The 275,093-nt window shown below is 50.4% G+C and overlaps 9 protein-coding genes, 1 long non-coding RNA gene and 1 pseudogene across 23 annotated transcripts; 7 read left to right on the forward strand and 4 right to left on the reverse strand.

Moving 5' to 3' along the window:
• The first annotated feature begins 132,177 nt into the window (after window positions 1-132,177).
• LOC148182529 (uncharacterized) lies at window positions 132,178-133,065 on the forward strand. Its single transcript, XR_015774609.1, has 3 exons — window positions 132,178-132,258; window positions 132,336-132,488; window positions 132,732-133,065. It is a non-coding gene; the product is annotated as an uncharacterized LOC148182529 (long non-coding RNA).
• A 2,174-nt stretch (window positions 133,066-135,239) lies between these two features.
• On the forward strand, window positions 135,240-141,735 carry CSF3R (colony stimulating factor 3 receptor). Of its 4 annotated transcripts, none has more exons than XM_014258590.2 (16): window positions 135,240-135,366; window positions 136,189-136,284; window positions 136,577-136,876; window positions 136,962-137,085; window positions 137,179-137,348; window positions 138,058-138,212; window positions 138,379-138,544; window positions 138,774-138,856; window positions 138,958-139,171; window positions 139,351-139,539; window positions 139,776-139,877; window positions 140,137-140,283; window positions 140,486-140,626; window positions 140,760-140,850; window positions 141,004-141,085; window positions 141,187-141,735. In XM_014258590.2, exons 2-16 carry the CDS (start codon window positions 136,215-136,217, stop codon window positions 141,559-141,561), a joined length of 2,409 nt encoding a protein of 802 aa, XP_014114065.1. In that variant the 5' UTR covers window positions 135,240-135,366; window positions 136,189-136,214; the 3' UTR covers window positions 141,562-141,735. The 4 variants fall into 4 exon arrangements, with proteins under 4 accessions (XP_014114065.1, XP_014114068.1, XP_087923627.1 ...); XM_014258593.2 differs by having other exon boundaries at window positions 138,379-138,538; XM_014258592.2 differs by having other exon boundaries at window positions 135,245-135,378.
• Window positions 141,736-142,116: 381 nt separating this feature from the next.
• On the forward strand, window positions 142,117-148,871 carry MRPS15 (mitochondrial ribosomal protein S15). The gene is made up of 8 exons (XM_005529900.2): window positions 142,117-142,253; window positions 143,109-143,171; window positions 143,778-143,853; window positions 144,571-144,619; window positions 145,146-145,230; window positions 146,180-146,238; window positions 147,420-147,611; window positions 148,693-148,871. The coding sequence occupies exons 1-8, from the start codon at window positions 142,178-142,180 to the stop codon at window positions 148,831-148,833; spliced, it is 741 nt and encodes a 246-aa protein (XP_005529957.1). The 5' UTR covers window positions 142,117-142,177; the 3' UTR covers window positions 148,834-148,871.
• A 744-nt stretch (window positions 148,872-149,615) lies between these two features.
• On the forward strand, window positions 149,616-160,411 carry OSCP1 (organic solute carrier partner 1). Of its 6 annotated transcripts, none has more exons than XM_088067453.1 (11): window positions 149,616-149,793; window positions 151,527-151,556; window positions 154,965-155,119; window positions 156,263-156,430; window positions 156,790-156,870; window positions 157,435-157,538; window positions 157,882-158,010; window positions 158,537-158,606; window positions 158,973-159,048; window positions 159,787-159,850; window positions 160,155-160,411. In XM_088067453.1, the coding sequence occupies exons 1-11, from the start codon at window positions 149,682-149,684 to the stop codon at window positions 160,255-160,257; spliced, it is 1,092 nt and encodes a 363-aa protein (XP_087923579.1). In that variant the 5' UTR covers window positions 149,616-149,681; the 3' UTR covers window positions 160,258-160,411. The 6 variants fall into 6 exon arrangements, with proteins under 6 accessions (XP_087923579.1, XP_087923576.1, XP_087923577.1 ...); XM_088067450.1 differs by lacking the exon at window positions 158,973-159,048 and adding an exon at window positions 159,064-159,224; XM_088067451.1 differs by lacking the exon at window positions 158,973-159,048 and adding an exon at window positions 159,085-159,224.
• Window positions 160,412-160,469: 58 nt separating this feature from the next.
• On the forward strand, window positions 160,470-161,597 carry LSM10 (LSM10, U7 small nuclear RNA associated). Its single transcript, XM_005529903.2, has 2 exons — window positions 160,470-160,495; window positions 161,005-161,597. The coding sequence occupies exon 2, from the start codon at window positions 161,010-161,012 to the stop codon at window positions 161,379-161,381; it is 372 nt and encodes a 123-aa protein (XP_005529960.1). The 5' UTR covers window positions 160,470-160,495; window positions 161,005-161,009; the 3' UTR covers window positions 161,382-161,597.
• Window positions 161,598-162,708: 1,111 nt separating this feature from the next.
• On the forward strand, window positions 162,709-184,689 carry STK40 (serine/threonine kinase 40). Of its 2 annotated transcripts, none has more exons than XM_005529904.3 (12): window positions 162,709-162,734; window positions 168,429-168,541; window positions 170,454-170,573; window positions 171,582-171,667; window positions 172,140-172,283; window positions 173,456-173,683; window positions 174,199-174,251; window positions 176,980-177,095; window positions 181,039-181,183; window positions 181,458-181,577; window positions 181,842-181,926; window positions 182,562-184,689. In XM_005529904.3, exons 3-12 carry the CDS (start codon window positions 170,462-170,464, stop codon window positions 182,778-182,780), a joined length of 1,308 nt encoding a protein of 435 aa, XP_005529961.1. In that variant the 5' UTR covers window positions 162,709-162,734; window positions 168,429-168,541; window positions 170,454-170,461; the 3' UTR covers window positions 182,781-184,689. The 2 variants fall into 2 exon arrangements, with proteins under 2 accessions (XP_005529961.1, XP_087923674.1); XM_088067548.1 differs by lacking the exon at window positions 162,709-162,734 and adding an exon at window positions 165,226-165,361.
• Window positions 184,690-185,414: 725 nt separating this feature from the next.
• EVA1B (eva-1 homolog B) lies at window positions 185,415-188,430 on the forward strand. Its single transcript, XM_005529905.3, has 3 exons — window positions 185,415-185,560; window positions 186,787-186,903; window positions 186,986-188,430. The coding sequence occupies exons 2-3, from the start codon at window positions 186,837-186,839 to the stop codon at window positions 187,393-187,395; spliced, it is 477 nt and encodes a 158-aa protein (XP_005529962.1). The 5' UTR covers window positions 185,415-185,560; window positions 186,787-186,836; the 3' UTR covers window positions 187,396-188,430.
• A 14-nt stretch (window positions 188,431-188,444) lies between these two features.
• On the reverse strand, window positions 188,445-191,675 carry LOC148182530 (uncharacterized; annotated as a pseudogene).
• Window positions 191,676-191,807: 132 nt separating this feature from the next.
• On the reverse strand, window positions 191,808-218,591 carry THRAP3 (thyroid hormone receptor associated protein 3). Of its 4 annotated transcripts, none has more exons than XM_014258630.2 (13): window positions 218,527-218,591; window positions 213,420-213,478; window positions 209,246-209,328; window positions 205,207-205,367; window positions 201,357-202,262; window positions 199,212-199,952; window positions 198,473-198,645; window positions 197,926-198,037; window positions 197,613-197,697; window positions 195,132-195,316; window positions 194,340-194,532; window positions 193,568-193,711; window positions 191,808-193,300 (listed from the first exon to the last, which is right to left on the reverse strand). In XM_014258630.2, the coding sequence occupies exons 4-13, from the start codon at window positions 205,341-205,343 to the stop codon at window positions 193,079-193,081; spliced, it is 2,898 nt and encodes a 965-aa protein (XP_014114105.1). In that variant the 5' UTR covers window positions 205,344-205,367; window positions 209,246-209,328; window positions 213,420-213,478; window positions 218,527-218,591; the 3' UTR covers window positions 191,808-193,078. The 4 variants fall into 4 exon arrangements, with proteins under 4 accessions (XP_014114105.1, XP_005529963.1, XP_087923485.1 ...); XM_005529906.3 differs by having other exon boundaries at window positions 193,568-193,714; XM_088067360.1 differs by having other exon boundaries at window positions 193,261-193,398; window positions 193,568-193,714.
• Window positions 218,592-219,168: 577 nt separating this feature from the next.
• On the reverse strand, window positions 219,169-233,651 carry MAP7D1 (MAP7 domain containing 1). 2 transcript variants are annotated; one of them, XM_014258677.2, is made up of 18 exons: window positions 233,514-233,651; window positions 227,112-227,750; window positions 226,938-227,006; window positions 226,166-226,329; window positions 225,704-225,818; window positions 223,867-223,977; window positions 222,318-222,440; window positions 222,045-222,187; window positions 221,791-221,924; window positions 221,354-221,703; window positions 221,112-221,277; window positions 220,908-221,046; window positions 220,593-220,697; window positions 220,416-220,469; window positions 220,223-220,280; window positions 220,023-220,140; window positions 219,761-219,945; window positions 219,169-219,687 (listed from the first exon to the last, which is right to left on the reverse strand). In XM_014258677.2, exons 1-18 carry the CDS (start codon window positions 233,569-233,571, stop codon window positions 219,677-219,679), a joined length of 2,742 nt encoding a protein of 913 aa, XP_014114152.2. In that variant the 5' UTR covers window positions 233,572-233,651; the 3' UTR covers window positions 219,169-219,676. The 2 variants fall into 2 exon arrangements, with proteins under 2 accessions (XP_014114152.2, XP_014114153.2); XM_014258678.2 differs by lacking the exon at window positions 223,867-223,977.
• A 3,043-nt stretch (window positions 233,652-236,694) lies between these two features.
• LOC102101734 (uncharacterized) lies at window positions 236,695-241,431 on the reverse strand. Its single transcript, XM_005529924.3, has 14 exons — window positions 241,182-241,431; window positions 240,955-241,115; window positions 240,688-240,847; window positions 240,375-240,545; window positions 240,203-240,294; window positions 239,959-240,116; window positions 239,771-239,874; window positions 239,452-239,676; window positions 239,259-239,344; window positions 238,937-239,073; window positions 238,686-238,775; window positions 238,365-238,573; window positions 238,025-238,231; window positions 236,695-237,907 (listed from the first exon to the last, which is right to left on the reverse strand). The coding sequence occupies exons 1-14, from the start codon at window positions 241,365-241,367 to the stop codon at window positions 237,620-237,622; spliced, it is 2,274 nt and encodes a 757-aa protein (XP_005529981.1). The 5' UTR covers window positions 241,368-241,431; the 3' UTR covers window positions 236,695-237,619.
• Window positions 241,432-275,093: the final 33,662 nt, after the last annotated feature.

Below are 275,093 nucleotides of genomic sequence, written 5' to 3' on the forward strand. Positions count from 1 at the left end.
CTGAGAATTTTGCTCACTTCTGATTTTGCATAAACTAGTTTGTTGTTTTCTGTTTGTCAGGAAAATTAATCCACAAACACCAGAGGTTCATGTCCAAAAAGGAGACAGAGGAGTCATTTTACTTTATTCCAATGAAGGGAGAGGACATGGGGCATTCCCCTGGGGTCTCTCCAATTTTTGGAGGGCACAGCCTCCTTTTTACCCCAATTTCTTGGCCTTATGTCCCTTCTCCCTTTCTCCATAGGCTGAGGTACTTGAGAGTATTATAGATGCATATTATATTATTGTCCTCTTGCAAAGATTAAAATGAATTATATATGTATAAGGTTAGAAATCTTTGTTATATTAATATAGTTCCTTCTATTTCTGTTATTGATGAAACTTAGAAATAGTGGTATAATAAACATATATGTTGAGCTATGGCATAGTATTAAAACAAAAACTACTTTTGTTTGTATAACCCAAAGACTGAAAAAGATAGTTATAGAGACCCCCCTCCATTCTTAGATTATGTTATCCAGATGAAGACAACAGTGACCAGAGCTCTGGGGGAGGAATTTATTGCATTTTTCTTATCAGGGAATGTGAAACTCAGTGGAGCCAAGAAGATTGATTTATTGGGAAGGGGGCAAGTCAAAAACTAAACAAAGAAACATCCAAAACTTAAGAAGAATGTTTGAATCATGCATGAGAATTTATGAATATGCAGTAAGGTTCTGTTTTTAAGGGACAATCCTTTGTTAGTAAGGTGTGCTCTCTTGGCTGAACGCAGAGACACCCAGCCATATCTGTATACTTTACTTTATTTTTATCTCCTAATTGTCTTTCTATTAAACTTCTAAATTCTATAAAAAAAATATGTGAACCTCATTTTTCACAGTTGTCTTCTGTTCCACCTGTGTTTCCCCCCCTCACCTGGGCCCAGGGACTCTGCTGTTCCCTCTCCGGTGCTGCACTTCCTCACATCCAACCCTTTGCACAATGTTCTGGAGTTTCAGATCTCCCTGTTTGCCTCCTCATTCACATGACTGGAACACTTCCACGACAGTGTGTCAAACTCTACAAAATCATCAGGATTTTGTGCACGTTGTTCCGCTAGTGCCAGGCCCAAAGGGGCCGAGTCTGTACCAGCCCCTGCAGGAGCTGTAATGGTGAGGAAAGAGGCTGCTAAAGAGAAAGTGCTTGTTCTGACAGTGCTTTAGACAACTGCTTCCTGCCAAATAATCCCACGTTGTTTTCCTGAAGTGCTTTTAAAACTGAAATAGCATTGAATTAGAAAGCTCACAAATGGTATTTGAGATGTAAAGGGATGGAAATTAGCAGCTGATATGAATTTCCTGCGAGCAGTTCACAGAATCAGATTTGACAGAACTTCTAATTCGTAAGATAAGTGTGTTCATGAACATTTCGGCTGCCAGGTCATGTCGCAGCAGAGAAATAGGAATGCAGCAGGTTTGAAATGAGCCAACTTTTGTTCAGGAGTCAGGACAAGTGCAATAAGCAGCCAGAGTTTAGTGAATAATGAATCATTTACTCGGGAACTGTCAGTTCGTTTTCTTCTCCAAATTGTCCTGGCTTCCTCCAGTTTATTCCTTACCAGAATAACGTGTGTGATGAAGTATCAGCTGTGATTCACTGGGGAGCAGTCCCCTGGCATCACAAACAGTTGGGTCCAGAGGCCAGGAGATTCATTTTTTCTCTGGCTGAATGGACAACCTTGTGGCCCTCAGTTTCAAGCCCAGGAGTCATCCTGTGCTCTGGGTGGGAGGAGGCTTTCATTCATCAGACCCCTCATCACATCTCTGGAGCCCAAACCCCAGGGGGCAGGGGGAGCAGAGGAACCCAATGAGCCACCTCCTCAAAAAGCCAATTCCCCACCACTCTCCCATTCATGGGAATCACAGAATCCCAGAATCACTGGGGTTGCAAAAGTATCATCAAGTCCAGCCCGAAGCCCCCCTTGTCACTCAGACCACACCACAGAGTGCAATGTGCAGTTGTTCCCTGGTCACCTCCAGGGATGGAGACTCCAAACCTCCCTGGGTAGCCCATTCCAGTGCCTGACAGACCTTTCTGTGAAGAAATACTGGTGGGACAGGGAGCTTCCCAGGAGAAGTGATCTAGCCTTGGTCCAGCACTCCACCACAGCCAGAGGAGCTGACCATGGCAGCTGACCTGCCATCAACAGCAAAAGCTTCCTCCCACCACTGCTGCTGTACCTGAGGTGCTCACTGATCTGATCACTTTATTATCAGCGCCCTATGAGTGCAATGCAGAATTCCACCCTACGTATTTATAGCTGGCTAATCACAGCTTAATTACCAAGGCTCAGCAGGCTCTTGTATGAACACCGAGACTGAGACAGTTCCACCAGGAAACTTTTTATGAGATAAGCAGAAGCATCAAATTATTCAAGATGTGTGAGAAAAACCTATTTAGTGTTAATTGGGACAATTACCTTTTCCCCTAATTTGCATGTGTCATGAATATTAAAGCCATGATAAAAAAGAAACCCCTGTCACTGGCTAACTGCTGCCCAAAGACACAGGCTGTGGAGAGAAGGGAACGGTGCCAGGCTGAGGGGAAGGCACAGGGGCAGCGATGGCCAGCAGCCTGCAGCAGCCTCATGGCATCTCTGCTGGGGAGGTAAAAAACTCATGAGAACAAAAAACAAAACCCAGGGAAAACCAGCAGCACTCACAAATGTTGGGGATGTTGATGGGACCAGGGGATCTCTACTGAAGCAACTGGTTTAGTGGAAGGGGGTTAGAACATGATGGGCTTTAAGGTCCCTTCCAACCCAAACTGTTCTACGATTCTACCCCATGCATCTTCTGTGCCAGATGGAGCCCCATGAGCCCCAGCAGCTCACGCAGAAAGGGACAGATGCCTCAAAAAGCTGCTGCTCCTCGAGCTGCAGCCCTGCCTGGTGACTGTCCTGTGCACCAGTGACACGCTTATCCCCTGAAATTCAGCTCCCTGCTCCCTGCACAGCCCCAGTAACCCATTCTGGGTTAGCAGCCCTGTCTGTTGGGGTGGAGAGGAGCAGGAGCTTCCTCACCACTCTGGCTTCTCAGCCAGGAACCCTTTCCCCACAGAAGCAGGCAGCTCCTGGTTCTTGCAAGCTCGCTTGAAAGAACTTGGCTGACATTCGGCAGATACTAAGTTCTGTTAAGCCAAACATCAAGCTGTATTGACCCAGAGTTAAATATTGACAGAGGTGATGCTGGCACCATCCCACTGGCTGCAGCAGGACTTCAGGGAAAATTCTTTATCAGCTTCTGTGAGCCCTCGGATGCTGGGGTTTGCACATGTGATTGGACTGAGAAATGCCTGCCTGACCTTCAAGGAGCAATGCAGAGCAGGATTTCCTAATTCCTTCTGACTTTCAGGCAAAGAACCCTGCAATACTGTTTTCTTCTCACCGATATGTTGCTGCTGAAAACACAGCTGGGTTATTCCAGTAACCTCAGCCCAGACCTCAGGCCTTTCCAGAAAGGGAGGAAAATACCAGTGTTTTCCAAATTACCTGAGTACATTCTAGAAAAAACTTCTCCTGCAGATAATTGCATTCAGTGACATGGAAACAGACCATAAATATGACAGGTATTTAAACGGTTTTAAAAGCCTCATTTATAAGCCTCAATGATGTTTCTAAAAACATGTCTTATAAAATGAGAAAGGGACAAGACACATCTGAGGCACTGCTACAGGTGTCCAGAAAAGTTACAGATACCTCACCCCTTGGGCATCCTTGTTCCTGATCCCTCTTCCAGGCCAGGTTGGTTGGGGCCTGGAACAACCTGGGCTAGTGAAAGCCTGTGGCATCTGTGATTCTACTAAATTCATTCCCATGAAGCCATGAGCAAAGATATCACAGAATCATAGGATGGCTTGGGTTGGGAGACACCTTAGAGTTGTCTCGTTTCATCCCCTTCCATGGCAGGGACACCTCCCACTATCCCAGGCTGCTCCAAGCCCTGTCCAGCCTGGACATCCCTTGTCCCTTGGACATCCAGGGGCAGCCACAGCTTCTCTGGGTAACTTGTGCCAGGGCCTCCCCACCCTCACAGGGAACAATTTCTTCTCAATATCCCATCTAACCCTGCTCTGTCACAGCCTCCTGTCAGCTCCCCCAGGGCCAGGTGGGGCTGGTGGGGCTCTGGGCTGCAGACCAGCCCACCCCACTGTCCCCCCACCCCGTGCCATAATTCACTCCTACTAAAGAATCAGAACAGAGCTATTTACAGCAGCCATTAAATAAGACAATATTTCAGCATTGATTTTGTGTCCTTCCCACTAGTGCACATAGCTTTTGATAACTCAAACCTTATGGATTTTTCTATAAACAAAAAATTATCCCCCTGCAGCAGGTGGGAGCGTTGGCTGGTTACAGCAGGGACAGACCCTGACCGTGGGGCTCAATGGGGCAGCACAGACACAACTCCTGCACTTGTGGCTTCTCTGTCTGTGATTAACAAGGAGCCAGAAAAGGATGTTTGAGAATGAGCAATGATAGGGTGTGATCTCTGCCAACCTTTCAGCTGCCCATGAAACACTCTTTGTTTACTTTATTTATTTCTATTAATTTTTATTTACAAGAGAATGCAGTGACAGGACAAGGGGCAAAGGCTTCAGACTGACAGAGGGCAGGGTTAGATGGGATATTAGGAACAAACTGTTCCTTGTGAGGGTAGAGAGGCCCTGGCACAGGTTGTCCTGAGAAGCTGCCCCATCCCTGGCAGTGTTCCAGGCCAGGTTCACAGGGTTTGGAGCAGCCTGGGATAGTGGAAGGTGTCCCTGATATGAACAAAATGAGCTCTGAGGTCCTTCTAACCCAAGCCATCCCATGATTCTGTGGTTCTGTGAAATTCTGACTCTACACAGGAGACAGCAGATTAGTGCCCAAGGGCCCAGGCATTCCAACGGGCTCTGTTTGGGCAGGAGGAACCCGTGGATGAAGAGGGAAGCAAAGATCCTCCTTTAATGAGAAATTGCCCAACCTCCCTCCATCCCTCTCCTGCTGTGAGCCACAATGTGCCAACACCATTTCCACAGCATGCAAGGGTTGTAGGAGCCTTGTTCTGACTTCCTACACAAAACACCCCAGGAGTCCCCACAAATACACAGCCAGAGCATGAAAAAGGGGCTGCAAAATCAAAAACCCATGTACAGCCAAGTGAGGGGGGAAGGCTGTGGTTTTTAGGAGGGGTCTCTGGGGCTCAGCCATGACTCCATGTGGTGACAGACCAGAAGAGTGGTGGCATCTGAAGGCACCCTCCATCCCTCTGCATCAACTCACAATCCCTCAGCTTTTTCCTGCACTACACTAAGAGCACATGAGAAAATTCCCTTTTCTGTGCCTAGCTGGAGTATTCCCATTTTAATCACCTGAGCTCCTGAACAGCATCATTCACTTTGGGGGGGGCAGAAACCAGCTCCCAATCCATGGGCACTGGTGCAGGAAATTAAGACGAATTCAGTGGCTGCACACAGGGAGTGGGAAGAAAATTATACAGCTTGGTCTCATCTCATGTGTCTGTGGAATATTAAAAAAATAAAGAGGTGAACACCCACACCCTCCAGCCAGAAATGTTAGAGAAACCCTCGATGCACAGAACAGGGGGAGGATTGGCAGGAGGGGCAGCAGTTTTGTTATGCTGGCAGTGGGCTCCTCCCCTCTCTTCCCAAAGGCAGCCTTTCCAAACCTCCTGGGACCCTTTATGTCCCACTCACAGTAAATCAGAGGCTCTGAGGGGGGACTGAACCGTGTCCAGCCCTGCAGGACCCTCAGCATCCAAGGATGTCCCCCAGCCATGGGGCTGGCAGCAGAGACACCAACAGTGCACGTACAGCATTGAGCTCTGACCTGTTAATGTTCCTGTTTGGGTGTATGCAAATTGGTTTGAGTTTTTGGCTGTCTGGCTTGGATCACAAATCCCTGACTGTGACAGGAATGAGTGCTGAAAGAACAGTGAGATAAAATTAATAAAACAATAGTAAATTATAAAGCAGCTTTGCTGGGTGATTTTATAAAAGACAGAAGGGTCAGGGAAGTGATTGTGCTGGTCACAGTAAATATTTTTCTGGGTGATTACATTTGTGGACTGAATTTATTCCAAAATAAAAATTATGGGTTTTTTAGCAAAGAAACCAGCTCATGAATCAGTCACTGAATGAACAAACCCTTAAACCTGCTCAGACTTCCCATTCCTTAACAATACTAAGTATGGGCAATACAGGCTTCTACAGCCCCCTAAATTGTGGTAGTTTGACTGATGCTTGGTCCTTTTGTGTTAGTCCAATTCCATTAGAAGGAGTTCCAGGAGAAGCAGGACTCAGCTGCAACAGGCCCCTATTTCAGGCAGCTTGGAAGGAAGGTTTCATACCAGCTCACTTCCAGGAAACCTCTCCAGAGAAGCAAAAGTCACCTCCAATTCCAGCTGCACTCTTGTACTAAATAATACAAATTTCCTTTTCAACATGGAGAGGAATCTGGGAAACTGCTCAGAGATCTGCAAGGCCTGTGCAGCACTTGGATTAGTAGTTCATGCCTTTGTGAAAGGATTAGCAGGATTGAACTGAGCTGAGGGTTAATATGAAAATAAATTTGCATTTCTAAGATGCATAATGCGAAGCCCATGATGCACATCCCGCAGCTTCCTGGCTCCCTCTGTCAGACGTGTGCTTCAAGCACTGCAAAACATCAGGGATTACCTCCATCAGGGCCTTGTTCCAACAATACAGAGCTCTCCAAATTACAGATTTCAATCTTCACAGCACTGTGGGCTTCAGGAAACAAAGGGATCCAGCCCAGACAGCATCAGCTGGAAAAGGTCTTCTCTGATCTCTCTTCTTGGAGCCCAGCCCTTGCCTGCTGTGACCCTACACAGTGAAAAGCACCCAAAACTTGCCCTGACCAGAGCCCTTTGCAGCAGCAGTGGCACATGTGGCATGGTGCTGCTCCTCCTGCTCACACCCATATGCAAACCCAGCAAAGTGTATAAATAAATAGCTGGTGTCACACGATTTATCTCCATTTGTCAGGAGTGACGGGATAACTCACTCGTGACTTCCCTGCTCCATCCTCTCCTCATTCACGAAGACTGATGCTCCTACAGATATTCCCCATCATGGATTTTTATAGCCTGCAGGATGCAGGAGTTCCATGCTTGCTGGGGCTGTGGCAACTGCTGGGGACTCAGGGCAGCCACACGAGCAGCACCCAAAGGCTCCCAGTCTGGGGCTCCAGGGCACCTCCTGCACCTCTCAGGGCTTGGCTTGTTTGCCTCTGCATGACTGATTTTGTCCTACACATCAGCACGTGTTCTCCATCCTGCAGTCTGCCCCCAGTCCTGATCAGGGTCTGGGATAGAACTGCCAGGGGTGCTGAGGGCAGGACAGAGCTCCCAAGGATGCTGAAAGCAGGGCAGGACTGCCAGGGATTGCTCAGGGCAGATCAGGCTGGTTCCACCCAGAGCTCCCTGCCTGCTGTCCCAGCCCCACAGTTAACACACAGCTTCACTGGATCCAGGCCAAAAGGAGCAGCATTCCCAAATTCTCCTCAGCTGTCCTGGCTCTGCAGACTGCTGGGTCTCACCCTGTGTCTGCTTGGTCCAGAGGGTTTGGAAATGACTCACCAATGCTCCTTATTTCAAACACAGCCAGAGGTAAGGAACATTTATGGCCTGACCACATCCATCCCCAGGCCTCTCTGTGCCCAGACTTGTGATGCTCAGTGGAATTAACAACCCCATCCAACACGCACCTGTGGAACAACAGTAGCAGGGGCTGGGTGGCAAAAGGGACACAGCACCTTCCCCAGCCTCACAGGGGCTTCATGGGCTCTGAACAACACCAGCCCCCCCCCCCCACCAGTTTCCCCCAGGGCTCTGTGCCAGCCGGGAACACGGAGTTCCAGCACTGCTACCTGGCAAGAAACATTTGAAACTCCCTGGAGAACAGAATGATCTTAAGGCTGGCATAAAGGATAATGACCAGATTACCACTCACATAGTGAAAATAATAATGAATTAAGGTGATGGTATTTCCCAATCTTATTTCCAGCCTGAATAAATTGAATTGGTGCCAATTGCTTTCCCTGCTGCTGGGCTGGTAGGTGGGATTTTGCTAGGGATGGAGAGTGCTGCCTTCAGCTCTGAAATGGGACAAGGTGGCAATACTTAAATTACTGAGTTGGATACAGGATCCTTGGAATTATAAATAAACCAAGAGTTCAAATGTCAGGGTTGTAAATACCACCAGGAAACTCACCTCAAGATTGACTTATTAATTACATTTAAAAAACTAACAAACAGAACTTTCTTTCTCTCCCTTGAAAATTTTAACCAGGTTTCAAAACATGGCATCATCTCCTATTGAGTTAATTTTTTGAAAAGAGATAAATATTTTTAATGCCACATAAATGGGATTGGCACAGTCATCTGTCTCTTGCTAGGCCTGGTTCATGAGCTGCTCACACTGCTCAGTCTGGAGTCTTCTGAAACATTCTCTGTTTGACCTTTACCCTCCTCCTCAATATTTTATATTCAGATTTTTTATATTGCTAGATGTGTACACAGAGCACACTTGCTCTTTTTTGGAGATGATGTATTTGGATGACAGTGATGGGTACAAAGTCAGGACAACTCCCTCCATGGGAAAACCAGGATTGAGAAAATTCACATTTACAATAAGATTGCTGGAACCTAGGTAATAAACATCCCAAATGCAAATGTTGGGTGTTAATTTGGTGGTGAGGATTGATGGACATTAACCCAGGCCGAACAAGTGCTGTGAGCAGCTGCTATCCTGAGCTGGCTCACTCAGGCTTGGCTTCAAACTCCTGCTAACAGCAAAATGTCTCACAGCTAGTTTTACTTAAAGATCACTGTGGACTAATTCAGAATCAATCCTAAACCCATGTAGCAAAACAGATGATAACTATTGATTTATCTTTACTGTAAACTTGAAGACACCCATTTCAACCCCAAAAAAATAACATCCCAGTGATGCCTTTTTTGTGTTTAACTAAAACTGAGGCCAGACAGAATTAAGGGAATAAAAAGCAGTTCTGTTTATTGAGAGGTCTTTCAGGGACATTTCGGGCAGACAAAGCCCACCAGGAGCTGTGCCTAAAATGGACCACGGGTCACAGGTTTCACACTTTTATAAGTTTGGGCCATTTGCATATTGGGGGTTAATCTCCCAATTCCAGCTTCAGGTAATGAAGTCATTTACCACAAGTTTGCTGCCCCCAACTCACTTTTGTTTCCATCTCTGGGGGCCTGAGGCAGTGAGGTGTCCTTGATTGCCAGGCCTGGAGAGGAATTGCTGTGTCTGACCCAAATGGGAAAGCAGCAGCTCACACTGTGTGTGGAGTTTGGAGTTATACACTAAAGAATTGCAGGGTTACAAACAGATGAAGAATAGAAAAGCTAAGACGTCACCGGGACGCGGGATCATGTGGGGTTGAATTTCAGTGTGAACCCTCAGTAACTGCAGGCCTGATGAGCTATCAGGCTGTATGAGTTTATTTTCCCCATCTCCTGGGCCAGGGATTCAATCCAAGCCTCCACACCCATAATGCCAAAGAGGACACACTACTCTCCCGAGCCCCCAGCGCTGCCTCCCCTCGCAGGGTCTGTGCTGGCTCCACACTGGGATTCTTTTTCAAATGACATAATTCTCTGAACAACGGTATAATAACATTGTTCTTTATTACCAGCAGCCACCCACAAATGGAAAAGACCTTGAGCTGCGAGAGGTGGGAGGCAGCAAGAGCTCCCTCCTAAAGAAAATAAGGCACTTAGCTTATAAATATAAAATGATCAAATAAAGCAATTAGTGCAGAACTGCACATATAGAGAGTGATTCACCTCTAATTGGGTTGTTCTCAAAGCAAATTAACTTTGAAATGAGGAATGTTAAAAAGATTTAAAAAAAAAAATATTCAATCCTAATTACTGCAGGGGAAGGAGCTGGGGGAAGTTTAGCCTAAAAGTAGCACAAAAGAGCAAGGAAACGGCAACACAAGGCCCACACCTTCACAGCTTTATGGTTAAAAACAAGATGAGCAGAGGGCTGGAGCATCTCTGTTGTGAAGAAAGACTAAGAGGGTTGGGATTGTTCAGCCTGGAAAAGAGAAGCTTTGGAGTGACCTAATTGTGGACTTGCAGAGGCTGATGGAGAGAGTCTGCAGGAGCCTGGAGTGACAGGCCAAGGGGCAATGGCTTCACACTGCCAGAGGAAGGACTAGGGGTGATACAGGGGTGAAATTCTTGGCTGGGAGGATCCTGTACCCAGAGGAACTGTGGCTGCTCCATCCCTAGAAGTGTCCAAGGCCAGGCTGGACAGGGCTTGGAGCAGCCTGGGACAATGGAAATATCCCTGCCCATGGCACAGGGTAGCACTGGGTGATCTTTAAGGTGCCTTCCAACACAAACCATTTCATGATTCTACAGTTCTGTGAATGACTCAAAACCAGCAGCTCCTCCACCTTCTTCCTCTGAGTGCCTGGCTCTCAGCCCTGGTCTAAAGCAATTTCTGGCGCACAGTTTGAAGTTTGAAGCTGGGCACCCCTTATGCCCTGTGGGTCCCTGTGCTGTGCCAGCCCCAGCAGTGCCCCACAGCAGCCCCTGGCCCTGGGTGACCCAGGACAGCCCCTGCATGGGCACCAGGAGGGGGACTCAGCTGAGAAGCACCACAGAACAGGGCTGGAGGCCCCAAACCCCACCTCAGCCCCAGCCCACATCCATTCACATTCCCCTGCACCAGTGCCAAGTATTAGATTTGATCCAATCCATACCTGCAGCAGTTCTGCTCCTTGACTGTTCCCATTGCAATTTATACCTCTGCTCGCTGTAGAAATTACATTGCCTACAGCCCTTTATTGATGGACTGGAGAGGTAATTAAAAAGGAGGCTTTTCAGAAAAATCCTGTCTAAACACTGGGAGAAAAATCCATATGAATACTCTTTCAGCGCGGAGCAGGACAGAGGAGAACATCCTCACAGTTACAATGATGTTCTAAAAAAATCTATTAAACCAGGTAGTGCCACATATCTGATGTATTATGAATGTATTAATACGGAATTGGTTTTTTATAAATATTAATAAGAGCTACATCTAAAGAAGGAGCCTGGGACTTATGTTCTTAATTAATCCAAAATTCACATCACCTCTGAAAATACATATGCATTTCATTATGTTAGACCAATGCCTAGGAGCAGACAGTTGTAAAAACACCCACCAGAAATAAAGGCACAGACTCTCCCCTAATTCCTTCAGTCCTTGTCCTAGCCTTTGTCGTGGTCCAAAGGAGCATCATTGCTCCAAGGAGAGAGACAGGCAGGTTTGCCTCTGAGGGAAAATGATTCTCAGGTGAGAAGAGGATAATTAACTCTGCTTTTGTTTTAATCATTGTCTCAATTCCTGTTTCATTCCTTTCACTGAAGTTTTCTTCAGGTAGGTCATCCCCTAATGAAGCTTGAAGAAGATTCAAATCTCTCTTTGAACAGACAAACAACATTTTCTTGCCAGTTGAATGCTGGCCATTGTCTAGAACTTGTGCTCATTTCTCAAGGATGCTTTTAAAAACCTACTGAGGATGAGTTTCTCTGGATAATGCACAATGGCAAAAATCCCACCTTTAGTCACCAGCTGCAGCTTAGAATTCTGCAGCTCAGAAGAGCTATTCCCATTAAATCGGGGCATGGCTTCACGTGGGTGTTTTATACTCTCTTTAAAATGGGATGATGTGGGATTAACTCGGCTCAGTTGGGACCAAGGAATAAAAAGCCACTTGGTGTGTGACCAGAAATGGAACATCCTGCCTTCAGTGCACAGTTTTGGAACAGCTTACCCCTACAAAGGGCTCTGGGCGTTCTCCAGCCCCCTGTGGGCAGGACCTTCCCTCCCCAGCCCGAGGGCCGCTTCAGACCCTCTGCTAACCAGCAATTAAAAATACATAAAATAATTAAATAAATACATAAAATAATTAAAAATTCAAAACAACACCATCGAAAAAATTTTGCTCTGTGGAAAATTTATGGCCATGAAACAGGATATTTTTCCACTAACACAAATGTGTAGCAGATGAAAGAAGACAGAAGGGCTAAATATTATAAATCAGTGGTTTATCAGCATCTATTAAACACTCTGAGCCTTGGCTGCACACAGCTCAGCTGCTCAGGTCTGGGACTTCAAAACCGTGACCAGACTGATCCACAAGGAATTTCCCTTTCATTAACATAAATCCAGTGTGGACACCTGAGAAGAAATAATAACTTCTTTGTGTCATTATTAAAGGGATTACAGAGACACTATTATTGCACAGTGCTTTACTGCTAAATGATTTTAAGTCTGGCCTTATAGATTTTTCTCCATTAATCAATAAGATAAAATACTAATTACAACAGGAAGGGGTTTGAGTGAATGTGGAGCTGCTCTTGGAGGAACAATGCATTAAATTATGGGTTGTTCATGGAGAGCAAATATGCTGGGAAAGCCTTGATCTGAATTATGTTACTTTACTCACACTTTATACAGCCCTGGAGTTACGTAAAGGATACACCAACAGCAGCTGCTTTCTCAAAGGTCTGGTATCTCCTGCTTTTCATACCCACACATATATTTTTATATTATCTCTGTGAACAAACAGCACACAAAGAATTTGAATTTACCAACCTCCCATAGCGTAAGTGCAAGTAACGCACAGCTTTATCCCACCCCAACAGCCACCATCATTCAACAGCTCCTGGTTCATGGGAGTCCTGAGCTGCAGGAACAGCAGCAACACAAAGGAATCACATCTAATCAAGGCTTACATGTTAAAAGTTATTAAATCACTATATAAGTAAATTTAATAAAAACCAAACACAGCAGAATGAAACATATATATATATATATATTTTTCTTATTTGGCCAGCTGCTAAATTTCTAGATACGTTTTATTTCAGGCAAATGCAGGATTTGGTGTTTAAAAATTAAATTCTCCCTCTGCGTGAGTCAGTGCCTCGTTAACGGGTGACCTACTTCGCCAGCAGCCCTGCATTGTTTCGCTCTCTGTTCCCCATTGATCACATTTTTGCTGCAAGCACAATCTTCAAGACCTTCCTCCTGGGCTCACATTTAACTCATCTCCTGCATTTTTCACGGGTTGTTCTAAAAGGCACTTTCACACTCACGCCACACAGAAACTGATGCCTTTTAGATGCCAATTGAAACGTTCTCCCCGTGCTGTCCCTGTCCTATTATGCCTAATCCAGTCCCTTGTTAGAAGTGCATTCAAAGCCATTTATGAGGCAGGAATACATAAAGATCAGTTCATCAAACCGGATGCTTGGAATTTACAGACACTTAAACACTGTACTTTCTATCAAAACCTGTCACATAATTAAACATGCACATCAGAGGTGGAACCAGCTTCATGGCAGCATTTTAATTCATTATCTCCGTAGATCCTGGCACTTCCTGAGCGCTTTAAGGTGCATTTGCCTTCATATCAGATTGCCCACATCAAACAAGGCAACGAGGAGAGCTGGAAGAACTGGGGGAAAATCCTTTTAACAAGCTTTCCTCCCAGCCAGTCAGAACATCAGCACCAGGGAATAATCCTGGATGGGAATATTCCCCCCTGGACAGAGAGCCTGCACTTAGTATGGGATGGGAGGGGTTCATACTAAAATGCTAATTAAAAAAAAACCAAAGACAAACAGAATAAAACCAGATTAATAAAAAAAAACCCCAAACAGCTAAATTCCTTTTAATACCTGTTTGGCTTCTTTACAAAAAGTTCAACAGTGAGATTATTCTGAAAGCAAATAAACGCAACCCAGGAACCACCAAATTTCCGCTCTTCCAGGAACTGCCCCATCCCTAGAAGCATTCAAGGCCAGGTTGGAGGGAGCTCCTGTTCTAGTGGAAGGTGTCGCTGCCCACACCAGGGGATGGAATTACTTGATCTTTAATTTCCCTTCCAAGCCAGGCCATTCTAGAATTCAATGATTCTACTACAGGCATCATACAACTTTTCACTCTTTCAGGAGTCAGGAACAGGGTAGGACTCCACATCCCCACTGAGACTGCCCAAAATTGAGCTGGGAGATACAACCTGCTGCTGTTTGCAATTCCTGTCGTAACCTCGAGGAGATCACTTATTCCAGCCACCCTGCAATGAAGAGGGATTTGTTGCTTTCTGTTTTACACCATCAGCAGTCCCTTAGTAAAGTCTATTGACAAATGAGGCTTGGAACCTTTCTCTGTGATTCCTCTGGAAACCATTCCTGGTGATCTTTCTGAGCCACAATTAGTGCGAAGGTTGGCACTGCAGCCATCACGGGGCCATTACATCTGCTAGATGCCACTTTCTTAAATTTTTCTAACAACCTTTTTATATCTTTCTACCTTTCTCTCCTTGGTATTTCAACAAGATGCCCAGAGTCTCTTAGGAGAAAAGAGAACTGAACACTTACTCTGTAGCACTTCAGAGAAGTGGTCTCCAGAACCCCTCACCTCTACACCTCTGGAGACAGAACTAAATGTCACCAAGGAATCTCTCATCTCTTGAGGCAAATTAAACAGAAGCTGGTCTCAGTTGCACCCTTGACAGCTGCCATTTAAACTTCCAAGGGATCTTTTCTGGCAGTCTGTACTCTGCTGAGCTCCCCACAGGTCAGTGCCACCCACTGCTGCAGCACATTCAGGCTGGGAGAGGAAAGGTCCCAAATCCTAAAGGAATGTCACAGTCATGCCTGGACCAGACTCTTCATGGGCAGGACTGGGGGAAGGACACCCTGGACCTGCTGCAGCCCAGTTCATCAGCTCACAGGTGCTGATTCTTGTACAAAATTCCATTTCCATTTCCAGCCACACGAGTTTTGCTTCTCTTAAATGTTGATTTCCAAAAAAAAAATCCTTTCCAAAGCCACTGCAAAACCCATCCTTTTTAAATTATAATTACTATTTACAATTTCCTAACGTTGCAGGTATTAAGACTGTTGTTTAACTCTTACTGAGCTCTTTTTCCTTCTGTTTGTTTGCAGAACAAGAGACACCCTCTCCCCCATTGAATGTGTCCTGTTCACTCTGTACTGTGCCTGTTCTTACCAAAGGAAGTTACTTCACACTTAAAGCCCTTGAAATTCAGGAAGCTCAGCCCCAAGGGATGACACTATGAGCTTTTTCCTGCCTGTCTTTTGCGCAAGACAGCACCAAGAACATGCAGCTCCTCCAGCAAAACGAAGGAGGCAGCTTCATCTCCTGCCCACATTTACTCTGGAACAGAAGATACACTTAGCACCTGATTGGCACTAATTGATAGGGCCTTGCTCTCCTGCCTGCTATCATTAGGAATTATCCGTGCCCTGAATAAATTGAAATTGCCATGCTCTGTCCCATTTCCGCAATGTATCATCATCTTTTTTGCATTCAATTTCCAAAAATTAATTTAAAGAAGAATTGAGACACAGCTCATACCACATTCCTTGTGTCCTTCCCGTATGCCCTTACAAATCTGTTGAAATAATATCAGCAGAGGTTTTTGACCAGCTGGTTGGTAGCACCTCTGAAGAGTTAATGCCCACTGAAGATGTTAAGTGATGTGACTGAAGCTGGAAGCTGCAGGAGCATTTTCTCTGGGCTCTGGGCTCTGTGCTTGTCCTTGAAAACAGTATCTGTTAGGGACATTCTGTGCCTGTTAGTATACAAACCAAATTCATATATTTGCAAATGATGCGAAGGTTTCTTCTGGTGATTACTCCATCCTAGGAGTGTCCTTGGCAATCTCCCCTTGCAGAATATATAGCTCAGCCTGCAAGTGCCAGGGTGACAAAGCTGGAGCTCGCACTAATGTGGCAGATCAATCACTTGACTGAAAGACACACAGACACAGAAAAGGTGGTTTATATCTGTCATATTCAAGGGTAAACTTGCAGCACTTGAGAAGACTGCTCAGATAACTCTGCACAGCAGACAGTGTTGCTGGCCTTGGTGTCTAATCAAAAGAAAAATATGTTGTCTGTTTAACAATACCAACAGTTTTGAGACTCCTCAGAGCAGTTAACCCATGGGCAGCGATCAAAGGCATTTGAAGTTTGGCTAAGAACTAACTCAGATGATTGAAACCCCACGATGTAAATTTTAGTCATTGAAAAGTCAAGCTGAGCCATCAAACAAAAAATAGTGTCTCTATCCTGACATATCAGGGAATAGACATTGTACTTTCCAGGTGATAAACTACGGGAGAGCACAAGCCTCCAAGCAGGAGAAACCTTCAGGCTTTATCCTGAAGCCCGCATACATCAGTGGGAAAGTTCAGACCAACTTTATTTTAGGGTGTTCAGAGTTGAAGGTCATGCCGCATATCACCAGGATGAAAAATTCTTAATTCTCCTGGAAAGTTCCCAAATAACATCTTGTGAGTGATGCTGCAATTGTCTACCCTGAAATAAAGACACAACACAGGGTGTGAAATGGCTGATATGAACACCCACCTCTACTAGCAAGGACTAAGAACCTGTTGAACAGAAACCAATGGAAATGGTTCCATCAGCATCTTTCTTTCAAACAAAAGATGTTTTCAATGGTAGCATTAACAGAAATTCTCTTTGTAGGGATATTTCTATTTTTCTTTTCGAACTTCAGGCCATTTACAGTGTCAGAAGCAGAGACATAAGAGGGTGGCTCCTTGCAGAGTCCTCTGAACTATTTTTTTTCTGCTAAGGGAAAAAAGGAGCAAGGTAACACTGCCCCATGGGAGTCTGTTTTCATTCCCTCTTCCTGCAGCAAGCCCTTCCTTTCCTGGCCTGTTTCTGCCACATCTTGGAGAATGCAGATTTCTCTTGTTACAACTCTTGTTGTAACCAATTCCTCAAGAAGAGTCAGGAGAGAGAGGAGAGAGAACAGCAGTACTACAGGGTAGAAGCCTTTAGTTTGTGCTCTGAGCTTCCAGCAAACACCAGAGAGCCTCCAGGGGATGGGGACTGGGTAAGGAGGGATGCGGGATGGAGTAAGGAGAGATGCAGGATGGAGTAAGGAGAGATGCAGGATGGAATTAGGAGAGCTGCAGGATGGAGTGAAGAGGAATGTCCGTGGCTCCTACCACTCTGTTGTTAAAGCTCTTTTTGACTACTCTGTGGTTTAGAGAAGCATTAAAGAAACAGAATATTGAGAGTATTGGGTCCTCTCTTAGTTTGGTGCATATCACAAAAAAAAGGACAATTAGCAGCTGTTAAATTCCATTGTTGTTTTTCACCTTTATTATTCATTATTTAATAAATCTTTTTACTTTATTTAGAAGGACCAGCTGATACCCCACTGGTGGAACATGACCTACTGGACACGTGATTAGGCACTACTTGAGTTAATTTAAAACTATTCCCATTTAAAAATATGTCTCTTAAGAACCCCATGTTGCACTTTTGGCATCAGTGTAAAAAACATTAAATTACATCAAACCCTCCTTGCAGCTCAGGGAAAGCCCAGAGTTTCAGGGGGTCCTCTCAGATTAGCAGGATGTGGAGTGCCAGGTTAGATCTGCCATTTCTGACCAGTAGGAAAGTCTTCAAACTGGGAATGCAGGCAATGACTGCTGTAGTTAACAGGAAGGACAGACAGGTGAATCAAAATCTTGCAGGATCAAGATTTACACATAGAAATTAATTAAAACACCCGCATTAACTGATCAGATTTCACACATGCACATGCTGAAACACAAAAAAATAACTTTGAGAGCAAATAGTCAAATAAAAACCTTAAAAATCTCTCCCAGTATCTGTATTTTTCTTTGTTATAGTGACCTCCAGAGGTACCAGGTAACAACTGAACTTCCCAAGTCGGAAACAAGAGTTCACTCCCCCCAGTTTCACCACCGCAGCTCTGGTCTATACGAGACAATGGGTTTTATATGGGAAGTGCAAGATGGAAATTCCATTGGGGATCGGGGAGAGAGAACCATTGTCACTGTCAGACATGAAATGATTCACACGGATGCAGCTCGGAGTGTGGTGAAAAAAGAAGAGAAGCTTCTTTCAGTAGTTATAAGTTTTTGACAACAAGCAGAGATCGGATAGTCAGGTTACCATTTTCCCAAGCACACTGGCAGTGAGAGACATCCATCAAAAGGCATATCTTTAATGGAATGTATAAACACCTCTGTTTGTAGTTACTTTCCTGGGGAAATGGTTAGAAATCATGAAAACAATATCAAAAGGTCTGATTCTCAGGGTGACGAACCATCTGCCTGCAGTTTGTGTCAGCTCCAATCGATACCTGCAGGTTCCTCGCCAAGGGCTCGCAGAGCGTCGCTCATCCCACCCACAGCCGGTGACCCCCACTCCCCACGGCAGCAGCCGCCGCATCGATGCCTGCTGAGCCATTTTCTCTGCTCCTCACATCAATCTGGGCTGTGTCATCGTGTTTCCTTCCAGCCTGAGTCCTCACCAGCTCCACAGGCAGATGCTAAGCAGGCTGCCAGCAGCCCAGCCTCTGTGTTTGGTCCATAGACAGAAAGACTTGTCAGGGAAATTAATCCACAAACACCAGAGGTTTATATACAAAAGGAGACAGAGGAGTCCTGTAACTTTATTCCAATAAAAGGAGAGGCCATAGGGCATTCCCCTGGGGTGTCTCCAATTTTTGGAGGATGCATCCTCCTTTTTATCCCAATTTCCCTCTCTCTTTCGCCACTGGCTGAGCTACTTGAGAGGTACAGACTTCCCAGAGTGCCTGATAACTAAGACTCCTCTCTAATGTATAACCCTCCCTCTTAATTTTTAATTCTTAAGGAATTTATGGTGTTCCCTTATTATCTCTTTCATCTTCATCTTTCATCTTCTTTCTTTCTTTCTTTCTCCTTCATCTTCAATATCCATCTTCATTTACCAGCAAACCTACAGTTTGTTTGTAAAGGCAAATATCTTTTTTCCATTCATCAATCACTGGAATCCTTCCCATTGGTTCTTTTATCTCTCAGTGCTAGTTTTATTTACCAGCAGACCCAGGGTTTGTTTGTAAAGACAAACCTGTGATTCCTCTCAGATTCGTACAGGACAGCAACAACAGACCAGGCTCTATCTCTCAGGTAGAGATACTCTCCCAGCCCAGACCCTTTTCTGACAATTCTGAAACATTTCAGTGTTCTAGGACAAACTTCCCAGGGCCCACAAGGGATGAAGTTATCTGCACAGCCTTCCTCATGTCAAGGAACTGGCCTGATGCCATCGGTGCCTCCACCACTGTCACCTCCAGCCATGGGAGTGATGCTCCAGTGGCTGCACAGATGGGATAACAAACAGGAGGGATCCTCAATGCAGCTCCCACAGTTCCATTCATGCTGACTGAACTGCATTAACAGCCTCTGTGGGCAAGACAATATGGCAGGCTGGATTTGGGTGCACTTACTAACCCAGTTTTATTTCCTAATCCAATTCCCCATCCAGGATGGTGTTTATGCAACAACTCATTAAATCCTCCATAACTGCATTACTTTATTCCAGTCTAAATTGCAGACATAGCCTGGTTTTATGCAAACAAATACTTTCTGAGTAACTTCGAGCTCCCAAGTACACTAATTAAATCTGCCACATGCACAGTGGAACTTCAAATTATATTTGCTCGATCCTTTAGCAGTAAATGGTGCTTTGAACTGAGTGCACAATGAATGAAATCACATTCCTTGGTCTGTTCAGGGGAAAGGAAGTGGGAATTCTGAATCATCTCCAATTCAATTCTCTGCTGTTTTTTGTTGAATCAAAGTCAACACGCTGGGCGAGCCCCACCTGGGCTGAGTGTTTGCAGAGAATGTCCTACCTCACGTGAGCATTCCAGAGAATGTGGGGAACAGATCGAGGCTGGAAAGGACAGAAATTGTGCAGGACACGCTTTGTCTTCTGCTCAAGGTGGGCAGAGGGCTCAGCAGGTATTCCTGCAGCAATCCCACCATTTCTATTTCCAAGATGCCATTTCTCCAAAACCTGTGCAGACCTGTTCCACATGCCTCACCTGACTGAAAAGCTACATCATGGTGGATTTTGTCTCAGGGGCTACAAAATCAGGGAATCGCAGAACCATTTAGGTTGGAAAAGACTTCTGAGATCACCGAGTCCAAATTTTGTTGAACTTTATTTGACATGGACAAAACCAGGAGAAGTGAAAGAGAGGCAGAGAGGGGTGATGCAGCCCCTGAGCCCACCCCAGCAGGCTGTGGCACCTGTCCCTACAGCACCAGAACCTGGGACACGCACAGAGCCTCCTCTGGGATTGATCCCCACTCCCTGCCAGCCTGACTGAGCATGGGGGATCCAGAGGACAGGGAATTCCTTGGTTGTAGAGTTGTAGAGTTAATTCTCTCAGTGAGTGAACCCTCAGGGGAGGAGCTCACCAGGGAGCCCCAGCAGGCACTATCTTGGCTCCTAACCCTGCAGTCACAGGAGGAACCATCCCAGTCTGATCCAGCAGCCTCTTTCTCTGCTCACTCTAAATACTTTATTAGTGTTTGGGGAAGAGCAGAGCACTGGAGTTAAAGCGGTGGCTGAGTGGGAAAACACTGCACATTTCTCAGCTTTAATAGTAAGAGTGGCTGGGAATGGTCTTTGGCTCTATTACAGCAACATACACTGTGTTTACCATGGGCACAGCGTTCCTGATTACCCCGTGTTTCTGGGAGGCCAGCATGCATAATTCATGGGGGAGACTGACTCAGGACAGAAATATCCCTTCGGTTTATCACTGAGTTGCAGAAGACTTTTCCCTCCTGGTGTTTGCGCTGCTCTTTAAACCTCTCACGTGCTTCCCTTTGTGTTCTCTGTGAAGCACTTGGCACTGTTTGCTCAAAATAAATTATAAATACCAGTACTCATGTTGGACAGGACTGACCTCCCTCCTCTTTCACCTTGCCCATGGTGTGTTATCTCCTCCTGGCAGGGAGCAGCCGAGGCCATGCTCAGACTTTCTCCCCTCCTCCTCCTCCTCCTTCCCAGCCTGAGCCATCCCCACCCTGGAGATGGGGGAGCAGGAGAGATGTGAAACATCAGCACTGAGTTTGCCTTAAGATCCTCAAAGAGGATGCAACAGCCACAGCCAGGACTTAACTTCTAATTTTTTGGTATTCCCTCCCTCAGAATCCCATTCCTGCACTCAGTGGAACCACAGCAAGGTAGAACTGAGTCAGGTGTGAGCTGCTTGGTTCTCCCTGCTCCAGAGGGGTCCCAGGGTACCCACAGCTCCTGATTCCTCTCCAGGACAGCAGGGGGAAAATCTGTTCCTTGCTGAGGAGCTGATCAGTCTCTGGCAGGACTGGTTTCCCTTAATGCATTATCGGAGGAGCTGAAGGATCCCAAAATCCCAGAATGGTTTGGGTTGGAAGGGACCTTAAAGCCATTCCCAAATCCCATCCCACCCCTGCCATGGGCAGGGACACCTTCCATTATCCCAGGTTGCTCTAAGCCCTATCCAACTTGGCCTGGAACATTTCCAGGGATCCAGGGGCTTCTCTGGGAACCTGTGCCAGGGCTTCCCCACCCTGACAAGGAAGGATTTCTCCCACAGCCCTGGGCTCTCCCAGACCCCATTCCTGCTGCACAGGGCACAGCCAGAGCTGCCTGCTCAGACAGAAATCCCAAGGAACTGGTGATGCTCAAACACAACTTTCCCCTCTAGGCCTTAGAACTCCGCAATCCCATATCCAAATAATCCTTTCAGCTCATAACATATTTTTAGACATCCCATTAATATTTAACGAGGCAGCCCACAGCAAGTTAGATAGCACAGCAATTAATTTTTAAATGCTGACATTTATTACAGCATGTAAGCGCTACCTAACTTGCTGTGGGCTATCTGGATAAATGTCAGTTATATATCTAATAATTCCTTACAATTTAATATGAACATAAAAAAAAAGTGCCCTGTAATTATCCATTATTTTTAAAGTTTGATCAAGATTTTAATTTCAGCATTTAGGTTTCTCTCTCGCCCATCCCTGCTTCAGCCTCTGAGCAGAAGTCATTTTTGGTAATTATTTGTACATTGATTAATTTAGTTCCATCTAATGTTTAAATCCATGCTTGGAAGGCCCAAGATACAGCAGGAAAAAACTGATTGATGTTGCAACAGGCTGGCAGGACACCCAGCAGCCCAAGAGATGGACCTGGCATTCCCAAAGGGAAGGGACAGAGAGGATCAATTAAGGATATGCAGGAATTAGCTTTGGGAACCACCGGAGCATGGACAGGCTGAGCCTGCTCCACATCCCACCATTCCAGGTAAATTCCTCACACCTCGATCACAGCAGAGGCATTAAGAATTCATTAACAGCTTTGGCAACCAAAGGAATTCTGAACGGAAGATTTCTGCTTTGAAATAATAATTTAAAGTTATTTTGAATAGAAGGAAGAAAAATTTCAAATTTGTAATGCTGAAAACCTCCCATCACAGTAGTTTGGGCAGCCTCTTCCCAACCCTGTAAAAAGGGGTTTCCCTGTCCCAATATGGGAGTAGAAAAGATCATTTCTGCACAGAAATTACAGCTCAGAAGAAGCATCTTTTCCTCCCTGAATGGTTCTCTGAGTCCACAAGCAGCAGATGCAGCCACTTGCCCCATCCCACTGCTCCACCAGCTTGATGCTGCACAGCCCCTGGTCCCAGCACAGCCCAGGCTCTGAGGAGCCACTGTGGCTCCGTGGGAAACACACTGCTCTGGAAACAGCTCTGCTTGTACCTCATACATTTTCTGTCATTTTTATTCCCTGGGTATTTTATTACTGAGGGATATTTGCATGAAAATAGAATCTTTGTTTCATAAGAATTCATCTGCTCCTGTAATGCAGTCCTGGAGGAACTGACAGTGAATGAACACACTGCATTTCTCATGTTCTCACATACACACAAAAAATTGCCAATTATTTAAATTATTGTATCTTTTGGAGGCTTAATTTTCCTCCATGAATTTCCTGTTCAATCAATGCCACAATAATCCTGAGGCCTGAATGCGAGGAAGGTGCCAAGCAGTGGCTGCATGAACTCGACAGGAGATTTTCCAGGGGGCTCTGGGGTTGGGAAATTGCTGTGTTTGCATTCTGCACAGCAGCTGTGACAGGACAGAGGTGACAGGAACAGCAGAAGCTTCAAGATGGGACGTAAAGAAGAGAAACTCAAGGGCTGAGTTTCCTCTCTGCAACAAAACCTCTGGAAAACATCCTTCCCCCTCTCCCAAGAGAGGTCAGTGTCCTCAGGGCCATGGGTGCAAATGAGCACATTCCAGTTTTTCATAAAAATAGATTACTTTGGGGAGGCTGCCCGTAACAACACACTTCTCACATGCTTCAGTTTGCAGGGTTTTAATCAAAATTTTCTTTGAGATGCTTCCCAAAACCTTCACAGAAATATTGTGTTTTCCAAAGGCTGCAGGAAGAACACTTGTAATTGGAAAAAAAACAATACCAGCTTTGGAAATGAATCTGGTAAAGTTCCCAATTAAAACTTGTTTTAAAAACCAAACAAAACTTTACAGAGAAGAAACCAAGTATCATAGCAAAGGGGAAGGTTCAGATTCATGAAAAGCAACTTATCAGAAGAGTTTTCCATGTCACCTTTGTTTGCCATCCCTTCCCTTCTCAAGGACATGTGAGCAAGGCTTTAACCAGCACCATGGGGCTTTCCAGCCACAGGACATTCCCATTAATTGTTCTTCCAGGAATCAGAGTAAATAAGATGAAAACCTCCATCTGTGGTACTTCTGAGCAGGCATTCTGTTCTTATCCTAACCCTTACCCTTATTTAATGGGAACAAATGTACCCACTTAGATCTACGTATCTTCCAAATTTCCAGTGTCTCCTGCAATTCACACCAATCTTTTACCACCTGATAAACAATCATGTTCTTTGCTTGCCTAATTCTGCCTCTCTTGCTCCCAGACTCTCCAGCTCCTGAGCCATCCAGCTTGTGTTCATTAGCTCCATCTATTCCGGCTGTACGACCTAATGGAGCTGGAAAAGCTGCAGGAATGTTCCCTCCCAGTGCAGGCTGTGGAGAGGGAACCTGCAGAATTCCCTGCTGCAGACACAGCTCGCCGTGCACAGGAGGTGTTGACAGAGCCCAGCTCACCTCCCTGGATGAGGCTGCAAATTCTGGGCTTTCCTGTTCAGGTTTCCTCCCCTCCTTGTGTCACCTGCTGGAAGGTTTCAGTTCTCTTGATTTTGAAAGAAAACCAAGTAGATGGAAACAGGAACAAACTGAATTAATCCAAAAACAGACTAAAACCAGTTTTGTAGTTGTGGTATAATGGAGGTGCTTGGGGGCAGCAATAATGAAGATATTAAGCATACAATGCTGGAGCATAAAATTTCAATAGCTAAATATCCTGTTCTCATTCCTTCCAGTTGTCCAAAATATGTCTGCGCCCTGTTTCACTTCCAAATGCAGAATTGTGTATATCCAGGAAGAATTTCTCCATGGAAAGGGTGGTGAGGCATTGGAATGGGCCACCCAAGCTGGAGTGCCCGCGCCTGGAGGTGTCCAAGGAAGGAACGTGGCACTCAGTGCTCTGGCTGGATGACAAGGTGAGAGTCGGACACAGGTTGGACTTGAAGACCTGGGAGGCCTTTTCCAACCTCAACAATTCTGTGATTTTCTGCATTAAAAAAAATCCCCTGAAACCAAGCACAGCCACTGGCATGGACAGAGCATTGGGCTGGCTGGTTACCAACAGGGCAGAACCAAAATCAGCAGCACCCCATTGGTGCTGGGGGGGCTGGAGAAGCTCCTGCTGCCATGACATTGCACCAGGACACTGCTGAGATGCAGCAGTGGCAGTGGCAGGGTTCATCCCATCCTGCTCATCCTGATGCCTTTTCCAGGCCCACCTAAAACAGAGGCCAGGCAATCTTAAGAAAATAAAAAGCAGTTCTATTTATTGAGAGGCCTTCAGGGACATTTTGGGCAGACAAAGCCCCCCAGGGGCTGTGCCCAAAACAGACCACGGGTCAAGGATTTCACACTTGGGCTATTTCCATATTGGGGGTTAATCTCCCAATTCCAGCTTCAGGTAATGAAGTCATTTACCACAAGTTTGCTGCCCCCAACTCCCTTTTGTTTCCATCTCTCAGAGCCTGAGGCAGTGAGGTGTCCTTGATTGCCAGGCCTGGAGAGGAATTGCTGTGTCTGACCCAAATGGGAAAGCAGCAGCTCACACTGTGTGTGGAGTTTGGAGTTACACACTAAAGAACTGCAGGGTTACAAATAGATGAATAGAAAAGCTGAAATCCTAAGGCATCAATCCAAATTCCACACATGCACCCCTGTGCGAGCTCGGCTGCCTCCCTCTGATTCCCCTGATTTCCCACTGGACCCTCCCTGCTTGCAGGGCTGTGATAAACCAGTAGCAGGCTTAACCTTTTCCAAAGGGCATCCCCCTCATCATGCAACATTTCCAGCACTTCACAGAGCACGTCCCAGAGGATTGGGAGATGGGACTGTGTGAGCAATAACCTTTGAAAGCTTCTGAGCCTGTCGAGCCCACAAATTACTAAATTAATGGTTGGCCTTACCTTTGGAAAAGGCAAACAGAGGAAGCAAGGAATGAGAGCAGTCAGATTAAAGAGAATGGGAGCCATTTCCTGCACCTCTCCTGCCACTGGATTGTTTAATTTAAGCAAAGGATTCATTGAACTCTGATGAAGAGCAGTAGCTGCCTTGGGATTCATAAGATGGATCTGACACAGGAAAACATGTTTTCTGCTGTGATCCAGATTAATCACCCTGTCCATGTCTGAGGTCCCTTCTGCTACTTGCTGACAAAGACCCCAGAGCTCTGCAGCTGCTGCTGCTTCCTGGGAGAGCCTCCCTCGTACTGCAGAGGGGAGCAGTAACAACAGGTAGATGCTGGCATGCACTGAAACCTTAATAATGAAACTCCAGCCTAACAGAAATGACTGCCTGTGCTGGCACCCTCTGCACATGCTCACCCATGTGGGAGACATGGAACATGTGGAATAGGAAGCGGAAACAATCTGGAGTGTCTGTATCTTACTTGCTTCCCAGGTCCTCAAAGAGGGTGCAACAGCCACAGCCAGGACTTAACTTCTAATTTTTTGGTATTCCCTCCCTCAGAATCCCATTCCTGCACTCAGTGGAATCACAGCAAGGCAGAATTGGGTCAGGTGTGAGTTTCTTGGTTTTTCCTGCACCAGCAGAGTCCCAGGGAACCCACAGCTCCTGATTCTTGGAGCAGGCAGAGCATGACCATGAAAAACCTCCTCCCACCTCAGCCACCCAGAGAGGAAAACCCCTGGTTAGGTATCAAGGAATCCCAGAGGGCATCCACCCTAGGCCAGCAATACTTCAGCAGAGTGTGGGCTGCAGGTACATGAGGAAATGACCCCAAGTTGTGCCAGGAGAGGCTTAGATAAGGTATTAGACAATATTTTTTCCACAGAAAGGGTCATAAAACATTGGCAAAGGCTGCCCAGGGCAGTGGTGGAGTCTCCATCCCTGGAAGTGTTTGAAAAACGTGGACATGGCACTTGAGGATGTGGTTTTGTGGTGAATATGGGTTGATTGTTGGATCTGATGTATTAAAGGTCTTTTCTGGGATTCCATGGTTCCCCCTCTGGATGTTCACTGACAGACCCCTGTGCTGCCAGCCCAGCTTTGGGAACACGTAAAAAAGTTTCATGATGGCACAGGGTAAGAGAATCAGCACAGATCAAGGTATTTCTCATTGTTTTCAAGTTGTCTTGTTATTTTCAGCGGTTCTGAAGGCTGCCCACATCACCTGGCTTAAAGGAAACCTGTGTCTGTCTGATGCCTGGGATGGTAGTTCATCAGCACATCTCTGCAAAGAAAATGCAGCGCCATGGGAGCGGATAAATATATAAACATCTGAAAAATGTGTGTTGTAATTCACCAACAGGTTCAAATCATCACCGGGAGCCTCTTGGTTGTGACAGCAGTTCCTCAAGGCTGTTCAATTATACCCCATGAACTACAGCCACTGAAATCCTGAGCCTGAATGTCTGTGTGGCACAGGAACTGCAATTTAAACACTGCACATGCACACTGTGGCTGCAGGAGGAATTCTAAAGGTGAGGACAGGACAGGAGCTGTGGCACTGATGACAGAGCTCCGTGGGAGGGACTGTCACATCACCTGGCACCACAGTGACGGCTACAACCCACTCCTCCAGGGCTCTTTAGAGCAGCTGCTGGCAACCGAGCCACATAAAATATTTACCAGCCTGTTGGAGTCTTCCAGTCAAAGAGCAGGCAGTGGAAAGCTGATATAAACAGCAAAATGGGGAAAAGTGTCTTTAAAGAATACGTTTTTAGGAAGCATTTTGGGGCTTGCGGAACTTTCTGAGGTTTTCTCAGGGGTACGTGCAAACACGGGTACTTGTGAGTAGCTCATGTGGGTCTCTTGGCCATCCCAGATTCCCTGAGTGATGGACCTGGTGCCACGTTTGGGGTGTTTTTTCTCCACTTTATTCTACCCTAGTAGCCAAGCGCCAAGGCTCTTCTCACACCAGACACAGGAAATTCTTTGGTTGCAGACTAAACTTTCTCTACCCAAATCCAACGCCAATCCTTCCCTGCACTTGATTAATTGTGCTGATCACTTCACCTGGTGCTAATCAGAGCAGTGAAATGTTCCTCATTGTTAAACAGAGTGATTAATTACCAGGACTGCCAGGGAAGTCTGCCACCAGCAGCATAAATTCACAGAGCATGTTTGGAAGCATTTGCCAGTGGCAGAGCCTGAGGAGTAAAATATTGCCTCATTATTTGTCTTCCCCCATCACATGGTAAGAGCAGCAGCCACTGGAGAGGGATCTCAGGCCTTTGTTGGTTTAAATTATTGTAAAACCAGCAGTCTAACACAAGGATTTATTTTTATGGATTTGATTCAATGAGAATATGACAAAAGCTGTCCCTGAGGCCACAGTGACCTGTGGTGACTTCTCAGACCCAGCACTGTGTGATGGGCCCTTCCTGCACACTCAGGCTCCAGCACTCCCACTTGGAGCAGCCAAGTGTGCAAAAAACTTGAAACACAAGTAAGGCTCAAAGTCCAACTCAGAGGGCAGCTACAACACAATCCCCAATGGGGAAAACCACTGTAAAAGCTGATGTTTGAGCCCATTTCTTTGCTCTGGTTTGGGAATCAAGTAAAGAAATAATTTTTCCAATTATTTTGGAATTTTTAAAATTATTTTATTTTTGAAAAATTATTTTTCCAAATCTCTACCTAACAGAAACATTCCCTTAAATTTGAATTTTGTTACTTCATTTGAAGTGGCAGATTTGCATTTTCTCATCCTTGGTTACTTTTTGCACATATATTCACACAACAGGGTAAAATCCTTGTTTCATGAGCAGACAACCTAAGAGGAGGAGGAGGAGGAGGAGGAGGAGGTGTCTGCTGGCAGCTGTTGGAGCATCTGGTCCTTTTTAACCAACGGGTACCTTCTCATTCCATGAGATGGGGGAGGCAGCACCACGTGTCTCTGGCTGCTGCCTCTGAACTTCTGCATAAAACCATCAAAGCAATTTTCTCATCTACACCTGGAACCAGTGTGAGAGGTCTTCCAGCCATGCTCCCATCCTGACCTGACCCACAGCATCCCCAGAGGTGACTTTGTCCTTCACAATCACTCAGGCCTGAGCACAGACTCACAGATAGAGTTGGAAGGGACATTAAAGATCATCCAGTTCCACCCCCTGCTATGGGCAGGGACACCTTCCACTGTCCCAGGTTGCTCCAAGCCCCATCCAACCTGGTCTTGGACACTCCCAGGGAACCAGAGCAGCCACAGCTTCTCTGGGGCACCCTGTGCCAGGGCCTGCCCACCCTCGCGGGGAAGATATTCTTCCCAATATTCAATCTGAGCCTGCTTTCTGTGAGTTTGAAATGCCTGCTTTTCCATGGAGCCCAAGAACCTGTCACCAGCAGTGCCCACCATGGCAGTCCCTGGGCACAGCAGGGAAGCTAAGCCCCCACACGGACAGTCCAAGAGCACCAGGGAATCACAAGATGGTATTTCCACAAGGACATTAAAAACCAGTGTCAGGAAAGACTAACCCTGCCTATGAAAGCAGGCTCACAGTTCCGTAAGAAAAACTCCGGCATTCTCCCTGGGGGAAGACTGGCCAGCAAACATGTTGTTTCTGAGCCTGAGTGTGCTCTGAGCAAACAGGCTCTGCCTCGTGCCCAGCTGCCTCTGCCTGCCCAGATGATGCACTGCTGCTTGCACACTTGAGGGAACACTGCTCATCCATCACCTGTCTGTTCCCACCAGAGCTCTGTCTGGCTAAAAAAAAAAAAAGCCAGCAGGCTCTGAGAGCCTTCTTGGGGGAATGACAGGTCCCACAGGGAGAAGCCAGCCAAGGTTGTTTTGCTGCCCATGTCAGGAAAATTATGGAAAACACTGCAGTCTGAACAGCTGCAGCCCAGCAGAGCTGCCAAGCATCCAGCTAGGCAGCAGTAACAGGTTTATTAAAACCCAGCCAGAAAAGCTGAGGTCCAGAGACCCAGTAAGATCTACAGAAACTTCCTGGGACACTGCCAGAAAGGCATCTTCAGGACCAGCTGGAAACAGAAGATGACATCAGGTGTGAGATGAAGCCCTGAGTGCCCAAGGAGGCAGTGCCTGCTGTGGAGAGCTGCTGTGGCTGCTGGACACCTGCCCCAAGCCCCCAGAGCAGCCCAGGAGCCAGCCCTGCACCTTGGACAGGAAGGCAGAGGGCTGGAATTCACTGTGGAGCTTTAGGAACGAGCTGTCTTGCAAACAACTCGTTTGAGGATTTCAAGAATTCACACATTAAATGGTTGTGACTATGAATAAACACCAAATATTGCTTTGTTCTGCAGTTAGATGGGAATTTGCTTGTACACCAGTGCCAGGAGACTGTGGTAATTAAGTGGGTTTTGGGCTGGAGCTCACCCAAGCCATGAGCAGGGTTTTTTGGAGAGAACTTGCCCATTTTCCCAAAGCACCATCAGGATGTGAATAGGCCTTGATTACAGCCCGAGCCATAGAGGGAACACCGGATTCTTCACGGGCCCCAGAGCTGCCCCTCTGGGATGGGTCCAAGAGGGAGCAGGAACAGATGTCACTGATGGCCTTGGTCACATCCCCACATCACAGAAGGATCTGGATTATTCAAATGCAGGATGGTAGGACTCCTTCTTGTGACAGAGTGAGGAGCCATCTAAAAGTTGCCATTCTTCAGCAGTACAATGCAAAGCTGAAGCCATCTAAGTTTTCCAGAACATTCATTTTTGTCTCATCTCAGAAAGCTGAGGAGCAGGGACACGTTATAGGGGCAGGCACAGCAGGAGGGACATCCCCAACCAGACTTTTAATGGGAAAGCACTTTCCTTCCTGCCAGCTCCTCATGACTGTTCTTCAGAGGCTGAACTCACCATTTGCACAACACAATTCATGTTTGGACTTGATGATCCTCAAGGCCTTTGGTCCCATGAGGATTTCAGGCCGGGCACTTAGAGTGGGGTTATGCTCTGAACAAGTTTCACAGTAAAAAGGAGGGTAGTTTCATAGGTTACCAAATTAATTCAGGTTTGTCCAAATCAGGCTTGTCAAATCTCCTGGGGTCAGAAAAATCAGGATATGTTTTCTCCATCACTCATCACCACGATGCTGCTCTGGTTGAGCCAATTGTGTTTCAGCAGACTGGGACACCCCTCGTTCACCCCAGGATCAATCAAGTCCCATGTGAGAAGGGTCAAAGCTTTCAGAGGTGGCCAGTCCCTCCTGTGGGACATGGCCTGATCTGGCACAGATGGAACAAGTTTTAGATGACATTTGCATCTCTTTCTTTTGCTTGTGACAGCAAAAGGACTTCCTGCTGTCAGAAAGAATTCCAAGTCATTTAAATGCACAGAAGAATTGAGGATTAAAAGATAGGAGTTGTCAGCCTGGTGTTTTAAGCTCATGCTGCCTCCCCCCTCCAGAACCTCCTGTGCAGTGCCTGAAGTGCCTCCCTCCAGTGATTATGTTTGTAAGCACGGAAGACACGGCAAAAAAAAATTGATTACACAGTGATAATAGGAATATGCTAGATGTTTAGGTGTCAAATGAAACATAATTCTGGAGAATATTTTTGCCTTTAGAATAATACATCATCTTCCCAAACTGCCACAAGCTCCCCTGTTATTAATACTCTTCTGAACGACTACAATTGAAAGGATAATGCGTTTCTAAATTAATATTGCGTCTTCCCATTTCAGTATCTGATGAGCTGTATCAAAACTTCATTAAATCACTCCCTGTTTTGCCAGCTCCAGCTCATACTCGGGCCTGTGAAACACATCTGCCTCCACACCAGCCCGTGCTCCAAGCCACGCACAGCGAACACCAGCACGTGATCTACTGCGCTAATGGGACAAATAACAGAGCTAATGAGGTGCCTTCCAGGATGTGACAAAAACATTTTAGGCTGCTAAATAAATATCTGATGCAAAATTAGGAGGTGTATCAACAAATGAGCTCATGATTAGCTAAGAGTTCTTTTCAGGAAGCTGCGTGGTGTTTCCCCTGACAATTTTATGTTAGGAGTAGGAAAATGAAATTGTTCTTGTAGCTCTGTCATTAGGGCTATAATCTGAGCTTTCTTTTAGGGGTACAGTACATTTAAAAACATTTCCAATATTCCAGTACACTTCTTTTTATGCTGAGTCCCACTATCCCAGTCATTCCACCCTGCCCCATCATTCACCATTCCCAGATCCCACCCAGCCATCCTGCTCAAGGCTGCTGCCATCCCAGGCCTCCTGACACCTCTCCCTGGGAGAAATGTCAACTCTTGCACCCCAAAACCAGCACTAGGACAGCCTCCCCCACAGCAGTGACTTCTGCAGCCTCTCAGAATCAGACAGGTTGGATAAAACCTCCAAGATCGTTGAGTACAACCTGGGATTGAACCCCACCTTATCAACCAGACCAGAAGGAGCTCTTTCAGCCCTGTCCTGATGGCTCAGATTTGAGTGGCAAATGACAACTCAACTGTGGGATCAAGTGAACATCCTTCAACAGACAATGGGGTTAATTAATTAGACAGCAATTTCAATAGTTGTAAAAAACTTCAAACCCCAGCACTGCCTCAGCCAGACTTTGCTCTCCCCTTGTTTTTGTTTGCTGTTAGAAGTGACTGCAATTAAGATCTGTGTGCCAAGCCAGGACTATACCTGGAGTTTAAATTAAACCAGCACCTGCCAAGAGATGCAGCTAATTCATTTAAATTTTCATTTCAAGGAAGATATATAATTTCAAGTTTGAAAGGTAATTTCTTGGTCAGAGCCCAGGAGACCACACCACCTTCAAGTGAGGTGATTGTGATTTCCAACCTCCAGTTCAGGATTCTTGTCCCTGAGATAAACATGAGGCATCAGGGATGTAACGAAGCAAGTCACTAATATGACCATTTTTACTCTAACACTTCAAGGAAAGGATTGCAGACTACTCAAGCATGGCAACCACACATCTTTACCTTCTTTTGACACATCTGGATATTTGGAAGCATTTCTTCATCCAAAAGGTTGTCCAGCCCTGGCACAGCTGCCCGGGGTGGTGGTGGAGTCCCCATCCCTGGGGAGAATTAAAATCCATGTGGATGTGGCACTTGGGAGCAGGGGTCATCTGTGGCCTTGGCAGTGCTGGGGGAACAGTTGGACTCGATGGCCTTACAGGGATTTTCCAACCTTGTGATTCTGTAAGATTTTACACACCCTTGCAGAAAGAAATCTCAAGGCTTATTTTTCTTTTAGGGATTTCCTTCAGTGTTCCCCTCTGCCCACGGTGGTACACAGGGGAACGTGCAGCCTGGCTGACCAGGGCTTGAGGCCCCAGCAGCTCCAAGCAGAAAAAGCCATAAATCAATTTGCAGTAAGGACTAAAAATTGATTTTTCTAAAGTTGCTGTGTAGTGTTAAGTTCAAGTGATGGGACTGAGACTCTGCAAAAATACCTCATCTGCTAATTTGCATTAATGAGGCTTAAGAGTGTTTGTCAGGGAGTGATTAAGAAACTGCACAAGTCCCCCAGTTTCCAGCAGCAGCACAGAGGTGTTATTTGGGTGCCTGAAGGCAGCACAGCACCCACACAGCACCTACTCACTCTCCAGCCTTTTGTGGGGCAGCACACAGTAATTCCAGGCTGGTGTAATTGTGCCTTTCAAAATCCCCCCCAAAGAGCCACAGCCATCAGTTTCCCATCCAAAATCCCCTCTAAGGAGTCATGGCCTTCGATTTCCCGTTCAAAATCTCCCCCAAACAGCCATGGCCACCACTTTCCCAAGCAACAGTGCAAAGCTAAACCCATTCCTTTCAATAAACAGGCTGTGGCAACTTTTATAGGCTTGCTGGGGAATACTGTGCTGAATGTTTTCCTTTTGACAGTTTTCTTATTGCTCAGGTTCTCAGGGCTGGCAACAAACACTGCTTTTTATTTTCTGGGGTGGAACTGTGCTGCTAAAGCCTGAAACACCAGAACTTGCCTTCAAAAGAAATAAGACATTTCACTTGCCCCTTATTAAGCTGTTGAACTGTGATTTTTTCCTTTTTATTAAACTGAAAGGACAAAAAGAAGAATTATTAAAATATGTGAAACCACCGAGCGAAATAAGGAAATCGTCAGCAATGTGTGGCTGCAGCAATGTTACATAAAGAGGTTTAATGGGCTCTGTAGGAACAACATCAGAACGTCAGCAATTCCACTGTAGTGTATTTCAGCTCAGTTGCTCATTATATGGGTTGCTCTGGGACTTTAACTTATTTTGGAAGTTATTATGAATTGTAGTCCTGCATTCTCTGGGTTTTTTTCTCTCCATTTCATACACAGTCCATGACTGCAGGGTCAGGGATTGTGGTGGGTGATGAGACCTATCAGTGCAGATGTCAGAGCATCATCCCAAGAAGTTCCAGGATGATTGGTCTTTAAGCATTTTTAGTGTTATTCACATTTTGGCCCAAGCACCCCAGAGGGCTCCAACATTTTTTACACTGAGCAATCTAATATTCAGCAATTGATAGGAGTTCATAACCATTGGATGCTCTGGAGAGTGGAGCTAAACAATTTGGAAAACAACTTGGAAAACAACTTGGCAATCAACTGGAAAGATATTAAGCAGAACTGTATTTTTTGAAAACATTAATTTTTAAATGCCACTGAAATTAAAAGGAAAAATGCAGTACTATCAAAATATACACATTTCTGAAATGAGAAATCTTGTTGTAAAAATGCCAAAATTACTTGTTAAAAATAATTTCGCAAATAAAGCAAAACAGTTCTACCTTTAAGGCAGTCCACACTTTTGAGGTCAACTTTTAGCCGAATTCAACTTGGTTTTGTTTTTGCCTGGAAAGTTAGCCTGATATTAACTGAGACAAAGTGTATTTCTCAGCTCTGAGCAGAGATTAGAAGATCCATTTTCCTCTTCTCTCCTATGAATAACAGCAATTTTACTGCTTTGGAGCATATAGCATCTGCTGAGACAACGAAGTTTTCACTTGGATAAAAATCTAAATTTAATCCTGGCCCTGAGCATTTCCCTTCAGCTCCGTGGGTCACGTGTGGGGGAAGCAGAACCAGCAGCATCCTCAAAGCAGCTCCTGGCACCAGCATGGACCAGCCTGTCCTGGAGCACAGCTCAGAGCTGCTGCAAACGAGCAAAGGAATCCTGATCACAAATAGCCACTCCACAAATAGCCACTTTACAAATAGCCACTCCAGGGCTGTTAGGAGCAGGATAAAGGACAAGGGACAGAGGAACACGAAGCCAGGCAATGCATAACCCCCCTGAAGCTGTCAGCATCCCCACCGAGGCTGTGATTTGAGGACAAGCTTTCCCACGAGGTATCCAGATTATAGTTTTTACACATCCAGAATAATCTTCCCCAGCAGCACGAAGCCTGGTCAGGGGGCTGCCAGGGAAACCCTGCATTTGCATGGAAATGTGCCTGGGCTGAGCTGCTGCTGCCTTCTGAAGAGCCCAGCACAGCTCAGCTCTGCTTCTTACAGGGATGCTTCTCAGGTGCTCCCTCACCTGCCTGCCCAGCCAAACCCCTGGTTGAGAGGCAGGGGAGCCTGCAGCAGGGGCTTCCTGCCCTCTTTATCCATCTTGTGGCACCTCTGAGTTGCCAAAAGATTTGTGGTGAGGTTCCACCCTGTGACACCAGAGCTGGGGTGGGCAGGAGTTCCAAATTAAGTTCATGAGCAGTACAACTATAGGAATCTTAAAAGATCACAAGAATGACAATACTGACATAGAGTGAAACATTCTGAAAACATGGGCAGAGCTTGAGGGGCTCATCTTGGAGAAAATGAGGCTCAGGTGGGACCTTCTGGCTCTGCACAACTCCCTGACAGGAGTGGGCAGCCAGGGGGAAGGTGGGCTCTGCTGCCAGGGGACAAGGGACAGGACATGAGCAAACGGCCTCAGGCTGCACCATCAGAAGTTCAGGTTGGATACTGGGGACAATTTCTTCACCAAAAGGATTGTTAAGCCCTGGCACAGACTGCCCAGGACACTGGTGGAGTCCCCACCCCTTGAGGGATTTGTGACATGTGGATGTGGCACTTGGGGATGTGTTTTAGTGGTGGCCTTGGCAGTGCAGGGGGAATGGCTGTGCTGAATCTTGGATGGTTTTTCCAACCAAACAACCTTCTCACAGATCTATATTGTAGAGAGGAGCAGCCTGAGCCAGAGCTGCTCCAGTGAGCTTTCCTGGGCAGCCAGCTGGAAGGTGCTGCTCTAGCAGCCACAAGCAATGGCCCAAAAGACAGTTCCCTGGAATCACAGCTTCAGCAAAGTCACAGCCTGAGCTGCAGAGCTCCCACCTAGAATCCACCAGGATCGCTGCACCAGGCAGCAGAGGCCTGTGGAGCTGCACAGCCAGGCTTTGTTCAGTGATTCATTATTCTGAAGTGCTGAATAATTCAGCACACAGGATTAACGGCATATGCCACTGAAACATTCCATATGGAGCATGGCTCCCTCAGGAGCTGCTCTCTCCAAAGGCAGCAGCACATCTCCCCAACACGCTCAGCCCAGGCTGTGGGCAGGGTCTCAGACACCAGGGGCTCTCTAGGGTCCTTTTCCATCCCAGGGTGGAGCAGCCTCTAGAAACATGGGAATGCAAAGGCATGGAGGGAAAGAAGTCTCCTCTCCCACCCTTCCTGCCCAAAACTCACCAGAGAGACACGTGTCAGCCAGCAAAGCTCCAGCCTTGCCACCCTGAAACTCTGGCCAGGGCAGCACACTCAGCCTCCCTCCCACAAGACACACTCACACAAATTGGTCTCCTCATGACTTAAGTTTTCTGCAGCCTTTTTTAGGAGGCAACTTTATTCTCTTCACTCTGTTCTACAGACAGATTCCCGCCCACAAGCCAGAAAACTTGTATGAGCAGAGGCAGCTCTGGCCACACTGTTCTCACAGCTGTCCAAAGGCAGCCACACATCAGTGACACACTCACCAACCACAGCCCAAAAACATCTACGTGGGCAGCTCCTGTGAGAATCTGAACATTGCATCAGCCCTTCCTTGTCCTGGAGGAATTTTTGCCATCGGTGGAGAGAAAAAGGCTGCCTCCTGGAAGACAGAGAGCAACACACAGCTCTTGCTCCATGCTTGTAGCCAGGGCTGCAGTGACCTGACAGCTCAGACAGAACTAGCCCTGGCATTCTCCCATATTTCAATCAATAACTGAACAGAAGGTGATACCCAATCCAGAAGATAAAAATCTAGCTAAATTAAATTAACTTGTACAGTGTAATCAACATTCATTAAGCCAATTTAGTCAAGCAATGACCTCAGCAGCTTTCACTTAATCATATCCTTAAATGTCAAATCCACATGCAGATCTTGTATAAGTCCTTTCCAATTACATCTTATTAAAAACTTTGAATAAATGAATGTAGCTGGAGTGGTCTGTGTGCAGTGAGCATAAACACTCACAGCTGTGAGGGTCAGTGCCACACCCCACCTGCACAGGGTAATTACAGGTACCCACATACCCAGCTCATAAACACACACCAAGGCTCATTTCTCCCTCTGGAATCACAGAAGTGGTTGCAAGGATTCTCCATGACCTGCTGCCTGGTTGCCTCTGTCAGGATGTGACACTGGTGACTGGGTTCTTTTCCCCAGGACTGAGACTGATGAGATAGAGGCAGTTTTCTCTTGTTTGGACTTTGTTGTTTATTCTTCTCTTATTTATATTACATATATACAGAGTACAAGGAGCTACATACACTAAGATAGAAAGGTGCAAAATGGCTTATGAAGAATCTCTTCAAGGTCTTTTATATGTCTATTTACCCAATTAAAAAAATGCCAAGTAAATTATTTTTCTTAGTGACCCAATGACCCAACACCTGTGTGCTGCACTGCAGCATTCTCTATCCAATCACTTATTATTACCCAAAAACCCTAGAAGAAGAAGATGACGAAGGAAGAAGGAGAAAGGGACAATGCCCTAAGTCCTCCATCTTGCCTCTTATTTTCCAGACTAGCTTAAACTTTAAACTTTAACTTTTCCACCCAATGACTTAAGAAAACTCTGTCTAATATACACATTCGTATTTCCAGTTTCTCTGCTTAACTTTAACAGTTGTCTCCATGGTGTTATGTGAAATTCAGTGCTCTCTTGGGTGTCACAGTCAGGCATCACAGACAAAGACACATATCCTGCATCTCTGACCCCAACAGCCTCCATAACTTCCCCATTGTCACATGCCTGCCAGCTCTCTCCAGTGACACTTGTCACTGTGGTCAATATTGCACCATCCTGTTTCCTTCTGCATTTGCTGCCACACCACCTGTGAATCTCACCTTGAGGACTAAGAAAACCCCTCACAGAAACAGAATTTCTACGTTTGTCTGTGTAAGAAACATGGTTTTCAGCTGCATGAAGCCCAGTGCAGCTGGCAATTCCCGCTGGGTTCCCTCTGCATGGAGCAATTCCACACCAAAGCTCTGCCACAGGACAGCCACCTTCCTGCAAGGCACATGTCAGCACAGAGAGCACAAACCAGCCACTTTATTCTCCCTGACCCTTTATTTCATGTGAACAGGATGACAGGTAAACACTGGCACTGTCTCAATGGTCTCACACCAGAGATCAGCAACACCACAGCTGAGATGGGCTTGGCCTGACCTGGCTGCTGGACACTGACCCCCATCCGTACCACACCAGGAGAAACCTGGCAAAGGGCACAAGGGCCCAGGAAGGCTAAGAGAGAGAGAGAGAGAAGATTTGTAATAGAGACGAAAATTTGTAATAACAGCAAGGGAAAGAAGAAAGCCAAACTGGTGGAAATCCAGAAAGCCTGGTGGTTTTTAGGAGGATGAGCAGAAATTCACTGATGGCACTGGCCCCTTGCACCCTCTGCTGCCCCATTGTGCCAGCCCTGGTGCCAAGTGTACCTGGCTGTGAGGCCTTAGGAGTTTAGCATTTCTATTCTTCATATAATTGTAACCCTGCAGTTCTTTAGTGTGTAACTCCAAACTCCACACACAGTGTGAGCTGCTGCTTTCCCATTTGGGTCAGACACAGCAATTCCTCTCCAGGCCTGGCAATCAAGGACACCTCACTGCCTCAGGCTCTGAGAGATGGAAACAAAAGGGAGTTGGGGGCAGCAAACTTGGGGTAAATTACTTCATTACCTGAAGCTGGAATTGGAAGATTAACTCCAATATGCAAATGAACCAAACTTTTATAAGTGTGAAACCCATGACCCGTGGTCCATTTTGGGTGCAGCCCCTGGGGGGCTTTGTCTGCCCAAAATGTCCCTGAAGACTATTCAATAAATAGAACTGCTTTTCATTCATTTTATTTTGTCTGGCCTCTGCTTTTAGGTGGCCCCAAAAGGCATCAGCTGTCCCCACAGGAGCAGCAGGACGGGGCTGGCACTGCACCACGACACCCACAGCAGCAACAGTGCAAGGTCACACCTGCTCCTTACACCACAGCTCACACTTCTGGCACACCTGGCACCTTTCCTTCCTCCACACAGGCTGGATCCTGGGAAGCAGGAGCAGGGCTGTGGAAGCACCAGGGATCCAGAATTAATTGCTCCACCAGTGCCAAGCAGCCTCAGCAGATGTTCCTGGTGTCAGCAGGATGCTCCAGACCCCCATTTTTATTCGTGGAATGAACACTGGCAACACATCCTTGCAGTTTCACCTTCTTACAACCTCACACATCTTCAAGAATAAATTCCCTGGCCTTGCCACTGCAGGAAAGTATTGGTGATGTTATGGCTAATTTTATTTGTGGAGCACTCCCTCAAACACAGCAAGCAGATGAAAAAGCCAAATGAGGATAGTGGGTCAGCAGGCGAGCTATGCTCTGTACCAGAAATCTCTGCGCTTAATTTATCAGATTTCTCATAAAAATCACCCTCACGTGGGGAGTAAATCTGCTTTAATGTATCACACCTACTTCTAACTCACAGAACTGAAAATCTCATTTCATGGGCCCCAGGTTTACCCGATTACAATTCCACTGTGGAGAGTTTCTTAAAGCAATACAAGCTGATAATGAAATACTTGCTGGTAGAGCAGCATTCCTGTACCTGCCCCTGGGAAGGGGACAGCCCCCATGGGCCTGGCTGGCTGGCACTGCAGAGCCCAGGGGAGGGGCACACGGGCAGACACAGCCACCCTCCTGCAGCTCAGGCTGGGCAGATTTCCATTGGTGTGCTTATCTAAAGGGAAAAGCATTTCCTTCAATGATAGCTCTGAATTTATGATCAAGTCGAGATGTCAAGATTGCTGAGACACCCTTTTAAGGCAGCTGTAAATTGTTTAGACAATAGGAAATGACAGCTTCTGCTCGAGTTTACAGGGGGAATCCAGGCTGGAGTGCAGATTTATGACTTTGCAGGTAGGGGACCACTGAATGCATATTCTTCACGGGGAAGTGAGCATCTCCAAAGCCACACATTTGGTTGTTCCTTGTACTCATACTTCAATTTACTTAAAAGCAGGAATTTAGGCCTCTTCTGTAGCAAAAAATTAGGTCTCTTCTGTAATGCTCTTGCTTCAGAGCTGCTCAGAGGCACTGATGGCCAAGTTACTGTAGGAGAGGGACCTGGCACATCCATGGAATTCACAGCCCCTCCCTCAAACTCACCTCTGCCTGCACCCTTCTCCCTGCGCTCTTCTTCACTGCACGAGGCTCATGCAGCATGAGCCCCTGCACCTCTGGGCACAGGCACAAAGGCAGAAATTGTCCTGCCCAGAATAGCTCTGGATGAGAGCCTTGATTCCTCCCTGTGGGACTGAGCAGGGGCTCCAGGTGTATTTTATAATGTGTGAGTGTTGTCTAGAGCAGAGAAGCTTTACCCACTTGGAAATACAGGATCTGACCTCCCAAAGGTAAATGCACCCTAACCGAGCTGAAAGGAGTGCAGCAAATGTAATCATGGAATAGCTGGGGTTGGAAGGAACCCCTGGAGATCATCCAATCCAATCCCCTGCCAAGACACCATCACAGGAACCCGGAGCAGGCATCCAGGTGGGGTTGGTGGGGTTCCATCCTGCTGGAAAGGGAGACTCCGTGTCTTCCCTGGACACCTGTTCCAGTGCTTGGCCACACTCCATGGAAGGACGTTCTTCCTCATGTTGAGATGAAATGTGTTTTCGTTTATGGCCGTTGCTCCTCATCCTGTTGCTGGCACCACTGAGAAGAGTCTGGCACCATCCTCTTGGCACCCCTTAGAGATATTTGTATGGATTGATGAGATTCCCTCTCTCCAGCATCAGCTCAGCATTTCTGAAAATACAACCCTGAGTGCACTTGCTGAAATCCAACTGGGTTGTCTGGAAACCTCCCTGTGGAATGTCGAGCACAGCCCAATTTTTCAATTTCTACTCACACACAAAACCTGAAACCTCTGGCTTGCCTGTACCCAAACTCACTTTATTTAGAGCCAGGCAACCAAAACAGAATCAAATTTATCAACCAAATCTCATCATGTGGAAAGCAGAGTGATGAAGCCTCAATTGCAATCGACTGAATTTTGAATTAAGCAATCAACTGATTAATTACTTGACTTTTGTCTAATATAGCAAAATGTAAATGACACTGGCACAAGAGTTACATTCCATTACTGTAGCTCCTGCTTTCCTTTGCTGCATGACATGGGAATTCACTGGAATTACAGATGACTGAAGAGATGTGTGAGTCTGTCAGAAAATGCCCAGTTATTCCAGTTATGCCATTAGTTTTTCTTGCCATGCAGCATGTTGCAAAAGAGGGAAGAGATGTTTATGTACACAGGCAAGCATTCTGCATCCCTACACAATAAATAGCAAGTGCCAGGTTATTCTGTCAGTCCTGGCATCCTCTATCAACAGTTAAGTAGATACAATCCATTGTACCTTTCAGATGGATTTCACACTGATGAATGTGAGATTGTCAGGTTGATCAGTCCTCCCAAATACATTAATCCAGTCTGAGGTCATCCTGAGCTCATTTAAAATATTCTTTCTCTGTCCTGTGATACTTCTGATAAATGGCCAGTGGAAGACAGAGTCTCCTCTGCAGGATGTCAGGGCCAAACATGAAGGCTGCCAAAAAATCAGCATTAAAACCTGCTCAATATGCTGTTTTCCAGAAATCCTTTAAATGGCACAGTGTGTTTGCCGACATTAATCACGGGTGACATTCTAGGAAGGGTTGAGTGTGTGTGTCAAAAGAAACTTCTCCAGATCCCAAAGACATGAATCACCTGGAAAGCAACTGTGTTTTTATCTTTAGCTGCTAAAACCTATCACTTCTGTGCCTTTTACTGCCTCACAGCCCTTCAATCCTTCACTTCCCCACAATGACCTGTGAGAGCGAGCACCAGCAGCACATTTCCAAGGATCCAGTAAATCCCAGTGCCAGGAAGTGCCCCAGGAGCAGCCCCTGCCATGGCCAGCAGCTGTAGCCAGAGGGGAAACACATCCCAACAATCCCATAAGAAAAAGTAATTCTAATTTTAGAAATCAGAAAAATAAATGGCTGCAGGCCTCTATAATCTCCACATCAGCACAACGAGATGCTTAGTCAATAAAATAGTTCAGCTAAGTGATCTCAGCATGTAATTCCATACGGATTTTTTTTCAGAGGGAAATGCTATCATTTTCCATTTCAGTTTAATGAATCATGTGAATTATAGTAACATTACAAATGGTTCTCTCTGCAGCCTATTAGTTTGTTTCTGTATGGTTCTAATGGAAGACATGCTTCATTTCCATCCTAGCTTGCCCTCAAGCCATTACGAATAAATTGTATTATCATAAGCAGTTACCTTTTAAAATGATCTTATCAAAAGGAAGTCTTTTGCATTGTTGAGGAGTGTTTATTACCATTCTAGGCAAAGTGCTGCAGGCACTTCACCCTTTTTATAAATACAAATAATTGTAGCAAAGAGACCAAGGGGCTGGAACTGCCTGGGCACCCTCCAGGCACAGGGATGAACATCTCCAGAGCACTGGAGGTGCAGCAAATCGAATCCTTCACAGGTTCATGGAATTTAAGGCCATGAGTCAGTTCAATTATTTACTCTGAACTCCTGCACACCACAGGCTGCTGCAGTTCACCCACCTGTCCCTGCCCTGAAACCAGTCAGCAGTGCCCCAGTGGGTTCCCTGAGGATCATCCTGCCTGGGCTCAGACACATCAGGAGAAGTGGGACTGACCCCTTCCAAATGGTGCTCACCCAAGTGAGGGATCACACTCACTGTTTTCCAAACTTTTTTCTTGATGCAGCCCTGAAGCATGACAAGTTTTTCTATTTTTACTGATTCCTGTCACAATTTCACAGGAGGACAGACATTTTGACTATAAATAACTACACAGCTATAGATATCCATGTAGGAAAGAATAACTACCCTCATAGGGAAGAATTCCAAGCAAATCCCTGTTCAACTTTCTTAAAGAGCCCCCAGTTTTAGGCACCCTGTGCTCCACAGCTACGACAAGCCCATGCTTCACTTGGTTCATCTGTGGAAAGCTATTGCAGAAGATTAATTAAACCTCCATTCTTTGCTATTTAACACCATTTCTTCTAGCCCAGTCTAGAACACGCGAGAGAATTTCGCCCCTCTACAGCTTGAGGAGTTTTTTGGGTTTGTTTTCGGGGTTTTTTGCACATTTGAAAAACGTTGCTGTCAATCTTTTCTAGATTGGGCAATAGCAACATCCTTGACCTTTATACATAAATCAGCATTGTGTCCCTCTGTAGGAAGGGGGTCAGAGAGCATCAGATACCTTAGTAACTTTTAATGTAAGCTAAATCTAAAACAGAAAAGTAAAACCCCTGAATTTTCTGAAGCCTACCAGGATAAAACAGCAGAATCTTGATGTTTTTCAATGCCACACTTTTGATTTCAATAACCCATATCAGCACAAGCCTGTAGCTCAAACACAGACTAAACACTGCTCCAAATCAGAAATAATGGTCTGGGCAAGAATGTCAACAACAGAAGAATCACTTCTAGGTGACAATGAATGCCTTGATGGAGCGTTCCACTTGAAAACACTTCATTTTGCCCTCTGCTCTCCAGGTCACTAACTGCAGGAAGCTTCCATCTATTCAGCATCCTCTACCAAAAATTTGTCATATGAATAAATGATACATATTCATAGTCCAGCTGCTATTTGGATGGTCAGAGCCTGACTAGATGAGCAGCACTGAAAAAACCACCAGGTAGCTCAGTCACTGTGCTTCTCAGTAATAAAAATGCAAATAAAATAGGAAATAAGAATTCTTGCTACTACCATGAAAAATTAAAGTGTTGTCAATTTAATGCAGTTTTGCTTTTCCAGTAAAATAGCATCTGTTCTCCCACACTGAACAGTAATAACACCCTGCAAGGCACAAGGTCTAAAGCTTCTGATGACATGTTATAAGCCCACTTTCACTGTGCCCACCTTGGGAATGATATTCTTTTATAAAAAGGGAAAGAAAAGAAATACATCTGGGAAAGAAATACATTAATTACAGACCTCACTCTCCTAAGCTCTGACACTGGATAGGGATGACAGAATTTACAGTGTTATTTCTCTCCAAGGTGCAGGAAATCACAGAATCATTAAGGCTGGAAAAGCTCTCCAAGGGCATCAAGTCCAACCTGTGCCTGATCTCCAGCCCAGAGCTCTGAGTGCCACTCCCAGGTGTTCCATGGGCACCTCCAGGGCTGGGAACCCCTAACCTCCCTGGGCAGCTCCAATGTCTGACCACCCTTTTCATGGGGAAATTCCTGCTCATGTCCAACCTGAGCTCCCCTGGCCCAGCCTGAGGCCGTTCCCTCTCCTCCTGTCCCTGGTGATGTTTTTTGGGGCCAAAGTTAAGGGAATAAAAAGCAGTTCTATTTATTGAGAGACCTTCAGGGACATTTCAGGCAAAGCCCCCCAGGGGTTGCACCCAAAACAGACCACGGGTCACAGGTTTCACACTTTCCTAAGTTTGGGCCATTTGCATATTGGGGTGAATCTCCCAATTCCAGCTTCAGGTAATGAAGTCATTTACCCCAAGTTTGCTGCCCCCAACTCCCTTTTGTTTCCATCTCTGGGGGCCTGAGGCAGCGAGGTGTCCTTGATTGCCAGGCCTGGAGAGGAATTGCTGTGTCTGACCCAAATGGGAAAGCAGCAGCTCACACTGTGTGTGGAGTTTGGAGTTACACACTAAAGAACTGCAGGGTTACAAATAGATGAAGAATATAAAAACTAAAATCCTAGGGCATCACTGGGAGCAGAGCCTGACTCTCCTGGCTGTCCCCTCCTGTCAGGGAGTTGTGCAGAGCCAGAAGGGCCCCCCTGAGCCTCCTTCTCTCCAGGCTGAGCACCTTCCCCAGCTCCCTCAGCTGCTCCCCATGGGTCAGACTTTTGATATTGATGATGTATAAATGTGTGCCTGATTAGACACTAACTGTAATTATTTGCAGCTTTAAGTTTTAACAATTGTGTCAACTTGAAGTTGTCACAGGGTGGGAACAGACACTGGGGCGCTGCAAATTAAACCACGCTGGCAACCACTTAAAAGTGCTCCTAATAGGTTTGGCTGTAGCAGCTTATTAACTGACAGGAGAAGTCCTGCCATGGGGAAAGGAGCTTCCTTTTATGAGCTACAGAAAATAAATTAGATTTTTTTTTCCCCTCTACTCTATGTAGGTAGAAAAAGCTCTTTGATATCCAGAAACACAAAACAATAAATTGTTATAAAAACCAGACAATAATTTAATTTTGAAAATGGAACCTGTTCTGTTATTTCAAGTTTCTGGCTTCTATCAGCAAGGTGAGGTCAAATATACATCTATATATGTATATATATACACTAATATATATATATATAAAATTGTAGGGCACAGGGAATGGCTTCATACTGCCAGAGGGAATAGTTAGCGGGGAAGAAGTTGTTCCCTGTGAGGGTGGGGAAAGCCTGGCACAGGGTGCCCAGATAATCTGTGGCTGTTCCATCCCTGGAAGTGTCCAAGGCCAGGTTGGATATGGCTTGGAGAAACCTGGGATAGTGGAAGGTGTCCCTGCCCATGGCAGGGGGTGGCACTGGGTGGGCTTTAATGTTCCTTCCAACCCAAACCATTCTGGGATTCTATACACACAAATGTTTTTTTGTTTGTTTGTTTGTTTTTGGGGTTTTTTTTGTTTATTGGTTTTTGTTTGGTTGTTGGTTTGTTTTTTGGGTATTTTTGTGGTGCTGTTCAAGCTTTACTTCTTTTAAACAATAATTGGAGACGGACAAGAATTCCAAGTGCGCCATTCAGGCACCCACAGCCTGCCTCTCCTACCCTTCCTTGCCAGGGTTCAGCGTTTGGGCTAAGGTTCTGCTGGGCCAGTGCACACCTGGGATTGCACCTGCATTTCAGGTGAGCAGCTCACCCTCCTTGGGCTCCTAAGGGAAAGAGTTTTCACTTTTGGGCTGTAATTTCTCTGCAGATAAAAGCCAAGATTAACCATCAGCCTTGGCCTCTGCAGAACATAGTTGGTCAGGGAGGCAGCTCTGCCAAGGACTGACTTGTCCCAGTCCTCACTCCCCTGGCCAAAAGCCACTCCAGGATGTGCAAAACAGACAACCAGATAAATTAAGTGATACTAAACAAACAAGCAGCAACTCCAAGTTTGCATTCAGACCACAATCAAGAAAAAATAATATTCCTGTGCTCATCTGAGATATCCACATAGAGATATCCACTAATGCCGGAGGCACAAGTCTTTCCAGGACCAAACCATGATCAGTTCATAATTGCTAAAATCTCCCAAGCACCAGGCTTTTAATTGTTTCTCTAAGATTTGCCTAAGAGCTATTTTAATTCCAAGCAGCTGTCTTAAAAAACAACAAGAAAACAAATTAATATGTAGGGTTAATGACTGGGATAGCTCATTATTGACTGACAAGAACAGAAACAATTAAGTTCCTGAAAAATACATTTTGTAACTACTTTGAGGAGAGTTTCAGAGACCAAATTAAGGACTTGGTGGGAGGAGTTAATGTATTTTGGCGTAGCAAGAGAATTGCACAAGCCCTGCTAGAGCTGCAGGGACCTGAGGCTGCTTCTGTGGTGGTCTGTGGCAATGGATAGACCCTGGGACAGACTTGTTTTTTACCCTTTGCAGCTGTGTCCAGCCCTCCACCACCCTGGAGAGGAACCTCCACATGGGCACAGCTGGGACATGCCAGCCTCAGTGTCCATCTGGCCTGCGGGGCTGTGGTGTGGTCAGTGCCTCCCTAAACCAGCTCTGACTATCAGGGCTACACAGATATCTACTGTCCTTAAAAAGCCACATTTCCCTCCCTCCCTATAAGTTATGTAGAACCTCTCCTACTTAGAGGCACTTTTCATCAATTATCTCAACACATCTGGCTTTGTCTCCAAGTGGCATTGATTATGAGCATCCTGTGCCCTAGAGATAAACACCAGCCCCATTTCCCCCCTGTGCCTTCTCCATATTGGCTCCTAACGTGATGAGACTGGTGATGATCAGCCTGCTGGGAAATCAGTAAGAGCACAGACATGTCACAGCCCCAAGATTAATGGAACTGACTTGGCACAGAAAACTTCCCTGCATTCGCACAGCCAGCCCACGGTGCTTGTCAGTTCAAGTTTCCTTAACCACGGGCTCGGATCCAACTTCGTGGCCATCCTCAGAACTGGAGCTCACCCACTTCTACAGCTCTGGCTGCAGAGCCACCACTGAAGCAGCCCACTCCAAGATCCATCAGGAGAGAATGTGAAGACTTTAAAAAGTACCTTTATCCCAAGCAGTCATGAGCAGAATAAAAACCAGCCTAATGAAAAGCCCCAAACCCTGTCTTCACAGATTGGTTCTGGCAGGTTAGCAGCTGCATTTTGTTAATGATAATCATTCTGGGGAAGGCCAATTAACTTTTCTATTAATCCACCAAATCAGCCCCTCATCTTACTTTGGTTTTACATTTAGTATCACTCAGAATCACTCCTCTCTGGTGTGACTGCTGCAAATCCCATGCAGGAGTGACTGCTGAGGTCACCTTTTCCACACCCCTCAGTTGGCACAACCCTGGCACAGGGGTCTCCAACTGCAGAAATCGCTCTACAATCTGCAATGGAAACGTGGGAATGGACTTCCCCCTGGTACTGGTGGGTGAACCCATGAGCAAGTGTTGCAGAGATCGAGAAAAGAAACAGGAAGGCAGAGACAAGAGGGTACTACAAATCTTAAAATTTATAGAATCTATAATATGCACCCAAGAGGTAGATAATTTAAAGTGCTTTGATGAGCTATTAGTAGTAAGTAATAGCTGCCATTAACTCTGGCAGAGCAAGGTCATTCAAGCTCCCAGAATCTGTTCTGCTCAGGATTTTCAGCTCAGCATTTTCTCTCCAGATGCCATGAAGCAGTGCAGGCTGAGATCGCATTCCCATTCCCATTTACTTACAGCCAAGACAAACCCACCACACATCGATTCCCCAGGGCTGGATCCCTCACCCACAGCTCAGGAACGGACCCCTGGACAAACAGCCCATTGCAGGCAGAGCTTCACTCTTAATGCAACCAATTACAAAGCACAGGAGTTAAGTAATTTAATTTTCAACCTGGATCTGTAGGGCTGAGAACCAAAGGATACAAAGCTGTCCCATTGTTTGCAAACTAACAGCAGCTATAAGAGCCAGCCTGGATCCTGGAGCAGAGGGAGAGAGAGAGGGAAATGAAAGAGCATGTGTGTAAAATATAGATAAGAAAGCAAATCCCAGCTGTCGTTCCTATCAGCCCTTCCTATTTCTCTGGCAAGAACATGTAATTTTGTGCTGTAATAGCAAAGGTTGGAGTGACTGCTGTCACATTTGAATGATACTGCTATAGCTCCCCTCTTTATATGTATCTGGAATGGGAATCTTGGAATCTAGTCGCTGGGTACTGGTGGTTTTTCCAACACTTGTCTCCGTCCCTCCTTTTCTATATAAAATGCCCCGTTCTGAAGCACAGATTTGAGATAAACAACAATATGTGCCTTGCATGTTCAGAGGCTTTCTGAAACATCCTACCATTTCTCCTTTCATGGAGCTGTAATTTGTGCTCCCACAAACCTACAAAGAACCAGATTCACTCATGCCAAAAGCAAATCCCTTTTGAAACAATGTTCCCTCTGCCCAGGACTGAAATAAATGTTTAATTCCTGCCTTGAGGACAGGACCATATAAGCTCCCTTAGAACAAAGGGAACAGCCCAATTTTAGTATGTCAATGGAAGCACAAGTGACTTCAAGAAGCAGCTCCAGGTGTAAATGGGTGGGTGAGTGGGAGTAGGAACATTCAGGGAGGCACCGGATCTGGGGGCACTGCCTAAAACATGAGCTGAGAGCCAGCACCTCACGTATGCAAGCTGTCACAGCTCCAGCCCACAAGTTTCCCCTCAAAACTTTGAGAAGAATCTGTTCGACACTTCCATGTTGCAGCCTCAAAACACACACTTCATTCCCATTCAGCTCAAGAATTTTACTTCTCTGATCATAAGTGTTAGCACTATACATAGAATGTATTACACATGGTCAAATTCACATGAGCAAGAAACATGAGTTTCTAGATAATCAACAATTTTGCAATGCAACTGTAAGCAAGAGTTGAATTAATCTTATATTTCAAACCTTAAATCTTTATTTAATGTGTACCTAAGGACAGAGCTTAAGTTCTGCATATGCACACTTGTCAGGTTTTTTGCTAAATTAATGTGGTAAATAGCTGTAGAAAAAAAGATTAGGTGAAATAAATTCAGAGAGTCGTGAAATTAGAGGTGCTTGGTTTTTACCTCCCCAGAATCGTAGAATGAAACAATAACCTCCTGTTCCAAGCCCCTGGAACAGAGTTTAGAATTCAGATCCACGTCCCTTGTTCTGCAGGGAGAAACATTACAGTGACTTTTTTATTTTTTTTTTTAATGCACTGGTATTTCATTGGAAGTGGACCGAAGCCACAGGCCCCTCTCACCTGCCCTGGCAGCACTGCCTCCTCTCTGCACACTCCATTTCCCACCTGAAAAACACCTCCCAGCCCCCCCTTCTCAAGCGCTGCCACTTCTGACTGATAGCACAAAATTGAATTGCACTAAGCACACATCCAAAAATCTGATAAATATTGTTTGGAAATATAATTGAGGTTTAACTGAAGCATGATTTTTTTCAATTTGAAGCAAAGATTTCTGCACTTATTTATGAGGAAGATTTAGTGTTGCAAATAGCGATGACAGTTGAGATAAATGTTAACCCAAGTTATGCTTTTCCCCATAACCTGCAGAGTCTCTCTCGGCAGTGCTGCGTGTCACCAGGACACACATCACCGGGTAGAGCTGCAGAAACCCCCAGACACTCCCAGCCCTGCTCTTTCCAGGCTCAGCATCAGCTGCAAAAGAGATCAGAAGCATCCAACACATTTGGGGTGCAAAATCCTGCAGGAGGTTTGAGCTAAACATTGAGACTGAGCCTTGGCTTACCCTTGGATCAGGTTTTGTGTCAACACAGCTCTTGACACGCCAGTTGATGGCTTGGTCACGAATATTTAAGAGCAAAGTGCTCCCCAAAGTTGTTCTACAGCACCAGAACTCAAGCAGTTATTCTACTTTCAGTCCCCACAGAGGAATCTGTTCCAATTTGTACCCAATAGCTTGGCCATTACTGAGGCACTTGGAGATAACTGGAAGGGGCTATCAGGTTTTAATCTAAAACTCTGTGTTTTAATATCCTAGGAAATCTCTTACCCCAGTGCTGAGAACTGCAGGAGCTGTTTGTCAGAGCACTCAGCCACATCCTGCACATTGTGCAAACACCCAAAACAAACCTTCCACCCCCAAAACCTCCCAATGCTGCTACATTCAACAGAACATCTTCTGATAGAAGGTGCAAAAGCTAATTCCATTTTAATATTATCAGAGCAGCTGATATTAAACTATATTCCTCCACTTTCATCTGTGTTTTCATAGGTTTTATCTCTGAATTTGAATGCAGCAAGCACCCAAACTGCTGAAATGTGCTGCTCTAATCAGAGCCCCACTAACAAGGAGCCACTGGTATCAAACAATGTTATATTAAACCAAGGAAGAGCATTTAAAATTCCTGCATAGCACCAGGTCAGAGCCAGCACTGGACTCGAATGTTAAAGCCGAGCCCTCTCGCTCCATCCTCCCATTAACACTCGTTTTCAACTGTGCAAACAAGATAGTAACAACACTCCAAACGCAGCAAACGCTAAATTCTGGTCCCGGCTCCGTGCCTCATAAATTTTCATCCTGGCATCACTTCTTGTTCTTTTTACAGCACTTTAAAAGTGTAGGTTAGCCTTTGCATTTTAAGCAGCCGTGATTGTATCAAATGCCTGGATTTTACAGCAGCCAAGATGTTCCCAAGTTTGATGAACTGATCTCAAGTGAGATAAATTATGTCAGTTGTTGGCTTTGTCAGTAAATCACGAGTTGACATTTCCCTGATTTGTAAAGGTATGATGTAGCAGCGGAGAGAAGTGAGGTCTTGAAAACCTGCATGGAAGGTGAGATTAATAAGCAGTTCAAAGAAAATGTCCCAATGTAATGGGCTTGGAACATCCACACTCAATTCCAGTTCATTTGCTATTTCTCAGGTTTCCTTTTTTAGGAATTCAAAAACTGCTGTATAAAACATTTCACGGAATATTCCATCTATGTGCTTCTTTGCTTTACAATAATTGACAACATTTACATATATTTCCATGTTATATTATGCCATAAATTTGCATAGATCCAGGTAAAACTATTCAGCTTTAGACCTGCTGCTTCAATGAATTTCAGGAGCTGAATCACAGCTCCAATCTGAATTGCATTGCTCCCACAATTCCCTCTCCTGTGCAGCACCAGAGAACATATCCCTGGTTACTAACCCTGATGGTGTCTGTGCTGTCGAGTTGCACTGTCTGTCTGTCTGTCCTACCCCAGGGCAGCTCTTGGCTGAGACACTGCTAAGATGAAACCACCCAGTGTGGCTCAGTCCCACCTGCCTTTCTCGTCCCTCCATGCTCACCTGAAGGGAACAGGGTTCGGATGACCCAACACTGCACAAGGTGGCAATACATTTCTCTTTCAGGCAGCACTGAAGAGAGGAACTCAACCAGTTTTTATATTGGAGCTAATTTAACCCGATTTAGCCCACTTTGTATGTTCACTCTGCTTTCTGGAGTTATTTTATTGCACTGGAGCTGTGCTTGCAGGCACAGATGGTTCCCGAAATGAACAAAAGCAAACCCCACTCAAGCAAGCCTGGGAGCAGTTATATTAAAGTGTTACAATTTGTTTAAGAAGTAATTTGGGGCTGTGTTTTGATTTACAGTAACTAAAATGTACTGGTTCACCACAGAGATGCCATGAATTTATATGTGGCATTTGGCACACGTACTAACCATCTGGCCCCTGTAAAGAGCACACAGGGCATCACAGCCTCAGGGGAAATGTCTGAGCTATGCTTTGATCACCATCAGGAATTTTTTTATAGGACCAGTCCATCAGCAATTCCCATTGAGCAGAGGCTTTTGCATTGGTGGATAAAGCATAAAGTAAAAAACACGGATAGTAAAGCAACGGGAGGTTACACATGCTATTGCTAATATCCTCTTGAACACAGCCAAGAGGCTGATGAACCATAACTTGAATGTTTTAGACGAGATATTCTTTCCATATATGCACTTTTGGACCTCATTTAGCTGCTGCTTTTAACATAGAATCCTTCTGAAAGCAACACTTCACAGTGGGGAGAAAGAGGATAGAAATAATTACATGAATAGAAGAAGTCAAAGATTAAAAGCAAGAATTTAAGGATGCTAAAGGCCAACCCCTCACAGTAATACTGCATAAAAAAGAAATTGAGAAACAGCGACAGGGTATCACAGCCCTGCAAGATTATCTGGTGGAAACAAAATGCATCCGAGTTTGCCAGCTGGTGCCAACAGCTCTTTACCTTCTCGCTCCCTTGTGTTATTGGTATTTGCATCACAATTGCACCGAGACCGCACAGCAGCCAGCATGGCTCAGCCTCCAGCCAGCAGCACAGACAGAATTCCTGCCCTGAAAGCCTGGGAGTCCACACTCACAGAAAGAGGGAAGATAATTAACTGTTCGCTAGAGAAATGCTGAAGTGTGTTTGGAGAGAGAAGCCCACACCACTCAGCTCAGCGCTGGCACCGGGTTTGCTCTCCAGGCCGGGTGCTCTCCCCAGGCTCCCACAGCTGGGAGTAAAGGCTGGGCTCTCTCCGCATCCCTGTGGGAAGCAGGGGTGGCCCCAAACCAGGATCACTGTCAGTGGTGCTGCTGCAAACTTGCGCTTTCCTTTCCAGAACCCAAACTCCTTCTGTGCCACGGCCAGGGGCCAAGCAGCAGGACACTGCGCCCTCCAGCCCAGGGGCTATCCCAAAGCTCACCTTGCTCCCAGTGAGCAGCCAGCACTCACCTGACATTTTCAGTAGCCCCTCCCAGGACCAAGACCCCTCTGCAGAGCAGCAAAGTTGCCACCAAACCCCCCCTGGCTCAGGGATGTGGCCAAGAGGAGCCTTGGGCACCAAATAGAGCTGGAGGGGTGGGTGACACCAAAGACACAACATGTCAGAACCCAGGAGAGCAGGACAGGCAGCTTAATTTCACAGCTCTTGGATTCCTTGGATTCCCATTTCCCAGGCACAGACATCCCACCTGGATGGCCAACACATGGCAGTTCCACACCCAAAGTGCCCAGGGAATGAGGGAGTGGGGATCCCTCTTGGATCAGCTGCTTCCAAAGTAACAGGGAATGTCACTGCTTGTCTTTTGGACTGGATTGGAGACCAAGCTGAACTCTGCTGGCTTAATTAGCTAACCATAAATAAACATCATTTACAAGGACTAAACATTTTAAAACACCCTGTTAAGCATCTGAAACATAAATGCTTTAATTATAGACTAGCTCAAGACTGAAGTAACACTGGGATAAATGCTATAGAGCAGCTGTCTGTGAATATTTTACAATGAGATTGCTCTTCGTTCTCCAGGTCCACAGGAACTATCGGGTTGGAAAGAACACATTCATTCTCTAAAATGCCTGTTCTCCTTTCCCTGGGGATGCCACTGCCCCTCAGTCACCCCCAGCTCTTCCAGTTTGCCAAAAGCTTTGTCCTCAGTTAAGTGCCCAGTGAGCTCAGACATTTGCGGGTTCCCTGCTGCTGTGCCAAGTTCTGTTCTTCTATGGCTCTGCTTCACTGCCCAGCTCAATCACTTGAAGGACTCCCTTGACTGCAACATGCTCTGGACCAGACCCCAAAATCCACATGGTCATCTTTAAAATATACAAAGTCTGGTTTTCATTTTCTCTCTAAAACCCAGTTTCATTAATAGTTGTATAAAGGGATCAACACCCTTGAAAATAAAGCTACAAATGCCGAAGGGAGACAAATTACAAAAGACAACCCTCAAGTCACTGATATAAATCCCTTGTCCATGTGCCCCAGCTCCAGCCCAGTATCACTCTGGTCACTAAATTTGACTCCAGCTGGGACCATTTCTGCTGAGCAAATGCAGCCCCAAGGTAGGGAAGGACAAGCAGTTTCCTGGCTTTTTCCATCTGATTCCAAGACTTGCATCTCAGGGCAGCCTGGATTCTTATGAGCTGTGTGCTGGTGTAAGAGCAGCTCAGGAAAGCCCAGCCAGAAGTACTCCTGCAGCTCATGCTGTACCAAAACAATATAAAAAATGTATCTTACTCAAAGATATGCTACAGAACAGCCACTGATACTTTATTCAAGTTCATCTCCTGAGCTCCAGCCTGGTGCTGGATGTCAGACTTTGATATCAAGAAAATGGCAGAAGAGACTTACATATTCCTTCTGCTGACATTCCTATTTCATCAGGAAAATTCAAAATGTCTCTTAATTCGAGTCAGTATAATTTACTCTAAAGATAAAAGCACTCAAAGGCTTTTGTTCTATGTATTAATATGATGGTCACAGGTCTCTAATTTACTGTAAAATATGAGCAAACAGACAAACTGAATCAGGCCCCAGAGAGCAGAAGGCAGGCAGCCAATTCCACCTTCAGACAAGGAACGCTCCATCCCCAGGATCTGTTGAACACCTGCAATACATTGATTGCACTTCAGCAGCCACCATTAGAATGTTAATGCCATCCCTGCCTCCAAAACACAGGATTTTTCACACACAAAGCACGAGCTCTTCAGCGTTCTGGGGTTGGGGTTTTTTTTGCTATATGAAGTAAGTGGAGCGAGTGATTTTTTTTCTTTAACTACAGGCTGGAAACTCCGTTCCTGTTACACTGACAACAGTCTATTAGTTAAGGAAATCAAGTTTTTATTCACTACAGGAGGGGAAAGAGATACTTAAGCTTTTATGTCAGTTCATTCTCTATTAATGATAAACATTGGGAGCCTGGTTAGGATAGATCATCTTGCACTTATTGCTGCCAGTACATTAAGAATTAACAGCAGCAGAGCAGTAATTAAACACCAAGTGCCTGTGCCCACTCTGCTGCCAGAGCACTTCACTGCACACCTGCGCTAGGCAGGGCAGGGGCCAGAGAGGGCAGCCCAGTGTCCCCAGAAGATGCCAACAGACAATCTGGGAACCCTTCAGCTTCCCCCAGTCCTGGTGGGAAGATCAGCGTCCCAGGGGATAAGCCTCCATGAAAACAATCGCTGTTGTATCACTGCTTCTAGTGCTGGAATTAAATTTTAACTTCTCCATTCCACCATTATCGCATGCTTTTTCCTACTGCTTTCTTTTACAAGTTATTGCCTCAAATTCAGGCTCCAACATTCCAAACACTTATTTAAGCTGCCACAATAAATGCTAAGTGTATTCTCTTTGCATCATGTTTTCCTTTTCCTGCCATATTCAATTCTTCCAGATTTATTAAATACAAGTGTCCTAAAGCATACCAGGCTTGTTATCCCACAGGACATATTTGGTTTATTAACCATCTTAGAGCAAAGCAGTTAATTTATATTAGTGTAAATAATATACACAGATTACCTTAATGAGAACCTAAAACTTCATTTGATTTTGCATAATACATCATCTGAAAATACTCAGGTTCAACCATGTCCATGAATTCCCTTATAATCAAAAATACTTAGAAGGCCACAAAGAATTTTTAAAAATAAAATGCATGTTTCCATTCTGTCTTTTAAGATTACTCTTCCTCCCAAAAGAGCTTTTCTAAGCAACTTTCCACAGCTTAAAGTTCTGTTCTGTTTAAATAAGTGTCCACACATTCTGATGGTTATCTGAAGCTCCTCCAAACTGCTGTGGGGGGAAAAAAAAATCAGATTTAACCCAGTGTGCATCATCTCTCTTAAAAAAATCCAGCTCCCAGGCCCTGTGAGAAAAGCTTAAAAAGAGATTCTCAGCATTCCAATTCTTTTGCCAAAATGCAGCCAACACACAGGCTTTGATCCGTGTTGGTGCCCACCACCCACCTCTGGAGCTCCAGCCTAACTGTTCACATCACGCCAAAACCTCCAGAGTCCCAGCCAAGAACTCCACTTAGCCTGATGCCAAAGCCAGTTTAGAATTTTATTTAAGGAGAACTTAAATGTCTTTTTTTTTTTTTTTGCTTTGCTGACAGAAATCAGTTGTTTCCAGATTTTTGTTTAGGAGCCTCTCCAGCGCTGGGCCCTGGGGCTGCTCCCAGAGAGGTGACAGCAGCCCCTGGGGGGAAGTGTGCTGACACACACAAGGACAAGCTGATAAAACAGAACTGAAAACCTCTGTAAGGAAAGATAAGGCTGCTCCAGCAGCCAGGTAGCCCAGCCCCAGGTGCCAGGTTTGCTCTGAGAGCACGCTGGATGTGCACAAACACATCCCCGCTCCAGGGTGAGGCTGCCAGCTCGGCGGCTACAGGGCTTCTGCTGCTCACTGACAGTGAGCACCACTGAGACTTTGTTTGCTTCCTCCTCTGAGGAAAGATGATGCAGATTTTCTCTAAGAGGACTCTTCTGCACCAAGAATTCCAGCTCTCCTGGGTGCACCCTGCAGGAGACACCGCAGTAACCAGCACTTGGAGGAGCAGCATCTGTCAAAATATGGTCATTTCAACAACCAAACTGTCCTAAGGAGAGATAATCACGTTACTGATGCTCTTGCAGCACTCCAGCCTGCAGCAGTTTTACCTGTATCTCATGAGATCTGGATTCAGAGCATGTCTGTGAAAAGAAGCAGAGGAATGTTCACCTGGTTCCCACTCTCAGACAGGTGTTCTTGAAAACTCCAGCCTAATATTCACATTACTTGCTTTATGAAACACTTTGAAAGAAATCAACTTTGGAAGGACTTCTATCAAATGTGCATATTAGCAGTTTTCATTGTGACCTATTTCTCAGGCATTCTCATGTCAGAGTATTTATAGTAGTTCTGCGGAAAGGACTGAAATTAGAAAAACTCTGAATAGAGCAGCAGGCACATTGTGGTTCGTTTTATTATTTAAATGTGTTCCTTTCACTCCAAACAGCAAAATTAAATAAGGAAGGAAAAGAAATATTCTAGCAGTCAGAACATTTCGAGTGACTTGCATTCCTATCAATGTCCACATCTCTATATTCATGGCAATGCAGCAGTTCTATCTGGCAAACCGAGTTAATTTTCATCCATAAAATGTGCCATTTAAATTCCAGAAGGGCTAATGAACAGCACAGGAGAAGAGACCACAAGAAAAAAAAAACACAATAAGCAATTGGAACCAGCTTTCAATGACTACAATGTACTTCTCTTCCCAAACCCGCTGTGTGGGTTTTCATTTGCTGAAGGTGTGGACACCTGCCAGTTTGCTGGAGCAGGTAAGTCAGTGGAACCCATCAGCCATCTGTTCTCATCCCACACACAGCCCAAAACGCATCATAAATATGCAAAGAACCACAGACCCCTCGAGGGAGCGGCTGGATAACAATAGCTTTAATTTTTCATTTGTTTATTTGATTTGCTGTAATGAAGGAGCTACTGGAGCAACATCTGAAACAAGTGGAATGCAACAAATGAAACTAGGGCAAAATACATTCTCTTAGAAGCAAATCTGTTTGATCTGGTACTGGTTTCGGTTGTTTGAGTTCACACTCTTTGTTCAGTTATCAGCACCACTGTGTCAGGAACAGTGTTGCATTCTGTTTGTTAATTCTGATTTGATGGTATGTTCCTGTTATCCCCCTGTTACTGTCAGGTAATGGTCTTGCTCCAGTTGTCAATTTAGTAAAACCCCTCCCGTTGTTCCTGAACCTTCCCTGCCTATCACCCTCAGTCTGCCCCTAGCCCTTGTCTGTCATTGTTAATCCTGCCCTTTGTTCCAGCATTTTCCATGCCCTTCATCCCCTACTCGAGGCCCCATTGGCGTTGTGGCCACCGTCCCACCCATGGTTTCCTCCCATTGGTCCCAAGTATTGTAAACCCCTCCTTCATCTCCTCCCAGGTTGTGTTCTGATTGGTTTTCGGTTTGTACCCTCCCCTCTTTAAATTTGGAAGCACGGAGATGTTCAGTGCTCAGTTGCTCTCCTTTCTCACTATCCCAGCCCTTCCCCTGTCATTGCCCCCTTTATCCTTCAATAAAGCCTGTTCCTGGGAAGACAAAGAGACTCTGAGCCTCCTCCATCCCTTTACTGAAACCCACGACGCCTGGGATCTACAGAGCCCAAGCACAGGGAGCTCTGGAGGTTCGGCACGTGGACTGTCGTTCCCGTGTCGTTCCCCACTCTTGGCACTGCCATTAGCCAAGTTGTTTGGAGCTAGCCCGAAGCTTGGGAAAGCGTAGAGCGCAGCGTCAGAACAGGACTCTGGCTTTGTTTCAGCATTAACTCCTCGCTTCGAGGGACTCAGTTAATCTGCAATGAGACATTTCTGTGGTTTCTGTCACTCACCGTCAAAATATCTGATTTAATGCCCAGAGCAAGCCAGAGGAGCCACTGCCCCAGCCCAAATTAGTGATGTATCCCATTTTGCTGTGAAGGATGTTGAAAGCATTTTCTGCAGATCTTTGCAATTCAATGGCATCAAAAAGCATAATTACAACTGGAGGGCAGGGATGGATGGATTGATGCAAAATCACTTGAACAAAACCATCATAATTATAAATGACAGAAAAGCCAGGGTAGCCAGCACTGCCACAGAGAACCTACCACAGAAAAGGCCTTGAGAACAACTTCAAAACCTCAACTTTTTCGTAAAAACAAGGGATAGAAAAGAGCCCCCAGACCCCTCACCCACCCCCAGGAGCTCCTCACTGTTAAAACCAACCAACAAACATTTACTACAGGGATTTGCCCAGAAATGACCCTCAAGGTGATCTTCTTGGGTAATTGCTGCAGGACACTGAAGCTGATGCGACTGTTTTAATGTTGCCTGGATTTTGCAGGGATAAAACTTTTGCAGCTTTTGGGGAAGCTGCCTTCAAGGAGCAGAGCAGGATCCCCCTGCTGGGATGGGACTCCAAGCAGTAAGACAAAAACTCCCTCTGAGCTCCACCTCTTCCCAACGTTCCCAGTGCTTCCAATGGAGCTTTAATGCATCTTACTTCAAGCAGCAATTTTGAAGAGGAAATAGCAATCTTCATTAAGGATTAGGTAAACAATTAACTTATTATGTTCAATCTTTTTAATGTGTGTCTGGGTACACAGGAACAAAAACAAACACAGTTTAAGCACACTGCAAAGGGAAAACCTGTTTGTTTCCTCATTCCAAATGAGCTCTTAGTTTTGCCTTTGTCTCCAGCTTAAAACTCTGAAATCAAATCAGCTGAGGCAGTCTGATTAGTTGGGAAATTATAGAAGACACAAGTCTTCCCAGTAAGTTTAAGGGGGCCAGGATTTAGTCCTGCATTGCTATCCTTTGGTCTGCAGATGCTCAGAGTACTCACCACCCTCACCCCGAGGCCAGATGGACCTGACCAGGCTGTAACAGCTGTTTTAATTGTGCTTAGGTTATTAAAATATTTATCTATTCATATATCTGGTTTCCAAGGAGCAGGTACCACACTACAATGCTGCTTATGAGCCATCAACTTGGGCATAAAACACAGGAGCCACCTTCAAGCACTCCCCTCCTCCTCATTCCTTGCTTCTCTGTGTAAAAAAAGGCACTAAAGCAGCAGCAGCAGCAAATGCCTGATGTTTTCAACAAAACTTTGTCACATTCTAAGATTCCACTCTAAGCTTTTTTGTCTTATTTTATGGCACTTTAAATGAGAGGTTTCAATAACCCCGCCATTAAATGAAAAGGAAAGAAATAGGAAAAAGAAAAAGAATAATTAATTTTTTTAAGATTCTTTCTGAAGGAAAATGGTACTATATCATTCTAAATGTTTAAAATCCAGCTGACTCCAGCATTTCTGCTGATGACTTCAGCAACTCACAGAGCAATTTAAAGAAATTAAGGCAGCTGGGAAATACAGTCCATAGTAAAACTACACAGATTATCGTATTCCAGGGGAGAAACAGCACAACAGATGTTTTTAACTTCTGGGGATCCTCCATAAGTCACACATTTGTATGGAGTTTGACACCAATCTCCACCATTGGGGGTCCCACAGGACAGAAACACCAGCACCTGGGACTCATTCACATGTGGACAGCAGGCACAAAGAGGGGGAAGAAGTCTCACTGCAGAAAAATGCGTCCAAGGAAGGTGCAGCTCATACTGAAAAGTGTAGCTGCAAAGCACCTATGTGCTTTGTTCTTCCCTTGCTGCTGCACCCACAGGACTACTCCCCTCCCCAGCCTGGCCACCATGAACCAAGACAGAGAGGATGTCCTCAGTCACTGGAAATACATATTTTTGAGGCCTGGGGGTCTTGCTGGCTGACTGGAGAGCATGGGAAGCACCAACCCCATGTGAACTCAAGCCATGGATCCATGCCTTGTACTCCAAGTCACTCCAGTCTTAAATGTGACAAGTTTAGGTTCAATGTTAGAAAGAAATTCCTTACTGAAAGACTGATTGGACGCTGGAATCATCTGCCCAGGGAGGGGCAGAGCCACCATCCCTGGAGGTGTCTATAAAAAGCCTGGATGTGGCACTCTGTGGACATGATTTTCTGAGCCTGAGAAGAGTTTCAGGCTCTCAGTGGCTGATCTGTTTCTCAAAGGAAAGTCTTTTGGGAAACTTCTCTCTCTCAAGGACTGTTGTGTAAATAAGATTTTAGTTCTCAAAACAATGACACAGATGTTCTGAGAGTTTTTTTTCTCTTGTCCCACCAATGGGATGAGGGAGGTGTTGTTCTTCGTGCCAATCAGGTTAACCTGTATCGGAACACCTCATAAAAAGGGTTGAAAACCCCAAAATAAAGGCTTTTGCCTCCTTGGAAATAAAACCTCGTCTGCTGTGATATGAACCCTTGCTTCCTACTTTGTGTCCTCTAGCGACACCACTCAGTGCCATGGTTCAGTTGATGAGGAGGTGCTGGGTCACAGTTGGACTAGGTGACCTCAAAGGTCTTTTCCAACTTAGTTCATCCTCTGGTTCTGTGTAATAGGGGCTGCACCAGGAACCCCAAAATTATCAGTTCACAGCTCCCAAGCTTATCCTGTCAGAGTATTATTCTCCAGGCACTGCCATGCCAGTCCTTTATGGCTTTTTGAAATTCCTGGTCTGAAGCTGCCCAAGCTTGGAGAGGAGCCCTCGGACCAAGAAAATTAAAAAACAGACCTGTTTTAGCAGCTAAAAACAGCAGGTGTGGCTGCCCTGTAAACTGTGAACTCCTGAAAAGTGCTGAAGTACATCACTGCCCAAGGAATGCTCCCTGTCCTAAATTTATCCCTCCATTCTCAAAGGATTTTGTGCAGAAAGATGTCTTCAAAGTTGTGAAAGTTAAGATACCTTACCAAGGAGGGTGATAAAAACTTAGGGTTTTATCCCAAAGGGGATTCTGGGAAGAGACCCCAGTCTTGAAGGGATCCAGGCACTCACTTGTGCTCCAGAGTGAGAATTTCCTTTATTTATCTCCCACTGAATATCCCACTACTGCTGCTTTCCAAAGAGGAAAGCCTAATAAGAACTTGTAGGATTTTGGGGCAGGTGCATGGCTGTGGACAGCGTGAGCTCACCCAAACTGCTGCTGCTCCCTGAGAGCTTTGTCTTATTCTCCCCACTAGAACCGAGGTTTGTTTTTTGTAAGTATTGCTAATGCAGTTTTGGAGCTCACTGTGGAAGATGGAAGGAAGCTCACAGAGCCCAAATCACATGGAAGCTACAGGCAGGATTGAGTGCAGATGGTGGGATTTTATCTATTTGGGTTTCTCCCACCTGGTTTGGTTAGAGAGTGCCCTGATGCTGCTGGGACTCTGCTGACATTTATTCCCATTAACCCTGCAGAAAAGTTGTGGAAAAATTGTGGCAAACTTTAACACAAAGCACTTTTCCCTTTTCTTCACTCTGAGTTTTTTGGCACTAATCTGCACTTTATTTATGGGTCTGAGGCTAATAAAATAGAAATATTGCCAGTTGCTGGTGATGGAAATGGAGATCCTCACACAACAAAAGCAAACATGAAACACACGTGAAGGGTCTGATTACAAAGCTGAGTGCTGGAACTGGGCAGCCCTGGTTTCACCTGCCAGGAGAGAGGGGAGGGGAAAGAGGGGCAGCTTGCTTAGCAAAGTAGATTAAGCAATTAAATTATTCTAGGCTGAAGCTATTCTAGGCTGAAGCTGAGCTGACGCAAGGTGCTCAGCCTTGATGTTTTTTGGGCTTTGATGCTTTTAAGTCAAGAAAGAAGTCTGGGCTGGGGGAGAGAGGAGGGAGGAGCAGAGAGAAGGGAAAATAAAAGAAATGTGGGAGCTAATCCCAAGCACTGTGAAAAGGTCATGTGCTTCGATATGAGTAATTAATTTTCTTAGAGCAATGTTGAAAAGGTTAACTTGATTTATGGAATGCAATTTAATTTAAAATATGTTGTGTACCTTGTTAAAAGGGTCCAATTATGGCTGCTAATTCTGTGGACTGACACAAGCGACGTGGTCTGATAATACCCCAGCATGAGGGAGAACACGTGTCAGTCAACAATTAGACATGGCCTATCGAAATTTGAGGGGGAAGGAAATTGGTAGAAATGTTGAGAGAACAACTGTTCTCTATGCCCAGGGTCCACAGTGCCCCCTTGTAATTTCCTGCTCTGTGGAGCACTCAATGATTCATTTCAAGGCAGGTTTGTGTTCAGAGTGGTTTATCACAGTGTTTGAGACAGGAGTAAAAATGCCAGATTTGTACAGGTCAGCCCACGCTGCTCCTTGACCTTCATTCTGTTAATTCTTCTCACAAAAAACCAAACTGAACACCACCCTCCTTCCCTGATGACTTGGTAAAGCAAGAGGCTGAAAAAGCTGTCCCAGTGGTGCTTGTACACAGAACTCAGTAATAATCCAAATAACACAGGCTGTAGGGATCCTCAGCGAGAAGGGCTTGTGGTCGAAATTTCTATTCTGAAAACTTTTGTCCTAATCCACTCCTTGCTCAGCTGCTCATCCTTCCTGGGCTCTGCAGTGTCCCTGTTCCTGCCAGTCCTGGGGACTATGTGCAGCAGGAAAGCATCCCATGGGGATGCAGCCCAGAAGCCACTGTCTGCCCAGGCTGCTGTGAAGTATTTCATTCTCATTTTGTCTCAGCCCCCAAGGCCAGCAGCCAGAGTTACTCCCTGCATGTTTTGTAGCCACTCCTTTAGTGGGCAATTAATGGAGTGTGAATGCAGTGAGTAACGGCTCTGGGGGTATTCCTCAGTGCCACATTCCCCAAAAGGTGTGTGCAGTGCTCCCCCAATGTTCCCTCCCACAATGAAGCCCCTTGTTTCAGTACACTGCAGATTAACAGAGGAACTATTGCAGTCCTAAAACTGGTTAGCAGAATTTCTACAAGGAGCAGAATAAATTGATTAATGCAGCTCCAAGGTACCTCTGGTTCCTAAATTGGGTTGGTAAATGGCTGCCAAAACTCTGACTACAAACAGTGGCTTTGGCAGTGGTAGCTCCAGCTACATAGGACCAGGACTTGTGTTTTTGGGAGGGCTCACCTGGCCCCAGGTGAGCAGGAGGCAGGAGATCTGCTGCTGAAATGTGGTTATGTTTTCATCAAGAAGTCAGAAATACACCCTGTGTTCAGTGTGGAGTTTGCCATCCACACCAACAGTGTTCCCACTGCCAAACAGAGCTGTGTGCAGGTGGATTTCCAAGTTATTGTAGGCTGACAGTACTCAGCAGTTGCTGCACGACAGGCACTGTGCCTGCACCCTTCCAGGACCTCTCCTGCATCATTTGTCTACAGAGCTGGAGAAAAACTGAGCTGTACCTCCAAGGGGTTATTGGATGAGCACAGCATTCAGCCCCTGGCCTAGTGGAAGGTGTCCCTGCCCATGGAAGGGGGGTTGGAACAAGATGAGCTTTAAGGTCCTTTCCAACCCAAACCATCCTTGATTCTTATTCTTTTGGTGTTATCTCTGCTGAGAAAAAGAACATGTGTGTATTGGGTTTTCCTTATGGAAGTTCCTGGAGAAATGGAACAAGCTTTTGTTCAACACACTGAATGGGCAGAGGCAAGAGCAGATTGTAGTTATATTGATCTTTCAGGTTCCTATTTCTGTGACATTGAGTACGAAAACTTTTCTGGCATTTTATAAAACAGTCTTGTCTAAAAGGGAGAGGAGGATGGAAGAAACTCCGGCCTGTCCTCTATAACCCAAACAATTCTCGTGTTCCCTTCTGCAAACGAAGCTCTTCCCCGCCTTTACTCAGAGCTGGTTATATTGCCATCACCAAATTAGCTCAGGAAGCTGCATCTTGTGATAACTTCATTATGTTCTATTGACTTCTAAGGGAGCTGAAAGGAATATAATGGCAATTTCCCATAATGGATAACTGGCTGGGGAAGCCAGGCCAGGGAAATGGCCGTTCCCCCTTCTACCCTTATGCAGTCAAATCACTGTCAGACATTTCATTTTCTGATGTGCATGTTGGCCTCTTATCAAGCTTTTTTCACCCGAAGAGGATTCCTCCTCAGAGGAACATGAGGATTAGCATCAGATGGGAAAAATGCAGTTAGTATTACCAGAATATTAAAGGGGCAATTATAATTTCTCAGCTGCAAGGGACACTTAAAGCAAATTACCTCAATTAAGAAAATAAGAATCAGGGAACTGCTTTAAATTGAAAAAACATTCAGAGAGGATGTGTGTGTCTGTTTGTCATTGGGGGTTTAATATTTACTTCTGCTGATGAGACTTCGTCATGCTCTATTACAATTCATAGACTCGTGTTCCCAAATTTTATGCATCAAAATGCTTTGATTTATAGGGTATGAGTCCCTTTTCTCTGTGAATTCCTTTAATATTGTCATAAATGTGGTCAGTGATGCTTATCTCATGGTATTAATGTGCCTCATTTAATTATATTGTCTTGCTCAAAAAGTGCACTTAGTTTGAAGGAAACTACAAATTGTTAACTTTTGGTAAATACACATTTCTCACTAGAGAATGGTGCTGGTGCCTTCTGCAGCGAGCAGTGGGATGGGTGTTGGGAGGGGCCAATGGATAGAAGTACACAGAAGACTCTTGGCTCAGTAATAACTCAGATCCTTTCAGCTTCTGCTTCATGTGGGAGCCCCAGTTCCTGGTCTGGCCATCAGTTCTATGCTTTGTCCCACATTCCCTGCTCTGAGGCTGCTCCTGACTTCTCATTCCCCTGGAAGGTGTGATTCTCTATTGATTACTTGATCTGTGTAATTACAATCAAAACCACAGGGATTTCAAGCCTGATTGACTGCAAAATAGAAATCTATTGGCTTGGCTGGACTCCTAATGACCAGGATTAGGAGAGAACATGGTTTGGGGCTGCTCTTTCTCTGCAGGATTGGTTTTGGGTAACTGGAGATTGATGAGGTTTGTGAAGGAAGGCACTGATCCCATCAGAGCTAGGGGGGTTTATCTCCTTCATCCCTGCCTGTAGCTGTGCTTGTGGCATCCTGTTTTGTGATCCTTGTGTAGCAGCCTGCTGTCTCCAGGAGTCAGGAGCAAAGCCTGGGGGTATCTGCAGGGCAAGCCAAGGAGCTGCAACAGGGAGAAATCCTGAAGAATAAACTGAAAGCCCCTCTCCCATATGCTCTTGGCATCCTTTTCCCACTGCTCTCCCATCGTTTTACCCTTGGCCAGCGTGTCATCTCCTAAATAAATCCAAGGCCTTGAGTTTTGCCTGTCCCCACCCTCAGAAGCTGAATGAAGGAGCACCACCAGGCAGGGAAAGGACCTTTTTCTTTTTTTAAATAGGTTTTCATTTAAAAGATGCCAGAGCCAGCAGATTAGTGTCTTGACTATATAGGTTTCCTACAGATAAGGCAGAGAAATTGATTTCAATTACCAAAGTGGATAGACAGGCTGCTCTGCTATCCTGAGGATTGTTAACCCTCGAGAGGCAAGAAGTGAAAACCAGGAGGGGGTTTGGAACCTCGAGCCATTTCCTCAGGAGCAGCTGTGCCTCTCGCAGCATAAATCCTCACAAAGGGAGAGAGCTAAAGAAAGGAGGTTTATTTAAGGATGTACAACGATCCTTGTGATACTCTGGGATTTTCAGCAAGCTTTCAGCTCCTTCAGCAAGGCTCTGGAGGCCAAGGGTTAAAGTGGCTGCAGGGATTAAAGGATTCGGTGCCTTTCAAGCACCAGGTTCACATTTTCCGAGAGCCCTCTGGCTGCTGGGAAGTTTTCCTGGGAGGTTCCAGGGCTGGACTAGGGCAAGACTGGATCTCAGCTGGACAGGGAGCAGAATTCCAGCGTGTCGCTGGGCTCATGCTCTGCTGCTGGGCACCTCCAACAACCCCAGGTGATCCAGCACTAGGGAACGGAGGGGATGGAGCTGCCAGGGTGTGGCCAGAGGCAGGAGCTGGTGGGACTAGGCAGTGTGGAGGGACAGGAGACAGACATTTCCTTAGCACATGTGGGGAGAGGGCTTCCAGTGCACCCTCAGACCTCTCCCATCCTGCATTTACACACCCTGCAATTCCTGAGCTGGCTTTGTAATTGTGTCCGCAGGGTGCCTGCTTTCCTTCCCTCGTCAAATCCAATTTGCTCCTTTTTGCAACTTTGCTGCTGCCTGATAATGGGCACCTTATGATAGATTTTCTGCTATTCACTTGCTGGGTCTCTTTTGTCCTACCACAGGGAAGTTTGCCCCTGTGGGTCTCACAGTTGGCTTCTCAGCTGGGTTTCACACAGGCTTTTTTTGCCAGCAGCATCTGCTCTCCCCTCCAATTACTCCAGCACATTTCTTTGATTCTTTGCTTTACTGGGTTCACCAGCAGCTTCTGCCCTGGCTGAACTCCCCAGCAGACTCCCCGCTTCCTCCAGGTATTTGGGGGGTCTGGCTGTGGTTAGGAACCAGATGTTGCACATTGTCACATTGGAACAGAAGGAATTCAGTGGTCTTGCATGGCAAGAAGACCAATGTGATAAGCATATTTAAACAATCACAGGAAAACACAGCATATAAATAAGATTTTGTTTCAGGCCACAGAATACATTTGTTGCTGGAAGCAGCTCAGCAACTGCAGCTTTTGTGTCCTTTCAAACACAATTACCTATTTCAGAGAAACACCCTGTGGTCTGTACTTTGCATTCGTGTTAATGTGGAGAGGCCTGTCCTCTGTGCATGCAGAATCTTCTTTCCTTCCCTTTTGCTTTTCCCAGAGTTTGGCATGCTCCCAGGCTGGGGGATGCTCCTGCCATGCTGCTGTGGCACAGCTGCACCCAGGTGTGGCCTCAGGCAGGTTCCCAGGGAGGCTGCAGCACAGCAAACAACATATCTGGAGAAGTCTGGGCAGTTTTATTCCCCCTAATGAAAAATTATTTCTGACATACTGGAAATGTGAATATACACCCAGATAGAGAAATGTTTCATTTTTATTGTGTCTTAAGCCAGAAATGAATTTTTTCCATTCCCAGAAGCATTTTCTGCAAGGAAAACCCAATCATTCCCTTCATAGCAGTTTAGTTATTTTCCATCTCACTCTGTGGACAGCTCCTGGATTTCAGATCAGGATCTCCTGCTTGAATGCTGAGGGAGGAGGTGGAAAAGAAGCAAATACCCTCATACTTGCCTAGCTTCCTCCTCTGCTCTTTGGTGGGGAACATGATGGAACCTCAGTGATATTGGAATGAACTTCCTGGAAGAGCCAGAGGTAAATTATACCAAGGTTGAGATGTTTTGAGAGGGTAATTGGTTAAAACTGCGTTTCATGCACAACCCAGGATTTCCAAGGCACTTGCAGACTTTTTCCCCCTTTCCTGTTGGCTTCTGGCATCATTAAATGCCAGGATTTAAGATGACAGAACTTTAATTGTACAGGAGAAAGGCGTCTGGTTCCCTGCCTCACTGATCAATTCCAGTTCAAAAATTGTAGCAGGAACAAAACTCTTTAGCAATGCTGACAATTAAGTAACATCCTGATAAACATCCCCTTTTGTTTTATTTAAGTGAAAATGCCTTTATTTCCACAGAGTGGTATCTTGTAACAATAAGATTCACTGTCCCTGAAGCTTGGTTAATTAAACACAGTATTTGCAATCTACCAAAACAAGCTGTTTTATGCAAGCTGATAACAGGGTTTCCATTTCATAATGTGAACAATTGGGTTATGCAAATGCCAGGATTTTAAGCCCCTGTGATCTGTTTTGTTGCCTTATTATCTGTTTCTGTCTACAAACACCAAATATAGACATCCCAATTAAAGCAACTAAATGCCATTAAGTCCAACTAAAGATGTTTTTATCAGTTAAAAAATTCCCCCAATTTAATTAAAAATAAGGTTTGCAATTGGCCTTTCTGAACCTAAACTCCACTGCCACACTTCCATCTATTTGATTGATTCTCCCTCTAACTCCACTGTGGGTTTTATTCCTTGGTGGAGTCTTGAACCCTTCAGAGACCCGGCGGGAGACAGTTACTGAGCCCAGGTGGTGCTCACCTGTTGCCAGGTGCATGGGCTCTTCCAGCAGCTCTGCTGGGCCCTGCTGGGTGGTTGGGTGAAGGAGCAGGAGCTGGATGTGAAGATTAAACCTGCCCAGGCGATGTCACTGGTGGGAGCTCATCCTGGATGAGCTGGATGGGAGCTGCCCTGATGCACTCTCATGCCTGCTGCCTGGAGCCCATCCCACAGCCACAGGTATGGAGCAGGAGGATAATATCACCAGGGAATAGAAGGGATAAACAGAGCAGAGGCATCCTGGAGCTCCTGGTGAGCCCTCAGATGTTTGTGCTCAGCGAGACCACCACAGCCCAGCTCACTTGGAGTTTGCACATCCTCCAGCTCAGCAGGAAAGTTCCCATCCCCATGAGCTCAGCTGGGCTGGGCTGTGGCCACCAGGGCCAGGAGTGGGAGTCTGTTTGTTCCTTCATGGGCCAGCTGTTGCTAACAGAGATCTCCCCTTCCCCTCTGGCTGTTTCTGCTGCGCAGCCTCCCCAGCAGGGCTGGAGGAGCCCCTTGTTCCCTGCCCTGCCACTCGAGACTGCTCAGCCCAGGAGACCAGAAAAGATGTTTCTCACTTGGAGACAAGTGCAAGGCTTTTGGTGATGGCATTGGGGGCAGGCTCTCAGCTTTCCTCAGGAGGATGAAACAGATCCCGCAGCGACATTTAAAGCTTTGCGTTGCTTCCAAAGTGCAGTAATTTAACTTTGTATCAGCCATGTTTGCAGCAGCTGTCAGTCACCACGACAACAGTATTAACACTTGTGATGGCTTTGTTGTGAGCACCAGAGAATGTAATATTCTGGAGGGAAGAGGCAGCAATTGCTCGAGCAGTTGCTCACAGCCCAAGTGACTCTATCGAACTGGGAGAGGTTCAAACTATATTTTAAACATACAAGAAAAGAGTTGCTTCTGGAGTATAAAATTACTTGAATTAACTTCAGTCTGACAAGAGGAAGCAAAGGGAATCACTGGAATAAATATGTGTGAGACTGGAAGATTAGAAAGACACATTCCAAAATCTCACAGAAATGCAAACTCCCTCTTTTTGAAGGTACTGCCTCTGGAATGGCAATTTACATTTCTTTAAACTTGGGGAGGGGGAAGGAGGGTGATCTAAACGGGGTTTGCCAGCCTTGTGGTTCTTGTCTTATACATTAAACAGCTACTCATAGAATACTAAGGGTAGCTCTTAGTCTGTATCTTCTCTAAGAACTAAAACAAGGGAAAAGTGTTCCTGGGTTTCAAACGCTAGAGTTTGTCTCTTAGTCCATTTCCTTTTATGAGGAACAGCAAATCATTCTCTCTCAATATTTAGTATCTTTACTGTTTCTAACCTCCTTCCTTCCCCTCCAGAGATACCCAGCATTAAGATAAGGCATTGATTGTCTACACTGGGAAATGCATTCTAGTTAATTAGTTCATTATTCCTTTTTTAACATAAGATTGATGACTTATTAAGCTATGGTTAATTACAGAGTTTATTACTTTGAAAATAAGGACAACTCCACAGATGATTCTGCTCTTGGCTGATCTGCATTTCTGGCACTGCTGTGCCCTGGAGCTCTGTGGCTTCCCTTTTGTACCCTGCTCATTGAAACCCAGTTTTGGGATGTGCAGCTTCACACCTCTGAGGCCTGGCTGAGAAGATGTGCCAGTGACCTTGCAGCTGCTAGTTTTCCCTGCAGCTCCAGAGCTGGATCCCCCAAAATTTCAGCAGAGTATTTTAGAAGCCTCTGTATCTCCAGGGCCCCAGTGAGGACCAGAGCTGGAGCATCACCACAGGCCAGCAGCAGCTCCACAAGGAGCCCCAGCCTGATCCTTCAGGAGACAGCACCAAGCACCACCTAAGTGAGGGAAGGAGTCTTTTATGTCCTCAGTGCACACCCTTCATCCATCTCCCAATAATGTGCCCTGCCAGCAGTGTCCAGAGCACCTGGCAACAGCCAGGGCAGAAATGGACAATGGAGACTTGGGGAGTGCTCATCCAGCACACAAAAGGTGACATTGCCAGTGGCAGAAATACCCTAAATTTTGTCTAATAATCCAGCCAGACTAGCGGGGGTAGCAGCACCAAGGTGCCCATGGCTTCAGCAGCACCTGCTAGGATTTTGGGAGGAGCTATGAGACAAACCTGGCAGAACAGCAGCAATACACGCAGGGATGCTGCTGCCTCCTGCCGAGGGAGGGCACAGCAACAGTTGTTAACCAGGTTATCAGCTGCGTTTCCAACTCCAAAATAGGAACTTTTGAATCTAAAATTAACACCAAGCAGGCTGAAATGCAGGGAAGTGCAACGTGGATCTCATAACTCTGGGCTGCGGGGGCATGGACAGAGTTATTGCTGCTGGGCTTTCAGCTCACACCACCCTGCCCTTGCTGCTGTATGGTGTCTGTGTGAGAGCCACACCATTCTAAGGGAAAATTAAAATACAATCAAACACCTGTAACATAAAGCGTTGGAAGGGAGAGTCTGCAGAGCAGCAGGGCTGTCATCAGAAAAGAGAGGCAGAGGGCCAAGTCGGGAGCTGAGGGTGGATTTCTCTCCCAGCGCATTTCTGGAGCAGTGGTGCTCCCTCCAGGCTGTGTGCTGGCTGAGACAAGGGACAGGCTGCAAAGCCATCACTTTCTGAGCAATGTGTGAAAGAAGCCAAGAAGACAAAGTTGTAGTGAGCCCATATTTTCTCATTGTCAGTACTCCAGGTGGTGAAGGAGCTCTGAAGGAGATGCTGCAGGCTCCAAACCTTTCCTTTGGATCCTCTGCTGTTTCACTATCAGGACCACAATTAGCCGTGAACCCCACTCCTGCCTTGTGAAAATGTCAGCTTCCCAACACCCCTGAGAGAACAGGTTTTCAAGAAAAACACAGATGTTAAATCAATTCCTCCATCTTTCCACCCTCCCATTTTTTCAGGCTGCTAACATTGTCCTTTTGGGAATGTACTCATGAACCATAAACATCTGTTGGTTTGCTTCAAACAATTCCCAGCCTTTAGCTGAACAGGCTCCTCTCTCTTTACTCACTCCCAGCAGCCAGGCTGGTCACGCTGGGATCGTGTGAGATGAGGAACAGGCAGAGGCTGACTGACATTTTGTCTTTAGACATGAGACTGGTGCTTGTTACTTGTTTTCTCCCTCCAGAGGCTACAATTTAGAGAAAAAGAAATTAAAGGTGTTAGGATAGGAGCAGAATTAGCTCTGATGGCAGCTCGTGAGAATGGATTGCAGGATACAAAGGTTATGGAAATGTCAGTAATTGAGCAATGGGGTAAAAGTTTTAGTGTCCTCTGCCTATGTCCTGCTCAGCACAGAGGGGTTGTGGCCATTGCCACCTCCTGTCCTATGTCACTGCACAAGAAGATTCCACCCCTGGCCTGTGGCAGCCACCTGCACAGATGCAGAGACAGTGACACCACTAAAACAGACACAGATTTTGTGGTGCCAGCCCAGCCAAGTGGGTACTATGCTCCAACAACCTCCTGCACATGCTGGAACGTCCCAGTGTCCTTCGATCTTCCTGCTTAAATAAACAGAATTTGAAATTTCCAACCCCAAGTTCTAAAACCAATTTAAATTTCCATCTTTTGGGGCCAGGAACCACTGTTTCTACACAGCAGATCTTGATGCATCCTTCAGACAGGCAGCAGGAAGAGCAGGGAGAGAGCTTTCCCTTCAGCTTGGGAATTCAAAGGAGTGTGTTCAAGCAGGGGGTATCAGGTCTTGGTTTCCAGCTGTAAAACCAGAAGCCTCTGGGGATTTCTGGATGTTTTCCAGCTACCACCTGCTTTCCTCTATTGTATATCCTTTGTCCCTGCTGAAAAATAACTCAGCTGTGTGGCTTTTCTTAGTTTTATGAAGAGTATTGTTGTTAGTTTATTTTCTGTTATTTTCCAGAAACATTCACATTCGCGGATAAAGTGTCATTCACATAGGAAGATTTAGTCCTTCTTCATAAAGTTATATATTACAAGTGAAAGGGAAACAAGCATGGGCTGGCAGCAGAAAATTGAATTAGCTCAGCAGTACACTACACAAAATAAGACAAATTTTGTACAGAAATATAATTGAAGTTGCATTATTTATCCTCCCTTTTTGGGTTATTTGTCAAAGTGAGCTGCAAGTTGCAAATTAAAAGAACTATTGATTCTGAAGTTGTTTTTAAAGTATTTTCTTCATTCAGATCCTTGGAAACAATTATCTCAAAGTGGTGCCAAACAGCCAAATCCTTCTTGGTGCTGGGTTCAGAGAGATAATGTTCCAGCTTCTCTCCATCGTGTGTGGACATTCAAATGACTCCTTTTGATAGAATCATGGAAACATAAATCATTAATGTTAGAAAATACTTCCAAGACAATCAAGCCCAAACTGTGCCAAATCCCCACCTTGTCCCCAGCCCAGAGCACCAAGTGCCACCTCCAGCCCTTTCTTGGACACCTTCAGGGATGGGCACTCCAAACCTCCCTGGGCAGTTCCAAGGCCTGACCACCCTTTCCATGGAGAAATATTCCCTAAAATCCAGTTTAAACTTCTCCTGGTTCAACTGGAGGCCGTTCCCTCTCCTCCTGTCCTTGTTCCCTGGGAGCGGAGCCTGACCACCCCAGCTATCCCCTCCTGTCAGGGATTTGTGCAGAGCCAGAAATTCCCCCTGAGCCTCCTTTGCTCCAGGCTAAAAAACCAGAGGTTTCTTTCTCTGGGAAGAAATGGGTGGATGATGGGATCAGAAGGGTTTGTGTAGTTGTGTTGTTGAGCACAGCAGCAGCACCTGCAGGAAGAGTTTTGTCTGTCTGGGAATGGCACCCGGAGAGCACATCTGCTCCTGCCACAACACCAACCAACACAGCCCTGGCAGAGCTCATGCCAGGTTCAAGGTTTTTACCACAGTGAAATTACACTTTTACATTCCTGTTAAACTTTCCTGCTGCACTGAGAGGGCAAATATCCCATCAAATAACGTCAATCATTCTTTTCACAAATCCCCTCTGAGGACAAGGACCAGGAAAGGTCGCCCAGCTGTTTTCCCATCAGAGTCTGGATGGATGACAAGGTGTTAGAACACCATTTCTGCCTTTCCTGTGCCTGTGGCACAAGAGATTGGGGGATAGTTTGGGGAGGGGGTATTGCTTTTGTTTTGTAAAATAAACAGACAACAGTGCCTGTGACTACAAAAGAAAAAAACAAAATGCATAAAAGTCCCTCCACAGCAGCATTTGAGCCATTCTCCATAGGCCCTAGGAGCCTCTTACTGTTTGAGTTAAGGCTCCTTATATAAAGTGTATGGGTCCCACCGGGGTGTTTTGAGTAGATTACATTCACACCAGCTCATGCAACGCAGGCGTGAGCAGTCAGTAAATCAGCCAGCTTAGCTTGTAAACTCCTGCTCAAGTTGCCAATGGGTCTCAGGGCTGGGATAACGCCTCCTGTTATTAGCTGACAGCTGGTAAACAAAGATCCTGCTCACATTGTCAGGACTTTTATAGCCTCAGCACATGCACATCCCCAGGAGAACTGTTGCTTCCATGAGGATGTGTTTCCCTGAAATGGGCAAGTGTTCCTGATGGTGGGAAAGCCAGGCTGGTTTCACCGGCCACCGGGATCCTTCTGCCCTCTGAGGTTCAGAGGGGTCAGACTGGCAGGAAGGAGCATCAGGAGAGCTCAGATCTACTGCAGCTCTTGCAACCATATGACAGCAATCCTGGTCAGTGAATGCTCCCACAGATTCCACTTTTTAGTGCTGTGCGTTGCAGCAATCCAGAGCCCGTGGTTCAGAGGGATGATGAGCTGGTGGAGATCCCATAAACTGCAGACTGGGACAGCTGATGTGTGCCACAGGCCCCCGAGGAGGATCTGGTCCTGCTGGCCAGAAATCAGGCAGAGGCTTCACTTCCTGGGGTTTATTCTGGAGACCTCTCTCTCTGCCACTCAGACACCAATATCTTGTTTCGAACTGAAGCCCCCGCTCTGAATTTAGGCATTTATGGCTCTCAGATTTGACCACCAGACCCCTCATGTCTTACACCTCCCTCCAACAATGTTCCATTCCTATCCAGCAGAAGGAAAGGATGGGAACATGCCAGCTGAAGAAATGCATTTAATATGAAGAAACAAAAACAATTTCTTTGATATGTGGCAACAGTGGGGATGTGATTGGCCAGGGAAGTCATCAGCAAGCAATTCTTCCAGTGGCAGATTGTTTAAGTCAACTGCACACTGATTTATTTGCTGTGTTCTAATTACTGAGGGAAAATGAGGGGAAGTCTGGTATTAGCAATATCCCTCAGCTTATAATTACCCCATTCGCAGGGTTTGGATTTCACCACAACACAATCCCAGCACTACACACAAGCACTTCAGCATTTAATTAAGGGCAGATAAAACTGGAGTCGTTGCCATTTTCCATTCCAGCTCTCACACAAAGCCGGCTTAGGAGAGGCAGGAGAGGCTGAACGCTGAGCACCTCCTCTGAAAAGCTGAGGAAACCTAACACAAAGCAGTTCTCTATCTATTTTACCCACTTTATATGGCCTGAACTGTATTTGCTTGGTGAATCTGGTGTGTCAGATGAAGACAGCAGCACGTCAGGGCTGGCAGCAGCTCTTAGAGGCAGCAGCAGGAGCATCCCTCGGGTGGGGGTACCCACGGTGCTCCTGCCCTGCAGCACCCTGAGGAAAACAAAATATTCTTTGCTGTTCTGGAGCCTGAAACATCTTTCCTTTTTTAAGAAGTTGGGAATTTGAAAGATGCAACCTAGGCCTCCAGAACAGGAAAAAAAAACAACAAACTGAATATTTCTACATTTAAAAATGGTTTTGAAGTTCTGAATTTTTAGAAGCAAAGCCCTGAAATGCACAGCAAAAAGCCTTTTCTGTGGGGAAAATCTGCTGGGACAGGCAGTTCTGAGCAATCCTGTAATTGCTGTGAAATAAATAAACAGGTCTTGCTTATCAGTATCTGAAATAAATTTTGAGAAAAATAACATTTTAAGATACAGAACCATATCTCTGTTTTGATAAACATGTCTACAAGTGGCTCATTCCTCCTCCCTCAGGGTCTGTCCTTCCCCACTCGTTGTGTTCCACATTCATCACCAGAGAGTGAATCTCCTCATAATTTAGATCCCGCAGACGATAGTTTATGCACAGCAGCATTGCAAATAGAAGCTCCACTTTGATTTCCATTATGCATTACCTCGTCTGACTCCCTTTTATTGTGCAGTGGAGTAAATGACCTCCCAGATATTCAGGTTCAGATGTGGGTGGATGTGATGGTAAATTTAAGTCCTGAAATTTCCATCCAGTGATAAAATTGTATAATAAAAAAAAAATCACTTTCTTCTGCTAATATCTGCTTTTGGCTGTCACACCAGCTTTATGGCTAGATTGTATTTTGTAATATATCAGTATGGAATCCAATTGCTGTGTGCTGGTTTCTCTTTTGAAAATAATACAGCATAGGCTGAAAAATCAGTATATGAGTCGTTCTGCCTTTATTACTTTATTACTATCAGTTTTTTTATTACTTTATTACTTTATTGCTATCAGTTTTACATGAACAGAGGATTGTCGGTATCAAATTTGTCAAGTTGTAACATTAATAATTAAATTATAATTAAATAATTAAATTAAATAACTAATTAATAATTAAATATCTTTCCTCTTAGTACTGAACACCACCTTGAATAAAATCACCCACCTCAGATTCAGGCTTGGGAAGGTGTTTTGGGAAAGGACCAGGCCCTTGGCTGTGCAGTGACACAGCCAAGTGTGATGAAGTCCTCATCCCTGGAGATGTCCAAAGAACAGCTGGATGTGGGCTGGGTGACACACTGGGGATTGACTGCAGCTTGGACTCAATGAAGTTCTTTTCTAGCCTAAATCATTCTGAGATTCTGATTCAGCCCCACTGGTGCCAGGGCTGCTCCTGAGCACCCGAGCAGTGCCCTGAGCCCAGGGTCAATGTCAGCACTCTGTGGTGCAGAGCAGCAGCAGTGTGTTTGTTAGAACACTCACAAACATATGCAGCGTTTCTCAGTGGCTTTTGAGGATTAATTAATGAATGGTCCTGATGTCTGAGCTTTGTATTAATGTATAAACAGCATGGGAGCTGCTCAGTGGGGACTGCCCAGGAGCCCTTGCTGCTGCATTAGAGAGCCCAGAGCTTTGTTATTACACGGATAAATGTTATCGTGTTCATCCCGTGTAGAAATTTATCCAGTTTACACTGCAACCGAGAAACATTAGTCCTGTGAATTCAAGTAAACTTTCTTCAGAGAACAACTACCCAATTACTAACATTACTTATTGAATTGGTTGCTTTCTCTATTAAATGGGACACGGTGCCAATCAAGTCAGATAATTCAGCCACAAAATCAATGGCACCACATTTACTCAATCAAATACATTGCTCAGTATCTTATATCCATATGAAATTAAAGAGATGGATGTGCCAGCTGCACACTAGAATTGGGCTTCAGAACTTTGGCACATGCAGGTTAAAAATAAGGGAATCGATGAGCAAGAGAGAATGTATTTGACATCAGCCACTGCATTTAATACATTAATTTCTTCACTAGATTAATCAACTATTGATCATCCTTCAGCTTTCTGAGAAGCCAAGCATGTGATCTCTGCTGAGCAATCCCTGTCCAAAACCTCTGGACACAGGGAGAGAGCATCCTGGCCAGTCTCTCCGGGACGTCACAGGATGCTGAGGATTAGAGAAGTGGCTCTGGAGCAGCACAGTCAGATTCCAGCTGCCCCATGTCCTAAGCTGGGTCTGGCTTGGGCCTGGTTTATTGGACTAGGAATTTTCTTGGGCCCTTCAGTGGCCCTGGCAGCCTGTGCAGAGCTCCCTGAAGTGTTAAGTGTGGGTTTCCCTGTCCTACTGGCTTTGGCCCAGGAGTCACATGGAGATTTTTGGTAGCCAACAGAGGGTGAATGGTCCAGATTTGCTTCTTCAGTCTTGCTTTAGTGATGGCATCACGGCAGGGTTTGTCTGTGTGCTGTGCCTGCACTGCAAACAGAGCTGGGCTCTGTCCTTCTGCAGGTGAGTGGAGACTTGATCCTTGCCTCTCCCACTCCAAAATGAAGTGTTCAGAAGCCATCTGAATGGAAAATCAAAGTGCCTGCATGTACAGGGAGGGCAAGAAATCATCACTTATTTGTAGGCAAGCAACAATTTCTAATCTCAGCTTTGTGAAGGATCTGATTTACACCAGAACTGCTTATCTCTGTGCCCTTGCTGTCCCCCTGCTTCCCTTTCTCAGCACTGTGCCAACAACACAGCTGCTGTTTATCTCTGTGAAAAGAAAAGAGACAGGAGGGGAAGGGAAAAGACATTATAAAAATACATTGTAAGTTACCAGAATAGAAACAGTCTAAGTGCCATGTCCTACTTTAGAACACGCTGATGCAAATAACAGGGAGCAGGTGCTTTGGATTTGTAACTGGAGTGGCCTTGTAAGATGCAAATATCCCTTCTTTGACTTGAAATAAATTCTACAAGGCTGAGGATTGTCTGGGTTTGAGTGGAGGATGAAATTAATTAGCAAAGCAAGTGGCAGTGCTGGAGCTGGTTGGACTGGCCCAGTGTGTTACACATCAACAGCAGCTTTATCAGCCCCAGGGGCCCTGGGAGCTTATCCCAGGGGACGTGACAGCCACAATTGCTACCATGTGGAGGTTCTGCACCACAGAGCCAGACAGGTTGTTGGAACAGTGATTTTGCCGTGACCACCTGCTGCCAGCCAAGGGAATTAGGAAATGCCGGGCTCTGGTCGCATCCTGGACTTGTACTAAAACCACAGGTGGAGTAGAGCAGCCTCCTTGCTCTCTCCCCTGGTTCCTCATCTATCCTGGGGCCAAAAAAAATGTGTCTGGGAAGAAGTTACCCATTTCCAGCTCAGCCACATGAGGGATTCTAAAACCGACTCAACTTACCTGGCCAAGGGGCCTGTCCTGAACTTCCAGCCCTCACTGTGAGTCACACCCTGGCTGTAAAGCCCTGCTCTGCCTTGTAGGACACCAGCAAGTGTTTGCAGGCAAAGACTTTCATTCTCTGGCCTTTTTCAAATGTTTGGCCTCGGTGGGGACTCTGCAGGGGCCGGGGCCCTGCTCATTCATTAATGTCAGAGCTCTGAGCCAGCACCTCAATCGATCTCTGAGCTCTCATCGATAGCAGCACCATCACACCAGAGCCCTGGTGAAGAGAGCAGGGAAATGAACACAGACAGATCGCTAATAATCACAGCTCCTCTTGCAGGAAACAAAGCATCTTCGCTTTTTTTTTTTCTTTTTCTTTTCCCAAAAGCAGAGGCAACAAACCCAAAGAATCAGTTTCCTGATTTCACTTTTCCTGTAGATGGGTTTGACTGGGAGAAAAGGTTTCCTTGCAGAGCTGCAGGATGGGCAGGTTCTCAGTAAGTGAGGCCTTTTCTTGGACCTCCAGGTGGGATTTTGGGAGGTGAGGTGACTCTACAAACGAATATTTCATGGTGAAAAAGTGAGGTTGCAGTTCCACACTGGAGACAAACTGAGATCCACGTCTAGTGGGAGCTTCTCTACAAAATATAATCCTCACTTGACTGGGTAAATCACCTTTTGTTCTCTCTCTGAGTGTAAATATCACCAGAAATACTCGGCTGGGAGGGCAAAGCACAGACCTGGGCCTGAGCCGGCTTTGGGAGCAGGAGGGGGTGGCACAGGGATTAGTATGGACATCCCCACTCATCCAGTCTCATTTGTAAATAGGAACTGAGTTTAAGGATTGCAATTCCCCAGGGAGTACTTCTCTGCTAATTGCCACAGTTTTGTTCAACTGACTGTTTGGCAAAGTGCCCTGTGCTTATCAGAACAATTAAATCCCAAATATCCGCTGCTGATCTGTGGCTTTTTTGCAGGAATTGAGGTAACAATGTCACCAGGCAGCTCTGGTGGCTTTCACTGAGTGTTCCCCCTATTTTCCCTGACTTGGAGCCTAAAACAGGGCTGTAAGACAACCTGTAGGGCAACTTACAACATCACTGTTGGAAATCTGAAAAAAAACAACATGGTCATATAGAATGTTCCTGAAGGGACACACTCAGGTGACTGAGTAGTTTAACCATCCCTACTGCCAATGGGCAAGTTCTGCTTTAAGTAACACCTCCCAAATTATTCTAGTTCAATTATTTAAAATAAAACTTCTCTCTGCAACTTCAGTGACTCAGTAGCAAGGTCTTGGTTTCCAGAGTTGAGGCTCACACCAGCTCCCAAGAGAATTGAGTTAAGTTAGCATCAGTTGAGCAAGGACCCATGTCGGGATTCAAACTCTGTCCTCATGCAGTGCTTACAAAATGTGAGCTTATCTTTTGGCCAAATTTTACTACTCACTAGAAATTGCAAATACTGGTGGAAGACAAGAGGAAAAGCACCAGGACAGATCCAGGATTGCTGGAAGGGATAAGAGATTCTTACATGCAGAACAGAGATTGTTCTCTTAAAATGCAGCTCCAGTCTCATGCTGATATTGGGCTGCCATTACACAGGATTTGGTAAAAAAAACAAAACAGCTTTTTCACTTCTGCTGCTTTCATCTGTACAGTGCTGAGCACATTGCTTCCTTCTGCTTCTCCAGTTATCCAGCTGTAGGGCTTTAAAATAAGGAATATGCAATGATGCCTTAGCATTTTAGCTTTTGTATTTTTCATCTATTTGTAACCCTGCAGTTCTTTAGTGTGTAACTCCAAACTCCACACACAGTGTGAGCTGCTGCTTTCCCATTTGGGTCAGACACAGCAATTCCTCTCCAGGCCTGGCAATCAAGGACACCTCACTGCCTCAGGCTCTGAGAGATGGAAACAAAAGGGAGTTGGGGGCAGCAAACTTGGGGTAAATGACTTCATTACCTGAAGCTGGAATTGGGAGATTAACCCCCAATATGCAAATGGGCCAAATTTATAAAAGTGTGAAACCCTTGACCCGTGGTCCATTTTGGGTGCAGCCCCTGGGGGGCTCTGTCTGCCCTAAATGTAATAAATAAATGTAATATAATAAATAAATTTAATAAAGGCCTCTCAATAAACAGAATTGCTTTTTATTCCTTTAATTTTGTCTGGCCTCTGTTTTTGTGTAGCCTGGAAAGGCATCACAAGGAGCAGGGATCACTCAGGCCTTTGGGGTTCAGCAGAGGAGCTGCAGCCCTGAGCCCAGCTGGGGCAGGTGCCAGGGGCTGCAGGTGCCACCATGGGTTTGGTGCTGCCCCTGGTGCTGTCACCCCCTTGGTTCAGGGCTCTGCTGAGCCCCGGGTCCCCCAGGAGCCTCCTGCTCTGCAGAGCCAGGCAGCGGAGCAATAAGGGTGATAGATAACCTCCAAGGTGCTTCCCGACAGCTTTTACAATGCTTAATGAGGTAAACTAATTGTAAATTGTGGCAGAATGGAAGACTTAACGACACCTCAGCTCTTCAACAGAGTTTAAATACTGAGGAATTGGCTAATGTTCTAGGTGTTGGGAAGTAGTGGGAAAGTCCCGGAATTCACCCAGGCATGATCCCAGTCCCCGTCAGCCCCATGTCTCATCACCTCACACAGATTCGGTTCCTGCTGCAAACCAGATGCAAAAATATTTGCTTTTCATGCTGGGGATTCCAAAATCTCTGTGGGTCGAGAGCAAGAGAAGTGAAGAGCTGCCTGTGCCAGAGCCAGCAGCACCTGCCCAGCCCTGCCTGTAGCTCCTCCTGCCTGGAGGGCTTGGAATCTCCCTGTCCTGGCACATGGTCCTGACCTGGGACCAGAAGTGCCACCAAAATGGGAAGCATCTTCTTCTCTGACTGATTCCAAGGAATAGGAGCCTTTTCTCACTTTCTCTCTTCTGTTGAAATTTAACTGGCTGCCTGTCAAATCACTGAATGAGAATAAAATCACAGCTAAGAATCCTGAAATCTGGAACAAATTCATGTCATATGTTCCTGCTGAACCACTGCTACCCCTTGGCTACACGTCATCACCCAGCCCCATCTGGGAGACATGAACAAACTTTTGATATTGTGTGATATGAAATATTCACACTGGCTTTGCAGCAGATGTCAATGGCTGCAGCAGCTCCTCTGCTCTGGGTTCATTCTTCTGCTTCAGTGAAATTTGCTTCTTTTCCCACTAAATCTGTGAAAGTTGCAGCTTCTGCGATCCTGCAAACAAGGAATAACATTCCCTGGCACGGCAATTCAGAGCTGAGGTTGCTTTCCAGTTTTGCTTTCTGTATCTGCAGTTTGGAGATGTCACCTGCCCAGTACAAGTGCTCAGCACTGGCAAAGTGTTCCCAGCCTGAACATCCTGGGAATGCTCCTCTCTTCCCACTGGGAATGTCCTGGTTCTGCAGCAGCTCACATCAGCTCCTGCTAGGAACTTCCTCTGTACAGCAATAGGCTCTGAGAGAAGGAATCTCAGAGGTTTAGGACACACTGGGGCAGGCTCTGTCCCTTCTGTCCTGTTCTGCAGCATGTCCAGACCTTGTGCCAGCAGAAAACGGGAATTCATGGAGCTGCTGAGCAGAACCAGCACCAATGGAGCCACGTAGAATTTTTCCAGCTGCTGTCCTACTTGAGTGGAAATTTAGGCTGATTTTCAGTGATGCAGAATCTCTTCCCGTGCTCTGATAGACCTAGTAAGTTTTGCACATTCAAATATTGACCTTTCATAAATCCTTCTCAGCTTCCCACTGGGGCAGCCACTGCTGTGAGGGGAAGCAGGAGCTGGCAGGGCCTGAGCAAGCTGAATATCATTCTCCTTAAACAGCTCTGAGGTGTTCAGGGGCATAAAACCTTTAAGAGCTGCAAATGGCATTTTTCGACACGCTGCCTCCTCCTCGAAAGGTCAGGTGGGAGTTAAACCGGAGGCTCCTCTTCTCTCCATCTTAATCAGCCATTGCAGGCGCTTATCATATTTCCCTCCTGTCTCCCGACTCTGATGGAATTAATAACCTGATCTGAATTCTCCCAGAGCTCAGCTGATGGAAGATCAGCTGCGACAGAGCACGGCAGTGCTGCTCATTCCAAGAGCCACGTGAAATTCAGATGCGTCCAGCACGAAGGAGTTTCTGCATTTGTTTTGCTTCCCGTACCTGCTGTGATCCTGTTCCATTCCATCCAGGAGTTTTCCAAATCTGCCACAGTGACTCCACTGCCCTTCTCTGAACTGTCACAGCGCTGGGGACAAGGCACAGAGGTGGCCAGGCAAGTCATCACGATCTGCCTCTGCCCCTGCCATGCTGAGAGCTTCATTAACACCCTACTAATGAATGTTCACTTCCCGAGCTTCGTCTTTGCCCCCCTCCTCCTTTCCCCTAATTACTCACAGACGGCATCACCAGTGACAGTGATGAACCAGATACTCACGTCATCCTTCCACGAGGGACATTTCCTGACTCAAAACCACGAGGGGAGAGCCGGACAGCTGCCTCCAGCTCCAAGCGCAGGGCACAGGATCCCAGCGGGCTGCTCGGGAGCACAGCCACCTGATCCTGACTCGGCTGTGATCCCAGGAGCCTCCCCAGGAGCCAGCATCCATTCCTTGAGCGGCACCTCAGCTCCTGCCACAGCTCCATGCAGGAAGGGCAAGCCAGAGGCTGCCGAGAGGGGATGTCTTACAGGCAACCCTGGGGGTGTCCCAGAGAAATCCTCTGGCATCTCCCAGAGGAGGCCTCCTGGGGCTCGTAAGAAGGAAGGAGGCAGTGAGAACACGACATGGGTTTTCCTTCGGTGCCATCTGGAAGAAGCTGGCTTGAGGGAACAACAGATTTTTCCCAAGAGGAGAACCACTGCCTTCCTCTCTGAGCTCTCATGAGGACATGAGGACTCATGTCCTATTGCAGATCCTCATCACCAGCTCTTCAAGTGGTGCAAACCCTCCCTGGCTGCTGTCCCTGCCACCAGGACAGTCCTGGCACTGCCAGTGCTGCCAATGGAGACTGAACCCCCCAAACCAGGGCACCACCAGCCAGCTGTGCTCTCCCCATCCCCACAGATGGAAATGCCAAGGCTCAGAATCTTTGGGCAAAGCTGGGGCAGGATTCTGAGAACTGCTGCCCTGATTTTTAAAGGAATTTTAAAAAATATCCTGTTTGAGGTCAAAATATGGCAAAGACATTTCATGTAACTGGTTCCACAAATACCCTGAACTACAAACTTGTTTCATAGCAGCAAGCATTTGCTGGGAAAGTGTCTGTTAAACAAAAAACCTAATATTCCAGCAAGGCAGTCACAGAAATGCTTTATCCAGCCCAAATCCCAAGCTTCTGCAGAGGACAGTGGGATAGCAGGAGCTGGGAACAGGCTGGGTGACCCTGCCTGGCCATATGTGCACCATCATGAAGGACACAGCACCAAGGACAGATTTCCCTGGTTATCCACATGTCCCTGCCCTTCCCAGGTGGGGAAAGCATTTGTTATGCCTCCTGAAGCTCCCACCTTTGCAGAAAAGTCTTTCCAATTTATGGACATCCTGGCTGTGTTTCTGGGGCAGGATCTGCCGTGCTGCTCCCCCTGGTTGGTGCCAATCTGCTCCATTCCTAGGATGCAGCTCCACTTGCTGAAAGCAGATGCCATGCCCAGATTTCTTCTGCTGCTGAATCTCAGCTGTAGTTTGGCTGTTCCAAGGTGATGTAGTGTTTTCCTCTCTCTCCTTGTCATGCCATCCCTCCTCCGAGATGAGCTGGCCGCGTTTTCCACCAGCTGTTAATTTACCCTGATGTTTGCGTTCCTCTCTCCTTCCAAAGCATCACAAATCTCACTGCTTCTCCCTCCTGCACACACCTAAGGGGACAGGGAGGCAGAAGGAAAACCTCCTGTGAAAGGAGCTTTGGTTCTCTGCCTGCTCCAAACGGAAATAATTTTAAAATGGGAGAACCTCTCATGATGTTAATCAGTTCTTTCAATATTTGCTGTGCTTGAAGCACTGACTCGCTTTTCAGATTTTAGAGGGCAGGAAATACCACACAGATTTTGAATGAGGAAATTACACACACACAAAATCACACAGTCCAGACTCCCCACACCCCTCATACCCCCAGCTACCAGGGTGTCCCTGGGGTGTCCCTGTGCTGCTGCTGGCAGTGCCCTCAGCATCCTGCACCCAGGGTTTGCATCCTTCCACAGGAATCCTTACCCTGGCACATGGCTGCAATATTTTAAAAGTCAGGGAGCAGCATTATGTGTCAGAAGTGGTCAAATTAAGTTAATTTGACCTTTAAACTCCATTTTTAATCCCTTTCTTTGGCATGCAGCATGATTTGCATTCCACTATACTGACACTCGGCCTAACAAATGACTTTCTTTCCAAACTGCCTTTGAAGTATCTGAACTTAATGGACTATAACATTTATGAACATCTGAGTTCTTCTCTCAGCAGCTGCACTGGGTTATTGATGATCTAATTGAAATGCTGGCAAATATATCCCAGCAGTATATGGGGAGCAGCAGCCGACTCTGCACGACCTCAGAGCCTTGGAAGCGTATGGTTTCCGTGCTATTCATTAGCAGCAGACAGTATATTTTCAGCTATGTTAAAACAACAACAAAGAGCAGAGTAAAGACACTAGAAGAGACAAAAAATAAATAAAATAAAATAAATCCACATGCAGGAAAAAGGCTGATTTGTTTCTCCTCTGTGGATCCCCAGGCAGCTCCACTGCAGGGATCACCAGGGGAAGCTGGTGCAAGCTGGGCACTTCTTGGGACCTAGGATTTACTTACAGAAATAGCCAAGGGTAAGGCAGATTATCCAGGGCATGTTCCTGACTGGACAGGTGAAAATACATGGACCAGCTGAAAACTGCACAACTGGGTACCAAAATATGGGGGGTTCATTATTGGAGCTAAAATCATCACACTCTCTTCTAAGCCCTGTGGGGGGTGATCCAAGTTGGAAATCTCCAAACTGTCCATGGCAGGCCATGAGCTGCTTTCAGTGCCCCCCAGAAAAAGAGCTGGGACACACTTCCACCAGGACTTCAATAATGTGAGGTTTGGAAATGCCCATTTCCATAGTAATGGCTGGAATCACATTGCACTCAATATTTATCCAGCAACCAGCTGAGAGTACACCCTGCTCTCCACTGATTGGCACGTAATTAAGCAAAGGAAAGAAAGTCATAATGTTTAGCAGCAGCACCACTTGACTATTCAACAGTAACAGGAAAGATAGGGATGGTATGCTGCTAAAAATAAATAGGGAATGGCTTATTAGGTGGTGTAGTGAGTTCCCATGCCGTGAATAGCTTCAGGCAGTCCATTCCCTTCCATTTCATTTCATTTGATAGTCAGGATTTACACCAGGGATAAAAGAGGAAGAAAAAGGATATTGAAAATGTGGAGAAAATTTTTGACATGAAAATAAAGATGAGGGGAAATCAAATTTGTATCTTTGAACAGATGGACGCTGAGCTGTTTCTGGCATTCTCCACACAGCTGGATTCACTCTCCCGATCCACACTGGCTAAAAGACACCGATAAAAATGAAAAATGCAAATGAATTCTCTACACCTTACTGGACACACTGGAATGGAGGTTGCCACTCAAAAGGCAATCTCTCCAAAACATTTAAAAATATTGTGCAATTTATATCTTGTGCTTGACAGAGCATCCAAAAGTAATTTCAGCAGCGTGTCCCGGTGCCACCGCGCTCCACCAAGGGTGCCAGTCACTGTGCCGTGCCTGTGGCCCCACTGGATCATTTCTCTTCCCTCTCCGAGCTGCAGAGCTTTAAAATGCAATACGAGTTGGCTGCCGGCCTCTCATTTCTGCTGGAAAATCTGGCTGTGCCAGCATGTGTAAGGTCAACAGCACAAAGCCCGCTTATTAACTGGAAATTTGGGGGATCTGGTGCCAGGAAATAGCTTTCAGCCTTTGTGAGAAGGAATAAAGAGGTTTCAGGGCAGTGGTTTGCTACAGAGGAAAATCAGGTTTGAGCATATTTCATGGTCCAGATTTGCCTCTGTTCCAGGGCACCAGAAGCTGTGTCTTATCCTACCAGGACACTCAATTAGGCCTTTTTAATCTGAGTATAAAACTCTTCCAAATCACATTACACCACCCACGGCATCTCTGTCCCCCAGAGCACAGGGGACAGCGCCCCATGACCCCCTGGCACACAGGGGCCGCAGCACTGCCCTCTCTGCCTTGCTCCTGGCTCTCCTAACTCCAGATGTTTTGCTATTTAGGGATAAAACACCACTTTGGGCTGAGCTGCACTAGAGACATTCCCAGCTGCTTTCATGAAAAATCCCGTTTCCAGCTGTGCTGGATGGACACTGAGGCTTTCCCACTGGCACTTCCTGCTCCTGCTTTGCCAAGCAGGCGGTTGCTGATGAGAAGAAGCAGTCTAAGCAGGGAGTAGTGGGGGGGGTTTCCCCATTTTTTTTCCCTTAAGTGGAAATTTACAGTGAGATTTTTGAGCATGAATAATCTCAGCACCTAGGCTGCAGGAGGGGATTTAGGGTTATCTGGGAGCTCTTTTCCAATCTTATTGATTCCTTGGTTCCAAGGCATCCCAGACACAGGAATATCCTTGGCTCCACTGAATTCCATGCTCAGATTTACATGGGGGTCGTGGTGGTTTTGCTTTTTGAGTTAAAAGCAACAAGGTTTGTAATGAGAGACAGGAGGAAATATTTCCATTCATTTACCATTTAACTTTGAAACTGTTTCAGAAAAGGCTCTGATGGATTCTGATGAACCAAACCCACCTTGGTTTGTCCATCCCCAGCCCTGTTTCCAGGGAGAAGCACAGCCAGTGTCAAACCTCAGGTTTCTCTGTGCTCATGTTCCAGATCCAGATGGAGCAGCAGCAGGACAGAACAACGGTTGTTTCTCTGGCACTCGCTGTGTGAGCAGTTCTTAGAGGCTAAAAATGCCTCCTTTTTTTTGCAACTTTCATCATTTTTAACCTTGAAGCCTCTACTCCTGTTGCAGTGTTATTTGGGGAATGGACAGTATTCACAAATTCAATTTCTCTGGTTCCAAGCAAAGGGGAGAAGATTTACACTGTTGGTGACAAGAAAAAGTCACCAAAGCAACAGTATTCCACTAATTTTGCAAACAAATTTTGGATAGAAAGATGAGCATTCCTACTCCTGGCTAATGTAACATGTAAATTCTGCTGATAACTCGGCTCCCCTCTCACTGGAGCTGGTAAATTATTTCCTGAGGCTCCTCACAGAATATCTGCTTCGTTTAAATCCCCTCTCTTCTCTCTTGCAAACAATGAATACCAGATTCATTCCATGGATTTGTCACTTAAAATTTCTATTAAGAAAGGGAATTCTGATTTAAAAGCAGAATTTGGGACCAGTTAGCACAAGCTCTGACAGTGCTCCAGTGCTTCTGTTGTCACACAAAACAGATATGGAGACTCCGGGCATAATGAGCTTTCCATTGTAGGAACAGACAGACTGGAAACAATGGAACCTCTGATCTGGGATTTGGATGCATTTGGGCTGGGAAATGAGCACGCCGGAGAGATAAGGCAGATGAATCATGCAGAAGGAATTGCTGCAGACCAGGCTGTCAGCCTTTGCATGGTTTTGTGGACTCAAATTTTATTCTGATTCGAAATTATGTGAAAAAAACACATATAATAAATCAAGGGATAAATCAAGGCTGGAGCAGTGTCCAGGTCAAAGGCAGAGGGAGCCTGGGAGCCTGGTCCCTTTCCAAACATATAAATCATCCTAAAGTGATTCCAAACTCTCTGGAATGCTTCATGAGCCTTGGGAATGTTTCCAGAAGACCTGGCATTAGTCCCAGCGTAAAATAAAAGCGCCTTGAAAATTAGATTAATTTCACCTGAAATTGCACCCATTTTCAAGGGTTTAGCTTCAAACTTCTTGGCCATTTTTGAGTTTGATGCAGTGTTCCCACAGAAAAGGTAGAAATATTCAAGTTTTCCAGGATCCTGTTTAGGAGAATGTGTGCTAGTGCCAGTTGTTCATACTGGGATGCCGACAGACCTCCATCCAACAGGAGCTCAGGGAAATGTCCAAGAGCAATCAGTAATGCTAAAACCAGTGTTAAATTCTACTGATTTGGAGAGCTGGCCATCCAATGGCTGCTGGAGGCCTGGCCAAGGGGGGCTCTGCATCAGCCATACAGATTTTTTACTTTTTTGCATGAATCTCAGAGGGCTGGATAGTGTTCAGAGGTTTGGAGTGAGGTGGATGGAAAAGGAAGGTGTGGGAATAGAGCTGTCTATTAACGCACCCTCCAAGCAGTGCAAGGAGTGGAAAGGTCTAGATTAGTGAGAAACTAGGTGATGACATGATTTTGAGGAGCTCAGGGGTGGGTTGGGGCTGCCTCTATCTACCTGTTGCTGTCACCATGGGGGTGTGAGGTGCTGGTGGTGCTGGGTATGGGTGCACAGGGGATGTGCCTGAGGCTGGATCACCCCAGCCCTGTGGGGCTTCCCCCACCCTCATACCCATCCCCACCAACGTTTATCCAAACATCAGCCCAGCAGCAGCATCTCCAAACACAAGAGCAGCTGCTCCCGAGTCCCCCCTCTTTGCTGGGGGCCTGGTAGAGTCTTATGTACTGCAATATCAGACAATAATTATTTTTTTTACACTATTTTTCATTCCTAAGCAAACACAGTGTGTTTTCTGATCTGCATTTCCCTGCTTTGATCATCCGTTCTGCAGATCAGTTTTCCTGTTTAGAGGTACAGCAGGACACGTAATGAATGCAAATGCAATGCAGTCGGAGATAAATGTCTAGACTTCAGAGCCTAATCCTCCCAAATCTTGCACCCTGATACAATGTTTTCATATTTAATACATTCTGAGGGATTTTGCTTTTATAAATAATGAACTAATCTCATCTTCAAGGCATCACTTTGCAGTTTAGGTGTTAAAAAAAAAAAATAAAAGCAATATTTTGTCCTCAGAAAAAGCTGGTTTAACCAATATTAACTGAGACCTCCCCTCAGAAAAAGGCTTTGGCAGGCTTGTTGGGTGTCGACTTCAGAAATAAAACCACTGGAAAACTACATTGTGTGAGGCAGGGCAGGAACTGGGATGAGAAGACACGGAAGGGAACTATTTGTCCAAAATTCCGGGTGTCCCCACCCCACGGGTGGAGCTCTGGGGAGCACAATTGTGTGTCAGGACAGGGGGGAGGCAGAGAAGTGCACAGATTCCCAAGTAAATCCATATTCCCACAGCTGCCCCGTGGTGTGTCCTGCCAGCTGAGCCAATGGGAGCAACTGTCCTGAATTATTACAAAATAATGTGCTGTCTGCCTCGTGTGATGGATCAGCAGCAGCAGCTCCGAGCTCCTGCGCTGGAATCACCCTGCAGGTTGGAAAAGAAATGAGGCAGAAAGTGGCCTGGACTTCTGGAGCCCACATGACTCCACATGCTCAGGCTTCACAGAGCAAGGAGAAGGTGCAAAAGCAGGATGGAAGTTGGAGGAATGCACCTGCAGCCCCCTGAGCTCCAGGGATGTAGGGAACAACACTGAAATAACAACAGGAATTTATTATTATTTTAATTAATTAATTAATTAGTTATTATAATTATTATAATGGCAGAGAGTCTATGTACGAGCACTGCCTCAAAAAAGTTTTAGTACTTCTTGTTTACCCAGGAAAGAACAACATCAATATTGTTTAGAAACTTCTTTGCATAACTAATATTTTAAATTTATTAATATCTTAAAATTAGCATTGCCAGGGGGCTGGAGTCCCACGGCTGAGGTTTTTTTTCCCAGTAAAAGAAGGTAGCAGAGATAATTTGCTCTGACCACATTATTGGTGTAATTCTGTCTCTCGGGCACCAACAGAGGGTTTTACATTTCCTCCCAGATTAATGGCATTTCAAAATAAATGGAATTGAGCCTGCATGAAAAGAACTGGAACAGACTGCTCAGGGAGGTGGAGGAATCCGCATCCCTGGAGGTGTCCAAGGAAGGCCTGGATGTGGCACTCAGTGCTCTGGGCTGGGTAAAAAGGTGAGGATCACTCACAGGTTGGACTCAACGGTCTTGGAGGACTTTTCCAACTTCAGTGACTCTGTGATACTGTGAGGACTCCTGGGATTTTGAGATGTGGGCGCTCAGGGCAGGGTAAGGGCACGGCAGAGCCTGGATGAGACGCAGGGAGATGTGGCTCAGACATCTTTTAGAACAAGAATATCTCATTTGGAATTTGTTAAGTGACACAATTAAAGCCTCCCTTTAACACAGTGAGCCCCAAAATCCACCCACAGGGGTGGAGAGGAGCATGGCTGTGGAGAGAAGGCAGCAGAGCTGCTGTTCTTCCATCCCACGCACAAGTCCCACCTAATGGCATCCCCAGAGAACAATCAGAGCCTGTCCCTCCCTGCTTCCCTACGCAGACACACACACACAGAGCTCCTGCAGCTCCTCGAGCCAGCACAGTCCAGGGAGAGGATTTAAAATGATTGACCGTGGCAAGAGAATGGTTTTAAATTGGGAGCAGAAGCAAAGCTGGAGCCTTTCCAGGTCAGAGAGAAAAAAATAAGTTTCTCCCAAGGATGTGTCTGACTCTCTGGCAATATTTTCTCTTGCTGCCTCACACGGGGACCAGCTTCAACATCCCACCCCAGTCCTGCAGGGAGATGGGAGCTGGTTCTGCATCTCAGAGGGAAAGGCACCTCATCCTGGCCTTGCTGCAAAGCTCTTGGACAGCAAAGCTGCAGAAGGCACCAAGCCCCCAAAAAATGTGTGTCTCTTGCAGGGAGCTTTTGGCAACTCTCCTGGAGTGTGAACCCCCCAGCATCCACCTGTCCTCAGAAATCCCATAATTCCCTTTTCTGGGCTTCAAGATGCTCTTAACCAGCATTCAAGAAATTGAGTTCTAAGGGACCAAGACTCCCATTTAAGTGCTTTTCCTGTGTGGAAGTGTTCTAACTCGTACTTCACTCCTGTGAGTAACCCCTGTAACGCTGCCAGGCTGCTCCCAGGAGCCCCTGTTTGCACAGTTTAGCCTAATTACTTTCTCCTCTTTCTCCAGCCAGCCTCCAAGCACTGCTTTGCAAGGGGAATTACTATTCCCTTGTCAGGAGATGGGATGCTCATGTAATTGAGAGAGAACACCAGCCTGTTTCTGACTGAGGCTCTTTTCTCCCTCCCTCTCACTCACTACTTATTGTATGGGAAGGAGAAGCCCTCAAGATATGCTGGACAGACTCTTGGAAATAACCTTTTTCATCTCAAAGATCCTGCTGAATTTTAGATTAAAAAGGAAGCTTTTCTTTCAATAATGTATTTCCCCCTTGGCTCTGTGGCTATCAAGTAACTTTCCCTGAACAGAAAGCTCAAAAGATGAAGCTTCCCCAAATTCAGATTCATGAACTGAATCTCTTACCTCCCAGAAGCCTGGCTGGAGAGAGGAAAGGCAATCAGGGCATGAATTTCGTATTAAGAAGAATAAATAAAGCAGAACCTCTTTTATTTCATTCCTTCTGGCTGTGCAGGTGAGCAGGGGTTATTAACCACTGCTTCAATCAGCACATCTGGAAGGAGTGGGTCACCCATCCCTGGCTCTCCAGGGACCCCAAGCAGCTGCAGCCACAAACAAAGGGAGAGCTGAGCCCCTGGAATGGGGGTGTCGGGCCTTGGGGAGAGCTTAAACACAGCACTGCAATGTGGGGAACACAAAATTACCTGTGCAGTCCTTCCCTGGGGCTCTGCCCTCTCCAGATCTTTAAACCTCTGCAGAGCATCGGCTGGAGTGATGGCCTGGCCAGGGAAACCTGTGCCAGATCTGTGCCATGATCTGACACCTATGCAGCTACACAGGCGTGGAGGGGACACAACACTGACAGCACACAGAGAACAGGGCTCAGGCTCACCCTCAGAACCCCTCAGAATCTCAGGAAACACAAAACCTCAGCTTCCCAAATGCTGCTCTGCACAGTCACAGTTTTAGCAGAGGAATTGCAGGGTTTTTGGGGAACCCCAGGCATTGACCCCCGTTCTGTGAGCAGAGATGAGCTCCCAGGAAAGGCAAGAGTGAGACTGTCCTTTGGGTCACCTTGGCAACGGCAAGAATCCCACCCAGAGGGTCTCAGGCCCTGAAGCAGTGCAGGGCTGTGTGTGACCTCTGCCAGGGAGCACATCCCCACAGCCTGGGCAGCTCCTGGATCGCTGCAGCCACATCCCAAAACCCGTGTACAAACTGTGGGTTTGGGGCTGGGCTCTGCCGGGGGCTGCACCAGAGGAGGAGGAGGGCAGAGGCTGGCAGGGCTCATCGCTCCCAGATGGGCTTCCTGGGTTGACTCACCTGCTGTTGATTTTGATGCTCCTGGAAATCCCAAACAGGCTGAAGCCCCAGCCCAGCTGCACATCAGCAAGCCTTGTCGGGGTTAATGATGCCAATATTTGGCTGAACCGATTCCTGCTGCAATTCCCCTCAGACCAATTTGTTGGTGGCAGTGTTTTCCTGCCACTGGAGCTGTATAATAATCACCCAGGAAGCCCAGGTAACCCCACAACCTCTCATTTCCCTGTTAGCAGCACACAGGTAACAGTGGCTGTGTCAGGCAGTGTTCTCTCCTCTTGGGCTGAGAAATAATGGGAAACTCTTTGGGAGGTGATCCGACCTGCAATAAGGAGCACAGCAGCAGGCACACCTGGGGAGAATATTGATGGCTGGATATCATTTCAGGGGCTGCATTCCCACACGTGGGCACAGATAACACAGAGCTGGGATCGATAGATGGACAGGGTTGGTTTTCAGGGCACTAGCAGAAGATTCATTCCACAGCTGCAGACCCTGTTACCACGTAAACACGCTGATTGCTTTGTTTGTACAAGCAGCACAAAAAATCAGGCACCAATCTCTGCCCTCTGTCATGGGGTCAGATCCCAAGGGAATGGTGGTGTCAGGGGAGGGGTTAGATTAGATATTAGGGAAAGGTTCTTCACCCAGAGGGTGTTGGGCACTGCCCCAAGGTTGCCAGAGCTCCAGGAGCGTTTGGACACCACTCTCAGGGACTGAATGGGATTTTGGGTTGTCTGTGCCAGGCCAAGGGTTGAACTGCATGACCCTTGTGGGTCCCTTCCCACTCAGGACATTGCAAGATTTTACATTATTCAATGAAATTAAACTAAGGGCTTGAATTCCTTTTGCTTTTCATCCTGCCTAACCCTAAACTGCTGAGGGTAGGCAGTCCAGACAACAGCCATGATTCATTCCTGGCACAGCCTATTTTTTGACACAACAGCAGCAGCCAACAATTTGCAACTCCATAAACCGGATGCATGATTCTAATTTATGTGTGAGCTAATGGATCATTGCTCCTGTAATAAACTGCTCGGAGTGGGCTGGATTTATCAGCAAGCGGATTGCCCTTTACACATTTTTATTTAATTTTGCTTTATTTCGTGAGGTGCCAAGTCAACAAATGATTAAATATGAGCAAATATTTTTTCACTGGAGTTTTATCAAGGTACCTAATCCAGTTAAGAGATGGAATGTAATTGGTTCTGGAAGCAAAGCTTGTTTTCCACCAGGGTTCTCAATTAAAATAAAAAAATAAAGGGGGTTTCCCTTCTGAGTAAAACAGGAGGTTACAGAGTGTGTTGTGCCTGGAAAATAAATAGGGAATTTGTTGAGATAACGGAGGCTTTGGATGGGATTTTGCACAGCCCTGTGCTCAGTCAGTGCCCTCAGGAGGCCTTGGCTCCCTTCACCCATTTTGAGAAGTTGTCTCTGCCTGTTCCCACTCAGCAGTCTTCCCCTGTGGGGCACAAATCCAAGTCCCTGATCCCCAAAGAGTCTCTCTCTGCCCCCCTTGAGTCTCTGAGACTCGTAGGGAACCAAGGAACCTTTCCTGCCCTGCTCGGCCACCACCGGGCACGTCCCAGCTCACAGGGCCATAACCAGGGCAGTGCCAATTCAGGAGCCCATACAGCTGCTCTTTCTGCCCTCCAGAAGGGCAACAGTTTCAGGAGAACATTTTAGAAAGCTCGGGGAAGGGCCAGGGGACTCGCAGAGGAGGGACCCAGAGCATGAACACGTCTGCTGGCAGCACGGCAAGTTCATTAAACGCTCCTGGGAGCCACAGCCGGTCGCTGTCTACGGCAGCGATGGCAGAGTTTAAAGAGCTTCACTTGGCAGATTCCTGTGATTTAGGGCTTCAGGTTCATCAGGTCAAACCACAAACCATACTTGAGTTACCGTCAGTCACTATAAATGTCACTATAAACCTCACCAGAGAGAGGAGGGCTTGGATACCCTCATTCTCCATGCTCCATGCAGCATTCCCAAACCACCCATTTCACACAGGGAAGGATTTTGGGGTGAGAAAACCTCCCTGCAGAAGGTGACAGTGACCCAAAGGTCGGAGGAGCCTTGTCCAGTGCATCCTCGGCTGCTCCCAACAGAAAGCCCAGCCTTGGAGGGCAGCTCTGCTCCGGGAGGTGCAGCTCCAGAGAGGGAAATGTTTGTGCTCAGGATTACCTGTATCGAGTTTTCTCTTATTCTGGGCCTGAATTATCCCAGTCTGAGCCTCTGGCTCGCCGATGCTGCCACCTATAGTGACTCTGCAGCAGCAAACAGCTCTTGGGGCTGGTCTGGAGCCACACCTGGGCACGGCACTTGGGCAGGAGCCTCTGGAGAAGATTTCCAGGGAGAACAGAATGGGCTTTGCTGTTCTCTCCCACCAGACCTGAGTGCCCAGCCTGCTCCATCCAGCCCCTGCAGCACCCACTGCAGCTCCTGCAGGGAGCTTTGGAAGTCAGAGCTCAGCCCCTGCAGAAAGGGTAAAGCACAGAACAGGAAAATCCATCCAAGGAAGGAGAGGGTAGCTCTGCAGGCAGCAGATTGAAAGGGAAGCACAAGGAGGAGGTGAGGAGTGCTGAGGTACAAAAGGGCAGCATCAGCTGCTTCCCTGAGGCTTGGATTGAACTCAGCAATGAAGGGAAGGGCTGGTGGGGGCTGTCTGTGCTGCTGCCCCTTCCTCAGTGCCAGGCTCTGGTCAGGCTGAGGATGTGCTGGTGCACACTCCAGGAAGGCTGGCTAAGGGAAAGTACAGGGCACAGGCCTCTGTCTGTCACTGTGCTACCAAGGAGAAAGATAAAGACAAATGTCTGAAAATCTGTCTCTCTGGGCAGCCCCAGCTCTGGCAGGGCCAGGCCAAGACTGTTTTAGATGCAGAAAAAGCTGCTGATCACTACCCAGATAAGTCAACTCAGAGAATCACAGAACCACAGAATGTTTTGTGTTCAAGTTCCTCCACCTCCCACTGTCCCAGGCTGCTCCAAGCCCCATCCAGCCTGGCCTTGGACACTCCCAGGGATCCTGGGGCAGCCACAGCTTCTCTGGGTAACCTGTGCCAGGGCCTCCCCTCCTTCACAGCAAGGAGTTGTGTCAATTACTGCAAATATTCAAGAAATGCTAATTCAGCCATCCCTGCACCAGCCTCCATTGCTGCTGCTCTGCCTTTGAAGCCAAACTCTGGATGTTTTCAGGTACATTTCTGGTTGTACTTTTACTACCAGACACAGTGTGTTCCTCTTTCCAGTACATGCAGAGCAGCCCATAAATATTGCATCTTTTTTTGTTTTAATTTGAAGCTGTCTTGCACACTGAGCTGTGTAATCCATGGAACATCTGCTCTGAGCAGGCAGCAATCTCCTAAATGCCACCGTGCACTTAAGAAGTTCTTGGCAGCTCTGCAGGAGCCCCTGGAAGAATGTAACTGATATAAGGCACCTCCCACAGCTCGAGCTAATGATGACAATACAAATGACATTTGCATGCTATGATATTCCTTTTGTGCAGGGGGCAACCTGCGAACCAGCATCCCTTCACTGCTGGCAGCATGTTTGAACATTATTCCCCAGCCCAGGTGGTGCTACCCATTGCCCCAGCAGGTGCCCTGATCTGCTGCCCCTCAGGGTTCTCTTCTGGCTGTTGTGGCCCCTCCCGTGCTTGAGGAAGATTTGGGGGGTTTAGGAACACCTGGAAAGGGGATGTTGCACCACACCATGGCCCCCACGGCGGGGAGAAGGTGCTTTCTGCTGCCCGGTTTTGTGCTGTGGTGTGGCAGCAACTGAGGGCTGCTTCCCATGGTGAGATGATTTTGGGCTATCCTGACCCTTAAGGCAGCTGCTAATCTGCCCTGGCAGGGCTGAGACATCAGCACCAAAATGTGGGGAAAGGGAGAAGTGACGGTGCTTCTCCGGAGCTTCCCGCCACGACCCTCGGCAGCACCAGCAGATCCCTTCAATTTGTGTCTTTCTTTAATATTTTTCCACTCTTAATTTACTTTATTTTAATTGATTGTGGTCCCCTGTGGCATAACAGCTTATTGGAAAGGAAGGCAGTAGCCTATAAAAAGAAAAACCAGCCCTAATATTTACTCCCTTGCCTCGGGGATTTGCACAGCTCCCCTGCCCCAGTCCTTAATGACATAAACCAATAATGGTTCAACTACTGCCGCCCAAGGGACTCAAAATCAATGGTGTGATGTTGAAATTACAGAAGATTTGTTGAAAAATGTTGTTTCCTATTGTTTGCTCGCTGCAAATCCTGACAGTCCCATCAGAGCCAGTTCATGCACTGAAAGCTCCCAACTGGCAGCAGTGTAACAGCAGCATCAGTGCTGTAAAATGCATTTTAGGTGAGTGTCTGCCAGCAGCATGAGCCCTGGGGAGGGGCAGAAAGGCAGGAATTGGGGCTCCTGCTTAGAACTAGGCTTAGGGGAAATGTTTCCTTTTTCTAAGTGGCTGCATTGTGTTTCCTCTTCCACATCCTGGCCTGAGCCACTGCTGTGTCCCCCTGGCAGGCTGGCTGCTGCCCCCAACTCCTGAGACCCCCAAAAGCCACTACTGACTCAGGACTGTCACGAGAGAAGAATCTTCCTTTGCCTTTTGTTTACTCAAAGAAATGAAAGAAAATACAACAGGAGTAGCTTCGAAATAGCAAGGGGTTAACTCTCTGAGTCAGGACAGACCTTCAGAAGAGAAATATCTGAAATCCCTCTCCCCTACCTGCCATCGCCGGGCTCGACAAAGCAGCCAACAAGACAGATTTTAATAGGACTTACCTCCAGGAAGACAAAAAGAGGGGAAAATGGAGAAACTGAATTAAAAATGCTTCCAGAGCTGAGACGCCAGACAAGATAAATAGGGATCATCATTCCTCCGCTCGGGGAGGTACTGCCACAGCACTGCTCACCTGGGCAAAGAGGAGGTAAAATTAATGCCACTACAGGAATGTTAATGCCACTCACCCCCGGCCCGTTTGTCTCCTATCGCTGGGCTCCAGGTCAGCCCTGACACCTTCCCTGCGCTGCAGGCAGCCAAGCCAGGCAGGAGTTTGTTTTTTCACTCCTCAGCCTGCTGCTGAATCCTCAGAGTGAATGCTGGCAGGGGCATGGTGAGGTCTGACCGCCAGCAGCTGCCCCAGATGTGGGGCTGGAGCTGGGGGAAGCTCTGTCCTGGAGCCCAAGGGCAGCACAGGAGGGGAGAGAACCGCAGAGTGGTAGCAGTGGGATGCACATCCATCCAAAAGTGGGCATGGGGACCTGGGGGACTTGTCCACCCAGGCAGTGGAGGTGGGGACCAAGCCTGTCTGCCCTGTGCTGGAGCAGGAGCCAAGCTCCCTGTGCGAGCCCTAGGCCGTGTCTTGGAAACAAGCCCACTTCTCTCCCTTCCAGTGCCAGATCTCGGGGCTGTCCCCACTGCCAGAGCTCACCAAAGGCCAAAAGGGCTCTCTTCTGTCCCCTCGTCCTTCTGCAGAGTCCTCCAGGTGACATTTCAGGAGAACTGGAAGCTGTGAAATTTAAGCATCGGGAGCTCAATCCATTAGCGTCCTGACAAGCCTTTCAGAGATTTACAGCGGGTTTTACCACCTGCTGAAGGTGCAGCAATGAATTTCCATCTCTAACTTATTCTTGGGCCAAGATTTACAGCTGCCATCAGCCCCGTGCTGTCACTCAGTCCCCTCTGACCAGGTGGGGAAAGGTCACTTTTTAGAGACACAAATGATGAGGCTGTGACCAAGCCACCTGCTGGGCTCCACCTGCACTGAGCCTGTCCCCAGAGCAGTGACCGTCATCAAAACTTCATCAGGGGAAGAATTAACATCCCTGTGACCTGTGAGAGACCCTCAGGAGCTCAGGGTATTCGTGTCACCGCTCATCTCCTCCAGGGACTTCCTAAATCAATGGAGCTTTGAAGCCAAGAGGAGAGGGGGTGTGAAGGATACAGGGCTCTGCTTGCTCCAAATATTTATTGCAAATGAAACCTCCTGCAATTTGGGATTCAAAATCCCTGCCAGCTTCCCACACTCCACAATATTTTCCCAAATATTGCAATCCCAGCATGGCAGCCCTTGTCTTTGGAAGCTCTTCTGTGCCTGAGGGCTCTCCCTGCTCACACATTTCCCTGCTGTTTAGTGTAAATCCCATCTCTTAATTTCGCGCCCTTCCTCCTTCAGATAAATCTCTCCCCATCCTTATGCCCAGGATCTGTCAGGAGGAATTTTATCCTCACTTTACACACCGCTCTTTTTTTTTTCCGTGGATGCTACAACAGAACATGCTTACTGAAAAATAAACCTTTTCATAACTTACAAGAACAGCAATAGAACACAAGTAGGAGCTTATAAAGGGAGAAATAAAATATTAATCTCCTCCTATTTTACACTGCAGCATTTAATATATGGCAGTGGCTGTTCCTGTTGCCTCTGGAGTTTGTCAGCGGCTGTAAAGAGCCCTCCACGTACACAACACAGGGACCTGCCCTGTACAGGCAGACAGAACAGTTGGTAAACTCAGGGGCTGGTGAAATTATCTCCAAACAAACCTAAAATCACCTTGGGAAGAGAAGGAGAGAGACAAGACGGGCACAGACAGTTTTTCCCTTGGCTTGCACCAAGTGGAGCGTGAATGACAGCAGGAGAAAAAAATAAAATTCAAAATCCCAAATTATTGGCCTCTGGGAACTCCCCCTCAAGGAAAGCCCAGGCTGGCATGTGCCCCTCACTGTGTGCACATGGACCTGGTCACCCCTTTTCTGCCCGGAGCAGGGAATCAGCGCCTTGTCCTGGCTGCCGCATATCGGAGGCTCATTCACAAAGGGAACGCAGGAGCCGCACAGCTGGATATTAAATAGATATATTCATCTCTGCGGGTGGGCAGCCATTAGCGTGTAGCCTTTGTGTTAGAGCAATTCCCAGGTGCGGGAAGCCGGAGGGATGGGGGAGAGGAGGCAGCCGGGCGGGTCCTCCCACGGCTGGGATGCTTGGCCCAGCATCCCTGGGAATCAGCTCCGGAGAGGAATCCTGCAGGCAGCCTTCACTCTCCCAGGTGTCCTCACAGGAAAGGGAACTCCAGCTTTAGGGGACATGCCCGGTCGTTGCCAGGAAAATTAATCCACAAACAGTTTTATGTCCAAAATGAAGACAGAGGAGTTCTGTAACTTTATTCAAATAAAGGGAGAGGCCATGGGGCATTTCAAAATTTTGGAGGATGCAGCCTCCTTTTTATCCCAATTTCCCAGCTGCATATCCCTCTCTCTTTCCCCATTCCCTGAGCTGCTTGAGAGGCTCAGGTTTCCCAAATAGCCTAATACAGCCCCCCTTCTAATGTATATCTCCCCCTTTTCCTTTTCCTTGTGCCAATCAGTGGAATTCCTATGGAATTTATGGTTCTTCCAATTGTTTCTTTCATGTCTCAGGATCCAATTTTATTTATTAGCAGATCTGCAGTTTGTCTGTAAAGACAAATCTCTGTCATTCCATTTATCAATCACTGGAATCCTTCCCAGTGTTTATCTCCCAACATTATTTTTATCTACCAGCAGACCCACAGTTTGTAAAGACAAATCCCTCATTTCTTTCATCATGAACCACCTCACGAGGAAGTGGCAGCCCCTGCCTGTCCCACACCCCCCATGCCGTGGCTTTGCTCTTTGACAGATTTATCTGCACTTACGATTTTCATCTTCAAACCCCTCCTTGAAGCCCCACACCCCTGGTGCCAGTGCCGTGTCCCCACAGCAGCTGTCAGAGCTGTCAGAGCTGTGACAGCTCCTGCACACGGGCAGGACATGACCCTGCCTCTTGGCAGAGTCCCCAGGACAAGATCTGCCCAAATGCCCCAGTCTGGCTGAAGAAAGCCCCAGTCTGGCTGGATCTCCCTCCTCTCCCCTCATTTCTCACACTGCCTTTGGGTTTTTCCTACTGCTCTTTTGCCAGATCCTTTGCATGATGTGTTTGGCCCTGGAAGCTCCGGGAGCTTCTCTGCCTTCCCCGGTGCTCTGGCTGCACCCTGAGCAGGGGACACGCATGGTAGGACAGGCACTGTGGCATTCAGGACTGCTTGGTATCATGACACCTTCCCATGGGATTTTGGGCTCCTTTCTCTCTAACCCCAGCCACCTCAGAGTTACCTGCAGCAACAGGAGGTGAAAAACGCTGGGGGAAAGGAGATTTGTTCCTTGGCACCATCCTTATAATGCACATGGGGAAATTAACTTAAAGCCTGGGTTATGAAGAGAGCTAATTAGTTAATCCATGTAAAATGCTTTAAGACTCTGGAATGAGGGGAAAGAATAGCTAATTGGGGAGCTCAAATAGGGGTCTCCTGATGCAAAGTGAATTTCAGACAAGAAATCCTTACTGTACAGAATGGAATTAAATTCAAGGGCTTGTCTAAAAGAAAAACCTCAGAATTGATCACATCCCAGTGAATAAAGACAGTCCATCAGTTCAAGGGCATCTTACACGGATACCCATGCCCACTAATTATTCTGCATGAAACCAGTCTTCCTGGCAGATTCCCAGAGTCGATACATCGAGGACCTCTGTGTCAACATTAGCTTTATACCAGAGAGATAATTGGTGGTAAGTACCCAGAGCTGGACTGTGCTGGACAACATAATGGCAAAAATTAAATTCTTCCAGCAAAATAGCTCTTTGCAAGCATGTTCGAGCAAACCTGGCTAAGGAGAGAGCTCCTCTGCGAGGCAGCACATTTACAGAGCAATTAGAGGGGTGAACTTCAGCAGCTCACCTGCACAACACCTATTTTCTCCTCTACAATCGTCTCTCAAGGCTTCAAACATTTTCTTTGTTCCAAACAACAGTCACTGGCTGAATTACCATGAGCAAGAACACTGCAGCCATACAGCCAGCAGGAATCTGGGAATGGTGTCTCAAAGCATTTGCCAAAGGAAAATAATCATTTCTGGCCAAATCCTGCACTTTTTAGAAAAAATTATTCTCCCCATGGGCTGTCCCAGGAGAAATTATTTGCACCTCTGAGCACTGGCCATGTTAGTAGCCAGGAGATGACACTCATGTCCCCATTGGGCTCTGCAAACACCAGTGGGCCAATGGGGAGAGTATCCAAACTGGGAAGTGCTCATTGAGGGGTGGGGCTGGATGTCACCTGCCAGAGCAGCCTCTGTCCCCACCCTCAGTGGCAGCTCCAGGGGTATCAGAGTGTGGCAACAGGAAATCTTGGTTCCCCTCCATGGGTGTTCAGGCCCCTGCAGCTCTGAGATAAACCCTCTGCATGTTTAACTCCTTCCTTCCCTCCTGCTGGCTCTCACGTGAGCAAGCTCTGGGTGCTGGTAACCAACATGGCTGAGTTGTCCCTCCTTGGGAAGTTCCATCGCAGGGGAAGTTTAGGAAAAGGTTCTTCACCCAGTAGGTGAGCAGGTTCCCGAGGAAAACGGTCAAGCAGCATTTGGACAACACTCTCAGGGACATGGTGGTATTGTTGGGGCGTCCTGTTCAGGGCCAGGAGTTGGGTGAGATGACTCTCATGTGTCCTTTCCAGCCTGAGATTTTCCATGATTCTGTGATTCTGATGACATTGCTGTGGCCAGGGAAGCTTGACACCATTCCCATTCTCCCTACCGCCCTCCACTGTGGCTGGACTGATCCCTGGGGACATGGGGACCCATCCCTGGAGGTGTCCAAGGAACAATTGGATGTGGCACTCAGTGCTCTGAGCTGTGTGACAAGGTGGAGATCGGTCACAGGTTCTACTTGACAACCTCAGAAATTTCCTCCGACTTAAACGATTCTGTAATTCTGTGACCCCAGGATGATGGAATTTGGAGACTCCCAAGATTCTGGGATGTGGGGAGCAGCCAGACCCACCACCCTGGGGTTCACTTGCTGTCAACAGCAGCTTGGCCATATGGAAAGGCCGAGCTGTACCAAGCTGTGCAGAGCTGCACTGAGCTCCCATTCACCCTGAGTGGCACGAGAGGGAAGCAGAGGTGACAGGGATGCAGAAGACTTGAATCAGTCCAGCTGCTCTGTCTAGTGAACGGCACAAATTGGATTATGTTGTGAAGTTTCCAACAAGGACAGCTCTGCTGTTTGAGTGGCATTTCCATATTCTGTCAAGCAACCCACATGCCCATAAAATCTGATAAGTTTTCTCGGTCATCACTTTGTGTATTTTTATGAGTCTATTAAAATGTGATTTACATTTTTCCAATTCCTCCCCCTCTCTTTTCCCTTCAATATGCCCAAGGTAAGGGTGAATTAGATTGGAGGGAGCCCAGGACCATATGGCCAATTGGATAAGGCTCTCCTAAGTGCTCAGCAAAAAGTAATAGGGGTTTTAAACTTGGATCCCAAATTCTGGATGCCTGTCTTGTCTGAATTGCCTAACAGCTCTGTTTTATAAGGTTCTTGTGGAGTGCTGGGGCCAGTGGATGGTGACAAGGATGCCCAAGGTCTGTCCTGGCAGCTGACTGGTGACAAGGACATCAGGGCTAGTGCTGGGGTGGCACTTGAGGTACATGGGCACCTCCACCCCTTTCCTCACGCTCTGAAATTAATCACCAGTTAATTGTTGTTCAAAGTGAGTATTTTTAGTCAGAACAACACTTTCTGTTTGAGTTGACAGAAGCATGAGTTGTGCTTCCTGTGTTTCTGCTTGCTCAGGGCAAAAACTCTGGCATTCCTGGGACAAGACCACAAAGGAGATGCTTGTGCTGCTGGACGGAAATTTCCTCACAAATTTCAGAGAGTATTTGTAGGAATTCCTTTCTCTGCTATTTGCTCAGTTCTGCTAACAACAGGCTACCAGCCAGGTTCAAGGACAGATGAGCAATGGGCTCTGAGCAGTCGCTCTAATTCTCTTTGCTCTGAAGAGACAGAGGGAGATTAATAGAAAAAGCAGCAGCAGGAGGATTTGTCAAGAAAAATAATCATTTTCAGGCCAAGAAGGCTTTGCTATCTTGATAGTGAGCAAATGGCAGTAGCAAAAGGACTCTTGAGCCTGCCCCTCGTTACTGAAAGAAGAAAATGAAGGCAATTGCAGTTGAACAGAAAACTAACATTTGACTTTTTGCCCCCTCAGCTGCTCTCCTTGTCCCCGGGACCCTCCCAGCCCCCTGCCCAGGGCCAGGAGCCATTTTCCAGCCCATGTTTTCATCCACAGGGTGATGGGCAGCTTTTGCTCCGAGTGTCCCCGAGCAGCACTGAGGCACCGCGGGCAGCTCCTGCCACCTACAGTGAGAGCCCGGCGGGAGCGGGGACCAGAAGGGACAGAGGGGACAGGGAGAGACAGCGAGGACAGAGGGGACAAGGAGGGACAGAGGGGACCGGAAGGGACAGCGTGGACAGGGAGAGACAGCGGGGACAGGGAGGGACAGCGGGGACAGGGAGGGACAGTGGGGACCAAGGAAGGGATGGTGAGGATCAGGCAGGGTCAGTAGTGACCAGGGAGGGACTGGAAACACAAAGGAGGTGCCAGAGAGGGATAGTAGGGACCACGCAGGGACAGCGGTGACCAGGGTGGGACAGGAAACAAGAGGGAGGGGCAGGAGGGACAAGGGAGGGACACCAGGGACCAGTTAGGGACAGAGGGGACCGTAGGGAACTGGAGGTCCAGGGGGAGGGCAGGGGTGACCCGGCAGGGACAGCAGGGACCGAGGGAGGGACATGGAAGGACAGCGGGAACAGGGAGGGACAGGGAGGGACAGCAGGAACCGGGAGGGACCGCGGGGACCAGAAGGGACCGTGGGGACAGGGAGGGACAGCGGGGACAGGGAGGGACAGCGCTCTCCACGCAGGTGGGGATGGCAGGGAGCAGTGGGCAGGTGAGGGCAGGGCCGGTGTTTCAGCCCCGAGCTGGCACCTTTCAGCCCCAAATGTTGACTGGAGTACCCAGGAGCCCCCGGGCATCGTCCCCAGGAGCTGCAGGTGTGACACTGATCGTGGATGCCCCTGCACAAGGGCAGCGAAGGGAGAAAGGCGCAGCGGAGGTTTTGCTGCCCCATTCCCCTTCTCTCCATAGACAAGGGACCAATTTACGCTGATTAACAGCCAAAAATAATCCAGGTTCATCTTCCACCTCCACTGGCAACACATGAGTTTTGTTTTGTTTTCATTCTCCAACAGCCTCTGTATCCCTTGACACTTTCCTGCTTGTAAATAGTGGAGTATCACATTCCCCCTGTGGAAACCAGGGTCGACAAAATCCTGAAATCCACCTTTTCTTTTCTTTCTTTTTTTTTTTTTCCCCCCTCTTTTTGCAGCTGTGCTACAATTTCAATTACCATATGCCTTGTTTTGCCCCCAGGGAATGGCAGTGAGATGAGGAATAGGGGAAGTGTGGCAGGTAATGAAAGACACGTTCTCATTTCTGCTCCAGCAGATAGCGCAAGTGCCTATTAAATGCTGAAATTAATTGTTTAAATTGTTCTGAGCAGCATTTACGGCTATCTCCTTGTCGGTGCAGCTGGGCATTGGCTTTCAAAAGCTTTCCCTGCGCTATCTGCAGCCGAATGTTCCAGCAGCGACTGTCTCACCACAAACTAATTTGTTTGTTTGTGCACGCATTTATTGCACAACACTTACCAAAACTCGTGGCAAAAATGCAGATTTTTTTCCCCCCCCTCTTGTATTTGTGCTGTTCAAGGGACAAAATGCTGCAGCACCCGAAGGTGTCACTTTGTGATGTGGTTTCATGGGCACGCTGGTGTTTGGTTGAGGGTTGAATCTCAGGATCTTGGAGGGCTTTTCCAACCTTAATGATCCCACGATTGGAGCATTCCAAGATGCCTGCTCCCCCAGACAGCCAGACCAGCTGCACCTGATAAACCTCCAAAAACCCCACTGGAGCCTTCTGAGGGCACACAGAGAGCACAGAGAGCCCTGAGAGCTGGGAAGGTGAGGATGGAAGTGCTCCCAGTGCTCCCAGTCGAGCTCCTCTACATCCTGCTCAGGCTGCAGAGGGAAACATCAGGGCTGCAGGTGGGATAAATCCCCTGTTCCAGCCCATTACAGAGGCTGGGTGCTGGAAGATGAAATAATCCCTGGCTGGCACTGCTGCTCCCAGGGGCTGCTCCCACCAGGGACCTGTCCCCTGGGTGCTGGGCCCACCATGACCAAGAGAGCCACGGGAATCTCCACAGGCAGGAAAACATCCTGGCAGGGCAAGGGACAGCTCAAGGTCAAGCCATGTGGGTACCAAGGGAGGCACCAGCTGTCAAGTGATATAAAACTCCAGCATCCAATAATTCCTTCTGTTTTTCCAAAGCCCCGGTGCCAGCAGGGCTGATGGGGATGTGATGGGGACCAGCCAGGGTGGGGTTAACAGCCCAGGTTAACAGCTGATGGGGATGTGGCACCTGGGGACAGGTGGTGGATGGGCAGTGCTGAGGGAATGTTTGGAGTCGATTTTAATGGTTTTTTCCCATCTCAAGTGATTCTGTGATTTATCCTATCAGATGAAGCCTTCCATCCAGAAGGGGCTGTGCAGACTTTCACCTCATCCAGGTGAGTTTCAGGAGCTGGTTACCCACGGTGCCAGCACGGTCATCTCAGGGCTGAGACAAGGAATCACTGCTGTGCCTGTGAATACTGTATAGCTGCTTAGAAATTAAAATGAATTTTGAGTTGTGTAGCATTTATCTGCACTCCTAATTTATATTTGAACAGCTGAGGAACTATTTTCTGTCTGGAAATCCAAGCTTCATTTTTATCTTTATTATCTTAAGAGCTTAGTGAACAATTAATTCTTTTTCTTGCAAGTTTTTTTTAGATTTGAAGCAAAATTAATTCAACCAAAGCCCCAGCTTTGTTGTCGTTGATTTTTCAGGAGGTTGTGGAAATCCAAGAGTAGCTGAGGGTCCTCCTGGGGCCACAAAATGAGGCAGTCTTGAGGATAAAGAGCCTCCCTCTCCAAGGAGAAGAGCCAGGAGAGCAGGGCTGAGATGGAAATCATGAGGAGTGGGATGGACAGAGAGCAGGATAGAAAGGAAATGGGTGTCAGGGAGTGGGTTGGGCATGTGGTTCCTAGGATTTGTCACCTCTTCAAGGATGGGTACTTGTTTCTGATGAGATTTTTATTATTTTTTGTCATGACAAAATTTGATTTATTTTTAATTAGAGATGAAAACCAGGTATAAACTACCCTGGAGCAAATGAGGATGTGGAAAACACCAACCCTGGAATGAACCAGGGGCTGAGCAGCCCCCACACAGGGGATCCCCCTCCTGGGACACCACATCAAAAGGGGCAATAATTTCTTTTCACAGACTAAAAGTCATCAGAAGTGAGGGTCCCTCATACTCAGAGAAAGGGCAGGGGGGCTTTACCCTGGCTCTTCCCAGCACAAATTTCCCTTGGAGTCCCCACTGCCCCCCAGGCATTCCTGGCATGCTAATTCCCATTTTACATTCCCATTACAACCCGATTTTTGCTGACAGCTTAAGGTGTGAATTCACAGAAATTAATTCCAAACTTCCTGAATATGGATTTTGTTATTAGTGGTAGGAAGAGCCTGTTATTCCTGTGGCAGCTCTTTATGTAGAAAAATTAATAAACTCAGTAGAAATGCTCCATTTCCATCAGCTCTGGACTGTCAGTGCTGGCAGCAGGGACTCACTGCAGGTTTGGTGTGAGTGGGTCCAACACCTTCATTCTCCACATTTAACAATTAATTGATTAATATCAATTTTCTTCTAATCAATTCCTGTTTTCAGGTTGTTTTCCAGCCCAATACATTCACCTACAGTTATCAGGTCATGGGTCCCAGCCCATGGAGCTCCTGAGCCCCCCAGCTCCTCTCAAGGTCCCACCTGGCTTCAGGTGTTTTGGGGGACATTTAGGGAGGGGAGCTGAGGGAGAACTTGGGGAGCTTAATCTTGCACAGACGTTGTTGAAGGGGTTTCATTTGCTCTGACAGGAGCAGGTACCCTCCCATGATTGGCATCTTAATCAATCAAAACACTCAGCTGATGCTTCACCCTTCTCCTGCAGAGCCCTATTTCACTCCAACCTGGATGTACTTACGAAGCAATGCCTGTGTTTTTATAAGATTATTGTTTCTACCCAGTTGATGTTTTTGCTCCTATGAAGCACAGGCCAAAATGCCATTGCCAGCACTTCCATCTCCCTTGGGTTTACTCCAAGTGGTGCAGATTTTTGTGGATTTTTGCATGTCTCAGAGCCTGGAGAGAAGGAAAGCCCTGGATTCTCCTGCATTTAGGATGAGCTGCTACACAGGTCAGACAAATGCCAAGGAGGAGTCTCCATTATTGGGGCAAAACTGCTCAAACAAGGAAATTTTCAGCAGTATTACATGGTGTAGTTAATTTTCAGCAGTATTACAAGGTGTAGTTAATTCTCAGCACTATTGTGCTGTGTACTTGACCTTGCTGACCTTAAATAATTGCATCTTAAAGCAGTCTTAAAGGAGCTAGTTAAGGGAAGGAGTACAGCTGGCCATATTTCAGCATTGATTTCCTGCCAGCTCGCTGGACTTTTGATAACTTGAACTCCACAGATCCCTCACTGAGCTCCCCTCCCTGCAGTGGGGCTGCCCCCAGTGTGGCAGGACAGAGGGACAGGATGGGATGGGCAGTTTATGTTTCACCTGCCCCACACCTCTCAGGGCTGAGACACACACACACACCCACACACACACACCCCAGATGATGCTTAAGCCCAGGAGAAAGGTTATGCATAAACAGGAAGAATTTCCAAGTTTTTCTAAGTGCTTCGTAATGTTTCGAAACAACTTTACCTCTTAATTCAAAAGTCTGTTTGAATAAGCCAAAATGAGATCAGTATGGAAGGGCTGGAAGATCATCTAACAAAGAGCAGCAATTCTTCCCATTCAACTCAATTATCCCTGGCTCAGTCTTGGGGAAAGTGCCCGATTGCTTTCCTGCCAGCTCCTGGCTGCCGAGTTAATAACATCGCACGCTGCGTGTGATGCACCAGAGGGTTTTGCAATTACTCCTGAACAATTTCCCTGGAAGGGGCTGGGAGGGGTGCAGGGGCCGGGGACGCGTTGGGGGGTGCCTGGGGCCGCTTAATGTCACCCTGTCCTCGCTCCTCCTTTCGGGGCGCTCCAGCCCGGACAGACGCCGCTGTGCCGGGCTGGGCGAGGCCGTGCTGAGCCTCATCGGACACATCTGCGTGCCCAGCGGGGGCGATGAGCAGCAGCACGCTGCAATTGTGCTCCCTGGCTGCAGCACCGAGCCCTGCAGCTGCCGGGACTCTCACCCGAGGAAGCTCAGAGGGGCTGGGGCTGCCCATTCCGGCTTTGCAGAGCGCGGGCCAGTCCAGGGCATCACTGGAGCTGGACCCTGTGAGGGATGAGGATGCTGCTGATGGGCACCCCCGGCCAGGGGGCTGGAGGGAGGGGTCGTGCCCAGCTCCCAGCACAAGCTCTGATGGCCCAAGCAGGAGCTGTATGTCGTGGGGAACACGGGCAGAGTGGTCCCGCACACCCGCTCTGAAGCCTGGGCGGAGGTGCGGCTGTCCCTTCTCCTGGAGGTGATGTTCGTGGCTCGGCTGTCACCGCCGGGCTGTCCCAGCCCTGTGGCACTGCTGCCTCACTGGAGATCCTGACCTCGGCTCCTTTATTTCCAGTTCCAGGCTGTGTCCTGTTCCACGAGACAGGCTGCACTATTCCCTTCTCCACGGCGTGTCTCCACTGCCAGGTCACATCAGCCAGCCCCATGGACATGCCCCTTCCCAAAACCAGGCAGGAATTGGGATTTCAGCAAAGAAGGTTGAATAAATTAACAGATTAAACAAAGTAAATAAAAACAACAACAAAACAAAAACAACAACAAAAAACAACAAAACAAAAAAACCCACAGAGAATGCAAACAAACCGTTAAACGAACACAAATTGCACATTTCCAGTGTTTCCTGCCCTGCTGGCTGCTCAGGAAGAGGCAGCCCAAGCCCAGTGGCCCTCGCAGGCTCCCAGTCCCTAAGGGAAGGGACAGTGAATTAGAGAGATATCAAGGATTCTGCCAGTTTAGCTGCCAACCTGAAAAACCTGGTAGTTGCAGGTGGTTTGAAATCCATTTTTCAAGCTATATTAATTTCAGATGAACCTGTGCCTATTTCTCTGCCCTCAGGAGTGCCAGGAGCAGAAGGCAGCTGGGGGTGATGGAAGTGTCCGTGCTCCCTGTGCTCTGCTCGCCGCCCCGCTGGGCCTCCCCAGGCCCACCCTAAAGGGAGGGGATGGGTCAGGCTTGAACTTCTCACTTCAATGAATAAATGCCGTGTGCTTTTACCCTCCCTAATCCTTTCTGATTCCACCCTCACACCTGAAACCTTCCCTGGCTCGCCTGACAAGGGCATTTTAGTGAATGGATCAGTCCTACCTCCAGCTGTAAAACCCTGTCTCGGTTTTAGAAGACAGGTGTCTACTAAGGAGGGCAGGAGCCTCCCCTGGAATGAGAATATAGACCCCCTCCCTCCGAATTATTATAATTCTGAAATCAAGGGGCTTTCAGGCAGAGATCTGGGGATAGGAATAACAGTTCTTTACCAGTATTTATAACAAGGCAAACAGTAACTACAGCGTTAGCAAGAAAACAGAACCAGGGGCCCCGTGACAGCTTCCTCTGCTGAGACGGGAAGGGATGGAGGAGAGGCTTTGTTTTCACAAACCCCCTCGGGCAGTCAGTCCCGGTGCTCCTGCAGGGCTCTGAGGAACAGTCGGCTGGAACAGCAGGGATGAGCTGAGATCTCGGGCCCGTGGATGAGGTGTATCAGCAGCTCCGCGGCGGTGGCTGGCACTGCCACACGTCCCGGCAGGACAGGAGGTGTGAGGCCACCAACAAAGAGGGAAGAAGGAGAAGAAGCAGCAGCTCCGTCTGGGTGATGGCGAAATTCCCTTCTCCCCACTGCAACAGCTCTGCGCCCAAAGTGTCCTTCTCCAAAGCTGAAAAAGCCGCCAAACTGTCACCACCCTCCCCTTTTCCTGCCCCACTTCTCCTCTGGGCCCAGCAGAACACTTTGTGTTCTTCAAGTATCCAGCAAGTACCCGCAGTTAGGTCTTCCCAGCAACTAATGGGTAAAAATTCCACAGGTAACTAAAAGAACTAAAAGAAGGACACCTAACCCCCAACAAACCCCCAGGGCAGCGAGAACCATGGGGGTAGCACACACTGTCGGCAGCCGGACCCGGGGATCCCCTGACCGCAGGGAACCCCCTGGCTGTGAGACCGGGACTCCCTGGCGCTGCCACTGTGACAAGAACTCACCACAAGCCCAGCGCTGTAATCCCTCCCTAAGCACCTCGGCAATGAGAGGATTAACCAGGGATTTGCCATGGCCGTGTGCCATGGCTGAGCCTGGGAAATGCCGACGGGAATTCCCTTGCATGTCCCTCTCATTGTGCTCGTCCTCCTCTCCCACGCGGGGATGGATCCTCGGGTCCCTGCCCAGCTCCAGCCCTAGGCTGTGCAAAGCCCAAGCCGCTGTTAATGAGCAGCCCCCCATTTTCCAGCCCTCACTGAGAGAAGTGGGGAGGGGATGGATGGGGCTGTGGGCAGGACACCTGCAAACACACAGAGGCTCCAAAATCGAAAGCCGTGGGCTATCCCCAAACTAACCGTTCCTGCTACAAGATATCAGCCCTCAGGTGCAGCCCCCCGCCCCTGGTCCCCAGCTGGATGTCCCTGGGATGCATCCTCAGGGACCCAGGAGTGGTCACGACGCTTCCAGCATCCCTGTTCTCCCTCTCTCTGTTCCATCCCCCCGGCCCTGCAGGGGCACAGCGTCCTCTCACAGCCCCAGCTCTGCCTCCAGCTCCCCACAGCCAACACAGACATTACTTTTAATGATGTGCAAATTGGCTTAGGGCACAGCGATCAATCACGGACTCAACACCTCGGTGAGAGGACCTGGTGGCTCTTTGTTCGAGGGCAGCAGCTGAGGAGGAGGGAGGGAAGGCTGCCCTGCCCGAGTTCCAGACGCGCAGGAATTGATTTGGGATTGTTTCTGAGCAGCAGGCGATCCAACAATCAGATATATTTCTCTTGCAGGTCTGAGTGCAGAGCTCTATTATTCATACTCTGGCTTTACGTTATAGCCAGTGTCGTGTCAAATGTACCAATTCCAGCAGCTTTAATGGAGTTGGCCTCTGCACCCCTTGCCAAGTGGCAGCTGATATTTTCTGCCCACATCAGTTGTATCTGCAAGGGAAAAATATCGAATGTTCCCCGTGTCTCTTGTTCCAGTGCGTGTGAAGGGGAGGGGAGCTTTCCTGCCCGTGGTGACGCCACGTGTGCCAGCGTGCCACTGTGTGCCAGTGTGTGCCAACATGTGCTAAAGTGTGCCACTGTGTGCCAACGTGTGCCAAAGTGTGCCAGTGTGTGCCACTGTGTGCCAGTGTGTGCCAACATGTGCCAGCGTGTGCCAACTTCTGCCAAAGTGTGCCAGTGTGTGCCACTGTGTGCCAACGTGTGCTAGTGTGTGCCAGTGTGTGCCAGTGTGTGCCAGAATGTGCCAGTGTGTGCCAGTGTGCACATGGCCAGGCACATGTGGCTCCTGGCACAGCCAAAGCCTGGCACTGCCACACTTGTACCCCAGGGCCAGGGGCACCTTGCTTGCTTGCAACTTGGCTTTGCTTCAGCTGTGGCACGCAGGGACCTCAGGTGGATAGGTTGGATATTAGGAAAAAGTTTTTTACAGAAAGGGTGATAAAGTATTGGAGTGATCTGCCCTGGGAGGTGGTGGAGTCACCATTCCCTGGATGTGTTTAAAAAAAGATTGGGTGTGACACTCGGGTTAGTTGAGGTGTTAGGGCTGGGTTGGACTCGGTGAGCTTGAAGGTCTCTTCCAACCTGGTGATTCTGTGAGAGAAAAGGAGTCCAGCTCCACATGCTCACAGCTTTCCTGGCCCTTTGGCCACTACGTTGTCAGCCAATGGCCAGTGCAACCTGTCGTGTTCATGAGACAAGAAGCAGGACCTCACTGGGGGCCTGGGCAGGAGCCACCCACAGCAGGATGCTCATCTCAAGCCATCACTCACTCATCGACCTCCCTCACCTGTGCAGAGAACTGCAGCTCACACCAGTGAAATACCTGAATGGGTGGGAGCAAAAAAAACTTTAAAGCCTGCCACTTAAGAGGGTCATGGTTTCCCCTGAACTGCTCTTGCTGCCTTCTCTTGCTCCTGCCCCAGCCGTGGGGAGGCTGCAGCACCGGTGAGTGTTGTGTGCTGAGCACGGGGATGTGGGGAGGAAATGCTGCCTGCAGGTGGGAACATCCTCCAGAGAGGAGGTGGAGCAGGGCTGCCCCTTGGGATGAGGGTGGTGCTGTGGGAGGCCCTCACTGTGCCACCGCATCTTCCCTCCTGCACACCCCTTCCTGACCTCAGTGTCTGGGAATGCTCCAGGCAGGCTCTGAGCAGCAGGGAGGGGCTGGGATGGCTCAGGGCACATTCCCATATTCCATATGTGGGTACACATCCTATCCATGCTCCAGCACTCCCACTGCAGCTGGGGCAGAGACCCTGCAGACATTTGGTTCATGTTCTGGTGCCACTCAGAGCTCAGCCTTTGGTCCATAATTGAACCAAATGTTTTAAAACTTTTGCTTTAAAACTTTAAAGCTTTGATCCCTTGGAAAAGGCAATTCTCCTGGCTGCACCCATCACCATGGCACTTGTAAACAACTGGCAACCTGCCCACCTCCTAATTTTAGTAACTAATTACCTCTTGTTATCTTGAATCAGGCCAGTAGCTAGCATGCCACGAGTGATTAATACGGTTCACAAAGAAAGATGAAGCTGCATCCTTCACTCACCACCAGAGTTATCCTGTTTGCCCTCTTGTTGTTTACCTTCATAAAAGCAGTGAGAAAGGCAGGAAATACAAGGAATCATTATTTGCTGTTGGATGAGCAGCTGGGAAGGCAAAGGGGCAATAGGGCTGGGCCAGGGTCTTCTGGAGGAAGGAGAAGTGGCATTGAGGAACTTGTAATTAAGATTTAATACAGGAGCCTCTAATGGACTTGTAAATCCTCTGTCCCTCTGCATGACCAGTGCAGCCTGTGGCCCTGCTGACACCCTGCAGAAAGCATTTTAAACTTAAACTTAAACCTTGAACCACGACAAGACAGAAGGAGGAATTTCTCTTAAATTGCTTTCCACTGTTTTTTTCCCTCACAGGTTCTCCCATGAGGCCAGGAAGGACCCAATTCCACCCAATCCCATCACTCTGCCCTCAGCTCCTGCACGTGGCTGGTCACGGGATTGTGCACTGAACCAACAAATTAAATTGTGGTGGCTTCATCAATATCAATTTTGACGATACTAAAAAGAGCCTGACCAGAGGCACCAACCCTACTCTCAAAATTAAAACAGACCATTTTTTTCACCCCTGAAATTGTCCCATCCCATCAGCCCATGATAGGAGCATCGCTCAGTCACCTTGGGATAATGGGTGTTGTGGAGCTGGGTGGGCTTGGGAGGAGGAAACAGTTGGTGAGTGGTCTGAGACAGGAAAACAAATTTGGGGTGTTTGGGGCTCAAACCTGCCAAGAGCTCAGTCCCATCTTCACCCTAGTTCCTTCCAGCAGCATGGGCAGGCAAGCACTCACATTAATGAGGTGTTCAGCACTGACACCTTTTAATTCCCCAAACGATTAACTTGCAGCAGATTAGAGCTGGGATGGCTATTTAATTAACAGACACGTCAAGCTTGCTTATGAGTCATTAAAAAACCCACCCTAATGATTGACTTGTTCATACGGAAGAAATCAATTAGTTTTTTTTTTTATTCCTCCTCTGAAGTTTTTGTATAAGGCCAAAAGAATGGAGGAAGAAAGGATGCTGGGATTCAACAAAGCTTTACTCTTTACAGAGGAGTTTGCAGGAACAACTTGAGGCAGGGATTTGGAGGGTTTTTGGGAGGCAGGGACTGAGCCCTGTCCCAGGATGCAGAGGAGGATGTGAGCAACCCCTCGGCAGCAGGTTAGTTGTGTGGCAGAAAAGCTGCCCTGTCCTACTTCAATCCCCTTGTTGTGAATTCATGTTGTAAATATTGGCTTTTCACAATTATTCTGATAAATATATATTATATGCTTTCACTATATTCTTTTCTCTCTTAGTAAGTTATAGGCTTAGGTAGGAATTCTGAATAATAAAGATATGTTTCATCTGGACAAGGCAAGACAATGGGAGGATCAAGCTGTGGAAAACAGGCTGTTATCAGCAGCAGGAAAGGGAGAGCAAACTGTTATCAAAAAAAAAAAAAACCGGTACCAGGACGTGGGCAGGGGGGAAAGATAAGCTCAGCTGCCCTCAGAAGAAGGATGAGGGCCCAGACTCTTAATCAACAACTGACCATCTGCAGAGACAAGGAAACCAGACCCCAAAAGAATGCTGACCAGCAAGAATAATGATGACAAGCAGAAACTGAGACTGGGCAGAAGCATGATCTAAGAAGGCAGAAACCAGGGAGGGGACATGCTTGAATATGCATTAACCCCTCACAGCAAGGAGGGGATAAAAGGGGTATCCATAGGATACCAGGTGTGCTCTTGGCAGCTCCCCAAGGCACCCGGCCGTTTTAACCCTTTGCTTTATTTCTTATGTCTCCTAATTGTCTTTTAATTTATATTAAATTCTTTTTATAAATTATTAAGTGAATCTCGTTTTTAAGAATTTTGGGGGCTCGTCCGGGATAAGCCCCTCACCTCTAGGACCACCGGAGATCCAGAACGGGGAAACAGGCGCGCCCCTGCTGAGTTCAGCAGACCCTGCTCCGTTTCTCCTAGCGTGGGCCAAGCGGCTGCAGGTCAAAACCCCGAGGACAAGAAGGAGAGGAATAAAGCAAAGGAAAGGGGAAAAGGCTCCCTAAAAACCGCGGTATTTTGCTCCATAATTCTTGTGCACGAAGACCCAAAGAAGAAGACGGATTGTAAGTAATCTTTGGGGGAACGGGAAGCGAGGGTTGCAAGATACCCCCGGGGTTACTGGGACTGGGTCTCAGGGGAGGGGTTAGCCCCTCGGGAAAGGGAGCCCAAGGTTTTTCCTGGCACAATCCACTGGGAAAACAAGTTAAAATGTGGATTCTCTAAAACTTTGTCAAGTTGAGGATTAAATCCAAGAAATTTGGACTTAAAACTGCCAAATTGAGGAATAATCCAAGAAACTTGAGATATTTGACATATTACAGTGCCCATGGGCGTATATTAACAAGTAACTGGGAAGTAAAGAGCACCTTATTGTCTTGTTGTGACTGGGTGGAGTTGAATGAACAGATGTGAGAATGCGTAAATAGGTGTGATTGTTGCGTTAAAGTTTGTTTGGTTTTTTTTTTTTTTTTTTGGAATTGTGTTGCTAAAGAGGAAAGGTATCCTGTGCTGTGCTGCAGTAAGAGTAAACACGGGTCGATGTTTCCACAGGGACTAGATCACGATGGGGACACATGGAGTGATTTGCTTCCTCCCTGCGAGCTCCTGTCATGGAGCCCCGGGTGTTGGCAAACCAGAACTGGGGCTTGTAGCCCAGGTGCCGCAGGGGTGCTGTTCTCCGCGGGTCTGGTCTCAGAATAAAGCCAAGGTTATCTTTAGTGGAGATCTTCCCTCCGCGCCTTTCCTCCCCCCCCCCCCCCCCCGGGCAACAAGCGCTGTTTGCGGGGGGGGGATCGCTTTGGTGAGCTGGTATGTGGTTCAGCGTTTGAAGTTGTTTGTTTTTTTTGGTTTTTTTTTTAAAAGTTTTTTTTTTTTTTGCCCCACTGTGGCGGCGGTGAAAGGTTTTCCTGGGAGATCGTGCTCCCAGGGCTACTCCCTGCTGAGCTATTGGGACGGAGGGGCGGGTCAGCCTCAGGAGTGCAAGGGAACTCCTGGAGCTCCGGCCGGCCGTGAGTCGGGCCGAACCCTGATAAGATCAGGCACAGAGGATGCCCTGAGGGGATGAATTCAGCTCATCCCTTTTGAGTAAAGTGAGGGCAGGGGGCCGTCTAAGTCTTGGTGCCCCTGGATTGTTTAAACTTATTTTAGAGCTCTCAAGCCGCAGAGCTGTGTTTAGGTGGCTGCCGGCAGGCTGGACTGAACCACAGATGCTGGTTCGGGTTTTCCCTGCTCCAGGCACAGGGGGATCGGAGGAGCTCTCAGTGACTCCTGGAACCTCCTGAAGCTGTGAAACAGGCCGGGAACATGCCCAATGGTGAGAGAGCCAGGCGAGTCCCTCTGGGACCCAGGTTTTCTATGCCGGGGTCTTATGAGACCTCAGGCACATTAAGTTCTGTGATTCCGAGAGTAAGGACTGGTGTCAAACTGTCTCAGAGAGCTTTTTCTTAGCCAGATGTGTGAGTGAGATATGGAGCAGTCCTGGCGTATGGTATCAGCTCCAAACCAAGGGAGCTGCAAGTTGCAAGCCTTTGTTTTACCGGGTTCTGAAGAATTCCGTGTATGATGGTGCTGTAGGCTTCTGCAGCAGTAAGCTGTGTCGGTAATTAAAATTTGAGATTTCAGGAAGAGCAGAGAAGCTTTGGAGAGAAGCTTAGAAAAATTCCAAGAAATGCATCCTGGGAGAAAGTGGAAAAAAGAAGTAAGCTCTGTTGGTTTTTTTTTTTGGTTTTTTTTTTTTTTCTTGAGTGACTGCAATATTTATTTTGTAGAGAAACAAACCCATTTCTTAGTATGCCTTCTAATTTCTTTACTTTAGTGAAATATCGTAAAATTTTGTAGTTGATTTTAATTTTAAAGGCAAGTTACAGTACTTTGCATAGTAGTCACTTCTTAAGGTGAAAACTTATCAGGTTGTCAATAAGTGTGAGAGCTGTTTAGCCCTAATGTTGTTTGTGTCCCGTGCTCATGGGCGCAGCCCATTGTTCTTAACAGCAGAACCTGGTACCAGCCTAAAAGCAAAATCCTATGGATTGTTGTAAATCTTTTTAACTGCTGCTGAAAATTATTTTATCTCTCTTTTCACAATATGAAATGCTGATCATCTCTCTGATGATTTCTAAAAAGAGTTATTGTGATGGTGTGTTTTAAGTGAAGATCAGGCTCAGAACTGCCATGATTTCTTGTTCTTTTGAATTTGCCAAGAAAGTGCACATGTCTCTAGGAGTGCTTGTGTTGTTTTGCAGCTGTGCTTATTACAGAAGCAAAAGTGGACCCAGTTAAAAGATTAGAATTAAGATTGTTAGTGTTTCGAATTGAGAAGAGAATTGTGGAGACTCTAAACTTGGTCTATTTTAATAAGTACATGGTTTTTAGAGATGAGTCTTATTTTGTGAAAGAAGAGTTTGAAAACAATTGTAAGACTGGTTTCTTGCTATAGATTGTTCATAATATATAAGGTGCAAGTACTGTTGAAACATAAAGGTATTGTCAGAAACTTGTCAATGTATCTAAATTCCTGTAAAAATAAAAGACCTGATCATATCTTGTGTCATAAAAAGGTTACACTAGAGATTATTCACATTAAGCAGCTGTGTGAGGATAGACCCCTTTGTACTTGTAGAAGAAAATTTAGAGAAGAATGATGTCTGTGTCTTCATTTCTAGCTTGACTGAAGATCTGTTCAAGGCAGTAGAAATAGTAATTGCAGGTTTGTTTTAGTTGGTAAAAGTAGCTGGCTAGCTGACTGGTCTCTGTGTCTAGCGCCTTTGGGGTTTTGGGGAGGATCCCCAAAAAGGAGGTGTTAGGATTTTGTAGTTGATTCTAAAGCAAAGTAATTTGTGTAGTGGAGATTCTGGAGGGATGTGGTGTAAAGAGTGCGAGATGATAGTGGCAGAGAGAGAGAGAGAGGTTTGCGATGCCTTTCATTAGAGTTGTAAAGATTTTTAGAAAGAGAGGTGAGAATTGTGCCCGAAATAGGAGATGTTAGGAGTATCTGGAGCGCTGGGTTAGGAGTTGCTAGTTTAGGTGTTGTTTTATTGCTTTTATGTAAAGCGGCTGGAGCAGGGCCCCGGTCCCTGTGAGTGGCGAACAGCGGGGCCCGGTGTGGCGGCTCCCGGTCCTCTCCCACCCGATGTGAAGGGTGCAGAGCGCGGTTCGTGAGGGGCGCTGCTGGAGCGGGACCCGCCGTGTCTGTGCCGGGAGTGGTCTCGAGGGGTGCGGGGTGCCGGCAGTGCTCGCCGGCCTGGCAGCGGTGCTGGGTGAGGTTTGCTGCTGAGGAGCGAGCTGGCCCAGCAGAGGAGCCCCAGACCAGAGCACTGTGGACTCCGGGCTCTGCCCCTCGGCTGTGGTGGGAGCTGAGTGTGTTTGAACATGCCAGTCCTGTGTGTGAAGGGACGGCACAGCAGGGAAAGAGGGGACACGAGCTTTGCCCCAGGGTCTGCACACAAGTGACAGCCCCTCCTGCAGAGCGAGCTGCTGAAACAGCCTGCTCGGCCCAGAGCTGCGGCAGCAGGAGCGGGAGAGAGAAATAGCCTGAAAAACTGCTGTGAATGGGAAAGAAGGAACGGAACAAAGGCTGAAGAAACAGACCGGTGTATGATGAGACCAAAGCAAAAGTAGTCTAGCTCGTTAGGTTCTGAAAACCTCATCAAAGTGTTTAATTTCTTGAAATAAGATCTCTTTTTCTCTTATTTTTTTTCTTTCTTTCTTTTACTCTTGTTGTTAAAAGGAAGGGGTTTGTTCTAAGAAACCGATAAAAGAAGTTTGTGAAGCTAAACAAGTAAATATTAACCAAAGGGTAAAGGTAATGAATGTAATTTATTTGAAGTCAAAACTAACCTAGCCTTTCTTGTTTAACTAATTTGAACGCGCAGAAAGAGATTGGCTCCTATGTTAACTGTTAAATTTTCGCTTAACCCAAGAATTTTAAAGAATACTGATGGAAAATTTTGATGTGATGTTTTCATTCTCCCTGTGTTATTAAGAAAATTGTTTCAGGTAACTACTGATAATTAAGGCAGAGAAGCTGCAAATCTGGACCAAAGAGTGAAGTTGGATTCACACCAATAAGATCAAAAGATCTGAAGACTGGACTGTAACACCCAAACAGAGTGATACAAACTGGACTCTTGGATAGAGGCCGGCGGTAATGAACTGAAACAATCCAAATGACCCAAGGAATGAGCTAAGAATCACGCCTAACTGAGAAGTAAGACCAAGCCTGTATCAGTAGTTTCAAGTCCTGCCTGGACAAGTTCTGGGACACTTTCAATATCCACCTTGGGGAGGAAAAATCCCACTCCAAACAGGAGGACTGGGGCTGTTTTGGTCGGGAAATCCTCGTATATTTTTTGCTTTTGCCTGTGATTTTGTATAAAGGAGGGGGGGAGAACCACAACTTCCATCAGTGCCACATCATATACCTTGTCTAAATCATCCCAATATGGGACATGCTATCTGGATTAAATATAAGTGTTTAAATTAGAGAATAATAGGTATTATGGTTCACAAAGTTAAGCCTCTCGTTGCAGGAAGTGTTGGGTGCCAAATCTATTAAGAATAACTTAAATGATAACTTTTTTTTACAGATGGGAAATTACTAGTGCGTGTTGAGTGGGAAGTACCTGAGGAATGGTGGGAAACTGCTGCTAAAAGGTGTCAAAAGAAATTTGCTTGGAAATTACAAAAGAGGAAGTGACAAGGAAATAGGGGGCAAGACCAGACTGACCACTACAACTCGCCACCGAGAAGAATATAAAACACCTGCTGTGAGCTGCAACCTCATAGGCAGGATTGGTGGGGGGTGTAAGTCATACTGGACCCCTATTATTCCTTCTTCTGTCCACTTATCCTTTTTCCCTTTTGGGACACCAGCAAAGCCATGTTACAAATGCTATCAAAAGCTCTACATGGAATGACACCGGGATTTCTTTCTTATTACCCACACCACTATCAATAGTCACTGCTATAACCCATCCAAGTTAAGTGCCTGTATACATAAATGGGAAAAATATTGGATCACAGAAAACTTAAGAGTCAGTGGTACTAGATTGGGAAGCATTTGCCCAAAAGGGGAAAAATGGATTTGCTTCACGGGGGGCGGTCAAGGAAAGACCCAAGAATTGATAAAAGAGCAAGTGATAAGAAAAAAGCGAAAACCAACACAGAAACCTAAACCTAACTTAACCTCACGTCAGGACCTGTATGCAGGGCTCAAACAGCAATTAAAAAGGGAAACAGATATCTCAAGACTAGGGGAAAACCTGGTTTGTGGATTTAGGGGAGAGGATAAGTAAAGAACTTAACATAACGAACTGCTGGGTCTGTGGAGGAGCCTTGATGACGGAGGAATGGCCATGGAAAGGTAGTAGCATAGGCCCGGTGGAACTCCTTAAGTGGAACCGGACCAATATAAGAGGGGGGGGACTCGACCAGAAGGATGGATTCTAAGTTCAACAGTGATAGGGAAAGAATGTTTATGGCGAACTGGTAAGGAACTTATTAAAGAAATAGGGAAAACTCCCTGTAAAAGGTATAAGGTTAGCAATGGAACTTCTACATGGTGGATCCCAGAGGAACCAACTTTATATTGGACCCAAGGAAAAGTAAAAGAAAAGAATTGTGTGTATGATAATCGAACCAGACTCTTCAGATGTAATGGTAAAGAGAAAAATCCTTACTCTGGAATCCCAGAAATATCTAAATTTTGGGAAAATATAAATCAACAGAAAAATGACTATTGGAAGGCACCAGATGGCTTATTTTGGATATGTGGGAGAAGGGCATACCCAAAGCTCCCTTCACAATGGAAAGGGAGTTGTAAACTCTGGGAATCATTCAACCAGGATTCTTCCTTTTGCCAGGACCAGATGGAGATCAATTGGGAGTGCCGGTTTATGAGGACCTAAAAAGAAATAAAAGGGAATTGTTTGGAGGACCTCAAAAATGGGGAGATGAGGAATGGCCCCCTGAACGCATACTAGAAACATATGGGCCAGCTACTTGGGCACAAGATGGAAGTTGGGGATATCGAACCCAATTTACATGCTAAATCGCATTATAAGACTCCAAGCTGTAGTAGAAATCATAACCAATGAAACAGCTAGGGCTATGGAATTAATAGTCAGTCAGCAACGCCAAGCCAGAGCTGCAATATATCAGAATAGACTGGCTTTGGACTATCTATTGGCTGAAGAGGGGGGTGTTTGCGGGAAATTTAATACATCAGATTGTTGTTTGCAAATTGAATGACAATGGAAATGCCGTTCTAGATATCGCCAAGAACATCAGAAAAATAGCCCATGTGCCAGTCCAAAAATGGGGAGTCAATGATGACCACCAATGGTGGAATAACCTCTTGGGGACAGAATGGTGGAAGAAGCTAGGTTTCTTCCTCCCTATGTGCTACAGCTGGTTTAATATTCCTTCCTTGTCTAATCCCCTGTTTCATCCACTAATCACCAAAGTGGTGCAGGGCATGCAAATAGTAGCAATGCCTACAGACCCAAAATTGGCTACATCTGGAACGGCACAAAAAAATCATGGTATTAAGAAAACAAAATAATGTGAAAGATCCGCTAGAAGAAGCTAAATTGATTTGTGAGAAAAATGAACGAGTGCTAGAAGCTAGGAAACAAGAATTATTGCTCAAGCCAAAATGATTTATAAAAAAATAAAAGGAGGGGTTGTTGTGAATTCATGTTGTAAATATTGGCTTTTCACAATTATTCTGATAAATATATATATGCTTTCACTATAATCTTTTCTCTCTTAGTAAGTTATAGGCTTAGGTAGGAATTCTGAATAATAAAGATATGTTTCATCTGGACAAGGCAAGACAATGGGAGGATCAAGCTGTGGAAAACAGGCTGTTATCAGCAGCAGGAAAGGGAGAGCAAACTGTTATCAAAAAAAAAAAAAACCGGTACCAGGACGTGGGCAGGGGGGAAAGATAAGCTCAGCTGCCCTCAGAAGAAGGATGAGGGGCCCAGACTCTTATCAACAACTGACCATCTGCAGAGACAAGGAAACCAGACCCCAAAAGAATGCTGACCAGCAAGAATAATGATGACAAGCAGAAACTGAGACTGTGCAGAAGCATGATCTAAGAAGGCGGAACCAGGGAGGGGACATGCTTGAATATGCATTAACCCCTCACAGCAAGGAGGGGATAAAAGGGGTATCCATAGGATACCAGGTGTGCTCTTGGCAGCTCCCCAAGGCACCCGGCCGTTTTAACCCTTTGCTTTATTTCTTATGTCTCCTAATTGTCTTTTAATTTATATTAAATTCTTTTTATAAATTATTAAGTGAATCTCGTTTTTAAGACCCTCGTTCTCTCCTCCAGGGCCAACTTCCAGGTGTTCCACCATCCTTTCCCAAAGCTCTTAACCCTGAAGTGCCTGACCCCCACTGTGACTTTCCCAGAGAGCCTAGAAGTGTGGATGGGGATGGCTGGAGTGGGAAGGGGGATCCTCCCTTGGGGCTGGGGCAACTCCTCAGCTCCAAGCTGGAGGTGACTCTGGTGCTGCTGGGGGAGGTGGGTTTTTGCCATGGGGTCTGATGGCAGCAGGGCTACAGATGGACCCTGCAGGTGCTGAGTTAATGATGCATCCAGGGAAAACACAGTGTGGCTTGGGCAGGAAAGGCTGGACCTGAGCAGGAGTTTCCTGCTCAGGGAGCAACTGGTGAAGTTCAAGGGCAAAGAGGATTTGGCATAATTTGGGAGCAGTGCTGCCCAGAGAGCCCCAAGCTCAGCAAGGTGAGGCCGGGGAGGTCTAAAGATCTTCCGTGCAGCACATCAGTGTCAGGACACGGGAGAGCCAGCTCGACCCTCCTGCTCCCTGGGGAAAGCCCACGAGGGGTTAAATGCCTTTCTCTCACACAATTATGTATTGCTGTCTTTGGAGTCTGACTTAATGCACAGAAACTCTGATTGCTCAAGTCTAGATTGCCTCTTGACATTAATTACTATGTAAATCCAGCAGATTAACATTGTCAGATGATGAGTGGCAAATCTCACTCGCAGTCAGTCTCCCAGGAGCACCGCCGTTGCAGAAGTTGCCATAGCGATTTTTTCCTCTTGGAAAAAAGCAAAAAATGATAACAGAATAAACTCAAAACAAGCCAACACATCCCTGTGCTCCCACCAGGCGCTGCCGCTCTCCCTGCTGATCCCAGGGCTTCAGTTGGACCCTGCTGGGGCAGGAGCTGAAGTTGCATTTTGACCCATCAGTGGGTTTAATGCTTTTCAAGTGCCTGTCTGATTTCTCTTAGTGCTTCATGCCTAATGGCCGTGATGGGGGGCTCATCCCCACTCCACAGGAGCTGCCTGGCTCCTGCTCCCCCAGCTTTGGTCAGTGCCCCCCTTGTGCTGCTGGGCACAGTCTCTTGTGTTGTGATGCTTGTTGCCGCCTGTTTGTTTAATGTTTGTTTGATGTTGTTAAGTTTAAGTTGGTTTGCCCCAGTTGCTCCCCTGTTATCCCTGAATGGTTTGTCCCTGATTCTCAATCATTGCAAGCCCTTCCCCTTTTTCCAGAGTGTTCCCCATCCATCACCTTTATCCTGCCCCCAGCCCTATCAGTCAATGTAAACCCCGCCTTTTGTTCTAGTCCCTTCCCTGCTCATCACCCTTTCCTCGATGCCCCATTGCCTGTACAGCTGCCGTCCCTCCCCTGCGTCCCTACAATTGGTCCTTAATATTGTATCCCACTCCCCCAGCTCCTCCCTCACGGCCTTCCCATTGGTTGATGTTCTGACCGCCCATTGTCCTTATAACCCGATGCACAGAGGTGCTTGGGGAGTCTCGGCTCAGACTTCTTCCCGTGGTCCCAGCCCTCACCCCTGTCCAGCTCCCTGTTCCTATAAATAAACTTGTTCCTGGGAAGTGGAAGAAACTGAGTTCTCTCAGATCCTTTCACCACGACCGCTGACACCCTGAGAGCTACAGAGCCCGGTGTACGTAGAGCTCTGGAGGTTCCGCGCTGGGAGACGCAGTCCCCACTTGGTTCCCCACTCCTGACACTGCCATCGGCCAAGAGCTAGCCGGAACACCAGGGGCTGGAGAGCGAGCAGTGTCAGTGCTCTTGGGGGAACAGAAAAACCCCTCTGGGTCTGCTTGAGGAGGAGATTTGATGTTATCCCAGTCTCTGAAGCCAAACAGTGAAAAGGGAAAAAACCCCTCGTTTTTCACTCAAGATTAAAGATGCATGAGCAGAGCGAGCAGGGCTGCTCACCAAGAGTCAGGGGCTTTGAAGGTGAGCTGAAAGCTCCCTACATTAATTGATAAACTGCCTCAGATCTGCAGTCAGGAGAGCACAGGCAGCCGGCTGCAAACCTCCCTGTGTCTGGGGTGCTTTGGACTGACCCCCCCAGCCCTGTGCCCTGGCTCGGGTCAGCCCTGGACTGCCGGGTGGGTGCCTGAGATACCCCTGGGGCTACTCTCTCCTTGCCAGTGCCCTCTCGCAGGTCACCCAGCCCCCGGGGGCTTGAAACAGGGGTCCCCAAGGGCCCCCCAGACCTCACCAAATCCCTCGGTGCTTTGGCCTAGAGTCAGTCTCTGCTCCACCGTGGCTCTGGGTGGGCTCCACAGCACCTGCCACCTCGGTGTGCCCTGAGGGAAGCCGCACGACAGAGGTCGCTTATTGCTTTTGAAAGGCAAGAATATGTTTCTCATCCATGTCATACTTCTAAAAATACCAGACATGTTGCCCCAACTCTCCTCTCGTGCTCTAATGACAGCTGCAGAGCGACGTCTGTATCATAATGGATGAGAAACAAGTGCCTCTCTGCCGGGAGAAGGCTGATTATTTTACTGGCAAGATACATTAAAAAATTCCTTGTGACACAAAGTAACATTAATGTCAGCAAGCGGCAGCGCGGCGCCTCCAGGGAGCCCCGCTGCTGTCACCCTGATTAAATTAGAGAGATCCCCACATCCAGACATCAATATTCATGTCGGGGTGTGCCCGAGCCAGGCTCTGCTGCTACCGGCCTCAGCTGCGGGATGCAGGAGCAGATCCAGGGGTGCCCCAGCATCCCCCTCTCTAGCCCCAGGCCTGGAGAGGGGCAGGGATGGTGCCAGACCTGCACCCTGGAGTGATGCTCCACAGGGAATTCCTGCTCCATCCATGGGATCTTCCCTTCGCAGAAGAGAATTTTCAGGGTGGAAAGCAAACATGCCAAACCCCCTGGGTTTCGTTCGGTGTTTCACGCTTTCAGAAGCCCCAGCCCATGGGAATTCACAGGGACTCCTGGCTGGAATATTCCTGGAGCTGCTGCCCAAATCTCCTGTCTCTCCTCAGAAGGTAATTATGCTGTGCTGGGCTCTGCAACATTCATGGTTGTAAATGTCTCCACACGAGGAAAGTGCTGTAACTCATGAAGAATCAAATGCCAAAATGCCACTGAGGTGTCGCCCTGAAAACTCAGCTTCTGAGCTTGCTAACATGGTTTTCTAAGGACTTTCCCAGGAGAGTAACTGTAAACATAGATATGTGTAGATTCTTTCTGTTACACGCCTTGTGATGGGCATCTCTCATGGCCAGTGCAGTGAGAAAGTGTTATCCTGACCATCCAATCCCTGGCCGTGGTCACAAGCCTATAAATCCTGGGAGGAAAAATAAACTCGTTCTTTCTTTCACCACACCTCGACCTGTGTTCACGTGATCTATTCATCTTCAGTGGTAACATTTGGTGACCTCGACGTGTCTTGCACGTGTGTTACAGGGTACTGTCTAGCCTGTGGCTATGGATGGTTTTGGGCTTTCTCTTACGGAGGGCCTGGTAACCGAAATATGGTGTGCAGTGTCTGATCAGAGAGGGACTGATGTTTCGTATGCTGACTTTCAGCGATTGTGTGAGTATGGGAGAATTGAGGGGTTTTTCCCTGTGGTTGAAGCGATTTTTTCGCAGTCAGCTTGGGACACTTTAGGCGATTCCCTGATCGAGGCTCTGCTGGTCGGTTATGAGCCCCGGGTGCTCCGGCTGCTGGGGATCTGGCGAAGGTGCGGCGGGTTGAACGGGGCCGCCGTGGGACCGGTGGGCGTGACCCCGCCTCGGCCGGCGCCCCGGCGGTGTAGGCCCGGGGCGGGGTTGGATCCCTGCCGGCAGGCTGTCAGGGGCGCTGCGGACCTGGGGGGTGTAGCCCCGCCTCGGCCGGCGCCCCGGCGGTGTAAGCCCGGGGCTGGGTCGCCTCCTCCATGTGCCCTCCCGGCACAGACCGATGCGGGGGGTGCCTGAACGGGGGGCGGTGCCAGCCCTGGGGGATGCCTCAGGGTCAGTCCCATGTCCCTGCTGCGGCTGGGCCGTGCCGTACCCCGCGGTGGGGGACGGGCCAGGCCCAGGCTCCGCGCCGGTGGCCGCGCACACTGTTCCACTGGAGGGGCCTATAAATCCTGGGAGGAAAAATAAACTCTGTTCTTTCTTTCACCACACCTCGACCTGTGTTCGCGTGATCTATTCATCTTCAGCGGTAACACTGAGGAAAGGCTGGAAAGAGCTTTAATTGTCCCAATGAATCAGTGTCATCCCAGCTTCCAAGACATCACCTCTGCACCCACTGCACATCAGCCCTGCTGGCATCCTGGGCTGGGGATGTGTTTCCAAAAGTGGTGCCAAAAAGGCAGTCGTGGATCCTCCTCCCATCTCCCCCCTCTGACTGAAGCCCCAGCCCTGCGCAGGGTCAGCCCTGGCTCCCCAGTTTGCCCCCCTAACTTCTCCTGGACCCAAGAGCAGGATCTCCACATCTCCAGGAAGGAAAGCACAGGATGAGCAGGGCCTGGGGACCTGCAGGGACACCGCAGCATTACCAGCTATGAGGCACACTGCTAATAATAACTAATAACTATTAATAGTTAGTATTTTTTATTATTATATATTATTATATTACAGTGTTATGATTATTTATTGATTATTTATTGATTAATTGATAGAGATTAATAATAACTATTCCATAACTTTGCTGCTGCTGCAGAGGGGTGGTAAGTGAGAACAGGCTCAGGGTGGTTTAAGGAGCTGTGCAGGGGCTGCCCTGAGCTGAGCTCTCTGGAAGGTGCTGGGTGAAGGAGCCTGGACTCAATTCATTCACATGGGAGCTGACACCACCTGAAGCATTGCCTGCAGGACCACAGACTGCTTTGGGTTGGTGTAAAAGTCTCTGGGTTATTTTCCCCATGGTCAGGATTGACGAACAGTGACAGTTTTCGTGTTCAGACTTAGGGTGTTGATTTGACCTTATCTATATTACATTTTTACAAATAGTAAGTACTTCTACACACTAACCTAACAAATGCTGACCTCGGGCTCTGTCCACAAGGCCTTTTAAGCATAAACTATCCAATAATCAAATGCCAACTAATTTATTTTTACTTTTAACACCCATGTTCCACACTGCATACTTTTCTGTCCAATCACCCAATACCACCCAAAACCAAGAAGAAGGTGAAAGAACAAGACAGGTTAATGCCCTAAAACCTCCATCTTGTTGCATACATATTACTATATTCTAAAACCTTGAAGTCTAAATTTTCCACCAAGTGATATAAAACACTTCTATTTAAACTACACACTCACAGTTTCACTTCTATCTGTTCATTTTGGAAGCCTTTTCCATGGCCTCAGGTCAAACACAGTGTTTTATTGTGTCCAGGGTCCCAACAGGTTGGAAGGGGCTTTAAAGCCAATCTCATTCCCTGCCATGGGCAGGGACACCTCCCACTATCTCAGGTTGCTCCAAGCCTCGCCCAACCTGGCCTTGAGCGATGGGGCAGCCGCAGCTTCTCTGAGCAACCTGTGCCAAGGCCTCTCCACCCTTCCAGGAGAGGATTTTTCCCCAATATCTTGTCTAAAGCTATTGTCCTTCAATTTAAAACCATATTTCTGGTGACTCCAGCTCTGTCCTCAGTCCAGGAGTGACTTGCCAAGGGATACAAGCACAGCAACTGGCCCTGGCACTGCTCCTGCTGCCATCGCCCACAGCGTGGGGTCCTGTGGGCTCCCAGAGCCCAGTGGTCAGTGTAGTTAACAACCTTTTTAAAACTGAACTGCCTGGGAAGTTGTTATTCCAGGATTCCAGCCATTAAGGGCTTGTTAATATTTATGAAGTAATTAATAGATGCACCTCTTCTCTTTAATAACTCGTGTAAAGTTGAGCTGGGGAAGGCGGTACCAGGCGTTCTGCTCAGAGCAGCTCAGAGCAGGAGGAGCCCTTAATTATGTATTAAACACACACAGATTTATTACACAAAGTTATGAAAAATAAAGGCATTTAATTTAAGAAATAACGAGGCAAATTCTGCTACCTGGAGAGAGCAGTGTTAACAAGGCAACTGGCTGTGGAGCTCTGCTCTGAGGAAAAACATTTACAGGGAGCCTGGCCCTGTTGTGGTGAGCTCTTTCTTTATGTAGGAGATTTGGTGCTCCCCAGGGCAGCTGTTGGGAAGGGCAGGCAGGGCCACCCCAGTGCACATATGGTGTGCATGCACACACACACACACACACACACACACGATGTTTTCTGGGAGCTTTCCCACTGCCAGCTCCTCTCCATGAGCACAAGATGTTCCTTTGCTCCAGGGACCCCCAAGCAGGTGCCCCCCAAGCAGGTTGGGGGTCTCTGGAGCGGCACTGGAGGCCCTGGTGGCAGCACACGCACAGACTGCTGCCCAAACAATGATCTGTATTTTCAATTTTCTGAAAGATTATATTTTCACCTTAAAAGATGTTGCCTCCCGCTTTTTGACCTGAATAAAGTGAAAGACAACAGCATCCAGATGAAATATATATCTACATTAACCTCACACAGCCTCATGCTGCTTCCAGGTGCTGAGTGTATCCAGTTGCAATCAGATGCCCACCTGGGTCTGAGTGATTCCCACTGTGATTTAACAGGATTAATGCTGCTGTGAAATGCAGCTGGTCCCCTAGTGCAGGGAGCACAGCTTCCCCTTGGGAGGGTGGTGGAAAAGCTCAGGGGTACATTTTCCCTGAGAAGCATCTATGGCAGGGGAGGTGTGTGAACCTGTTGTCTCCAGACATCAGAGGGTGATACTGGGGTTGTCATCGAAGCTCTGCTCCATGGTGGAGCTGGGCAGAATGGTGCTGTGCTGGGCAAGATTCTGCTCTGCCCAGTGGGATTATGCTGTGATGATAAGGGGGATGATGCTGTGCTGGGCAGGATGATGCTATGCCAGAGTGTGCCAATGTGTGTCAGCGTGTGCCAGTGTGCGCCAGAGTGTGCCAGTGTGTGCCAACGTGTGCCAGGGTGTGCCAACGTGTGCCAGTGTGTGTCAGTGTTCCAGTGTGTGCCAGCTCATGCCAGAGTGTTCCAGTGTATGCTGATGTGTGCCAGCGTGTGCCAACATGTGCCAGTGTGTGCCAGAGTGTCACAGTCTGTGCCAACGTGTGCCAGTGTGTTCCAGTGTGTGCCAACTCGTGCCAGAGTGTTCCAGTGTATGCTGATGTGTGCCAGCGTGTGCCAACGTGTGCCACTGTGTGCCAGTGTTCCAATGTCTGTCACTGTGTGCCAGTGTCTGTCACTGTGTGCCAGAGTGTGCCAACGTGTGCCGGAGTGTGCCAGCATGTGCCAGTGTGTGCTAGTATGTGCCAGTGAGTGCCAGAGTGTTCCAGCGTGTCAGCGTGTGCCGGAGTGTGCCAGCGTGTGCCAGTGTATGACAATGTGTGCCAGTGTGTGCTAGTATGTGCCAGTGAGTGCCAGTGTTCCAGCGTGTGCCAGCATGCCAGCGTGTGTCAACGTGTGCCGGTGTGTGCCAACGTGTGCCTGTGTGTGCCAGTGTGTGCCAGAGTGTTCCAGTGTGTACCACTGAAGATGAGGGGGATGATGCAATACTGAGCAGGATGATGCCATGCCCATAAGGATGATGCTGTGCTGGGCAGGATTCTGCTCTGCCCCATGGCATGATGCTGTGATGATGAGGGGGATGATGCTGTGCTGAGCAGGATGATGCCACCTCAGCATTTGGACAGGCACTTTCACCTGGATTTTGGCAGCAGGGATGGCTTCTTGGAGCTCATGGGGGCGGCCCAGGCTGGGTTGGTTGGTCGGTTCTGAGCTGGCACCTCCACCAGAAGAGACCATTCACTTTGCTTTGTATGTCCTCAGGTTCTTCCTGCGATTTACATTTCAAAGCCTCTCCTGTCCTGCCTGTGTCCCCGGTCAGGCCTTGTGCAGCCCCAGGAGGTCGGGGCCAAGGTGAGGGGCACTCACAGCCCTCACAGGCACAAAACCCTGCCAGGGACAGGCTGGATTCCCCAAGCCACATCCCAGAGCCAGGCATGGTGGGGGCTCCAGCTGTAGCAGGAGAGTACTGGGGGAAGAAGAAATTTGGTTCAGAGCTAGCAAATGCAGCTCCCCAGAATGGATGTACTTTTTCATTATACACTGAGTAATTGGTGGTAATACAAGAGATATGGGCAGTATCATTATAGACCAGGCTGTGCTGGAGATGGATTATCATCATCTGTCATTATCTGGGCTTCCTTGTGGCTGCTAAAATTGTAGAACATGATTTTAATAACCCTGGAAGGCAAGAACCATTTTTCTTTTGTCACTTAACAACTTGGCCTCATTCACTGGTGCCTTTAACTAAGAAGGGGGGATTAATTTCTAGTGGGAAATGCAGACCTGCTTGTTTCCTCCTCTCTTCATTTGTAAAGGGGCCCCCTTCAATGCCTGACAGCTTTCAAGGAAATTGCAGATAATGGGGACAGGATGTCAGTGTGGAGCAGGGGGCACAGGATCACCCGGAAACAGGTGGTGGTGCTGACACGGTGCCAGCCCTGGGGCCCTCACCCTGTGCCCCCCAGGAAGGGCACTGATGGGAACCACAGCCTGAGCCTCAGGGAGTCTTGGCCAGGAGATTTGGGCAGTATCAGAGCCATCAGGGTGGTCCAGGCACCTCAGCCTTCAGTCCCATCTCACACGGCACAGACATGGCAGTTTCCCAGGAGCCAGGGGAGCTGTGTCACTCCTGACACCCCTGGACACTGTCAGGCTCATTTGTGGGTGTTTCATTTGGCACTCCTCTTGGCCATGGAAAAAGCCAATGGCAAGAGAGGGAAAATCAAATTACAAGGCAGCTAATGAAAATAATGGGGAATAAAGCACTTTTGGAGGCTGCTTGGTTGGATTCCTATTTCCATGTGTCACTGGGTTCAAGTAGGGATGTTTATAACCTCACAAAGTCATTTCAGTGCCTTTGTGATTAGTTCAATTGACCATGGACATTTTGCTCTAACGGGTCTGAGCCCTTGGAAGAGAAGTGCCCACTCCAAGTCACATTCCCGCCCCACAGCTTGAGCACCCCTGTGCGTTCCAGGGGCCTGGCACTGGCAGCGTGTCCCAGAGTGACATGGATGGGGAATGAAGGGCATCTCCCTGGGAAGCACAGCCGAGGTGGGGGGTTCATACAGCAGCAGCAAGGGGGGAGCAGTTGGGAGAGTTTTCCATGCAATGCTCCAGCCACGAGCAGCTGTCAGTGGCCCCTACCTGCAGCTATTGACTGAGCAAATAATCCCCAGGTATCCTTTTCACCTGATAAAAGCTGGGTTTTTTTCTATTATTGTCAGAGGTGTTTATTAGAGCGGAAAAATAACAGTGATTTGCTTGCAGCCTGATTGCTGGGAAGTGTCGGGTGTGGGCATGCAGCCTCGACAGCTGGGACCAGACTGGCACCATGGGCACAGCGAGGTGAGGGCTCTGCTGGGGGGAGAAAAGCCCCTGCCCAGCTGGTTTGATGGCAGCATCAAAGGGAAATTTCTTTACAGCAATGGCAGAAGATGCTTCACAAGTCTGAGCTCTGGAGTGACTCAGCAGAAAAGAGCAGGAATTTCCAGGAGTATGAGGGTTGAGAGGCTGGTACAGGGCTCGGCCAAAGAACATAGGGAGGTTCCTCTGCCACAGACACCTGTGCAACAGAGGTAGGAATTTAGGGACAGGCAAGTTCTAGGTGGTCCTATGGAGGATCTCTCCCTCTTTCCCATCCACCCTGTCAAACCACTCTGCCAAGCCAGAGCTGCGGCCCCTTGGCACCACTTTGGCATCTCGTAGAGAAGAGATGAAAAATGGCAGCACATCCTACCCCTCCTCCCCCTCCCCATGCCCAGCAGGGCCTCCCCAGATCTACCACACAAAAATTAATCCTCCTGCCTCATTAATCACAGGAATGTGTCAGGAGCTGTTCAAGGTCAGCCTCTAGGACCCTTGCCATCAATCCTCTCCAATTTGCAGCTGCCTCGCTGGGGAGGAGCTGACAGTGGCACAGCAGGGACAAGCACCAAGGACATCTCCTGTGTTTGGGTGACCACAGCCTGCAGACACAGGAGGGTCCTGGATGGGCTCCCATCCCATGGTGGCAGGCTGCCCATGTCCCCCTGTGATCCAGAGCCAAGGGTCCTCTCTTGACCACCTCTGCCCACCCATAGAGTGACTTGATGGGGAGCCCTCTGCTCCCTCCTCATTGCTGATGGCTGAACAAGAGGGCAGTCTGAATTAATTGCATTGGGCACCAATTAACCAGCTCTTCTCACCCATTAGAGACTGCAGAAGCTTTTGCACTTGGATCTTGCATCTTACTTGACTGACAATATTCTATTATTTAGGGAATGAAAAGAAGAAAGGGAAAATCCCTTTAGGGGAGGCAGGTTTTGCTGCCTGCAGAGCTGATACACACTGGGAATGCACTTTATTCTGTTTAAGAGGAATGATCCACCCAGCAGGGATGGAATCAGAGGCACTGGGAACAGAGAGGGAGCTGAGAGCTCCCAGGTATTGGGTGTGGGGCTGCCGCCTGTGGACTGCAACCAGAACTGCCCGCAGGGTCTGGCCATGCCCATGGGCTGCTGCCCAACGCCATCCAATGCACTGCAACCAGGAAAAACCCCGCAGCCGCTTCCTCTTTCCACCTTCCCCCTTGCCTGATGGCCTCAGGTTTGGGAGGCTCTTATGTCACAAACTGGGAGCCATTGCCCCACCGCTCACCCCAAAACCTGCTTCGTGAGCATCCACCCTCCCTCCAAACTGTGCTCCCCTTGCTGTCCTACACCGTGGTCTGTGTCACCATCTGCCTCTGCACCGTGGGACCCTCTGTTATCCAGCTCTGAACCCCGGCAGCCCCCTCCCCATGCACCCTCCTGCCCCAGCCCCTCTGCCAGGCTGGCCGGGACCCACGGCTCAAGATCTCTGCCGGGGTGGCACCTTGCACCCTGCCTCATATTCCTGTCCCTTCCCAGGGATGGGATGTGTGAGCTTGTGAGCGTGACTCAGAGCCGAAGGGAAACCAAGAGCGCTGTCAGGAGGCACGTCTGCTCCATCCCCGCTCGCAGGCAGCTGTCCCGGCAGGTTGGCACGCTCGGAGCCTCCTGGGACGAGCCCTTTCCCTGCAGAGATGAGCCTGAGGACAGGCGTGCGCTGCTGTGGGATGCGAGGTCTCCTCCCCAACCCGGATCCCAGCCTGTGGCGGGGCCCCATCGGCGGCGGGCGCTTCTCGGTGTCCAGCTGGGTGTTCGCAGCGCTGCGCCCTCGGTTCCCAGGGAGATGCCCACGTCGCCATGGCTACCCACGGATATTCCTGCTCGGCTGGTAAACAGCCCGCACGGCTCCGGCTTCCGTCTCGAAGTGCTGGGGGTTGCTACACCCCAGAGAAATGTTGCGAGGGCAGCTCCCCCGGCCCGGGCAGGCATTCGGCATCTGCCGCGTGCCCCAGCCCAGCCCCTCTAGCAGCCTGACCCCGTTACAAGCAGGGCAGATTTGGGGAGTAGTGCCTTTGCTTGGGCTGTCGAGCTTGTGAGGTCGGTAGTGAGAGCGAGCCCCAGGCCATCCCCTCTGGCTCTGCAGGAGGCAAAGCCAGATGTGCCCAGGCTGGTGTTCCACCACACCGAGACTCCCTGCTCCCAGGGGGCTGCTCTGCCCCCCCAGATTTTGGCAGCGCGGAGCTATGTGAGCACTGTAGCGTGCCATGGAGGCGAAACACCGCCCCAACCCCAGAGCAAACAGCTTTTTGCACAACAGCCGCAGTGGTTGCGAAGGCTGTGAGTGTGTGGAGGGTTGCGCAACCCTCTGTTTACCTCCCCTGCCAGCCCCATCCCACCAGACACGGGATTCCCCGCCGGGGCTGTGCTCCAGCCTGGCATGGGTGGGCACAGCAGCTCGGCACGGCCCCAGGCAAGGAGCTGTTGAAATAAGATGAGTTAATGGTCAGTACTGGGAGATACTGGTGGGAACATCATGTCATGGGCTGCCCTCAGACATTTTGCAGGCCGCTCACCCAGGGACAAGCTGGACTTCGTGGACATGGACACAGGCTGGAGGATGTGAGCTGCTCCCAGGTGGCATCACAGTGCGCTGGCAGCCACAGCTGCATTTGCCTCCTGTCCCTTGAGTTGCTCATTCCCTAGCCCATGGCTTCCCGCTACCTTCACCGGCCCACGTTCCTCTGCCGTGTCCCCCAGGCCAGCCCTGTGGCCCCGGGGCTGTTGCAGTGAGGAACTGAGTGCCACATCCCGGCTGTGCCATGCCCAGCCCTGGAGCAGGCAGGGTGGAGGCCGGGTGCTGCTCGGGGTGTCCGCATCCCCTGGGCTTTCCTGTCTACGGCGAACGATGGGGTCGCAGACTTCAGGGAAGTGTTTTGCAATCACCTTCTTCAGAGCGTCACAGCAACTAACGGCCCTGGTTTTGAGGAACTAACGGGGAAAGCAGCATGTTAGCAAACAGGCTGAGCACAGAGCCGCGCGCCTGGAGCAGGCGGTGAGCAGCAGCTGGACCCACTGGACACAGAGGAGAGGCAGGGATGGAGGCGAGGTAGGGATGGAGGTGAGGTAGGGATGGAGGTGAGGTAGGGGTGGGTGCGTGGTCCCACTGAGCAGCATCTGGTCTGTGGCTGCTCTGCCCTGTCCCCTGCCTGGGACAGCTGCACGTGCCAAGTGCTCAGGGGTGGCCGCTGTCCCACTTTCCACACTCGAGTGCTTCCCTCTGGATGTTGGCTTGGGGGGTGAGGAGCTGTGGGCACCTGGAGCTGGGCACAGTGTGGGCAGCCCCTCCTGGGTCCCAAACGCGTCTGGGACCCATCCAGGGCAGCGGATCCGGGCAGGGGCAGAGGCAGCCTCTGCTCCCAGAGCCATTCCAGCAGCAGGAGGGGGATGCAGCTGTCGGGGGCATCCGGGAGGGGCGCGGCCAGGACCCCGCAGCTCCGGCCAGTCCCGCTCTGCTGCTGTCGGTCATTCGCTTCCCTCTCCCAGCTTATCGCCCTCCGCCGCCTTCACCCGCCCTCAAACCGCAAATCTCTGCCCGGCAGCGGCTGGAGATAGTGGAGATAAAATCAGCCCGTGCCTGCGGCCGGGCACAGGGTGCTGTGCCCGGGATGGGGTGCGGGGCCGGTGACGGTGGTGTGGAAGGACCCGCGTCCCGGGGTCTCTCCACTGCGCTTCCCACGCCGGCGGCTGTGGCAGCGCGGGCGCCGAGCCGGGGGCGGAGGTGTCAGAAGGGCTGCGGGAAGGGCTGACGCTGACAGCGAAAGGACATTCTGCTCCAGGAAGCGCCAGTGACAATGGAGCCCGGCTCCTTCAGCCCACCTCGTCCCCAGCCGTCGCCGACCCCCAGGACAAGCCGCTTTCTCCGTTCCAGGTGATGCCAAAGCCACGGAGGAGACCATGACCGGGTGCGGTGCTGGGACACCCTTCCTGCTGCAGCTCTCCCTGCTCCTGCTCCTCCACCTGGGCGGTGAGTGCGGTCCTTCCTGTCCTGTCCCACAGCCACACATCCGCAGCAGCCTGCGCCCATCCGGGCTGCCTGGGGCCAGGGGCAGGGAGGAACAGCGGCAGCATAGCAGGAGCGGGCAGGATAGGGCCTGGCACTTGCCGGTGGCTTGCCCAACACTCGGCTCTTCCTCTCCACACATGGGGGGCTCGTCTAAGGGAAGAGGCTCCTCCCTAGGTCCTGCCTGGGAGCTGAGAAGCGGAGATAGCTTTGTTACAGCTGTGCCCAGGATGTGACATGTTTTTCCTGCCCACAGGGACGCTGGGCTGTGCCTCGGTGACTGTGGGCTCCCCCATTGTGCCCCTGGGCTCGGCTGTCACGGCATCCTGCACCGTCCAGAGAGAGCTCTGCCGCGGCTTGGAGCAGGGGAAGGTCCGGATCAGATGGATGCTGGACAACAAGCTTGTGGCTGGGAGCCAGCGCCAGGGTCCAGGGGGCACAGAGGTGTCCAACCTCACCCTGCCTCGGTTCAACCACACGCAGGCCAGGCTATGGTGCTGTGTGGAGTGGAACGGGACCAAGCAGCGCGTTGGCATGGCCGAGATCAGGGCGGGCTGTAAGTCTGCTGCCTCTACAGGTCACCCTCCATCCCTGCAGGGACGGGCACTTGCTCAGGCTCTTTCCCGGCTGTTCTCCCCCAGACCCTCCTGCGAAGCCCCTCAACCTCAGCTGCGTCCTGAACCTCAGTGACTACGGGCTGACGTGCCAATGGGAGCAGGGAACCGACAGCCACCTCCCCACCAGCGTCGTGCTGAAGTGCACAGGGTAAGTTCCAGAACCACGGTCCCCTACCAAACCCCATAGCAAGCTTCATCCTCTGCCAGAGGGACCCCGAACCCACTGCTCGGTGTACCACAGGAGCAGAGCCCAGGAGGTGACGGGCTGCACCCCACGAGGAGGGCACAGCCACTGCACGGTGCCACGCCGGCTGCTGCAGCTGTACCGGCAAATGGAGATCTGGGTGTCTGCCACCAACGCCCTGGGCACGGCCGAGTCAGAGCATCTCTGCATCGATCCCATGGACGTGGGTGAGTGACAGCACAGAGGTCAGGGGCCAGGGAAGCTCGTCAGCGGTGACAGGGTTATTAAAGTGACATTAAAGCGCATCGGGCTTGAGGTCACATTTTACGGGCAGGTGCCATGATGAATGTCCTGCCGGGATGAGTCTGGGCCAGCGCCGCATTACAGAGTGAGCAGTGCGTACGGTGGGTTATGAGCTGCCAGTTGACCTGCTGCACTCCACAGCTCCTGCAGCAATTGATTACCCATTTATTCAGCCGGTCTATTAATAATGGATCCAGTGCCTATAAACTATTTATAAAAGGAGCCTTCCCACATGGAGATGCTGGTCCTCCCTGATCTGGGGCTGGGGAAGGGCTGCCCAGGAGCCAGCTAAGCCTTCCCACAGCTATGCCACACTCTCACCCCCGAGCAGACCCAAGTGTGGCGTGTTCCAGACAGCAGCCCCATGGAATTTGTTTTCTCTGCATAGGCATTAATGCAGAGCTGTGCCAGTGTTGTGCTCACAAGCATTACTCCCTCCCAAGCAGGAGCACACACAGGCTCCTGTCCTTTGCCACCAGCCATTCTCCTAAATGTTTTGGGGTGGTTTCCCCCCATTTCTTGCTGCAGCACCCTGGCTGCAGCTCCTGGCATGAAAAACAGGCACATGTGAGGTTGTGGCTCTGGGTGCTGCCCACCACACACCTCTCCAACTCTCCCCTGCTCTCTCCACAGCCAAGCTGGACCCCCCAACCCTGCAGAGCATCCAGTCTATCCCCTTCCAGACCGACTGCATCACCCTGGCCTGGGATTTGGCATGGGGCACAGAGCACATGGAGCTGCAGTGTGAGCTGCGTTACCAGGCACCCGAGGACCCTGCCTGGGCCCTGGTGAGTGCTGCTGAGGCAGGAGCCAGGACCCTCCCTCTGCTCCAAGCAGTGGGAGCGGAAGGGTCCCCATGTGAGTGGGACAGCAAGGTGTCCCCTCATGCCCACACCAGGGCCAGCCCCTGCCTGAGGCAGGAGCCAGCACAGCCCTCATTCCGGCTGCCACCAGGTCACCGGCATCAGTGGCCGGGCAGGCACCACACAGCGCTGCGGCTTCCTCTTCGGCACACAGTACCACTTCCAGATGCGGTGCCGGCGGAATTCAGCATCAGCATTGGCTCACTGGAGTGAGTGGAGCCCATGCAGGAGCTACACCACCCATGAGAAAGGCGAGTGTGAGTCACCCAGGGGGTCCCCTCTGCCTGAGCAGGTGGCACAGAGCTAGGGACACACGGCACAGCCCTGGTGACACACAGCACAGCCATGGGGACACACGGCACAGCGCTGGGGACACATGGCACAGTGCTGGGGACACACGGCACAACCCTGGAGACACACAGCACAGCGCTGGGGACACAGTCACACGGGCCCCTCTCACCTTCTGCCATCCTGCTCCCACTGCAGCCCCCACAGGGAAGCTGGATGCGTGGTGGGGGGCTGAGCCGGCCAGGACAGGGGGGTGGCTGGAGGTGCAGCTGCGCTGGAAGGTGAGCAGGGGCTGGCGGGGGGCGCGGGAGCTGTCGGGGCATTGCCCTGGGGCCTGAGATCCCCAGAGGGACTGACACCCACACACCCTGCCGGCACCCAGGCCCCACAGCAGCAGGAAGCCAACGGGCGAGTGCTGGGCTACCGCGTCACCCTGAGCCCCCGGAGGAGGGGCAGGGACCCCCCCACCGTCTGCAACACCACCCACACTCAGTGCAACTTCTCGGTGCCCGCGGGGACCAGGAGGGTCTATCTCTCAGCCTACAACACCGCCGGCGAGTCGGCACCGACCGAGGTTGTCCTCCTGGAGAGGAAAGGTGAGACCAGCGCCCGAAACCGCCTCCGCCTGTTCCCCGGGGCTCTACTCCCCCGAGCAGGCTGCCATGGCATGCACGGCCAGGGCAAGGAGAGGGCAGACTGCAAACCCGGGCGCACAGGGGGTGATGTGGGAGAGGTGCTCCCCTCTCCCACCATCCCAGCTGCTTGTCCCGTGCAGGTCAGCCCCTGGCAGGGCTCCGGGCCGTGCCCGGGGGCGAGCACAGCCTCTGGGTGCACTGGGAGGCACCGCTGGTCCCAGTGACCGCCTACGTCCTGGAGTGGCAGCGGGTGACAGTAGAGCCTGGGCACTGCAGCGCATGCTGGCAGATGGAGCATGACAGGGCAGCCACCACAGCTCTTATCCAGGGTAAGTGGGGGCTGCCAGGGGGTCCTGGCCCCCTGGTCAGCTGTCCCAGGGGGCTGGCACCCATCCTGACCAAACCAGGACCAAGCCCTGCCCCCAGCCCACTCCCCACCCTCCCTCCTTCCTCTGGATCCACCCCTAGGGTAGGTAGGCTGGCGTCGTGGGGTAGGGGCGGTGCAGCTCTGGGGTCTCAGCAGCCAGTGACCTGAACTCCCAGCCCCCTCTGCTCTCCATTGTAGATGGCATCGAGCCTTTCCAGCGGTACAACATCTCTCTGTACCCCCTCTACGAGAGCACTGTGGGGGTACCCGTGCACACCACAGCCTACTCACAGCAGAAGGGTACGTAGGAAGGGTGCCCCACCACCAAGACTTGGCCCCTTCCAAGAGGAGGAACGACCTTTTCCCCATGTACCCCTAACGCAGGGGCTGTAGTAAAGAGCTCAGCTTGGGGGCTGGATTTGTCTCAGCTCTGAATGTGCTCTCAGCTCCCCTACAGCATGGGCAGGTCATGATTCCCACACCTTGGGAGTGGGACCCCCCCCACCCGAGGCAGTGGCTCTGCTCAGCACTTGGTCCCCCCTTGTTCTGCTCTTTCCAGCACCATCCCATGCCCCAAAGCTTCACCTGAAGAGGATCAGCAAGTCAGAGGCCGAGCTGTGCTGGGAGTCGCTGCCAGTGGACATGCAGAACGGCTTCATCACCAGTTACACGATCTTTTGGGCCAGCAGGATCACCGACCTGGCCAGTGAGTCCTGCCCGCAGGACCACTGACCTTGCCCTCTGTCCCATCTCAATGTGCCGGGTGGAGATATCAGGAGCCCCTGTGTCCTTCTCAGAGAGGGTCAGGGAGTTTTATGGGTCCTTCCCAGGGCTCCCCACCAGCAGAGACCTGAGGGGCTGTACAGGTGGGGGGATTCTGCCACACCAACAGCCCCACGTGTCCCCAGGTGCCACCGTGAATACTTCCCTCAGCTCCTTTGTCATCCGGGGCCTGAAGCCATCGACCCTGTACAAGGTGCACATCATGGCATCCACAGCTGCTGGCGGCACCAACGGCACCAGCCTGACCCTGGTGACCAAAGTGCTGGGTGAGGGCTGCAGCCACCCAGGGTGGGGGCAAGTGGGAGGGGACCTGCAGCCCCCAGTCCTGCCCCGGCCTCGTGGCATAGCACAGCTGGAGGTGCCCACTGCAGTTCCCTGTGACCATGTCCTGCTTCCCAGATGACACCGAGATCCAGTTCCTCTTCCTGACCCTGGGGCTAGTCTTCATCGTGCTCATGGTCCTGCTCATCTGCTTCCAGAAGAACGAGCGGTGAGTAGCAGAGCCCAGGCTGGGCTGCTGGTGGGACAGGGTGGCCCTTGCGAGGTGCTGACATCTCGCCGGGAGTTTGGTGGGAGCCAGTCCAGCACTGAGGCCACCATTCCAGCCCACCTCGCTGAGTGCCCTCATCCCCGTGGTCCCCAGGATGAAGGAGCAGCTCTGGCCCAGTGTCCCCGACCCCGCCAACAGCAGCCTGGGCAAGTGGGTGCCGGCAGCGGTGCCGCAGGTGAGCCCGGGCGGCTCTTCCCAGTCCCCACCCAGCACATGGCCCCTGTGAGGGACAGCAGGGGCAGATGGCACTGGCAGTGACCTCCCGCCGGTCCCCAGGAGCCGCTCCAGGTCGTCGTCTCGAGGGAGCCCGGCCCGGCCGGCATCTCCACGGTCACTGTGCTGGAAGGGGAACCGGGGAAGGAACACCCCGCCCTGGCCGCCGCCCCGCCGGCGCTGCCCCGACCCTACGTGCGGCAGGAGGGTCCCGAGGAGCCCGTGCAGTACGCGCGGGTGGGGGCCGCGGGGTACCGGGGGCAGCGGCTGCTGCCCGAGCCTGGTCCCTGGTTCTACGAGAACCTGCGAGGCCGCGGGGACGACGGCGGCGGCGCGGGGGACTGGGAGTTCCTCGAGGAGCCTCCCGCCACCTTCCCGCTGCTGCAGGGGCTCCGCATCGGCGGGGCCGAGGAGCTGCACGAGTGCCGAGCGGACTAGAGCGGGATGGAGTCGGGCAGCGACACCGGCTCCGACAGCCGGAGCCCCGGGATGCGGGGCCACCCGCGGGGTCCCAGCCGCACCCCAGGGCGCTTCCTGGCTCCACCCCGCTCTGTGTGTGTGTCCCGAACCGACCGTCTCTCTCTGAAATAAACGGGGACGTGCTGAGAACAACCCGGGCGCCTCTGCGGGAAGGGGATGGGGACGGGGACGGGAAGTGGGACAGGGAACAGGACGGGAACCAGGACCAGGACCGGGACAGGAGCAGGACCGGGACGGGACCGAGACAGGGATGGAGATAGGGATAGGGATGGGACCGAGACGGGAATCGGACTGGGATCGGGGCCGGGCCGAGGACAAGAACGAGGACGGGGACAGGTAGGGGACGATACCGATACGGGGACGGAGATGGAAATGGAGATGGGGACGGGACCTGGACGGGGACAGGAGTCGGACCGGGAAGGGTCCGGGGCCGGGACGAAGACGGGGAGGGGACCAGAATCCGGGGCGGCTATCGATGCGCTCGGCGTTCGCTTCCCCGCCCTGTCTCGGCACTCGGCTGACGCGCCTGGGCAAGATGGCGGCGCTCATGGTGGCGTGTCGGTGAGCGCGGGCTATGCTGGCGCTGCTGGGCCGCGGCCTGGCCGGGCCGGCCCGCGCCGGGGCCGCCGTGCTGGGAAAGGCAGAGCCCGGTGAGGGACACGGGGGCTCGGGAGGCCGCAGGGAGGGAGGGCGGAAAGGGAAGCGGACCCCGCTGGAGGAACTGGGGAGCGGCCGGGGCCGGGGCGGGAGCTGAGGATGCGGGAAAGGGGCGGTTTCGGGGTCGGGGGTGGCCAGGGTCCACTCAGGGGGCCACACACCGGCCTCATGGTCTGTGCCCCCTGAAACCAGACAGGGAGCCGGGTGACCTTGGGGGTCCCCGCGGTGCGGCTGGGGAGGGGGCGCGGGCAGTCCGGAGTCCCTCGGAACGGCGGGGGCGAGCGGGGGTGGCCGAGCCAGGCACAGGGGGATGGCCTGAAGCAGGTCCTGATTCCAGCAGCAGGGCCCTGGGAGAACAGCTGGAAGAGTTCTTGAAAGGTCAAAGAATGACGAAGTCCCGGCTGGTGATGAATATTCGCGTCTGTACCGAGCTGTGTCAGACAAAGGTTGTACCCACCCCTGAGCTCTGACACCGAGGTGGTCCGGAGCAGCCCCTCCACTTGGCTAATGAGATTGAGTTAATTCAGCAGTTAATTCAACAGTTTAAACCCTCTAAATGAACACATTTGCCCGGGGGAGCCCTCACACTCTGCTCAGTGTGTGCAGTCTGTTGTGCTGCCCCACCCTCGGCATTTGCTCACTCTCAAGCAGCGCAGCTTGGTTTGTTCTAGCACCATGTGAGAGCAAGACTGAACCATCGCACGCTCCTCTGGGACTGAAGATCTGCCTGGTCACTGATCACCCCCGAGTCTCAGTGCTCTGACCCTATGCAGACCAAGAAGTATTTGATGTGTACAGAGCTGGAGAAGGGCACACAAATCTGTTATCTTTTTGTTTCTCCCATCCAGCCTGCAATCCTGTGCTCCAGGCAGCCAGGGGCTATGCCAGACCTGTGACAAAGAAGAAGAAAGGTATGTCAGGATCCACAGGAGCAAATGTTTTGCTGTTGACATGCTCAGAGCTATACCCTCATGGCACAGAAATCATTCCAGAAATAGTTCCTTGCAAGCTCAGGAGTTACTCAGAAGATTCCCCTCCTCCTGAATGTGGAGAAATGAACAATTGTCAGTAGCAGGAGATCTGTGAGGATGTTGGGGCCCTGGCACAGGGTGCCCATAGAAGCTGTGGCTGCCCCTGGATCCCTAGAAGTGTCCAAGGCCAGGCTGGATGTGGCTTGGAGCAGCCTGAGACAGTGGGAGGTGTTCTGCCCATGGCAGGGAATGGAATCAGATGGGTTTTGAGGTCCCTTGCAGCACAAATTCTTTTGGTATTCTGTGATCTCTGAGCTCGGTGGATTGTTGTAAATACATGCACACCAAATTCTAAATCCAGAGTGCTGAAGGGAAGAGACTGAACCTATTTTTTTCTCTCAGTTCTCGCCCTCTTGGCTGGATCTGCTCAGTTCTTATTTGGAGCACATGGCCAGTTTCTTTCAGAACATGTTTCCTCTGATCTGGTTTGCAAGGTCAGAGCTCTGACTTTGTCCTTCTCTTCCTCAAATGTTTATCTCTTTGTAGACACCCCCAGCCATCTGGATGACCTTCCTCCCAGCATGCTGAAGAAGGATTATGCCAATCTCCCAGTAATGAACAGGTAAAACCAGGGAGAGAGAATGGCTGCTCTTTCCAGGGATTTGTATCTTACATATAACCATGGTATGTGGAAGCTGTCACCTGCTCACTAATTATTAATGCTCTGTGGGCACAAAAATTGCGAAGTCCGTTTGAAAGTCAAATTTTCAGACACAGACAGTGGTCAGGGCTTGATTTTTCACTCCGTGTCAGATCAAGTGCTGGTTGCCCACATCCTCTGTGGGCTTTGTAGTCCATAAGAAATAAAAAAGAAAATAACCTTGATTTACTAGAAACCGTCATCTTGCAAATAATCTGTGCCTGTCTTAAACTCAGGTGATGGAGAGTGTCGTTAAAAAACTCAGCATGAATTCAGCTGCTGCTGAATTTGGGCTCTGGGGCTCAGCACTGCTGTGCTCTGATGCAGAGCTGCTCGTGTGTGGTGCAGGGAGGGCCCCCAGTGGTTTGACTGTGACTTTTCACTGCTCTCTGAAGGAACCAGTCTTAAATATTTTTGCAGCAAAACTACTCAATACTCCTGTAATCTGAGCCATGATTTTGCTTAGGAAAGTGAGCACTGGTTCATGGCTGCCAGGTTTGGGAAGGGAGGAGAGTCCCTGTAAATTTGTGGAGTAAATTAAAGCTGAGAAAAGCAAGTATGTTCCAAGAACCTGAGTTCATTTCTGTTCTTAAATAGACTTGTTCCTGGTTTATAAGCTAATTTGCCATCTCCTTGCAGTGTGGATGATGTAGTGAAACGGCTCCTGTCCCTGGAAATGGCAAGTCAGGTCAGTGTCATTCTGCTTGCTTGGAAAAAAATAGATTTAATGAACACCTTCATGTGAGACTTGTCTATGTTGTTAAATATCTTTCATTCATTGTATTTTTAAGTGACTGTAAATATGGGGTGATGAAATACAGTGGTAAGTCTGGTTTGCTCTTAACATTTATCGCACTAAAGTGGTAACAATTGCATATTAAAATGAGAGAAGACAGTATTCAGGGGTGACAGGGTACTGAGCTGTTCTGATGCTGCTTGTGGCTGACCCCCTTTGTTCCAGAAACCATTGCACTGGACAGCAGATGTCCTTCAGGTTATTTTTACTTTCCATATGCCCAGAAAACAAACAGGTAGGAAAGTGGCACAAAGATCTCTATGCCATTCCTCTGTGCTTGCCACTTCATCTTAAAAGTATGTAAAAGTCCTGAGTAAAGGTCTGAATTGCAAAGCCTTTGTCTGGGTGTTTGAGAAGAGAGCTGTCTCCGACCTCCAGTGTTCTGGGACAGTGACAACCTCTTTTCTGTGACCCACAGAAAGAGAAGATGAAGGTAAAGATACAGCAGCTGGTGGAGAAGGTCAGGAGGTCTCCCAGTGACAATGGCTCCTTTGAGGTGCAAGGCAAGTTAAAAAGGGGAAGGGTATTGTTGGCAGATGAAACATCTCTGCTATTCAGTTGTTCCCACTCCAGCACTTCCAGCTTGCTGTATAACTCAGGAGAATCTCCTCCAGGAGTGCTGCTGAGAGGCAGGTAGCCTGCAGGATGCCCTGCAGGACTGCTCCAGGTCTGGAGGTGTTGCAGAGGCCGCTGGGGTGCTTCCAAATTCCCTCTCCACATCCACACTCCAAAGGCAGTGTGCATTATTCTGCTTGTAGCACTTCTGTGACATGAAGCACTGAGCTGCAGCTGTTACCAGAATGAACCAAATTCAGCCATGGAACCCAAATTTTTCCCTGCATCAGAGAGCTGTGGCTGAAGCACAGTGGGGACAGTGCAGGGACAAAGGCCATGTTGCACTGACCAACACTGACAACTCCTTTGTCATCAGTAAAGACCTTCAGTTCCTTAGGATGCCACCACCCCCTCCTTCTAGAGCCCAAAATCCCAAAGACCTGTCTGCTGCCTTTGGAAAAAAAAAACCTTTATTGCTGTCTGCTCCCCCAGAGCTTAAATCCCATGAGGTGAAATAAATGTCAAATCACTGGGAATTGAATGAATGCAAGAGGAATAAATTCACAGATAAATTTATATGATGTGTTGCTAAAATCTTACCCTCTAATTTAGCAGCCTCGTAACACTCACAAATGTGCAAGTTGTGTGTTGTTTGTTGTGCTCTGTGTTGTGGGCAGGGGCTGCTTTGGGCAGTGTTTGCTGTGGGCAGTGCTTGTTGTGGGCAATGTTTGTTTTGCTGCTGTGGGCACTGTTTTTTCGTGGGCAGTCCCTGCTGTGCTGCTGTGGGTACCTGCAGGGGCAGCAGTGCTCAGTTGGCAGTTTGAGGCAAAGCAGATGATCCTGGATCACCTGGGAAAGCTGCTGCTCTCACACAGCTTCTCTCTCTGGCCTTTACAGTTGCTATTTTGACTGCCAGGATACGCACACTCGAGGAGCACCTCCAGAGGCATCCTAAGGTAACTCGGGGATCTGAGCCTACACACAGCAGCTGCTCAGGTGGTTTGCTCAGTTTATAATGAGAGGATTTTAATCCTGGGGATTATGGCTTTCCTAAGGAGGTTTATAAAATAGTTACAGCTGTTCCCTGGTGCCAGTGTGGGGAGCTGCTGGCTCAGGCACAGCTGGGATTCTGGCCGACTCTGGTCTGTGTTCTGGTTTGTTACTGTAGTGGAGGAAATGGCTGAGCAGATTCCTTTGGGCAGAGTTGCGCTCCATTTCTCCTTGCTGCAGATGTGTCTTCACCACTTAGTTTTCACTAATTAATGAATGCAGCTGCAGTAATAAACAAAGAGCAAAGTCTGTGCTTGTTCTGCTCATGGAAATGTTTGGTGGGCAACACTGTGTGAATGTCCCACTCCCCTGCCTGCAACTATATGGGTTCAGGCCCAAATTTGAGATATCTCAACTGGATTTATGTACATAAAACAGATACCAAAGATTCTTTATGAAGGACAAAAGATGAGAAATGGATTGATAACTGCATTTGAAAGAAGTACATAATTGTTACTCATGAAAACTTGAAGGGTACAAGAGAACAGAATTGACCTTTTTATTACAAGCCAGAAGCTGTGCCAAGTGTTGCAGTGAAATTGGACCTTTGGAATTCCTTGGCTGAAGCCTGTTCTTTACACAAATCACTCATATAGGACTGGGAGATGTCTCCTGTGAGGAATTGCCCTGACTGGTGTTGCTCAGGCTATGCTTGTCCCCCTGCAGAGAACAACCAGTCAGAGCCAAGTCACGGATTATTTTCATATTTCATTTCTGACAAAACAGAGGTAAATGCTTGTGTTATTCTGAAGCAGCACACTTCAAGAGAAGCAGGTTTTAGCCAGAAGATATTCCCTGCAGCTTTGGCACAGCCTGAAACTGTACACAAGCTGAAAACTGTCTTCTGGGAAGGTGAAGGTGCAGCCATGGAAGGGAGAAAGCAATTCCAGTGCAAAGTAAATTATATCTCCTTGGATCAGCTTGTGCTGACCTGCTGTACTAGCAGCATCTGCCAACAGAAGTTGTCCTAAGACTCTGTCCTTAACTTGATCGTTCACTTTCAGCCCAGATATGGTCTGTTCTCATTAATTTATTGGAATGGCAGGACCATCTTCCTGCAGTGGCGTGAACGTTGGGTGCTTTGCAGGACAAAAGTAATCGCCGGTTCATGCTGATGGACCTGGACCGGCGGAGGAAGATGCTGGGGTACCTGCGCCGGGTCAACTACAGCACCTTTGAGAACACCTGCAAACAGCTGGGCATCCAGTACAGCCCCCCCCAGCCCTACACCCGCCACGTCACCAAGCGCTGGCTGGTCAAGAAGGCTTTATGCATCAAGGTATGGAGCAGGCTGGACAGGGAAAAACGCCCTCACTAGAAGTTAGAAGTGACTGATAGCCAAGCCCTCTTAAGCCAGAGGACTTTGGACTTTGATCCTGTCTGTAGAGAGCTGCCTGAGCTCAGCCAAGAGCTCCATGGGGACATTGGTGTCATGGGCACTGACACATGCTGTACTCAGGTACTTCAGGTTGTGTTAGACACGAGATAGGAGCATGGATTCAGTTACAGCAGGCAGAGGTATTATCAGAAGGGTTTATTTCAGGGTTTTTCAGTCCCTTTTAGGAGGTGTTCCAATACAGGTTTAACATGATTGGTAAAGGCAACAACACCTCTCTCATCCCATTGGTGGGACAAGACAAAACACTTAACACAGCTGTACAATATTGTTTTGGGAACCAAAAACCTATTTACAAAAAACAGTCCTTGAGGGAGAAATGTTCTCAAGAAATTTTCCCTTGGGAACAGATCAGCTATTGACAGGCTTAAAACTCTCTCAGACTTAGAAAATCATGTCCACAAGGTTGGGCCACTGGTTTGCTCAAAAATTCAAACCATTGAAATAATTAAATTTATTATTCAAACCTTTTTTCTCAAATCCTGGTATGGGAACTGACATGTGAGATAATTTGATGGCAGTTTGGAACACCCACTGTCTGCCCTGATTTGCTCAGAATAGATGAGTGTAACTGCTGTATGCAGTAGATCTTGGTATAACTGAGCAGAACAAAAAGCTGGACATGCCTTAGGTTTGTAAATTCTGAATTTCAGTCAAATTTAATTATAACCAAAGGACTGGACCAAAGGTGTCCAAGGAATGACTGGACATAGCACTCAGTGCTCTGGTCTGGTTGACAAGATGGGGATCAGGTTTGATTCTGTCATACTCAGAAGCCTTTTCCAACCTGAATGATTCAGTGATTGGCTGGGTGGCTGTAACAGAATAACCTCAGATAGTTGCCTGGAGCAAGGAAGGCACAGAGGGAGGATTTGAACTGGCTCTTGCTGGAACCACTCTGCCTGCCGCAGACAGCCTGGGGAGCAGCTCTGCAGGCAGCTTTATCTCTCTCCTACTTCCACAGGTGTACCAGGAGAAGCAGAAGCTGAAAGCAGCTGAGAGACAGAAGCAGAGGAGAGAGAGGCAGGCAAGAGCAAGGACTTCACGGGAACAGCAGGAAAAGCAGGTGCAGGAGAAGCAGGCACAGGAGGGGACGCCTGTGTAGTGGCACAGCCAGGCTGACAATAAACACCTGCCCAAAGACCTCAAGCCTCTTTGCTTATGTGGTGTGGTCTGCGCCATTCTGAGCACCTGGGAAGGGCAGTGGGTGGTTTAAATGGTTTAGAAGTTTAATTTCAGGCCGAGTGCCGGGCAGGTTGGTATGTGAGAGGAGCTAGGGGCTCCAGCATTACCTTGCAGCTCTGTTAGTGGGAACAGCTCAAGTGCTGCCTGTGTCCTGTCAGCACAGCCAGTCCAGAGGTTTGCACTGTCACATTTTCTTAAAATGTGAAACTTAAGACATATAGATTGAACATTATGAATAAATTCTTCCCTGTGAGGGTGGAGAGGCCCTGGCACAGGTTGCCCAGAGAAGCTGTGGCTGCCCCATTGCTCAAGGCCAGGTTGGATGGGGCTTGGAGCAGCCTGGGATAGTGGGAGGTGTCCCTGCCCATGGCAGGGGGTGGAACTGGCTGGGCTTTGAGGTCCCTTCTAACCCAAACCATTCTTGTGCTGGGGCCGTGCCTGTGCCATGGGATGATCCACACAGGGACTTGGGACAGTGCGCACATAGATTGGGATACTCCACACACAGACAGGGATGATGTGCACATGGGTCAGGATGGGATGATGGCACACAGCTAGGGATGATGAAGGCACACAGGGATGATGATGGTACGCAGGGATGATGAAGGCACACTCTGACGCAGCCGATGCGCATGCGCGGCTCGGCCGGCCAAGACGGCACTCCCGGATTGGCCCCGCGGCTGCCCGGCAACGGCGGCGGCGGCGGCCCGGCCTGCTGGAGCGGGGCTATCCCTAGGCCGTGCCGGGCACCGGAGCCGTGCTGGGACCATGTCGGCGCGGACGCTGCCGCTGCTGTTCCTGAACCTGGGCGGGGAGATGCTCTATATCCTGGACCAGCGGCTGCGCGCCCAGAGCATCCCTGGAGAGAAGGCGCGCAAAGGTGAGCGGCGGGCGGGGGCCGGGCACGCCTCCCTCCGCTCCCGGTACCTGCGGAGCGCCTGGGGAGCCGCTGCGGTGTCCCCGGGCAGGGCTCTGCTCCCGCTCCCCCCTCCCCGATCGCGGCTCGGGCTGCTCCCCCCGGCTTGTCGGTTCCCGGGATTGCCACAGAATCACACGATGAACGAGGTTGGAAAAGACCTTTGAGATCATCAAGTCCAACCTATGACCTAACACCTCCTCATCAACAAAACCATGTCACTGACTGCCATGTCCAGGCTTTTTATAGACGGTGACTCCACCACCTCCCTGGGCAGACGATTCCATTGCCCAGTCACTCTTTCAGTGAATTTTTTTCTCACCTAAGCTTCCCTTGGCGCAGCTTTGTGTCCTCTCCTTCTGTCACTTGTTGCACCGGGACACACAGGGGCATGCTGTGCTGTCACCAGAGGATGCTGCGAATTGACAGCATCAGTCTGGCCAGGAGTTCCCTTGCCCCCATTTCAGGGCTCCATCGCAGTAGTTCCCACTGTTAATTATCACAGAAATCAACCCCTCTGTGTTTTGTGGTCTCCACTGGGAAGTGCTGCCCATTGGGTTGATCAGCTCGGTGAAGTTCATGTGGTAAGAATAGCACAAAGGTGTTGCTGAGGTTGGTTTGGGAGGTTCTCACACAGAAGGATAAAGTAGAGTCCATGTCAGTGTTTCTGTGCTCAGTTCGGGGGTTAAAGCTTCAGAAATGCACTTTTGGACTCAACTCAGGATTTGGTTATGTCAGCCCAGGTCCTGGACTTTTGGGGCAGACCAGGTTGTTTTGCAATGGGAAGGAGCTTCCAGGAATAAATATGTAAATCTTGTGCAGACGCAACACGTGCAGTTGTGTGAAATTCAAATACAAATACGGCTCCTGAAAACCTTGTCTGGCTTTTCTACAATCTTATTTGGCCAAAATCCTTGTACAAACAGAGCCTCGTGCCTTCATGTGGGGCATGAAACTCCAGCTCACAGCCAACCACCTCTGGATTTACCACTTCAAATTAAAGCTTTGCTTTACAAGTCCTTGCGCTCTGTGTCAGGGGATGGGGAATGTGCCTCGGGAAGCTCTGGTGTGTTTTATTAAAAAATCAACTTGATATGAGCTTGGTATTGTTATCCCTTCTGCCTGTCCTTTATGAAGTGCTAACCACAAAGGGTTCACTGTGTAATTATTGTATTGTTTGTGAGGGAGCAAGTTGTTATTATTCATGTGTGTCCTGATGAGGGAATGATCTGACAGAAGTTTACTGCTGTTCATACAGGGACAAATTTAGGATTTTAGCTCAATTAAATCTTGATGGAGTATCTCAGCAGGAGAATTGGACTGTTTTAGTTTGTCCACACATGGATTTTTTTCTTTTCTTCCAAAAAATTGTGTGTTGATTTCACTGAGATGTGGTTCATCCACACTGAGGTATTTGTTGATGCTTAAAGCTCTTTACTCAAATGTTGGTTACTTATAAGTGCAAAATACAGCTGAAACCTACCTAAGCTCATGCAAAGGGTAAAATTTGATGTGCACTGAAGCAGCAGGATTTTATCCAAGGGGAGGATGAGGTTCTCATTCAGTGCTGAATGCTGATGATACAAAATCCATTTGTTAGCTTTTTTTAAAAAAAGTTTATTTCTTTCTATTTCTTTTCCTTGCAACTCTTGTTCTTACATCTTGAACTGCTGTTTTGTTTTATATGCTTCGTGTAGATGAATGGACAGATGTGGACAGGAAACGAGGTACAGTAACTGCTGGCTGCATGCACCAGTCCAACCCCACGTGCACACCTGGGGCTCATCGTGCCTGAACACCTGAGGCTGTTCCTGCAGCCTTCAGTCAGTGTCACAAATGAACAATAATTTTCATCTGGTCCTTAAATGCTCTTTTGACTGTAAATCAGTGAAAAAACAGACCATATATTAAAATCATATGGCCTCAAAAATCAGTTTTTAATTTAACCAAGCCTATAAATGGATCAAAGCTTTTTATCCTGGTGGTCTTGCCTGCAAAAAATGGTATTTGTGTCTCTTTACCACTGTTTTCATGCAAGCATGCAATTATGTGAGCATTGTGCAGGTTGTTTTTCTTCTTAAATGCAGGAATATTTGGTATATTCCATTTTTCTAAGGTTTTCTCTAATTCATTGCTCAGGGTTTGGACAGGTGAACTCCAAGGACGATTGAAGGCATTCCCATCCCAGCTGCTTTACCCACTTGTGCTGTTGGTTACACCTGGCAGTGATCCCAAAGGAGCAGGTGCCCACACCTCAGCCAAGCTCATCCTGACTGGAGGGATCCTGAGGGTGGGATTGAGCCCTGGGGTGCTGCAGGAGAGCAGCTGAGGTGTGGACATGTTTCCCACTGGAATCTGCCCTGGAACAGGAGCCTCCAGCACAGGCTGTGCTAAGGAATGAGGAAATTAATGTGTTGAATCTCAGGTTTTTGCTCAGTGAGCATGAGCAGAACTTACAGGGTCCTTCTGAGCAGCCCTTTTTTAAGAGGGGTCAAGGTTATGATTTGTGTTTAAGCATCATTGGTAGGTTTTAATATTTACTGAAGGTAAATGGTGATGTCATGTAGTTTTCCCCAGCTTTTTTCTTACCATTACATCCTGTTTCCAAGCACACCCTTTTCCTAGCCTTTAACTCAGAAGTCCAGGAACAGATTCCATCCCATCCAAAATGATGAGGAGCTGCCCAGAGCTGTGGTGTAGTGAGCCAAGGCTGGCTCAAGGGCAGATCCCAGACCCATCACTTCTCCTTTGAGGGAAAATACTTTGCCTGTTCTCAGTGCCCCAGGGGATCTCAGGAGGCTCCTGGAGTCACCACCTGGGGCTGTCACTGATGGAGCTGTGACAAGGTTCCCTGAGGAACCACAAACCTGTGGCATGCAAGGTGACTGACCAGAACTCAGAATGTTCCTTCTGCTGCCCCAAACATCCTCCAGGAACCACCAGCATCACCCAGGTGTGGCTCCAGTGTCATGCATCCCAGCCATGCCACTGACACATGCTGTCTGTCACCAGAGACATGGCATGGGGAGGCCAAAGCCACCGTCACCCCCAGCTTCAGTCCTGTCCATCGCACTGGCTATACTGGTTTCCCTTCTCTCATCCCAGTTGATGACCTCCCCTCTCTGCTCACTTGCTTTTTCTGTGTTGCTTGTGCCATGTTCTTGGGCTAATGCTCCTGTGTCACCTGCCATGGCCACTCCAGGGCCCTGCTGAGACCTTTGCTGTGTCATTATCAAACATGTGAGAGATTTATTATCAATTTGCCCTTTACTGTGATTTTTTTTTTTTTAATATCTTTCTTAGTTCTTTTTATAGCCCACACAACAGGTTTTAATTTCAGAAGATAATTTATGTCTGTGGTTCACACAGACCTTCAATTCTGTTGAAAAATCAGTGTACAGGGAGGTGTTTGTCTCCTGGTGGTTTGGGTTGTTTGTGACTCTCCAAAGACAGGAAAAGTCTGTGTGGGCAGCACACACAAGCACCTTAAAAATATTTTCCTTAATAGCAGTATGAAGCAGAAGTTCTTATTTTGTCATTATTGATTCCCTGCAAAATTAACTAGATACTAATATCTACTAGTACTAATATATTTTATTTTCTCCATGAAAAACAGGGGATTTCTGTCTGAGATTGCAAGTAGGGATTGTTTTATGGTCATTTTATTTGAAAGGAAGGGAGAAAGGAGGGACTTTTTTCTCCTTTGTTATTAGGTGTATTCCTAGTCCAGACTGCTCAGGAGCTGAGATCTGTCTGTGGTTTTGGGGTGTTTAAACCAGGACTAGGGAGCCCTGTCAGGTGGAGCACAGGGGCTGCTGAGCTGTGTGTGACCAGTGCACAAGGAACCTGTGACCAGCAGGTTTAGAGAGGAGGCAGTCACTTCAGGAGGTCTCTGCTCCTGGGAGCAGAGCTCTCCCTGCCCAGGCTCCCAGCAGACCCCCAGGGAGTTTATCCTCTAGGAAGAGATGAAATTACAGGGAAATTACCTTTGTTTTGTATCTTGGTGTATGACAGGTGTGAAAAGCCAGGTGTGTGACCCCTCCAGGGAATCATAAGGGCAATAATTTAAACCATCAGTCACTACGACTCTCTGTATGTTCACTTTTTCTCCTTTTCTTATTTTCTATTATTATTATTTCTGATATTTTTCTAATCCACAATAATTGTTTGGCATTATGAGCTTCCTAAAAGTCAAGTGCTTAGGAAATTCCACACTTACACGGTAATCTGTGACCTGATGTATTCATTTTACTTTTTTTTAATAGAGGAATAAATGTTTATTGATGATAACTCTTAAGAGTGTATCAGGGAGATAATAAAAGGGGCAGATCCAGCACAAAAGCTCAGATGCTGCATCTGTTTGAACCACTGCACAATGTTTTCCATCTTGTTTGCATTAAAAGCTCAATAACAAGAGCACAGCCCTCACACTCAGCACTTCTGAGTTCTAAGAACTCCTTAGTAATAAAACAGTAAAAATAAAAATGGCTAAATTTGCACATAAAAAATGAACCACAAGTAAGGAAGTTTGGAGTTCAGCATTTGAGACTTTAGGGCCGGCAGATGTTTCAGCTGTGAGAGCCTTGAATGTTGATATAGATCCCAGGGATATAAATGCTGTATTAAATACCTGCCAGTGTTAATCTGCTTGGAATAAAGATTACAGAGAGCCCTGCAGGAGCTTCTGTTGAGAAGTTAAAAAATAGACTGATGGTATCAAGGCACAGTCAGGCAGCTGCAATCTGCAAAGATTTACCACAGTGCAAAACACTCTCCTTAGGAAGCAGAACTGCAGCTTTTTTAGATAATAACACAGAGCAGCCTACAAGCAACATTATTTCAAAGTGAAAAGTGCCAGCCATAGCTGTTAAACCAGGGCAACAAAGCCAGCCTTATTCCCATGGGGAAGCAGGGACTGCTGCCTGCAGCTCAGGTGGCATTTGTGCCCTGGGGGACACCAGCTGGCTCAGCCCAGATGGGAGTGAGGCAGTGCTGGATCCAGAGGTGCTGTTCCCTCTCTCCTGATGTGCTCTGTCTCTGCTCTGCACAGGTAACCCCAGTGTGACTGTTGCAGCTGGGATGGACCAGGAACGTGCTGTTCTGCAGCAAACTACAGAGTTTATTTGTCTTTGCAGTTATGAACGACATCATCACCACCATGTTCAACAAAAAATTCATGGAGGAGCTGTTCAAGCCCCAGGATCTGTATTCCAAGAAAGCCCTGCGCACCGTGTATGACCGGCTGGCTCACGCCTCCATCATGAGACTGAACCAGGCCAGCATGGACAAGGTAACAGTCCTGCTGCCCAGCCTGCCTCTGCTGCACTCCCCAGCTGCCCTTCACCAGTTTCTGTTGCAATAATTAACCCGTGGCTTTACCATTTTGGAACAGATTTCCTTGTGAAAATGATTCTCAGCCAAGAAAATCCATGGTGGAATCAGCTGCTTCAGAACTGAGTTTTTCTGCTTGAACAGCTAAATGTTTGATTTGAACAAGTTCACTAAGCATTCCTTAAGTTTATCAGGTGTTTCAGTATATATTCATATAAAAAGATACACATATTTGGTATATGGGTGTGGATAAATGTCTGTATTTCTGTACTGACACCCACTGTCTTGCAGCTGCAGGTGTTAGAGTTACTGCCTGCAAACCGTGTATCCACAGCCAATTTAAGAAAAAATGATAGGAATGGGATTACCAGAGAGCCCTCTACCCAGCTGTCAGGGCTGCTGAAATTCACAGAATCAGTGAGGTTGGAAAAGCTCTCCAAAAGCGTCAAGTCCAACCTGTGCCCAGTTCCCAGCTTGTCACCCAGCCCAGAGCACTGAGTGCCACATCTAGTCATTCCTTGGACACCTCCAGGGATGGGGACTTCACCACATCCCTGGACAGCCTTTTCCAATGTTTAATCAACATTTCCATGCAGAAATTCTTCCTGATGTCCCATCTGACCCTCCCCTGGCACAGCCTGAGGCTGTTCCCTCTCCTGTCCCTGTTCTGTGGGAGCAGAGTCCAACCTCCCCGCCAAGCTGTCCCCTCCTGTCAGGGAGTTGTGCAGAGCCAGAAGGTCCCCCCCGAGCCTCCTTTTCTCCAGGCTGAGCCCTCTCAGCTGCTTTAGGTGCTCCAGCCCCTTCCCCAGCTCTGTTCCCTTCTCTGGACACACTCCAGCCCCTCAATGTCTCTCTTGCACTGAGGGGGCCGAGAACTGGACCCAGCACTCAAGGTGTGACCTCACTGAGCACTGGTGACATTGGAGACCCAGCAGGGAGGCTGGGGATGGGACTGCAGAGATCTTGTTTTTTCAGGAAATGAAGCTAAAATGGTTCCTTGTGCCACAGTCCCACAGGCAGGTGCTGGCCTGACTTAATCCCTTTCTCCATGCCTAGGAGGTTTCTTCTGTAATAGGACCAACATTCCTGTGTTCCTTTGCAGCTCTACGACCTCATGACTATGGCCTTCAAATACCAAGTGCTGCTGTGCCCTCGGCCCAGGGACATTCTGCTGGTCACGTTCAACCACCTGGATGCCATCAAGGATTTCATCTCCGACTCCCCTGGCATTCTAAACCAGGTGGATGAGACCTTCCGGCGGCTGATTGAGGTAAGATCCTCTGAAAAAGGGTGGGACACACTTTGGTTTGATTTTATGGGTTTTTTATCTCTTCAGAGATGGATTACTACATTGGAGAGGGCTGTGAGTTAAGTGGTATTTTTCTACTGGCCCAGTTTAAATCAATGTATTGCTTATTCAGCCTGATTTAAGTCTCCACTGATTTCAGCAGAAATTAAATCAGACTTTCAGTCACAGACAATAATTACTGATAACGACCAGCAGCCCCCTTAGAGCATCTCTGCTCCCCTTGCAAGCTGATCAGAATATTCAGCTGTACTTGTTCCCTCTTTCCCTGAGTGGGACATGGAACACCTGTAAACCCTTGCATGATGGTTTTCCTTTTCCAGACCTACAACTGTCTCTCTGATGGCGAATTCCAGCTCATCAGGCAAACACTTCTCATTTTCTTCCAAGATATGCACATCAGGGTAAGAGCCCAATCCAACTAGGCAGGGAGAATGACAGGGAGTTTGGGGCTGGAATACAAAGGGATTTGCTTATAAACACTGCAGGTCTGGGTTTGTTGCTTGTGCTTTTCAGTCATCTTGATGTGCTTGTAATTGCACTCAAATTTCATAAATTGAGCACATATACTGCAATACTGCTGAATAATTCTACAATATTATGACAAAAGGAATCTCTACGACTGTGATTTGCTGATTGATAAATCCATTTTTCCTTTTAGAAGAAACTTGATAGGAAACCTGAGCATGAAGTCTTGATGTTCTCTAAACAAATTGGTCACACTAATGTGCACAAACAGGATGTAGTTTTTAATTTAATTTTTTTCATGTTAGGTCAGTGTGCCCATCCTCTGGACCATAATTCCACATCACTGGCTTTGTAAATACATCCCTATACACACATCAAGAGCTCTAGGAGACCTTCCCCACTGTAGGCAGAGAGGTTTAAGCTCAGATTTCAGGGAATTTGGATGGGAAGGTCCGTAGAGGATTTCCCCAGGGTGTGATGTTTGTGATTTCATTTTGCAGGTCTCCATCTTCCTGAAGGATAAAGTGCAAAACTCAAATGGTCGCTTCGTGCTGCCAATCTCGGGGCCTGTCCCGTGGGGCACAGAGGTGCCAGGGCTCATCAGGTGAGCTGGTGCCATGTGCAGGGCTGCTCAGGGAAGAGCATTTCATTCCAGAAGGCTCAGGAATCCAGCTCAAATTGCCATTCCTGTTGCATGGATAGCTGAACCTCCAGTAAATACTATTTAAAGGGCAGAATTTGGGACTAAGTCATGCAGCAATGAAATGCTGAGCTGCTCTTGGAGTTTTCTATCCCAGTGAATTAGCTGTTAGTAATTTATCCCATAACAGAGGTATTTAGCAATGTACAGAATGGAGTTTTATTCCCCTCATGCAGAAAGCAGGGGAATTAGGTACTAAAATCAGGACTGAAACTACTAAACGTTTCAATAATGGCTCATTTTTAAGGATATTCAATCACAAAGGAGTGGAAGTTAGAAGGACTGAGTTCACCACTGCTGGGAATTACGTTACTCCACAAAGGGAAGGATCTTTTGAGCTTTATGGAGACAGAGTCCTCAAACTTGGAACAAATATGTAAGTAATTTTTGTTCTATGTAGAACATTGAACCAAATCTGATGGATTGTTCAGAAGCACATCTTCAGCCTGGTACGGTTTTGGCCTCTTTTGCTATTAATTATCAAGTTGAGTTTGTTACAAGGTGCTGTCCTGCACCAGGACATGTATGAACAGTGTATAAAGAGCTGCAGAAAACAGCAAAACTTTGATTTATGTCCACAGTGGAACTGAGGAAAGAGTGTTCTCACCTGGTGCTGCACCTTATGTGAAATGTGATTTAATGTAACCACAGTCAAAAAATCCTTTCTGTTCTCCATGTTTGCCTTAATGTACATTTTCCATCCTTCTGAGATCTGTTCCTTCTCACAACTTTGTCCCTCACACGTCTTAGTGCCTCAGTATTGCACCACACGGAGCTTTAACTTCTCATTGCAATTGTTCACTCTTCAAAAAAATATCTCAAAATTCGGCATCCTGTGCTGCTCCCTCTGGTTGCTGTAGCTCGTCCCAGAACAAGCTGTTCTTTGTGTGTTTTCCCTCTAGGTACAGCGTGACCCGGCCAGTGGAGACACACATGTCAGGATCATCCAAAAACCTGGCATCCCAGGCAAAGGTCAGTGTTGTCCTGTTCCTGGCACTGCTTAAACTGGCCAAATTCTTAGTCTCTAGATATGGGATAAGTTCAGGGAAGCTTTTCTGTTGTTCTCAGAGCCCCAGTCCTTTGAAGCCAGGAGAAAGGCACATTTTCCCAAAGAATCCACACGCTCATGCAAGGATGTGCTTGCTTCCATTTTCATCTCCTCAGAAAACAGAAAGTTGACTTTAGAGATTTTTCATCTGTCCAGTTTAGCTGGAAAAGTATCTTGTGCTGAGTGTATGAATTCAAGCAACCATTTCTAGTATTGAGCTGGTGATTACTTGGTAATCTGCACAGTCTGTCCCAGGAACAACAGGGAAATGTGTTTATATCCCTCTGAAGGACGTGTATGGAATATCAGAAATATATGAAGGACATATATGGAATACCAAAGCTCCTTGCAGCCCCAGTCTCTCAGGTAATTGTCCACCAGACCCCCTGTTGTTTCCTGCAGGAGAACATAGCCCCCAACCCTCTTGCTAAAGAAGAGCTGAACTTTCTGGCCCGGTTGCTGGGAGGTTTGGACATCCAGAAACCCACTGGTGGCGAGACAGGATTTCGGCTGAACTTGTTCACAACCGATGAGGAGGAAGAGTACGCTGGAGTCCTTCATGGTTTGGGTTTGGGTTGCCTGTGGGGAGCCCTGGAGGCCAAAGCTGGTCCTGAACAGCTTTAGGGTCAGACCAGCACATTGTTATCCTGCTCCAGGATGTTTCCTGTGATGCAGCCATGCTCCCAATGCCACTGGACAGAAACATCCCTTCAGCCATTTTAGCAGGATGTTTCTATCTGCTTTTCATCTCTGCTACAGAAATATTCCCATTCTTCTACACTTAACAAAAATATCTAGGACAGGGAGAAGCCTCCAAATGGGTGAATACATTAATTTGCTGAGTAGGAACAGAGGCATAGTCCAAACTTTATCGAAGTCCAGAATGGTTTGGGTTGGAAAGGACCTTAAGGGTCCTCTAATTCTACCCTGTCATGGGAAGGGACACCTTCCATAGACCAGGCTGCTTCAAGCCCCATCCTATCACACCCTGTGAGCATCCTCTGAGCATCATTTGTGCTTACAGAAGCCTCATGAAGTCTGATTTTTATCATTTCCTTATACATCTTCATGGGATTAACCACTCATTTCATGTTTTTAATCAAGACACGCTGCACAGACCAGACCAGAGGAGTTGTCTTACAAGGTTATCAACATTGAAGCCACACAGGTACGCAAGATGTTTCACATCACTGGTTCTCACCATCCCAGCCTTGCTAAGGACCATATTTCACTCAGAGTAGGGACTTAAAAATACATTTTTTCCCATTTCACTTAAGCTTGTAACTAAGCAATGGCAAATTTTCTGTCGAGACAGTGGAACTGGTGAATATTCACTAAGAAAATTTGAATCCTGAAAAACACCAGAGCAAGTTTTAGCCGACTTGGGTGTTAAAGGGGCAGGTCCCAGCCCAGCGCAGTCCCGGCCGCGGTTGGGGCACGGGCGGCGGCTGAGCGCGGTGTCTGTCCCGCAGGAGCCGGGGCGGCGGGCGGAGCTCTCCCGCATCCTGGGCGAGCTGGAGGTGGCGGAGCCGCGCCCGGGCAGCGCCGAGAAGGGCGAGGACCTGCTGGCACTGATGGACGGGCTCTGAGCGGGACACAGGGACAACAGGACATGGGACATGCGGACACCGGGATATGGGGATATTGGGACACACAGACAGTGGGGACATGCGGACGCCGGGACATTGGAACAAACGAACGTTGGGTAGCGCGCTGGGCCGTGCTGCCTCTTCCCCGGACGGGGCGGGGTTAGGGGCGGGGTCGCGCGTGCGCGAGGGGCGGGGCGGGCGAGCGCGCGGGAAGGCGCCGGCGCGTGAGTGCGCGGGGGGAGGGGGGAGGTACGGGGACAATGGGGGGACATGGGAGGACATGGGAGAGGGGCAACGAGTATGCAGGGGGGTTGAGGGCAAGGAGAGTGCGAGGGAGACACGAAACAGCCCAGCATGCGGGGGGGGGGGAGGAGGGGGGGGCTATGTGTGCCAATGGTGGTGTGCCAGAGGGGTGGGAGAGGAGAATGGGAGTGAGTGGGGAGAGGGGCGGCGTGCGGTGAGTGTGCGAGTGATGGTGGGGGTGTGTAGGGGAGTGCGAGGAATGGCGTGGGTGCAGATAAATGTGCAGGTGAGAGTGCAAGGGGCGATGTGTGCAGGTGAGCATTTGAGGTTTGGTACAGTGTGCTACATATGTGTTCAGGGCAGCGTTCAGGGGCTGCTTCATGTGCAGATGAGCGTGCAGGGGTTGGCCCATGGGAAGGGACTGGTCCCTGTGAGCTGCAGTGGGTGGGTGGGTGTCCCCAGCCCCAGGGCATGCCCTGTCCCGCCACAGCTGCCATGGAGGTGAGCCACTCAGTGAAGGAGCGCACCATCGCTGAGAACAGCCTGGTGATCCTGCTGCAGGGCCTGTGTGGCCGCGTCACCACCGTGGAGCTGCGTGATGAGAGCGCGGCCATGGGGTGCATCACCAGTGTGGATGCCTTCATGAACGTGCGCCTGGCCGAGGTGACCTTCACGGACAGGCAGGGTGCTGTGTCCCACCTGGATGAGCTCTTTGTGACTGGCAGGAACATCCGCTACGTGCACATCCCTGACGAGGTGGACATCCGGGCCACCATCGAGGAGCAGCTGCAGGCCATCCACAGGGTGCGGTGCTTCGGGGGCCGCAACAAGGGCCGCAGGGAGTTCCCTTGTGCCAAGCACAGGTGAGGACCTGGTGCTGCCTACAACAGCCAGGATACACCCAGGAGATAGGCCTGGGATGGACGTGTCCCTTTGGTGGACTGCCAGCCCCCTCCACACCAGCCATCCCTCCAGGAACATTTTCATCTTCCGCCAGGGACTTGGGGCTCTGCGGTTCCCCCCATTGGTGCCTGCAGAGGAGCAGGACTGTTTTTTGTAGTGAATAACATCACTTAAAGTCTCTGTGGTCTCTCTGCTCGTTTCATGTTCCATTGGCAGCTACTCGTCTCTCCACTGCCCCTGGCTCAGCCTTTCCCTCCCCACAGAGCAAAGAACTTGCTGTCATCAGCATGGCTACCCTGGGAGCTGGAGCTGCTGGTGTTGAGCTGTGCAGGGGCTGGTTCTGGTTCTGTGCTCAGCTTCCTGATGGGCCACTGTTCTGGAAGTGTTCAGTGAGAAGAGAGCAAGGTGAAGAGGTGTGAACATGCAGGATAAGGGGCAGCACTGTCTGCCTCAAAAAGTAGGAATGTGCTTCACCCAGGACACAGAATGCTGGCACTGCCGGCTCCTCTACTTCCTGCCCCTCCATCATCACAAACCGGTGCTACCAAGGTGCAGCCCACTGTAGCCTGTTCCCACAGGGACCCCGCGGGACACGGAGCCATGTGGCCTCTGCGAGAGGAGCTGGGGGGTGTGCCCTGGGGGTGCTTCTTTGCACGGGCCTGGGGCTGGGCAGCAGCACAGGGCATCTGGGGGGCCCAGCCCAGAGGGTTCCAACACCAAGGGTCTCTGCCCGGGGCTCAGAGCATGGGGCTTCTATGCGTCCAGCCCGGAGAATCCCAGCCTGGGGGTTCCAGTCGGGGATACACAACCCGGGGTATCCAGTCGGGGGGTCCAAACTCACGGGGTCCCTGTCGGCGGTACACAACACGGGGTGTCCTTGCTCGGGGATCCCAGTGCCGCTGGGCGGGGCTCTGTGGGCGGAACCGTCTGGACAAGCCCCGCCCCTTGGCCAATCATGGCACGTCCGAGTCTCCCGCGTGCTCACCCACCCTCCGGGCTCCTGGGCCCGGCCTGAGCCAATCAGCGACGGGTTCATCGCACCACAGCCAATCAGCCTCCTCTGCTTGCTTCCCTCTCAGCTGCGCGCCCCAACCAATCAGAGCCCGTCGCAAAACCCGTCCGGCCCCTGCTCTCTCCTCCAATCACCTCCCGCGCTGTCGCCGCCGCCCAATCAGCGCCGCCGTGTCCCCGTCCCGCCGGCGGCCGGCAGGGGGCGGGCTGGCGGTGGGGGGCGGTGGCGGCGCGTCACTTCCGGTGTCAGGCGGACGCCGGAGCGGAGAGAGGCTGGGCCGGGCCGGGCCGGGCCCGGGGCCATGGGTGAGTGAGGGGTGGGAGAGAACGGTGTGAGTCGGGGCTGAGCCGTGGGTGCGCGAGAGAGCGGGGGGAACCGGGGCCGGGCCAGGGGAGCCCCCCAGGTGCCGGCGGCTCGGCGGGGGTTTGGCCGCCCGGCTCGGCTGGGTGCTACCGGTGCTCTCCGGGCTGGGGGGCTGGGTTTGAAAAGGCCCCTTGGTAAATCGCTTGTTCGTCCCTTTCTGCCCGGCAGCAGCTCGGGGGGCTGGACGCTGTTGCCGGCACGGGAGCAGGTCTGGGGGGCCGAAGGAGGCACAGCCTGTGACTAGGGCTGGTTTTGCCTCCAGTCTGGGCAGGAACCCTTGAATTTAGACTTTTGGGACCTCTGTATCGAGGAGGAGCCTCGTGTGCTTCAGCAGTGAGTAGGTGAGGGTTGTGCCTCTGAGTGAGGGTGAGTAATATCAGCAGGTGTCGGATTCAGGGACGGATCCTGCCCTGCACTCCCATGGGAGCTTACCCGAGGGTCTCAGGGGACTGGGGCACCTCCCACCCCCAGAGCCGGGTGCTGTCCCTCTCTGGTCGTAGCCTTTGGGAGCCTGCTGCCTCTGCAGAACTGAGGGTGTGAAAGGTCTCACTGCTGGGGGGGACCCCAGGGGATGGCATCTCTGCCCAATGACACGGAGGGTCTAGGGTTCCTCATGTGTCCATCCAGCTGCTCCCTTCTGCCCAGGCTGTGCTGAAATGTGCTGCACCAGTGCTGGGGATTCAGTTCTTTGCTAGTTTAGAGCCTTCATGTATGGGCTTAACATCTGCTGGTATGAACAGGTTTGCTGAGGGTCTCAGGCTGCAATCTCATGTCCAGAAGGAGTGGGAGAAGTCAGAGAAGAAGCCATTGCCTAATGTGGTGGGGCTGAGCCTCCACCCCTCTATGGGACAGCCAGCTCCTCTGAGGCAGCAGGGACACAGTGGGACACAGGTGAGGTGCCTGGCACCCAGGTGAGGTGTGACCTGAGGGACAGCCCAGGAGCACTCATCTGCTGGCATGGAGCCCTGGGCCAGCAGCAGGCAGGATTCAGGACATATTTCCCTGTTGCTGGAGGGCTTGTGCTGCATCATTTGATTGTTTCTCTGTGGTATCCATACTGAGGGTTTGATCACATACTTGTGTTCCTTAAAAACAAAGTTCTGCTGGGCTGTGACCCTCAGGATGTTACAGAGCCTGGTACAGGCAATGGAAGCCTCATAGGCACCAAGCTGTGCTGTGATTCAGCACAGAAAACACATTGACCTGTTGGAGTGAGTTCAGAGGAGGCACCAAGTGGATGAGAGAGCTGGAACACTTCTGCTATGAGAGAAGTCAGGTTGTTCAGCCTGGAGAAGAGAGCCTTCAAGGTGACATAACTGCCCCTTCCAGTACCTGCATGGGCTACAAGAAGGATGGACAGAGACTAAATAGTCTCAAGTGACAGGGCAAGGGAGAAAGGCTTTACACTGACAGAGGGCAAGGTTAGATGGAATTTTAGGGAGAAATTCTTCTCTGGGAGGGTGAGGAGGCCCTGGCACAGGTTACCCAGAGAAACTGTGGCTGCCTCATCCCTGGAAACATTCCAGGCCAAGTTGGATGAGGCTTGGAGCAACCTGGGATAGTGAAAAGTCTCTTTGCCCATGGCAGGAGGGTGGAAGGGTATTTAAGGTCCTTGCCAACCCAAACTATGCTGTGACTATGAAGAGGAACTGCCCTGGGGATTGTGCCTGAGCTACTCACTGAGCTCAGGGGTGTGTTACTTGTGCAGAGGCTCAGGTGCTCTGGGCAGGTGCAGTGTGTGTCTCCTTCCTGCCTGGGAGCTCCAGCTGGGAGCTCTTGCTGGACAGAGTAGGTTTGATGTGTCTGTGTTCATTTTCTGTATGAAACAGGTTATTTTGGTTAATATTTTTTTGTGAGTGTGCAGTTTATGTCAGCATGTTGTCACACTGTAGGCCTGGCAGTGTGTGCAGGTAACTTCAACACGTTTGTCTCCAGGTAGGGCCAGGTGAGTCACCACTGTGAGAAACTGCAGCCACACCTCACTGGGAAGTGTCAGCATGTGTGTGGGTCACACTGCACTCTGTGCACACAGAGGTCCTGCTGCAGGGGCTTATGGCATATTGATAGTGTCAGAAGCAATAAATGAGAAATAAAACCTTGTAATACAACCCACCGCTCACCCCTGGTGGGGTTTGGAAGCTGAGCCTGACCGCAGGCACAAACTGGGTCAGGGACTTGTGTGCTGGGGCAGCAGTGCAGCCTCAAGTGCTGCAGCTGCATTTCCAGGCTCCTGATGTAACGGTGTTGAGCTGGAATGGGGATTTTTCCTGGTGGATGTGGCCTGTGCTTTTGTACAAAAGGGTTAAGCTGAGGTTGGTGTTTATGTAACCAAAGAGGGAACTCCCAGAGATGAGTCCTTGGCTATCTCATGTGTTGATGCATCAGAAGGGCTTGAAGAAAGCCTGGCTTGTTGCTTGTGCCATAATTACGCACTGGAACCCAGAGCTTCCCTGGCTGCCGGGGGGGCAGGTGGGATGGAATTTGCTTTCCCTGATGTGTGACTTGGCCTGTGGAAGCTGTTTTTGTCCCTGAAGAGCTGGAGACTGACCTCAGCTGGATGTGGGTGGAGGTAAGGTGTGCTGGGCTTCTGTAGGGGCTCCCAGGTGCTGGCTGTGCCTTCCTCATGTGCCCAGGATTCAGCTGATCTGAAGGATGGGCTAAGGAAGGAGGATCTCTAGTGAGATGGTTTAGCAAAGGCTGCCAGAGGTATTCCTGTCTCCCAGCTTGTAGAGCTCAGCGAGTCCAGACTTCCCTGGGTGCCTTCTGTCCCAGCCCCTTGTGCTGTGCTGGTGCCCCAGGATCCTTCCTACTCCTGTGGGCAGAGAAACTCTGCTCCTGGTTTTTAAACTTCTTGCTTAGGGAAGAAGTTGAATGAGTCTCCACTTGGTTCCAAGAACTCTGTGACTCAGGGCTCCGTTTCGGGAGCAGACTTCCCTTCCTGGAACGGCAGCGCAGCGGAACACAGGCTGGACTGAGTCATCCAATGGGCTTTTTTTATATCTATATTATCACTTCTCTTAGAGAAGAGAGCGGTTCAGCTCCCAGAGCCTTCAGTAATGGTAACATTCCTGCAGAGTGAATCTCCCCCGTGCTGTGCAGAGGGAGAGGAGTGGAGCCCATCCTGATGCCCCTGCTCCTTCTCCCCACATGCCCATGTGAGATGATGAGCAAGGAGCCAGGGAAGGGCTGAGGTTTCCTCTGTGTATTCCACGTTATCTTTAGGGATGATGTCAGGAAGGCTGAGTTGGCTGCAGGAGGAGGGACAGTGCAGATAGGATGGGTGCTGGTTTGGTGCTGAAGAAGAAAACAAAAGTCCTGTGACTGAAACTTTGAAGGACACTATGTCCAGAAAGTAACTTTCCCCTGATTAAGGGTCATTTAAATATTAAAATGCACATCAGCTTAATGAAATACAGTACATGTTACCATACATGACTCTCTTGCTTAATTTCCCCCTTAGATCATGCTGTATGTGGTGTGGGAGGAAGAGGACAAGGGTGGGCTGTAGATGAGGGGGGCAGAAATTTTTCCTGGTGAGGAGGAAAAGCTGAAAAGTTCTTGGAGACATTTGGTGGGTGACTATCCTTTCCCTGCTCCCAGGGTGGGATGATGTCTTCTTGGTGCACTTCTGGTCTCTGATGACCAACTGGGACACAAGGGGTGTGTTTTTGACCAAATTTCATACACTTACTGCAACAGCCTGCTTTCCTTGGGATCTGCCCTGCAAACATTCCCTTTAATCCCCCAGCCAGTGACTCCTCCGCAGGCCTGCCTGATCCAAACTCCGCCTGTTCTCAGGGAAACTTTTCCAATGAGAACCGAGGCTCTGTCCCTGGGAGTGCTGATGACTCGGGTCTGAGCTGTTCCTGGCCGGGTTTGCCCAGGAAGGAGTGAGGCAACATTGGGATAGTTGCTCCTTGCAGTGACACCGACCTGCTGGTGCTCCATGTGAGAAGCTGGGCTGTGCTCCAGCTTTTACCCATTTAATGTTTTCTTCATGGAGGTTTTTATGTCATGTCCAACACAGGTTCCCATGAGACAAGACAGGCTTAAAGTGACCTTGGATTAACCATCCCTGGTAAATACTGCCCACTGTGGTACTTGGGTGGGTAAAGGTGCAGCCTGATGCTGTTCATGTGATTCCAGATACCATTTTTTGGTTCATTTTTGCAAACATGAAGGCTGCACAGAGAGGGACAAAAACCTGTGGAGCAGCTCTCCAGCTTCATCCCCAATGCTTTTGGCTTCAGGAGTGAATGCTGGGCAGAAATGCTGCTGCAGTGGGTGGCAGGATGTCTCCCATCTGTGGGCTCCAGAGGCAGGTCCCTGGAATGGTGTGAGCTCCTTGAAGGAGCATCTTATCAGCAGTGCTGAACTTCCAGCAGGTGCTCTTGGGGTCTGTCACCTGCTGCTGGTTCCCAGCTCATCCACTGACTTATCCACAGTCAGCTCATCACAACAGTGGAGTCGAGCACTTTTGGGGTTCCCAATTCTCACACAAGAAGTATAACCACCACTGAGCTTGTGTTGTGCTCTTGGTGCAAGATGAACCCCCCAAAAGTGCAGTGGTGGCTGGATCAACTGCTCTGGAGCCATGAGTGCTCTCTGTGCTGCTGAGTAATCCTGCTCATGCCCCAAAGATACCTTTTCCAGCCCCAGCTCTGAGCTGTGGTTGCTGGACTGCAGGACCTACTTGTTCCTTATTCTGGGATGAAAAGGGCAGTTTCCTCATCTCATGTTTTCCATTTGTGTTGCAGCAGGCACTGGGACATGCAGTAATTCAGGAATTAAACAATTTCCTTAAGCTACATAATTAAAAAACATTACATGTAGGTCTCCAAATTAATTGATTCATAATTCTATTAAAGCCATAACTATCACAAGTGAGAGGCTTTGGACTGGCTTCTCCGGTGAGATGTTTGATTCATTCCATGTGCCACATCAAAATTAAGTATAAATTTTTGTATAAAAAACTGTAAAGTTTTTAAAAGTATAAGAAACTGTGCTGGACTTGTAACTTTGTCTATGTGAGGGACCTTTTTTTGTTCCAATGGCAGGACAAGGGAGGAGGGTGGTTTGATTCAGTTTGGTTTTGGGGGAGGGGATGCATCTGTCCACAAAGGTGTGACTTTCCAGTTCTTAAGACTGAAAAGAAAAAAAAATCATTTTAACATCAGCAGGATCAGTCTTAAGAGAGAGCCTCCTACAGATCTGCAAGGAACCAGGACAAACCCATGTTTAAAACACTCCATCCCAGGGACAGTGATATCAGATACTGGTCTGAGTCGAGCTCTGTTAACTCCTATCATGATAAAAAGCTGCTGGTGGTGGCATGGAGTCTCTTGGTGCTCAGTTGGGTGTGTTTGAGATGCTGTTGGGCATCCCAGGCAGGTGCTGCATTGCAGGGGTTAAAGTGGAGCCTGTGTTTGTCCCTACTCCAAGGGCCTGCCCTACATCACTTTGGAGATGGTGACATCGGAGTTTGTCTTGCAGTGCAGGGCCTGAACTTCCAGAGCCCTTTTATTGCCCAAACAAAGAGAGATGTTTTGGGCTGTAAAGGTTCAGTGCATCCTTTATTTTCATACTCAGAATGATCCAGAACAGCAGCACCAAGTGTATCTCATTTCCCATTACAGAGTCCTTGACCTTTTGCCCATCCAGCCTTCTCCAAGGTGATGACTCCTGCCTCCTGAGACGTTGGAAAACCTAGTTTGGAAGAAGAGTAACAATACAGTTGATGCTGAACTACGTGAGTCCTTGTTTTGATTACAGTAACTCCATTGTACCAGCAAGCCTGTCCAGCCCAGATTGCACAATGGGTTTACCTCAGAGTTCCTGTGCAGGGGGTTTCTCCAGTGGAAATGTTACTCACATGTTTCCAGTAAAGGTAGTGATGTACAAGGAGAGGAGGAGCTTATAACGATGCTGAGTCAGGGATTCAGAATGAGCAGAGCAAGGAGCATGTGGGGGTCAGAACTGTGTCCTGTTCAGCTTGCTGGGAAGGTGACACTGCCCTGTGTGTCTCCACACCATGTGGAGGTGTGAAGGTGCTGGGAGTCAGGAGTGCAGGTATGCAAAGTCTGCTGCAAGACTTCTCCCTTTATCTCCTGGCTAGTGCTGGTCCTAGACAGGTGCTGCTGGATGAATCAATGCAGTGAGATCAGCCTGTGTCCACAGAAAGGGTGGGACTGCCAGAGGGTGAACTTCACTCACAGGGAGGTGATTTATCAATCTCTTATGTGGTGAAACACCCGGGATCTTCTAAAACAAGTATTTACAACCCAAAAAATATTTTCCCCTGTCTTAGTAACCTGTTAGGGAAGAACTCCTGGGATTGGGTTTGAGTAAGGAAATGGAGCTGTGTTTGATTCCTCTTCTCACCTACCCCACAAAGTATCTTTAAAAAGTGAGAGCACAGACACTGAATGCATAGATGTTTGTGAAAGTCTTTGAAGCTATTTTCCAAAAGCTAGAGATGAAGAGGAAGTGTACTGGGAGCAAAGATTCCATTGGCTGGAGCTGATGGAGGTGGAGAGCTCGGACCACACCCAGCAGCTCACCTGAGAGATGCTTTTCCAGCTAAACTGAAACAGCACTCTTCTTTAGAGAAGGAAGTGTTTTGCTCATAAACTGTGAATTTATTTGGCTCTTTAGGTCTTGGCTGTGCAAATTCTCTTTAGATTTTTAAGCAGCAGAAAATGGATGTTGGAAATCAGACTTTCTGTACTACCTGAATAAGGAGGAGGTAGTCGAGTTTTTAGTTGTTGGTGCTGAATAGTGGTGATGTGTGGACCTTGAATAAATTCCTGGATGTCAACAATGAGATTCACATTTAATAGATCAAATGGGTTTTTGCCCATAGTGGTTGTGCAGGCAAACACACGTGTTGTCACCAGTGTTGCCTTGTCCATTGGAGCATTTAGTAAGTTAGTTCTAAAAACATCATTGATTCCTGCACATAGAGGCTCAGGTGACACGTGCTGGACTCCAAATTCCAGCTGCACTGAATGTAGGTAGATGGAGATGTAATAAAGTCAGAGCCTAACAAGGTACAAAGAGAGGGGACTTTTTTCAAGGCTAAAAATACATTTTTCACTGAACTGACTCTCACAATAACTATTGTGCTTGTTTTCTATGCCCTTGTTGGGAAAGGTGAAAGATACTAATTTTTGTGGTCAGTTTTGTGCATTCTTGGCTGTTTGAGGAGCAGACTGGAGCCTCTGAGGGACTCAGTGGGTGGCTGTGATGCCTCATGTGGATCCTCTGTGGAGGAACCCCCAAAAGGCTGCAGCAGCAGCAGACACCCATACACAGGGCTAACTTGGGCATCTTCTTTCAGAGCTTTTGGAATATGTTAATTTGCAAACTTGTTTTTGCTGTAAAACAAGCTTTAATTATCTTGACTTGTTCCCACTATGTCTCTCAAACAACTGTTGTAGGAAATGTTGCCCTGAATTAGGAGGCTGATTTATGCCTTGAGAACTGCTCTGAGCCTGCAGCCCACCCCTGGTCTGTCAGCAGGGAGCCAGGGCTGTGTGTAGACACACAAGTAGGCAGAGCCACCAGTGCATCCGTAGGTGAGAGCATTCCAGCAGAAATTAGGGGTAACAGGAGAAAATAACTCTGTGGCTCATCAGATGTGATCTATCTTCTCTTTCAAGAGCCAAGGATGAAGCGGCGTGCATCAGACAGAGGAGCCGGGGAAACATCCGCTAAGGCAAAGGCTCTGTGCGCGGGGATTTCGGGGAATAACGCCAAAAGAGCAGGTCCTTTCATCCTGGGTAAGCAGGGAGGGGGCTCTGCAGTTGGCAGGGTGGCTGCTGGTGACAAAACTGAAAATAAAAAGCACTGTGAAATGAGGGGAAGCAGGTGTGTAACTCGGTGTCTTACCTGAGAGTGCAGGTCACTGGATGTGCAGAGCAGCAGCCTGGGAGCTCCTCCAGCTGGCCAAGCTGAGGAGACGTGGGATGCCAATGCAACAAGGCAGGCAGGGCTTGGGAGTGAAATATGAGATCTTGATTTTACCCCCTTGAGTTTTTTGGTTGTTGTTTTTTTAATTATTTTTTTTTTAACTCCATTCTTAAACTTTGTTGAAGACCAAATTCATTCATTCATTCATTCTAATTTTTGATTAGAGCTTTGGGGAGGTGTTTGACCCTGCTGACCTGGAATGTATTGGCACATCAGCATGGGGGCAACTTAATAATTCACTAGCGGTCACTCAGAGTGGTATATACCAAGGCAAGGCTGCTCTGCCAGCTCTGGAGAGTTGCTAGAATAGTTGTTGGTTCAGAATGGCTTATATAAACTGTCAAAAATTATGGACTTCACATTGGAAACCAATGCGTAATCAATTGGAGCTGACTAATTTAAAGTGAGGAGTGGAGACTGTATGTTAACCTGCAATCTGGGCTAATTTGGACACCCCTGAGCCATCCCTACAGAGGTGGCAGCTGTGTTCCCAGGTGTGGCAGTAACAGTTGCCATGGGTGTTGCTGTGAATATAAGAGATGTGTGGTTCAGGCATGCAGAAATCAGGATTTCTGCAAACAGCTGGGCCATGTGTGGGCTTTGATAAATGTTTCTCCAGGGAACAAATGAAACATTGTCCCAAAAGGTTTCAGAGTTCAAGACCTCTTTATTTTTGGCTTTAGATTTGTGAAAATGCACCCAAGATCCTGCAAAAAAGGAACTTGGTGAAAGCAAATTTAGGTGGTGACAGCTGATGTAATCTGGGTTAGTCACTGCTGCTGGAGGGAAAACAAGTCTGTTTCTGCTTTGTGCTGTAGGTCCACGTTTAGGTAACTCCCCTGTGCCAAGTATTGTTCAGTGTTTGGCAAGAAAGGATGGGACAGATGACTTTTATCAGCTCAAGGTAAGGAAACTGCAGGCTCACAGACCTTCAGGGCTCTCCAGCTCTTGTGCAGAAGCACTTGGGCAGGGAGTGAGTGGTGTGGGCTGAACCAGTGCAGTGGGACACAGCTGCTGCAGCTCCCCCTTGGCAGGGCAGTGCTGCTAGGCACAGATCTGTGTCTGGATCAGGCCTGAGATGAGGCCTCTGCTGCTGTGCTGCTTTCCCAGAGCCCTTGGAACTGTACCTCAATGGGGCAGCTCCAGGAGGGAAAAAGCACCTGGGATGTTTGCAAACAGCCACCTTTCCACATTAATGAAGCTGCTGCTGTCCATTCTGCATGGATGGTGCTGACTTCAGACAGGCCTGTGGCAAGGACACAACCATCAGAGCAGTTCCACCTGCTGTTAAACACATGGGAATGCCAAAACTGAGAGAGGGCTGGGGCATTTGTGTGCCTCTGGGAACTGTAAAGACATTTTCCCTTTTCCTGAAGATTCTCACTTTAGAAGAAAGAGGTGATAAAGGAATAGAAACCCAGGAGGAGCGACAGGGCAAGATGCTGCTGCACACGGAGTATTCTCTTCTTTCCCTGCTCCACAACCAGGAAGGAGTGGTCCATCATCACGGGCTCTTCCAGGTACACCTGGTCACCATCCAGGCTGGGGCAACGCTAGGGATTGCTGATGGACTGAGCTGCTTTTGTTTAATGTACAGTTCGTGCTGACCCTGCTCTTGTGTGTCCAAGTTGCAGCACTCTGAGGTTAACCATTGCTGCTTCGAACTGGAGCTCTGGAGAGTACAGCAGGATTTTGGGAAATGTGAGAGCATTCACCAATGGGACAGGCACTCAGCACTCCCCCTTCAAACAGAACAACAGCTATTTCACTGGCAAATTAATTAGCACCTTTTAGAATTAAATTTGTGCTTTCTGGTCTCTGTACTGTTTATAACTTTTAAGAGGGGACAAATAGCCAAGAAACTGTTTTAACAAGTTAAACCAGTCACTGTGCTGGTCAACTTTTGTGTGAGTGGATTGTGTTGCTGTTAGTGCCTTTAGGTCTGTTCACTGATGTGAGGGGCTGATAGCAATTACTGCTTTGGGTGTTGGTATTGCCTGATTTGCTGGTTATATTTTGCCAACACACTTTTCACTTGAGACCATCTGTACTAAATCTTAAATAAGCCAAATGTCCAGCTCAGCTGTGTCTTGTTTACTGTCATGGAAGAACTGTTAATTGTGCCTTGAGGTTTTTGTTCTTCATATGAACTGTGAGTTGGGTCCCTCTGTTCCCAAAGGCTTCTCCGCTGCAGAGCTGTCCTGGGTTCAGCTTAAGGTGTCTGTGTGCATAAAGAGCCTTAGAGCTGATATGCACACAGAGCCACACAGCAGAGACTTCCTCTGCCTTCTGCACTCCTCCTCCTCGGAAAAGTTCTTCCCAGTGAGGGTGGGGAGACCCTGGCACAGATTGCCCAGAGAAGCTGTGGCTGCCCCATCCCTGGAATTGTTCAATGCCAGGTTGGACGGGATTTGGAGTAATCTGGAATAGTGGAAAGTGTCCCTGCCCATTTCAGGGGATGGAGTGAGGTGAGCTTTAAGTTCCCTCCAAGCCAGTCTGGGATTCTGTGATTCGTTAAGTAGAGCTCCTGTATCTTTTTGAAGTCCTGCCTTGGGACAAAGGCCAATCACTGTGACTGCATCTGCTCATTTTGAGATCACTCCCCAGTTATCCAGTTATTTATTCTGCCAGGCTCTGTGCATGTACCCTGGAACTTCCCTGAGGGGTTGCTGCTGTGTTTGCCTCCCTGCAGGACCGAGCTTGTGAAATCATAGAAGATCTTGAAGCCAACAGGATGGTCAGAAAGATGAAGAAGCGCATTTGCCTGGTGTTGGACTGTCTCTGTGCTCATGATTTCAGTGACAAAACAGCAGATCTGATCAATCTGCAGCATTATGTCATTAAAGAGAAGAGACTCAGCGAGCGGGAGACCGTGGTGATATTTTATGATGTGGTACGAGTGGTAGAAGCATTACACAAGGTGAGAGCTTGGAAAGAGAGGTCCCTTCCAGTGCTGGGGGGCAGAGTTTTCCCACATTAGAATAGCAGATGCTTCAAAACTTCCTGGGGCAGACAGTGGCTAGGTTACAGGGCTAGAAACTATTGTAATAAAAATGGATTCTGCTGATGTTTGACTTGTTCCCCTGTGACACAGGAGACATGTCCTGCCTTGGCACAGCAGTGCAGCATAGGTCTGGTAAAGGAATGCTTATCAGATTGCTCTGACTAAACCTGGATACTTCAGTTTCAGGTCTCTTAGGTACACTAAGTCTGTCTTTGTGTTCAAAGTAGCAAATGTGCTTATTCTGTCCTGATCACAATCAAAAGTGAAGGGCACAAAGTACTCAGGTTGGAACCTGACCTGAAACCTTGACCTGGGTTATTTCAGAGAGTGCAGATGCCATGATTTCTTTTAGTGCTATTATGCAAGTATGAAATTTATACTTCTACAACAAACAGACTTTTGCTCATATAATACTCCTGTACTTTTTACAGAAAAATATTGTGCACAGAGACTTGAAACTAGGAAACATGGTGCTAAACAAAAGGTAAGTGTGCTGGAGAGCTGCTGGCCTGTCAGTAGTCTTGTTTCTTCCTTGAAGCAGATTTCTAATACAAACACAGATAAAGGCAGCACTTGTTGAGTGCTCTGGTGCTGGAGGGTGAGGGAAAGGGAAGCAGGCTGTGCAAAAACACAAATCCAGTTCAAAGTTATATAAATTAATCTCCAAAAATTAATTTAGCCCTGCCTAGGTAGTTCACTTTTCCCACCCAGCTTAGTGGCCATTTGTCAGGTCTTCTTTTTGAATTCAACTGCTGAAAACTGAATTTTATAGTAATTTAGTAACCTGCAAGAGAAGTACTGATTTAATAGATATTAAAAAGAACCAAAAAAATATGATGGTTGGTTCTGTTCCCATCATTCACCCTCCATCATGCTAAAGGCATTCCCAGCCCTGCTGGCTGTCCTACAATCACAGCAGTGTTAGATCTGACTGCTGCACTGCTGTATTTTTACTAGCAGTGAAATATTGACTTATCTAAACAAAAGCACTTCTGTCCAGTATGTATATGTGTATGAAATGGCTCCCTTGTTCCATTGCTGGTTTGACAGGAGCCTCTGGAGCCCGGCAGGTTCTGGATGCTGGTGCAGACCTGGAGGGATCAGCCCAGAGAGGGACAGGAGCTCAGGGCAGGGGGTGGTGGCCTGACTCTGCTTGGTGACTCTTGGGAGCTGCTCAGTGCCTTGGGGTCTGTGTTCTTTAGCTGGCAGCCTAGTTCAGCTCAGATCCTCTGTTCTCTCCTCCAAGATTACATTACTGACTAAATATTTTGCACTAACTTGAAGAATGAGTGGAATTCATCCTTTTCACACTGTCTGAGTTTCTGTGGAATGAATAAAAAGCGGGAAGGCTGGGGTTCTGCAGGCTTTGAGTCTACAAAGCTTGCAGGTTTGCTGGGCTCACAGCTTGCTGCTTTCTCCTCCCTAACACTGAAAGGAAAGGGGTTTTATCTACAGAGCTTGAACTTCTTGGTTCCACAACCCCCCCCCCCCCCCCACGCATGCAGCAGCTCCTGGTTCTCAGGGCCACCTCTAAGTTGTTTCAAGTTGTTTCTGTAGAGCTGCAGTAGGATAAATCTCTTCTTCTTGCTGCTTTGATTCTCGTCCTTGCTGGAAGAGGCAGACAAAGGTTGGTGCTTTAAAGGATCCATGAACTTCCCTTCTTTTCTGGGCACTCGGTGCAGGGGAGCACCCCACCAATGGGGCTGCACCCAGGGTCCCACTAGCAGGAAGAGGTATTTGAAGCTTTGAACATACTTGCCAGAATCACTCTTTGTGTTACAACTCTGCTTTTGCTTTTTACTCAGCCTTGGCGAGGGAAAGCTGCAGCCTGTGCAGCAGTGAGTCACAGGGAAGGGTGGGAGAGGTGTAAGAGTGATCTCCATGGAGAGGAGCAGCCGGCAGGGCTGAGTAGAACCGTTTCTTCTGTTCCAGCCCTGCTCACAAAGAGCCAGGTGCCTTCTCAGGGCAGGGAATAAAGGTAACAAGGCAAGGGCCTGGCAGGCACGTCCCACCTGGAGCTCCCACAGACATTAAAGCTTCTCAGGTTTCCCCATTAGCCAGTGCAGGAAGAGTAGGGTGATTACAGATTAGATCAAATTTCAGGGACTAAACAGAACCAAGCAACCCTGAACACTTTACTGTCCTATAGAACACTTAGTCTTTTAAATCTTTAACAAATCCTGCAGCTTATTATTCAGCCAGGAAAGTCTCCTGACAGTTGAAGCTAACACTTCTTAAACACAAGTCTGTCTGTTTTAATAACCAGCTCCCCATGGCCAACCCACACTTGGTTGTATATCATTTGTCTGTGAGACTGGCTGGAAATGTTTCTTGGTTATTGTGACTGACTTAATCCATTCACTCAGGCTCTAGTTGTGAAATACTTTTCAAGAAATCTTCCAGACAGTGTTTTTGTACTCACACCTTTACATTATAAGTTAAAATCCAAATTATCTGAATGACAGGGAAGATTAATGGAACAATAGTTTTGTAATTAGCTCACTTGTACTGGAAAAAATGTTAATGGGAGCTGACAGTACCACAGGGAAGTAGGAGTGAACTAATGAAGAAATTTTGTGTACCTGCAGCTCTCCCATTTCTGTGTGAGGTTTTTGGGTGTCAATCAGGCTTTGTGTAGTGCACACCTTTATGTGGAGAGCAGTCCTGTGGATCAAGTAGAACTGCCATGAGGCTGCTGTGTGGGACGGGGGCCAGGCATGGGGCAGCTTCCAGAGGGTGTTTTCCCTTAGCTCCCAGAAAATTCTGTGTGGAGAAGATGTCAGCAGTTAAAATAAACCACAGCTCTGTTGACACTCATGCCCTCCAGTGGTCAGGCAACAGCTGGGGCAGATCCTGCAGCTCTGGTGCTGCAGGCTGGGATGCTCCTGGGAGATTGGCCAAGGCACCAGTGTGGCTGCAATATGAGCCAGGTTCACCCTGTGCTTACAGCCATGCCAACACAGGCCACCCAGGCATTGTCACAGACCCTTTTATTTGCCCTGTGAGTGCCTTGCAAGCCATTCTGGCAGGCATGGAATCCCTCCCCTTTGGGATGGAATTCATTTTTCAGCTCTGTATGTCTTCTCTCAGGACTTCAAGCTTCCTAGAAAGCCCCACAGGCACAGTCTCTGTTCTGGAGTCAACTTGCTGTCTGTGCTGCGTGGCCTGTGCAGGATGGCCTTTGTTCCCTGACACCTTGTGCTTCTCCCCAGGACTCACCGGATCACCATCACCAACTTCTGCCTGGGAAAGCACTTGGTGAGCGAGGATGACCTACTGAAGGACCAGCGTGGGAGCCCTGCCTACATCAGCCCAGATGTGCTCAGCGGTAGGAATTCTCCTCGACACTCATGGCATTCATTTGTGCCTCCTGACAATAAATAAAACCACCTTTGTGTTCCCATATGTACTTTCATGAGAGCCTCTTAATTAAGGTCCAGTTAGGAGACTTGGTCTGGTTTTCCAGCTGGGAAAGTTGGAAGGAAGGAGTGAGGCTGACTTTTTTCTTAAGGCCTGTCTGAACTTCAAAGCTAATTCAAATCTGGCTTTTCCCAAATGAGTCTGACTGCAGACAACACGTTCTGTTTCCAGTGTCTGAATTCAGTTCCTGAGGCTTCCCTTAAGCTGCAGGTAAAAAAACTCTGGGCCCAAGGGGCAGCCAGTCCAAATCCCACCAAGATGTCAAGAGTGTTCCAGCTGTGCATTAAGAGCACCAGTTCCTCCAGCTGCTGCTACTTACAGGAGAGAACTAGTGACCTTCTGGGCAGCTTCTGAACCAACAGAGAGGAGTTACTTAAAATTAAAGGAATGATGACATCAGGCCAGAGCAGTCTGGGCTGGATCCCCTTCCAGCGTAGCCTGGCCTGTGCCTTGTCTCCAGCAGAGGCTTTGAGCAGAGTCTGGCTCTAGCACAGAGCAGCTTTCCCTGGTGTCCTACCTTTAACTGTTCCCAGTGCATGGGACCTTCGGGAACAGCTGTGCTTTCTGTCCAGTTGCTTCAGGGGGTTTCTCTCCATGAGGTCTCATCTCTGCTCTGTTCATAAATCTATGGGACCAAATGGAATCTGTCCCAGGGTGATGAGGGAGCTGGCAGATGAGCTTTTGAAGCCTCTCTCCATCATTTACCAATGGAGACAAGTCCATGTCTCCACAGTCCATGTCACAACTGTCCTGGCTCACTGGTGAGGTTCCAGATGACTGGAAGCTGGCCAGGGTATCAGATCCAGCCAGCATGGGTTTAGCAGGGGGCAGGTTGTGTTTGACCAACCTGATCTCCTTTTATGACCAGGTAACTGCCTGGTGGCTGAAGGAAAGGCTGTGGATGTTGTCTGTTTGGACTTCAGCAAGGCCTTTGACACTGTCTCCCACAGCACACTCCTGGAAAAGCTGGCAGCCCAGGCTTGGACAGGAGCACTCTTTGCTGGGTTAAGAGAATGGTTATGAACAGTGCTGAATCCAGCTGGCAGCCAGTCACCAGTGGTGTCCCTCAGGAGTCTGTACTGGGGCCAGTTCTGTTCAATATTTTTATTGATGACATGGATGAGGGTATTAAGTCTACCATGAGTAAATTTGCAGATGACACTAAGCTGGGAGCATGTGTCCATCTGTTGGAAGGTATGAGGGCCTGTAGAGAGACCTGGAACAGTTGGAGAGATGGGCAGAATCCAATAAGATGAAGTTAACAAGTCCAAGTGCTGAGCCCTGCATTTTGTCCACAACAACCCCTGCAATGTTATAGGCTGGGGGACAGTGGCTGGACAGTGCCCAGGCAGAAAGGGACCTGGGGATACTGGTGACAGGCACTGAACATGAGCCAGCAGTGTGCCCTGGTGGCCAAGAAGGCCAACGGCATCCTGGCCTGGATCAGGAATAGTGTCGGCAGGAGCAGAGAGATCATTCTCCCCCTGTACTTAGCACTGGTGAGGCCACACCTCGAGTGCTGTGTCCAGTTCTGACCCCTCAGTTTAGGAAGGATGTTGAGACTCTTGAGCATGTCCAGAGGAGGCAACGAGGCTGGTGAGGGGCTTGGAACACAAGCCCTGTGAGGAACGACTGAGGGAGTTGGGGTTGTTTAGCCTGGAGAAAAGGTGACTCAGAAGTGACCTTATCATTCTCTTTAACCTCCTGAAAGGTGGTTGTGGTCAGGTGGGGGTTGGTCTCTTTCTCCAGGCAGCAGCTGACAGAACAAGAGGACACAGTCATAAGCTGCACCAAGGAAAGTAGAAGTTGGATATTAGGAAAAAGTTTTTTATGGAAAAAGTGATAAAGTACTGGAATGGTCTGCCCCAGGAGGTGGTGGAGTCACCATCACTGGTGAGTTTATAAAAGACTGGATATGGCACTTGGTGCCATGGTCTAGTTGAGGTGTTAGGGCTGGGTTGGACTCGATCTTGAAGGTCTCTTCCAACCTGGTCATTCTGTGCTCCTGTATCAGCTTTTGAGCAGGCAGGGATGGTCCTGGTTGTCAGTGTAGTGACCCAGGCATCATTTGGGGGGTTTTTTCTTCTCATGCAGGTGAGCCAGATGAGTGTTGAAGTGTGCACGTACAGGTGGGACTGTGCATACAAAGCCCCTCCCTCTCATAGATCCAGATATTGGGCATTAACACATGAGTTACTTGTTCCAAGCAGCTGTACTGCAGAAATGCCCTCAGAGGGAGCCGGTCCTGGAAGATCCAGTGGACTCCCCTCAGGAGGTTTTTTGCCAGGTTTGCAGGCAGCAGCTGTAAACATAGCTGAGCTCTTCCATCATGATCTGCCAGGCAGATTTGAGGTGCTTCCCTCCTAGCCAGGAAGGGAGCAAAGGCAAGCGAGGAAGTGGATCCTGGGGTTTTTGCAAGCCTGTCCTATTCTGCAGGATATCCTGAGGCCTTTGTGACCAAATGGATGATAGAAGCCAACTGCTCTGCAGGCGCTTGGAGCAGCTGTGGCTTAAGTGGCTGAAAGGGTCTACAGGAAGTTGCTCCTTACTGCTCCTGGGTGCTGATCTACCCAGGCCTCCAGGGTAGATCATCTACTTCTTCTCATGTTTCTTCTAAGGGCTCTCTTGTGGTGTAACTGGCCATGGGGCACTGAACAGGCTGTCTTAGCTGATCTCTAACAGCTGAGACTGTTTTAGACCCTGCAAGATGCAAGCCTTAGTTCAGGACTCATCCTGCTCTTCCCAGCCTGGCTCTCGCTGCCATTGTGCTGCACCCCAGATCCAGTGTCTGCCAAAAACCCATCCTGTGCTCTCCAAAATGCTCTCCCAAAATTCCTCAGTCTGCAGTTCCCAGTATCAAGGGGGAAGTTACTTGAGGATATTCCAGGTGTCACCACCACCTTCAGGCTTGGCACATCCCTCTGTATTGCCGGTGCTCCTGAGCAGGGGGAAGCTGGAATGCCTGAGGAATTAATCATTGTTGTGGGTCTCCAGGAGAAACTGTCTCTGCTGAGGGATGACTGCTGAAATGTCACAGCAGGAAAAGTTGGAGGAGTAGGGAGAGGTGCCTTTTTCTGAACATATAAAGCAAAGAATAATTAGTACAAATACCAAATGCTGCAGCAGTGACTCACTGTGTGAGTCAGAGGAAGTCTCTCCCTGTGTCCTGTGTGCTGCTGTAGCACTGGGGTTTGATTTTGTGACCCTGTCCATGCTGCTGAGTGCTGATTATTGTGACCAAAGGTGTTTAGAAGCAGCATTTCCATGAGGTGAATCCTGGGGCTGCAGCAGCCTTCGGTTAGGGTTTGTCTAGTGTCTTTGTCTAAATGTCTTTGTACAGGAAAGCACCTTCCTTCACACTCTGTGGCTTTACACCTGGCTTCAGTGGCTGTGTGCTACATCCATCCCACAGAGTCCCTTCTCCATGGGCTCAGCTTTATCTTTCCTAGGCTTCTTTCCTGCCTCCTTCTGCCCTGTGCTCCCTGGTCCTTGAATTCCCTCTCCCTTGGCACAAACTTGCAAGCTGGGTGGCTCTGTGCAAGGGACACTGACCCAGGAACTCCAGCACAGCAGTTCCAACTACCTGATGCCCTTGATTCACAGCAGGGATAATCCTGCTCCATAGGGAACAGGAGGACGCTTGTGTGGAGATGGACAATTTGCTAATTCACAGAGTATGCGGCTTGGAAAGTTTTGGTGTCATGTTATGGGAAGTCTCAAGTGTTTTGGTTAATGCTTAGAAAAAGGGTCCCATGTGGGGGTTGCTCAACACCTCTGCTGTGGGAGGTGAGGGGGGTTGCCAAGGCTGTGCCTTCCAGCGTTTTCAGGCTGTGTGTGCCCTCTCCCCACAGGCCGGCCATACCGTGGGAAGCCCAGCGACATGTGGGCCTTGGGGGTGGTGCTCTTCACCATGCTCTACGGCCAGTTCCCCTTCTACGACAGCATACCTCAGGAGCTCTTCCGCAAAATCAAGGCTGCCGAGTACACCATCCCTGAGTGAGTACAGCCTGCCCTTCCTGCCTGGCCATGGTGGGGCTCACTGGGCCTTACTGGGAGGAGCTCCCTTCAGCACCCCAAGAGTCACAGCAGTACTGACAACAGGCTGTGTGCAGTAGACACTAGGAAGCAGGAGCAGGGCTGGGACAGCTTGTGGGGAAGGTGAGGCAGGCTTAGAGCAGTGGTGGCTCCTGTAGCTCCTGGCCTGTGCTCCCAGCATGTCCATCCTGCCACCACTGCCCACCCCAGGCTCACCACATGCTGTCTCTCCCAGGGATGGCCGGGTCTCAGAAAACACTGTGTGCTTGATCCGGAAACTGCTGGTCCTGGACCCACAGCAGCGGCTGACGGCTTCTGAAGTGCTGGATTCCCTCAGCTCCATCATAGCGTCCTGGTATGTGCAAGGGGAGAGACAGGACACGCTGTCTCTGGCCGCAGGCTGTGTTGTTCCAGCTGTGGCTGGCTCACCTCACCAGAGGAGGGTCTGGGAACTGCAGTAAGCCTTTAAATCCCATGTGTCCACCACTTTGTGCTGATGGATACAGCTGGGGAGGCCTGTGCAAATGCTTACAGCAGGCATGGCCATCCCAGTGGGATCACCCTGGGGCTGGGTGAGCCAGTGCCACGCTCTGGATCCCAATGCTGTGCTCTCCTCCAGGCAGTCCATGTCCTCGCTGAGTGGCCCTTTGCAGGTGGTGCCAGACATAGATGACCAAGTGGCTAATCCTGAAAACCCCCAGGAGGTAGGTTTCCCTGCTTTCCACAGAACTGCTTTTCTGTGCTGGTCTATCTGTGATGGCACCCGTTGTGTCCCCAAGCTGGGAAGGGGAGGGCGGGGAGGACACAGCCGAGTCCCTCATGTTGTGCAATGGAAGGAAAGGCCAATGCTGCTGGGACCAGGAGGCACATCCAGCTGGCTGAGCTGCCAGGAAGTGAGCTCAGCCCCGGAGCTGATGAGAGCAGCTCACTCCGCACCCAGCAGCGCTCATTCCCTCACACGCAGCTGGGAATGCTGGGAGGAGGCAGCAGTGTTGGCTCTGGCTCCCAGTGAGCTCTGCCATGGGAGCAAACATCCTGTTTTCCTGCCAGTATGTTTCATGCTAGAAGGGCTGGCCATGGCCTGGCTGCCCAGGGATAGCCATGCAGGATCTGTGGCGGTGCCACAGGGACAAGGCTCAGGCAGCTGCAGCCTCAGTGCTGCCAGGGTTGGGATGAGCCATGTCAGGACAGAGCAGCTGTGGTGGCCAGAGCTGTGTTCTGGTGGCACTGCCAGCTCACGAGGAGTCTTGCCTGTGTGCCCAGCATCCCTTTCCTGCGTTAGGATCCCAGTTATCCCATGGGGCTGCCAGGTGCACCTCTGACAAGTCGGTCTCTGCAGGTGAAGGTGACAGAGGAGTGTTCCCAGTATGAGTTTGAGAACTACATGAGGCAGCAGCTGCTCTTGGCTGAGGAGAAGAACACCTTGCATGAGGCCAAGAGCTTCCTGCAGAAGCGGCAGTTCGGGAACATCCCGCCGGTGCGGCGCCTGGGCCACGATGCGCAGCCCATGAACCCTTTGGATGCAGCCATCCTGGCCCAGAGGTACCTCCGGAAGTAGCTTCCCATGCCCCAAGAGCACGAGCACCACCCTGCAGTCTGCCCTCACCTCACCTGCTCCAGCCTACAGCAATATCAGTGTCCCATGACGGGGAATAATGTAGCAATCCCAAGCTCTGTCCAGGGACACACACTCACACCTGCTCCGGAGGGAGAAGACTTTTGGAAAAGTTAGTTTTGGAAGCAGCAACCTCTTGACATCTTCTGGAATCTGTTTCTTAAAATCGAAGCCTAGATGACTAATCTGCTTTTAATCATGACTGTAATCTACCTCTCTTGTCTTTTTAACCATGCTGTTCTCTGGATCGAGCAAAGCCCGTGGGAAAGGAGGAGACTTCCAAGGGTGAAGCTGCTGGCACAGAGCCCTGGCTGTGCAGCACGGAGCTGGCCCGTGGCGCCCACTCTGTGTGGTTTGAATAAGCTTGGATTTATCAGGGTTTTTCGAAAGGCAGAATTTCTTTAAACCTCCCACTTCCCTTCATCTGCATCAAATCTGTTTCTGTCCTTGCATGCCTGGTCTGGCCACACTGGCCAGTCCTGTGTGGCCACCGCTGTGACCAGAGAGCCCGGCCACCGCCTCAGGCAGGAGTTGAGGAGTCGTCCGGGCAGCTCCGCCTGCAGTGATTGGATCCTGTCCCCAGTTCAAAGTTTTCACAGGACTTGGCCCACTAGGGCCCCTGCTCCCTCTCCCACCTCTCACTGGTTCTTTTAGTTTATAAGGATCTATGATTTAATCTTATTTTTCAGTAGCATATCCCAGGTGCAGTTACAGTTGCATTAATTCTGATTTAGCATTTCCCCCTCAGTTGTGGTACAGATGTAATATATGAGTTATAATGTGAAAAGCTTCCCAAAATAATTCACCTAGAGATTGGAGGGGCTGGCTGAAGTCTCTACTGTATTTGTTCCCAGCTTTTCTTGCCATCCCAGCCCAAACCTCTGCCTCTGCCCTCATGCCAAAGCAGGGGAAGGACATCCTGGTTTGTTACCTGGTGCCACTGGAAGAGCTTTGGCCTATGCTGAGAACAGGGACAATTGTTTCTGAGCCTCATTTATGAACTGGATGCCTGTCTTGCCAGATGAACTGTTCTCACACAGTGCTCCCTGGGCTCCCAGTGCCCTGGCCAGGGCTCCTGCTCAAGGCAGCACCTTCTTCAGCTGTCTCCTTCCCTGCTCCTGGCTGCTCCCAACCCTGGCATCACCCTTCTGCCATCCCTGTGAGCCAGGAAGGTTGGAGCTGGGGGGGCTGCCCAGCTCTCTGGGGCTGCACTGCTCTCTGGGCCCAGCTCCTGCAGCACAGCAGGTGTGGTCAGGGAGCCAGTGGCAGATGTTTGTAGCGTGTTGTTGCCTTTTCTTGCCCCGGGCTGGGGAAGGGGATGGGGTCTAAGCTGGGCCATCCCAGCAGTGGCTTTGTGGGGACAGGGGGCTGGACCTGAACCTCCCTGGCCATGTCGGGCATTACGTCCTGCCTGCGCCTCCCCAAGGCCCTGTGGCCAGGCAGGGCCTCATGAACACTAACACAGACCAGCTCCCTGCACCAGCTGAGCCAGTAGCCCCAACTCTTTCACCTTATTTATTTTGAAGATGGTGGGTCTATCCTGTGGGTCCATCACCCCCTGTGCCACCAGCAGCAGGGTAGGGATCCCCTGAGCACCCCACCAGGGCCCTGGTCTCTCCTTCTGGTTCTCTCCTGACTCATTCTCTGTTTATTTTACTGTTTTTCCCCAATGTTAAAGCAAAAAGCAATATTCTGGGACTCCCTGAGGCTGTATCACACCAGGATCCTGCAGTGGCAGCACTGGTCAATCCATTTGTGCTAAGGCAAACTGGAAGGGGGTGGTGCAGCGGGCATGGGTGGGCCACAGGACCACGGCAGGACAGAGCCTGTTGTAAGGAAAAAAAAAGAAAAAAAAAAAAAAAAGGAAAAAAAAAATTTGTATAAAGACGTTATTTTTGTACTACATCAGAACTACTCCTGCATGTCGGCAATAAAACTTCATATGACAGCCCGGCGACCCCACAGGGAAGGGATGGGAGGGGTGGGTGGCACAGGGGATTTTGGGGTACCCATGTGCTCTGGGAGCTGTACAGGAGTGAGGGGAGGGCCAGGCTCACAGATCAGCAGCCCTGAGTGCCCCATGGGCCCCCTAGCCCTGTCCCGCCCCAAGGCCCTGCCTTCACTGAGCCACTGAGCCTGTCCCTCCGAGCCCAGCCCGGAGTGGCCACTGGGGACAGAGGTGGCATGCGGAGCCTCGAGTCCCCGAGGTCCGGCCCCACCGGCCCCGGCATGTCCCACACCTCGGCCAGCGGGGCTGAGCCAGGGCCACCCTGCACGGCCTCCACCTCCGTGGGGCTGGAACCATCCCGGCAGCTCCCCCAAACCCACGGCGACCGCTGAGCCTGAGCTGAGGCTGAGCCCCCCCAGCCCCGAGGGTCTGGCACTGCCAGCCCAGCCTAGGCCAGTCACAGCCAAGCCCGGCCTGACCAGATGGCCTTGGACAAGGCCGGTACGGGGCCTGGAGCCGCCTGTGGCCCCACTTCGGGGCGGTTCCACTGCAGGGCTGAGCGCGGCGTCCCGGGGGAGCGGGACGAGCCCCGGCCCCGCGCCCGCTCAGCACCGGCCGGGCCTGCCATTGGCTCCGGCGGGAGCGCTGACCGCCAGCCGCCTCCGAACTATTTCCTGTTGCTGCAGCGTTAATGCTAAACAGACCTTGCTCTCTCTTCCCTCACTTCAGCCAAAGTGCAGCGGCTCTGCCGGTACTCACTGGCCTTCCCACCCCGGTGAGTACCAGCCCGGGCACCGCGTGGGGCTCAGGCCGGGGCACCCGGAGGGACCTCGGCACCCGCGGCCACCCAGCCCCACGGGCACAGCGGGTGTCGAGGCTCGGTCCCGTCCCGGCTCGGGTGCTCTGGCCTTGGGAACGCGGGCGCAGTGCAGGGCCAGGGGGGCTGAGGGCACAGGGCTCGGTGACACAGAACTCGGGCTTTAGGGACGTAGCAGTTGAAGATGCAGAGCAGGCGGCTTGGGGCCGCAGTGTAATGCTCGGCGACGCAGCACCGAGCAACTCGGGGCTCAGCTCTTGGGGACCCGCAAGGCCCTACAGCCAGCCCGGCCCTCATCACCACGCCGGCGGTCCCTGGGGTTCCGTGGTGGGGCTGTGCCCCTCCAACCCTACAGCAGTCCCTTGCCGGGGCAGGGGCTGGCCGTGCAGCTGCTCCACGGGGAGGGCGCCCGCCCCTCCTAGGGACCCTGCTGGCCTCGTTTTGGGGTGTCCCACTAGAGGGGCTGCCCAGCCCTGGGATGTGCCGCGGCCCCTCAGCTCTGGACCGTCCGGGATGGTTTTGCTGATGTGTCACATTTTCTGCATTTCTTTCCTCATTCCTCTCTCTCTGGAGCCATTTCTGGGAATGAGCTCGTCCCCTGCCAGGGCCAAATTTCCTTCCACCTTGCCCTGCCTGCTGTCCTGCTCCCCATCCTTCCCACTGCCCTGCTGCCCAGCCTTCCCGCTGGTCTGCCTCTCCTCCTGGCCGCTGTCCTCTCCTGGTGGCCTTTGCGCTGTGCCTGGCCTTGTCCCTGCTCTGCAGGGCCCCACAGCAAGGGGCCAAGGCTGGAGCTGGGCTGGAGCAGTGTGGGGGACAGGGACAGGGTCCCAAGCGGGCGTATAGAGCACACATGTGTGCACGTGAGCACGGGCAGCCTGGTTCTGGGACCTTGCTCTGCCCCATGACCCATCCCATGGCCGGGCACGGGACAGAACGCCTGGCCCGGTGCCACAGACCTGCCTGATGTGTCCAGGAGGAGCCGTCCCTCAGGAAGGATGGAGGGCGGTGGGAGCGGGACGGCTCCAGCTCGGCATCTGTGGGGTTCCAGCCCTGGATAGAGCAGCCCGGCCCAGACACGAGCCCCTGCTCAGCTGGAGCTCCCCCAGGCACAGCCTTGAAAAGGACAGGGGACTCGGGGGGGATCCCAGCCCCCTACAGAGCATTGCTCTGCCCGTGTACCACAGATGCCAAGCATGTGCCGTCCCTGGAGCCGCTGAGAACTGCCAGGGACAGGATGGAGAGTCGCCGGAGGGACATGGAGCTGCTCAGCAACAGCATGGCCGCGTACGCCCACATCCGAGGTGAGCCGGGACGCATCTGGGGGGCACCGCGGGGCCCCGGCAGGTGCGGGCGGGTCCCTCACCCCCTCCTTTCCCCCTGCAGCCAACCCCGAGAGCTTCGGGCTCTACTTTGTGCTGGGCGTCTGCTTCGGGCTGGTGCTCACCCTGTGCCTGCTGGTGCTGCGCTTGTCCTGCCGGCCCTCCCCGCGGCCCCCGGCGCGCCCCGGCGACCTCAGCGAGGACGACGAGGACGAGGACGAGGGGGACGAAGAGGACACCGTCGACCGCGCAGCGTCTGAATCGCTGCTGCCGGTGACCGAGATCCCGCTGGAGGGCCACGGCCCCGGGGACGGGGCGCTGGCCGTGAATGTGTTCGCGTCGGCCGAGGAGCTGGAGCGGGCGCAGCGGCTGGAGGAACGTGAGCGCATCATCCGCGAGATCTGGCGCAACGGGCAGCCCGACATCCTGGGCTCCGGCACCATCGGCACCCTGGGCCGCGTCCACTACTACTGAGCCCGGCAGCTGCCCTGGCACGGGCTCTGCTCCCGCACCACTGGACCCACACCGTGCCAGGAGGGACCAGGAGGACAGCGGGGCTGCTCGCTGCCCCTGAGCTGGCGGAGCTGCCTTGCAGCACGGAGACAGACCCCGGTGTCACGGGCACCCCCGGGGCTGGACTCGCCCCAGCCACTGTGGGACACGGTGCACTTTGAGCCATTGGTACGGCGGCTGGCACCAGCCGAGCAGCCGCGGGACACGCGGGGCAGGGACAGGACAGAGCAGCCCTTGCTGCCCGGCTCAGCCGGGATCTGCCGGGGGTTTCACCCCGTGGGGCACGGCCGGGCTGTGCGTCCGTGTGAGCCGTGGGCCCCTGCCCCACAAATATGGTGCTGTTCTACACGAACTAGAGCACAGCGTGGCGGGTCTGGCGTTCTGGGGGGCCCTGGACACAGGGACGGTCTCGGCCCCTCCCCGAGCTAATTTCTTTCCTGGCCCCACTAAAATTAGCCGGGTCTTTTCCGGCACCGCCCGCCGTGACCCAACGCCCTGCGGCCGGACCGAGGCGGATGTTCCTGCTGGACTTTGGGCCGGCCGCTGCTCCCCAGGGATGCGGCAGCTCCCGCCGGGCTGGGCTGCATCCTGCCCCCACTCACAGCCCCGCTGGGTGCAGGGCCCCCCTTCCCCTGCAGCTATATAAAAATAGCTCCTTCCCAGGCTGGTTCCCGCCCCCCCCCGGCGCCAGCGCCAGCAAGATCCAGATGTTTTCCAATGGCTGGAAGCCAGGATGGGCTGGGGCTGGGACTGGAGCTGGCCTGGGAAACTGTGCGGGGGTGGAGGCGGAGGAGGGAGAGCTGGAGGGAGAGAAGGGGGAGACCCTTCCCCAACCCTGCCCTGGTGGGACTCCTTGTGCCACGGTGGGACCCTTTGTGCCTGGCAGGACCAGCCCAGCCCTTCAGGGGCATGGCAGCCAACAGCAGAGCCCTGAGCAGCCCCCACACAGCACTCTGTACCCAAAACAGTTTATTTTAAACAATTTCTATAGATCCAGGGGCTGTTATGCTTCAAGGAGCAGTGTCTGGGTGTGGGGTGGGCATTTGTACCCAATGGGTGCAGAACTGGGCTGGGGACAGCGAGGCCAGGGGGGTACATGGAACCATGTGCCACCCACCTGCCCTGTTCCATAGGCGGGCACCACAGCCCCCACATGCTAACTGGCCAGCCCCTTCCTCACTTGCTCGATCTCCACCTGTGGGGAAAGGCTGTGATTGTTGGGGGACACAGGGAACCCCAGGACGAGGCAACCCCTGCCAGGGATTCACCTGCAGCGCCTAGCGCTGAGTCCGCTCCTGGCACAGCTCCCACCGCAGGTCCTGCAGGTCCCGCCTGCAACACGCCAGGATGGCTCAGCCGGGGCCAGAACAAGCAGCAAATGGCCAGGAGCCCCGACACCCCCATCCCCACTCACAGGTGCTGGACTTGCATCACGTCCACAAGGATGTGCAGGGTGAGGACCTCAGCCTTCAGATCCTCCAGGGATCTCAGGGCTACTGACCTCCCCTCCAACACCTCCAGCCCATCTGTGCTCCATCGCGGGACAGACGCCTGCCCTGTGCTGGGGACAGGGGCACAGAAGGCAGCACGGGGCAGCCCCTGGGTCTGCTCTCCCTCACAGGGTCCCCCCATGCTCCCTGGGGCGATGCTGGGTGGCCGCTGGCTGGGTACTTGTGGCCGAGTGGCTGTGGGATGGCTCAGCCTGGCTGTGGTAACCAACACCGTGTTGAAGCCATTGGCATCTGCCAGAGAAAGAACAGGAATCAGCACCTGGTCCTGGGCAGGGCCCAGCCACCCCTGCATGGCCCCTGCAGCCTACCTGGGTCACCGGCTGTGCCCTGCTCCATGTCAGCTGAGGCACTAGGCTGGGGGTCACTGGGCCTGGGGACAGCAGAGATGTGAAGTGGCACACCTGGGGAGCTGCCAACCCCACACCAGGACAGCCACGATGGGGCACTGTGACATCTCAGTGGCCCTGGACACCCCAGTACAGCCACTTGTTTCTTACTTGGTAGCCAGCACGGGGGCTGGTTTGGTCTTGGCAGGAACAGGGGGAGCAGGAGCCATCCTCTTGGTAAGTGGGAGCTTGGTTGGTTCCATCCTCTCTGATGCTGGGAGTTCTGGAGAGAGGCAGGAGCAGGGCTGGGGCTGGGACTGGCACTGACAAGAGTGGGGCAGGGAAGTGCTTCCTGCTTGTGCCATGCCCTGGCCCAGGGGGCCTCACCCAGGCACATCCCTGTCCTTCCCTCTCCTCCAGCCCAGGACTCACTCCCTGTCCTCACACTTCTTGTCCATCTGTGGCTGCAGCTGCCAGGGAGCAAAGGGGCTCATCAGGTGCTGGGGAAGGACCCTTGTGAGAGGTGAGGCCTCTCACAGCCCCACACCAGCCCCGCTGTGGTTGGCGCTTCCTCCGTGTGTGGCGGAGCAGCAGCTGCAAAGCTCCCCTGAGCACCAGTGCTGCAGAAGGGGCAGGATGTCATTCCACCACCATCACAGCAGCATCCCTGCACCGCTGCACCCTGGGGTCACACCAGGAAAAGCCCACTGGCGTGGTGTGACACAAGACATCAGGCCATGGACATGTGCCCATGGACCACCCTGTTCTCACAGCAGGTCTCCCTGTCCCCATGGTCAGCTGCACTGTCACTGTGGTGGGTCATCATGTCCCTGTGGTGGACCAGCAGCCCTGATGGTGCCTGGTGCCTGCTGCTGTCACCAGCACAGCCCTTGTCACAGAGACCTTGCAGACACCAAAGATCGTGCTAGTATCACCCGAAGATATGGCTGAAGCTCCAAGGGCTGCAGGGATGAGGACACCCCTATCCAAGGCCCCAGTGCTCCTCCGCTCCGGTGGCACAGGGGTGATGGTGCTCAGAAGTGCCTGGCATCCTGCCAGCCCCTCATGGGCAGCTCTCCTGGAGCCCAGGGCATAGCCCAGCCCTGGAGCAGTGTGATCCCACACAGGTGCTGCCGTTGGGATGATCCCTGTGCCTGGGACCCTCGGAGCTGCCACTGCTCCCTTTTACCTGCTGGTGTGGGGCTGCCCCCGAGGCCGTGTGGTGCCATGCAGTGCCAGGCTTCCCCAGCCCCACACCACACACGTGATGCCAGAGGAAATCAGCTCCGTGCTGGGAAGGAAGCTGAAGCAGAGCACACCTCGGTGCTGGTCCATACCGCATCCCCATGCCCCACCAGAGGACTCCTGCTCCGGAGCCAACCTCGTGCCCCTCCTGGGGCTGCCTGGCCATCCTGGCGGGATACCAAAGCTCCCAGCACATGATGGACACCAGGGCCAGACCCACGGGACTCTCTGTGCTGGGACGGCAGCATCAGCCTCGGCTGTGGGAGGGGGTTTGGGTGAGGGTGGGACCACAGGCAGGGACCGCTGGCACAGCAGAGCCCCATGGAGCCGTGTGTCCCCTGGCCATCTCCAGCTTGGAGCCCCCACCCACCCACCTTCTCCAGCCCTGGGCAGGGCTGTGCCATCTGTGCCACCGTGGGGATCCCTGTGTGACAGAGCTGCGACTGCAGGGGCAGCCGAGGCCAGCACACAGGGGAGAGGACCGCAGCCGGCCTGGGGTGACAGCTCACACTCACCAGGGTCTCACAGCGGTTCTGTCACCCTCAGCCAGAGGGGAAGTGAAACCCAAACCACAGAGGGGCCAAAACCCACAGACTGTGTGACACCAGGGATCCTGGCTGGTCCTGGCCTGTGCCTGGTCCAGGAGACAGCGTGGGTATTCCTTCTGGCCAAATGCATTTGACCCAGGCAATTGAACTGACAGCAGGGCCGGGAATCAGCCATGGAACAAAGCAGGATGGCAGAACAGAGGTTCCACTGCAGACCAGGAGGCTGCACTCCCCAGCTGTGGCCACTCAGGCCAAGGAGCTGGGAACACTGGGCATCTCAGGCTGGCTCAAGGCTGAGTGTGAAGAGAAGTACCAACTGCTATCCCAGCACTGTCCCAACAGCTCTTGGCCAACACCGTTACCCACAGCAGCCAGGAAATATGAATTTCTGCAAACCCCACACACCCAGCAGCCTCCCCAGCACCCTCTCTTGGGACAGCAGTGATGGAAAAGCAGCAGCAAGGGCAGCACACGGGGCTGCAGCGTGTCCCTTGCGAGCTCCTGGGAGGAGCTCAGGTGTGGGAAGGATGGAACTGGTCCTGTGCACAGGTGACACAATCCCTGCTGGCATCAGGCTGGGGAAGGGCCTGTGGCTGTGTCACAACTGTCCCCAAGCAATTACTGCCAAAACAGGGGCTGAATGATCTATTAATGTATAAAACCCAACAGGGAGTTGCTCCCCTGTTGCTCCAGGCACTTGGTCCTTTCAGGCTCCCCCCCAGCAACTCAGGACACAAACCAAGCAGAGTTACACCTACAACTTATTTTATTGTCTTTTATTTGCATAAACAAACTTCAGAGCTTTGCTAAACAGGAACTGTTCAAGTCAAAACAAACCAAACTCTAGCTGGTGTGTGGGGAACAGCACAGCAATCCTGGGGAGAGGGACAGGGGGAGCATGGGCACAGCTGTGCCTCCCCGCCCAGGCTCACGACCTGGCCGGGAACTCTCCACAAACTGCTCCAGAATATCTTTGAAGTAGAAGATAAGAAGAAATGCATCCTAAGGGCTATCCTCAACCAGCTCTGGAGGAATCTGCCTTTTGGTTTTATAAAAAGATTAATAAAAAATATTGAAAAATTCTCATCTCCATTTATATTTTTCCCCAAGAAGAATTTGGAAGTTCCTTAGAAAACTGTCACCTTGGAAAGGGCACTCAGGTCACAACCAGCTGCAGGGAGGAGACACAAATGCTACAAGCAGTTTGGGGGTCCAGCACACACCAGGCCTAATAGTGAACACAAACAGTGGCCAGAAGTAGGGTGTAATTTTTTTTTTTTCTCTTTTAAACCATGCTAATTTTGTTAACTTCCAACATAAAAGGAAAACAATTTTTAAAAGGCCCTAAACTCAACTGCTACATAAAAAACAGTTAAAAAAAAAAAAAAAAAAAAGTCATAGCAGTTTGGTCCCAACAAGTGAACATTTAGATGTTTACTCACATGCTTCATTGTTTTCTTATTTATAAGAACCAAAAATAATTTCCAAAATCATCTCTGAATTGATGCTACTACATATGTAAAGGCCTAAAATAAGCAGAATTTAGAAAACTGAATACACAACAGGGGAGGAAAATTTGAGCGGGTGAGTAAACCCCGACTGTCACTGGGTCAAATTATAAAAGAAAAACAAAACGTCAGGACAGGTGGGGTCAGGTGGGCACAAGCTAAAACCACATCGTCCTCAAAGCCTGTTACCAAAAAATAACTGACTGACCATAAGGTCACAGTGAAGTGAAAATCTGGGGTCTCACCCAGCGCTTGACCGTATCCAGTCCAGAAGGGAAGTCTTTGGGAAGAGAAACTCCAGAAGTGGATCCGAGCGTAAATGATGGATCAGTCCCAGTCCGTGCTTGGGGAGGCTGAACTCTGGAAATGCAGTTAAATAGCATCGGGATGGTTTCCAAGCTGCTCTCCAGGGCTCTGCTCAGCACGTGGGGATCACCCTGACACCCCAGCACCAGCCTGACCCCTCCCCTCCTGCCAGGGCTCCCAGAAGCACGTGGACCCCGCGGCTACTCGGCTGTCGTCTGCAGGGCGTCCTTTTCCTCCCGGTTTTCCGTTCCGCTTTCGTCGTCTTCGATTTCTCCCTCTTCCCCACTGAACTTGTCATGAGCCCACTTGGGGCTGGTGCTGGACTTGCGGAACATGAAGCGGCCTCTTCCCCGGGGGAAGGCACCACGGCCACGGCCCCTGTTCACCCACTTGTCCGTGCCCTCGCCCTCACGGTCGTCGTGCTGCACAGGAAGCCAAGGACAGCAGGTGAGACAGGCTGGCACCGCCCTGCACCGCGCCTCTGCGACCGCCCTTGGGAATCCACTTAATGGGAACCACTCTACAGGGAGCAGGAACAAGCTCTCTTTAGGCATGAGCCGGCAGCTGCCCGTGAAGCGTCACCCAAAGCCTTACCTGGTGTGTCAGTGACAGTGGGTGCTTTCACCTCTAAAGCACCTGAGAGCAGACACACCCAGAGCACATGGGTGTCTCAACACCCAGGTACGTACCAAGTAGTATTTCTTGCTCTTAGGTGTGTACTCGGGGTCCCACTCCTCCTCTCTGCTGCGCTTCTGGAAGTCGTTGCTGCTGCTGCTGTTGCTGTTGTTGCCTGAGAAGTTCCCTCTGCCCCATCCTCTCCCTCGAGCTCTGAACTGCTGCAACAGCAACACACAGGAGAAAAATAGAACAGCTGCAGAGGCAGTATCCTCCCACCCCAGCCAGCTTCCAGGGCTCCCAAGATATCCAACATCCCTCGTCTGACCATCCAAAACACCTGTAAAACCTACCACTAAAGCAAGAGGACAGCTTTAGCGTGGCCGCACCACACCCTGCACTTGTGGGTTTGGGTTTTTAGTTCATCTGATCACACAGCACATCACAGTTCCTGTAAAGCTGGTGAGGATCACAGAGGCATTTCCAGGGCAACCCCAAGCTGGTGAAATCATTCTGTACATGGACTGCAAACATGAGTGTGGCCAAACCCCAACAGAAGCACAACATGTGCTCATCGGGATTCTCAGAATCACTAAAGCACAGAAGCTTCCAGGCTTTGTTCTGCTCCTCCCATCTGGAGCTTGCTGCCCACAGCACATCCCCAGCAGCCCGGTTTATGCCCCAGAACTGGAGTGATTCCACTATGGCTTATCACCCTGAGGGCTTCTCCTCTAGGGCAGCTTTAACTGACTGAGCAACACACAACGACCACTTCCTGCCCACTTTGAGAATCAACTCTCAGGGCACAGGTGGACAACATTTGGGGCAGGGGTGGAGAACACTTACAAAGGTTCCTCTTGCTCTTCCTCTCTCATTTGGACCAGTGAATTCCTTAGTCCCAAGCCGGGACTTGTCAAAGCCTGTGGAGCTCTCCTCCCTCTCCTCAGTCTCCTCGGGATACTCCTCTGCTTTGACTGAATGAGAGGACCATGAAGACGATGAGCTGGATCTGGATCTCTCACGCACCCGTCGGTGTTTCCTGTTTCAGTAATGGGAACAGAGGGGAGTGGGACACAACAGCATTAGGAACTCAGCTATGATCCATCTGATACAAACCCACTTCTTTATCACTTTCTTATCAATGCCGTGCTCTCCTTTTCCTACTAAAAGAGGAAAAGACATACTAAGAGCTCAGGTTTTAACACAGGGCCCAAGATCTCTCCACAAGGAACTTGTTGCACCTTCCTAAGGTGTTTACACCATCTCCTCTCAGCTTAGCACGCACCCATGAAGTTTTAGTAAAATGGAAAATTAAGCTAGTAGAAAAGGATTAAATGAACATCAAAGCCAAGTCATTTTAACATGGCTGTTTCTCTCTGACACAACAAGAACAAGAAGGAAAAGTGACTCACCCATCCTGACACATGGAGCTTTCCCATCTACCTTTTACAATTATTTAGTGTTTCTGAGAGATACAATGATAGCAAGACCACACACAGAGGAGTAGCTCAGGCCACTGGAGGAGTTATGTCACAGGTACACAACTGTGTGCAAAACTGTTGTACACGGTGTCGTCTCCAACCTGAGCAGCAGAGACACGGGAGGAACAAGGAAATGGCTACTGGGTTTCCTACATACTTTTTCTTTGAACCTTTGTGACTTTTCTCCGTTTTCTCAGTTGATCTTTCCCTTGAGTGACTTGAATCTCTCGAGTCCACCGACTCCCTGGATTTATCGCGTTTAAGATCTCTTTCCTTATGTTTTTTACGGCGTTCAATATCAAGGCGCAGATCAACAGGGTCGTCCTTATATTTCCCTTCAGCCTACAAATGCAGGGGAGAGGGAGGGCAGAGTTGAACATGAGGTCTGCAGTGCCCCAGCTCAGCACCATTTACTTTGCTACTGACTGCACAGACTTCTGGAGAACTGGAGTTTAACTGAGCACTAATGAATATTCCACTTTAAGATGTCAAATAATGCACTATTAAAGTCTGTCTTTGTCAGAATTCAATTTTCCTACACTTAAAATCTCTGCTTCTTAAATTTTTAATCTCCTCTTTAAACAGCATTAAAATAAACAGTCTGCTAGAGGGGAGGGAGACATGGAAGCTGACACTTATTGTACACCACAGCCAGCAAGGATGTGAACAACTTGGGAATCCCATCCAGCTGATTATGGATCACAAGTACAGTGTGGCAGAACTCTTTGACGGCCCATGGGTGCACCTGAGGCCCTGCTGAGAGCCTCACCTGGGCAGGGGCCAGAGGGTTTTTAGTCCCCAGGTCTAGAAGTGATACTCTGGGAGAAGCAAAAGCTCTTTGCTGCTTGGAGCTACCCAAGATTAGTGATCCAAGGGGGAGGAGGAGGCCAGTGAAAGGCAGCATCCAAGAAGTCTGGGAAAAGGCCAACATCCCATGGATAGGGAGGTGTTACTACATCTGTCAGGAAGATTTACTTGGTGAGGATGCCACCTGCAGCTCCTTCCCCTGGGCTGGAGGGCAGCATGTGACAGGTGCCACAAAGCCCCACAGACACATCGTGTGTGTCTCCCACAATCCTGCCAAGTCTGCTAAAGCAAGCTGGTGTCTCACAGAGCAAAAACCCACCAGCTGCATGAAAAATTAAAACTAAATTTACATTGCTAATTAAAAACAAACATAAAAGACACCTGGTAATGCTTGCTTGGAGCTGTATTTAAATTGGTACTTCAAGAAGAGATTAGGAGTTTCTCTGGGAAAGGAGCAGTTATTTTCCCTGTGCTTCCTTTGAGCCCTGTGGCACCTGGGTGAGATTCTGCTACTTGCCCAAAGTGACAGTGGCTGTGGTTTGAAAAATAGGCAATTGGGCAGCAGGAGGACTGCAGGAAGCCTTACACCATGTTGGTACCAACACCCAGCCTCAGCCATTGCTACTGCATTTACACAACACTCATCCTGGGAACTGTACAACTTGATATGCAACATACATCAAATTAATTGTCTTCAATTAAATACAAAAAGATTAGTAATTCTCTAGCTGTTAAATTTTTTACTTACATGAGTTTCTAACCACTTTTTTGTTTAAATAAATATGTCAAATAACGCAGGAGTGAGAGCAGGCATTTTGTTTTGGTATTTTGCTCTTCTACTTTCCCCAGGCAAAGAGCTTTAATTTCTACTCTGAGAATAAAACTGCTCCCAACACGATGGATGACAGATAAGTGACAAAATCAGCAGCAGCTCCCTTATGTGGCACAGCAAACACCTATTTGGGTTTGGGAGGGCACGTCTGTTTCACGGAAGGCTGGCGAGCTGTTTGGAAACCACGTTTATAACACACTCTGCCAAGCTGATGCTCAGAGTTCAGGCCCATCAAATCCATCTCACCATCGTCCATGTCAAGCCACAAGTGTGTTTGGAAAAAATCGAAAACAAATATGAAACAAGTAAGGTTTCAGCAGGACTGGTTAAAATCTCTTCAATGTAAATATGTATGAAGGTGAATAAACAAAGGTTAAAATCTCAAACATTTTACGTTAAGCCTTTTTTATGATTGTTTACAGTGAGTGCAATGGCTTAACATTCATCTACTCAGCAAAGCTAAAACACTCAATCCCAAATGCTCTGGATCTAAGACAAGTGCTGAATGTTAAAGTAACAGCAATCAACATAAATGGCACAGTCAGTTGTTAGAACAAAATTTACAATAGTGTAGCTTAACAGTGTATCTGCTTTAGCTCAGCATTTAGTTTTACTTTCCTCTTTTTGACATGCATGTCTTTGAAAACATGGTTGGCAAAATTGCATGTAACAATGGAGTTAATCATACTTACAAGCAGAAAAATATCACAAAAAGTCTCTTCTCTCATCATGGGCACTTGTTCCAAAAATCCTCTCTTTTTTCTCAAGCTCACCTCAATTGACTTTGGGGTCATTTACCATAGTCTAACCACTTCACAAAGGTTGTTGATACACTTTTAATAAAAATTAACCCTTTGTAGTTCATTTTTAGAATTATGCCCATCCTTAAAAGAAAAACACAAACTTAAGTAGAGAGTAATTTAAACAAAAACATCACTGTTAAGTTCATGCCCAATGCACTCATTTTGTTGAATTAAACTAATCAGAGTAACAGTTCACCTTGAAGCCAGGATCTCTGGAGCTTTTCGATTCCTCTTGAGAGAATCCATGCTTTCTAAAAGTACTGGGAGATATATCTATCCTCCTAAAGCAAAAAAACAATACACAGATATAACCTTGCCCCTAAGAGGAACCTGAAGATTTTAGATCAAATGTTCTTTAAAGCAGACTAGTATTTTCAAAGGTGTTTAAAACTCGCCATATTTTTCCCTTTTTTTTTTTTTTTTTTTGTCTGAAGATAGTTATATACTTGAATTGTTCTGGAATTATTCCAGAGTTTAAGAAATTAAATGCAGTGTCTAATGGCACCAACCTGTGGATTTCAGGGCTCTTTTTGTTTTTAGCTGCATCTTGTTCCATTCCTTTCTTTAGATATTTGGTAAAGCGTTCATTCAGTGTCATTGCTGAAGACCCAAAGTGATGCTCTGTCAGGGGTTCAAATAAACAATACCAAAATATTTGTGCCAGTTTTGTAAAAAGACAAAGCCCACCCATCCCACAACTTCTTAAAACCCAGGTGCAGGCAGTGAAGCACCGTGGCGATAAGCTCTAATGCTGCTCACAAACTGCAGTTTCAATTTTTGGTGTTTCAAGTGAAATGCACACAATTTTGTCGAGTGAGTCACAAATTTATCAGAACACAAAATTCTAAGTCCCAGACTCTGAATATTTCTCAGGTGAAAACACCACCTGTGCAGAAGAATATTTATGTAAATAAAGACGATCGTGACCATGCTGCTGCTCTCCTCTCTGGAATATCTGCTGGAAAAGAACTCCAGGCATTTTGAGTGCACAAACCCCACTTATCTGGGCAAAGGAGGAGTGAACTTTCCCTGAGGACACATGAACTCCTGACCTACCTCTTACATGATGGACTATAGTCACTATGTGCTGAGCAAACAGCTCTGAAGGGCTTCGCTGTGACTGAGCCGACTGGATGTGATGGAAAATCGAGCGGAATTCCTGCTCTTTCTTGTTGCTGTGCACGAGATCCCGGCAGAGCTTGCGCTCCTGAGCCAATATGCCACTGGGACTGCAAAAAGGAGAGCCCATGAAAGAAGAATGGAGTGAAGGGAAGCAATTTAAGGTGCTTAATTCTGCAGGAGCTGGGAACTCACTGGTGGTTTATGTTGTTATTAGGGAGGCACCCTCAAATACTCAAAAAAATGAGTGAGGAGCTCTTTTGAACATCCCTAAATAGACTGCTCCACGTTAATTCACGATAATTCAGGTCACTCTTCTAATGCTGCACGGAGATTAAGAGTAGTAAAATACATGGTAGAGAATCAAATGGATTTAAGCAGCACAGTAGCTCCCCTGCGCAACTCGGCTTCCCTCAGCCAGAATCCACTGAGTACCTGACTCCATCTGGGACTCTTCCCAGAGTCTGGTGCTTCCCAAACTGATCTTACATTAGATCAGACCACAGCAAAGATTAGGAAAGGTTAGGAAAAAGTTAATCTCTAGCTCCCAAAACCACAAACTGTGATGCAATATTGCTTAGCCTTCCTCACACTTGGCAAGCACATGGGGATCTCAGGAAGAGAAACAGGAAAAAACATCACTACTGAGACTGCTCAAAAGCTGGCAGATCCTTACCGTGCAAGATCCTCATCGAAGGAATCCATTCGAATATTGACTTGGGCCTCACGAGTAATGGAAAAGGACGACTTGCCAGGAGTTAGCCCCTCTACTTTGGTGCCTGGCTTCTCCTTCACCTCAGAAGCCTTCCTTGGTGGAGGGGAAGAGCTTTTTTCCTGGCTTGACTTGTAAGTAGTCACTCTAAAATTCTTTTCAGGTACAAAACCCCTGTGACCAGGTTCAGCTCTCTTGGATCCTGATCTGTCTTCTTTTTTGGATCTTTCAGAATAGCTTTCCTCCTCCATTTCATCAGGTTTCCTTTGCTTCTCTTTTCCAGGTGGCAAGAACACCACACCTTCCCACTTTCCTGACCTATCCTCTTCTTGACTTTTACTTGAAGTCGCTACGACTTTAGACATAAATTTGGGCTCATCATCAAATTCTGAATCTTTCCGGCCCTTTGCCTTGTCTTTCTTGTCCAGCTCATCTGTTTCATCTTTCCCATAATGACCTTCCTTGTGGAACTCTGGGACCTTGAGCTTGTCAAAGTCATCCCTGAACTTGTAGCGCTTGGGCGATTGGCTGCTGCGGTATCCCTTCTCCGAGTCAGCTTTCGATCCATATGAGTCAGATTTTGTCTTTCCATCTGTTGATCCCAACTCAGAGAAATTCCCTTTTTCTTTACTTTTTTCTTTCTCAGCATTTGTTACTTTCTGGTCTTTGTCTTTCCCATTCTCAGTCTTCTGCTCTTCCAGATACCTGATCATAAATAGACATTACAGGAAATTTCTTATTAGAGCTCAATGAGGACAATTCTTTAGTTCATAAAGTCAAACTTCAGAGAACACTAAGATATGCATGTAGTGAAAGCTGCCTCTAGGCCCTAAAATAATTAGAATGTCAAGCAGATTACTCAGCCTGAATTCAGACTTTTGTTCTCACTAAATTCAGAAAATGTACAAGGAGATATGCATACGTACAAGGATATGCAGAACTGATGGAATGAGGCTCAAGGACAAATCAAACCCAGCTGACCCACAGATGGATTGGAAGGAAAAGAGGAACATCTTACCCACTCAGTTTATTTACTTACAAACCTGGTTCAGGAGAACAACACACCAAACCTTTCAAATTGGGCTGTTCTGCTTTAAACAACACACTGGAAATAAAAGCCTCAAAAGCTACTTCAAATTTGGGATGCAAGTTTCATAGGTAAGCTAAATATTTCATGACAGACTGCAAACACAAATAAAAGCAAACAGGTTAACAGAGGAGAATATGCTGCTGGGAGAGATAAAATACTTCTGGTGAGAACAATTCAGCTGGTTTATAGCATCTAAACAGTTTTAAAGCATTCACAAATCAAAACCCTGATTCTGTGGGACAGCAGGAAAGCCCACAGACACCAGCTCAGTGCTTTGGAAAGCCCAAACAAAGAGTCACAGGAGTTTTTTTCTTTTTTTAAATTTCAGACATCCTTAATATAGAATCAGATCAAACCATCAAAAAAAAATAAAGATTTGAAAGCACTTTGTGAATGGTGCTGTATCTTTTGAAACAAAGTGTCACCTCTGGGCACAATCAGTAGTGGATTAATCAAGAGAATGATGGAAGCAGATGCCTTCTGCATGGAAGGCTGTCTTCATTTTAGAGATGTATTTGGTGCTTTAGTTTCTCATCCTACCCACACACACAGGCACAAGCACTGCAGCTGCACCTGCCTTGGGCTGCTTACAGCAGGATATGTAGTAGGATTTAATTAATTTCTTTTAATTTACAGTACCTAACAATTCCAGAAGGCAACACTAAAAATGTCTATAACCAACACATACATAACTGGGAAATGTGAACTTCCAGCTGCCAAGAAACCTCCTTGGGCAGTCTGCGCTTCAAGTGTTCATGAGCTGTGAATATTTTTGCAGGGAATACATACACTCTTTAGAATTATCCAAGTTGGAAAACCAATTCCAACTTCCTACAACTCTGGGCTGTCTGTGCTTTTTCCATAATTCAGAAAGGACCAGGCCCAGAGTGGCAGTGTGGTGGCATACTTCTCAGCTGGAGCCTGCCCCAGCCACTTGCCTTGCTCACAGGGAGCACCCACATGTGCAGCTGGCTCCTTGAAAGTAACCCAAAAAATAACCCACAGAACACATCACTTGCCTCTTGGAGAAGGCTCCTCCCCCAGGAGCCGTGCCCTCCTCCTTCGGTGTGGCCCCATACAGCGAACTGACGGGCGTGGGGCTTTTGCACACCGGGCTCTTTCTGGTGGGGCTCATTCCTGCTGAGCCATGCTCGAAGGGGCTCTGGTGGGAGCCCCCCTGGAAGGAGGTGGAGCCACTCTGGGCAGCAGAGCCCATCGGGGATGGGCTGGAGCGCGGTGGGCTCGGCTTCTGTACGGGGCTGGGCCGCGGCGAGCGCCGCCGCACCACTACCGATTGTAGCGGGCTCTTGAGTGCAGGGCTGCGCTCCCGGGGGCTCAGCTCTGACACCGACCCTCTGGACGTGGGGCCTGTGCCATAGCTGCTCACATCTTGCCATGGTTTTGATCCCTCGGATGCTTTGGCATCTTGAGCTCCCGCTCCTGAAAACTGCTGCTCCTTAGACTCATCTCCTTGGTTATCTCCCGCAGCCTGGGATGCCCGGGCATCCTTGGAAGATGATTTCTTCTCCTTTCCAGATTTACGCTTGGAAGACTCAACCCGACTATGATTTGAGGACGAGCGGGAAGAGGAAGACCTCCTTGACCGGTCAGAAGATGACTTATCAGAATTCCTGGAATGACTTCTGGACCGTGGGGAAGGAGACCTTCTCTTGGGCGAGCGGGAGCGCGACCTCCCTCTGCGAGGGCTGTAAGCCTGGCGATAGTTTTGCCAGTTGGACCTGTAATTCCCATATCCTCCTCGGTTGTACTGGCCCCAGGGATAAAACCCTCGGTTTCGGCCACGGAAATAATACGGTCTCCGGTATCCTCTGTTATGGCCTCTGAAATCACGGTTCTGATAGACTCTTGGATGGTTCCTTTCTCTGTTGTGAGATGGAGAATAGGATCTTGAACGAGACCTAGAACTGATTAAAAAAAAAAATTAAACAAATATTTTATGTTATAGTTTCTTTTTATAATTTATTTTTAGAGTTTTTTCATCTGCCACAACTTTTTATTTGAAGACTTATTAAAATAAGACTTTGAAAAACTCGATTCTTAGCTTTTAAAAGAAATTTCTTTGGTTTACCCTTATCTGATTGAGGTACTACACTTTGCCATGAATAAATTGCAGTGGAAATAACTTGTACCTGTGATACTGTCACATATTTGATTTCAGGATCATTGCAGAGACCATGATAAGCACACATTGCTCTCAGTTTTGCTGGGATGAAAATGGCTGCTATCCAGCTTCAGAAAAAGTGACAGATCTCAAGCATCCAGCCCTTAACAACTCAAGGTCACAGTTACACCTCACCCACAAAGAAGTACTTTTTATGCAAATCACACTACTGTTACTGGAACAGACCCCAAATCTCCCTCTCTTGTCCCAACTTCAGATGCACTTTAGAATTCTGATAATCCAGATGAAACCTCATTTCTTTGTCAGGCAAGTTCAATAAATGGCTACATGCCAAGAGCAGCAGGGCAGCATTGGGTGAAGGGCACGCTGCCCTATGGGTTTAAGCTCCCAGAGGTGCATCCCATGGCCCCATTCCATGGCATTCCCGGGCAGGGACAGCGCTGGGACATCTCTGCCAGGCGCCACCAGGTGCCGCTGTGGACGCCCCTGCCCGCATCCACAAAACCTGAATCCAGGAACACACAAACCCTGGAAAAACACAGATTCCAGCGGCAAATTGTCCCAGCAGTCTTTCCCATTAAATTGCTGCAGTTGCGTAACTGTTTAAAAGTCCCCCAGTAGCTCAGATGCCAGAGGTACAGGAAGGACTGGCCAAACTAGATAGTTGAAAAAGAAAAGTTTTCTGAATGGAATTTTAGTAAATAACATTCATTGGAACGGTTTCCACAGCCCTTTCTTGCATTCCAAGCTCTGGCTCTGACACACACGTTGATTGTACTCCAACAGACATGAACTTCCTCACACAGATCTCAGTGCTGCTCCTCACCTGCATCCCAAACCCCCAGAACCAAGGTAGTACAACCTGCTGTTGGAATTTCTACACAGTTAGCACACATGTGCAGTCAGAAATTAACTTTAGTCCCGTTCTAATTTCTTCCTCCTACCAAACAGGTCATAGTTTAACAGGAAACTCTTACTCATACTCCAATCATTGCTAACAAACAGCTCAACGACCACTTTAACAGATTTTTCAATCCTTCAATCAACCAACAAACTTATCTGAGACATTTCTTCATTCAAACAATAGCGACCAGAAGGAAAAGCAGAGAGGCAGGAGGCAAGGACCAGTTATAACAAGCTCTAGTCCAAGGCATGAGGAACACAGACACTCAATTTTCAGACAACTGCTGCATCTGTGATCAATTATCAGCAAGGACCTGTTGTACGATGCTTCCAAAATCTGTTCTAGTGCTTTAGAGAGGCTGCAGCAGGAAGATTTTGCTCCAAAAGTCGCAGAGACTATTTACCAGGAATCTTTTTAGAAAAATACAATAAAAGTTATGTAGTAAAAGAAACACCAAAAGTGATAATTTCCCCAACACTGCCAGCTCCCAGAACTTTTGGAACTGCACTGCTCCAGGGCTAAATGCCCAGCATTTACAAGAAGTGAGAAATAAAGTCATCAAGAAAGCAGAATGTATTAGGCAGACTCCAACACAGCACTGTAACTTAGAAGAAACAGCAAACCTACCAAAAGAACAAGAAAACTATTTGTGGTGCATCCTGAAATACACAGCAATAGCCTTTTACTGAGACCCACCAGACCTACATTAGAGCACATCCCAAGGCCAAGGGGGGCTGGGCTGGGCTGACCCCCTCCATTTGGACTCCTTTTTTTTTTAAAAAAAAAAAACTCTAAAAAAACTTTTTTAAAAAAAGGAGTTATTTATAAAGCAAAAGTAGCTTCAGCAGCAGCACAGAGGAAGCAATCATATTCACAGAGGGTGCCTTTTTCTCAACCGCCAAAGTTCCTTCACAACTAGGAGGTATTCCCAAATACGCACGGATCTTCCAGCGTTCCAGCTTCCTTCTGCAAAGGGCTCACTTGAACTCAAGTTTCCACCTCTAATTTAGTTTTGTCATGTCCTTCTTTCTCCAACTGTACATTCATTAGAGCATCTGTATTTTTAAAATTTCTAACTGGTAACACTTGCATGTGTTCACAGCCCAGTGGTTTCGAGAATACATGTTAATCATATGAGTGAAAAGGCAAGACCCCATTACACCTCATCCAACCGCAATGGTTTTGCCAGACGCAGAATGCTTAGCCAAGACAAAAGATAAAAACTGACATCCAGGAAAGAAGACACAAGTCTGTAACTGGCCTGCTCAGAAGCAATTCAGGGAGACAGGAACAACTATTGTACACATTAATAATTTCTTAAAATTAACTTTTAACAGCAAAATTATCTTTTATCCACTTTATCCCTTCAGGAAGGTCTTCCCTGTTACCTGGCTCCTGCATGCTGAGGGGAGGGGTAAGAGAATATAAAGAACTGTCCCCACCTTTCACAGCAGTGTCTAAAATTGATATTAAAACTTGCTTGAATTAATTTCTCAGGAGGGGAAAAGCACACAACATTTGCAAAGACCCCTCAAGTCTGGGATCCAGTACATTAAAGCCTCTTTAAAAAAGCCAAAGTCTCAAAAGAAAAATCTTTACTGTGCTGACAAACATCTTACTCTCCTAATTTATTTATTCACAATTTATTCTCCTAAGTGATTGAAAACACCCAAACAGCACAGGTTGGCAGGAAACAGCCTGAGACACAGGATGTTATCTGTCCTGGGATCTAATCAAAGTCTTTCCCTGGAAAGAAGCTAAGTGACAAACCACCTGCAAGGGAGGAAAAGGCCCATTCCAGCCTTTGGCTGCACACACTCACCTCAGTCTGCGTTTCCTTGACCGTGAGATAGAGCGGGAACGGGACCGGGATTTGGAGAAGGATCGGGAGCGGGACCTCGATCCAGACCTTGAGCGGGAGGAACGGGATCCAGACTTGGATTTGTTAGTTTTAGACATCTTTGCAAGCACCTGTCAGTGCACCTGAGGGAAAGAAGGAAATAGAAGTATTTGAGAAATGAAGCATGTAGCTGGTAGGAGAGGACAGACAGCACCTGGCAGCCTGACAGACTCCAGGGACGTGGAGCTTGATAAGGCTGGAAATAGGAATGTTTGAACTGCCTGCTAGGAACAGATGAACGGTTCATAATAGAAGGTTTATTTCAGTCTAAAGGGGAAAACTGCAAAAAGAATAAAGGCTCTAAACCCAGAGTAATCACAAATGAGAGTGTGACAGTTGAAAGCACCAAGTTAATGCAAACCTGGGAAGAGGCAGGGCCACACTGCTGGCGGAGGCAAGGACACCTCTAGAGGCAAACTAGCCCATGGAAGTGAAAATTCCATGTAATTGCAGCCACATCCCTGTCTCTGCAGCTAGCTGCCACTGCTTTAAAAGACAGGAAAGGAAAAAAAATGCTTACGATCAAAAACCCACCCTGTAAACTTCTATCTAAACTTTCATCTAAACTTTCAGAGGCAATCAAACAAGAGTTGATACTCCAAGTCACAGGAATGTGACCCTATTTGCACAGCTCTGCTCAGGTTCAATCCTGTCCTCTCTGCTTGTGCAGTTCCTGCAGCTGCTGTGATCAGTCACCAGCATGCATCACCCAGCCAGGAGTTCCGTTGCAGCCAAAATAAATCAGATGTCCTTTCAAATATTCAGAGACAGAAGAGATTACACTGTAGCACTAAATGACTCAAAATAGCTATAATTATGAATTACCTGGGCTATTTTCAGGCATGCATCCAGGTAAAGGTTAGAAAGTCCCTTAGAAGATGATTCAGGGAACAGTCTGACCACAGAAATCTTTCGGTTACACCCTCCCTGATCTGTTCTCCTTTACCAATGAGTGAAATTTACCCTAATTGCATATTCAATAAGTTATGAACAAACTTCCCACCTAATATGACTAATGAAAAAGAGCCAGAAATAAAAAGGAACTACATTAGTACAAAGTTCATCTTTTTTTTACCCACTGATTAAAAATAGAGACATTCAGGTATATAAACACAATTGATCAAGTGTGGCTGCTGCTGCTATATCCATTTTAAGGAAATTCCCGAGGACTGACTTGCAATGCCTTCACTTTCAGGGGCTCTCCAAAATTACATAGATGGTTACCAAAGGCTTCAACTTCTGCCAGGGCACTTCCAGGAAAAACACAATGCCCAGAACAGGAGCAGCTGCTGGGAGAGTGGCTGGTGGTTCATCACCAGAGCTGAGACTTCCTAGAAATGGGAAGTTGGCTTTTATTTTAAAAAATTACATTACATGTTCCCATTCTTCCCTTTACCTATACTAAAGATGTTAGATCAATTCAACTGAAGCATTTGAATATATTCCACATCAGAAAGGATGCAGAAAAAATAATAAAATTTATGTTCCTGTTCTGCTAGGAAACAATAGAATTTGTTTTATTCCCTGTTGCCCCAGGGATGAAAATCAAAAGATACTGCCACTGATAACCAAAGCTTGTTCTTGTGCTTGGTCATTTTCCAAGAAAAAAACATGTGAAAGGATAATTTTCAAGTATTTCCTTTTAATTCACTGAATGTGTCTGTTGAATCACTTCCTGCAACACTTCCTACTCTGTTGCCCACAACAATCCAATGCTGAGCATTGGAAACCAAAACATGGAAGAGGAAAAGAAAAAAATGGTTAACAGGAATTACTGCAAGATACAGAAGATGTGGCACCAACTCTCAGGAAGTCCCAAGAAGACCCCAAAATAGATTTTAAGTATATCACTTTGATCTGTTTAATAGTTTTTGCCTTTCACATTGATCTACAGTACTTCCCAGCCAAATCACCCTGGTGTGTGCAACATTTGCCAAACCCTCACGTCTTGGATTCTTTATCTCTGCCAACATTTTAAAGGTGATTCATTCCTAACACATGAAGTAACTCATACTAGGATAGAAACAGAGTTGCTATGTTCTATCAGCACTCAAAAGGTTAAACAAACTGCACACTGGAGTCAGGTCAGCTCCCCTAAGTTAACTGCAGCTGTAAACTTACTGTAATACACATTTCCTTTTAAGAATGACTGACTCAGATAAAATATGCTCAGCAAAATACCCTGCTTTGAAAGCATCTGTTCTTATAAAAAGGATTTTATATTTTTTAAATAAAGTGGTGCCTGTAAGTGAAGCAAAGGCAAACTCTGAGAACAGCATTGGCTGGCTGACCTCCCACTCCCATTTTTTCCCCGTCATTCCTATTTTTCCCCTGCCCACTGAGCTGTGCTCAGGGCACACAACTCCTGCCCACTGAACTGTGCTCAGGGCACACAACTCCTGGAGATGCTGTGTCTGGCCCTGACCAGGGACTGCAAGTGGAAGAATTTGCACAGTGCTATAGTGTCGCCGCTTAAGATGAATAGATCACGCGAACACAGGTCGAGGTGTGGTGAAAGAAAGAGAAAGTTTATTTTTCCTCCCAGGATTTATAGGCTTGTGACCACGGCCAGGGATTGGATGGTCAGGATAACACTTTCTCACTGCACTGGCCATGAGAGATGCCCATCACAAGACGTATAACAGAAAGAATGTACACATATCTATGTTTACAATTACTGTCCTGGGAAAGTCCTTAGAAAACTATGTTAGCAAGCTCAAAAGCTGAGTTTTCAGGGCGACACTATGGGGACTCATCCTTAATCTGCCCTGCCCAGGTCCCACTTCCTTCCTACAGCTACAGAACCCCCCAACACCAGCTCCTCCTGCACCTGAGAAGGGACTAGGCTGATGCTGCTGCCTGATCCAGATCTCCTCTCCCAGCAGGCGTGACTACACACATCTGGAGGGTATGTCCTGCTGCAAGCACTGCCAAGAATTTTCAACTTTTGGTTTTTGGTTTGTTTCTTCTGCAGGCCCAGTTTTAAGCTGTCCAGCAGATCTTCCCAAGGAGTGTAGTCTCCCGTCCAAAAACAAACACTATTTTCGGATGTGATCTGTATGCTGAGTTTAGAAGTTCTGGTAAGGCATCACCCCCTGGGAAACAGACACCTGACAGCTTGTTCATCTGTCATAAAACCACACTGTATAGAGCAAACTTTGCCTTCTCCATTCCAAATCCTCAGGGCAATCCAGCAGACCACTGAAGGAAACAATACAGGAGCAAATGCTCCCACTAAAGCACCACGATGGACTTTGCCCAGAAGGCAAACTATTGTCAGGACACAGTGGCAGGAAAGTTAATGTTTTACCTCCTGACATAAGCCAAAAAAGAAGCACAACTCTGCTTCACTCTGCAGCAATGAAAAAAGGTTACCATCCAGAGTCTTTCACAGCTATGCACTTCAATGAGCTTCCACAGCTTTGGAATTTAAATGTTCACAATAGCCAAGGAAAACTTTTAAGGCCACTGATTGAAATCACTGCAATGCTCAAGCAAAGAACAAAAACTGGAGGAAGGCACATAGCACAATATGGGATTTAACACTTAGATCAGTGTGACATTTAATAATGTGGCCAGTTATGGTATCTGAGGGAAGCAGCGCTCTTCTCCCAAAAATCACCAGGGAGTAAATCTAAAGATTAGTCAATATACCATTAAAAAACCAAAAATAGGTACTACTTCTTCAGTACATCCAGGATTTTTTCACTAAATTGTTCTACTTTACCCTTATATTTTGCAGTTACTTGGGAAGATAAGCCCAGACATTCTAAGACACAAAGCTGATTTTTTTCTTCTAAACCTGCTCCATATCTTTTGCACAGCAAAATTATCAGTGAAAGCAGAATTTTACCATTAGTCAAACCTGTAGCATGCCCAGAAGAGAAGGGACATAAGGTCTATTACAAATCCCAAGACAAGCGATTTTACCTCCTGTGAATATTTTATTTGCTGTGCCTACCTGCTTCAGCAGGCTCACACCTTGCACCTTTCTGTCAGACTTCACCGTCTCAGCTTTGTCAATTATGAAATCAGGAAGAAAACCTGAAATGAGAAAAAAATACACCTTTGTACATGCATTGCTGTACTGCCTCCACAAGTGAATTGGCTGCCCTAAGCTCCTGCTGCACCCAAAAAGTTCATCAGATCCCCAGTGTTTCAGAGAGCACACACACCACAGCTGACCAGGAATTTTTTCATGGACTTTAATGGAAAATGTAGGTTTCAAAATGATCATTCATGCTTTCAAAATTTTAAGTCTTCTTCCTTCCTTGCTCCACCTCCCCTGCCCCATCCCACCTGCTGTGACACACATCTGTCAGTGCACCTGTACAGCCGTGCTGGAGTCATTTCTCTCAGCCCATTTGAATGGTCTTACTGGGCTCAGGACTAAGGATTTTCCCATATTGTTAAAGGAATCCACAAGCCAACAGAAACAATTCTTTTCCTGACAATTCATCCATCAGCATATCACCGTCATCCAAGGGAGCCACCAGTCCACTGGAAGCTTTTCTGACAGGTCTACAGTTACATTTCAGAATCCTTCCATGCACTGCTGGAGGGGTGGAGGTTTTAGAAGAGAAAACAAGAGTAAACACAACCTCAAAAATTACTCCATTTTATTAAACCTCTGATCTAACAGCAAGAATGTCACTTACTCTGTGTTCAGCCATAAAATAGACTTGTTTAAATATATTAATTTCTTGTCCTTCACTGAAAAAGCAATTTTCAAGTAGCCTTGAAACTTTTCTCTGAACTGGTGATTAAGTCCTGTTCTCACCCAAACGGGAAGGTGGTGTTGCAAAGTTCAGTGATTTTTAAACCATGCTTTACCAATCTTGGGAAAAAGCCACAAAGAACAGCATGCCACAGACCTTCTTTTATTATTTTTACTGTTGTCTTGTCCACCAGTCTTAATGTCCATAAAAAGAAATCTCAACTTATATCTAACAAACACCTTTGACTTTCAGCCCTTCACAGTGGCAGAAAGAGTCTGCCATACCCATTATTTCTTGCTTTGTGACAGAACACTTGGGTTTTGGGGGTTTTTGCCTATTTCTGAAACACCACTGTTACCACCAAGTTTTGCTACAATCCCACACACAGAGGTGTCATCCAGAGCAAAACCTGGATTCTTCTTTGGAGAAAAATACTATGTTGTGTTTAGAGCACTACTACAGAAAAAGGAACCAAGTCAACACACAACAGGCACAGGAGTAGCAGACACTTCTTCCATATAGCAAAAGGGAATTGGGAAACGTGCTCAACGCTCTCTGCTCAAGTAGACATCATAGTTCAAGAGCTTCTTATTCCAGAACACTGTAAAGAACATTTCCATGATCCAAGTCATGGGTCAAATGAAAAACATTGCTGGCTGTCAAAAAGCCTTTTTCCAGGAATTTGTTCCCTGTTTCCAACTGGCCTGTATTACTTTGTGACTCTTTCCATCTTCCACTCTTTTGTTCAAGGTCTTTCAGGTAGCACACATCGGGATTTCTGCCCTTCCCCAGCTGTTGCAGAGCAGCCCTGCCCAAAGCAGCCAACTGGCACAAGTTCCAGCTGAGCCCACTCTATTCCCAGGTGTCAGTGAGGATCCTACACACCGAGCACCACAGCTGGGCAGCTTGGAGAGGGAAAGCCAGCACACACCTCCCTGCCAAGGCAGCTGTTTGTGTTCATATCTAAGCATAAACCACAAAACACCTGGAAACAAGTGACACAGCTTCTGTACATGCCTCAGACACAAGCACAGTGTGGTGAAATTCCTTACAGTGGTTTCCGTTTATCGCATGATGTTTGCAAACATTCAGCTCATAAATATTAAGTTTTGTAAAACCATTTCTAGAAAGCTCTCTAGAAGTGCAGTAGGAAAACAAGAATTTGCTTTTCACTGGCTAGCATTTGTGTGAAGCTGTTGTGCTTTATTTTGCTGTGAGGCCCAAAGCAAATGAAGTGGCACCTCATTAGAGAGCACATTTCTGCCCGAGCCTCTTGGCATCCATTTGGTGTCACCAGCACAGACATTCAGCTTGGGAGGAACAGCTGAACTGCTCCTTCATTTGCTCAACACCCTTCATCATCAGGGAAGAAAAAAAATTAATTCTCCTTCTGCCAGCTCTACAATTCCTAATCCCAAGCCCCAAAACCCAAACAAGATTAGTTCATTCTGAAAAAAAGGAATAATCCCACAAAACAACTTACCACCAAAGTGTGCTCTGTATAATGAGGCAACAACAACCACTGCAAAAATAAGCTTATAAAGAGTTGCAGCTCTCTCCACGTTCCTTAAGTGCAGCAGCAAGTGCAGAGAGCAGACTCATCTTTGTTAGCTAATAATCAAATTCTTAACACCTCACTTTCTACTGGATTCTTCCTTTTCAAGCTAATTTTTGGCGCAAGACCAAACCTTAAGTATGTTCTTGATATCAACAGAACACTTGAGGGGAAGGGAAGAACCACCTGCACAGCTCCTACAGCCATCCAGGGAGCAAATTAAAATGTTAATTCTAATCAAATTTCATTGGGGAAACAAAAAACAGAATGTTTTTTCTTCCCAGATCCAATGCCAGTGTGTTTTCAGAAGGTTTATGATGCACATTAACTCAAGTTACAACTAAACCTACCAAACTCCTCAGGAAAAAATGTCCCAGACAACACTGCTAAAAAAATGACCAAAAACCCAACCACAAAACGGAGTGTTCTACTCTAACATATGCTAAACATACTTGAGGGAAAACATCCAGAATTATTCTGCTACAGCAAGAGAAACAAATTTGTCAGCACCAGTTTCAATTTCTCTCTAGTCCATGTGCTTTCAAAATTAAGATTTTCCTTCAGCACATTTGGGTTTTCACACCATTAAACTAATCCCTAAAGAAGTTTACCCCTGAGCTCCAGGCCTGGGTTCCGATAATTAGAAGCAGGTTCTATGGAATGGTTGGAAGAGTATTTACAGGTTCTTCTGGAAAGGACTGATTCTGCAGATTTTATTGCTGAACAATCCCTTTCCAAATAACCTGACCAGCTACAAACCCCAGTCAGTGACTTTTCTGAAAGTGGGTACTTGAGAGACACTATTCTACAAATATTTGAGCTTAAAAAGTCATATGTAGTTATTCAGTCAGTTTAGCTCAAGGAAACAAATCCGAGAAAAAGCTGACTAGAAATCTGGGCGCTTTTGTTATAGAAGTTGGGCGGATGGAATTTCTATTAAACACAGAAGAAAATATCCATAATTTAAAAAAAAAAAAAAAATAATAATAAAAAAATAAACCAACCTATTTCATCAGCTTTTTCCTTCCAAATTTACACAGCCTGTGAAGCAGAAAGGTCAGGTCTTTCCCCAAACTGATGGCTTTCTCACAGCACAGCTGTACTGTTCTGAGCAGCTTTGGATGCAAACTGACACTCTGACAACACTGCTGTGGGGGCTGGGAATCCGTGCCTGGAGTTTTGGAACCCCCACAAGAAGCACAAAGTGGTCCAATTTACTTTCCTTAAGCAAACTATTCACAAATCAGCTAACTCAATGAATTCAAACTTGTGTGTAAGTGAAGTTCTCAGCAAAGGGAGGATGATCTGTGCCCTCAAGGACATTTCCATCCTCTCAGGTGTCTGCCAGCTGGAGCCCAGGACTCCATGCATGCTTGAAAAACGTGAAAGTTCTGCTTCCAAATAAACAGCAAGTAACAGAAAAACTGTTTGTTTTGGGGCTCTTTGGAATTTCTTCTGCAGCACACAGTACAGTTACAGCCAAAACAGAATCTCTTGAGGGATTGCAACTCTCCACACATTTAACCTATGAAAATACAAATTCCATCAGACTTCATTTATAAGCTGAAAAAAGCAAAACTAATCACATATTCTCAAGCCAGCACTTCATTTATCTCTACCTTAACTGGAATCCCACTACCTCAGGGGAAAACAAGGAAAAGGATTTCCATGACCTGCTATAACATTTAAAGTTCTCTAAATTTTTTTTTAAAAATTGTGGCACTATTGTAAGGACAAGGCACCAGACCAGGCCATCCCTACGCTCTGTCAGACTTCAAAACAGAGGGAAATGCCTATCCACAGGAATCCTGTACATTTGGAATAAGCTTATTTGAACAATTTTCTGTGCTGTGTTCACTTACCTTGTACAAGTGTCCCATCAAATGTGGTTCTAAACACTGCCTCTTTAGAAGCGACTGACCTAAGTGAAAAAGGGAAAATCAAATTTAAGCCAAACCAGACACTGGCAAATCCTCTTATTTTAGGAGCACAGGAAAGGATTCTGATTTCAGCCATTCGTCCCAGCACCGTTTCCCAGTAAACAAAGGCCGCCAAAATAACCTCATTTAATCAGACAGTACATACACAGGTCTTAACTTGGGAAACCAATCTCACCCACAGCCCCACAGGAGCAATTACTGTAATTATTTCAGATGTAAATTATGACATACAGGACACCACCTGGTATCACATGTCCAGCCCCCTGTTAAGGCACAGGTTAATTACCATCATACATGCTGAGTCTCAGTCCCTGGAGGACTGAATTCCAGCCCTACACCCCACAGTTCCCCATCACCTTTAGTGCTCCCTGAGCAGACACGCCCAGGAGGCTCCTTGCCCCACTTTCCTCTGCTGCTCTCACTCAGCCAAAGGCAAGAGTGACCCAGCAGCAGCAGGAGGAGTGCCCGGCCAAGCCAGGTCCACACCCTGTGGTCCCAGTGGGGGCTCTCTGGGGCTTGCACACCCACCTCACCCTGTAAATCACAGCAGGCTAAAAATGGCCGGGTGACGAATGTGGAGGTGAAATTGTGAGCAGGGCACTTGCTCTGGGATCACTGGAGACGTGAGCAGGGTTGTGCACAGGCCTCCCTTGGACACCAGAGAGGCAGAAGCTGTGTTCATGTGTGACAGGAGCAAGGGCATGGACAGAAAACCCGTCCTTGGCGGAGAAACAACCCCCAATGAAGCCGGGTGTAATCTCTGTGTGCCATTAGCTTCACTTTTTTTTCTATGGCCTGGCAGCTTCCGGTTACCATGGAGTGAGGCAGTGCAAACACCATTCCCAGCTGGCATGAAATGTGATCCCGTGATTTCACTATTCATAGCTCTGACATGATAAAGCTAAATTAAGCAGGAACTCTTCACTTCTCTAAGCTCCCAGCAGTGATTCCCCAGCGCTCAGGCTCTCCTAACACAGTTTCTCTGTGAGAAGGGGAAGGATGTTTCCTTTACGGTAGGAGTCTCCAGACCCACACGCCCAACCTGTCATCTGGGAACAAAATGGCACCGGCTCCTTCCCAGACACTGATTTGTCCTGGCACCAGCAGGAACAAAGACCTGAAGAGCTGCTAGGGCCAAATTTAACAACTTCCTTATCTTGGGACCCACTACAGAATCCAACAGAGCAGTTAAAGCCTTTTCCCCAGGCCTGTCCAGCACAGGCACTGCCATGTCCAGGAACAGGGGCAGCTCAAGGGGTACTGCCACAGCCCCACTGCCACCAGTAGTTGTCACACAGCCTGGGACCGTGAACTGTCACAAGCTCCCCAGGGAGCCAGAACAGCTTCTGCAACCACCAGCACCATTCCCCTCTCTTCCAATGCCCGTGGCCTGAACTATGTGGCTAAATATCCTGAAATTCCTGCCTCACCACAGAACTCCCTGTACTGCCATAATTCCAAGGAAACCACACAACCCAAACCCCACATCCCTGCCCTGGTACAATGCAGCCATTAAATACAGCTCAGGATATTGTAAACTTTTCCAGAAATGGAGAAAAAGTTCAAGGGCTCCGGGGCTGCTCAAACAATTAATGTGTTCCAAAACGACAAACTGTCGTTTCACAAAGACAAAGCCAAGTGAGCTGAAAAATACTCAAACTTCTGGCAAAAACCACTCTATTCCTTCAGGTATACAGCTAGGGATATCACAGCCTTACAACAAAAAGAATCCTCAGGATTATCCAGTCCAGCTCAGCACTCCCTAGGCCTCCCAAAGCAACATTTCTTTAACAGCGGAGAAAGTGGGAGCAGGTAAACCAAATTTACATCTGCTGATGTGCATGGATTGTCACTTATGCTATATGCTGGTGTTTTATAACCGTCACATTTTTGTTTTCTAATAGCAATACCCATGTCAGAAAGTGTTCACCAGCTTTCCTGAAGCCTCAAACACCTCACTATGAGCCCACATGCCTGACTTGACCCAAATAACTATTTCCTTTAATAGTTTACATACTTCCTGACTTAAATGAACTGGACAAAGCAGCAGATAGCTAAATTATATTATCATAGCCCCATCAGCAGAATACCCATTTTATTTACAATACATGACAAAGCACTACTTCCATGAAAAAGAACTAGAGGTAAAGGTCAGGGCCCATGGCTGGTCCAAAATCCCAGCATCCAGGGAAGCCTCTTCCCAGACAGCCCTTAAGCACTGACAGCAGAACTTTTTTCCAGATACACAACTCAAGGGAGACAGGGAATTAGGAAGGATAGAAAACAGCAGGAAGTCACCAGGGTATAACTCAGCAGAGACACGGGCAGGACTCCTACAGACAAAGAACACGGGCAGGGATCCATCACTGCTCACGCCTGCTGCTGCCAACACAGCCTGGGCAAACATGTGGCTGCAGCCAGAGCACACTGTTCTTTACAGCACCTTGGAAAGGCACCTCCTTCCCAGGGCCAGGTCTTTACAGATCCATTTAGGTTGGAAAAGATCTGCAAGATCATCAAGTCCAGCCTGTGACTGATCCCCACCTTGTCACCCAGCCCAGAGCACTGAGTGCCACATTCACATGTTCCTTGGACACTTCCAGGGATGGAAACTCCAAACCTCCCTGGGCAGCCCCTCCCTTCCAATGCCTGACCACCCTTTGCAATAACCTGACAGGTAAAAGGTTTTCTCTCTGGATCTCTGGACAAAAAGAACGTGAAAATGAGGTAAGGAGCAGCAAGGCTTTGGCTGCCCTGCACCTCCCTCGTCCCATGGACAGGACTCCAGCTGGAGGGGAAGGGTTCAGACCTCAGAATTCTGCAATCCCCTGTGACCAGACTGTAGTGTTTCCAAATCACACCAAGGTCCATCCAGATCACTGCCTCAGGAGCAGCATTCCCGACCTTCAGCTGCCTACAGACATTAGAGGTAACTGTTCAAATCAAGTTCTTACTTGCCCTCCCTGTTCCTGCTGAAACAGGGACAGTAATTCCTAGAAGGAAGGATGCAATTCAAAAATAGGTAGCAGCACCCAAAGAAATGTTAGACAAAAATCACAAGGCCCTAGACCCTTCAGAGGATCCTATGACACAAAAATGTACATTTGCAAAAGCTCTCTACAGTAACTGTCTTCTTTTGTCTTTCCATCTGCTATGAGACTGCGCAACTTGTAAGAGAGGTCAAAAAGCCAGCCATTTCCTCACTCCATGCTGGGCACCTGTGAAGATCCAGAGCAGGACACACAGCAGCCATGGAAGAAAGCACTGCTGGATCCTAGCACTTGCCTTCCTGTGCCTACATCTGACTGCCTTTGACGGAACCTGAGAGGCAAAGCTTTGAAACACCTTTTGAGTGAGTGGAGCCAAGGTTGTGACATCCAATACCTGGGAGCAGCTCTCCCAGCCTGACACCCACCAAGGGCACAGTAAAGCCCACCCAAAATGTCACACACCATCAGCACTGACACAGCATCTGCCCTCACTCCCTACAAGAGGGAATTCTCGAGTCCTTCCAGAGGGTAACTGGATGATTTAATTGTGCTCTCGGGAAAAGCTGCCTGAAAACATCCATTTGCTGATATGACCCCGCTACTGCAGCAATAAAAGCTTTTCTCTTCCACCACCAGTTATAAGACATCTTCCGAACGGTTTTAAATTGCTAACTTCAAGCAACAAACCAGTCCTTGTGCCACAGTGTCTGGCACATCACTGTACCCATAAAAATCAAGGAGTCCCCCACCTCTGACCTGAGAGGACGCTGTTGCATACACACCGCACACACTGAGTTCACCCACTCCTCCCAAGGCAGGGCACAGGGAATGGCTTCATACTAAAAGCGGGTTTAGATCGAAGCTTAAGGAGAAATTCTTCCCTGTGAGGATGGGGAGGCCCTGGCACAGGTCACCCAGAGTAGCTATGGCTGCCCTGTCCCTGGAGGTGTCCAAGCTGGGATAGTGGAAGGCGGCCTTGCACATGGAATGGGTGGGACGCGATGAGCCTAATGGTCCATTCCTACCCAAACCATCCCATGATTCGATGATTCTATGGAGCTTATTCCATGCCAATTCCATGCTTATTCCATGTCAATTTCCACACAAACACCCAGAAACCCATGCACGAGAAAATACAGTGACAATCGGGTAGACTTTGAAATGCATTTGTAGAAACCCCAAACACGTTCATTTCCCCAAAACAACACGAACTAGCAAAAAAACCCTTTATCAGTACACGAAAAATGAAGACTCAGGCTTCACACGTGCGTCTGAGCCACTGCAACGCCTCTTCTGCCACATCGCCTGAAATTCAGCCAAACTTCACGTTTAAGCAAGACACAAAGCAGGCAGTGAGAAAGCACCGATCTCTCCTGCTGAAGCGGGAAAAGGACGGTGCTGAGCGCCGGTGCGGGACGCTGCGGGAGCCACGCACCCGCAGCGGTTGGGACGCGGGGTCACGGCTGCGGCCCCCTCGAGCTGCCGGGCCCCGCCCGCCTCCTCGGTGGCCCCAGCAGCGCCTCCCGAGCCGCAGCAGCACGCGGAGCCCCGGACACCGGGATGGGACCTCCGGGACAGACCGATGCGGGGGAGAACCTACGGGGCACGGCTCAGAGGCACGGGTGGAGGACAGGGATCTCCGGGAATTGGACAGAGGAACAGTCTGCGAAGACCACAGCCGAACACGAGCGGCTCCGGGAAAGGGCCGGGCAGGCCCAACCGGCCCCGGGGCCGCGAGGAGGCGCCAAGGCCTGGCCGGGCCCAGGCGCACCACGAGGCGCCGCTGGGGCCCGGCCAGAGCGGTCCCGAGAGCTGCGAACGAGCCTCGCCCGGGGACATGCGGGGCCAAGACACTGGGAAAGGGGGAGGGGAGCAGCGCCGCGGTGAGGCCCAGGAGGGGCGGGAGCGGGGAGTGGGCAGAGCCGGGGCGAGGCGGCTGCGGAGGGCCCAGCGAGGAGGGAGGGTAAGAGAAGCTCCCGGTGGTGGCGGGCGGGGCGGAGCAGGGACCCCACGGACCCCCCCAGTGCCCCTGCACTCACCGGCGCCGCTTCGCCACGGCCCCTCCGCACCAAGCGCCCCCTCCGCCTCCGCCTCACGCACTTCCGGTCCGCGCTCGCGCTCTGCCCGCCCGTGGGGGCCGCCGGGAGCCGTAGTCCGGCCCGCGCAGCGCGCCCGGGATCCGGCGGCCCCGCCGCACTACAACTCCCGGCAGGAGCCGCGCGCGCCATCCGTCACTTCCACCTCCTGTGGCGCGGCAGTGCGTGCAGCCCTTCCGGCGGGGAGCGGGACCGCGGGCGGGAAATGGCGGCGGAGGCGGTGACGGGGCGCGTTCGCCCGGCCCGGCCTGGCCTTCTCTGCCGCGTGGGGGGCCAGGGCGCGGCGCTGCCCTCGCCGAAGTGGCATTGCGGGGCCTCTCCCGTCCAGCCCCGGGCTCCCGGTTTGTCCCATGTGCAGCTCCTGAGGGCCCGGGAGGGAAGGCCCTGCATGCTAGTGGGGCAGCCAGGATGAGGTTTCCCCCCCATCGCCGGGACGGAGCTGATGGACTGGGCAGTGCTGGGGGCTCCGGGGGCGAACTGCCCCGCTGCTGTGGAGGCCGGGAGAGTGCCCTGCCCTGCCTGGCGGAGCACCGAGGCGCGGGCACGGACCCGCCCAGTCCCATCCCCGGACACAGAGAGGCACGCTGAGGGCATTGTCGACTTTTAATTGTTGTCAAAGGTTGTCTGGATGCATAACACTGTCACAAGGGCACAGAGCAGCGTGGTGCCGACCGGGCCCGGGGACACTGGACACACGGACATGCGGGGGAACGTGGCGACAGGGAGCTATGACACGGCCCCTGCCCCGAGCCCCTCAGAGCATCCCCACGCCCGGCCGGCTATATTTACAGTATTCACAGACGTTGTACCCAGCGAATTAAATAACTACATCATTACACCACACGTCTGGGGCAGCTCCAGTGGGCTGCGAGGGTGGGCTGTCAGTCTGATAAGGTGCATATTTAAAATAAAAAACCCCAACAAAACGAAATAAAAACGAGAACAAAGAGGAGTCAGGCGTCCTCACCGGGGTCCACAGCCCCCGGGCGCCCAGGAGGAGCAGTGAGGGTCGTGTTCTGATGACAGCTACAGGTCTGTGTGGGCCGCCGGGGTCAGGGTGCAGGCAGTGGCCCTAGGAACATCGGCCAGGCCCTCACAGCACCTCTGCGGGTGGGGAGAGCAGTGTGAGCCTGGGATGCGCACAGCGCCGTCCCCTCACTACCCTCCTGCTGCTCACCTGTCACCTGCGGGGGCTTCACCACGGCCTGCTTGAGGAAGGGCTCTTTGTCGCCAAAGGGGATGATGCTGCCGGGGCTACCACCGTGGTGGGAGAGATCCCGCAGCTCCTTGGAGCCCTCGGTGCCCGAGAAGCCGTTCTTGCTGGGCTGCATGCCATTCACCAGGGCTGCTGCCTCCTTGGAGCTGAGCGATGGGAGGGCTGGGCTCAGCCCTAGCCCCGCTGCCCCCCGGCCCCCCCCCCCCGGTGTCCCTGTGCTCACCTTGGCTGCAGCCCCTCACCCACCAAGCCCTTCATTCCCCCTGGTGTCCCTGCACTTGGGGTCTCCATCTCTGGGAGCTCTTCTGCCTTTGGGATTGGCCCCAGGTGCTTCTCGCGGCCTGAGGACATGGCAGAACCTGGTTCAGCCATGGCTCGGGCCACACCATGGCTGGGAGAAGCAGGCCTGGGGTGCCCACACACCTGGGACATTTTCCTGCTCGGCTGCTTTCCCATTCACCACCTTCTTGTCGTCCTTCTTCTGCAGGGATAGGAGAGCTATGAGGGTCTGCAGCACTCTGTGCTGGGAATGTTGGGACTCTGTGCAGAGTGCTGGGAAGCACTCTGTGCAGCGCCCCAAGTCCCCAGTGCCTCAGGACAGAGGACAAGCTCTCACCTTGGTGTCTGCTGCGTCCGACTTGCGCGTCCTCTTCATGATCTCCTCCAGGCGCTGCAGTCACAGAGGGACTCACACATGGCCCTGGCCGCCCAGACCTGCCCCTGCTGCCAGGCAAGGTCCCTTCCAGGGAAAAACCTGCCATGCCCCATGCCTGGAGATGGCCCCCACCCTCACCTTCTTCCTCTCCAGCCGCTCCTGCTCCTCACGCTGGAAGTGCTTCTCCCGCTCCAGGCGCTGCCGCTCAGCCTCTTCGCGCGCCCTCGCCTCAGCCTCTTCCCTCTGTGTCACAGATGAGATGTGACAGGGAGGAAAGGGATGGGGCAGGGATCGTGGAGATGTGCTGCCTGGACAGCTCAGCACTGCCCTGCCTAGTGTTCCCTGCCACCCTGGGCCTTGAGGGGCTGGGCTGGTTCTCACCCCTCCATCCCCCTGCAGACTGAATCAATCCCTGCCTTTGTACCCCATCTCCTGCAGCCCCTTTCCCCCAACCTGTCTCTGCAGTCGCTCCACCTCCTCTTGTGCAGCCCGGGCTCTCTCCTGGGCCTCTCGTTCCTCCTGTAGCCGTGCCAGGGCCTCCCGCCGGCTCTGTTCCTCAGCCGCCTGCTGCGCCCGTTCCTCCTCCACCCGCCTGCGGGGAGGGGACCTTTAGCATGGCAGGAGGACGGGGCTGGGGGCCAGGGGGACAACACCCACCTCTCCTGCTCCTCCTGCTCCCGGCGCTCCCGCTCCCGCTGCTCCCGGGCCTGGCGTCGTTTCTCTGCCAACAGCCGGGCAGCTTCCTCCCGGTCTGTGGTGCCAGCAGGAGGTCTGGCTGGGGGGCTGGCCAGCACAGGGCCGGGGGCTGCATGGACTGGGGGGCCTGGGGGAGGTAGGCAGCATCAGAGCTGCTCTGGCTTCTCCCAGCCCTGAGGCTTCCCTGACCATGCTGTACCCACCTGCTGTCGGCTCAGCGGGCACCTTGGGGGGCTCGGAAAGGGCTGGGGGTGCCAGACCCCGCTCCTCCTCCTTCCTCTCACGGGCCTTCGGCTGGCCTTCCTGCTCACCCCGCTCCTCCCGGGCCCTGGCCCGTACCTTGGAGGAGGAATGGGTGCTTCGAGGCAGGGGTGGCTTGTGGGGAGAGCTGAGGGCCGGGCTGAGGGATGCTGCGTGGGCCTTGGGGGTGGCAGGGGATGAGGGACGGTTCTTGAGAGTGGCAGGGGATGAGGGACAATTCTTGGAGATGGCAGGGGATGAGGGACGGTTCTTGGGGGTGGCAGGGGATGAGGGACGGTTCTTGGGACCAGGGCTGCAAACAGAGCAAGAGACTGCATTAGTGGGGCTGGGGAAGCCCCCAGGAGGGGTCAGAGGAAGCCTCAGGGTGGGGGATCCCGACCTGCTGTCAGCCGCAGGCAGGAGCCAGGGCTGTGCTGCCAGCAATGACTGCCGCTTCTTGAGGCTGCGCTCATGGGACAGGGTGCTGCGCTCCTTGGCATTCTCCCGATCCTTCTCCTTCTTCTCCTTCTTCTTCTGCTCCAGCCAAGCACAGACAGAGACAGCGTCAGCACTGGGTGCTGTGCTCGGCCGGAAGCCACGCTGTGCCCCTCAGCTGCCCTGGCACTTGTGGTCCCTGCAGGAGATGGCACTCACGGGCAAGGGCTCGGTCCTGTGGCGCGGTGTCACATCAGGGCTGGCGGTGGCCGCCTTCCGGCGCTCCCAGCAGCGGTGTGGCAGGCGGTGGTTGTGGCAGGGGCTGAGGGGGCTGGCGGAGGCTGAGCGGGGGCACACGGGCACTGGGGGATGAGTGACCAGGGTCAAGATGGAGCCAGCAGCAACACCAGCTGCCCACTGACTCCAGGCACCCTCATGCTGGGTCCCTGCCTGTGCCAGGACCCTTGTGTCCATGACACCCTGGGGGCTCACCCTGCTCCTTGCCATTCCCAGCCAGCGTCACAGCACTCCGGCTGCGCGCGAGGAAAGACAGGGTGGGCGTCATCAGCCGGTCCACAATGCTGCTCTCCCATGGGCTCAGTTGCAAGCTCCGGTCTGGGGAGGGAGAGGGGCCATTAGTGTACCACAAACCTCCAGACCCCAGTCCTGCCCGCACAGCCACCGCTGGGAGAAGCAGCCATGTGTTTGCAGCAATACCACGGCACATGCACAGTTCCAGGAGCGCCCAGAGCTTGGCTGTGCTGGGGAGGGGTCCCCAGGGCCCCACACAGCTGAGCAGGATGAAGGGCCATGCAGGCCCAGGCATGGGTGGGTGGCTGGGCACCTGTGGACGGCACTGTGGCATGATGACAATGGTGTCCTTGTGTGCTGTGGACACCACAGGTACCGTGTACCAGTGGTGCTGGGTGCCACCCTGGTAGCAGCAGCCTCCCCACTCTGCCCTCTCCTTGTGCTCAGCAATGGCACCCTTCTGTGGCCCTGTCCTGTGTGACCGAGGCGCTGGCACGTGCCAGCTGCCCAGGGGACACCACAGCATGCCCTCAGCCCACGGGAGCTGTGCTGAATCACCAAACGTGTCCCAGGATCCAGGCCAGCCTCACAGCACCCATGGAACGGCGATGCCTGGCCACACAGTTGGCTCAGCTGGGCACCAAGCTGCTGCTGGCTTCCCTGCAGCACATCACTAAACACCCCACGGCGCATGGGAAATGCCCATGGAGACAGGGCCCCTCTGCCCCTCTCCACTGGATGTCAGGCCAGGGGCAGCACCAGCTGCCAGGAAAGGAGAGCACAGAGCCATGGGTGCTGCAGGGGGACAGGGTGGCAGGTCTGGCACGGGAAGATGCTGCTCCCACCCGGGCAGTGCTGACAGCCCCCAGGTGCCTGTCCCTGGGCTGAGACCCAGAACAGGGCAGTGGGAACTGCCTGCGTCACCACAGCCACCGGCGTCAGCTGCTCTGGCTATTTATACCCATCCGGGAAGGCGCTCATTGCCAGGCAACCCTGAAACACAACAGCAGCTCTGGCACTGGACACATCCCTCTGTTGGTTGGACACATCCCTCCGGCATGGCTGCAGCCCTGGGCAGCGCTCCCTGGGCCAGGACGACCTTGCAGCAGCACAGGCACAGAGCTCCATGGCACCCAGCCCCAGGAGCCTGTGGGGACACTGGCATTGTGCCCAGCCCCAGGAAAGCCGGCGACAGGCAGCCCCTCTGTGGCTGCACCAGCACCCACCAGAACTGCCCTGGGGCAGGGAGCCAGGCTCCCATCCTCATCCTGGCGCCCCATGGGGCTGCCACCACCCAGCCATTCCTCCTCCTCCTCCTCTTCCTTCTCCTCCCAGCCCACACAGCCTCAAGAGCCACCAGCCGGTTCCAGCCTCCTCCCACAAACAGCAAACGGCTTCTCCTCTCTCCGCGGGCACCTGGGGATGGTGGACCCTGGCATAGGGGGTCCCCAGCGCTGGGTGGGGACCGGGCTGTGCCCCCTGCGCTGGGGCAAACACAAAGGGCTCTTACTTCTACTGGGAGAGTTCCAGAGGGTGGCAGAGGATTTGGAGAGCCGCTTGTTGATTATAGAGTCGACGTGTTTGGGGAGGTTTACAGCGGACACCGAGCACCGGCTCGCACCTGGAGGAGGGAAAAACACAAGGGCATTAAGGTCCCGGGGCCAGGGCCAGGCCCCCCACATGCAGCATGCACGGCTGTGCCAGGGCACTGGGGCAGAAGTGGAAGGATCAGGGGAGATGCTGGAGTCCGGGGACACGGCACAGAATGGGGTAGGAGATGCTGGAATCCAGGGATGCAACACAGAATGTGACAAGAGATGCTGGAGTCTGGGGACACGACACAGAGTGGGACAGGAGATGCTGGAGTCTGGGGACACGACACAGAGTGGGACAGGAGATGCTGGAATCCAGTGATACGGCACAGAGTGAGGCTAGAGGAGCTACCATTGTCTGGGGACACGACAGGCAGCACTGGCATTCAGTATGGCAGTGTCTGAACCCTGCAGGGTCATGCTGGGATCATGCAGGGATCTCATCCTCAGAGAGCCAGGGTGGCTCCTAGGTCACACTACAACAGCCTTTCCAAACACAGTCCTGGGAATCAGGAGCAGGTGGCCGGGAACCTCGGCAGCACCAGGCCAGCATCCACCCTGGGGAAGGGCAGCAGGTCCAGACAGACACAAGACAACATCACACCAGTGCAGGGTCACTTTGGCATTGCCAGGATAGTGCTGGTGGCTGGCAGCACCTCCACAGGTAGCTGGGACCTCCCCACTCCAGGCTCCTCTGGACAAAACAGCCAGAGAAGCTCAGGGCCAGTGCAGGGGGGAGATTGGTGAGTGACAGATGGCAGCAGCTCCAGCAGGACGTCCCGATGGGAAGCAACAGGGGAAGGTGTCCCCTTGCAAGACCCTGCCAGGTGCTGCATCACAGACACCCCGAGAGAGCCATGAGCCACAGTGGCACACACAGCACCGAGATAGGCATACCCAGAACATGGAGCCCATACACACAGCCCAGCCAGGAACAGCTGGGCACGCAACACTTGAACACATGCGGCGCTGGGCACACAGTGCCAGTATGCACAACCTGGCACACAACACCTGTACACAACCTGGTCAGGTACAGCCAGAAATACAACACCTCTACACAGCGTGGCCAGGTACAGCTACGGCCACCACAGCTGCCCCGTGAAGCTGGCACGTGAAGGCCAGTTCCCAGGGACACAGTGCTCTGCTCCATGTCACCATCCATGCCAGACAGTGCTAGCACCTGCCAGCACAGCACAGCAGTCAGGGGACTGTGGAGACCTCCACATGTCCAAGTGCTGAATCGTTCCTAAATGCTGAATTGTCCTCATGAAGCCCCCAAGGAGCAGGACCAGCTTCTGCAGCCACACATATAGCCACAGCCACCTCCATACTGGACCTGCCAAGCACTGCCCCCACCCAGCTGGGGGACAAGGGGACACACCACAGCACAGACCCCAACCAGAGGTTGCAGAGGCCTTGTGCAGCTCCACAGCCTCTGGGGCCAGGGACTCTTCAGGCTGCTGGAGACCTGGCAGTGTGGCCATAGCATGCTGAGGCAGCCAGGGCTGCCCCCAGGCAGGACTCTGAGTGGAACAGTGACTGTGATGCACAGCCTCCAGCTTACACCCAGCCCCACAGGAGCAGGGAACAGCCACGGGACCCCATCAGTCCCCAGCACAGCCCAGAGTGATGGCAGCATGACCCCACCAAGTGGGCCTGAGCTGGGTTTGAGGGTTGCCAGCAAGATGCCCAGCCACCCTTACCACTGTCAAAGCCACAGGGTCCCAAGGTGCCTGTGCCCAGCCTGGCACTCACCGTCCTTGTGTGCAGGGGACCCATGGTGCAGGGCCCCAGCCCAGGACCACCGCTGCTGCCGGATCTCTGCCCATGTCTTCTTGACCGACCGCTGGATTGCTGCCTCATAGCGCTCCTGCCCAAAGGAGAGGGACAGGCTGAGCCCAGCGGCTGCGGGAGAGGGGCTGGGGCAATCCAGAGCCTCCCAGCATGAGGCCATCACAGCAATGGGGGTGCTTGGAGGGAGACAGGACAGTGATGCCTGCCCTGGCCAGGGCACACAGCCAAAAAGCTGGGCACAGCACAGGCTCTGCACCATGAAGGAGGGGCAGCAGAGGATGGGCACAGTGGGCAGCTCCCGAAGGGCTCATGAAGCATCTTCTGAAGGGCTGCTGGAGCCACGAGAACTCCTCAGGGATTGTATCCCATATGCCACCTCAGCCCCATGTTCACTGCACCCCTGATACCCATCCCCATCCCCACCTTATTCTTCTCCAGCTTCTGCCTCTGCCGCTCCTCCAGGACCGCCCGGCGCTTCTCCGCCCGCAGCCGCTGCTCCTCCAGCCGCTTGCGCCGCTCCTCCAGCTGCTTTTCCCGCAGCAGCCGGGCCTTCTCCTCCTTCTCCAGCCACAGCACCCGCTTGGCAGCTGTGGGGGGCAGCGGGGTCGCACCAGAGGCACAGCCCTGGCCAGCCCCCTGGTGGGACCGCGTGCCCATGCCAGTGGCGTGGGGCCACAGGCTGGCTGCGGCCGGGGCACGCGGCCGGGCTTGCGGGGCAGGCAGCATCACGGCTGGCGAGGGAGGGGTTTGGGCCAGGACAAAAGGAAGGCCGGGAGCCCGCCGGGAGCCCGCCGAGCCGCGCGGCAAACAATGGGGGAATGAGGGTGGAAAGAGCGCGGGGACAAGGAGGCCCCATGCGCAGCGCAGGGGCCCCGCTCGCCCACTGCCCCGAGCCCCTCTGGGGCTGACTGCGCACGGCAGAGCTGGGCACCGGGGCTGCTGGCACCTGCACAGAGCCGGCAAGCATCCAAAGCAGGGAGCAACAATGTGCTGTGGGATCAGCACCATGCCTGGGGGTCAGCAGTGTGCCCAGGGGTCAGCGGTGTGCTGGGGAATCAGTGGTGTGCCTGGTGGGCAGAGCTGCCAGCACCTCAGCTCCTGCCTGGGCTCAGCTCACCACAGCTAATGGGATTGGTCATGATCCGGCAAAGCTCCTTAGCCCCTGCCTCCTCCCATCCACTTTCCCTCCCCATACCCAGGTACTTGGCTCGTTCCTCACGCCGCTCCTTCGCCTGCTTGTGCCTTGCCTGGGCTTTCTGGGCATCTGCAGAGGGGAAACACTGTCAGGGTAGTGCCTGGCCCCACCAGGCATCTGCTGATGCCCATAGTGTGGAGCATCACTGGAGCACTGCAACCTCCTGGCACCCACCTTGCTTGGGCCGGGGGCTGGTGGCAGGAGACGGTGAGGGGCGGCTGCTCCGGGGGGTCACATCCTTTGAGGGCCTGGCTGTGGCACCCAGGGAGCTCTTGGCATCAGGAGGGGCCCCTTCAGTGGCAGCTGGGGCTGGGGGCTGGCTCCCATGGGGCAGTGTCTCCGCAGAGCAAGGAGCAGCAGCAAGGATGGGGGCAGGCTGGCCAGCGGTGTGGGGCAATGCCTCTTCTTTGGGGTGCTCCATCCCAGGTGGCTTGGGGCAGGGGGACCGGTCACACCGGGGGGGAACACTCTGTGCTGAGGGGACCAGAGTCGCAGGGCTGGGGGACACGGGCTGTCCTGGCAGTGCTGTGGCTGGAGGGCCGGGTTGGTCATGCTGCGGGGGGCTGCTCGCAGAGGGGGGCATCACGGGCTGCCAGGAGGGGGGCATGGCTGCAGGGACAGACGAGACAATCTTTTCAGAGGGGGTGATGGCTGCAGGGACTGGTGGAGCGGTCTTTTCCGAGGGGATGACATCTGGAGGGCCGGGTCGGTTGTGTGGGCAGGGGCTGTACTCTCCTTGCACTGCATCTCCAGGCGAAGGGGGTGGCACAGAGGGCGGGGGGATGCTGTCTCCCATCGGGGATGGTGGCTTCCCTGCAAGAGGGGCAGAGCAGAACACAAGGTCACTCAGTTGTGGAAGCCTGTGAAGATGCATCGTCCCCAGACACAGCTCTTGGGGGGCACAGCCCTGTCCCCCCAAACACAGCCCTCAGGAGCAAGGCTGGGGAGGGCACTGTGACCCCACCTGAGCTCTGCTGCTGCTGCCCCAATCCTGAGAGGCACCCACAGTGAGGCACCCACAGTGAGTGCCAGGCGCTGGGCACACAATGCACAGAGGGACAGCCGGGCTCCACCAGGCACTGCCACCACAAAGCTGCCCTTCATCCCCTGGCAGCTGCTGCCTGGCCCTGCCATGGGGGTACACGGGGCCAGAGACCCTCTATGGGCACAGGGATCCACAGACTCCCCTGCCACTCTCCCCAAGGGGGCAAGGCCATCGAGTGCTTCCGCAGCGCAGTTGGAGGCAGGATGGGTGCGGGCCATGGCCTGACGTCACCGTGACAGCCCATGGCCCCCATCTCGCCATGGACCCGCAGCCATGAACTCATGGCCCAGGAATGCACACGAGGCTGCCAGACAGAGCCCCCTCCCTGCCTGGGGCCGGCCATGAGGCAGCCTCGGGGATCTCCCCCTTCTGGATGGTCTTCAGGCACCCCGAGGGAGCCCTGAGCACACCCCAACATGGTGCCAGTGCGTGGCAATGCCCTGTGTAGGTGTGGAAAGTGTCCTCAGTGTCCTCAGTGACCACAGTGGTGACTCCCCCGGCCCCCATTATCAGCCCTTTGCAAACAAACCCTTCAATACTTTCCAGGATCCCAACTCCAACCCCCACACAGTGGCAGCACCATCACTCCTGGCCAGAGTGATGCCAGATCCAGCCCAGGACATACAGCTCCATCCCCATGGGCATCACTGCAGGGTGGGTCCTCAGCTCCAGGGGGGGATGGCAGAACCCGGGTGACAAGCACACACCACCAGCTGATGTCACATGCCAGCTCAGCCGTGTTTGCAGAGCTCTCCACAACCCTCAGCAAGGGGCAAAGTGTGGGCTCTGCAAACACAGCCGGCACCGCTCCTCACGCACGCCATGGCTGCTCACCCACCCCACAGCTCCTCACGCGCCCCTCGCATTCTCATCCACCCCATGCTGGAGCGCTCTGAGCCAGGGTCAGCCCAGGCTACCCAAAGAGGCACTTCCAGCCCCCTGCACTGACAGCATGGGCACACCCAAGTCCCCTGGTCTCCTGAGAGGGGCTGGGGATGCTGCTGCAGCCCCCCAGGCCAGGGCTGTGCCAACAGGTTTCCCCCACCCTGGACTCTGTGGGGACACAGCCAGCCCTGGCCCCCCCGCAGGCTTTCCGGGTATTTTCTGCTGCAGGAAGCCAGCCCATCCCCTGGCCCCGATCCTGCACATCCCATGTCCACAGCACTGCACCCTGCGAGGCAGCCATCGGTCTGATGAGGGGCTGGGACTGGGGGGGGTCCCCTGCTCTGTTCCCCCAGGACTGCCTCAGATGGGCAACCACAGGCAGCAAGGCTTGGCAACCCCAGGTGCCAGATCCCAGGATGGCACCTGCAGTGTCACTATGCGTGTCCCAGCTGGGAGGGGTAACCCTGGGACCACCGTGGTGGCACAGCCAAGTGCTACCCACAGGGCCAAGTGAAAGCATCAAGGCCTGGCTGAACCTCTGAGCAGATGGAAATACCTCAGAGAGCCCTGGATGTGTGGGAACCACTGGCAGGGGACAGTGAGTGCCTCCTGCCACCCCACACAGCCAGGCACAGAGCCCTTGGCAGGATCAGCCCTGCCCCACTGTCCAGAAAGACAACAGCACCTGTGGCTAGGGTAGGGCTGTGGGCACGGCCAAGACCTCCAGGCCCAGCCAAGACCCCTAAGGTGGGGCAGGGCCAGCCCTGCTGCCATCTGTCCCTGTCGCTGCTCCAGCACAGCAGCTGCCCTGAAACCCAACACTGCCTGCACCCAGGCGCTGCAGGCGTCCCCTCTCCCCCGGCCAGGCCATTCCACATGGATTAGCTCCCGTTCCCCCAGACACACAGGCATGGCTGCCCTGCAGCACCCAGCCCAGGCAAGCCTGCATGGCACCGGCCCCACTGCTGCCACCGGGACGGCGCCGTGCCCAGCACGGAGTGAGGTGCTGCCCTAGACGCCACGTCACCCAGCCCATCCTGCTCCTCCCATGGGTTCCTTTGGCACTGGTGCCCGTGCCACCAAGCACCAGCAGCACCTCCAGCCCGGTGGTGCCCAGCGCAGCGTGACTCCTTGGCCAGCACATGGCCAGGGATGCTCAGGCAGGCGGAGGCAGATCCTGGTGCCGTGAAGCGAGAGCACATTGAGGCCCGCGGGCGCTGCTTGGACCAGCGGCCCTCGTTAACTGTCCCTGCAGGGCACTGATGTCACCTCAGCTCCCCCCAGCTCCATATCCTTGTGTTCCCGCTCCGCAGCCACAGGCTGCTCCGCGTGCAGTGCCCAGCGGGGCCAGGGGCATCAACTGGGGCCTGCCCCTGCCCCAGGGGGGCAGGAGAGCAGGGCTGATGATGCAGTGGATGTCATTGGTGAGCAGTGGAAAGCCAAACAACGGTGCTGGCATCACAGTGCCCAGCCACACTAGCCATTGCACCAGTCCCTGCTATGCCAAGGACAAGACCCTGAGGCCAGCCCAAAGAGTCACTGCTGGCCCTGCAGGGCTGCTCCCTGCAGTCTGTGGGGACACCCATGTGAGAATGCACATGGGTGCACCCTCAAGCCCTCCCTGGTGCAGCTGTTGCCAGCTGCCTCCCCTGCAGCACCATGGGGACAGGTCTCTGGGTCTCTTGTTGCCAGCAGGTCCTCATGCAGAGCAGGAAGGCAGCCATGGCCACAGAGCAGGGATTGCTCCGTGGGATCTACCTGAGGCCACCAGAGCACTGTGGGATGCACTGGGATGCTCCAAGCCCTGGGGGTGCTCCAAGCCCGTGCTGCCCCTGATCCCACCCCTGCCTCAACACTCAGACATGCCTTGGGGCTGAGCCCTGCCCTGTCCCGCCCAGCTCCTGGGATTCCCCTGCGCTGCAGCAGCCCTCACACCTGGATGACAGGGACAGTGAGCAAGTGCTCCTGACACATCCCTGGGACGTCCACACCGCATTCCTAACACGTCCCCACTATGTACCTGCAGGCACAGCACTGACACACAACCTCAGTGCTGGCTTACATGCCTGGGCATGGGCAATGCCAGCAGCCCCTGCCTTGGGGGTGGCCAGTGCCACCCTGGCAGCCGCCATCAGCAATGACACCCTGTCCCCAACAAGGACAGCGACTTGCAGCCTGTCCCTAGGCACACGGGCACTGTCACCCATGGCTGGCTCCTCTCCCCGCCAGCTTGAAGCCAGTGAAACACAGCTGGCAGCTGCCTGGGCTTCAGCCCACAGTGCGTCCACCACAGCCTGCTTCAAGGGACAGGCCTCCAGGGACAGGCTGGAGCAGGGCAGGAGGGGGCAGGCAGCAGGGCTGCTGGGAGGGCACAATCAGGTGCCAGGCAGGAGAAAGAGGCATATTTAGCCCCTTTCCCAGGACTTTGTGTCCTGCCAAAGCTCCAGGATAGGGTATGGGGGGCAGTCATGGGGGAACTGCACCAGCCCCTGGGCAAGGGCAGAGATCACCAAGCTCCCACGGCACTGCCGAGCCAGCAGTGACATGCCAAGCTGGAGAGCAACAAGGGGAACTTGGGATCTTGTGGTGAGACCAAGGCCAGAGCCAGGGGTTTTCCAGGGTTTAAAACACATCTGTAGGAAAGAGCTGGAGTTGATGCTGACCGCAGCACCCCCACAGCAAACTGTGACTGTGGTTACAGTGCAACCCCAAACAGCACGAGGGCAGGAGCCTGAACACCTGCCCACCATCCATCTGGCACACTGGCAGTGGCGACAGGAGGTGCCCTCGTCCTTGGGGCGACCCATGTGGCGCCACCAATGCCCAGGGCAGCCAGCCCAGCCACGCTCCCAAAAACCTGTCTGCTAGCATCACGCTGGGAAACAGAAACCTGGCTGGAAGGCAGAGCATGGGGCTGTGCGCCTGCCAGCATCTAGCCCCTTGGGGAGCAGGTCAGTACCCCCAAAAAACAGGTCCTGTGCCTCACAACACAGAGGTGGCACCTGCCAGGGCTGGTGTTGTGCAGGATCCAGCTCCACTCCCGGGAGGCTGCCTGTGGGGCTGCCTGACCCTGCTCAGAGCCCTCCAAGGAGCTAGAGCTGTGCTAACTATTCTGGACATAGCACCACGGGACTGTCACATCACCACTCTGCACGTCGCATCATGTTGCTCTGACGGCTCCCGCACTGGGAGAACTCCCGAGCTGCTGCTCCCAAACACAGGCACTGGCAGGCAACCAGCTCACCCTCCCTCTCTGCCCTGACAAGGGAGAAAGGCTGGAGAAGCTGGGGGAAACTTGGATAAGGACAGACCTCTGTGTGCTCCTCTGCCTGCTTAGTTCCTCGTCCCTCTGTCCACTGCATCCCTCTGCCCACCTGGGCAGCTCCGCAGGTCACCCTGCCCTGGCTGTCCTTCACGAGTTTCTGGCCTCCAGTGCCACTGGCTGCCACACACATGGTGGGTCCCTTGAGTGAAATCTCGTCCCTGCTGGTGTCTCCGACCCCGACACCTGTTCTAGGCAGCAAGACAGGAAGCAGCCCGGGCTGCCCAGTCATGCAGGTCACACACGTGGGACATGTCAGGGATGGTCCCCGAAGGAGGACATGGTGCAAAACCACCCGTGCTTCTTCAGCACCATTCTGTGCAAACAGCAGAGCAGTCAGAGTGACCCATCCGGGTGTGCGGAGAGCCCAAGGTGGCCGGGAGCAGCCAGCCCCGGTTCCCGGGCAGCGACAGCATCGAGCGGGCAGGCCACGGCAGGCAGGAAGGCGGCAGAGGCAAAGAGCGGGACTCAGACAACATGTCTGGCGCAGGACGCGTCGTTCCGGCAGCGATGCCAGGACCCGCGGCCGCCTGGTGCAGGAGCCGCCGGTTTTCAACATCGCCGGGAGCCGCAGCCATCCCTCCTCCTCCGCGGGCCGGGGCGACGGAGCACTGGGGCCGAGGGGGAGGGGAGCCGCCTCTCCTCTTCCTCCCGCGGTGGGAAGCGGCCCCGCCGCGGAGCTCTGCTTAGTCACAGCGAGCGCTGCGCTGAAGTGCCGAGAGGCAGCGCCAGCCCCGGCCCCGAGAGCGGCCTCGTCGCCACCACCGCCCTCCCTGGTTCATCCCGGGGCAACGGGATCGGCCCTGCTGGGACTAGCCGCGAGTCCACGCGGCGGGGCAGGGCCGGCCCCGGGCGGGCGGGGGGCACCGTGTGCCTCCCACGGGGGACATCGCCCACCGGCCGGCGGGGACGAGCCGGGGCGGCGCCGGCGCCGCCACCCCCGGGGCCCCCCAAGGACAGTCCCCTTGCCCCCCCCCCGCCGGCGGGGCCGGGGACGTTCCGGCCCTCCCCAAGATGGAAGAGCCGTGCCTGGGCTTTGTCCCTCTCGGGAAGCCGCCCCGGCCCCGGCAGCGCATTACCCCCCCTCGCCCCCCCGGCTTCTCCACCGCCTTCCTGGGCCGCCGCCCCTCTCCGCACCGCCGCATTCAGTGGACCCGGCCGCCGCATCTCCGCCGGCACGGCGGGCCGCATCCCGCAGCCCCGGCAGACCCCGCACCCCCGGGCCGCATCCCGCACCCGGGCTCCCTGCGGCCCCGCGGTGCGGGAGGGGGGCCGGGCGCCCCCCGGAGCCGGTACCGGCACCAGTGCCGCCGCGGATCCTTACCGAAGGGCTGGGACTGGGGCCGGGGCTGCGGCTCCCGCCCGGCGCAGCTCCGCTCCATGGCGCGGCAGGCGCAGGGGCTGGCCCAGCCCCGCTCCCCTCGGCCCGCGGGGGAGGACGCTCAGCGCTCCCCGCCCCGGCCCCGCGGCCCCGGCCGGGGGGAGCGGCCGGGGGATGCTCCGCCCCGCCCCGGCTCCAGCCGCGGCCCCGCAGTCCCGAGCCTGCGCCGCTCCTGCCGCGTCCGTGGCTGGGACCCCGCGCCCCTCACCCCTGCCTCGGGCCTGCCCCTGCCGTGCTCAGCATCCCCCAGCTTTGCTCGGCCATTCGCCCGGCTCCAGCCCCTGCTCTCCCAGATTTTGGGACTCGCAAACACATTTTACGATGCTCCGGTCACGCCGGTAGCGCTGGCCCCGCAGCAAACGCCCCTCCCCAAGCAGCACTGCGATGCACAGCCAGCGCCACCCGTTCCAGCTGCTCCAGCCTCAGGCACCCCAAAAAGACACCGATTTCCCGTTTCCGAGCCCCACCTCAGCTGTTCGAGAGGCCTCGGAGCTGCTGCTGCCCCGCTCCCCGTCACACGTGAGCCTTAGTCACCGCCAACAGCCGCCCCCGCTCGCGGGGCTCCCCCCCGCACCCCACCCTGCCCGGTAACCGGCAGACAACGGGGGCCGCTCCCGGGGCAGGAGCAGCGGGCCCCGCTCTACGCTGAAATCCCTTTCGACCCTGCTTGGACGGGAATGTAGCTGCACGGCCAGGGTAGGGGACAAGCGGGCAGCACCAGCAGTGGGAGGAACACGGCTCCAGGCTCTGCAGGGGCACCAAGAGGCAGGGACATGTCCTTGTCCACCACGTGACCAGACTGCTTCAGGCACCCCGCAGAGTGCTCCGCTCTGGGTATGTGGATGAACAAAGTGAGTTTTCTGCGGGCAGCACCCATCAGAGATGCCTGTTTTGGGGATGATGTCACCGCAGGCCAAGAGATCCGCTGCCACTCATTCTCCCTCACCTACCAGGGAAACAGGTTTACTGAAATCCCAACCCTTTCCCTTGGAAGTGCATTCCCCTGACTCAGGGATGGGGAGCTCCTCAGCAGACAGGGTGGCCCCACTCTATGATGCTGCAGGGGTAGCCCTATACCCCAAATCACCCTAAAGTCATCACCCTCCTACAGCTTCCAGCCCTGCTCAGACAGGGCAAAGGCTTCCCAAAACTCCCCGAGCCTCACCTGCCAGCTGACTCCCCACCAGGGAATGCTGCATGGCCAAGCCCCAGCTCAGGAGGATGGCACGGAGTGCAGTGTCCCTGCGAACTCACAAAGCCAGGATATGCCCTGGGACAGGAAAGGGGAACAACCCTACTCCCATTGCATGGCTGATCCTCCACGGGGCTGCAGCAGCCCCACAGCCCCATATTTCCATGGCACACAACGAATCTGGCAGAGCGGGACTGGAGGCATTCCATGACATTTCCAAGGGTGACTATGGGTGGCTTCCAAAGCCTCTTTGCCTGTGGGTCCCACAGAATCACCTGGAGCAGATGAGCATCTCAAGGCTCTAGGACAGCCTGGTACTGGATCCAGCCATGTCCCATGGTCCTCCTCCCCACAGTGGGGTGAGTCTGGAGCAGGGGGCATGGTGAGGAAGGGGCAGCCATGGGTGTACAGGGCCTGTGGCCATGCTCCAGCAGTGCAACATGAGAGGGCTCGTGAATGCCCCGCAAGTCAATGGGCTTACACAAGGAGGGATTGATTGATCACTCCGCTGCAGGCAGAGCCCCGCTGTGTTGGGGTTCCTGGGTCCAGCCCCGCCATTTCCATGGTGCTGGGAACAGCTGCCCTCCCTGAGCTGATGGAAAATCCGATGAGCTCATGATGAGCACGGCACCCAGCCCTGGCTGCTGCATGCCCCAGCACTCCCTGTGCTCCTCAGCCCTGCAGCGTGGGGTGCAACAATGCCATGGCTTCATCAGGCCAGTCTGGGTAGGGAGCTACACCCCAGGGCCCCAACACCTGGTCCTGACATTGATTGTAGGGATCCAAAGAGATCAGCACCCCAAAGTCAAAGGATAACTACAGCCACAGCTCAGCCCTGCCAGCAGGAGCTGACACTGTGCAAGTCTGGGAGCAAACAGGGACAAGGATAGCAAACAAACCCTACCAGCACCTCTGAGCAAAGTAATGTGTGGTACATCCCATCCCACCTGCTTCCATCTGCTCCCACATCTGTCCTCAGCCCCTCACCCCAGGCTGCTCCCACCCTGCTGCTCTGTGACACAGTGCCCACAAGGGCTGATCTGAATCCCTGTTCCCAAAACACTCCAGCTGATTCCCACTAGCTGTGGGGCAGTGACCCAACAGGATCCTGGGAACAAGTGTCTGTCCCTGTGTCTTGTCCTGGGGTGGATGGATGCAACATCACCGGCAGCATGTCAGGGCAGCAACCAGAACCCCAGCATCTTGCCAAGGGGCTACGCAACAGCCCATGGCAAATCCCGGCTGCTGCAAGACAACGCCCCGTGGGTGTCAGTGACAAATGGGCCAGCAATGGGCTGAGCCACAGCGGGCTGCGCCCTGCCCTGCCACAGCTCGCACCTGCTCTGTAATTATCCCAAGCCGCATCTGTAATTAGTGTCCTGATGTTATGGGGTCAGGCCTGGGCAGCCCAATGCACTCCCCACCACTCCCACCTTGGCCTCCGGCCTCGGGGCTGGAGGAGATCACAGTCTTCCAACACCATCCGGAAGAGTTCCTGCCCAGCTCCATCTCCCTGCCAGCATTGCTGCCGGAATCACATCCCAGGGCTGTTCTACAGCCCCCGAGCTGCTGCAGGGTTGGATCTGTCCCTGGGGCCAGAGCAAAGCCTGGTCTCTCCAAATACAGCATCTCTGCCCCCTTCCCTGCAGCATCCCTCCCACTCCCTGGATCCTGCCTGGGAAGGAGATCCTTCCTCGGAAGGAGAAGGGTCAGCCCTTGCCCTCCAAGCTTCCCAGGCTGCCAGTCACCCGCTCCCTCAGCGCAGGGAATGCACTGGAGCAGCCCAGCAGCTATATACAGAGTGGGAGGCGCAGGCACGTGTGGCCGCAGGACACGCAGGCCTGGGCAGCCGCTACCCCATGGTTGGTGTGGGGTACAGTGTGATGAACGGGCCAGGAGACCAGCTCCTTTTTAGAAAGGCCTTTACTGAACAGGACAGCTCTGGGGTGGGGGCCCAAGGGGTCGGACACACCGCCACTGCTCCCACTTGGACACCGCAGAAAAGGAGGATCCATGCAGTTTTGTCACTCGGGCACAGCTGGGCCTGCCTTCCTCACAGGAGTCCCCGCAAAGACCCATTCTCTTGGCCTCGTAGTCTAGGGTGTCATCCCAGTCGAGTCCCCTCGAGGTTATGTCGGCCTCTGGACGGCAGTCAGGGGACTCCTCTCGGTCTTCCTTGTTCGATGGTGCTGCTTTTATTCCTTTCCTTTTGTGTGGCTCATTGTTTCAGGGTTTTTTCCAGTCTGGGTGCGTCCCATGAGTCTCTGGTCTCTCTCGTTTGCATAAAAGTCTTATGTCATCCTCCTCCTCAGGGCCCAACTGAACAAGGTACAGCAACTTGGGGCAGGGATACAATGTTGCCATGTGGGAGTCTAGGAGCAGTGGGGGCAGGGCCTGGCTGAACACGAACAAGAAGCACAGGGTACAGCAACTCGGGAGAGGGGGCAGGGCCTGGCTGAACAAGGAACAAGAAACACGGGGTACAGTAATTTGGGACAGGGGCACAAGGTAAGTAAACCTGGGACAGGGGTACAAGGTAAGGGGTTTACAAACAGTAACAGTAACAACATGTTATTCTTAACAACAGGCAGGATGTGGGCCTGCAGCAGCACCTCGGGGTGGGACATGAGCCATGGGAGGAGGGTGAAAGCACTGAGCAGGACAAGAGCAGCGTGGTCCTGCTCCTGGGAAATGTCAGTGCTGTGCCGGGAGGATGGAGGGGAGGCCCCACACAGCTGCCAGGAGCACCAGCACTTTATTGCAGGGCAGAGAACCACCACGCTGCCCACAGCACACGGGGTGCCTCACATCTCTTCCCTCTGCCAGCACCCCGTGGCCACCATGCCTGGCCATGCCACTAACATGCACGTAAGGGTCGGGCCGTGCCAGTGACGCTGAACCGTGCACTCAGCACCTCCGAGGGCACCCGTGTCTTCTGGCCCGGCTGCTGCCCACCAGCGAAGAGGGTGAAGGTGCCGGGCTCCAGGTGCCAGTCCTGTGCCCAGACTGCGCGCTGCTCAGCCAGCACCTGGAAGGACAGCTTGGCCTCCCGGCTGGCCAGCAATGCCACACGGCGGAAAGCCACCAGCTGCCAGCGGGGCACTGGCACAGATGACTGCTCCCAGCGCAGGTACAGCTGCACCACCTGCACGGAGGGACGGGAGTCAGCAAGATGGGACTCCAGAGCAGTTCCCCTGCAGGGAGGAGCTCGGGCACATCTGTACGCCATACAGCCAGCTCAGTACACAGCAGCTGTGCCCACCTCCTCGCTGTCCCGCAGCCCCGTGTTCTCCAGCACCACAGACACAGAGAGGTTGGCACAGACAGGCAGCACTGGGGGGCTCAGCACCAGGTCCCGATAGCGGAAGGTGGTGTAGGACAGCCCATACCCAAAAGGGTAGAGTGGGGCCTCCTGTCCATAATACCGGTATGTCCGTCCCTCCATGGTGTAGTTCTCCATTGGTGGCACCTGCGGGACAAGGGGCCAGTGGAACAGGACAGAGCTGGGCAGGCACAGACAAGAACCAGCCCTGCATCCCCCAGTTGTTGCAGCCACCAAGGCAGGGAAGGGCTAAGGGTGTGACCAGCAGCCCTGGCCTTACCTGGTGCATGCCTGCAGGCCAAGTGGCTGGCAGCCGGCCAGCCGGGCTTGTCCCCGCCTCACCCAGCAATACCCTGGCAATGGCCAAGCCAGTGGCCTGGGCAGGGAAGAAGCAGGCCAGGATGGCCCCCACACCGTCATGTGCCTGTGCCCAGCTCACGTCCAGGGGCCCCGCGTTGAACAGCAGCAGAATGACAGGGCGGCCAGCAGCTGCAGGGAGATGGCTGTCACTGGGAGCCCTGTAGTGGCACTGCTGGGATCCCCCTGGCATGTCCCATGGATGGGAACACCTGGGCAAGCTGAAGTCCCACAGAGCCCCTACCTGCCTGCACAGCATCCTGCAGCAGCTCCAGCTGGTGTCCCGGCAGGGACAGGTCTCTCCGGTCTTTCGCCTCTGTCTCCACATCTACCCCTGGGTGGGGACAGTCAAAGGAGAGCCCCTTACACCCCCGTGGGCAGACAGGGCAGAGAGGCACTGACTGCCTCAGAGATGGCTCATGGGCATCCCCCCTCTCCCAGAGCACTCCCCTTGCCCTGGCAGTGCCCACCCAGTGCCCTCCTGCTGCCACCTACCTGTCCCCAGGCAGACCAGCACCATGTCAGCTGCCCCCACGACCCTCAGCAGCTCTGCCCGCGAGTACCGCTGGCACTGTGGCTCGCTGCAGCCCGCTGTGAAGCTGACATTGGCCCCCAGCATCTCCAGCCCCCTCCTGCACCAGGGAAGAGCAGAGGACACAGGGGCAGCTGTGCCCCAGGGTTGGGGCCCAATGGGGACAGCCCCCTTGCCCTGGCCACCAGCCAAGGGCCAAGCAGCTCCAGCAGCAGCCCTGGACAGTATCCAGAGGGGAACTGTGACCAGGAGAGGAGGACATGAGGTGGGACTATGCTGTCTCACCGGGGAGTGTAAATGTACTGAGGCTCTGGCACTGGTGCATAGTCCCCAAAGAGCACCTGGGGATTGTCAGCAAAGGGACCCACAACCTGCAGGGGGAAGAAAGTGAGGCTGGGCACCAGAAAACCTGTGACACCTGTGTGCCATGGGTGTGGAGCCAGCATGTTCCCCTGCCCGCCACCTTGCAGAGGCTCACCGCAAGGTGCTGGCCAGGCAGGTCCTGGGCCTGCAGGGGCAGTGTGCCCCGCATGTTCTTCAGCAGCACAAAGCTCTTGACAGCAGCTTCCAGCGAGAGGTTGCGGTGCTCGGGGCTCTGCACTACACTCAGGTCCAGGGAGTTGTAGGGGTTCATGGCTGGGGGATCAAACTCCCCCAGCCGCATCCGTGTGTAAAAGAGGGGCCGGACTCGGTCACGCAGCATCTATGGAGACCCCAACCCAAACACCACAGTTGTGCTTGGCAGGAACAGCTCAGGCTCTCTGCCCACACCCCTGAACCCACTCCCCTCAGCTTACCTGCAATGTGATGTTGCCCATGGCCAGAGCCTGAGGGATGTGCATGAAGACGTTGTTCCTCAAGCCGTAGGAGAGCTCCAGGTTGCAGCCAGCATTCACCGAGGCTGCCACGCCAGGGAGAAGGGAGAACTCCCGTCATGGCTGTGCGATGCCTGGGGACTGACCCCATGCCCAGCCGGTGAGCTCACCAACCGCCGTCTCCAGGAAGCTGTGTGTGTAGTGGTGCCCTAGCATGATGAGCTCCACAGCCCCCTCGTCGCTCACCACGTACCCATCAAAGCCCCACTCGCCACGCAGGATGTCTGTCAGCAGCTTCTTGTTGGCACAAGCAGGAACGCCATTGATCCTGTTGGAGAGGGGATGGGGCAGCCAGGAGCGCGGGGCACTGGCCAGGGGCAGCCCAGCTGATGTGGCTCCTGCCACTCTCCACACCTGTTGTAGCTGCACATGAAGCTGTAGGAGCCAGCACGCACACATGCCTGGAACTGGGGCAGGAAGGTCATGCGCCAGTCCCGCTCCAGCACCTGAAAGCACCATGGCAGAGTGGGGTCAGCATCTGGACTGTCCCCTGCCCTCTTAACACCCCCTGCCCTGCTGCACTCACCTTGGCATCAAAGCTTAGCCTGGAGACAGGGATGTTCTCAGGGCCTCCGTGCACGCTGAAGTGTTTGCAGCCAGCGCTGGCCTTGGCATAACGGGGATGCTGGCCCTGCAGCCCCTGCACAAAGCTGCGGGCCAGCTCCCCACTCAGAAACGGATCCTCCCCATAGGTCTCCTGTCCAGGGAACAGGCAGGTCACCTTTGGGAGCCCTGTCCCTATATCCCCACAGCCTGGCAAGCCATGGCCATGTCCAGCTGGTCAGCCACAGTCCTTTGTGGCCCAATCGCAGCCAGGGATCACCCGCCCAAGCTGGCACCTGGTTCCTCCCCCACAGTGGGTGCCTCATGATGTTCAGGACAGGGCTGAAGCAGCTGAGCCCGGTGTGGTCACTGTAGCGGCCAACAGCAGCAAAGCTGTTGTGCTTGGCTCTCACCTCGGTGGCCGTGGCGTTGGCCACACGGTAGACGAGCTCAGGGCTGTGGGGACAGCACAGGGGTGTCAGGGTGGCTTAGGCAAGACAGGGGGGACCTGTCTCACAAGGTCCCATCCCACACCGTCGGTCCCCGGTCACCGGCGCTGGTACCTGAAAGCGGCAGCAAGCCCCAAGGCCTGCGGGAAAGCCGTGGCCCACCCAGGTGCCTCGCCGTCACCCCGCAGACACTCCGTGTTCCAGTTGTAGGGCGCGATGCCCAACCGCGGGATGGGGGGCGCGGGGCCGTTCCCCATCGCTCCCCCCCTCGCCACCTGCAGGGCAGCGGCGCTGAGCGGGGAGTCCCGCGGGAGCCCCGAGGGGTCCCGCCGCCCCCTCACCTGCAGCACCAGCTCGGCGGGGCTCAGCCGGCCCAGCAGGTCGTCAAGGCGGCGGTGCCAGGGCAGCGAGGGGTCCCAGAAAGGGAAGGGGGGCGGCTGAGCCCGGGCCGCCCCCGCGCCCAGCGCCGAGCTCAGAACCAGGACCCGCAGCCCCAGCGCCGCTGCTGGGAGAGCCCCGCACGGCATGGCTCGGCCCGGCTCCCGGGATCTGCACGGCTCGGCCCGGTTCGGCTCGGCCCCGGCGCTCCGAGGTCCCCGCGATGGGCGTGGCGGGGCGGAGCGCGCTGCAGTCTGCCCTGCGCCCACCGGACGGGGCGGAGCGCGGTAGGCCGGGACGGGTCAGGGGTGCCCGGGGTTTTGTCAGGTCCCGGTCGCCCCCCGGGCCGATTTGTGAGATTCACCCCGTGCATCTGGGTCTGTATTCGAGGGGCGACGAGCTCCAAGCCCCGCGCAGCCCGGCCCCGCCGCGGGAACAGGTCGCGGCGTTTCGGTTCCACCCGTCTCCCGGAGCATCCCATGTGCGGGCGGGAACCGGCAGAACCGCCCGGCGCAGTCAGACTGGTTCTCGGTGCCCCCGGCTGCTGCGGGGCCGGCTCGGCCCCTGCCCGGGGAGCAGTAACGGCTCCACCTGGGAAGGATCTCCGTGTGCTTCCTGGGCGTTATGGCAGGACACAGAGTGAGAAGGCAGCGCGGGTGCCCTATGTGTCCTCTCACGCCCCCCAGCTCAGTACAGAGGGACACTGCCAGGGACCTCTGCGGTCGCCAGGGACACGGTGCCTTCTTGTTGGATATTAGGACAAGGTTCTTCCCCCGAAGGGTGGTCAGGCATTGAACAGGCTCCCCAGGGAATGAGCACAGGCCCAAGGTTGCCAGAGCTCCAGTAGCATTTAGACAGTGCTCTCAGACACATGGTGGGATTGTTGGTGTGTCCTGTGCCAGGAGCATGACTCCGTGGTCCTTGTGGGTCCCTTCCAACTCAGAGTGTTACAGGATTCAGTGATCTCCATCAGCTACCAGCACACTGGGGTGGAGAGCACAAGGTGGCATTTGGGACTGGGAGCAGGAGGGGACCTGGCACTGCAGAGTTGGAGACAGGGAGCACAGATGTGCCATCAGCTCACTGGCACAATGGAAGTGCTGCTGGCAGCCCCCCAGGCCAGGAGAACTGCACCACGCTCCAGTGCCAGGCCCAGTGCCTCGCAGCTGGCGGTGTCCCAGGGATGCAGCCATGTAAGGCAATGCCAGCGGGTTACCGCAGCCCAGCTGGTCCTCACACTCCTGCTCGGTGGTGACAGCAAGTCAGCTCCCAGCTGCTGGATTCCTGAGCAGCCAGCAGGAGTGGGGGGGTTCCCCTGTGCCCAGAGCATGTTCTGCCCCTGGCACACCACCCCACCCAGGTCAGGGCTCAGCACTCGCTCATTGACAGGTTCGGGACAAGGACATAATGGGATAAATAAATAAACAACAAGAGATTGAATAAATAAGTGAACAATGCCAGGCACAGTCTATGTGGGAGCAGAACTTGGTGCACCGGGAGCCATGTTGACTTGTGGAGGGTTAGGGGAAGCTGAGTTGTCCCAGGGAATATTCCCTGCAGCTCCTTCAGCCCCAAGCCAGGCCGGTTTCTGTGACACCCTTCCTTTGTCCTGTACTTGTGGGACCATTTTCAGGCCTCACAGGGTGGAAACCTGCTTGTGTTACACATTGAGCTGCAGCCTAAGGCTCTGAGCCTGCACAATCCTGCCAGCACAGGGCTTGCTTCATCCACCCATGGACACCAGATGCCCTTCCCCGAATCAGCCTTTCCCAACTCTCTGGAGCCGGGCAAGGAAGGCACAGAAACAGGATCCCCAGGGCAGGGCCCTGGCAGAGATCAAGGTATGTTTGGACAATGCTTTCAGGCATACGGTGGGATGGCTGGGGTGTCCTGTGCAGGGCCAGGAGTTGGACTTAATCCCTGTGGATCCCTTCCAGTTTGGGATACTCCACAATTCATTCCGATTCTAAGGCATCAGTGTGGGACCAAGGCGGGAGCAAAAGCCCAGCTCAGGTGTACTGGGAAAGGGCCATTTCCCACGGTGAGACCCTTGCTCTGTTGACGGCTCATGAAGAGTTATTGATCCAGCAACATCAACCAGGGCTTTGGGATCGTGGGGAGGCCTGTAGGAAGCCATCAGCACCAGGACTGAGTGTGTGGAGCAGCACAGAAGCCACCATGCAGCCACGGGACGAGCAACGACCGCACTCTGCCGGAAGACACCCCGGGACGTAAGGCTGAGGGCAGCAGGACCGTCTGACCCAGGACTTGATGCAGCACTCATCAAAGCTGGAGCTTTCCAGCGCCCGGACACTAACCGGCGTCTTCCTGCACACGTAGTTCATTGTGCTGGTCGCCAAGCACTCCGGAACGCTGCTTCTGCCGAAAGACGACCTTTCCTCTTTTTGTGCTTCTCGGAGAGCATTTGCACCAGTCTCTTACAGCAGTGGTGTGGCAGGCTTCTGTGCTGTACATGGCCTTTCTCTGCATCTCCGAGCCCAAGGGAAAGCGCAAGAGTTCCCGCAGAGAGCAGCAAGAGCAGTTAGGTAGCAGCACGAGGAAGCTGTGTGTCCTGGAGTGACTTCATGATACTGGTATCTCCAGTCGTCTGATTTATGTTATATATTAGGTTCTGTGCTTTTGAGACTGGCTCTGAGAGCGAAGGCGGGGTGGGGGAGAAAAAGAAGCGCTCAGTCTGTGTTGGAAAAAAACATCACTCCCGCACATGCTGCTCCTGGACTGTGGTGTCTGCAGAACGGACAGACAGCGGGAGAGAGCTTCTCTTTTGGCTTTTAGTTAGTTTTAGCTAGCTGAGGCAGAGGAGCTCCCTGGATTTTTTTTCTTTCCCTTTTTTTTTACCTGGATCAGTGCAAACTTTTTTTGGACTGAAAAACACCCAGACAAACCCCGGGAGCTCACGCCTGGGGCCCACCAGGGCCATCGCTTCAGCGCTATCCAGCGCTGGAGGGACTGAGAAGAACCTGAGCGAGCTGAGCTATACCACATGAAAAGGCCTTTTCTTCCTAGGTTTGCCATCCCGTCGAACAGGGAGAACTTTTACGGTTTAATATTATTCAACTTCTGTTAAAGAAAGAGGTTTCTCCACTCCTCTCGAAGGTAGTTGTTTTTTTTCCCCCGGACAAGTCGGGGGGAGGGATCCTTTGAATTTCTTTCCTGGGGAAACACCCATTTAGTGTTTTCCTCCCAAATTTGCCCTAATCTAGAACACCGTGGCTGACCTTCCAGACGACAGCTAGCGCCTATTCAGCAAGCGGGCGAGCAGCAGCTACCTTCCTCTTGCAGTCTGAAAGCTTTGCGCACGAGCTGGCTGCTAAGCGCCTTCCTTATTCGCCTTCCTGGCAGCGCTCGCCCTTTCCAGCGCCCGGACGCCAACCGGCCTCTTCCCGCACACGTCGTTCCTTGTGCCGGTTGCCAAGCGCTCCGGAACGCTGCTTCTGTCGAAAGAGGCTCGCCTCTTGCGGTGTACCTTCTCTGAGCTCCGGAGTCCCGCCTTCTGCCTTTCTTGGTCTTCATGCAAGCGCAAAGCTTTTCCACTGCATCTGGCGAGTCGAACGTGGGCCAGGACGACACATATTTGTGCAGCGGACCCCTGCCACTTCGGCAAACACGGATTTGCACTAGTCTCTTACAGCGGTGATGTGGCAGGCTTCTGTGCTGTACATGGCGTTTCTCTGCATCTCCGAGCCCAAGGGAAAGCGCAAGAGTTCCCGCAGAGAGCAGCAAGAGCAGTTAGGTAGCAGCACGAGGAAGCTGTGTGTCCTGGAGTGACTTCATGATACTGGTATCTCCAGTCGTCTGGTTTATGTTATATATTAGGTTCTGTGCTTTTGAGACTGGCTCTGAGAGCGAAGGCGGGGTGGGGGAGAAAAAGAAGCGCTCAGTCTGTGTTGAAAAAAAACATCACTCCCGCACATGCTGCTCCTGGACTGTGGTGTCTGCAGAACGGACAGACAGCGGGAGAGAGCTTCTCTGTTGGCTTTTAGTTAGTTTTAGCTAGCTGAGGCAGAGGAGCTCCCTGGATTTTTTTTCTTTCCCTTTTTTTTTACCTGGATCAGTGCAAACCTTTTTTGGACTGAAAAACACCCAGACAAACCCCGGGAGCTCATGCCTGGGGCCCACCAGGGCCTGCGCTTCAGCGCTATCCAGCGCTGGAGGGACTGAGAAGAACCTGAGCGAGCTGAGCTACACCACATGAAAAGGCCTTTTCTTCCTAGGTTTGCCATCCCGTCGAACAGGGAGAACTTTTACGGTTTAATATTATTCAACTTCTGTTAAAGAAAGAGGTTTCTCCACTCCTCTCGAAGGTAGTTGTTTTTTTTCCCCCGGACAAGTCGGGGGGAGGGATCCTTTGAATTTCTTTCCTGGGGAAACACCCATTTAGTGTTTTCCTCCCAAATTTGCCCTAATCTAGAACACCGTGGCTGACCTTCTTCCAGACGACAGCTAGCGCCTATTCAGCAAGCGGGCGAGCAGCAGCTACCTTCCTCTTGCAGTCTGAAAGCTTTGCGCACGAGCTGGCTGCTAAGCGCCTTCCTTATTCGCCTTCCTGGCAGCGCTTGCCCTTTCCAGCGCCCGGACGCCAACCGGCCTCTTCCCGCACACGTCGTTCGTTGTGCCGGTTGCCAAGCGCTCCGGAACGCTGCTTCTGTCGAAAGAGGCTCGCCTCTTGCGGTGTACCTTCTCCGAGCTCCGGAGTCCCGTCTTCTGCCTTTCTTGGCCTTCATGCATGTCATGGAGTTACTTTACCTTTAAGAAAGTTTAAGTTGCTGGGAACTGCCTGGAGTCTTTTCTCCTGACCAATTTTCGGTCATTGCTGAGAATTGACAGTAGTTTAGGCCATTGAAAAGTGGGATCAACTTGTGAACCCTACCTTAAAGTGTAAAACCAGAGCTCTCTTGGTTCTCTTTGTTTCCTGGCTGGGAAGGGTGGCAGAACTCCAGGCCTCCCGTTCCCTGCCCAGGCCATGCGGCCGGGCGGGGACTGGGCTGGGCCCAGTGTCTCCCGGCCGGGTGATGCGGGCCCTGCAGAAAAAGTTTTTTCCGGGCTCCGGCCGGGCCGGGCCGAGCCGATCTCTGGCTCGGCTGCAGGTTTTTTGCTGTAACTAAATTCAGAAAAGAAACTGCTGAGTGAAGAATGAGAGGCTCTGGACCTGCAGCGGGCTGGGCGTGGCGCCTACACTCTCCAGAGCAGCCATGAGGAGCTTTCCATCGCAGACGGCTCCAGCTCCTGCACCGGCCGGGGCCACAGAACTACCTACAACAGCCTGGGCAAGACTTTAACTCTTTCATTACCCAGATGAGACTTGCGGATCAATCTTTTTATACAGAGAGAGAAAAAGAGAGTGATCAACATGAAAAGAGACTTTATAAACTACCAGTGACAGGAAAGAAAAGAAGCTTCAGAAAAGGTAGAGAATTAAGAAGATGCTTTAATTAAGCTGAAATATCTTTCTGTTAAAACTATGGAAATGGACAATAAGGTCTTGAAAACACTCCTTTAATTCATGACAGTAAATAGGGAGGAATAGAGTGTTCAAAGTGTAAATTTTGAGTAAAAAAGTAGAGTAATTATGGTACAGTGAAGTGCTGGAAGATTTGAAGCCTTGAGAGGCAATGAGAAAACTGTTTTCTGGTGAAGCTCACAGAAACAGATGAAGAAGACTTTTTGCCTTTGAATAACTTATCCTTAAAAATCCCATCCCTAGACTCATGGCCCATACACACTTCAGAGTGATGTGAAAATGGGAGGAGTGGGCTCTAATAACAGCAGCTCTGGGCAGCTAACATTAGGGCAATGGAAAACTATAAGAAAAATAGTTTTTCTTGTGAGAAACTCCATAAATTAACAGGAAGAAACTTCTGTTTCTCTATAAAGACTGGTGAAAAGACTGTAGCAAGAATTGGGACTGTTTTAACCATCAAAGTTCCAAAGGTTTTGTCTCTTTTGTCATGTGAACAAGGGAATAGTGGGTAGACAGGGGATGAAAAGGTTTTTCTGGAAGTTTATTCTGGTGTTCTTATTGTAGTTTGTCAATAAACTTTCTTTCTTTTTCCCTTTTAAGTTTTATGCCTGTTTTGCTCTTGTTCTAATCCATATCTCACAGCAAGAAATAAGTAATTTTCTTAGTTATTGGTTTAAAACCACGACATTTTATTGGTGGAGAATGCGGGCAAACAAAATTAGCAAATCTAGACCACTACATTAACTGTTACTGTGAGATAAAAGGTTAATTAAGAGCAAAACATGATTGTCTTAAGTTTATATATAGCAGTGATAATGAAAGTCTAGGGGTGGAAAGTAGTGAATGTTCTGTTTCTTCTTTTCTGTCAATTTATTGTGTTAAGTTGTATATTGAATATAATTGATAACTTTTTAGGTAAGGTTTCACAAGTTGAAGGGGTGGAATGTCATGGAGTTACTTTACCTTTAAGAAAGTTTAAGTTGCTGGGATCTGCCTGGCGTCTTTTCTCCTGACCAATTATCGGTCATTGCTGAGAATTGACAGCAGTTTAGGCCATTGAAAAGTGAGATCAACTTGTGAACCCTACCTTAAAGTGTAAAACCAGAGCTCTCTTGGCTCTCTTTGTTTTCCTGGCTGGGAAGGGCGGCAGAGCCCCAGGCTTCCCGCTCCCTGCCCAGGCCATGCGGCCGGGCGGGGACTGGGCTGGGCCCAGCGTCTCCCGGCCGGGGGATGCGGGCCCTGTGGAGGGGGTTTTTCTCCGGGCTCCGGCCGGGCCGGGCCGAGCCGATCTCTGGCTCGGCTGCAGGTTTTTTGCTGTGGCTGGATTCACTGGAGACTGCTGAGTGAAGAAGGAGAGAGGGCTCTGGGCCTGCAGCGGGCTGGGCGCGGCGCCTACACTCTTCAGAGCAGCCATGAGGAGCTTTCCATCGCAGACGGCTCCAGCTCCTGCACCGGCCGAGGCCACAGAACTACCTACAACAGCCTGGGCAAGATTTTAACTCTTTCATTTCCCAGATGAGACTTGCGGATCAATCTTTTTATCCAGACAGAGAAAAGAGAGTGATCAACATGAAAAGAGACTTTATAAACTACTAGTGACAGGAAAGAAAAAAAAGGTAGAGAATTAAGAAGATGCTTTAATTAAGCTGAAATATCTTTCTGTTAAAACTATGGAAATGGACAATAAGGTCTTGAAAACGCTCCTTTAATTCATGACAGTAAATAGGGAGGAATAGAGTGTTCAAAGTGTAAATTTTGAGTAAAAAGTAGAGTAATTATGGTACAGTGAAGTGCTGGAAGATTTGAAGCCTTGAGAGGCAATGAGAAAACTGTTTTCTGGTGAAGCTCACGGAAACAGATGAAGAAGACTTTTTGCCTTTGAATAACTTATCCTTAAAAATCCCATCCCTAGACTCATGGCCCATACACACTTGGGATGTGAAAATGGGAGGAGTGGGCTCTAATAACAGCAGCTCTGGGCAGCTAACATTAGAGCAATGGAAAACTATAAGAAAAATAGTTTTTCTTGTGAGAAACTCCATAAATTAACAGGAAGAAACTTCTGTTTCTCTATAAAGACTGGTGAAAAGACTGTAGCAAGAATTGGGACTGTTTTAACCATCAAAGTTCCAAAGGTTTTGTCTCTTTTGTCATGTGAACAAGGGAATAGTGGGTAGACAGGGGATGAAAAGGTTTTTCTGGAAGTTTATTCTGGTGTTCTTATTGTAGTTTGTCAATAAACTTTCTTTCTTTTTCCCTTTTAAGTTTTATGCCTGTTTTGCTCTTGTTCTAATCCATATCTCACAGCAAGAAATAAGTAATTTTCTTAGTTATTGGTTTAAAACCACGACACAGTGCAAACCTTTTTTGGACTGAAAAACACCCAGACAAACCCCGGGAGCTCACGCCTGGGGCCCACCAGGGCCTGCGCTTCAGCGCTATCCAGCGCTGGAGGGACTGAGAAGAACCTGAGCGAGCTGAGCTACACCACATGAAAAGGCCTTTTCTTCCTAGGTTTGCCATCCCGTCGAACAGGGAGAACTTTTACGGTTTAATATTATTCAACTTCTGTTAAAGAAAGAGGTTTCTCCACTCCTCTCGAAGGTAGTTGTTTTTTTTTCCCCCGGACAAGTCGGGGGGAGGGATCCTTTGAATTTCTTTCCTGGGGAAACACCCATTTAGTGTTTTCCTCCCAAATTTGCCCTAATCTAGAACACCGTGGCTGACCTTCTTCCAGACGACAGCTAGCATCTATTCAGCAAGCGGGCGAGCAGCAGCTACCTTCCTCTTGCAGTCTGAAAGCTTCGCGCACGAGCTGGCTGCTAAGCGCCTTCCTTATTCGCCTTCCTGGCAGCGCTCGCCCTTTCCAGCGCCCGGACGCCAACCGGCCTCTTCCTGCACACGTCGTTCGTTGTGCCGGTTGCCAAGCGCTCCGGAACGCTGCTTCTGTCGAAAGAGGCTCGCCTCTTGCGGTGTACCTTCTCTGAGCTCCGCAGTCCCGCCTTCTGCCTTTCTTGGACTTCATGCAAGCGCAAAGCTTTTCCACTGCATCTGGCGAGGCGAACGTGGGCCAGGACGACACATATTTGTGCAGCGGACCCCTGCCACTTCGGCAAACACGCATTTGCACCAGTCTCTTACAGCAGTGGTGTGGCAGGCTTCTGTGCTGTACATGGCCTTTCTCTGCATCTCCGAGCCCAAGGGAAAGCGCAAGAGTTCCCGCAGAGAGCAGCAAGAGCAGTTAGGTAGCAGCACGAGGAAGCTGTGTGTCCTGGAGTGACTTCATGATACTGGTATTTCCAGTCGTCTGATTTATGTTATATATTAGGTTCTGTGCTTTTGAGACTGGCTCTGAGAGCGAAGGCGGGGTGGGGGAGAAAAGAAGCGCTCAGTCTGTGTTGGAAAAAAACATCACTCCCGCACATGCTGCTCCTGGACTGTGGTGTCTGCAGAACGGACAGACAGCGGGAGAGAGCTTCTCTTTTGGCTTTTAGTTAGTTTTAGCTAGCTGAGGCAGAGGAGCTCCCTGGATTTTTTTTCTTTCCCTTTTTTTTTACCTGGATCAGTGCAAACCTTTTTTGGACTGAAAAACACCCAGACAAACCCCTGGGAGCTCACGCCTGGGGCCCACCAGGGCCTGCGCTTCAGCGCTATCCAGCGCTGGAGGGACTGAGAAGAACCTGAGCGAGCTGAGCTACACCACATGAAAAGGCCTTTTCTTCCTAGGTTTGCCATCCCGTCGAACAGGGAGAACTTTTACGGTTTAATATTATTCAACTTCTGTTAAAGAAAGAGGTTTCTCCACTCCTCTCGAAGGTAGTTGTTTTTTTTTCCCCCGGACAAGTCGGGGGGAGGGATCCTTTGAATTTCTTTCCTGGGGAAACACCCATTTAGTGTTTTCCTCCCAAATTTGCCCTAATCTAGAACACCGTGGCTGACCTTCTTCCAGACGACAGCTAGCATCTATTCAGCAAGCGGGCGAGCAGCAGCTACCTTCCTCTTGCAGTCTGAAAGCTTCGCGCACGAGCTGGCTGCAAAGCGCCTTCCTTATTCGCCTTCCTGGCAGCGCTCGCCCTTTCCAGCGCCCGGACGCCAACCGGCCTCTTCCTGCACACGTCGTTCGTTGTGCCGGTTGCCAAGCGCTCCGGAACGCTGCTTCTGTCGAAAGAGGCTCGCCTCTTGCGGTGTACCTTCTCCGAGCTCCGGAGTCCCGCCTTCTGCCTTTCTTGGACTTCATGCAAGCGCAAAGCTTTTCCACTGCATCTGGCGAGGCGAACGTGGGCCAGGACGACACATATTTGTGCAGCGGACCCCTGCCACTTCGGCAAACACGCATTTGCACCAGTCTCTTACAGCAGTGGTGTGGCAGGCTTCTGTGCTGTACATGGCCTTTCTCTGCATCTCCGAGCCCAAGGGAAAGCGCAAGAGTTCCCGCAGAGAGCAGCAAGAGCAGTTAGGTAGCAGCACGAGGAAGCTGTGTGTCCTGGAGTGACTTCATGATACTGGTATTTCCAGTCGTCTGATTTATGTTATATATTAGGTTCTGTGCTTTTGAGACTGGCTCTGAGAGCGAAGGCGGGGTGGGGGAGAAAAAGAAGCGCTCAGTCTGTGTTGGAAAAAAACATCACTCCCGCACATGCTGCTCCTGGACTGTGGTGTCTGCAGAACGGACAGACAGCGGGAGAGAGCTTCTCTTTTGGCTTTTAGTTAGTTTTAGCTAGCTGAGGCAGAGGAGCTCCCTGGATTTTTTTTCTTTCCCTTTTTTTTTACCTGGATCAGTGCAAACCTTTTTTGGACTGAAAAACACCCAGACAAACCCCGGGAGCTCACGCCTGGGGCCCACCAGGGCCTGCGCTTCAGCGCTATCCAGCGCTGGAGGGACTGAGAAGAACCTGAGCGAGCTGAGCTACACCACATGAAAAGGCCTTTTCTTCCTAGGTTTGCCATCCCGTCGAACAGGGAGAACTTTTACGGTTTAATATTATTCAACTTCTGTTAAAGAAAGAGGTTTCTCCACTCCTCTCGAAGGTAGTTGTTTTTTTTCCCCCGGACAAGTCGGGGGGAGGGATCCTTTGAATTTCTTTCCTGGGGAAACACCCATTTAGTGTTTTCCTCCCAAATTTGCCCTAATCTAGAACACCGTGGCTGACCTTCTTCCAGACGACAGCTAGCATCTATTCAGCAAGCGGGCGAGCAGCAGCTACCTTCCTCTTGCAGTCTGAAAGCTTCGCGCACGAGCTGGCTGCTAAGCGCCTTCCTTATTCGCCTTCCTGGCAGCGCTCGCCCTTTCCAGCGCCCGGACGCCAACCGGCCTCTTCCTGCACACGTCGTTCGTTGTGCCGGTTGCCAAGCGCTCCGGAACGCTGCTTCTGTCGAAAGAGGCTCGCCTCTTGCGGTGTACCTTCTCCGAGCTCCGCAGTCCCGCCTTCTGCCTTTCTTGGACTTCATGCAAGCGCAAAGCTTTTCCACTGCATCTGGCGAGGCGAACGTGGGCCAGGACGACACATATTTGTGCAGCGGACCCCTGCCACTTCGGCAAACACGCATTTGCACCAGTCTCTTACAGCAGTGGTGTGGCAGGCTTCTGTGCTGTACATGGCCTTTCTCTGCATCTCCGAGCCCAAGGGAAAGCGCAAGAGTTCCCGCAGAGAGCAGCAAGAGCAGTTAGGTAGCAGCACGAGGAAGCTGTGTGTCCTGGAGTGACTTCATGATACTGGTATCTCCAGTCGTCTGATTTATGTTATATATTAGGTTCTGTGCTTTTGAGACTGGCTCTGAGAGCGAAGGCGGGGTGGGGGAGAAAAAGAAGCGCTCAGTCTGTGTTGGAAAAAAACATCACTCCCGCACATGCTGCTCCTGGACTGTGGTGTCTGCAGAACGGACAGACAGCGGGAGAGAGCTTCTCTTTTGGCTTTTAGTTAGTTTTAGCTAGCTGAGGCAGAGGAGCTCCCTGGATTTTTTTTCTTTCCCTTTTTTTTTACCTGGATCAGTGCAAACCTTTTTTGGACTGAAAAACACCCAGACAAACCCCGGGAGCTCACGCCTGGGGCCCACCAGGGCCTGCGCTTCAGCGCTATCCAGCGCTGGAGGGACTGAGAAGAACCTGAGCGAGCTGAGCTACACCACATGAAAAGGCCTTTTCTTCCTAGGTTTGCCATCCCGTCGAACAGGGAGAACTTTTACGGTTTAATATTATTCAACTTCTGTTAAAGAAAGAGGTTTCTCCACTCCTCTCGAAGGTAGTTGTTTTTTTTTTCCCCCGGACAAGTCGGGGGGAGGGATCCTTTGAATTTCTTTCCTGGGGAAACACCCATTTAGTGTTTTCCTCCCAAATTTGCCCTAATCTAGAACACCGTGGCTGACCTTCTTCCAGACGACAGCTAGCATCTATTCAGCAAGCGGGCGAGCAGCAGCTACCTTCCTCTTGCAGTCTGAAAGCTTCGCGCACGAGCTGGCTGCAAAGCGCCTTCCTTATTCGCCTTCCTGGCAGCGCTCGCCCTTTCCAGCGCCCGGACGCCAACCGGCCTCTTCCTGCACACGTCGTTCGTTGTGCCGGTTGCCAAGCGCTCCGGAACGCTGCTTCTGTCGAAAGAGGCTCGCCTCTTGCGGTGTACCTTCTCCGAGCTCCGGAGTCCCGCCTTCTGCCTTTCTTGGACTTCATGCAAGCGCAAAGCTTTTCCACTGCATCTGGCGAGGCGAACGTGGGCCAGGACGACACATATTTGTGCAGCGGACCCCTGCCACTTCGGCAAACACGCATTTGCACCAGTCTCTTACAGCAGTGGTGTGGCAGGCTTCTGTGCTGTACATGGCCTTTCTCTGCATCTCCGAGCCCAAGGGAAAGCGCAAGAGTTCCCGCAGAGAGCAGCAAGAGCAGTTAGGTAGCAGCACGAGGAAGCTGTGTGTCCTGGAGTGACTTCATGATACTGGTATTTCCAGTCGTCTGATTTATGTTATATATTAGGTTCTGTGCTTTTGAGACTGGCTCTGAGAGCGAAGGCGGGGTGGGGGAGAAAAAGAAGCGCTCAGTCTGTGTTGGAAAAAAACATCACTCCCGCACATGCTGCTCCTGGACTGTGGTGTCTGCAGAACGGACAGACAGCGGGAGAGAGCTTCTCTTTTGGCTTTTAGTTAGTTTTAGCTAGCTGAGGCAGAGGAGCTCCCTGGATTTTTTTTCTTTCCCTTTTTTTTTACCTGGATCAGTGCAAACCTTTTTTGGACTGAAAAACACCCAGACAAACCCCGGGAGCTCACGCCTGGGGCCCACCAGGGCCTGCGCTTCAGCGCTATCCAGCGCTGGAGGGACTGAGAAGAACCTGAGCGAGCTGAGCTACACCACATGAAAAGGCCTTTTCTTCCTAGGTTTGCCATCCCGTCGAACAGGGAGAACTTTTACGGTTTAATATTATTCAACTTCTGTTAAAGAAAGAGGTTTCTCCACTCCTCTCGAAGGTAGTTGTTTTTTTTCCCCCGGACAAGTCGGGGGGAGGGATCCTTTGAATTTCTTTCCTGGGGAAACACCCATTTAGTGTTTTCCTCCCAAATTTGCCCTAATCTAGAACACCGTGGCTGACCTTCTTCCAGACGACAGCTAGCATCTATTCAGCAAGCGGGCGAGCAGCAGCTACCTTCCTCTTGCAGTCTGAAAGCTTCGCGCACGAGCTGGCTGCTAAGCGCCTTCCTTATTCGCCTTCCTGGCAGCGCTCGCCCTTTCCAGCGCCCGGACGCCAACCGGCCTCTTCCTGCACACGTCGTTCGTTGTGCCGGTTGCCAAGCGCTCCGGAACGCTGCTTCTGTCGAAAGAGGCTCGCCTCTTGCGGTGTACCTTCTCTGAGCTCCGGAGTCCCGCCTTCTGCCTTTCTTGGTCTTCATGCAAGCGCAAAGCTTTTCCACTGCATCTGGCGAGGCGAACGTGGGCCAGGACGACACATATTTGTGCAGCGGACCCCTGCCACTTCGGCAAACACGCATTTGCACCAGTCTCTTACAGCAGTGGTGTGGCAGGCTTCTGTGCTGTACATGGCCTTTCTCTGCATCTCCGAGCCCAAGGGAAAGCGCAAGAGTTCCCGCAGAGAGCAGCAAGAGCAGTTAGGTAGCAGCACGAGGAAGCTGTGTGTCCTGGAGTGACTTCATGATACTGGTATCTCCAGTCGTCTGATTTATGTTATATATTAGGTTCTGTGCTTTTGAGACTGGCTCTGAGAGCGAAGGCGGGGTGGGGGAGAAAAGAAGCGCTCAGTCTGTGTTGGAAAAAAACATCACTCCCGCACATGCTGCTCCTGGACTGTGGTGTCTGCAGAACGGACAGACAGCGGGAGAGAGCTTCTCTTTTGGCTTTTAGTTAGTTTTAGCTAGCTGAGGCAGAGGAGCTCCCTGGATTTTTTTTCTTTCCCTTTTTTTTTACCTGGATCAGTGCAAACCTTTTTTGGACTGAAAAACACCCAGACAAACCCCGGGAGCTCACGCCTGGGGCCCACCAGGGCCTGCGCTTCAGCGCTATCCAGCGCTGGAGGGACTGAGAAGAACCTGAGCGAGCTGAGCTACACCACATGAAAAGGCCTTTTCTTCCTAGGTTTGCCATCCCGTCGAACAGGGAGAACTTTTACGGTTTAATATTATTCAACTTCTGTTAAAGAAAGAGGTTTCTCCACTCCTCTCGAAGGTAGTTGTTTTTTTTCCCCCGGACAAGTCGGGGGGAGGGATCCTTTGAATTTCTTTCCTGGGGAAACACCCATTTAGTGTTTTCCTCCCAAATTTGCCCTAATCTAGAACACCGTGGCTGACCTTCTTCCAGACGACAGCTAGCATCTATTCAGCAAGCGGGCGAGCAGCAGCTACCTTCCTCTTGCAGTCTGAAAGCTTCGCGCACGAGCTGGCTGCAAAGCGCCTTCCTTATTCGCCTTCCTGGCAGCGCTCGCCCTTTCCAGCGCCCGGACGCCAACCGGCCTCTTCCTGCACACGTCGTTCGTTGTGCCGGTTGCCAAGCGCTCCGGAACGCTGCTTCTGTCGAAAGAGGCTCGCCTCTTGCGGTGTACCTTCTCCGAGCTCCGGAGTCCCGCCTTCTGCCTTTCTTGGACTTCATGCAAGCGCAAAGCTTTTCCACTGCATCTGGCGAGGCGAACGTGGGCCAGGACGACACATATTTGTGCAGCGGACCCCTGCCACTTCGGCAAACACGCATTTGCACCAGTCTCTTACAGCAGTGGTGTGGCAGGCTTCTGTGCTGTACATGGCCTTTCTCTGCATCTCCGAGCCCAAGGGAAAGCGCAAGAGTTCCCGCAGAGAGCAGCAAGAGCAGTTAGGTAGCAGCACGAGGAAGCTGTGTGTCCTGGAGTGACTTCATGATACTGGTATCTCCAGTCGTCTGATTTATGTTATATATTAGGTTCTGTGCTTTTGAGACTGGCTCTGAGAGCGAAGGCGGGGTGGGGGAGAAAAGAAGCGCTCAGTCTGTGTTGGAAAAAAACATCACTCCCGCACATGCTGCTCCTGGACTGTGGTGTCTGCAGAACGGACAGACAGCGGGAGAGAGCTTCTCTTTTGGCTTTTAGTTAGTTTTAGCTAGCTGAGGCAGAGGAGCTCCCTGGATTTTTTTTCTTTCCCTTTTTTTTTACCTGGATCAGTGCAAACCTTTTTTGGACTGAAAAACACCCAGACAAACCCCGGGAGCTCACGCCTGGGGCCCACCAGGGCCTGCGCTTCAGCGCTATCCAGCGCTGGAGGGACTGAGAAGAACCTGAGCGAGCTGAGCTACACCACATGAAAAGGCCTTTTCTTCCTAGGTTTGCCATCCCGTCGAACAGGGAGAACTTTTACGGTTTAATATTATTCAACTTCTGTTAAAGAAAGAGGTTTCTCCACTCCTCTCGAAGGTAGTTGTTTTTTTTTCCCCCGGACAAGTCGGGGGGAGGGATCCTTTGAATTTCTTTCCTGGGGAAACACCCATTTAGTGTTTTCCTCCCAAATTTGCCCTAATCTAGAACACCGTGGCTGACCTTCTTCCAGACGACAGCTAGCATCTATTCAGCAAGCGGGCGAGCAGCAGCTACCTTCCTCTTGCAGTCTGAAAGCTTCGCGCACGAGCTGGCTGCTAAGCGCCTTCCTTATTCGCCTTCCTGGCAGCGCTCGCCCTTTCCAGCGCCCGGACGCCAACCGGCCTCTTCCTGCACACGTCGTTCGTTGTGCCGGTTGCCAAGCGCTCCGGAACGCTGCTTCTGTCGAAAGAGGCTCGCCTCTTGCGGTGTACCTTCTCTGAGCTCCGGAGTCCCGCCTTCTGCCTTTCTTGGTCTTCATGCAAGCGCAAAGCTTTTCCACTGCATCTGGCGAGGCGAACGTGGGCCAGGACGACACATATTTGTGCAGCGGACCCCTGCCACTTCGGCAAACACGCATTTGCACCAGTCTCTTACAGCAGTGGTGTGGCAGGCTTCTGTGCTGTACATGGCCTTTCTCTGCATCTCCGAGCCCAAGGGAAAGCGCAAGAGTTCCCGCAGAGAGCAGCAAGAGCAGTTAGGTAGCAGCACGAGGAAGCTGTGTGTCCTGGAGTGACTTCATGATACTGGTATCTCCAGTCGTCTGATTTATGTTATATATTAGGTTCTGTGCTTTTGAGACTGGCTCTGAGAGCGAAGGCGGGGTGGGGGAGAAAAGAAGCGCTCAGTCTGTGTTGGAAAAAAACATCACTCCCGCACATGCTGCTCCTGGACTGTGGTGTCTGCAGAACGGACAGACAGCGGGAGAGAGCTTCTCTTTTGGCTTTTAGTTAGTTTTAGCTAGCTGAGGCAGAGGAGCTCCCTGGATTTTTTTTCTTTCCCTTTTTTTTTACCTGGATCAGTGCAAACCTTTTTTGGACTGAAAAACACCCAGACAAACCCTGGGAGCTCACGCCTGGGGCCCACCAGGGCCTGCGCTTCAGCGCTATCCAGCGCTGGAGGGACTGAGAAGAACCTGAGCGAGCTGAGCTACACCACATGAAAAGGCCTTTTCTTCCTAGGTTTGCCATCCCGTCGAACAGGGAGAACTTTTACGGTTTAATATTATTCAACTTCTGTTAAAGAAAGAGGTTTCTCCACTCCTCTCGAAGGTAGTTGTTTTTTTTCCCCCGGACAAGTCGGGGGGAGGGATCCTTTGAATTTCTTTCCTGGGGAAACACCCATTTAGTGTTTTCCTCCCAAATTTGCCCTAATCTAGAACACCGTGGCTGACCTTCTTCCAGACGACAGCTAGCATCTATTCAGCAAGCGGGCGAGCAGCAGCTACCTTCCTCTTGCAGTCTGAAAGCTTCGCGCACGAGCTGGCTGCTAAGCGCCTTCCTTATTCGCCTTCCTGGCAGCGCTCGCCCTTTCCAGCGCCCGGACGCCAACCGGCCTCTTCCTGCACACGTCGTTCGTTGTGCCGGTTGCCAAGCGCTCCGGAACGCTGCTTCTGTCGAAAGAGGCTCGCCTCTTGCGGTGTACCTTCTCTGAGCTCCGGAGTCCCGCCTTCTGCCTTTCTTGGTCTTCATGCAAGCGCAAAGCTTTTCCACTGCATCTGGCGAGGCGAACGTGGGCCAGGACGACACATATTTGTGCAGCGGACCCCTGCCACTTCGGCAAACACGCATTTGCACCAGTCTCTTACAGCAGTGGTGTGGCAGGCTTCTGTGCTGTACATGGCCTTTCTCTGCATCTCCGAGCCCAAGGGAAAGCGCAAGAGTTCCCGCAGAGAGCAGCAAGAGCAGTTAGGTAGCAGCACGAGGAAGCTGTGTGTCCTGGAGTGACTTCATGATACTGGTATCTCCAGTCGTCTGATTTATGTTATATATTAGGTTCTGTGCTTTTGAGACTGGCTCTGAGAGCGAAGGCGGGGTGGGGGAGAAAAAGAAGCGCTCAGTCTGTGTTGGAAAAAAACATCACTCCCGCACATGCTGCTCCTGGACTGTGGTGTCTGCAGAACGGACAGACAGCGGGAGAGAGCTTCTCTTTTGGCTTTTAGTTAGTTTTAGCTAGCTGAGGCAGAGGAGCTCCCTGGATTTTTTTTCTTTCCCTTTTTTTTTACCTGGATCAGTGCAAACCTTTTTTGGACTGAAAAACACCCAGACAAACCCCGGGAGCTCACGCCTGGGGCCCACCAGGGCCATCGCTTCAGCGCTATCCAGCGCTGGAGGGACTGAGAAGAACCTGAGCGAGCTGAGCTATACCACATGAAAAGGCCTTTTCTTCCTAGGTTTGCCATCCCGTCGAACAGGGAGAACTTTTACGGTTTAATATTATTCAACTTCTGTTAAAGAAAGAGGTTTCTCCACTCCTCTCGAAGGTAGTTGTTTTTTTTCCCCCGGACAAGTCGGGGGGAGGGATCCTTTGAATTTCTTTCCTGGGGAAACACCCATTTAGTGTTTTCCTCCCAAATTTGCCCTAATCTAGAACACCGTGGCTGACCTTCTTCCAGACGACAGCTAGCATCTATTCAGCAAGCGGGCGAGCAGCAGCTACCTTCCTCTTGCAGTCTGAAAGCTTCGCGCACGAGCTGGCTGCAAAGCGCCTTCCTTATTCGCCTTCCTGGCAGCGCTCGCCCTTTCCAGCGCCCGGACGCCAACCGGCCTCTTCCTGCACACGTCGTTCGTTGTGCCGGTTGCCAAGCGCTCCGGAACGCTGCTTCTGTCGAAAGAGGCTCGCCTCTTGCGGTGTACCTTCTCTGAGCTCCGGAGTCCCGCCTTCTGCCTTTCTTGGTCTTCATGCAAGCGCAAAGCTTTTCCACTGCATCTGGCGAGGCGAACGTGGGCCAGGACGACACATATTTGTGCAGCGGACCCCTGCCACTTCGGCAAACACGCATTTGCACCAGTCTCTTACAGCAGTGGTGTGGCAGGCTTCTGTGCTGTACATGGCCTTTCTCTGCATCTCCGAGCCCAAGGGAAAGCGCAAGAGTTCCCGCAGAGAGCAGCAAGAGCAGTTAGGTAGCAGCACGAGGAAGCTGTGTGTCCTGGAGTGACTTCATGATACTGGTATCTCCAGTCGTCTGATTTATGTTATATATTAGGTTCTGTGCTTTTGAGACTGGCTCTGAGAGCGAAGGCGGGGTGGGGGAGAAAAGAAGCGCTCAGTCTGTGTTGGAAAAAAACATCACTCCCGCACATGCTGCTCCTGGACTGTGGTGTCTGCAGAACGGACAGACAGCGGGAGAGAGCTTCTCTTTTGGCTTTTAGTTAGTTTTAGCTAGCTGAGGCAGAGGAGCTCCCTGGATTTTTTTTCTTTCCCTTTTTTTTTACCTGGATCAGTGCAAACCTTTTTTGGACTGAAAAACACCCAGACAAACCCTGGGAGCTCACGCCTGGGGCCCACCAGGGCCTGCGCTTCAGCGCTATCCAGCGCTGGAGGGACTGAGAAGAACCTGAGCGAGCTGAGCTACACCACATGAAAAGGCCTTTTCTTCCTAGGTTTGCCATCCCGTCGAACAGGGAGAACTTTTACGGTTTAATATTATTCAACTTCTGTTAAAGAAAGAGGTTTCTCCACTCCTCTCGAAGGTAGTTGTTTTTTTTCCCCCGGACAAGTCGGGGGGAGGGATCCTTTGAATTTCTTTCCTGGGGAAACACCCATTTAGTGTTTTCCTCCCAAATTTGCCCTAATCTAGAACACCGTGGCTGACCTTCTTCCAGACGACAGCTAGCATCTATTCAGCAAGCGGGCGAGCAGCAGCTACCTTCCTCTTGCAGTCTGAAAGCTTCGCGCACGAGCTGGCTGCTAAGCGCCTTCCTTATTCGCCTTCCTGGCAGCGCTCGCCCTTTCCAGCGCCCGGACGCCAACCGGCCTCTTCCCGCACACGTCGTTCGTTGTGCCGGTTGCCAAGCGCTCCGGAACGCTGCTTCTGTCGAAAGAGGCTCGCCTCTTACGGTGTACCTTCTCTGAGCTCCGCAGTCCCGCCTTCTGCCTTTCTTGGACTTCATGCAAGCGCAAAGCTTTTCCACTGCATCTGGGGAGGCGAACGTGGGCCAGGACGACACATATTTGTGCAGCGGACCCCTGCCACTTCGGCAAACACGCATTTGCACCAGTCTCTTACAGCAGTGGTGTGGCAGGCTTCTGTGCTGTACATGGCCTTTCTCTGCATCTCCGAGCCCAAGGGAAAGCGCAAGAGTTCCCGCAGAGAGCAGCAAGAGCAGTTAGGTAGCAGCACGAGGAAGCTGTGTGTCCTGGAGTGACTTCATGATACTGGTATCTCCAGTCGTCTGATTTATGTTATATATTAGGTTCTGTGCTTTTGAGACTGGCTCTGAGAGCGAAGGCGGGGTGGGGGAGAAAAAGAAGCGCTCAGTCTGTGTTGGAAAAAAACATCACTCCCGCACATGCTGCTCCTGGACTGTGGTGTCTGCAGAACGGACAGACAGCGGGAGAGAGCTTCTCTTTTGGCTTTTAGTTAGTTTTAGCTAGCTGAGGCAGAGGAGCTCCCTGGATTTTTTTTCTTTCCCTTTTTTTTTACCTGGATCAGTGTGTCATGGAGTTACTTTACCTTTAAGAAAGTTTAAGTTGCTGGGATCTGCCTGGCGTCTTTTCTCCTGACCAATTATCGGTCATTGCTGAGAATTGACAGCAGTTTAGGCCATTGAAAAGTGAGATCAACTTGTGAACCCTACCTTAAAGTGTAAAACCAGAGCTCTCTTGGCTCTCTTTGTTTTCCTGGCTGGGAAGGGCGGCAGAGCCCCAGGCTTCCCGCTCCCTGCCCAGGCCATGCGGCCGGGCGGGGACTGGGCTGGGCCCAGCGTCTCCCGGCCGGGGGATGCGGGCCCTGTGGAGGGGGTTTTCTCCGGGCTCCGGCCGGGCCGGGCCGAGCCGATCTCTGGCTCGGCTGCAGGTTTTTTGCTGTGGCTGGATTCACTGGAGACTGCTGAGTGAAGAAGGAGAGAGGGCTCTGGGCCTGCAGCGGGCTGGGCGCGGCGCCTACACTCTTCAGAGCAGCCATGAGGAGCTTTCCATCGCAGACGGCTCCAGCTCCTGCACCGGCCGAGGCCACAGAACTACCTACAACAGCCTGGGCAAGATTTTAACTCTTTCATTTCCCAGATGAGACTTGCGGATCAATCTTTTTATCCAGACAGAGAAAAGAGAGTGATCAACATGAAAAGAGACTTTATAAACTACTAGTGACAGGAAAGAAAAAAAAGGTAGAGAATTAAGAAGATGCTTTAATTAAGCTGAAATATCTTTCTGTTAAAACTATGGAAATGGACAATAAGGTCTTGAAAACGCTCCTTTAATTCATGACAGTAAATAGGGAGGAATAGAGTGTTCAAAGTGTAAATTTTGAGTAAAAAGTAGAGTAATTATGGTACAGTGAAGTGCTGGAAGATTTGAAGCCTTGAGAGGCAATGAGAAAACTGTTTTCTGGTGAAGCTCACGGAAACAGATGAAGAAGACTTTTTGCCTTTGAATAACTTATCCTTAAAAATCCCATCCCTAGACTCATGGCCCATACACACTTGGGATGTGAAAATGGGAGGAGTGGGCTCTAATAACAGCAGCTCTGGGCAGCTAACATTAGAGCAATGGAAAACTATAAGAAAAATAGTTTTTCTTGTGAGAAACTCCATAAATTAACAGGAAGAAACTTCTGTTTCTCTATAAAGACTGGTGAAAAGACTGTAGCAAGAATTGGGACTGTTTTAACCATCAAAGTTCCAAAGGTTTTGTCTCTTTTGTCATGTGAACAAGGGAATAGTGGGTAGACAGGGGATGAAAAGGTTTTTCTGGAAGTTTATTCTGGTGTTCTTATTGTAGTTTGTCAATAAACTTTCTTTCTTTTTCCCTTTTAAGTTTTATGCCTGTTTTGCTCTTGTTCTAATCCATATCTCACAGCAAGAAATAAGTAATTTTCTTAGTTATTGGTTTAAAACCACGACACAGTGCAAACCTTTTTTGGACTGAAGAACACCCAGACAAACCCCGGGAGCTCACGCCTGGGGCCCACCAGGGCCTGCGCTTCAGCGCTATCCAGCGCTGGAGGGACTGAGAAGAACCTGAGCGAGCTGAGCTACACCACATGAAAAGGCCTTTTCTTCCTAGGTTTGCCATCCCGTCGAACAGGGAGAACTTTTACGGTTTAATATTATTCAACTTCTGTTAAAGAAAGAGGTTTCTCCACTCCTCTCGAAGGTAGTTGTTTTTTTTTCCCCCGGACAAGTCGGGGGGAGGGATCCTTTGAATTTCTTTCCTGGGGAAACACCCATTTAGTGTTTTCCTCCCAAATTTGCCCTAATCTAGAACACCGTGGCTGACCTTCTTCCAGACGACAGCTAGCGGCTATTCAGCAAGCGGGTGAGCAGCAGCTACCTTCCTCTTGCAGTCTGAAAGCTTCGCGCACGAGCTGGCTGCTAAGCGCCTTCCTTATTCGCCTTCCTGGCAGCGCTCGCCCTTTCCAGCGCCCGGACGTCAACCGGCCTCTTCCTGCACACGTCGTTCGTTGTGCCGGTTGCCAAGCGCTCTGGAACGCTGCTTCTGTCGAAAGAGGCTCGCCTCTTGCGGTGTACCTTCTCTGAGCTCCGCAGTCCCGCCTTCTGCCTTTCTTGGTCTTCATGCAAGCGCAAAGCTTTTCCACTGCATCTGGCGAGGCGAACGTGGGCCAGGACGACACATATTTGTGCAGCGGACCCCTGCCACTTCGGCAAACACGCATTTGCACCAGTCTCTTACAGCAGTGGTGTGGCAGGCTTCTGTGCTGTACATGGCCTTTCTCTGCATCTCCGAGCCCAAGGGAAAGCGCAAGAGTTCCCGCAGAGAGCAGCAAGAGCAGTTAGGTAGCAGCACGAGGAAGCTGTGTGTCCTGGAGTGACTTCATGATACTGGTATTTCCAGTCGTCTGATTTATGTTATATATTAGGTTCTGTGCTTTTGAGACTGGCTCTGAGAGCGAAGGCGGGGGGGGGGAGAAAAGAAGCGCTCAGTCTGTGTTGGAAAAAAACATCACTCCCGCACATGCTGCTCCTGGACTGTGGTGTCTGCAGAACGGACAGACAGCGGGAGAGAGCTTCTCTTTTGGCTTTTAGTTAGTTTTAGCTAGCTGAGGCAGAGGAGCTCCCTGGATTTTTTTTCTTTCCCTTTTTTTTTACCTGGATCAGTGCAAACCTTTTTTGGACTGAAAAACACCCAGACAAACCCCGGGAGCTCATGCCTGGGGCCCACCAGGGCCAGCGCTTCAGCGCTATCCAGCGCTGGAGGGACTGAGAAGAACCTGAGCGAGCTGAGCTACACCACATGAAAAGGCCTTTTCTTCCTAGGTTTGCCATCCCGTCGAACAGTGAGAACTTTTACGGTTTAATATTATTCAACTTCTGTTAAAGAAAGAGGTTTCTCCACTCCTCTCGAAGGTAGTTGTTTTTTTTCCCCCGGACAAGTCGGGGGGAGGGATCCTTTGAATTTCTTTCCTGGGGAAACACCCATTTAGTGTTTTCCTCCCAAATTTGCCCTAATCTAGAACACCGTGGCTGACCTTCTTCCAGACGACAGCTAGCATCTATTCAGCAAGCGGGCGAGCAGCAGCTACCTTCCTCTTGCAGTGTGAAAACTTCGCGCACGAGCTGGCTGCAAAGCGCCTTCCTTATTCGCCTTCCTGGCAGCGCTCGCCCTTTCCAGCGCCCGGACGCCAACCGGCCTCTTCCTGCACACGTCGTTCGTTGTGCCGGTTGCCAAGCGCTCTGGAACGCTGCTTCTGTCGAAAGAGGCTCGCCTCTTGCGGTGTACCTTCTCCGAGCTCCGGAGTCCCGCCTTCTGCCTTTCTTGGACTTCATGCAAGCGCAAAGCTTTTCCACTGCATCTGGCGAGGCGAACGTGGGCCAGGACGACACATATTTGTGCAGCGGACCCCTGCCACTTCGGCAAACACGCATTTGCACCAGTCTCTTACAGCAGTGGTGTGGCAGGCTTCTGTGCTGTACATGGCCTTTCTCTGCATCTCCGAGCCCAAGGGAAAGCGCAAGAGTTCCCGCAGAGAGCAGCAAGAGCAGTTAGGTAGCAGCACGAGGAAGCTGTGTGTCCTGGAGTGACTTCATGATACTGGTATTTCCAGTCGTCTGATTTATGTTATATATTAGGTTCTGTGCTTTTGAGACTGGCTCTGAGAGCGAAGGCGGGGTGGGGGAGAAAAGAAGCGCTCAGTCTGTGTTGGAAAAAAACATCACTCCCGCACATGCTGCTCCTGGACTGTGGTGTCTGCAGAACGGACAGACAGCGGGAGAGAGCTTCTCTTTTGGCTTTTAGTTAGTTTTAGCTAGCTGAGGCAGAGGAGCTCCCTGGATTTTTTTTCTTTCCCTTTTTTTTTACCTGGATCAGTGCAAACCTTTTTTGGACTGAAAAACACCCAGACAAACCCCGGGAGCTCACGCCTGGGGCCCACCAGGGCCATCGCTTCAGCGCTATCCAGCGCTGGAGGGACTGAGAAGAACCTGAGCGAGCTGAGCTATACCACATGAAAAGGCCTTTTCTTCCTAGGTTTGCCATCCCGTCGAACAGGGAGAACTTTTACGGTTTAATATTATTCAACTTCTGTTAAAGAAAGAGGTTTCTCCACTCCTCTCGAAGGTAGTTGTTTTTTTTTCCCCCGGACAAGTCGGGGGGAGGGATCCTTTGAATTTCTTTCCTGGGGAAACACCCATTTAGTGTTTTCCTCCCAAATTTGCCCTAATCTAGAACACCGTGGCTGACCTTCTTCCAGACGACAGCTAGCATCTATTCAGCAAGCGGGCGAGCAGCAGCTACCTTCCTCTTGCAGTCTGAAAGCTTCGCGCACGAGCTGGCTGCAAAGCGCCTTCCTTATTCGCCTTCCTGGCAGCGCTCGCCCTTTCCAGCGCCCGGACGCCAACCGGCCTCTTCCCGCACACGTCGTTCGTTGTGCCGGTTGCCAAGCGCTCCGGAACGCTGCTTCTGTCGAAAGAGGCTCGCCTCTTACGGTGTACCTTCTCTGAGCTCCGCAGTCCCGCCTTCTGCCTTTCTTGGACTTCATGCAAGCGCAAAGCTTTTCCACTGCATCTGGGGAGGCGAACGTGGGCCAGGACGACACATATTTGTGCAGCGGACCCCTGCCACTTCGGCAAACACGCATTTGCACCAGTCTCTTACAGCAGTGGTGTGGCAGGCTTCTGTGCTGTACATGGCCTTTCTCTGCATCTCCGAGCCCAAGGGAAAGCGCAAGAGTTCCCGCAGAGAGCAGCAAGAGCAGTTAGGTAGCAGCACGAGGAAGCTGTGTGTCCTGGAGTGACTTCATGATACTGGTATCTCCAGTCGTCTGATTTATGTTATATATTAGGTTCTGTGCTTTTGAGACTGGCTCTGAGAGCGAAGGCGGGGTGGGGGAGAAAAAGAAGCGCTCAGTCTGTGTTGGAAAAAAACATCACTCCCGCACATGCTGCTCCTGGACTGTGGTGTCTGCAGAACGGACAGACAGCGGGAGAGAGCTTCTCTTTTGGCTTTTAGTTAGTTTTAGCTAGCTGAGGCAGAGGAGCTCCCTGGATTTTTTTTCTTTCCCTTTTTTTTTACCTGGATCAGTGTGTCATGGAGTTACTTTACCTTTAAGAAAGTTTAAGTTGCTGGGATCTGCCTGGCGTCTTTTCTCCTGACCAATTATCGGTCATTGCTGAGAATTGACAGCAGTTTAGGCCATTGAAAAGTGAGATCAACTTGTGAACCCTACCTTAAAGTGTAAAACCAGAGCTCTCTTGGCTCTCTTTGTTTTCCTGGCTGGGAAGGGCGGCAGAGCCCCAGGCTTCCCGCTCCCTGCCCAGGCCATGCGGCCGGGCGGGGACTGGGCTGGGCCCAGCGTCTCCCGGCCGGGGGATGCAGGCCCTGTGGAGGGGGTTTTCTCCGGGCTCCGGCCGGGCCGGGCCGAGCCGATCTCTGGCTCGGCTGCAGGTTTTTTGCTGTGGCTGGATTCACTGGAGACTGCTGAGTGAAGAAGGAGAGAGGGCTCTGGGCCTGCAGCGGGCTGGGCGCGGCGCCTACACTCTTCAGAGCAGCCATGAGGAGCTTTCCATCGCAGACGGCTCCAGCTCCTGCACCGGCCGAGGCCACAGAACTACCTACAACAGCCTGGGCAAGATTTTAACTCTTTCATTTCCCAGATGAGACTTGCGGATCAATCTTTTTATCCAGACAGAGAAAAGAGAGTGATCAACATGAAAAGAGACTTTATAAACTACTAGTGACAGGAAAGAAAAAAAAGGTAGAGAATTAAGAAGATGCTTTAATTAAGCTGAAATATCTTTCTGTTAAAACTATGGAAATGGACAATAAGGTCTTGAAAACGCTCCTTTAATTCATGACAGTAAATAGGGAGGAATAGAGTGTTCAAAGTGTAAATTTTGAGTAAAAAGTAGAGTAATTATGGTACAGTGAAGTGCTGGAAGATTTGAAGCCTTGAGAGGCAATGAGAAAACTGTTTTCTGGTGAAGCTCACGGAAACAGATGAAGAAGACTTTTTGCCTTTGAATAACTTATCCTTAAAAATCCCATCCCTAGACTCATGGCCCATACACACTTGGGATGTGAAAATGGGAGGAGTGGGCTCTAATAACAGCAGCTCTGGGCAGCTAACATTAGAGCAATGGAAAACTATAAGAAAAATAGTTTTTCTTGTGAGAAACTCCATAAATTAACAGGAAGAAACTTCTGTTTCTCTATAAAGACTGGTGAAAAGACTGTAGCAAGAATTGGGACTGTTTTAACCATCAAAGTTCCAAAGGTTTTGTCTCTTTTGTCATGTGAACAAGGGAATAGTGGGTAGACAGGGGATGAAAAGGTTTTTCTGGAAGTTTATTCTGGTGTTCTTATTGTAGTTTGTCAATAAACTTTCTTTCTTTTTCCCTTTTAAGTTTTATGCCTGTTTTGCTCTTGTTCTAATCCATATCTCACAGCAAGAAATAAGTAATTTTCTTAGTTATTGGTTTAAAACCACGACACAGTGCAAACCTTTTTTGGACTGAAGAACACCCAGACAAACCCCGGGAGCTCACGCCTGGGGCCCACCAGGGCCTGCGCTTCAGCGCTATCCAGCGCTGGAGGGACTGAGAAGAACCTGAGCGAGCTGAGCTACACCACATGAAAAGGCCTTTTCTTCCTAGGTTTGCCATCCCGTCGAACAGGGAGAACTTTTACGGTTTAATATTATTCAACTTCTGTTAAAGAAAGAGGTTTCTCCACTCCTCTCGAAGGTAGTTGTTTTTTTTCCCCCGGACAAGTCGGGGGGAGGGATCCTTTGAATTTCTTTCCTGGGGAAACACCCATTTAGTGTTTTCCTCCCAAATTTGCCCTAATCTAGAACACCGTGGCTGACCTTCTTCCAGACGACAGCTAGCGGCTATTCAGCAAGCGGGTGAGCAGCAGCTACCTTCCTCTTGCAGTCTGAAAGCTTCGCGCACGAGCTGGCTGCTAAGCGCCTTCCTTATTCGCCTTCCTGGCAGCGCTCGCCCTTTCCAGCGCCCGGACGTCAACCGGCCTCTTCCTGCACACGTCGTTCGTTGTGCCGGTTGCCAAGCGCTCTGGAACGCTGCTTCTGTCGAAAGAGGCTCGCCTCTTGCGGTGTACCTTCTCTGAGCTCCGCAGTCCCGCCTTCTGCCTTTCTTGGTCTTCATGCAAGCGCAAAGCTTTTCCACTGCATCTGGCGAGGCGAACGTGGGCCAGGACGACACATATTTGTGCAGCGGACCCCTGCCACTTCGGCAAACACGCATTTGCACCAGTCTCTTACAGCAGTGGTGTGGCAGGCTTCTGTGCTGTACATGGCCTTTCTCTGCATCTCCGAGCCCAAGGGAAAGCGCAAGAGTTCCCGCAGAGAGCAGCAAGAGCAGTTAGGTAGCAGCACGAGGAAGCTGTGTGTCCTGGAGTGACTTCATGATACTGGTATTTCCAGTCGTCTGATTTATGTTATATATTAGGTTCTGTGCTTTTGAGACTGGCTCTGAGAGCGAAGGCGGGGTGGGGGAGAAAAGAAGCGCTCAGTCTGTGTTGGAAAAAAACATCACTCCCGCACATGCTGCTCCTGGACTGTGGTGTCTGCAGAACGGACAGACAGCGGGAGAGAGCTTCTCTTTTGGCTTTTAGTTAGTTTTAGCTAGCTGAGGCAGAGGAGCTCCCTGGATTTTTTTCTTTCCCTTTTTTTTTACCTGGATCAGTGCAAACCTTTTTTGGACTGAAAAACACCCAGACAAACCCCGGGAGCTCATGCCTGGGGCCCACCAGGGCCAGCGCTTCAGTGCTATCCAGCGCTGGAGGGACTGAGAAGAACCTGAGCGAGCTGAGCTACACCACATGAAAAGGCCTTTTCTTCCTAGGTTTGCCATCCCGTCGAACAGGGAGAACTTTTACGGTTTAATATTATTCAACTTCTGTTAAAGAAAGAGGTTTCTCCACTCCTCTCGAAGGTAGTTGTTTTTTTTCCCCCGGACAAGTCGGGGGGAGGGATCCTTTGAATTTCTTTCCTGGGGAAACACCCATTTAGTGTTTTCCTCCCAAATTTGCCCTAATCTAGAACACCGTGGCTGACCTTCTTCCAGACGACAGCTAGCATCTATTCAGCAAGCGGGCGAGCAGCAGCTACCTTCCTCTTGCAGTGTGAAAACTTTGCGCACGAGCTGGCTGCAAAGCGCCTTCCTTATTCGCCTTCCTGGCAGCGCTCGCCCTTTCCAGCGCCCGGACGCCAACCGGCCTCTTCCTGCACACGTCGTTCGTTGTGCCGGTTGCCAAGCGCTCTGGAACGCTGCTTCTGTCGAAAGAGGCTCGCCTCTTGCGGTGTACCTTCTCCGAGCTCCGGAGTCCCGCCTTCTGCCTTTCTTGGACTTCATGCAAGCGCAAAGCTTTTCCACTGCATCTGGCGAGGCGAACGTGGGCCAGGACGACACATATTTGTGCAGCGGACCCCTGCCACTTCGGCAAACACGCATTTGCACCAGTCTCTTACAGCAGTGGTGTGGCAGGCTTCTGTGCTGTACATGGCCTTTCTCTGCATCTCCGAGCCCAAGGGAAAGCGCAAGAGTTCCCGCAGAGAGCAGCAAGAGCAGTTAGGTAGCAGCACGAGGAAGCTGTGTGTCCTGGAGTGACTTCATGATACTGGTATTTCCAGTCGTCTGGTTTATGTTATATATTAGGTTCTGTGCTTTTGAGACTGGCTCTGAGAGCGAAGGCGGGGTGGGGGAGAAAAAGAAGCGCTCAGTCTGTGTTGGAAAAAAACATCACTCCCGCACATGCTGCTCCTGGACTGTGGTGTCTGCAGAACGGACAGACAGCGGGAGAGAGCTTCTCTTTTGGCTTTTAGTTAGTTTTAGCTAGCTGAGGCAGAGGAGCTCCCTGGATTTTTTTTCTTTCCCTTTTTTTTTACCTGGATCAGTGCAAACCTTTTTTGGACTGAAAAACACCCAGACAAACCCCGGGAGCTCATGCCTGGGGCCCACCAGGGCCAGCGCTTCAGTGCTATCCAGCGCTGGAGGGACTGAGAAGAACCTGAGCGAGCTGAGCTATACCACATGAAAAGGCCTTTTCTTCCTAGGTTTGCCATCCCGTCGAACAGTGAGAACTTTTACGGTTTAATATTATTCAACTTCTGTTAAAGAAAGAGGTTTCTCCACTCCTCTCGAAGGTAGTTGTTTTTTTTCCCCCGGACAAGTCGGGGGGAGGGATCCTTTGAATTTCTTTCCTGGGGAAACACCCATTTAGTGTTTTCCTCCCAAATTTGCCCTAATCTAGAACACCGTGGCTGACCTTCTTCCAGACGACAGCTAGCATCTATTCAGCAAGCGGGCGAGCAGCAGCTACCTTCCTCTTGCAGTCTGAAAACTTCGCGCACGAGCTGGCTGCAAAGCGCCTTCCTTATTCGCCTTCCTGGCAGCGCTCGCCCTTTCCAGCGCCCGGACGCCAACCGGCCTCTTCCTGCACACGTCGTTCGTTGTGCCGGTTGCCAAGCGCTCCGGAACGCTGCTTCTGTCGAAAGAGGCTCGCCTCTTGCGGTGTACCTTCTCCGAGCTCCGGAGTCCCGCCTTCTGCCTTTCTTGGACTTCATGCATGTCATGGAGTTACTTTACCTTTAAGAAAGTTTAAGTTGCTGGGAACTGGCCTGGAGTCTTTTCTTCCTGACCAATTTTCGGTCATTGCTGAGAATTGACAGTAGTTTAGGCCATTGAAAAGTGGGATCAACTTGTGAACCCTACCTTAAAGTGTAAAACCAGAGCTCTCTTGGTTCTCTTTGTTTCCTGGCTGGGAAGGGTGGCAGAACTCCAGGCCTCCCGTTCCCTGCCCAGGCCATGCGGCCGGGCGGGGACTGGGCTGGGCCCAGTGTCTCCCGGCCGGGTGATGCGGGCCCTGCAGAAAAAGTTTTTTCCGGGCTCCGGCCGGGCCGGGCCGAGCCGATCTCTGGCTCGGCTGCAGGTTTTTTGCTGTAACTAAATTCAGAAAAGAAACTGCTGAGTGAAGAATGAGAGGCTCTGGACCTGCAGCGGGCTGGGCGTGGCGCCTTAACTCTCCAGAGCAGCCATGAGGAACTTTCCATCGCAGACGGCTCCAGCTCCTGCACCGGCCGGGGCCACAGAACTACCTACAACAGCCTGGGCAAGACTTTAACTCTTTCATTACCCAGATGAGACTTGCGGATTAATCTTTTTATACAGAGAGAGAAAAAGAGAGTGATCAACATGAAAAGAGACTTTTATACACTACCTGTGACAGAAAAGAAAATAAGCTTCAGAAAAGGTAGAGAATTAAGAAGAATGCTTTAATTAAGCTGAAATATCTTTCTGTTAAAACTATGGAAATGGACAATAAGGTCCTTGAAAACACTCCTTTAATTCATGACAGTAAATAGGGAGGAATAGAGTGTTCAAAGTGTAAATTTTGAGTAAAAAAGTAGAGTAATTTATGGTACAGTGAAGTGCTGGAAGATTTGAAGCCTTGAGAGGCAATGAGAAAACTGTTTTCTGGTGAAGCCCACAGAACCAGATGAAGAAGACTTTTTTGCCTTTGAATAACTTATCCTTAAAAATCCCATCCCTAGACTCATGGCCCATACAACACTTCAGAGTGATGTGAAAATGGGAGGAGTGGGCTCTAATAACAGCAGCTCTGGGCAGCTAACATTAGAGCAATGGAAAACTATAAGAAAAATAGTTTTTCTTGTGAGAAACTCCATAAATTAACAGGAAGAAACTTCTGTTTCTCTATAAAGACTGGTGAAAAGACTGTAGCAAGAATTGGGACTGTTTTAACCATCAAAGTTCCAAAGGTTTTGTCTCTTTTGTCATGAGAACAAGGGAATACTGGGTAGACAGGGGATGAAAAGGTTTTTCTGGAAGTTTATTCTGGTGTTCTTATTGTAGTTTGTCAATAAACTTTCTTTTTTTTTCCTTTTAAGTTTTATGCCTGTTTTGCTCTTGTTCTAATCCATATCTCACAGCAAGAAATAAGTAATTTTCCCAGTTATTAGTTTAAAACCACTACAATGCAAGCGCAAAGCTTTTCCACTGCATCTGGCGAGGCGAACGTGGGCCAGGACGACACATATTTGTGCAGCGGACCCCTGCCACTTCGGCAAACACGGATTTGCACTAGTCTCTTACAGCGGTGATGTGGCAGGCTTCTGTGCTGTACATGGCCTTTCTCTGCATCTCCGAGCCCAAGGGAAAGCGCAAGAGTTCCCGCAGAGAGCAGCAAGAGCAGTTAGGTAGCAGCACGAGGAAGCTGTGTGTCCTGGAGTGACTTCATGATACTGGTATTTCCAGTCGTCTGGTTTATGTTATATATTAGGTTCTGTGCTTTTGAGACTGGCTCTGAGAGCGAAGGCGGGGTGGGGGAGAAAAGAAGCGCTCAGTCTGTGTTGGAAAAAAAACATCACTCCCGCACATGCTGCTCCTGGACTGTGGTGTCTGCAGAACGGACAGACAGCGGGAGAGAGCTTCTCTTTTGGCTTTTAGTTAGTTTTAGCTAGCTGAGGCAGAGGAGCCTCCCTGGATTTTTTTTCTTTTCCCTTTTTTTTTACCTGGATCAGTGTGTTCATGGAGTTACTTTACCTTTAAGAAAGTTTAAGTTTGCTGGGATCTGCCTGGCGTCTTTTCTCCTGACCAATTATCGGTCATTGCTGAGAATTGACAGCAGTTTAGGCCATTGAAAAGTGAGATCAACTTGTGAACCCTACCTTAAAGTGTAAAACCAGAGCTCTCTTGGCTCTCTTTGTTTTCCTGGCTGGGAAGGGCGGCAAGAGCCCCAGGCTTCCCGCTCCCTGCCCAGGCCATGCGGCCGGGCGGGGACTGGGCTGGGCCCAGCGTCTCCCGGCCGGGGGATTGCGGGCCCTGTGGAGGGGGTTTTCTCCGGGCTCCGGCCGGGCCGGGCCGAGCCGATCTCTGGCTCGGCTGCAGGTTTTTTGCTGTGGCTGGATTCACTGGGGACTGGTGAGGTGAAGAAGGAGAGAGGGCTCTGGGCCTGCAGCGGGCTGGGCGCGGCGCCTACACTCTTCAGAGCAGACATGAGGAAGCTTTCCATCGCAGACGGCTCCAGCTCCTGCACCGGCCGAGGCCACAGAACTACCTACAACAGCCTTGGCAAGATTTTAACTCTTTCATTTCCCAGATGAGACTTGCGGATCAATCTTTTTATCCAGACAGAGAAAAGAGAGTGATCAACATGAAAAGAGACTTTATAAAACTACTAGGGACAGGAAAGAAATAAAAAGTTAGAGATTTAAGAATATGCTTTAATTAAGCTGAAATATCTTTCTGTTAAAACTATGGAAATGGACAATAAGGTCTTGAAAAACGCTCCTTTAATTCATGACAGTAAATAGGGAGGAATAGAGTGTTCAAAGTGTAAATTTTGAGTAAAAAGTAGAGTAATTATGGTACAGTGAAGTGCTGGAAGATTTGAAGCCTTGAGAGGCAATGAGAAAACTGTTTTCTGGTGAAGCTCACGGAAACAGATGAAGAAGACTTTTTGCCTTTGAATAACTTTATCCTTAAAAATCCCATCCCTAGACTCATGGGCCCATACACACTTGGGATGTGAAAATGGGAGGAGTGGGCTCTAATAACAGCAGCTCTGGGCAGCTAACATTAGAGCAATGGAAAACTATAAGAAAAATAGTTTTTCTTGTGAGAAACTCCATAAATTAACAGGAAGAAACTTCTGTTTCTCTATAAAGACCTGGTGTGAAAAGACGTAGTAGCCAAGAATTGGGACTGTTTTAAAAATACCAATCAAAGTTTCCAAAGGTTTTGTCCTCCTTTTGTCATCGTGGAACAAGGGAATAGTGGGTTAGACAGGCAGATGAAAAGGTTTTTTCCTGAGAAGTTTATTCTGGTGTTCTTATTGTTAGTTTTGGTCAATTAAACTTTCTTTCTTTTTCCCTTTTAAGTTTTATGCCTGTTTTGGCTCTTTGTTCTAATTCCATATCTCACAGCAAGAAATACAGTAATTTTTCTTAGTTTATTGATTTAAAACCACGACACAGTGCAAACCTTTTTTTGGACTGAAGAACACCCAGACAAACCCCGGGAGCTCACGCCGGGCCCACCAGGGCCTGGGGCTTCAGCGCTATCCCCCGCCTGGAGGGACTGAGAAGAAAACCCGAGCGAGCTGAGCTACACCCCCCATGAAAAAGGCCCTTTTCTTCCTAGGTTTGCCATCCCGTCGAACAGGAGAACTTTACGGTTTTAATATATTCAACTTCTGTTAAAGAAAGAGGTTTCTCCACTACCTCTCGAAGGGAGTTGTTTTTTTTTTTCCCCCGGACAAGTCGGGGGAGGGATCCCTTGAAAATTTCTTTCCTGGGGAAACACCCATTTAGTGTTTTCCCCCCCAAATTTTTCCCTAATCTAGAACACCGTGGCTGACCTTCTTCCAGACACAGCTAGCATCTATTCAGCAAGCGGGCGAGCAGCACTACCTTCCTCTTGCAGGGCTGAAAGCTTCGCGCACGAGCTGGCTGCTAAGCGCCTTCCTATTCGCCTTCCTGGCAGCGCCGCCCTTTCCAGCGCCCCCGGTACGCCAACCGGCCTCTTCCCGCACACGTCGTTCGTTGTGCCGGTTGCCAAGCGCTCCGGAACCGCTGCTTCTGTCGAAAGAGGCTCGCCTCTTGCGGTTTTACCTTCTCTGGGGCTCCGCAGTCCCGCCTTCTGCCTTTCTTGGCTTCATGCAAGCGCAAAGCTTTTCCCACTGCATCTGGGGAGGCGAACATGGGCCAGGACGACACATATTTGTGGGAGCGGACCCCTGCCACTTCGGCAAACACCATTTGCACCAGTCTCTTACAGCATGGTGTGGCAAAGGGTTCTGTGCTGTACTGGGCCTTTTCTCTCCCCTCCCGAGCCCAAGGGGGGAAAACGCAAGAGTTCCCCCCCCAGAGACACAAAGAGGTTTTTTGGTAGCACACAGGAAGCTGTGTGTCCGGAGTACTTCAT

The sequence above is a fragment of the Pseudopodoces humilis genome, chromosome 27 (assembly GCF_049639895.1).
Source record: "Pseudopodoces humilis isolate 2021_Gansu_Grassland_sample_001 chromosome 27, ASM4963989v1, whole genome shotgun sequence".
Classification (NCBI taxonomy): domain Eukaryota; kingdom Metazoa; phylum Chordata; class Aves; order Passeriformes; family Paridae; genus Pseudopodoces; species Pseudopodoces humilis.

What these genes read in the sequence shown, in the direction of transcription:
- LSM10 (XM_005529903.2), top strand. Translation starts at nt 161,010, where the DNA reads ATGGAGGTGAGCCACTCAGTGAAGGAGCGCACCATCGCTGAGAACAGC.
- EVA1B (XM_005529905.3), top strand. Translation starts at nt 186,837, where the DNA reads ATGGAGAGTCGCCGGAGGGACATGGAGCTGCTCAGCAACAGCATGGCC. An exon ending in CGCGTACGCCCACATCCGAG is followed by an intron (nt 186,904 to 186,985) that starts GTGAGCCGGGAC and finishes TTCCCCCTGCAG; the next exon opens with CCAACCCCGAGAGCTTCGGG.
- MRPS15 (XM_005529900.2), top strand. Translation starts at nt 142,178, where the DNA reads ATGCTGGCGCTGCTGGGCCGCGGCCTGGCCGGGCCGGCCCGCGCCGGG. An exon ending in TGTGACAAAGAAGAAGAAAG is followed by an intron (nt 143,172 to 143,777) that starts GTATGTCAGGAT and finishes ATCTCTTTGTAG; the next exon opens with ACACCCCCAGCCATCTGGAT. An exon ending in AGAAGGCTTTATGCATCAAG is followed by an intron (nt 147,612 to 148,692) that starts GTATGGAGCAGG and finishes CTACTTCCACAG; the next exon opens with GTGTACCAGGAGAAGCAGAA.
- MAP7D1 (XM_014258677.2), bottom strand. Translation starts at nt 233,571, where the DNA reads ATGGAGCGGAGCTGCGCCGGGCGGGAGCCGCAGCCCCGGCCCCAGTCC. An exon ending in GCCCGCTGAGCCGACAGCAG is followed by an intron (nt 221,278 to 221,353) that starts GTGGGTACAGCA and finishes TACCTCCCCCAG; the next exon opens with GCCCCCCAGTCCATGCAGCC. An exon ending in CGAGCAGGAAAATGTCCCAG is followed by an intron (nt 220,141 to 220,222) that starts GTGTGTGGGCAC and finishes CCATGTCCTCAG; the next exon opens with GCCGCGAGAAGCACCTGGGG.
- THRAP3 (XM_005529906.3), bottom strand. Translation starts at nt 205,343, where the DNA reads ATGTCTAAAACTAACAAATCCAAGTCTGGATCCCGTTCCTCCCGCTCA. An exon ending in CCAGAGATCCTGGCTTCAAG is followed by an intron (nt 195,317 to 197,612) that starts GTGAACTGTTAC and finishes CTGCATTTGTAG; the next exon opens with GCTGAAGGGAAATATAAGGA. An exon ending in AGAGCAAGAAATACTACTTG is followed by an intron (nt 193,301 to 193,567) that starts GTACGTACCTGG and finishes CTTCCTGTGCAG; the next exon opens with CACGACGACCGTGAGGGCGA.
- LOC102101734 (XM_005529924.3), bottom strand. Translation starts at nt 241,367, where the DNA reads ATGCCGTGCGGGGCTCTCCCAGCAGCGGCGCTGGGGCTGCGGGTCCTG. An exon ending in GGCTAAGCTTTGATGCCAAG is followed by an intron (nt 240,295 to 240,374) that starts GTGAGTGCAGCA and finishes TGGTGCTTTCAG; the next exon opens with GTGCTGGAGCGGGACTGGCG. An exon ending in GGCTGCGGGACAGCGAGGAG is followed by an intron (nt 237,908 to 238,024) that starts GTGGGCACAGCT and finishes CCCTCCGTGCAG; the next exon opens with GTGGTGCAGCTGTACCTGCG.
- OSCP1 (XM_088067450.1), top strand. Translation starts at nt 149,682, where the DNA reads ATGTCGGCGCGGACGCTGCCGCTGCTGTTCCTGAACCTGGGCGGGGAG. An exon ending in ACCAGGCCAGCATGGACAAG is followed by an intron (nt 155,120 to 156,262) that starts GTAACAGTCCTG and finishes GTTCCTTTGCAG; the next exon opens with CTCTACGACCTCATGACTAT. An exon ending in GAGGTGCCAGGGCTCATCAG is followed by an intron (nt 157,539 to 157,881) that starts GTGAGCTGGTGC and finishes CTCATTTTTAAG; the next exon opens with GATATTCAATCACAAAGGAG.
- CSF3R (XM_014258590.2), top strand. Translation starts at nt 136,215, where the DNA reads ATGACCGGGTGCGGTGCTGGGACACCCTTCCTGCTGCAGCTCTCCCTG. An exon ending in CACCACAGCTCTTATCCAGG is followed by an intron (nt 139,540 to 139,775) that starts GTAAGTGGGGGC and finishes TCTCCATTGTAG; the next exon opens with ATGGCATCGAGCCTTTCCAG. An exon ending in AGCCTACTCACAGCAGAAGG is followed by an intron (nt 139,878 to 140,136) that starts GTACGTAGGAAG and finishes TGCTCTTTCCAG; the next exon opens with CACCATCCCATGCCCCAAAG.
- STK40 (XM_005529904.3), top strand. Translation starts at nt 170,462, where the DNA reads ATGAAGCGGCGTGCATCAGACAGAGGAGCCGGGGAAACATCCGCTAAG. An exon ending in TGGTAGAAGCATTACACAAG is followed by an intron (nt 173,684 to 174,198) that starts GTGAGAGCTTGG and finishes TACTTTTTACAG; the next exon opens with AAAAATATTGTGCACAGAGA. An exon ending in CAGCCCAGATGTGCTCAGCG is followed by an intron (nt 177,096 to 181,038) that starts GTAGGAATTCTC and finishes CTCTCCCCACAG; the next exon opens with GCCGGCCATACCGTGGGAAG.